This window comes from Somniosus microcephalus, chromosome 2 (genome assembly GCF_052327205.1).
Source record: "Somniosus microcephalus isolate GS21.2 chromosome 2, FLI_Smic_1.0, whole genome shotgun sequence".
Lineage (NCBI taxonomy): Eukaryota > Metazoa > Chordata > Chondrichthyes > Squaliformes > Somniosidae > Somniosus > Somniosus microcephalus.
This window is the reverse complement of record NC_140988.1, coordinates 271,208,067-271,496,424: the sequence shown is the minus strand read 5'-3', so window position 1 is coordinate 271,496,424 and position 288,358 is coordinate 271,208,067. Positions and strand designations below refer to the sequence as shown.

Below are 288,358 nucleotides of genomic sequence, written 5' to 3'. Positions count from 1 at the left end.
TCCCCTTATGATAGAATCCCCTATCACTGTTGCTCTCCCACTCTTTTTCCTCCCTTCCTGTGCAGCTCAGCCACTCGTAGTGCCACGGACTTGGCTCTTGCTGCATTCCCCTGAGAAAACATCTCCCCCAGCAGTATCCAAAATGGAAAATCTGTTGGAGAGGGAGATGGGCCCAGGGGACTCCTGCTCTACCTTCCTAGTTCTTTTACACTGTCTGGTGGTCATCCATTCCCTGTCTGCCTGTGCACTCTTTACATGCAGTGTGACCACCTCGTTAAGCGTGCTATCCACGAATGTCTCAGCTTCACGGATGCTCCACAGTGACTCCAGCCACAGCTCCAGCTCCAAAACACGGATTTCGAGGAGCTGCAGCTGGAGATTTCCTGCACGTGTGTTCGCCCTGGACACCGAAAGTGTCCCTGACTTCCCACATAGCACAGGAGGAGCGCTCCATGCTGCCGAGCTGCCCTGCCATGTCCTAACCTTAACTTACACCCTTTACTTCCTTTAAATGAAAGAATATTAAATACACTAGGGAACTTACTTCACTTTAACCACAACTTACTCTAAACTAGCGACCTTACTTTTACTTCAACGACTGGCCTGTAGAAATACTCACCAGGTCCTACTTACCAATAAGCTCCTTCCCTGGTTGTGACATCACTTGAGCGGTTTCGCAGTTGTTGTTGTTTGACTGCTCCCGCACTCGGACGCTTTCCCATCTCGCAGCACTCCTCTGCAGTGCTCCTTTATGGCCGCTCCGCCTTCTCTCAGGTCCCGCTGCCGCTCCCACACAAGACCGCCTCCTTCGGTCTAACCAGAGGTCATAGATTTAAAATAATTGTCAAAAGAACTAGAGGAGAAATGAGGAGAATTTTTTCCACACAGAGGGTTGTTAAGATCTGGAACACATTAGCTGAAAGGGTGGTGGAAGCAGATTCCATAGGAAATTTCAAAAGGCAATTGGACATGTACTGGAAGAGGACGAATTTGCAGGGTTATGGGGAGAAAGCTGGGGTGTGAGACTAAATTGGACAGCTCTTTCAAGGAGCCGGCACATGCATGACGTGCCAAATGGCCTCCTTCTGTGCTGTAAGATTCTATGATTCTAGGCATTTCTTTATCTACCACAGTCGTGACCTCCTCAAAAAATTCAACTCGGTTAGTTAGACATGACTTACCCTTTACAAGTCGATGCTGGCTCTCTCTAATCAGTTCATATTTGTACGAGTGCCCTGTCGCTCTGTCCCTAATAACAGATTCTAGTAACATCCCCACAACAGACATTAGACTAATAGGCCTATAATTTCCTAATTTCTCTCTCCACCCTTCTTAAATAATAGAGTGACATGGGTAATTTTCCATCCAAGGGGACAATTCCTGAATCAAGAGAATCTTGGAAGATCATGATGAATATATCTGCAATTTCCTCACCTACTTCTTTTAATAACCTAGGGTGGAGCTTTCAGGTCCTGGAGATTTGTTTATCTTCAATCTCATTCATTTCTCCATTGCCACTTCTTTACTTATATTAAATCTAGTAAATTCCTCCACTTGATTTGTTTTTAGTTTTCCTCATATCGCTAGTACTTTATCCTCTTCCTCTACTGTGAAGATTGATACAAAGTAATTATTTAGCAAGTCTGCCGTTTCCTTATTTTCAATTACAATATCACCTACAATATCATCTTTAGGGGGCCCACATTACCCTTAGCCACCCTCTTTCTCTTAATATGCTTGTAAAAACTTTTAGTATTATCCATAATATCCCTCGCAAGTTTTTTCTCATATTCCCTTTTTGCAGCTCCTACTACTTTCTTTGTATCCCTTTTCTGGTATTTATGGGAGAGAAATTCAGTATCGCCCCGTTTGGGGCACAATTATCGGCCGGGCGCAAAGTTTAGCGCCTGGCGCTAATTAGCGCCTCCGACTGCAAACTTGGCTTCTATCGCCCCTGGAGGTGATTGGAGCGCTAAATCAGGCGCTACACACCTCTCTTAAGGCGCTAACGCTGAGGAGCGAGGCGTTACCTCAGAGTGCTGGCGAAACTCATGTGATATCAGTCAGCAATGGAACATAGATGTAGTGTATGTACCCGTCTACCTTTAAGGGAACTATTGAATGTAACCGTTCACCTTTAAGAGAACTACTTTAGGTGTGGCACTATTTGTTTGGCTTCTGTATACTGTAATACCGATGGTGACCACACCAGTATATAAGTGTTGTGGCAGGATTGCTGGGGCAGATTCGCCCTGACCTTCGAATAGTAAAGACCTGTTTGTTTGTTACTTCTGAAGTCTGTGTATTTATTAACTGCACAACCCATAGACTTTACAGTGGCGACGAGTCCGATCGTACCCTGCGGCAAGACTACCAAAGCAACTAAAGAGCGTCGAAGAGAGGCAACTGCCCTCGTCATGCTGCTGAAAGAAAACACGAGGCTGCAGCAGGAGGAAGGAGGAAGACTTTAGCAATAAAAGCTTCCATCTGCAACAGGCACTGACTACCCTTCTACCACGGTGCGGAGTGAGCCGATCAGCAGGAAACAAGGCGGCCGCGGAGACTGTGAGTAGGGGAAGGTGTAGAGAATATCCGGAGGATAAGGGCTGTGCACTCGACCACGGTCGAGGGGGAACGGAGCCGGTCAGAAAGTCGGGTCCAACGGCGTCGTGAGACAGTCGGACCTTGATCGGCGGGAAAAGCCGGGCAGCGACCGAAGCCACGAAGCGCTGAGACTGGGAGTAGGCGCGGGAAGAGAAGCCCAGCCGCAGCCAGGGAGGGAAATACCGGTCTGCGAGAGGGCTGGGAGGCGAACAGGAACCGTGCGGGTGGGAGAGAGAGACAGAGCCGAGCAAGGAGAGAGAGACTGCGCGAGAGCCAGTCCAGCGGCTGAGCTGTTCTCCACCAACGGGGTACCCAGAGCCGGTGGAACCGAACGTGCGGGAGAGAGAGCGACAGAGCCGGGTACGGAGAGAGAGACTGCGCGAGAGCCAGTCCAGCGGCTGAACTGTCCTCCGTTAACGGGGTGTACCCAGCGCCGGTAGAGCCGTGCGGGCGGGAGGAAAAGACAGAGCCGAGTAAGGGGAGCTGTGCGGAAGCCAGCCCAGCGGCTGAACCTGTCCGCTGTGGGGAAAGCGTACCCCTTCCACCAGGGAAGAAACGCGGGAAGCCGCCATTAGGCGGAGAAGATGACAGAAGCGGGAAACCGCCAGTGAAGTGGGCGGGGCGAGAAGGAAAGAGCGGGAAACCGCCATTTTCGTGGGAAAACCGCCATCTTAGAAATAAACAAATAAATAAGAATACTTAAAGAAATACTTGTGTTGTACCCAAGGAAAGGAAGATGCCTAAGCGGGCGGACATCAACGAGTTCAATTCGGAGATAGAAGACTGGGCCACGTACGTAGAACGTATTGAGATACATTGTAAGGCTAACAAAATAGCTAAGGATGAAAAAGCTTTAACCTTACTTAACATGATGGGTGCGAAAACATTCGGGTTGTTGAAGCATCTTCTCTCACCAGCTAAACCGGCAGATCAGACTTTCGATGATATGGTAGCAGTGCTGAAGGATCGCTTGAACCCCACACCGTTGATGCTGGCTGAACGATTCAAATTCTACGCAAGAACGCAGAGGAAAGACGAAAGCAATGCGGAATACTTGGTCGAACTGCGTAGGCTAGCGAAATACTGCCAGTTTGGAGGGAATCTGACAGAGGCACTGCGGGACAAGTTCGTATGCGGATTGTCCAAAGAAGGAACGCAGAAGCGACTACTGGAAGAAAATGACCTCATACTGGACAGGGCTGTCCTCATAGCTGCATCGCACGAAGCCGCAGCGAAAGGAACGGCGGAAATGCAGCTAAAGGCGGCGGCACTAGGGGTGGACCAAATTACTTCGAGCACAATAAAATGCTACCGTTGTGGGAAGACAACACACGACCAGAATCAATGCTGGTTTAAAAACCAAGAATGCAGGAAATGTGGCACGATCGGGCACATAGCTAAGGTATGCCGGTCAGGAGCAACGCACAACAATAAGGAGTCACCACAAAAATGGTACGGGAAGGTGCAAGAGGTGACTAAGAAGAGTCTGAGGGAACAGAAGCCGGTCTCACACTCCAAATGCAAAGGACTGGACAGTCTGAGAATTCACAACGTGAGCAATGAAGCTGACCGACAAACTATCTGGATAATGCTACAGATTGCAAAGGTCCAAGTAAAAATGGAAGTGGACACCGGATCGGCGTTGACGGTCATGAATAAGCATGACTATAAAAAAAATTTCAAGCATATTCCACTACGGGATACGGAACTAGTACTACAGACATACACGGGGCACAAAGTATTCCCCATCGGAAAGATAGAAGTCAAGGTGAGATACAAGGATAAAGATCATCAGCACGGGCAGCACGGTGGCATAGTGGTTAGCACTGTTGCCTCACAGCGCCAGGGACCCGGGTTCGAATCCGGCCTCGGGTAACTGTCTGTGTGGAGTTTGCACATTCTCCCCGTGTTTGCGTGGGTTTCCTCCGGGTGCTCCGGTTTCCTCCCACAGTCCAAAGATGTGCAGGTTAGGTTGATTGGCTATGATAAATTGACCCTTAGTGTTAGGGGGATTAAATACGTGGGGTTACGGGGATAGGGTGGGATATGTGTTGGTGTAGGGGTTACGGGGAATTGGGTGGGATATGTGTCGGTGCAGGCTCGATGGGCCGAAATGGCCTCTATCTGCACTGTGGGGTTTCTGTGATTTCTGTGATTTCTGTGATCACCGGTTGGACCTGTATGTATTGCCTGAGGGAGGACCACCACTTCTGGGACGGGAGTGGATCCGAAAAATAAAGTTGGACTGGCAGTCACTAAACACCATGACGGTGGATTCCGAAAAAGAGGATGTCAAACCTGAACGGTTGTCCAGAATATTGGACGAAGCTAAGGAGGTATTCCAGCAAGGACTGGGAACACTGCGAGGAATTAAAGCAAAGGTTAAGATTGCAGAAAATGCAAGCCCAAAGTTTTTTAAGGCCAGATCGGTACCTTACGCAATACGACCAGCTGTGGAGGCAGAACTGGAAGAACTTGAACGATCAGGGGTTCTGTCAAAAGTGGACTGGAGTGAGTGGGCCACGCCCATCGTTCCCGTCATGAAGTCCTCACCAAGTAATAAGACAGGGGGACCGGGGAAGGTCCGTATCTGCGGAGATTTCAAGATCACTGTGAATCCGGTGCTTCACACGGTACAATACCCGCTTCCGCGGATTGAAGATATCTTTGCTTCGTTGGCTGGAGGGAAGCATTTCACGAAAATAGATCTGGCTCAAGCGTATCTACAGATGGAGGTCGAGGAAGAGTCACGCCAGTACCTCACCATCAACACTCACAGAGGCTTGTATCACTACAATAGACTGGTCTTTGGGGTAGCTTCGGCGCCAGCAATTTGGCAGAGGGCCATGGAACAGGTGTTACAAGGAATTCCAAGCACGCAGTGCTACTTAGATGACATTTTAATCACGGGAAAAGATGAGGAAGAACACCTCATGAATTTGAAACTGGTACTCACCAGGTTGAAGGAGTATGGCCTTCGGGTTAATCGCAAGAAGTGTAAGTTCTTCCAAAAACGGATCTCATACTGCGGTCATGTCATTGACCGAGAGGGACTGCATAAGTCACCTGAAAAGATAGAAGCGGTCGTGAAGGCCCCCGCTCCAGGAAACGTATCACAGTTAAGATCATTCTTGGGGTTGATTAATTACTATCACAAGTTTCTGCCAAATTTATCCACGGTGCTGCATCCGCTGAATGACCTGTTGCGGAAAGAAACACCATGGAAGTGGAGTGAAGAATGCAAAAAGGCTTTTCGCAGAAGCAAGGAGTTGATTACCTCTGAAGAAGTGTTGGCTCATTTCAACCCAGCATTACCCCTTCGTCTAGCTTGCGATGCTTCCCCGTACGGAATTGGGGCAGTACTCTCGCACAGGCTACCAAATGGCTCGGAAAGGCCAGTGGCTTTCGCGTCCCGATCATTGACACCCGCGGAGCGAAATTACGCCCAAATAGATAGGGAGGCCCTCAGTCTTGTGTGGGGCGTGAAGAAATTCAACCATTACCTACAATGTAAAAAGTTCACATTGCTGACAGACCACCAGCCGTTGGTGTCCATATTCAACCCAAATAAGGCCGTTTCCACCATGACAGCACAAAGGTTACAAAGGTGGTCCGTGTTACTTGGGGCACACCAATACGAAATTGAGTACAAAAGGTCTAAACAGCATGGAAATGCTGATGGGTTGTCCCGCTTGCCATTGCCGATGGTAGAAGAAGCGAGTATAGTGGACCCAGTAGAGTTGTTCCACTCATCCATAGTGGAGTGTCTACCGATAACAAACTCAATGATTGAGAATGAGACAAGGAATGACCCGACTCTTTCACGAGTCTATGATGTAACGGTGGAGGGATGGCCAGCACAGAGCGAACCAACATTGCAAGCATTTGCACAGAGGAAAGAACAACTGTCAGTGTGTCGAGGAACCCTGATGTGTGGATCTAGAGTGGTGATTCCACCCAAACTCCAAAAGAAAGTGCTAAAGGAGCTGCACGAAGGACATCTGGGTGGAGTAAAGATGAAGAATCTAGCAAGAGCGTTTGTGTGGTGGCCAGGGATTGATGGAGACATAGAGGAGATCACGAAGAACTGCCTAGGATGTCAGAGGGTTCAGAACGCGCCACCCCAGGCTCCTCTGCATCCATGGGAGTGGCCCTCATTGCCTTGGCAAAGAGTACACATCGACTTTGCTGGTCCATTTATGGACTCGATGTTTCTAATAGCGGTGGATGCCCACTCCAAGTGGCCGGAAGTAATTAAGATGACCACCACCACGACGGAAAAAACCATCACAGTGTTAAGGACTATGTTTGCTTGGAATGGCCTGCCGGAACAGATCTGTTCTGATAATGGACCACAATTTGTGTCCGAAGAATTCAAGAAATTCTTAAAGAGCAATGGGGTTAAACATTACACGTCAGCCCCATACCATCCCGCCTCCAATGGATTGGCTGAAAGGTTTGTCCAGACCTTCAAGAAGGCTGTAAAGGCCATGAGTAATGAAAACATAAGTCTACAACATAAGGTGGATAGCTTTTTGTTGGCATACCGAAATGCAACACATGCGGTCACAAATCAAACTCCCGCAATGATGTTTTGTAATAGACGCCTAAGATGCCGGCTGGATTTACTAAAACCAAACGTCAGAAGAGACGTAGAGAACCGGCAATTCCAGGGCATGAACGACAGGGTCACTAGATCTTTCCAGATCGGTCAACGAGTTTTGGCCCGGGACTACTGTACTGAGAAATGGCAGCCTGGAACTATTGGGAAAAGGCTGGGGCCGTTGATGTACACCGTGGACATTGGAGACAATATAATAAGGCGTCATGTTGACCAAATCATAGGGTCCGCCACAAATGGGCAACCGACTTCACCACTTTCTCCGGGTAAGGTTGAGACTGAGATACCCAGAACACCTACTTCCGACCTAGTGATACTGGAGTCAGCTGAACCTGACACGGCTTTTCAAGCCGAATCGAACTTGCCAGAAGCACCTCCTAGCCCGCCTGAAATGACGACACCACTGCGGCGTTATCCGGACAGAATCCGGAAACCCCCAGAAAGACTGAATCTATGAACTGTTTCCGCAGAGACTGAACCTGTGAACTGTTCCCACCAAGATTATATCTGTAAATTGTTTTATATGACATTGACTCCACCGAGATTATATCTGTAATTTGTTTTATAGGAAGTTGAAGATATGTATGTTTAACGGGGACTCTGTAAGTAATAAGCTAAAAAGGGAGGATTGTAGTGTATGTACCTGTCTACCTTTAAGGGAACTATTGAATGTAACCGTTCACCTTTAAGAGAACTACTTTAGGTGTGGCACTATTTGTTTGGCTTCTGTATACTGTAATACCGATGGTGACCACACCAGTATATAAGTGTTGTGGCAGGATTGCTGGGGCAGATTCGCCCTGACCTTCGAATAGTAAAGACCTGTTTGTTTGTTACTTCTGAAGTCTGTGTATTTATTAACTGCACAACCCACCGACTTTACAATAGATACACTGGCGCCAGCCAGTTCTTAAAGGGGAGGGTCAACCTTGCTCTCCATCCACACCCTGCTCATTGCAGCCTTGAATCTCGGCTTGGAGAGACCTGTACATCAAATCTGCTGGAAAGAACAATGGAGAGACCCAGGGAAGGAGCTCAGAGTACAGCCCCCACAGTCTCTTCTAAATCGATACAAGGAAGGGCAAATCAAAATGAACCTGCAAAGTGCTGCTCAGCACCCAAAACTCCTTCACACAGCATTGAATCTCTCCAGAAGTCTCTCTCTCTCTCTCAGAATGTATGGTGCAAAAATATCGGCGACAACAAAAGGCAGGAAGCAGTCGCCTTTAAATAGCGCTCCCCCAGTCCCTTCCCGACTGCAAAACGCTCCCCTCAACCTGTCATTGCTAGCGGCAGGCGGTAAGGCAGGGTGCGCCACTCAATTTCCAGTCCAGGGCGCTACCGGGGCATTGCACGCTCAACTGACGTCACGATCTGTGGGTGCAGGAGATCATGGCGGTACAGTTTAGCGCTGCCGCAAAATGTCTGGTCAATTTCGCAAGCGGCGCAAACATCGCTGCGTCCGGGCACTAGTTGCTTTGCGCCCCATTAGTGCCCTCTTAGGGCGCTAATGGGAGGCGCAAAGCAACTTAATTTTACCCCCTATGTCTCTCCCAGTCCACTGGATCTCCACTATTCTTTGCATTTGTATAAGCCCTTTCATTTAATTTTAGTTTTATATCTCCCACCTCTTTTGTTTAATTGCACAAGTAGAGCTCTTGCCCTTTAGGGGTATATACAGGTCTTGTATTGTACCAACAACTTCTTGAACTGTTCATCTGCAGTTTTACTTGTTAAAAGTTCTGCCCAGTTTACTGTGGTCGATTTCTGCCACATCCCTTCATAGTCAGCCTTACCTAAATTTAAAACCATGGTTTGTGACTCACCCTTCTCCCTCTCAAACCTAATATCAAATTCAATCATGTTATGCTCACTGTTAGCTCGGTGTTCCCTTACGGTTAGACTGTTGACTAATTCCGTCTCATTACTCATCACACAATCTAGTATGGCCTGTCCTCTGGGCTGTTCCAGAACATATTATTCCAGAAAACTGTCCCAGATACACTCAAGAAATTCGCTGCCTTTGGGATTTGAGCTGTTCTGCTCCTCCAAGTCTATGTGAAAATTAAATTCGCTCATTATTGCCACTCTGCTTTTGCAACAAGCTTCTCTGATCTCTGTATTTATACATCCTGTTACTTCATCACTGCTATCAGGAGATCTGTAGACAACTCCCGTCAAGGTCTTGCATCTTTTTCTGTCCCTCAATTTTACTCAGAGAGTTTCTCCAGCCTGCTCACCCTCACTGATATCACCTCTTTCTAATGATGTTGTAGTGTATTTTATCAATATTGCTACTCCTCCTCCTTTTCCAATTTTCCCATCCTTTCTAAAGACCTTATAACCTGGAATATTTATCTCTCAGTCATGTCCAATTTATAGTCAGATCTCAGTAATGGCCACTACGTTGTACCCTTTAAGCTGAATTTGCGCTTCTAATTTGCTTGTTTTATTTCATATGCACTACGTGCATTTGTGTATAGAACTCTTATTTGGGCAACAGACCCTACACTGCCCTTTTGAAACAAGCACTTTCCAACAGGAGTCACTGAATTGCCTCCCTCAACACAGACCAGCCTGTGTCATTTATCTTTATTTAATAATTGTATTCTTTTTAGATACTGAGGACTGGATTCTGCCAGAAAGATAGATGGAACCAGAAAGTTGTACAGTCTGGTCATAGGAGAAAGGATTATGAATGAGCTGAAGCACAGAAATAGCAGAGCTGTGGAGCCTGTTTGATGCATGTTAATCTGTGAGAAACATAAAAAGGAGAAACTGTTTTGGAAAGTTTCCTTAGACAATGGCTCTGCTTGTTTAAGGTATATGACGCTGAGCCATACCAACCAGAAATGTCCCAGATTTAATCCCTGCTCTGTGCCGAGTTAACAAATCTCACCCAGGCCTCCTTGCATGTTACAATTGGCCTCAATGTCCCTTGGGTTGAGAAAGGATAATTCTCTACTCCTGATCACTATTCAGTGACCCCTGCTGAAAGTCTGCACATGTGGATGTCAGCTGAGAACAGGATAGGATTCAGAAGAAATGCTCCTTGTAGTCAAATAGCCTGGCAAATCCCATCGTCAAGACTCGTACATGAATAATGGATAACTAGTGAGTACCAGAGGGTGACTGAATGCTAGCAAGGAGCCAACTACTTCAGGGGAATGGGAAAGGAATAAAGGAATAAAGAGTGAGAGAAGCAGTATGAACAGGAAGTAGAGAATCATTCTGAAACTTTTGCCAACAAAAGGAAAAATACAGGTGGTCTGTGCCAGCAGAATATGAAGGATGTGTTGGCACAAACAGGTAATACTATCGTCTGGATTTTCTTTCACTTTGCCCCTCAAGATCGAACGGTATAGTGGAGAAAAATCAAGGAAAATTGAGTGGGGAGGCCCATTCTGACCTAGATTATGCTCCTTCCACCTCAGCAGAGAAGGCCGCTGGTAGTTCCTTCACCGCATCCACTGCATGCAAATGATGCCAGGGAGACGGGGCCCAGTAACCCGTCCAATTTCCCTGCTTTCTGCCATTGATATCGTTGAAACCAGGAACCACTAGGAGAGGAGTGGTGGTAGCCTCTGGCACAGTGGCATTAGGCTGACTAGTTCACTGATTTGAGAAAGAGGACCTTGTTGTGGCTGTCTGTCCCTCATTAAAGGCCCCAAACACTACTGCCTGAAGGCCCGGTCCAGTCCAAGGCTTTCATTAAAAAATTTCCCCAGGTTTATGGTGCATTTCTGCCCCTTTTAACATCAGCCCCCTCTCTTCATGGTGCTGCAGCACTGGAGCGCAGTCCCATCCTCCTCCTCCTCAGCAGCAGCAGCAGGCTCCCTTTGTGTGGTGGCGCCCACCCTGTATAGGTAATGACTCCTCAAGCCAGGAAACTGGGTCAGGGTCACAGCAGGATCAGGGTGACATGAGGAAATCACACCACACCCTCATTTCCAATGGGAGAGAAATCCAGCTCACTGTATTCTAGCTATACAGTAATAGCATAGCCAATATTATACTACTTATGAATATCTCAGGATTTCCATTTTTACTAAAACTACAACAATTCTACTTTCCTATAGTATACTCTATACTATATATGTTGATGTTGGTCCTGATCATTATTACTGAGGACAGTGGCAGTATTTTTGTGCCAAAGTAATCATAAATATAATTACAAATGCTTGTTTTAAACAGAATACTGCAAGTATAAAAAAAAGCTTTGTGCCTTTTTAAATGTTTCTTATTCCAATTATCTTCACATGTTAAGTGATTATAAAGTACAGGTACTGTGAAACTGAAATGTAGCTGAAATTTTTCCAGTTCTGACGAAGGGTCATCGACCTGAAATGTTAACTCTGTTTCTTTCTCCACAGATGCTGCCTGACCTGCTGAATATTTCCAACATTTTCTGTTTTTATTAATGTAGAATTATTGTTCTTTGAGTAAAAGTAGTACACGTGGTATGTGTATCACTATCCTTCTGTGCAGTCTAGTTGGCTGTTGCTGAATACTATGCAGCTAGAATAATGAGACCTTGCAGCTAAAAACAAATTTGTACTAGATTAACTGCTTGGTCACATTAAGGTTCACTCAAATGTCAAAGTTCAGATGTTATGGCTGCATAGTAGAGGTGAAAAATCTATGCTTTTTTAAGAAACTACATATTAAGATTAGAAACTGGACATATATGAATCATACTCCAACTGCTTATTAACCTTTACAATCAAATGAAAACAAACATCTTAACTCTAGTGCTTGGTCTTTAATGGAATGATCTTGTGGGTGCTAACTTGCTTATAGGTATATAGGCCTAGAAATTCAGTTGGTTGCGCCAGCAGTTAGCGCCTTAAGAGAAGTGAATTTTGGGCGCTATGCGTGTAGCGCCCGGGCGCAGCGCAGTTTGCGCCTCGCCCCAAATTAAGTTGACCCTTAGCGCCGGCGCAAAGTTTAGCGCCCGCCCGGCTGCGCGCGCAGAAAATGACGTCACATCCTCGTGCAACGCCCTTTGCGCGCCCCGATTCCAAACTTCAGTCGGACCGCCCCATTGTGCGGCTGGCATCCAGAGTGTTTGTAAAATGGAACGCAACACAGCCGACGCGGGCCCCGGGGAGCGCAAATTAAAGGGCACTCCTCCTGCACTATAAAAGGCACTCTGCATGTGTTGTGTGGAAGGGTCCAGTGTGTTGTTGTGAACGGTGTCTCCTCCTCCTCCTCCTCCTCCTCCTCCTCCTCCTCTCCTCTTCCTCTTCCTCTTCTCTCCTCCTCCTCCTCCTCCTCTTCCTCCTCCTCCTCCTCTTCCTCTTCCTCTTCCTCTTCCTCTTCCTCCTCCTCCTCCTCCTCTTCCTCTTCCTCTTCCTCTTCCTCCTCCTCCTCTTCCTCCTCCTCTTCCTCTTCCTCTTCCTCCTTCCTCCTTCCTCCCTCCTCCTTCCTCCTCCTCCTTCCTCCTCCTCCTCCTTCCTCCTCCCACTCCCACTCCCACTCCCACTCCCAGACTCGGCCTTTGAAAAAAACACATGCACCCTTCCCCTTTAAGAGCTCACTGGCACCAGAGTGTCTGCCGTCAATCTCCAGCTCCCCGCACCTGCGCTGCGCCCGAGCTTGGGTGTTGCGCCCCGGCCTGACGGCTTAGCGCCTGAAGATAGTCGTGCAACGCCTGTTTTAGCGCTCCAGCAACCTCTTATGGCGAAGCGACTGAATTTCCGCAAAGGGGGCGCAACTTTCGGGCGGGCGCTAACATCGGGCGGGCGCTAACGTTAGCGCCCCAAAACTGGCTATACTGAATTTCTAGGCCATAGACTTCATCTGTGCTTAGGGGAGGTTGTTGTGTAGGAAACTTGAAAATGTAGTTCGAAAAATCTTAACATACGCAATGAAAAATTTGAAACTTCATTAAAAGTTGTTAAGAGGATTGTTGAAATTGTATCTCTTACCACACTTGCTGCGTGACTCACTAAATGAAGGCGATTTGGTGGGTTTGGTGGGTTTCATTATTAATGATACATTCATCTGCAGAAGGCATTGAAAGCCACTTGCTACCAAAGAATGTATGACAATTTAACCAAGTGATATTTTACAGGGTGGGAAACATTGCAAACTCTGATGAGGTTTTTCAACCAAAAGGGTGACTCATCTTTCTCTTTCAGATGCCAACAGACCTGCAATGTATTTACAACATTTTCTGTTTCTATTTAAAGTTTCTTGCATTAGCTTTTTTCCTTAAATCACTGAAAAATATTTTGAGATGACTGAATAACTGCTGCTAGCTTGACAAAACATATCGTTAAATTGAGTTGGTTGATGGGATTTTTTTTTAACTATGATTAAACAGGATTCGATTTGACCTGTACATCATTCATGGTCATGTGTTGTATGGGGACTCGGGAGGTGGATCGAAGGAAGAGTTGAATCATTGCGGGGGATTGAGTTTGAGGCTGAAACTGGAAAAATCAGCTTCTGCCCCAATATGCTGGCCAAAAACAGTGTGAAATTTCACAAAAAATAGACCCGAGTAAAATGTGGTATAAAATGTTTGTAGAAAACTATTTCTCCGTGTTTAGTGCTGCTCGCGAGATTCCTGTCCCACCAAAATGAATTAGCCAAAATTCAGGATAAAGAGTTGATTTTTGCTATTTAAGATCCCTGTTCCAATCATGAAAAACTCATGCAAAATTACACATCTATGCACATTAATTAAAAAGTGAGTACTCTATTGCAAGTCTGATCTGGAGTCAGGACGCTTAATGACAGGAAAGATTTCCAAATGTCACCACAGTGGTGACAGAAGTGAATAGTACAAAGGTCTGTTCCACTATATCCAGGTAACTTGCAGTGCAGCAGGGGGAGAAATGGGTCAGCAAGGAGTACAGAGTGCACAAGCAGGCATGTACTATAGAAGTCAGCAGATATACTGCTTGGGCATGACTGAGCAGCAGTACACTTCCAAAAGGGAACTGAATAAATAATTGAAGGGGAAAAAATTGCAGGTCTATGGGGTAAGAGCAGGGGAGTGGGACTAATTGGATAGCTCTTTCAAAGGGCCAGCACAGGCACGATGGGCTGAATGGCCTCCTCTGTGCTGTATGATTCTATGATGAGGAGGCTTAAGCTCAACTGGCAAGCTGTGACTCAAATGTGCAGCTCAGTCCAAGAAAAACTGTAAGGGAATGTGAAACATTTGCAATGCACAGCCAATGGCAGTTAAGGTCACCATTGCCGTCTTTTGTCCCTTTACTGGTCCTATCACCATCTCGCCTCGTTTTGAATACCTCTTAATGTCTCTTCACTTCTCTTTTGTTCTTTCATCCCCATTTCCCAGCCCCCAAACTGGCCTTTTAATCTGTTTCATTTCCTGTGTTTTTTCAGTCCTGACGAAGGGTTTCGACCTGAAATGTTGACTCTATTTCTCTCTCCACGGATGTTGCCTGGCCTGCTGAGTTTTTCCAGCATTTTCTGTTGTTATTTCAGTAACCCCTCTTTGGCTCAGCATCAATTCTTGTTTAATTATGCTTCTGTGAAGCACCTTGGGATGTTCATCTATGTTAAAGATGCTACATAAAAGTTGTTGTTAATTAGCATAACAGATGGCACATAGATGGTTCCCTGACCAAGCAAACAACACTTCTATTTAAATTCAATTATTCATAGATGATACTACATACAGCAGGAAAATACATTTTGTCAACATATTCACATTTCCAGACATACTCCACGCACTTCATACATATTTACAATGGGCATTGGGTAAACTGATGGCTCAATATACAAAGTCACATATCCTGTTAGCCACGAGTGATTTGTCAGGCTACATCATATAGATGCAAAACCTAGACTATTTCCCCTAAATCAAAGGTCTCCTAGTGTTGATTATTTCCAGGAAATATACCCATTCAACTATTTTTGGTCAAAACACACAACCTGCTCTCTCATTAAAAATGAAACCAACAATTCAGAAGTCATACAAAAAATGAAAAACTGCCGCTACTGGAATTTCTTTTATTTGTTCCTGGGACGTGGGTGAATCTGGAAAGACTGTATTTATTTCCCATCCCATTGTCCTGAGGGCATTGAGTCAAATGTGAAATAAAAACAGAAAATTATAGAAATACTCAGTTGGTCAGATAGCATCTGTGGAAAGACGAGGGGCTAGATTTTCAGTCGCTTGCGCCAGCAGTTAGCGCCTTAAGAGAAGTGATTTTCGGGCGCTATGCGTGTAGCGCCCGGGCGCAGCGCAGTTTGCGCCCCGCCCCAAATTAAGTTGCCCGTTAGCGCCGGCGCAAAGTTTAGCGCCCGCCCGGATGCGCGCGCAGAAAATGACGTCACATCCTCGTGCAACGCCCTTTGTGCGCCCCGATTCCAAACTTCAGTTGGACCGCCCCATTGTGCGGCTGGCGGCCGGAGCGTTTGGAAAAAGGAACGCAACACAACCAGCGCGGGCCCCGGGGGGCGCAAATTAAAGGGGACGTACTCTCCAGTATAAAGGCCAGCCTTTTTTCAGAAAACACTCTTGTGCAACGCATTTCTGGAGACAGAACAAGGAGGATAGCTAACTGGTTTCAAGCAGCAAGAGCCAGGTATTTTTGGACTCAGGCCAGAGCGCTGCAAGTGGCCTTTTGGAAATTAGCGTGTTTGCCAGGATTTGATGGGGGTTGCATGGGGTGCCAACGCGGAGCTGCAGCTCCATGTCCGTAGGGCTCACAGACGCATTGTGAGAGGGGCAGCCCTGGCTAGAGGCAGAGGGGGCTACAGGCGTCGGCCACGTATGCCTTACCCAGTCAGGCTATACCGCCAGCAGCGCTCCTACCTAAACATGAGTGCCGCGCGATGTGTTAGAAGGCTCCGATTCCGAAAGGAGGTGATTGCAGAGATCTGCCACCTGCTTCGCCGAGATCTGCGGCCAAAGCTCAGGTGCAGGACGTCTCTGTCGGAGGAAGTGAAGGTGACGGTGGCATTGAACTTCTATGCCACCGGCTCCCTCCAATACGCTGCTGGGGACATAGCAAACATCTCCCAGTACGGCGCGCATCGCTGCATCCGCCAGGTGACCGAAGCACTGTTCAGAAGGAGAAGCCAATTCATCTCCTTCCCCATGGCCCTGGAGAGCCAGCATCAGCGCGCATTGGGATTTTCCAGACTCGGGGAATTCCCCTTGGTGCAGGGCACCATTGACTGTACGCATGTGGCTTTGCGGGCCCCTCTGGAGCATGGCGAGCAGTATCGCAACAGGAAGGGCTACCATTCTCTGAATGTGCAGCTGGTCTGTGACCACAAGCAGCGCATCATGGCAGTCAATGCCAGCTTCCCAGGCAGCAGCCACGATGCCTTTATCCTGCGGCAGAGTACTGTGCATGACATGTTCCAGGCACAGCCTCCCCCAAGAGGATGGCTACTCGGGGACAAAGGCTATCCTTTGTGCACCTGGCTCATGACCCCGCTCCGCGCGCCCAGGACCGCTGCTGAAGAGGCCTACAACGAGAGCCATCAAACCACCCGCAACATCATCGAGCTAACTATTGGGGTCCTCAAGCAGCGGTTCCGCTGCCTTGATCGCTCCGGAGGAGCTCTCCAGTATTCGCCGGACCGGGTCTCCCAATTTGTGGTGGTTTGCTGCATGCTACACAACCTGGCTATCCGCAGGACTCAGGCACTGCCACCTGACGTTGGACCAGCACCTCAGGAGGAGGAGCAGGAGGAGCATGAGGAGGAGGAGGAGGAGGAGCAGGAGTACGTTCCCAGGAGGGAGCGACCAGGGCCAAGGGCCGCACAACGCCACCTTATTACACGGTACTTCTAAGCCCCCTGTCAGGGAATGGCCAGGGGCCATGAGGGAAGATGAATGCAGCCGCTCCGCAACCCCTCAGCCGGCGAAGCCAACAAACACTAAGAAGAACAACCATGGAGACTGCATGAATAAAGATAATTTTTTATTACACAAAAATGAAAAGCCCTTCCCACATGAATCCCCAAAAACAATAAACGGGCCCCACAAAAAGCCCAACAAACGACTCACTCCCACAAACTGGGGAGGAGTCACTCCACCTTTCTTCAAACCGGGCCTCAACGTCGGCCTAACGCAAAAAATAAGCCCTCCAACAACACAACCATGGGCAAAATAAAGATGGCCACCGCCATATAAAAGGAAAGCTGCCCACACCCTCTACTGAGTGGCCCGCGAGGGCGAGACCTTGCCCAGCCTTTTGCCTCCCCTGCCCGGCCTGCTGCTCCTTCGCAAGCTCTGCCCAGTGGCTGCTGCGAGGCTGGGGGAAGGCGCCTGAGGCTCAGATGCCCTTCCGCCAGATGCCGCTGGGGGGCGGCCTACACGGCGTTTGGGCCTCGAGGGGCCGTCTGCTGAGTGGCGCACCTGAGCCTGGCCACCATCAGCTGCAGCCGCTTGCCCTTGATGCCCCAGTGGGGGAATGGCGGCGACAGATGGCGCAATTTGGGCCAGCTGGCGTCTGGGATGCGCAGGCTGGTGCTGTGGCGCGGTGGCACTCGGCCGGGCCCGCACTGCAGGATCCGCAACAATCAGCCGAGGGGCGGCTTGCTGGGATGGTCCAGCGCGGCGGCTGCCCTGGCGATGCCTGCCTGAGACAGCGCGTGTGGCAGCAGTGAGTGCCCCTGTGGTCCTGCTGTGCGCGCGCATCACAGCCGCCAGGGTCTTGACGGCATCAGTCAGCATGCGGCCACTCGCGGCAGTTGCTGCCCCGAACTCGCGCACACTGGTCGCCAGCGACTCGATGGCCTCAGGCATGCGCCCCACCACGCTCATGAGCTCCGTGTGGCGCCGGTCCGAATCCTCGGCCATCTTATCCAGCTTCCGCACCTCCTCCGAGGTGAAGGTGTCCGGACTGGAGTCGCGACTCTCCCGCTGGGGAGGAGGGGGCCGAACTAGGGGACCCTTGCCGCGTTGGTGGCGGCGAGTGTGCCGAACAGCAGCACTCCCCTCTGATCCTTCCCCCCTTTGGGGGGAAGGCCGCGGGCCACGCGCACGGCTCCTGGGTGGCTGGACGCCACTGGTCCCAGAAGCTGCATTGCCCTGCGACAGTTCCTCCAGGCACTCGTCCAGTGAGGAGGTGTCAAGCATTTCCTCCTCTCCTGCGGGATGTGACTGTTCCCCCGAAGGTCCGGCTTGCTCCTCCTCCTCCTCCTCGTCGGAGGTGCTGTCACTGGCAGCTTCAGGGTCCTGGTCGTCACCAGCTGAAAGCAGGAATGCACAAGAGTAGCTTCAGAGTGAGGAGACGGCGTCAGCGAAGGAGTTAGGACTGGTGGCATTCAGCGCATTGGTGGGACAGTGGCAAAGGAGGTAGCTCGGATGGGCCAGTGCGACGCGAGAGGGCCAAAAGGCGAGGTCCTTACCATTGCCGGGCAGTGGAGGGTCGGATACTCCGCACGCTGTGGGGACAATCACACGGGCTCCCATGAGCACACACACGCGCTCCTCCAGCCGAGTGAGCTTCTGCAGCTTGGCGCGGCCACCCCTGGCACGCGCATGGCGATTAAACGCTACTTTAGCCTGCAAGAGAAAGGACGGGCTGTAAGTGCGCAGTGAAGCCCTGATGTAGTGTGCACTGCCTCCCATGGTGGAATAGCGTGGACAGAGTGAAGCCCTGATGTAGTGTGCACTGCCTCCCATGGTGGAATAGCGTGGACAGAGTGAAGCCCTGATGTAGTGTGCACTGCCTCCCATGGTGGAATAGCATGGACAGAGTGAAGCCCTGATGTAGTGTGCACTGCCTCCCATGGTGGAATAGCGTGGACAGAGTGAAGCCCTGATGTAGTGTGCACTGCCTCCCATGGTGGAATAGCGTGGACAGAGTGAAGCCCTGATGTAGTGTGCACTGCCTCCCATGGTGGAATAGCGTGGACAGAGTGAAGCCCTGATGTAGTGTGCACTGCCTCCCATGGTGGAATAGCTTGGACAAAGTGTAGAGTGCCGAATGGCCATGTGATGCTCATGACTGTCCCAATGCTGCTGGCTGAGGGCTGGCCAATAGGACTTTCAGCTCCCTTTGCCCATCATGTCAGGTGTACATGCAAGAATGAGGAGGAGACTGGAAAGGCTACTCACCTTCACAATCCTGGTCAGATCGTTGTATTTTTTACGACATTGTTTGTGGGTCCTGGGGGCATCGCCGGTGAACGTCACCCTCTGGGCGATCTGCTTCCAGGCTTTGGTGTAGTCGTGGTGGGTTGGCTTCCTCCCACTCTCTGGGAACAAGGTCTTGCGCCTCACCTCCAGAGCTGTGACCATTATGTCCAGATCACCCTCTGAGAAGCGCAGGGCACGCTGACGGGCCTTCTCTGGCGTTGCCATGACTCCCTGGGGCTGAGCAGCAGTGTTGAGGCCTCTTTGCAAGGCTGCAGTGTGCAGGGCATGGCAGCAGACCAATTCGTCCCTTCCCCCTTTAAGAGCTGGTCGGCGCCACGGGGTCTGCTGTCAGTCCAAAAATGACCGCACCCGCGCTGCGCCCCGCCTGGGCGCTATCCCTCTGGACCGCCGGCTTAGCGCCTAAAGATAGGAGTGGAACGCCTCTTTTAGCGCTCCACCAATCTCTTAGGGCGAAGCCACTGAATTTCCGGCAACGGGGCGCTACTTTGGGGCGGGCGCTAACTTCGGGCGGGCGCTAAGGTTAGCGCCCCAAAACTGTCTATACTGAAAATCTAGCCCGAGAGGAATTAAAATTTCAGGTGTGGACCCTTCATCAGAACTGAAAAAATTACAGGTGAACAGCATTTTAAAAGGAACAGAACAACGGGAAGGGAGAAGGGAGAGAATAGATACACAAGAGAGGAAGTAGAATAACCGGTCAAGTGCTTAAATAGTAAACCGGAGGTGGTTAAATAGCTGAAGTGATATTAACATAAGACAAAAGAAAGAAGCATAATAAAATAAATTAAAGACATTTATGAGACACAGAGAACATGTGAATAGTAGTGGAGGCAGGGAGACATGAAAACAGGAAAAGCTGGCAAAGCAGAGCCAATTCCAGCAGCTCAGGAGCTTAGGCACTCCAGGCTGCTGGATGGGTAATCGTGCCTGCGATGCCTGATTTTCCATCCTGAGAGAGCCTTTCCTGGCCTGATCAGCCTTTAATGCACCTATTAGAATGACCTGCCCACCCTCTTCATGGTGGCATGCTGCAAAAATCTTGTGATATCAACAGGAAGCGAATAAAATATGGTATACTTGTTTCATATCACAAAATGGTTTTAGTGCTATGGTTGTTTGCCAGCAATGCAAAGAGAGTAAATTACTGACCTTGCAATACATAGGGAAATCTGCTTTTCTTCTGAACACTATTCAAAGTCAGAGGTGAAGCATGTTCATGCATTGTAAATCAAAATGCAATGGATAGATGGCCACATCATCTTGGCATTAAATTGTTACTTGCTTGGCAATCGCATTATATGAAATCAAACACACTGCTCAGATTGGAACATCACACTGGTGTTGCAATTTTACTTAGATATTGGGGATTTATGTATTTAACAAATATTAGAAGAACTTTCTGTTGCATATGAGCTTTGTTATTACATCTGACAGGTAGGGAGGGGAGGCACTGTTACTGAGGGTGAAGTAAATGCATGTTCAATACTCTGCAGTCTTAACCTAACCACAAAACAACCACATGTGACAAAAATGGCACCTCCAGCCTTTTAAGTCTCTTAGTTATTACAACAGTTCAACAACAACAATTTGCACTTCTATATCACCTGTAACGTAAAAGAAGTCCCAAGATACATCACAGAGGGGCAATTGGACAAAAACAAATGGCGAGCCAAAGAAGGAATATTAAGAGGGGCAAAGGGAGTGGGGGATGCACTAGTGAGAATTGAAGGCATGCAGAGTTCTTGGAGAGTTACAGGGCTGGAGTAGTTTAGAGAGATGGTAAGGGACATGACCATGAGGATTTTAAACACGAGGAGGAGAATTTTAAATTTGAAGCATTGTGAGCACAGGTTTGATGGAAGAGTAGGAGTTGGTGTTGGATAAGCTATTGACAGCAAAGTTTCGGGAGAATGGAAGACTAGCCAGGAAAGCATTCTAAAAGTGACAATGGCATGGATGAGCATTTCAGTAGTAGTTGGGCTGAAGCGGGTAATGGAGGTGGATATGGGGTCAGAAGCTCAGCTCAGGATCAAATAGGTCGCCGAGGGTTCAACCTGAGACAGTGGCCAGGGAGGGGGATTGAATCAGTATGGAGTTTGTGGCTGGGGCCAAAGAAGATGGCTTTGGTCTTTCTGATGTTTAACTGAAAGAAGTTGTGGATCATCGAACAAGCAGCCCAATAATGCATAGGCAGTGGAGGGGTCAAGAGGGGTAGTGGAGGGGTAGATCTGTGTGTTGTCAGCGAATATGTGGAACCTGACTCAATTCTTCGGATGATGTTGCCAAAGGAGAGGATCAAGAGGAGGCAGAGGAGCAGGCCAAGGATAGATCTCTGGGGGACTCTGTGGAGTTAATGGCCAGAATTTTCTGTAACTGGGCGGGTCGGGTGCGGGCGGTCGGTCTGGTGGGTCGCGACGTCGCTGTTGCTTCCATCCTGCTGCAGAAATCGATTTTGCACTAATGGGGCCTATTAAGCCCACCATGCGCATTACCAAGCCCTATTAAATGGTGCGGGTCTGATGACATCATCGATGATGCATTTTCAGCCAGTATATTTGAAGGAGCCGTGGCCACATTGCATTTGAAAGTTCATCTAGGAGTGTGCAGTCACTGCACTGGAGCTTTTGATTGCTCCAAACAGTTGGAGCGATGGCTGCACAGAGGCAGAGGGCTGCACCCAGGTTCTCCGATGACTGCCTCCATATGCTTGTGGAGGGAGTCAGAGCACGCAGGGAGGTCCTCTGCCCTTCCAATGGGTGGAAGACTCCTCCCCAGGGGCGGAAGAGACCTCCCCAGGAGACAAAAAGAGTCTGGCTCCAAATTACAGAGGTCAACAACAGGGATGTGTTCAGGAGAACCTGGGTGCAGTGCCAGAAATGTTTCAATGCTCTCATTAGATCAGGAAAGGTGAGTACAAAGCCACACTCAACTTCATCTTGCTGTGCCTCTCATCACATCCCCATCACACTGCCTTCCCAACCCTACTCCTGCACATCCTTACTCACACCAACATAGCTTGCACGTCCACCCATCCCTCTCTCTCCATCTACATTATCACATCTCCATCTTACTAGCCATCCCTCACACTCACCCTCATCCTAATGCAATCATTCAACTAACAACACACAAGAAGGCCACTTGGCATTGCCACCCCAATCCATCATAGTCTCTCTCTAAAGATGTAACCCATCTATTCCTTACACTCATTCCATCGGTCTCACTCAGCCTTCTCTTCTTTCCCTCCTTGCAGGAGAAGCGAGCGCACAATAAGAGTGAGAGAACTGGAGGGGAGCTTCCATCACTTGCCACCCTCACAACAGCAGAGGAAGCTGCATTGGAAATATTGGGAGTGGCCAAGCAGCTGGAGATGGGAGACAGAGAGAGGGGGACATCTCAGCAACCTGGTGACAGAATTACATATCATACAGCCACGTGGCATACACCAGTTACTCACATGGTCATCAGCCACTGAATGGGCATCATGTGCATAATGCATTCTTCATATGGCATATCTAACTCAGCTCTTTACTCTCCCACAGGTCCATCAAGGGCACCCCTCCCCCCTGTTAGTTCTGTGATTCTGAGAGTATGATGTTTTCAATAACCACACGGATGCTGTAACTTAACAATCAACAGGTATTTACTGGAGTAGGGTAGTCTCAAGACTGGGGGTACAGAGGCATGCTCAAGGCTTATATACAGGTGTGGTCACTGCCGGTACTACAGTATACAGGAGCTGTAAAAGTAGTTCTCTCTTATAAAGGTACATACACTACAATTCCTCCCCTTTTAGATTAGCAGTACCCATAATATTCAAATAACAATTAACACTTTAACATGTACATTAAACAACAATAGTCCATTTATAGATTCAGTCTTTGGGGCGGCTTCCTGATCCTTTCGGGATAGCGCCTTTCCTGAGCTTCTTGTTCTTGGTGCGGAGGCGATTCTGGCCCCTTTTCGTCGGGTAGTTCATCTGGTTCCACTGCTACTGGTTCGGAGGTAGATGCTACCGGTATGTCGGGTTCATCCCCAGGTACGCGAGACATGGGGTCGACTCGTTCCTGTGACGCTAAGATCTGATCGACGCGGCGTCTCACAATGTTCTCCCGACATCCACTGTGTACATTAATGGCCCCTGCCTTGTGCATATCATTCTGGGTTGCCATTTCTCTGTTCGGTAGTCACGGGCCAAGACTGGTTGTCCTACGTTGAAGCTCCTTGTCGGCTTCTCATTGATGTGCTGGAATTGTTTATCCTCAACATTTCTTCACACATTTTGTAGTGTATGTGCTTTAAGTCAGAACTACTTTTTACAGCTCCTGTATACTGTAGTACCGGCAGTAACCACACCGGTATATAAGCTGTGCGCATGCCTCTGTACTCCAGTCTAGAGATGACCCTCCTCCAGTAAAGACCTGTTGTTTCTTTATATACAGCATCCGTGTAATTCTTTATCCACTGAACCACGGATCTAACAGTGGCGACGAGTGTTGATGCGAATCTACCTGCAACATTAAACAAAAAAATTAATAAAAAATAGTCGAGTCCAGGAACACAGGCGTCGACCGCGAGCAACCGCCCAGCAGTCAGGCAGAGATCCAACTTCGCTGGGGAGGCTGTGGAGAGCCGGGCTTGGTTCCCCAGCCACAATGAGCAGTAAGAGACCAACGACAGGTCCAGAGCAGACCCTTCCCGAGCAGCGGCGGCTGGAGCCGACCGACGGCAGAGAGAGAGAGCCGGGCAGCGTCGACGGGGTAAGAAAGAGGGTGAAGAGAGCAGGGCGCAGCCGGGGATTGATCACCGAGCGGCGTCGAGGAAAAATACTGCAAACTGGAGAGAGAGAGGGTAAGAAACAGCCGGGTACTAGACTGAGCGGCGTCGACAAATATCAAGAGAAGAACACGCAGAGCACAGCCAGGGATCACGGGCTGATCAGGGTCCGCGGGGCGAAGCAAGGGGAGATGCCATTGAGCCACGGAGAAGCAGGGAGAGCGCGGGAGGCACCATTGAGCCGCGGAGAAGCAGGGAGAGCGCGGGAGGCGCCATTGAGCCATGGAGAAGAAGGAAGAGCGCAGGAGACGCCATTTTGCAAAGCCGCAACGGAGAAGACGGGCGACCGCGGGAAGGAAGGAAAGTGCGGGAGACGCCATTTTGTGCCAGCGGAGAAGAAGGGGAAGCGCGGGAGGCGCCATTGGGGATAGTTAACGCACAACCAAGGATGCCGAAGAGTGGTGGTATCTCTACGTTCGACAATGAAGTCGAAGATTGGGCGACATATGTGGAACGTATTGAGGTGTACTGCAGGGCGAATGAAGTGCCAGATGCTAATAAAGCACTGGTTCTGTTAAATTCCATGGGGGCAAAAACTTATGGGTTATTGCGAAATCTAATAACCCCAGAGAAGCCGGTAAACAAGGATTTTGGAAGCATAGTAGAAATCCTACAGGACCACTTAAGCCCCACACCGCTGCTGATAGCAGAACGATTTAAGTTCCATAAAAGGAACCAACACAAAGATGAAAGCAATGCTGAGTACCTAACGGAACTGCGCAAGCTATCGAAATACTGCCAGTTTGGAGCGGGACTAGCAGACACGTTAAGGGACAAGTTTGTGTGTGGGCTACAAAGTGAAGGAACCCAGAAACAGCTTCTATCAGAAAAGGACCTTACTCTGGACAAAGCTTTCAATATGGCAGTATCACACGAAGCAGCCGCAAGGGGCGCTGCAGAGATACAACGGAGACCGCAAGAATACGGCACCAACGAAATGACCTATGGAACAGGGAAGTGCTATCGCTGTGGCAGAACAACACATGACCAGCAAGATTGTTGGTTCAACGACCAAGTGTGCAGACAGTGTGGGAAAGCAGGACACATAGCAAGAGTCTGCAGGTCTGGGAAGAAAACCAACAGTAAGGAGTCTCCACAGGAGAAGTACAAAAAGGTACACCAGGTGATGGACAGTGGTTCAGACGAACAGAAAAGTGACACAGACTCCGGAAGCAAGGAGCTGGGTTGTCTGAAACTACATAATGTAACCGAAATAGAGGATCACCAGACTATCTGGGTTACACTCAAGATAGACGGAGTCCAAGTGGAAATGGAATTGGACACAGGGTCAGCTCTAACAGTCATAAATCAAAGAGACTACAAGCGGCTATTTTCACACATACCCTTGAAAGCTACAGAGATTGTCTTGAAGACGTATACGGGACAAAAAGTCTACCCCAAAGGAAAAATAAGGGTGAAAGTGACATATAAAGGTCAGGAAATACCTAAAATGGATATATATGTATTGCCAAATGGAGGACCACCACTGCTAGGACGTGAGTGGATCCGGAAGATACATTTAGATTGGCATTCCATACAGGCACTGAAGGTGGAGGCCAAAAAGGATGACAACATCACACCTGGATGACTGTCAAAAATGCTAACTGACGCAAAAGAAGTGTTCCAGGAGGGACTAGGAACACTAAAAGGAATAACAGCAACAATTAAAATAGAGGATAATGCAAGCCCAAAGTTTCTGAAGGCCAGACCAGTGCCTTATGTGATCAGACCAGCGGTTGAAGCAGAGCTGGAAGGGTTGGAACGTTCAGGAGTACTGTCCAAAGTGGACTGGAGCGAGTGGGCTACACCCATCGTCCCTGTAATGAAGAGGTCGTTGAGTAATACGCCTGGGGAACCAAAGAAGGTCCGCATCTGTGGGGATTTTAAGGTGACAGTGAACCCAGTCCTTCACACGGTGCAATATCCGCTTCCACGAATTGAGGATATTTTTGCCTCGCTATCTCGTGGTAAACGCTTCACCAAAATTGATCTAGCCCAGGCGTACTTGCAAATGGAGGTAGAAGAAGCTTCGAAACATTACCTTACGATCAACACCCATAAAGGTCTCTATCAATACAATCGGCTGGTGTTTGGAGTAGCCTCGGCTCCGGCTATCTGGCAAAGGGCGATGGATCAGGTCCTGCAAGGAATTCCAGGGACCCAGTGTTATTTGGACGACATCTTGGTCACGGGCGAAAATGACGGTGATCACCTCGCTAACTTGGAGAAGGTGCTCGCCAGATTAAAGGAATATGGGCTATGAGCTAATCGCCCCAAGTGCGAGTTTTTCCAGAAACAGATCTCGTATTGCGGCCACGTCATCGATGAAGAGGGGTTACATAAGTCCCCTGAAAAGATAGAGGCAGTAGTCAAGGCTCCAGCACTGGAAAATGTATCACAACTGAGGTCGTTCCTCGGGCTGGTAAACTATTACCACAAGTTCTTAACAAATTTGTCTACGGTACTACACCCGCTGAACACCCTACTGCAAACAGGGGTACCATGGGAGTGGGATGACGAACGTAGACGAGCTTTCCAGAAGTGTAAAGAATTGATCACATCAAAAGAGGTGTTGGCCCATTTCAACCCAGCACTACCAATTCGTTTGGCATGTGATGCATTACCCTACGGCATTGGAGCGGTGCTGTCGCACAAATTCCCAGACGGGTTGGAGAGGCCAGTGGCCTTTGCGTCTCGGTCACTAACCTCAGCCGAGCGCAACTACGCCCAGATTGACAGGGAGGCCCTCAGCCTAGTATGGGGAGTAAAAAAATTCAACCATTATCTGCATGGGCAGAAGTTCACCTTGCTGACTGACCACCAACCACTTGTCTCCATCTTTAATCCTAAGAAGGGCGTGCCAGTAATGACTGCACAGCGGTTACAAAGATGGTCCCTGTTTCTAGGGGCGAATCAATATGAAATAGAATATAACGGCACGAAACAGCATGGGAACGCTGATGGGCTATCGCGCCTGCCACTACCTACGGTGGAGGAAGCACCAGCAGTGGACCCTATCGAGATATTTTATTCATCGTTAATTGAACGATTGCCAGTAACAAACGCGGATATAGAGAAGGAGACCCGCAATGATCCAACGCTGTCACGGGTATATGAATTGACGGTGAGGGGATGGCCAACACATGGCGACTCACTGTTGCCAGCATTCTCATCCAGAAGAGAACAGCTGTCAGTATGCCAGGGGACAGTGATGTGTGGATCCAGAGTGGTGATTCCACCCAAGTTAAGGGAGAGAGTGCTAAATGAGCTACATGAAGGTCATCTGGGGGGAGTGAAAATGAAAAGCCTTGCTAGGGCTTATGTGTGGTGGCCGGGAATCGATCAACAAGAGCTGCTTAGGATGCCAGAAGGTCCAAAATGCATCACCACATGCCCGTCTACACCCATGGGAGTGGCCCTCCTCTCCATGGCAATGGGTGCACATTGATTTGGCTGGTCCATTCATGGACTCAATGTTCTTAATAGCAGTGGATGCTCATTCAAAGTGACCGGAGGTGATAAAGATGTCTTCAACCACTACAGAGAAAACGATTGCAGTCCTACGGACCATATTTGCCAGAAACGGGTTGCCAGAGCAGATCTGCTCTGATAATGGGCCACAGTTTGTGTCCGATGAGTTCCAAAAATTCATGAAAAGGAATGGGGTAAGGCATTACACATCCGCCCCGTATCATCCAGCCACAAATGGATTGGCTGAGAGGTTCGTACAAACCTTTAAGAAGGCGATAAAGGCCATGTGCGATGAGGAAATTCCACTACAGCATAAGATGGACAATTTCTTATTAGCCTACCGAAACGCGACACATGCAGTTACCAACCAGACCCCGGCCATGATGTTCTTTAACCGAAGGTTGAGAACTTGTCTGGACTTGCTCAGACCAAATGTGCGAAGAAATGTTGAGGACAAACAATTCCAGCACATCAACGAGAAGCCGACAAGGAGCTTCAATGTAGGGCAACCAGTCTTGGCCCGTGACTATCGAACAGAGAAGTGGTAACCCGGAACGATATGTACAAGGCAGGGGCCATTAATGTACACAGTGGATGTCGGGGAGAACATTGTGAGATGCCACGTCGATCAGATCTTAGTGTCACAGGAAGGCGTCAACCCCATGTCTCGAGTACCTGGGGATGAACCCGACATACCGGTAGCATCTACTTCAGACCCAGTAGCAGTGGAACCCGATGAACTACCCGATGAAAAGGGGTCAGAATTGCCTCTGCACCAAGAACAAGAACCTCCGGAAAGGCGCTATCCCGAAAGGGTGAGGAAGCCGCCCCAAAGACTGAAACTATAAATGGACTTTTGTTATTGAATGTACATGTAAAAATGTAATTGTTATTTGAATATTAAGGGGGTATTATTAATCTAAAAAGGGAGGAATTGTAGTGTATGTGCTTTAAGTCAGAACTACTTTTTACAGCTCCTGTATACTGTAGTACCGGCAGTAACCACACCGGTATATAAGCTGTGCGCATGCCTCTGTACTCCAGTCTAGAGATGACCCTCCTCCAGTAAAGACCTGTTGTTTGTTTATATACAGCATCCGTGTAATTCTTTATCCACTGAACCACGGATCTAACACATTTGGTCTGAGCAAGTCCAGACGAGATCTCAACCTTCGGTTAAAGAACATCATGGTCGGGGTCTGGTTGGTAACTGCATGTGTCGCGTTTCAGTAGGCTAATAGGAAATTGTCCACCTTATGCTGCAGTGGAATTTCATCGTCGCACATGGCCTTTATCGCCTTCTTAAAGGTTTGTACGAATCTCTTAGCCAATCCATTTGTGGCTGGGTGATACGGGGCAGATGTGTAATGCCTTACCCCATTCCTTCTCATGAATTTTCGAAACTCTTCGGACACAAACTGTGGTCCATTATCAGAACAAATCTGCTCTGGCAAGCCGTTCCTGGCAAATATGGTCCGTAGGACTGCAATCATTTTCTCTGTAGTGGTTGAGGACAATTTTATTACCTCAGGCCATTTTGAATGAGCATCCACTGCTATTAAGAACATTGAGTCCATGAATGGACCAGCGAAATCAATATGCACCCGTTGCCATGGAGAGGAGGGCCACTCCCATGGGTGTAGAGGGGCATGTGGTGGTGCATTTTGGACCTTCTGGCATCCTGAGCAGCTCTTGGTTAGGTCTTCGATTTGTTGATCGATTCCCGGCCACCAGACATAAGCCCTAGCAAGGCTTTTCATTTTCACTCTCCCCAGATGACCTTCATGAAGCTCCTTTAGCACTCTCTCCCTTAACTTGGGTGGAATCACCTATCTGGATCCACACATCACTGTCCCCTGGCATACTGACAGCTGTTCTCTTCTGGATGAGAATGCTGGCAACAGTGAGTCACCATGTGTTGGCCATCCACTCACCGTCAAATCATATACCCGAGACAGCGTCGGATCATTGCGGGTCTCCTTCTCTATATCCGCGTTCGTTACTGGCAATCGTTCAATTATTGACGAATAAAATATCTCGATAGGGTCCACTGCTGATGCTTCCTCCACAGTTGGCAGTGGCAGGCGCGATAGCCCATCAGCGTTTCCATGCTGTTTCGAGCCTTTATATTCTACTAGCTGAAGTGCCCGGCGGTGCCGAGGCTTTTTCAAGGGCATGTTGTTGTTGGAAGAGAGAGAGAGAGAGCGACTGGGGGGAAGAGAGAGAGCGACTGGGGGGAAGAGAGAGAGCGACTGGGGGGAAGAGAGGGAGGGGAGGGGTGGGGGGAAGAGAGGGAGGGGAGGGGAGGGGGGAGGGAGGGGAGGGGGAGGGGAAGGGAGGGCGGGGGGGAGGGGAGGGGGAGGGGGAGGGCGGGGAAGGGAGGGAGGGGGAGGGCGGGGAGAGGGGAGGGGGGAAGGAAGGGAGGGAGGGGGGGAAGGGAGGGCAGGGGAGGGGAAGGGAGGGCGGGGGGGAGGGAGGGGAAGGGAGGGCGGGGGGAGGAAGGGAGGGAGGGGGAAGGGAGGGCAGGGGGGAAGGGCGGGGGAGGGGAGGGGGGGATGGAGGGCGGGGGGGAGGGAGGGGAGGGAAGGCGGCGGGCGCCCCCCCCGAGGGTCGCGCCCCCCCCCCCCCGGAGGTGAAGACGGCCGATTGCGCGCGCAGCAGGAGCTGAGACGCGGCGTCTCTCTCGGCCGGCGGGCCCGGTTGCCAGGGCAACCGTGACGCTGACCAAGCCAGAGAGAGAGACGCCGCGTCTCAGCTGCTCCTGCTGCGCACGCGGCCCACCACCCCCGAGGGTCGCGGCCCCCCCCCCCGAGGGTCGCGGCCCCCCCCCCCCGAGGGTCGCGGCCGCCCTCCCTCCCCCCGAGATGAAGACCGCCGATTGCGCCCGTTGCCAGGGTAACGCTGGACGCTCAGCAAGCCCCGGCAGAGAGAGACGTCTCAGCTCCTGCTGCGCGCGCACCCTAGCGGCGCTGGGCTGAGGCTCGGCCCTCCAGCCTTGAGTGGGGCCGGGAGGTGCCTAGCTCGGGCGTGGGTGCGGAGGAGACGCCGAGGCTTCTAGGCCTACCTGGAAAAACGGGTAAAGGTAGGAAAATTAATGAGATTAGATAAGTGAATTACTTTCTAAATCATTTTTTTAAAAAACAATATGTGTTTTAAAAGCAACGTTTTTTTTTAAGACGCAGAAAGCGGGAAAAAGAAAGGAAAAGTTTGGAATCAAGATGGCGGCGACTCACCTCGGTTCAGAACGATAAAGCCCGGCCACACGCGCACCGATTGGCCCGGCGGCACACGCCAGCAACCCGGCGTACGATTGGTCGAGCTCGAGGTCACTCTGTCGCTAATGAGCGGATAATGAGATGCTAATGAGCGGAATGTTGAAGGTTTTTGGGATACCGCGGGCGCAATTTTAGCCCGGCCGAAATGTAAATACGCTTAAAACCGTCTCGGAAGCGTAAGCTTTCTTTGGAGGTAACGCGCGCGTAGGTACGCCCTGTAACTTTCGAGTGCATACCCGCAATGCACACGCGATGACAGACAGATAGACAGATAGAAAGACAGAATGACAGAAGTACCGATTTATATATATAGATTTCATATTGATTCGCCCCTAGAAACAGGGACCATCTTTGTAACCGTTGTGCAGTCATCACTGGAACGCCCTTCTTAGGATTAAAGATGGAGACAAGTGGTTGGTGGTCAGTCAGCAAGGTGAACTTCTGCCCATGCAGATAGTGGTTGAATTTTTTTACTCCCCATACTAGGCTGAGGGCCTCCCTGTCAATCTGGGTGTAGTTGCGCTCGGCTGAGGTTAGTGACCGAGACACAAAGGCTACTGGCCTCTCCAACCCGTCTGGGAATTTGTGCAACAGCACCGCTCCAATACCATAGGGTGATGCATCACATGCCAAACGAATTGGTAGTGCTGGGTTGAAATGGGCCAACACCTCTTTTGATGTGACCAATTCTTTACACTTCTGGAAAGCTCGTCTACATTCGTCATTCCACTTCCATGGTACCCCTTTTTGCAGCAGGGTGTTCAGTGGGTGTAATACCGTGGACAAATTTGGTAAGAACTTATGGTAGTAGTTTACCAGCCCGAGGAACGACCTCAGTTGTGACACATTTTCCGGTGCTGGAGCCTTAACTACTGCCTCTATCTTTTCAGGGGACTTATGTAACCCCTCTTCATCGATGACGTGGCCACAATACGAGATCTGCTTCTGGAAAAACTCACACTTGTGGCGATTAGCTCGTAGCCCATATTCCTTTAATCTGGTGAGCACCTTCTCCAAGTTGGCGAGGTGATCACTGTCATTTTCGCCCGTGACCAGGATGTTGTCCAAATAACACTGGGTCCCTGGAATCCCTTGCAGGACTTGATCCATCGCCCTTTGCCAAATAGCCGGAGCCGATGCTACCCCGAACACCAGCCGGTTGTATTGATAGAGACCTTTATGAGTGTTGATCGTAAGGTATTGTTTCGAGGCTTCTTCTACCTCCATTTGCAAATACGCCTGGGCTAGATCAATTTTGGTGAAGCGTTTACCTCCAGATAGCGAGGCGAAAATATCCTCAATTCGTGGAAGCGGATATTGTGCCGTGTGAAGGACTGGGTTCACTGTCACCTTAAAATCCCCACAGATGCGGACCTTCTTTGGTTCCCCAGGCGTATTACTCAACGACCTCTTCATTACAGGAACGATGGGTGTAGCCCACTCGCTCCAGTCCACTTTGGACAGTACTCCTGAACGTTGCAACCCTTCCAGCTCTGCTTCAACCACTGGTCTGATCGCATAAGGCACAGGTCTGGCCTTCAGAAACTTTGGGCTTGCATTATCCTCTACTTTAATTGTTGCTGTTATTCCTTTTAGTGTTCCTCGTCCCTCCTGGAACACTTCTTTTGCGTCAGTTAGCATTTTTGACAGTCGTCCAGGTGTGATGTCGTCATCCTTTTTGGCCTCCACCTTCAGTGCCTGTATGGAATGCCAATCTAAATGTATCTTCTGGATCCATTCACGTCCTAGCAGTGGTGGTCCTCCATTTGGCAATACATATATATCCATTTTAGGTATTTCCTGACATTTATATGTCACTTTCACCCTTATTTTTCCTTTGGGGTAGACTTTTTGTCCCGTATACGTCTTCAAGACAATCTCTGTAGCTTTCAAGGGTATATGTGAAAATAGCCGCTTGTAGTCTCTTTGATTTATGACTGTTAGAGCTGACCCTGTGTCCAATTCCATTTCCACTTGGACTCCGTCTATCTTGAGTGTAACCCAGATAGTCTGGTGACCCTCCATTTCGGTTACATTATGTAGTTTCAGACAACCCAGCTCCTTGCTTCCGGAGTCTGTGTCACTTTTCTGTTCGTCTGAACCACTGTCCATCACCTGGTGTACCTTTTTGTACTTCTCCTGTGGGGATTTCTTACTTTTGGTTTTCTTCCCAGACCTGCAGACTCTTGCTATGTGTCCTGCTTTCCCACACTGTCTGCACACTTGGTCCTTGAACCAACAATCTTTCTGGTCATGTGTTGTTCACGAATTGAGGATATTTTTGTCTCGCTATCTGGTGGTAAACGCTTCACCAAAATTGATCTAGCCCAGGCGTACTTGCAAATGGAGGTAGAAGAAGCTTCGAAACATTACCTTACGATCAACACCCATAAAGGTCTCTATCAATACAATCAGCTGGTGTTTGGAGTAGCCTCGGCACCGGCTATCTGGCAAAGGGCGATGGATCAGGTCCTGCAAGGGATTCCAGGGACCCAATGTTATTTGGACGACATCTTGGGCACGGGCGAAAATGACGGTGATCACCTCGCTAACTTGGAGAAGGTGCTCGCCAGATTAAAGGAATATGGGCTACAAGCTAATCACCACAAGTGCGAGTTTTTCCAGAAACAGATCTCGTATTGCGGCCACGTCATCGATGAAGAGGGATTACATAAGTCCCCTGACAAGATAGAGGCAGTAGTCAAGGCTCCAGCACCGGAAAATGTGTCACAACTGAGGTCGTTCCTCGGGCTGGTAAACTATTACCACAAGTTCTTACCAAATTTGTCTACAGTATTACACCCGCTGAACACCCTACTGCAAACAGGGGTACCATGGAAGTGGGATGACGAACATAGACGAGCTTTCCAGAAGTGTAAAGAATTGATCACATCAAAAGAGTTGTTGGCCCATTTCAACCCAGCACTACCAATTCGTTTGGCATGTGATGCATCACCCTACGGCATTGGAGCGGTGCTGTCGCACAAATTCCCAGACGGCTTGGAGAGGCCAGTAGCCTTTGCGTCTCGGTCACTAACCTCAGCCGAGCGCAACTACGCCCAGATTGACAGGGAGGCCCTCAGCCTAGTATGGGGAGTAAAAAAAATTCAACCACTATCTGCATGGACAGAAGTTCCCCTTGCTGACTGACCACCAACCACTTGTCTCCATCTTTAATCCTAAGAAGGGCGTTCCAGTAATGACTGCACAGCGGTTACAAAGATGGTCCCTGTTTCTAGGGGCGAATCAATATGAAATAGAATATAAAGGCACGAGACAGCATGGGAACGCTGATGGGCTATCGCGCCTGCCACTGCCTACTGTGGAGGAAGCACCAGCAGTGGACGCTATCGAGATATTTTATTCGTCGATAATTGAACGATTGCCAGTAACAAACGCGGATATAGAGAAGGAGACCCGCAATGATCCGACGCTGTCACGGGTATATGAATTGACGGTGAGGGGATGGCCAACACATGGCGACTCACTGTTGCCAGCATTCTCATCCAGAAGAGAACAGCTGTCAATATGGCAGGGGACAGTGATGTGTGGATCCAGAGTGGTGATTCCACCCAAGTTAAGGGAGAGAGTGCTAAATGAGCTACATGAAGGCCATCTGGGGGGAGTGAAAATGAAAAGCCTAGCTAGGGCTTATGTGTGGTGGCCGGGAATCGATCAACAAATCGAAGACCTAACTAAGAGCTGCTTAGGGTGCCAGAAGTTCCAAAATGCACCACCACATGCCCCTCTACACCCATGGGAGTGGCCCTCCTCTCCATGGCAACGGGTGCACATTGATTTCGCTGGTCCATTCATGGACTCAATGTTCATAATAGCAGTGGATGCTCATTCAAAGTGGCCTGAGGTGATAAAGATGTCTTCAACCACTAAAGAGAAAACGATTGCAGTCCTACGGACCATATTTGCCAGAAACGGTTTGCCAGAGCAGATCTGCTCTGATAATGGGCCACAGTTTGTGTCCGATGAGTTCCAAAAATTCATGAAAAGGAATGGGGTAAGGCATTACACAGCCGCCCCGTATCATCCAGCCACCAATGGATTGGCTGAGAGGTTCGTACAAACCTTTAAGAAGGCGATAAAGGCCATGTGCGACGAGGAAATTCCACTACAGCATAAGATGGACAATTTCGTATTAGCCTACCGAAACACGACACATGCAGTTACCAACCAGACCTCGGCCATGATGTTCTTCAACCGAAGGTTGAGATCTCGTCTGGACTTGCTCAGACCAAATGTGCGAAGAAATGTTGAGGACAAACAATTCCAGCACATCAACAAGAAGCCGACAAGGAGCTTCAATGTAGGGCAACCAGTCTTGGCCCGTGACTATCGAACAGAGAAGTGGCAACCCGGAACGATATGTACAAGGCAGGGGCCATTAATGTACACAGTGGATGTCGGGGAGAACATTGTGAGACGCCACGTCGATCAGATCTTAGCATCACAGGAATGCGTCAACCCCATGTCTCGAGTACCTGGGGATGAACCCGACGTACCGGTAGCATGTACTTCAGACCCAGTAGCAGTGGAACCCGATGAACTACCCGATGAAAGGGGGTCAGAATCGCCTCTGCAACAAGATCAAGAACCTCCGGAAAGGCGCTGTCCCGAAAGGGTCATGAAGCCGCCCCAAAGACTGAATCTATAAATGGACTTTTGTTATTGAATGTACATGTAAAAATGTAATTGTTATTTGAATATTAAGGGGGTATTATTAATCTAAAAAGGGAGGAATTGTAGTGTATGTGCTTTAAGTCAGAACTACTTTTAACAGCTCCTGTACACTGTAGTACCGGCAGTGACCACACCAGTATATAAGCTGTGCGCATGTCTCTGTACCCCAGTCTAGAGATTACCCTCCTCCAGTAAAGACCTGTTATTTGTTTATGTACCGCATCCGTGTAATTATTTATCCACTGAACCACGGATCTAACACTATGTGTCCTGCTTTTCCACACTGTCTGCACACTTGGCCCTTGAACCAACAATCCTTCTGGTCGTGTGTTGTTCTGCCGCAGCGATAGCACTTTCCTGTTCCATAGGACATTTCATTGGTGCCATATTCTTGCGGTCTCCGTTGTATCTCTGCAGCGCCCCTTGCGGCTGCACCGTGTGATACTGCCATACTGAAAGCCTTGTCCAGCGTAAGATCCTTTTCTGATAGAAGCTGTTTCTGGGTTCCTTCACTTTGCAGCCCACACACAAACTTGTCCCTTAACGTATCTGCTAGTCCCACTCCAAACTGGCAGTGTTTCGATAGCTTGCGCAGTTCCGTTAAGTACTCAGCATTGCTTTCGTCTTTGTGTTGGTTCCTTTTATGGAACTTCAATCATTCTGCTATCAGCAGCGGTGTGGGGTTTAAGTGGTCCTGTAGGATTTCTACTATGCTTTCGAAATTCTTGTTCACAGGCTTCTCTGGGGTTATTAGGTTTCGCAGTAACCCATAAGTTTTTACACCCATGGAATTTAACAAATCCAGTGCTTTCCTAGCATCTGACACTTCATTCGCCCTGCAGTACACCTCAATACGTTCCACATATGTTGCCCAACCTTCGATTTCATTGTCGAACGTAGAGATACTGCCACTCTTCAGCATCCCTGGGTGTGATTTAACTGTCAAAAATGGCATCTCCCGCGCTTTCCTTTCTTCCCACGCTCGCCCTTCTTCTCCGCTGTGGCTTCTAAAAATGGCATCTCCCGCGCTCTTCCTTCTCCGCGGCTCAATGGCGTCTCCCGCGCTCTCCCTTCTTCTCCCCATGGACACTGTTCAGCCCTTGAGCTCTGGCTGTGCTCTGCGCATTTTTTTTTTTCTGTGCGCCTTTCCCGTTACCGCCGCTCGGTCCTGAACCCGGCTGCTGCTTTACCCTCTCTCCGTTTTGCTTTTCCTCGACGCCGCTCGGTTTTCAACCCCCGGCTGCGTCCTGTGCGCTTCACCCTCTATCTTACCCCATCGACGCTGCTCGGCTTTTTCTCCGCCGTCGGTTGGCTCCAGCCGCCGCTGTCCGGGAAGGGTCTGCGCTGTACCTGTCGTCAGTCTGTTGTTGATCATCGTGGCTGGGGAACCAAGCCCGGCTCTCCACAGCCTCCCCTGCGATGTTCACTCTCTGCCGGACGACTTGGCGGTTGCTCGTGGTCAACGCCCGTGCTTCTGGCCTCGACTTTCTTCCACCGCCCTCCCGGAGCGAATCCTCGAAGGGAAATGCAGAGTTGCAGGTAGATTCGAATCGACACTCGTCGCCACTGTTAGATCCGTGATTCTGAGAGTGTGATGTTTTCAATAACCACACGGATGCTGTAACTTAACAGTCAACAGGTATTTACTGGAATAGTGTAGTCTCAAATCTGGGGGTACAGAGGCATGCTCAAGGCTTATATACAGGTGTGGTCACTGCCAGTACTACAGTATACAGGAGCTGTAAAAGTAGTTCTCTCTTAAAGGTACATACACTACACCCCCCACTGTCCAGGAGGAAGAGGAAGACGACTCCTCAGAGGAGCTTCCAGCCTCTGAGGGCACAGCATCACCAGACATGAGTGCACCCAGCACCAGCGCAGTTACGCACACATTGATGGATCCCACGTGAGATAGAGTAGTGTTGTCACCGGGTCTGTCACAAGTCACAAGTGAGCAACAGAAGTTGGTGGAAACAGGGACAGCAGTGGAGACTCCTCGGCGGAGGGCGCAGGACACTCCCAGTTCTGCTCAGCTGCATGCAGATGCTGAGCCTCGGGGGCCATACAAAAAGAGGATGATCCTGGAGGTGCAGGAAGAAGTGCACGAGGCTCTGACAGCTTTTGCGACCGCGATGTCTGCAAATGTTCAGAGAATGGAGGAGTCCATCTCCAACATGAGCACCACCATGTCGCAGGCGATGGTGACTGTAGGCTCTTCCATGGATAGGATGGCCACCTGCATGGAGCAGCGAATGCGCCACTCACAGGAGCATATGCTATCATAGTCATAGAGTCATAGAGTTATACAGCACAGAAAGAGGCCCTTCGGCCCATCGTGTCTGCGCCGTCCATCAAGCCCTGTCCAATCTAATCCCATTTTCCAGCATTTGGACCATAGCCTTGTATGCAATGGCATTTCAAGTGCTCATCCAAATGCTTCTTGAATGTTGCGAGGGTTCCTGCCTCTACCGTCCTTTCAGGCAGTGAGTTCCAGACTCCAACCACCCTCTGGGTGAAAAAGTTCCTCCTCCAATCCCCTCTAAACCTCCTGCCCCTTACCTTGAATCTATGCCCCCTTGTTATTGACCCCCCTACTAAGGGGAAAAGTTCCTCTTTATCTACCCTGAACGGTTTGCACCTGGGCAGGACCAGGACCGATGCCCATGGGGAAGTATTTGCTAGTGCTATTGGGGAGGGTTTAAACTAAAATGGCAGGGGGTTGGGAACCTGTACAGGGAGACAGAGGAATGGGAAACAAGGATAGAAGCAAAAGGCAGGAAGGAGAAAAGCAAAAGTGGCAGGCAGAGAAGTCAAGGGTTTAAATCAAACATGGCCACATTAAGTAATAGTTCTAAAAGGTCTAAGAATGTTTAAAAAACAAGCCTGAAGGCTTTGTGTCTTAATGCAAGGAGCATTCGTAATAAGGTGGATGAATTAGCTGCGCAAATAGATGCAAATGGATATGATATGATTGGGATTATGGAAACATGGCTCCAGGGTGACCAAGGCTGGGGACTCAACATCCAGGGGTATTCAATATTCAGGAAAGACTGGCAAAAAGGAAAAGGAGGTGGGGTAGCATTGCTGGTTAAAGAAGGGATTAACACAATAGTAAGGAAGGATATTAGCTCTGATGATATGGAATCTGTATGGGTAGTGCTGAGAAATACCAAGGGGCAGAAAACGTTAGTAGGAGTTGTATACAGACCCCCAAACACTAATGCCAAGGTTGGGGATGGCATTAAATGGGAAATTAGAGACGCGTGCAATAAGGGCACAGCAGTTACCATGGGTAACTTTAATCTACATATAGATTGGGCTAACCAAATTAGTAACAATACTGTGGAGGAGGAATTCCTGGAGGGTATACGGGATGGTTTCCTGGACCAATATGTCGAGGAACCAACTAGAGATCAGGTCAACTTAGACTGCGTATTATGTAATGAGAAAGGATTAATTAGCAATCTTGTGCGAGGCCCCTTGGGGCGGAGCAATCATAATATGAAAGAATTCTTCATTAAGATGGAGAGTGAAGTATTTGACTCAGAGACTAGGGTCCTCAATTTAAATAAAGGAAACTACGATGGTATGAGGTGCGAGTTGGGTAGGATGGATTGGGGAATGTTACTTAAAGGGTTGATGGTGGATAGGCAATGGCAAAAATTTAAAGATCGCATGGATGAACTATAGAATTTGTTCATCCCTGTTTGGCATAAAAATAAAACAAAAAGATGACTCAACCGTGGCTAACCAGGGAAATTAGGGATAGCATAAGATCTAAGGAGAGGACATATAAATTGGCCAGAAAAAGCAGCAAACCTGAGGATTGGGTGCAGTTTAGGATTCAGCAAAGGAGGACAAAGGGATTAATTAAGAGGGGGAAAATAGAGTATGAGAGTAAGCTTGCAGGGAACATAAAAACTGACTGTAAAAGCTTCTATAGATATGTGAAGAGAAATAGATTGGTGAAATCAAGCATAGGTCCCTTGCAGTCAGAATCAGGGGAATTTATAATGGGGAACAAAGAAAAGGCAGACCAATTAAATACATACTTTGGTTCTGTCTTCGCAAAGGAGGACACAAATAACCTCCCAGAGATGTCGGGAACACAGGGTCTAATGAGAGGGAGGAACTGAATGAAATCAGTATTTGTAGGGAAATGGTGTTAAGGAAATTGACAGGATTGAAGGCTGATAAATACCCAGGGCCTGATAATCTACATCCTAGGGTACTTAAGGAAGTGGCCCTAGAAATAGTAGATGCATTGCTGGTCATCTTCCAAAATTCTATAGTTTCTGGAACAGTTCCCATGGATTGGAGGGTAGCTAATGTTACCCCACTATTCAAAAAAGGTGGTAGAGAGAAACGGGGAATTATAGACCGGTAAGCCTGACATCGGTAGTGGGGAAAATGCTAGAGTCCATTATAAAAGATGTAATAGCAGAGCACTTGGAAAACAGTGAAAGGATCGGACAAAGTCTACATGGATTTACAAAAGGCAAATCGTGCTTGACTAATCTACTGGAATTTTTTTGAGGATGTAACTGGTAGAATAGATAAGGGAGAACCAGTGGATTTGGTGTATTTGAACTTTCAGAAGGCTTTCGATAAGGTCCCACATAAGAGGTTAGCGTGCAAAGTTAAAGCACATTGGATTGGAGGCAAGGTACTGACTTGGATAGAGAACTGGCTGGCAGACAGGAAGCAAAGAGTTGGAATAAATTGCTCTTCTTCCGAGTGGCAGGCAGTGACTAGTGGGGTACCGCAGGGATCGGTCCTAGGACCCCAGCTATTCACAATATATATTAATGATCTAGACAAGGGAACTAGATGTAATGGCCCAGAAATTTGGGTCTCCACGGGTGAGTACGCACGGGTTACTCACCCGTAGGCCCAATGGAAGTGCCGGTTTCCTGCATGCACTGCGCATGCGCGGGAAACCGGTACTTCCGTTCCCCTGAAAGAAGGGGTTCAGAGTTCGAACGCGTGTGCAGGAGAGGCTGCGCGTGCGCATCGAACTTCGTTTTTTTTGCAGGTTTTCCCGGGAGGGTAAGTCTGCAGAATTTACACATGTAAAAAGCAGGCGTAAGGCCTGCGTTTTACAAGGTAAGTGGTGAATTAATTAAAATTAAAACATTTTTTCACAGGTTTATTATTTTGAAATACATTAAAGCAAGGTAAGTTTATTTTTAGTCCCATTAGAAAATAAAATTATTTTTTTCAAAAATTTAAATTATTGTTTAAAATAGTTATTTCATATAATTTATAGTTTGTTTAAAAAATGTGATTTTTTTTTTTACATTTATTTGAAGATTTAGTGCTGTTTTGGGGCCGTAGTATTTATAAGTTTTGACAGCTCTTCCTGTCAATCTTATGAATGGAGCATTCCCTGCTCCGATTGGCTCCCCATAGCCCACGTGATCCCAGGGGACGCATCGAACTAACTGCGCCCCTGGGATACGCAAGCACTACACGCCGACAGTTGGAGCAGGCCCAGGATCGGAATTCCACGGGGGCCCACAGCACAATGGCCGGCGCGGTAGGTAAGTGCAGGTCGGGGGCTTGCACCCGCAGGAAGCCCCCGACCCAAATTTCTCGGCCATTATCTCCAAGTTTGCAGACGACACAAAGTTGGGTGGGCATGTGTGCTGTGAGGAGGATGCCGAGAAACTCCAGTATGATTTGGACAGGTTGGGTGATTGGGTAGATGTATGGCAGATGCAGTATAATGTGGATAAATGTCCACTTTGGTGGCAAAAACAGGAAGGCAGTTTATTATCTGAACAGCAATAGATTGGGAGAAGGGGAAGTGCAACGAGACCTGGGTGTCCTTGTGCACCAGTCGCTGAAGGTAAGCATGCAGGTGCAGCAGGCGGTTAAGAAGGCAAATGGTATATTGGCCTTCGTAGCGAGAGGATTCGAGTACAGGAACAAAGATGTCTTGCTGCAGTTGTACAGGACCTTGGTGAGACCACACCTTGAGTATTTTGTGTAGTTTTGGTCACCTTATCTGAGGAAGGATGTTCTTGCCATGGAGGGAGTGCACTCGAAGATTCACCAGACTGATACCTGGGATGGCAGGAATGACGTATGAGGAGAGATTGGGTCGATTGGGCTTATACTCGCTGGAGTTTAGAAGAATGAGAGGGGATCTCATTGAAACTTATAAAATTCTAACAGGATTAGACAGACTAGATGCAGGAAGGGTGTTCCCGATGGCCGAGGAGTCCAGAACCAGAGGTCACAGCCTAAAGATAAGGGGTAAGCCATTTAGAACAGAGATGAGGAGGAGTTTCTTCACCCAGAGAGTGGTGAACCTGTGGAATTCTCTACCACAAAAGGCAGTTGAGGCCAATTCATTAAATATATTCAAGAAGGAGTTAGATATATTTCTTAAGGCTAAAGGGATCAAGGGATATGGGGAGAAGGCAGGGACAGGGTACTGAGTTTGGATGATCAGCCATGATCTCATTGAATGGCGGAGCAGGCTCAAGGGGCTGAATGGCCTACTCCTGCTCCTATCTTCTATGTTTCTATGTTTCTATGGCCTCCCGGGCAGCCATGTGCTCGGGTGCTGGATGAATCTGGCCTGCAGTTTCCTCCAGCTCCTGCTGCTCCTCATCTTCCAGCTAATGCTCCTCCTCCTCCTCTGAAGAGGCTGTGTGCTCAGTGCCTTGCTCCTCATACAGTGCTAATCCTCGCTGCTGTGTAGGGTGCAGCAGACAACAACGATTCTGGACACCCTGGCTGGTGCATACTGAAGGGCTCCTCCAGTTCTGTCAAGGCATCTGAAGCGCATTTTCAGCATGCCTATTGTCTGCTTTATGACACATCTGGTGGAAATGTGGCTTTCATTATACCTCTCCTGGGCCTCAGTAATTGACCTCTTCAAGGGTGTCATGAGCCATGTCTTCAATGGATAGCCCTTGTCTCCAAGTAGCCAGCTGAAAAGTCTGTTTGGAGGTGTGAAGAGCTGAGGGAGGGTGGACTGGTGAAGGATGAAAGAGTCATGGCAGCTGCCAGGGAATTTAGCACACACATGCATGATGATCTTCCTATGGTTGCAGACCAACTGCACACTGAAGGAGTGGAAGCTGTTGCGGTTGACAAAAACTCCTGGGTTATGATGGGGTGTCCTGATGGCCACATGTGTGCAGCCAATGACTCCCTGCACCCGTGGGAAGTTAGCCAGAGTGGCAAAGCCGAGCGCCCACTCAGTAACACTGGCCTCATCAATGGCAAAGTTCATATAATTGGTTGACTTGTCAAACAGGGCATCGGTGACCTGTGTGATGCATCTGTGGGCGTCCGACTGTGAGATGCCCCAAATGTCTGCTGCAGATCTCTGGAAGGAGCCTGACTTTGACAGTCACTGGTAAGGCGTGTCCACCCATTCCTCTGGGCTGCAGGTCTTGCTCTAGCAATCTGCAAATGTCTGTGATGACCTGGCACGATAGCCTGAGCCTCCTTTGGCATAGCTGCTCAGTCATGTTGAGGAAGCTCATCCTCTGCTTGTATACCCTTTGTTGGGGGAATCGCCTCCGGCGCGGTGCAGCCCTGCGCTGATGCCCTCAGTCCTGTGCAGCATCAGTTGGTTGAAGAGAAGGTTGATGGTGTTGATGTTGGTGGTGCTGCTGGTGTGCTTGCTGTTGCTGGTGTTGGAGCTCATCGTGCTCCGATTCGGAGGACCAAGGTGACACAGTATAAACGGCACCCATGTTGATGGAATAGATGGCAGGTCAAGTAGAGATCAGAGGAGCAAGCTGTCAATGGTGTGATAAGTTGTAACAATGAGGTAAGATTGGATGGCGACTTTGCTGGATGCACTTGCAGCTAAATGTGATCTGGGAATGCAGTCCGCAACAGCTTCTGCCTGAGGAAAGTGACCAGCTGTGAGGTGAAAGTTTTTATAGTACATTTCATGCAATTATTTAATCAGCTGGAGCAATGGCCACTCAACTCCCACTTCAGGCCGACAGATGTGATTCCCGAGCTGCGTGAATCCCGTGGGCAGCCAGGGAAATTCAAAAAAGGTAGGCTTAAAAACGCTCTTAAGGGTCTGTCAACTACTTGTTAATGATTTGAGTTAGGTTGCCCGCCTCTGCCGGTCGGGTTGCTGTCACGTCGACAAAGGCGTGGGAGGGAAATGTGTGTGGGGTCGGGGTGACAGTGGGTTACCGACACGCTGCAACTTATTTCAAATTTCCCACCCAACCTGCCTCTAATCACGCCTGCACAGACTCTAGAAAATTCCGGCCAATGGTGCAGGAGTGGCAAGGGGGAGGGGGAGAGAAGCCATTGTTGGAGATGCTCTGACTATCATTGTATAGGCAAGAGTGGAACCAAGTAAGGGTAGTCCTGCTGATCTAGACATGGAGGAGAGGCATTGGAGGAGAATGGTTGACCATGTCAAAGGCTGCAGGGATGTCATTTGTGACTTTAATTAGGGCTGTTTCAGTGCTGTGGCAGGGACAGAACCTTAATTGGAGAGATTCAAACATGGAGTTCATAGAGTCATAGAATAGAATCATAGAATGGTTACAACACAAAAGGAGGCCATTCATCCCGTCGAGCCCCTGCCAGCTCCCTGCAAGAGCACTTCAGCTAGCCCCACTCCCCTGCCCTTTCCCCGTAGCCCTGCAATTTTTTTTCCTTCAGTTACTTATCCAATTCCCTTTTGAAAGCCACGATTGAATCTGCCTCCACCATCCTTTCAGGTAGTGCATTCCAGATCATAACCACTCGCTGCGTAAAACAGTTTTTCCACATGTTGTCTTTGGTTCTTCTGCCAATCACCTTAAATCTGTTTCCTCTGGTTCTCAACCCTTCCACCAATTGGAACAGTTTCTCTCTATCTACTCTGTCTAGACATCTCATGATATTGAACACCTCTATCAAATCTCCTCTCAACCTTCTCTGCTCTAAGGAGAACAACTCCAGCTTCTTCAGTCTATCCACGTAACTGAAGTCCCTCATCCCTGGAACCATTCTTGTAAATCTTTTCTGTACCCTCTCTAAGGCCTTCACATTCTTCCCAAAGTGCGGTGCCCAGAATTGGATGCAATAATCCAGTTGAGGGCGAACCAGTGTTTTATAAATGCTCGTCATAACTTCCTTGCTTTTGTACTCTATGCCTATTTATGAAGCCCAGGATCCCGTATGCTTTTTTAACTGCTTTCTCAAATTGCCCTGCCACCTTCAATGATTTGTGCACATATACCCCCAGGTCTCTCTGTTCATGCACCACCTTTAGAATTGTACCCTTTAGTTTATGTAGCCTCTTCTTGTTCTTCCTACCAAAATGCATCACTTCACACTTTTCTGCATTAAATTTTATCTGCCACGTATCCGTCCATTCCACCAGCCTGTCTATGTCCTCTTAAAGTCTATCACTATCCTTCTCACTGTTCATTATACTTCCAAGTTTTGTGTCATCTGCAAATTTTGAAATTGTGCCCTGTACACCCAAGTCCAAGTCATTAATATATATCAAGAAAAGCAGTGGTCCTAGTACCGACCCCTGGGGAACACCACTGTATATACCTTCCTCCAGTCTGAAAAGCAACCATTCACCACTACTCTCTGTTCCCTGTCACTTAGCCAATTTCGTATCCATGCTGCCACTGCTCCTTTTATTCCATGGGCTTCAACTTTGCTGGCAAGCCTATTATGTTGCACTTTATCAAACGCTTTTTGGAAGTCCATGTACACCACATCAACCGCATTTCCCTCATCAACCCTCTCTGTTACCTCATCAAAAAACTCAATCAAGTTAGTTAAACATGATTTGCCTTTAACAAATCCGTGCTGGCTTAATGAATCCATACTTGTCCAAGTGACTGTTAATTTTGTCCCTGATTATCGTTTCTAAAAACTTCCCCACTACCAAGGTTAAACTGACTGGTCTGTAGTTGCTGGGTTTATCCTTACACCCTTTTTTGAACAAGGGTGTAACATTTGCAATTCTCTAGTCCTCTGGCACCATCCCCGTACCTAAGGGGGATTGGAAGAGTATGGCCAGTACCTCCACAATTTCCACCCTTAACTTCCTCAACATCCTAAGATGCATCCCATCTGGTCCTGGTGACTTATCTACTTTAAGTACAGCCAGCATTTCAAGTACCTCCTCTATTAATTTTTATCCCATCCAGTATCTCAACTACCTCCTCTACCTATGACTTTGGCAGCATCTTCTTCCTTGGTAAAAAGAATTGTGGGAAAGATGGGCATGGATTTGGAAAACAACATCGCACTCAAGGACTGGAGAGGAAAGGAAGGTTGAAGATGAAGTGGTAGTTTGCAAAGACAGAGGGGTCAAGGGTGGGTTTTCTTCATGAGGTGCCTATGCTGAAAGTTTACATAGAATCTGAAATATTCACAATAGACAATCTGACATTATGGCAGCAAAATGGGAAAAGGGCACTCAGTACCAAAATGCTGAAAATATAAATGATTTAGCTTTGGAATACTTTACTGGGTAACTATAATAAAGGCAGCAGATAAATAATTTTAATGGGGCTGGAAGCTCCAAGCTCTTACCAGTAGCTTCTTAAAATACATCAGCCTGGATTTTCTGGCAGGGTGCAATCACCACTGGAAGTGTGGCAAGGTGGAACATCCACCCACCCAACAGTCCGACCACAGATTCCGCCATATTTCCCGAGGTCAGCACAATTAGTATACTTTGGGCGAGCTACAATCACAGGAAACATCTGACATAGGCAATTCACCTCTTTGGAGGTAGGAAATAGTGTGCTTGCTATAGGATTTAACTGCCTGTAGAGGCTTACAGAAGCCACAACACAAAACTTTATTTTCATGCAGGAAACAAGTTTCTTCTGGAAATATCAGAAAGGGCTGATGCAGGGCACAGACCCCCTCACTAATCAAATGGTGATGTCGAAGTGCTGCTTCAGAAGGTTAAGCTCAAGAGCGAGGCCCTCCTTGAAACTGACAGAAGAAGAGCACCCAGGAGAGCAGCACATACATGGAAGAGGTGCCCAGGGTAGTTGTTGCCAATTCCAACAATACCACAAAAATATCTAATCACTTTATCAGGTCAAGCAAGATAAGAACAGCCAGTCACAAATCAAAGAATGCACTGTACTATGAATGTCTGCGACTTACAATGACCTCCTCCTCACTGTGTTGGAATGTGTTAATAGCTTTTTATCAATGCCCAGGAGGCAACCCAGTGCCCTTTCAAAGTCCCAGCCTTCACCTGGAAGTGATGCTTCACTAACATCTTTACATGCATTGGGATAGAAATGGGTTGTCGTAGCGCCCGTTTGCGAGGTGTAACATCCCGCACACGATCAGCACCTGTGTTACGAGCACCACCATATTGGTGTAAGTGGCTTTGCAGACATTCCAGGCAGCCTCAAGTCTTTCAGTTGGGGTGTGGTCTGCCTGTGCAGTGCCATGCCTGGGCTTGAAAACGAGCCCAGACTAATTTCTATCCCACTGCCTCTGCAAATGCCTTGCATGGAATGTAGTTGCTTGTTCCACATACTTGTTATCACACCTATTTTGATCTACAGCTGTGGCTCAGTGGGTAGCACACGCACCTCTGAGTCAGAAGGTTGTGAGTTCATAGTCCCACTTCAGGGATTTGAGCACATAAATCTAGGCTGACACTCCAGTGCAGTGCTGCACTGTCAGAGGTGCCGTCTTTCAGATGAGGTGTTAAACCGAGGCCCCGTCTTCTCGCTCAGGTGGACATAAAAGATCCCATGGCACTATTTCGAAGAAGAGCAAGGGAGTTATCCTGTGACCTGGCCAATATTTATCACTCAATCTACATTAAAAAATCAGATTATCTGGTCATTATCACATTGCGATTTGTGTGAGCTTGCTCTGCACAAATTGGCTGCCACGTATCCCACATTACAACAGTGACTACACTCCAAAAGTACTTCATTGGCTGTAAAGCACTTTGAGACGGCCGGTGGTTGTGTAAGGCGCTATATAAATGCAAGCCTTTCTTTTCTTTTCTACATGGTGACACCTGGGTTTTACTACATGTTATAGGAATAAAAGGTAATTCTGTAGGAATTAACGAATTCCTACGAATAACTGAGATCGACACAGGAGAGCAATTAAACAGGTCTTTACTCAAAGGAGATGCCACAGGGACTGCCTGGGCAGCCCCGTGGTTTGCGACGTGACGTCATCGCGTTTGCCCGCGTTTTCCCGCGCTCTTAAAGGGGCCATGCCCCGTACATGCAAACTCTATATACAAAACACAATAATGCCTAACACAATGGTACAGGTTTAGGCTGGTGTTAGAACATCGTTAAAGGGAATTATATACAGTTATGCAGAGTCATTCAGTGGTTCTGCCACATGCGCCCCCCCAGAATTCACTTTAACGGACAAAGTCAAACGGTGAGGGGGTCTGACAAGCCTGTCAGAACGACTCCTGTACTCTCGAGGCGGAGGCTGCTGGGCGGCTGACGGCTTGTCGGGCGGTCACACTTGATCTGCCGTAACGACGATGGGTGGTCGACCCCGTCTCGGCGGTTGTGCTGTCTCGACGGGGCGGTCAAGGTCTAAATGCGCTGGCTTTAAGCGGTCGACCAAAATGTGGTCTGGTTTACCACCGACATCTACCGTGAAGGTTTTGTCCCCTGCTTCCAACATGCGGAAGGGACCGGTATATGGGGCCTTGAGCGGATCTCTATGTGCATCATGGCGAATAAAAATGTATTCCGCCTTGTGAAGCTCCGTGGGAACGTGTGACCTCTGCGGCCTGTGGTGCGAAGTGGGCACCAGTGCGAAACATCTGGCCGCCTCTTGGTGACTAGCAAGCTGGGCAGACGCGGACCATGGCTCTGTCGATGTTGGTAGGAAGTCCCCTGGGACTCGCAACGGCTGACCATAGACAAGCTCCGCTGATGAAGAGTGAAGGTCTTCTTTGGGGGCCGTGCGAAGGCCCAACAGGACCCACGGCAGCTTGTCTGCCCATCTAGCGTCCTGGAGGCTGGCACTCAGGGCGGCTTTCATTGAACGGTGGAAGCATTCGCAGAGGCCATTCGCCTGTGGGTGGTAGGTTGTGGTGCGGTGTAATTTAACACCGAGTCCTTGGGCCACTGCATTCCAGAGTTAGAAACATAGAAACATAGAAACATAGGAGCAGGAGTAGGCCATTCGGCCCTTTCGAGCCTGCTCTGCCATTCAACGAGATCATGGCTGATCATCCAAACCCTAGCACCCGGTCCCTACACCGACAACCATCCCACCCAAGCCCTATCCCCGTAACCCCGTAACCCCATGTATTTAATCCCCCCTAACACTAAGGGCCAATTTTTATCATGGCCAATCAACCTAACCCGCACATCTTTGGACTGTGGGAGGAAACCGGAGCACCCGGAGAAAACCCACGCAAACACGGGGAGAATGTGCAAACTCCACACAGACAGTCACCCGAGGCCAGGGTCCCTGGCGCTGTGAGGCAACAGTGCTAACCACTATGCCACCGTGCACCGTTCGGAGGAGAACTGCGGTCCCCTGTCTGATGAAATATCTGCGAGCGCTCCGAAACGGGTGATCCAAGAGGAAATGAACGCCCTGGCCACATCCGCCGAAGTAGTGGATGACAGGAGGACCGCCTCTGGCCATCTGGTGGTGCAGTCAACCATGGTCAGGATGTGTGAAAAACCATGGCAGGGTGGGAGTGGTCCTACCAGGTCCACGTTGACATGGTCAAAACGTCGCTCCGGAACTGTGAAGGCGGCCAACGGAGCTTTGATGTGGCGCTGTACCTTAGCCTTTTGGCAGACCACGCAGGTGTTGGCCCAGTCGCGGACATCTTTGTGCATGCCATGCCATACGAATTTCGCTGACATCAGTTTCTGAGAGGCCTTCATTCCAGGGTGTGACAACCCATGTATGGCGTCAAACACTTTGCGGCGCCAGACAACCGGCACGACAGGGTGAGGATCCTGTACGGAGACGTCACACAACAGCGTGGTACCTGCCGAATGGAACTTGACGTCGGCCAACTAGAGGCCAGTGATGGCCGTTCTGTAAGCCTGGACTTCCGGGTCTGAGGCTTGGTCCGCTGCCATGAGGGCGTAGTCGATGCCCAAATGAACCGTATTGACGATCGCGCGGGAGAGGCAGTCTGCCACCAAGTTGTCCTTACCGGCCACGTGCCGTATATCCGTGGTGAATTCGGATATGTAGGTCAGTTGACGCTGCTGTCGGGCTGACCACGGTTCGGCGGTCTTGGACATGGCAAAGGTCAACGGCTTATGGTCCACAAAGGCAGTGAAAGGACGTCCTTCCAGAAGGAACCGAAAATGGCGGATGGCCAGAAAAAGGGCGAGCAACTCCTGGTCGAACGAGCTGTATGCTCTCTCGTTCTGCCGTAGTTGACGGCTGAAGAATGCCAACAGCTGCCACGTTCCGTTCACCCATGGCTGTTGCACGGCACCGACTGCGTAGTCCGACGCGTCGGTGGTGAGGGCGATGGTGGCTCCTGGCAGCGGGTGCGCCAGTATGGTGGCATTGGCTAAGGCGCTTTTGGTGTCGGCGAACGCTCGGGCCATGTCCTCCGTCCAGTCTACCGGGTTCTTGCCAGTCTTGCCCTTGAGGGCCTCGTACAGGGGCTGCATGAGTAGTGCCGCCTTAGGCACAAAACAGTGGTAAATGTTTACCATGCCTAGGAATTTCTGCAGGGCCTTTATGTTCTGTGGGCATGGAAAAGATGTCACCGCCTCTACCTTTGAAGGTAAAGGAACCGTTCCCTCTGAGGTGATGCGATGCCCCAGGAAATCAATTTGGTGCAGGCCAAACTGACACTTGGCCGGGTTGATAATCAGGCCGTGTTGGCTGAGGCGTCGAAAAAGGGTGCGTAGGTGGCAGGCATGTTCTTCCTTGGTAGGACTGGCAATTAGAATATCGTCCAGGTAGACGAAGAGGAACTTGAGGTCCCGCAGCACGGAGTCCATCAGGCGTTCGAAAGCCTGGGCTGCGTTCTTTAACCCAAACAGCAGCCGTAAAAACTCGAAGAGGCCGAATGGGGTGATGACTGCGGTCTTCTGGACATCTTGTGGATGAACTGGGACCTGGTGGTAGCCCCGGACGAGGTCGACTTTTGAGAACACGGTGCTCCCTGCCAAATGGGCAGAGAAATCCTGGATATGGGGGATCGGGTACCGATCAGGAATGGTGGCGTCGTTTAGCCCTCGATAGTCACCGCATGGCCGCCATCCGCCGCCAGGCTTTGGGACGATATGGAGGGGTGAAGACCAGGGACTATTCGACCGGCGAATAATCCCTAACCTTTCCATGGTTGAGAACTCTGCCTTTGTGACCGCCAGCTTGCCAGGTTCCAGGCAGCGGGCCTACACGTAGACCGGGGGGCCGTTGGTGGTGATGTGGTGCTCCACACCATGTTTCGTGGCTGTGGGGGAGAACGTGGGTCTTCTCAGGTCGGGGAATTCGCTGAGCAGGCGAGTGAACTCATCAGGAGTCGGGAACGCACAGGAGACGGTGCGTGACATAGTGTTACTGCGGTAACACGGAAGAGAATTGAAAGTTGCTGCGTTGATTAGCCGCCGGTTCTTAACATCGACCAGGAGGCTGTTGGCGCACAGGAAATCCGCGCCGAGGAGGGGCTGGGAAACTTTGGCCGTAACAAACTCCCAGTGAAAACATTGCCCCCCGAGGCACAACTCCACTCGCCGTCTGCCGAAGGTCCGAATAGTTCCGCCATTGGCCGCTTCAAGGGCGGGGCCGTGATTCCCTGTCTGCACATCGAGGGCGGACGCGGGTAAAATGCTGCACTGCGCTCCGGCGTTGCATAGAAAACGACGACCGGAGAGAGTATCAGTGATGAACAGCAATTTTCCCACGTTGCCGATCGCCATCACGGCCGCGGGGTGCCCGTTAGAGCCGTTCCTCGGTGGTCGCAGTGTAAGTTGTTGTTTTTTTGGGGGGAAACTGCAGGGAGGGCGGCAACGCTTCGCCTTCGCGCCAAACTGCGCATGGAAGAAACACAACCAGGCTGACAAGCTGGGGCGGGGGATGGGTGCCTCGTGGCGGCGCAGTTCTGCCGAGTTACAGCAAAAATTTTGTCAGCCTCCGCAGCGAGTGTTGCGCAGTCTTCTATTTCAGATCTGGCCAGGGCAGCTTGTACCTGTTCAGGCAGTTGGCTGAGGAAAATCTCGCGGAAGAGGAAACATTCCCGTTCTGAGCCCAGGAGTGTGAGCATTTGGCTCATCAACTCTGAAGGCTTGGAGTCCCCGAGCCCGGGCATAGCGAGTAATCGACGGGCACGCTCCAATTTTGTGAGCCCGAAAACCTGCAGTAACCGCGCTTTGAGGGTTTCATACTTGCGCTCCATTGGGGGGTTTTCGAGGAGGCTGACGATCCAAGAGGCGGTAGAGCTGTCGAGTGCGGAGACCACATAAAGATATTTGGTCTGATCCGCATCGATGTTCCTCAGGGCGAACTGGGCCTCGGCCTGAATAAACCACGAGGGCGCTTGCTGCTCCCAGAACTGTGGTAGCTTTAGTGAAACGACGTTTGCTTCCATGCTGTGCTCTTCTTTTGTGAAAACGTTCACAAAAACGGGGTCACCAATGTAGGAATTAACAAATTCCTATGAATAACTGAGATCGACACAGGAGAGCAATTAAACAGGTCTTTACTCAAAGGAGATGCCACAGGGACTGCCTGGGCAGCCCCGTGGTTTGCAACGTGACGTCATCGCGTTTGCCCGCGTTTTCCCGTGCTCTTAAAGGGGCCACGCCCCGTACATGCAACTCTATATACAAAACACAGTAATGCCTAACACAATGGTACAGGTTTAGGCTGGTGTTAGAACATCGTTAAAGGGAATTATATACAGTTACCCAGAGTCATTCAGTGGTTCTGCCACAATTCTTTCTTTTTGCATTCTTTCTTAAATGAACAGCTAGCCCATAACAGCCAAGAGAGATCAGTGATAGGTGGCGAGCTCCCAAAAACTTTCTTCCCTGTGAGAAAAGAACTACACAGGCAATAAAGGCCATCACAGGTGTGGGAGATGCCAGTTGAAGGTTGTTCGTGGCATCCTGCTTCTTTTCCTTCTCTTCCATGCAATAATCATCAATGGCCCACATCATGAAGCCCTCATGTCACTGCTTTACTGAAAGTGAAATGTGACCACTGCTCCTGTGGAAACCATTCAAACCTATGTTCCTTGAGATGTTGTTACATTTTGGGGCCCTTTATGGCCTTCTTGTTCAAGATACTCTGGATTCCATATTTCAGACTACTCTTATAGATAAACATTAGCTTCTTACAATCTTAGGAGTATCTTCATTGACTTTGATCTCTAGGTAACATGCACAGCACTGTAAACAGAAAACTCTTCTTTCGATTTCTTTAGCTACTATATCCTGTGCCTACAGAACATGCTTCTTTTATTCAAAAGCCATAGAGTAACACTAACAACAGACATTGCTGGAAGCTTTAACTGCCAAACAAATTCATTGAACAATGGATAAACAAGTAAATAAATAACATTAATCTGATACATATATTTACATTAGCTGTTAGATTACACTAGCATCTCCAATAGGAAAAATCAATAAATAGTTTTAAATCTCTATGCAGAACTAAGTTTTTATAATTAAGTCTTATATATACACAGTTGTTCTTTTCTTCTTACCAAGTCTGAGCGCTAACTGGTCCCAGACTGAGGGGGCAAAGATCTACAGCCATCTGGTGCACCCCTGTTGTAAATCCAGCGAGCCAGCTAGAGTGCAGTGGAATGGTTAGGAATTAGTCAGGAACTCTGCCTTCACCACCATTCTATGGGACCTTGCTTGGGCCGGAACCTCCACCCACCAAATAAACTGAGACTGATGTTAGAAATGGCGAGGCCAGAGGTGGAGAGTCCCAGACTGGGAGTATCCTTGTCCCCAGCCTGGTGGCATCAGTGGGGTGGTGTGCCAAGTGAATGCAGAAGTACCGGCCTGATGAGTGGCAGATGTGGGGTCAACCTGAGTGTCCAGGCCCAGGACATGACCTAGACCCTAGAAGATTTTGTAAATTGTTAAAAGTTTTTTTTCAGCCCCATTATAAAGGGTCTTTCTAGAACGGTCTCGGGAGCAAGTACTCTGCCCCATTTTTCAATCTCCCTGGTCTGGTGGACAACCGAGATGTGCAATTAGAGGCACAGGTGCCACCAGGCGTATTTAAAGGAGGTGGCCTCGCACACATTGGCAGGGAAAGTGCCAGAGGTTACAGCTGACGTACCCTGGTACTTCTACTGGTATTTCAAGCCCTTGGATTCTGAATACAGGTAGTTTTAAATGCCTTGGTAATCATTTTTATCTTTAGTACTTGGTCATAAAACACCACGTGGCTGGAGAACATAGGGGTAAATTGGGCACAGAGGATCACAAGCCAAAAACACACCCCACCTGATTTTTTGTGCATTAATTTAATTTTCGCAAAATCGGCGGGCTTTGTTATGGGCCGGGCATATGATTCAACTTTCCAAGTGCGTTTCACCGATGCGGTTCTCCAAGCCCAAGTAGTAAAGAAAATTAGCCCCATTATTTGTAATGTCTGAATTTAAAAAACAGTATCAAGCTAAAGCTAGACAAAATGCTTCATTTTTGTCACACATGTCCAGTGAAGATGAGGCGGGCACCAATGCATGTCGGAGCACATGTCATCAATCACTTTCTTCCTCCCAGACACCAGCTCAGAGACATTCACCTGGGGGAATTATGCGTAAGCCAAAGGGAAGTACATTAGGTGACGCACGGAGCACGAGTGAGCAGGAGCTTCTGGGATGGAAGATGAGGAGGAGCACATTGCTAATTGCAGAGTTGGGATACATCATCCCTCAGCTGAAGAGCCTGGGGATCCAGAGCTCACTGCTCCAACTTATAAAAAAAAAAGGATGCTGTCAAAGCCTGAAGTGCATGTGAAAGCATCGGGGTCAGTCAATGTGCTGCAGATGGCAGGATAAGTGGAGGAGTCCACTACACACAAGTGCGTAAGTTCCATCTCAGGACGTAGTTCTCAGAGACGTGCACCAGCTCAGTCCCAATGGACCCTTTTACTATCACAGCAACCAGTCACCCAAAGCATTTCTACCACCCCAGGTTGGCAGCATTTGGGAGAAGCACAAGGTTAGATCCAATAAATCATGTAACACAATGGAAAGAAATAAACACATAAAAAGGGATTAAAACTTTAGTTGTGCATGCAGACATTGTTCTTTTCCGGGTTGAGGGCTTCTTTCATCTGGTTGAATGAATGAAAAAAATAAATCAGAGCTACTGGGATTAGTGCCCCTCAAATCGGAGGGCCCGTGCAACCGTGGGATTCACAGGTGCTTTTAGTAAATAAATCCTGTAAGATCTTATAGATCTCTGAGTTCTTGGACAAGACAACAATAGGCAGCAGCCAGTATGTTTGAGCAATAGATCAAGATTTATTAAGCATACAGCATAATATACTTAATATTAGGCGATAGTTTTAACGAGTAGCTCGCAGCCCTAGGTCTCTGGAACCTCTCGGACACAGATGACGTCATCTTAAGTCTGTTCCTTTGTCCTCGCAGTACGTCTGTGTGAAATTGTTCTTTGGGTATCGAGGTTTTAACCCTTTTCTTATCAAAAGTTGGTTTGGCCAGTGTCCATATATGGTCTTTAACAAAATCACCTTTTTGAATTGGTTCTAATGGCCAAAATACCATTGTCACTCAGACGAAGGTAGCATCCTGCCTTTCTAGTACTTTTTCACCAACTTTGCCATGTTCAGTGTTATCTTGTTTATAGTTTTGTTAAGCGAATTCTAAGTTCTATACAGCATTATAATATGTTATTTAATGATTTAACCTTCACTCGCAGTCTGTGGCTGTTTGTTATCAAAACTTAGTCAAAACTGCTTTTGACTGTGCAGCTACATTTTGAACAAGTTTTCCAGTTACCCAGGAGTAATTATGGATAATATTATTAGGTCAATGGCTACACTAGAAGTTATATATATATGATTCTCGTCTACTAAATATCTTTAAATATCAGCCTTTCGTACAAGTCCCCACCTCAAGGATGAAATGTTTTAAACATTGATTCTTCGTCTACTTCAATCTATTCTCTGACTAGTGTTGCTGCAAATTGGAGTCCTCTAATTGAGGGGAATGGAGTGCTTCTCAAATGAGGTTTTATCCCCCTTTTCATTTTAGGCCTGGGTGCTAACTATGACACGCACAGAGGCCGACAACCACCTATCCTCATGGATGGAGGACACCCCAGGGTCTCCCCAACCATCATGTCGGCCGTGCCGATATGTCTTGCCTTCTAGTGCGTCCCAGTCTATCATTTCTCCTCCGCCCACTGCTCCTATTGCTGCATCATATGATCTGGCAGTAATGGCCCTGATCTGACCCCTTACTTAAATTCAATTCACTGTTCCGGTGTTCCAATTCTGCCCCGCCTGGGGTTTCCTCGGTTTCTTCTATCGTTCCTGATGTTACCCCGCCTGGGGTCTCCTCTACATTGCTTCGGATCTTCTCTTTCGGTGTGCTCAATTAATTTGTTAGTGCTGGTTAGTCACGGGCATGAGTACACAATTGGCTTATGTATCAAAGTCTTACTCCACACATTACATATATCAAATACACTATCATTACAAGTTGGATAACTACCAGAGCGTGTGAAATAATACGAATGTAAGGGTGTGCTGATGTATTAAGCCCAATATCCCACCAGTGTGAGTTGTCCCCTATGCTGTCAATTTCTCGAGTTGTCTTGCTCCAAAACATAAAAATGCTTTAGGGAGGAGTTCAGTCACATCACGAGCTCACTGAAACCCTCAGACAACAGGGGAATGTCGTACCCGAATTGTGCCACATAATTGGGCAGCTCATACTTAAAAACATGTTGGTTGATGAGACAGGTCCTGTTAGACCCGTAAAGCATTGTAGTTGCGGTAGTAGTGACACAGGAGGCACCACCAAAACCACCTCATACTGGATTCGCACTGGTTTTTCCCACGCTCTGTTACCTACAAAACACAATTATTACAATCACAGTTAGATTCAGTCTTACAATCATTTCAAGCAACATTACAGTTTAACATCTAATCAACAAATCATGGACTTAAAAGATTCTCCAGATCTCTTTTACTCGTATCCATCTTGTGGATAATTCTTATTAAACATGATTTCTCCTTAGCCCTCAATTGTCCCAATCCAGATTCCATGTAACTCTCCACTTCAACTTCAATTTCAATCCCTCTAACAGGTACCAGTGTGTTTAACTCTATTCTGATTGTTTCATCAATTAGATACTTTCTCGAAGGAGTATGTGTCAATGCTTTAAAGGTTGTCTCACTCTCCTGAGCCACATTAACCATTTCATGTCTTGCTGTTGTCAAGTAACTGAGCATGTCTGAGACCCATTCTTAAGTGCAAATTCAACATACATTCCCGGTTGGTACTTGCTTCATACATCACAAATCACATTTGCACACTCACATCGGTATCTCAATATCATGCCACACGTGCCATCTGATACAAGCCTTTCTCGGGCTTTCAGGTGATCTTATCAAAAGATTGTCTGTAGGTCTTTGTTCATCTTCCACCGCATGGTTCTGATGTCTTGGGTAGTGGCCTGACTATCGAAGTTTTCTTAAAAAGTTCATTATAGGCAGGGACACAAATGTCTCCAAGAGAAAGCTATCAATTTACTATTCTTAACTACACTTTCCTGACTTTCACTAGAAAGTTTGGAAAATTCTCAATTGGTGGTGTAATTCTCCTGTTTCTATCTCACACCCTCAATCACTTCCTCTCTCCATTTTATACATCCTATTAATTACTATTCATATCTCATTCATGGGCCCTGGAGGAACTTTACTGTCCAGTACAATATTTAAGACTGAAAACATATCAAACATTCTCACTTGGTCCAAGTTATTAACACTTTTGATTTATCATTATTTTAGAGGATCTTTTATTTTCCCAAAAGTAACCCAATAAGGGTTTCAACCCGAAACGTCAACACAAATTTCTCTCCACGGATGTTGCCTGACCTGCTGAGTTTTTCTAGCATTTTCTGTTGTTATTTCGGATTTCCAGCATCTGCAGTATTTTGCTATCGTCATATAGTGCCTGAGTCCTGTTTGTTATTACAAAATTATCTCCAAATCCAAACAGCAGTACAGTTGAACTGACGGAAATGAAATTGAACATTGACAAAACCTATCAATTTATCTTCCATTTCTAATTCCAGAAACAAGTGATTCTTAGGCTAGGTGGCTTACACAGTGTTTTAACATTAGAGACAGAAGTGCTGCAATTAGTTTACAAGATAACTTCCATATAACAAAAGAAAGCAGAGAATCCATTGTGGCTCTGCTTAGAGCCCAAGGGGTCAATTTATCAAATCATAATTTTCCTTGTCACTGTGGGGAAATATTAACTTAAAATTAAGAAACTTATATTTAATAATGTCCAATATCTTTACATTTCATACTAAAGTTGTTGCTTGGTGAACTTAAACAGCTGTCAGTGGAAAGGGTTAACTCCTTTGCAGGTTTTTAAGAAGGTGGCACGAAACATTGTCAGGTGCACGCAATTGCATCACTTCACGTAAATTTTAAAAAAACTTTCCCGATCGAAAAAGACAGTTGTGTTTTCACACTTTAACTAAACATGAACAGAACAGATAAAACAAAACAAAATAGCACATTCTTGCAGAAAACAGTAAATTACGTCATATTTCTTATTGTCCTTTCTTCAGATGCCTTTCCAAAATACTGTAAAAACATGGAATATAACTGGAGAAGAATTTGTTTTTCACATTTAAGCAAATCAAATCAAACTGCTTTGGAAGATTTCACCATAGCAGCCGCAACTCCAAGGTTAAATCTTAGACTGAAACTTAAACTTTTGTTAAACAAACTTTTTGTTGTTCTTCTCAGTATTTACACACCAGTTTAACTTAAATTAGTTCAAAGTTTTTTTTCCAATTCTTGGGGCACAATCTTATTCGCACATTCTTAAAACTTCCAAAATCCAAGACAAGACAAACGATTTAAATGCTTTTAACACAGAGAAGTGGGTAGAGCTAAAACACACATAACAGAATCTTTCTTTTAAAGACAGACTTTCAGACAAAAGAAATACTGTAACTTCTTAAACATTCATAGTCAGGAAAACTTTCACACTTTAACACACACTTTCACACAAACTGAAATTCCAGCATTTTTTTAAGGTTCCTTTCATTCAGCAAATCTTGGCCTAGAAATTCGGTATAGCCGCGTTTGGGGCGCTAGTCCTGGCGATGCGCAAAGTTTAGCGCCAGGTGCATTTTAGCGCCACCTAGCACGATATTGGGTTGCAGCGCCCCTAAAGGTGATTGTGGCACTAAATCAGGCGCTGCACGCTACTCTTAAGGTACTAACCCGGTGGCGCAACCCAATTTCGCGGCGGCGGGGTGCAGCAATGGTGCTGTCAATAATCACTTTCCCTGAGACACACTGGCGCCGGCCAGCTCTTAAAGGGGCAGGGCAATTGGCATCACCAGACACACTCACTGCCTTGTAGGCCTTCAAAGCGGTGGGAGCCTACCTGTGGTGCACCAGCCTAGCAAGACATGGAAAGGGTGAGGCAGAGGGTGGAACGCCTCACTGATGGGGCATTGGATGCTTTGGTTGGCGCAGTGGAATCAAGGCCAAGGAAGATGGTTGGAATGTGATTTATGTTTTGGACAGTCTCCCGGGTGTGAGAGGCAGTTATGTGTCAGTGTATTAGTTTTGCTTTCTGTTTCCATAGCTCTCTCATGTTTGAAGGAACCACATTTTGTGTAATGAAACACTTTCTTCATTTACAATGGCCATGTCTGCTATTTACATGCATCTTGCCCTTCACAGGCTTGGGGGTATCAGACCGGTTCCATTCCTGCTCTTGGAATGGCAGCAAGCATTCTGTGTGAGGGGCCTAGAAGCTACTTCTGATCAGCTTCTGACGCGCAGCCTGAGTAGAGCCGCTCGCGTAGAAGTTCAGGCCAGCAGGCATCTTCTCCGCCACCAACAGAGATGTCCTGCACCTTATCTGAGGCTGCAGATCTGGCTGAAGCAGCTGGCACAGCTCAGTCACCACCTCTTTTCTAAATTGCAGCCTTCTGACACACTGCTCCTCCGGCATGTTCATGTAGGAAAACTGCTGTCGGAAAACCCTGCCAGCGTAAGGTCTGCTGTGGCGACGTCTGTTGGCCCTCCTCCATCTGGCCATGCCCGCCCCCCTCTCCCAGCATCTCAGTGCCCTTTCCAGATGATTCAGCAGCAGGACGTTCCCCTCCAATGCAGCCCCCATAATAAGTGCACACAGGAAGGTTCCCCATTGTCAAGGCTTACCAACAGCAAGGTGATGGTCAGAAGGCTGAAGATCGTCTGCCTGCACTGGCTCAGTGGTCAAATGGCTCTCAGTGTGCAGCTCAGCAACTCTTTGTAGCTCTCGAGGAAGTTGTGCTCCAAAAATGGCTGCCACTTTTAAACCACACCAGCCCCCTTTAAATAACACTCCTCCAGCCCGAGACTGACTTGGTAAGGTTCCAGGTAAGCTGTCACTATTAGCGCCAGGCGCTACGGAGGGGGGCGCCACTGAATTTCCGGTCTGGGGCGCCTAAAAGGCGTTGCACACTCAAATGACGTCATAATCAGCCTGCGTCCATGAGCGGGCGCTAAGATTTAGCGCCGGCGCTAAATGCATGCTCAATATGGGGCGAGGCGCTAGGCGCCCTGCGCCCGCAAATTGGCTAGCGCCCCACTTCTCGGCCTCCTTAGGCGTTAATCGGTGGCGCTAACAACCGAATTTCTCCCCCTTGTGTTTTATTTGTCTCAGCACAGACGTTAATAACTTCCATGTCAGTAAAACTTTAAATTATCTTTTTTTCCCCTTTTTAAAATCGGTGTCTCAGCAGTTTTTCCTGGCTTTCCAAATCCCTGTTTATTCCCTTCCTTTGCTGAGTTTTCAGATTGGTTAGTCTGCAAATTAGATCTTTTTCCTTCTTTATCTCTCCCTCTCTCTCCTGCACTTTATACTTTACCTCCTGGCTATGTTTCTCTCTTAACCCGTTGTGTTTTTTCTGAGACAGACTTTCCGAAATAAAGTTTATCACTTTTTCCAAAGGGGACTTGGTCTCCTTTGATTAAACGTTCCGTCAGTAATACCTGCACTTTCTCCACACAGGTGCCTCTATCTAACTTACTCTTATATGCATTAACACAACTTTTACTAGCCATTTGGTGATTTTAACAGACCTCTAACATCAATAACTATCAGCGCGCAATTCACGGGCACTCCCCACTCCCCACGGGGTTTATCCCTCCTCAAGAGCAGCAGCTGATCAGGAAGCTACTTTCAAGGTCCGATCTATTACACAATACTAGCTGTTTTGTTTTGTCCCATCTGGGGTGCCAATTTGTAAGATCTTATGGATCTCTGAGTTCTTGGACAAGGCACCAATAGGCAGCAGCCAGTATGTTTGAGCAATAGATCAAGATTTACTAAGCATACAGTGTAATATACTTAATATTAGGCGATAGTTTTAACGAGTAGCTCGCAGCCCTAGGTCTCTGGAACCTCTCGGATACAGATGACGTCATCTTAAGTCTGTTCCTTTGTCCTCGCAGTACGTCTGTGTGAGGAGAGGCAGATTTAAACTAAGCTCCGAGAGCGGGAGAGGCGGACCTGCGTGAGGACAGGTGGGAGAGGCTGATTTAAACCGAGCTCCGTGAGCGGGAGAGGCAGACCTGCGAGAGGAGAGGTGGGAGAGGCTGATTTAAACTGAGCTCCGAGTATGGGAGAGGTGGACCTGCGAGAGGAGAGGCGGGAGAGGCTGATTTAAACTGAGCTCCGAGAGCGGGAGAGGCGAACCTGTGAGAGGAGAGAGAGAAGTAAAAAGTAATCGAAGTATGACATCACCAGAAAGCAGGTAAGTGATTGGTTGGTGAGTATTTCTCTCTTTCTTGCTTTTTTCTAAACTTAAATTTTGTGGTTTATCATTTCTAAGGTCTCTGTTGTGTAGCGGGGACTGCTGGTAAACAAGGGCCCTTGAGTATATCATTTAATTATGGTGTAATTGGTGGGATTGATTTGATTTAATTTAATTTGAATTAATTAAAGGGTAAGTCATGGCAGTACAGCTCGGCGCGGTGGTATGCTCCTCCTGCACTATGTGGGAAATCAGGGACACTTCCTGTGTCCCTGATGACCATGTGTGCAGGAAGTGTATCCAGCTGCAGCTACTGGCAGACCGCATTGCAGCGCTGGAGCTGCGAATGGATACATACTGGAGCATTCACGATGCTGAGGACATCGTGGAAAGCACGTTAAATGAGTTGGTCACACCGCAGGTAAAGGCTGCACAGGCAGGAAGGGAATGGGTGAATGCCAGGCAGAGTAGTAGGCGCAGGCAGGTAGTGCAGGGGTCCCCTGTGACCATCCCCCTCTCAAACAGATATACCGCTTTGGATATTGTTGGGGAGGATGGCTTATCGGGGGAAGACACCAGCAGCCAACTTCCTGGCACCATGGGTGGTTCTGCTGCACAGGACGGGAGAAAAAAGAGGGGTAGAGCTATAGTAATAGGGGATTCTATTGTAAGGGGAAGAGATAGGCGTTTCTGCGGCCGCAAACGAGACTCCATGATGGTATGTTGGCTCCCTGGTGCAAGGGTCAAGGATGTCTCAGAGCGGCTGCAGAGCATTTTGGAAGGGGAGGGTGAACAGCCAGTTGTCGTGGTGCATATAGGTACCAACGATATAGGTAAAAAACGGGATGAGGTCCTAAAAGCTGAATATTGGGAGTTAGGAGGTAAATTAAAAAATAGGACCTCAAAGGTAGTAATCCCAGGATTGCTACCAGTGCCACGTGCTAGTCAGAGTAGAAATAGAAGGATATTTCAGCTGAATATGTGGCTAGAGGAATGGTGCACAGGGGAGGGATTCAAATTCCTGGGACATTGGAACCGGTTCTGGGGGAGGTGGGACCAGTACAAACCAGACGGTTTGCACCTGGGCAGGGCCGGGACCGATGTCCTAGGGGGAGTGTTTGCTAGTGCTCTGGGGGAGGGTTTAAACTAAAATGGCAGGGGGTTGGTAACCTAAACAGGGAGACAGAGGAAAGGGAAACAAGGGTAGAAGCAAAAGACAGGAAGGAGAAAAGCAAAGGTGGCAGTCAGAGAAATCAAGGGTTTAAATCAAACATGGCCTCAGTAAATAATCATTCTAAAAGGTCTAAGAGTGTTAAAAAAGCAAGCCTGAAGGCATTGTGTCTTAATGCGAGGAGCATTCGTAATAAGGTGGATGAATTAGCTGCGCAAATAGAGGTAAACGGATATATGATTGGGATTACGGAAACATGGCTCCAGGGTGAACAAGGCTGGGAATGCAACATCCAGGGGTATTCAATATTCAGGAAAAACAGGCAAAAATGAAAAGTAGGTGGGGTAGCATTGCTGGTTAAAGAGGGGATTAACACTATTGTAAGGAAGGGTATTAGCTCTGATGATGTGGAATCTGTATGGGTAGAACTGAGAAATACCAAGGGGCAAAAAACGTTAGTGGGAGTGGTATACAGACCCCCAAACAGTAATGCAGAGGTTGGGGTTGGCATTAAACGGGAAATTAGAGACGCGTGCAATAAGGGCATAGCAGTTATCATGGGTGACTTTAATCTACATATAGATTGGGCTAACCAATTTAGTAACAATACTGTGGAGGAGGAATTCCTGGAGGGTATACGGGATGGTTTCCTGGACCAATATGTCGAGGAACCAACTAGAGACCAGGCCATCTTAGACTGGGTATTATGTAATGAGAAAGGATTAATTAGCAATCTTGTTGTGCGAGGCCCCTTGGGGCGGAGCGATCATAATATGATAGATGGAGAGTGAAGTAGTTGACTCAGAGACTAGGGTCCTGAATTTAAATAAAGGAAACTACGATGGTATGAGGCGCGAGTTGGGTAGGATTGATTGGGGAATGTTACTCAAAGGGTTGACGGTGGATAGGCAATGGCAAACATTCAAAGATCGCATGGATGAACTATAGAATTTGTTCATCCCTGTTTGGCATAAAAATAAAACAAAAAAGGTGATTCAACCATGGCTAACAAGGGAAATTAGGGATAGCATAAGATCCAAGGAGAGGACATATAAATTGGCCAGAAAAAGCAGCAAACCTGAGGATTGAGTGCAGTTTAAGATTCAGCAAAGGAGGACAAAGGGATTAATTAAGAGGGGGAAAATAGAGTATGAGAGTAAGCTTGCCTGGAACATAAAAACTGACTGTAAAAGCTTCTATAGATATGTGAAGAGAAAAAAATTGGTGATGTCAAGCGTAGGTCCCTTGCAGTCAGAATCAGGGGAATTTATAATGGGGAACAAAGAAATGGCAGACCAATTAAATACATACTTTGGTTCTGTCTTCACAAAGGAGGACACAAATAACCTCCCAGAGATGTCGGGGAACATATGGTCTAATGAGAGGGAGGAACTGAATGAAACCAGTATTTGTAGGGAAATGGTATTAGAGAAGGCCGATATATCCCATGGCCTGATAATCTACATCCTAGGGTACTTAAGGAAGTGGCCCTAGAAATAGTAGATGCATTGCTGGTCATCTTTCAGAATTCTATAGACTCTGGAACAGTTCCCATGGATTGGAGGGTAGCTAATGTTACCCCACTGTTCAAAAAAGGTGGTAGAGAGAAAACAGGGAATTATAGACTGGTAAGCCTGACATCGGTAGTGGGGAAAATGCTAAAGTCCATTATAAAAGATGTAATAGCAGAGCACTTGTAAAACAGTGACAGGATCGGACAAAGTCAACATGGATTTACAAAAGGTAAATCGTGCTTGACTAATCTACTGGAAATTTTGAGGATGTATCTGGTAGAATAGATAAGGGAGAACCAGTGGATGTGGTGTATTTGGACTTTCAGAAGGCTTTCGATAAGGTCCCACAGAAGAGATTAGTGTGCAAAGCTAAAGCACATGGGATTGGGGGCAAGGTACAGACTTGGATTGAGAACTGGTTGGCAGACAGGAAGCAAAGAGTTGGAATAAATGGTTTTTTCCGAGTGGCAGGCAGTGACTAGTGGGGTACTGCAGGGATCCGTCCTAGGACCCCAGCTATTCACAATGTATATTAATGATCTAGATGAGGGAACTAGATGTAATATCTTCAAGTTTGCAGATGACACAAAGTTGGGTGGGCATGTGTGCTGTGAGGAGGATGCAGAGAAACTCCAGTATGATTTGGACAGGTTGGATGATTATACTGCATCTGCCATGCATCTTGAAGTAAGATTTAAAAATGAGCGTAACAGGGCACGTTTAGTAGAACGCAATTGCGCAGCAAAATGTTTAAAGATGAAATGTACTAATTATTCGTATGTTTAATTGCAGAAATGACCATACCAGTTTAGAGAGATGAAACTTACAAAAAGAGACACTGACATAACCCTTTTCTGGAAAAACGAAACTTAGTAGTGGTCAAGAGAGAGAGGGTCTCGTTTCTCAGAAATCACATGACCTGATGACTCATTTCCAAGAAATCAGAGGGGCCACAGGCCCATACAGTGAAAAGTGAAACTTATGTTATTGGTTACCTTGTAGAAGTTAGGCACACCTAGTTAGTGATTAATGTATAGACTTTTAAATCGATTGGACCTCTGGAGTAGGAGGTCTCGGAATATGTGTATAACTGTGTAAACCTCAAGAGATTCGGTGGAGTTGGAGCCTTGTGTTGGGACGCAAGAGCCATAGCTCCCCAGGCCTGAATAAACCGTTTTTACTTCAATTATTGGGTCTGTCTTTCTTACAACAAGCCAGTGTTGTCGACTTTGTATATCACTCAGTCCACACTTTGGGGGCTTACATCAATTGGTGACGAGGATGGGATATGCGTTCTGAACCAGACTCTCGGACAGCGTTAACCTAAGACGGGTGAGTATGTTTTAATTACCACCTGTAAAATTAGGGGTTAATCGCTGGCGAGACGTTGAGTCAGAATCGACGTATAAAAGAACTATAAAAAGAAAGACACCTTTAATTGAAGGCGGTTAAAAGGTAAACTGCAGTAGGGGTAGGGGCAGGTAGTTCCCTACCAACCTTTGGGGCAGGTAGTTCCCTAAGGACCGTGAGGCGGGAAAACCTCGGTAGGGGCAGGTAGTTCCCTACCAACCTTTGGGGCAGGTAGTTCCCTAAGGACCGTGAGGCGGGAAAACCTCAGTAGGGGCAGGTAGTTCCCTACCAACCTTTGGGGCAGGTAGTTCCCTAAGGACCGTGAGGTGGTGATACCTCAGTTAGGGGCAGGTAGTTCCCTAAAATCCGTGAGACGGCGAAATCTCAACAATTGAATGAATGGGTGCACCGTGGTGAGTGAATGAGATAAAACCCTACGGTCATAAAGGGGTTAGAACGGACAAGGGTGAGGTCTGTCCCCAGCACCTAGCCTGAGCCTGAATTAAGAGGACAGTAGTCCCACGTGACGGCCAGGATTAAGTAGGACGCCGGGAGCTACAGACCCCACAGTACCAAAACCTCGGGACTAAAGGGTTGGTGTGTGTCTAACGAAACGAAGTGACTAACAGAAAGCAAGAAACTAACTAAGGTGACGCTATAGGGGCGAACAACGTAGCGTACAAACCTAATTCACCAACATCGTGAATTACACGTGAAACATAGCAGTTAGTTATGACTAAGAGGGTGGAAGAAGAATCCTCAAGGGACCTGGATTCTATAACCCGACTCCTGGAAAATAAAAAGAAACAGTGCAGAGAGCCAAAGGCTTGGTGGGGAGGAGCTAAAGATAAAGAGGCAACAGATAATGTAAGGAATTGAAACAGAAGGGAGAGATAAAGAAGGAAAAAGATCTAATTTGCAGGCGAACCAATTTGAAACCCCAGCAAAAAACAAACAAACAGGGATTTGGAAACTAGGGAAAGCTGTTGAGTCACAGATTTAAAAAGGAAGGAAAAGATAAACTTAAAGCTTTACCAACATGGAAGTTATTAGCATCTGTACCAAGACAAGTAAAACACGAGATTTGCTGAGTGAAAGGAACCTTAGACATATGCTGAAATTACAGTTTGTATAAAAATGTGCGAGTGTGGATGTTTTCCTGATTAGGAATGTTTAAGAGGATTCAATATTCCTTTGTCTGAAAATCTGTCCGTTAAGAAAAAGAACTGTCTGCTGTGTGTTGTAGCTCCACCCACTTCTCTGTGTTAAAGTAAAAGCATTTAACCCCTTTGTCTTGTCGGGGATTTTGGAAGTTTAAGAATGTGCAAATAAGATTGTGCCCTCAGAATGAAAAAAACCTATTACAATTTAAGTTAAGCTGGAGTGTAAAAACTGAGAAGAGCAACAAAAAGTTTGTTTAATGAAAGATTAAGTTTCAGTCTAAGATCTAACCTTGAAGTTATGAGGTAAATTAACCTATTAAAACCAGACTTTCATTGTGGCCACAGTGAAATTCTGGTTGATGTAAATTGGTGTAGTCCGAATTGAATAAGATAACTCCACTCCGCAAGAATATCTGATAGCGGCAGGTCCCTTTACAATATTTAATTGACTATGGTACTGGAAGCCTTATAGAAGGCGGGACTAGAGTTAAACCTTAGAAAGGTATAGGTAGGGAAGGATGAAGTAGTCGACCTAGGATACATAGTGACACAAGGGAAGAGACAAATGCCCAAAAACAGATGGGAGGGGCATTAGGACTGGCTGCGTGCTTTGATTGCTCGCAAGCTTCTAGGGATGGCAGCAGGAAGGGACCGCGCCAGAGAGGGGAGGGGGATCCGAGGATGTTTGTTGATGCATTGGTAGGGGGCCGACAGGGCAAAATGTTAATAGACACAGGAGCCACAATCTCATTGACAGACTTACCCTTGCCCCGAACGAAACTTTCAGTTAGTATAGCAGGAATCGGTGGACGAAGAATCAGGGCTTATAAGAGCGAAACAGTCTTACTAGAAATTGGATGTATAATAATACCTACACAGTTGTGGGTATGCGAGAACACCGAAGGAACAATCCTAGGGATAGATATACTGCGAGAAGTAGGAGCTTTAGTCGACCCTAAAGCGAATGAAGTGTACTGGCCCCCAGATTATAAGTCAAACAAACAGGCAGGCCCGGGAAACAAAGTAGAAATGGCCCAGCCTATACAGGATTTGATCAAAGGGGGGTAGCCAAAGGAAAATGTGTAAACCTATATAGATAGTCGGAATGCCTTTGGGGTGGTGTCTGATTACATGATAGCGGGAGTAGGCAGGGATATATGACACCAGGAGAAGACCCGTAAGAGACAAGAATATAACCAAGGAATTAGTAGGAACCTCTCTCTCCTACCCAAAGAGTGCATAATAATAAATTAAAGCACACAAGAGGATGGGCAGCTAAACGAGCAATTGAGAGAGGGAATCTGACCAATGAAGCCCAAATGTTCATGTTGAATCAAAGTGTGAAACCACAACTGTCTTTCAGTCAGGGATGTTTTTTGGGTTGCGTGAAGTGACGCAATAATGTTTAGCTCCACCTTCAAAAGCCTGCGAAGGAGTTAACCCTTTCCACTGACAGCTGTTTGAGTTCACCAAGTAACAACTTCAGTATTACTGAACAGAATTTAAAGATATTGGACATTATTAAATGTAAATTTCTTAATGTTGAGTTAATATTTCCCCACAGTGATAGAAGGAAAATTAGGATTTGATAAATGGAAGTTATCTTATAAACTAATTGCAGCACCGTCTCAAACGGCCGGGAGACTGCTGGGGAGGCTGTCCGGTTACCCAAAGATAAATCTGGACAGATAGTTAGAGACATGAGGCCAAAGACCAACAGATTATATGGGATCGAGAACAGGATACACGGGATGACCAGAAGGAGGTCTTAGCAATAGATAGCAAAGTGATAGCAGAAATAATACCAGCCAAACCAGGGCTAGCACCCAGATGGTCAGGACCTTATGAAGTATTAATGAATAATGACACATGTGCTCATGTAGATGGGTCTGGAATGGGTAAAGGAAGGTGGAAACACTGGACTCAGTTAAAAATATATAAGAAAGACAATGAGTAAACCAGAGATGGTGCCCTTTTTGACAGAGTGAGGAGTATACTAGAAGATATAAAGAATGGGAAGGGGGAGTTACTACATATATCAATGATAGGGCTGTGTATGATGATAATATTATATATGCCATAGTTTGCATCTTCAGGTATGTCTGGGGACAGAGCCACAAAGCCAGAAATGAACCAGATGTGCAGCATTTTGAACTGATAAAATGGATAAGAGCAGAATAATTCTAACTGGCTGGTGACGACCAGCCCCTTTTGTAATTACAGGAACATTGGACGTCCGGAATGAGATGGAGCGTCCTCGCCTTGATTCTAGGGATGAACATAAGTATTGCCATTATCAAGGGGGATTAGTAATAAGGAGAACACAGGATGAGGTGTATTTTAGTGTAGCACATAGAGTTACTAAGCTTGCCATTAATATGAGTACTTTTGAGATACAAAACAAACCTGGAACTCCCTGTGGGTAAAACAATTAGAGGATCCACAGAAAAAAATCTATCTTACAAAGATGTAAGAAACGGGGAGTATTGGAAACGACCGGAGCAGGGTATGCGGCCGGGTTAGCAACAGTTAATAGCTTGGACATAGAAGGAGTAAACGAAGGAGTAGAAGAATTACAAGCAAAAATAGAGAAGTTACTAAAACAAGCTACTGGAAATAGCCGGCAATTGACACTGGCAGGGAAACCAAACAATAATGCAATTGTCGGGGGTGGAAGAGATAGTAGCCCCCCATGCAGAAACAATCAATACAATTATTGATAGACTTAATAATGCTTCTCGCCAAACCGATAAGGAACTAATATGTGCCACGTAGGGCTCATGGATATTGTCAAATGCTCAGCATAACATGAGGCAAATAAATAATGGACAGATCCCTGATTGGATTACTAATAAGGATCTGGAACCTAGGATTGACACAAATAAAAGCCTATGTAAGGAATGTAAAATGGGACAAGTATACCAGGCAGGCGATTGTCTGACCCCATGGACTAAGATGATTGGCTTTGTACTGGCCATCCCACAATTCCCAGAAGGGGGACAACCCCGATACGATGTGATTAATATAGGAGAAGTACAAAGGGAAAGTGGGTTAAATATCATGATGTCCCTACCAAGGCGCTTTGGGAAAGGGATGAAGATAATAAACAGAAGAATGAAACCTAAAGGGGGGTGGTAGTGGACGGGTGCCACCACAAGGGAAGGGCATGGGTGTGCACACACCCCCCCACCGAGGGAGACACATCCGAGTGCGGATTTGCGTAAATTACCAATTGCACCCTCGAGGTGCACCCAAGGGGATACACCGGACCTGGGTAACATCAAGGAACAATGGGACATGTTGTGTCACCACAATTGAACAGAAATATGAATATCAAGATATGGCTTATACCATTCCCCAACCAAACCGTTGTATTGGTCTAAAGATACCTATACAGATAGGAAAACCTGGTCATTTGATAATATGAGACTTACTAAAAAGGGTTGAAACTTATGTCATACCAGAGCCCAAGGCAATTCCTAAGTTAGAGGAAGCTTGCCAGAAGTTACGGCAGGAAACGAAGGAAATTTTAAAGTACTATCATAAAATAGAAGAAGGCTTAAAGAAACAACAAAAAGACATTAGTGCAACATTAGAGGAAACTCACCCACTTCCTCATATTTTGATAATTGGGGATCAGGATGGTCGGGGACTTTGGGCGCCTCGGTGGTACAAGGCATAATGATATTCCTCTTGATTGTTATTCTGATATATTGTGTATTTTTATTTCTCCAGTGCCTTTGTGCCAGAATGAGTAAGGCCGAAATTGGTGCGGTGAAGGAAGTAGAGCCTGAGGAGGGGCAGGTAGCGATGTTAAGAATGGACAACTCCCCCGCCTCTCCAAGGCAAATGGTGTAAGACGCGATGGGAAGCCCTGAAATTATATGGGATTAATTGGGCATGGTAATGAAAGACCGGGCCGGCCAACCGTAAGATGGAGGTGGCAGAAGGAGGGTGGTGAATGAGGATTGGTGTGTGATGACAGTCTCGAATTGGCACGTCACACACTCCACGTGGGAATGAGGGACAGGCTTGAGCAGAAAAGCCTCAACCATTAGTGCAGGGTCTAAGGGGCCCCGGGAATGGTTACACCGGAAGGAGTGCATAAAGGAAAGACCACCCTAAAGGAAAGACCACCGTAAAGGAAAGATCACCATACCACAGGGGGGGAAGTCGGCCTCCAAATTAATAAGACATATACATGTATAACCTAGACTGGTAGAAGGCCAGAGAGTGCACGCTTTGGCAGACACCAGGCAGTGGAAATACATGTTGACCTGTTTTGGAACAATTGTCCAAAAGGTCAAAAGGAGGGACTGAAGTAAGATTTAAAAATGAGCGTAACAGGGCACGTTTAGTAGAACGCAATTGCGCAGCAAAATGTTTAAAGATGAAATGTACTAATTATTCGTATGTTTAATTGCAGAAATGACCATACCAGTTTAGAGAGATGAAACTTACAAAAAGAGACACTGACATAACCCTTTTCTGGAAAAACGAAACTTAGTAGTGGTCAAGAGAGAGAGGGTTTCGTTTCTCAGAAATCACATGACCTGATGACTCATTTCCAAGAAATCAGAGGGGCCACAGGCCCATACAGTGAAAAGTGAAACTTATGTTATTGGTTACCTTGTAGAAGTTAGGCACACCTAGTTAGTGATTAATGTATAGACTTTTAAATCGATTGGACCTCTGGAGTAGGAGGTCTCGGAATATGTGTATAACTGTGTAAACCTCAAGAGATTCGGTGGAGTTGGAGCCTTGTGTTGGGACGCAAGAGCCATAGCTCCCCAGGCCTGAATAAACCGTTTTTACTTCAATTATTGGGTCTGTCTTTCTTACAACAAGCCAGTGTTGTCGACTTTGTATATCACTCAGTCCACACTTTGGGGGCTTACATCACATCTGCCCAATGTGGATAAATGCAAGGTTATCCACTTCGGTGGCAAAAACCGGAAGGCAGATTATTATCTGAACGGCAATAGATTGGGAGAAGGGGAAGTGCAATGAGACCTGGGTGTCCTTGTGCACCAGTTGCTGAAGGTAAGCATGCAGGTGCAGCAGGCGGTTAAGAAGGCAAATGGTATGTTGGCCTTCGTAGCGAGAGGGTTTGCGTACAGGAACAAGGATGTCTTGCTGCAGTTGTACAGGGCCTTGGTGAGACCACACCTTGAGTATTGTATGCAGTTTTGTTCACCTTATCTGAGGAAGGATGTTCTTGCCATGGAGGGAGTGCAGCGAAGATTCACCAGACTGATACCTGGGATGGCAGGAATGATGTATGAGGGGAGATTGGGCTTATACTCGCTGGAGTTTAGAAGAATGAGAGGGGATCTCATTGAAACTTATAAAATTCTAACAGGACTAGACAGACTAGATGCAGGAAGGATGATCCTGATGGCAGGGGAGGCCAGAACCAGGGGTCACAGTCTAAAGATAAGGGGTAAGCCATTTAGGACACGGATGAGGAGGAATTTCTTCACCCAGAGAGTGGTGAACCTGTGGAATTCTCTACCACAGAAGGCAGTTGAAGCCAGTTCATTAAATATATTCAAGAAGGAGTTGGATATGTTTCTTAAGGCTAAAGGGATCAAGGTATATTGGGAGAAGGCAGGGACAGGGTACTGAGTTTGGATGATCAGCCATGATCTCATTGGATGGCGGAGCAGGCTTGAGGGGCCGAATGGCCTACTCCTGCTCCTATCTTCTATGTTTCTATGTTTCTAAATTGTTCTTTAGGTATCGAGGTTTTAACCCTTTTCTTATCAAAAGTTGGTTTGCCAGTGTCCATATATGGTCTTTAACAAAAATCACCTTTTTTTTGGTTCTAATGGCCAAAATACCATTGTCACTCAGACTAAGGTAGCATCCCGCCTTTCCAGTACTTTTCCACCAACTTTGCCAAGTTTAGTGTTATCTTGGTTATAGTTTTGTTAAGCGAATTCTAACTTCTATACAGCATTATAATATGTTATTTAATGATTTAACCTTCGCTCGCAGTCTGTGGCTGTTTGTTATCAAAACTTAGTCAAAACTGCTTTTGACTGTGCAGCTACATTTTGAACAAGTTTTCTAGTTACCCAGGAGTAATTGTTGGTCAATGGCTACACTTGAAGTTATACATATATGATTCTCGTCTACTAAATATCTTTAAATATCAGCCTTTCGTACAATCCGGTCTGTGGTATCCCACTGAACATAGAAACATAGAAGATAGGAGCAGGAGTAGGCCATTCGGCCCCTCGAGCCTGCTCCGCCATTCAATGAGATCATGGCTGATCATCCAAATTCAGTACCCTGTCCCTGCTTTCTCCCCATATCCCTTGATCGCTTTAGCCTTAAGAAATATATCCAACTCCTTCTTGAATATATTTAATGAATTGGCCTCTACTGCCTTCTTTGGTAGAGAATTCCACAGGTTCACCACTCTCTGGGTGAAGAAATTCCTCCTCATCTCTGTCCTAAATGGCTTACCCCTTATCCTTAGGCTGTGACCCCTGGTTCTGGACTCCCCGACCATCGGGAACATCCTTCCAGCATCTAGTCTGTCTAGTCCTGTTAAAATTTTATAAGTTTTGATGAGATCCCCTCTCATTCTTCTAAACTCCAGCGAGTACAAGCCCAATCGACCCAATCTCTCCTCATACGTCATTCCTGCCATCCCAGGTATCGGCCTGGTGAATCTTCGCTGCACTCCCTCCATGGCAAGAACATCCTTCCTCAGATAAGGCGACCAAAACTACACACAATACTCCAGATGTGGTCTCACCAAGGCCCTGTACAACTGCAGCAAGACATCCTTGCTCCTATACTCAAACCCTCTCGCTATGAAGGCCAACATACCATTTGCCTTCTTAACCGCCTGCTGCACCTGCATGCTTACTTTCAGCGACTGGTGCACAAGGACGCCCAGGTCTCGTTGCACTTCCCCTTCTCCCAATCTATTGCCATTCAGATAATAATCTGCCTTCCTGTTTTTGACACCAAAGTGGATAACCTCGCATTTATCCATGTTATATTGCATCTGCCATGCTTCTGCCCAATCACCTAACCTGTCCAAATCATACTGGAGTTTCTCGGTATCCTCCTCACAGCACACACGCCCACCCAGCTTTGTGTCATCTGCAAACTTGGAGATATTACATCTAGTTCCCTCATCCAGATCATTAATATATATTGTGAATAGCTGGGGTCCAAGGACCAATCCCTGCGTTACCCCACTAGTCACTGCCTGCCACTCGGAAAAAGAGCCGTTTATTCCAACTCTTTGAAGGAGGAGGGTAAGTCTTTATTTATTGGATATCAGATGCAAGGGTCAGCACTTTATCCATCTTGGTGTCTGCTCTATCATCTTGTGCATCATGATGCAAAAATCAATTCTATTCAACAATGTAATCTGGTAGTATGCATGTCCCACTTGATAAGTATGAATTTTTAAATCCCTCTGTTGTATCACATCAGATATTGCATGTCAAAGAATCATGTGATGACAGGTTTCATAAATAACATTTGATGCATATATTTTTTAAACAATAATGTCTATTCTAGTATCTCAAAACATGTTTTTTTTTTACGAACTAGCACTTGGTCTTCAACAGTCAGTATGATGAACCCTCAAGTTAGATAGTTTGTATTATAAAGTCTGCTTTGTTTCCCCGGAGCTCTCCGTCTTCTGTTCATTGGCAGTAAGGCAGCTCCATAAACAAACTGTTTCATCAGCTGCTGCTGAAAACACAATGTTGCCATCAGGACTTAATGCCAGATGCAGAACTCTCCCTCTGTGACCTGCAAAAAAAAGAATGTGTAGTATAAAACCCCTAAAAGGTGACACCATCTTTATCCCATGAGTGAGTTCTATAGATCAGCTTTAATCACTGTAATGAGGACCAGATTTACTACAGTATGATGTGTAGATCTCTGTTCATTAGCACTGAAGTGCTCACTAAAATAACTGTCCCATTAGGTCCTCTGATGACATTTTAAACATTACAAATTATGTTTTAAAAGTTCTCAGGTAGTCGAAAGAACCATGAGGGATAACAACAAAAAAATGCTGGAAATACACAAAAAGAACAAGCTAATATTCCAGGGTTATACTCTATCAGAACTGAAAACTAGAAAATAGGCAAACATATTAGTAAGGTTGTAAAAAAATAGACAAACAGGGAAAGGGAAGAAACAACAGGCATTCTAACCAAAGGGAGTTAATGGGACAAATGACCTGCAAACAGCTTACTAGACAACTGCTAGATGACAATGTGAGGCAATGGCAAGAAATTAAAGGAACAAAAGAATATGCAAATAGTCAAGGGGAGGAAAACCCGGAAGAGTCCCATACTAACGAAATGAAAAGAAAAGGCAAATGCAGAGGTCTCAAATTAAAACAGGAAGTGCTCACAAAACATAATGGGCCTGCATCACACACAGACCCTTTGGATTTTTTCCTTTCTACTTTTCCAAACTACCTAAAATGGCAGCTTATCTTTTAGTCATCAATTCTGATGAAGGGTCTATGCCCAAAAACATTAACCTGTCTTTTCTCTTTACAGATGCTAACTGACCTGCTGTGTGTTTCCAGCATTTTATATTTTTATTTCAAATTTTATGGGGACTTTTTTACCGTCATCAGGATACTTTCAAAAATTTTATTCTGTACAGGCCTGCGGTCATATCGCATCAGGTGTGAAAGGGAAGCACTGAGAGACCATTTCCTGGAGGTAATCTCACACCTCATGCCTAACTGTGCTTTGGCTCACTTTGTACACAAATTACACTGTGCAATTTGTTTTGCTGTGGAACTGAAGCTATTTTGCTTTGATGTGAACGGCATAGCACATAATATGGAATCGAACTCAGCACAGGCTTCCATTTATAATATTAAAGCTCATTACAATTAAACAATTAGGCCAATTATCTATCCCTGTGCCAGAACAGGTACGCCCGAGGCCCAGCCGATATTGGGCCTCATTTGCAGCAGGCCGATGAGCTGCGGACACCTGCTGGGCGTCCTTAGGCAGCTCCATGGTGAACAACTTTGGAATTTGGGGCCACTGTGTCACCTGCAGTGGTCCCCAGGTAGGCCTTGGGAGACGAGGGGAGCGACTTAGAGAGGAATGGCGAGGGGCACAGGGTCAGGGAGGCGATCGGGAAAGGTTCGAGGTCACGATTGGAAGGGGGGGGTGGAGGTCAAAATCGCATGTGGTGGGGTGAGGGGAGGGGGGGCGGGGGAGCAAGCAGTGGTCGGCAGAGGCCCGTAGAATTTCCATGGTCCCACATTCAATAATTTTTTTTTTAATGTTCATTATTGGTGGCGGCCTGCAGTTGTCCCTTTAAGGACCACTGGTTAGGCTGCATGTAAACTTTTTTTTAATCTTGAATGCAGCCGGTTTGGCGTTGGCTGCATTCAGGGCGAGCCAATGCGGTAATGGAGACATCAAACAGATGTTAGTCCACTTATTTGCATATGCAAAGGCCCCAATGCCCATTTCAGGTGAGGGCCCTGGACACCTTTTGATAACTATGCCAATATGGCGGTTTGCGCTCCTCTGGCGCCAGATCAGAGTCTTTGGCACCCGTTTTATGACTGTAAATCGAGCGCATCAAATTACTTTGCAAAACCTGAAAAGGCAATCTACTAAACTGCTAATGTCAGTGTGCCTTATGTATCTTTTTGACTGTTAACTGAAGAATTGACTTAAAAACTGACCTCAGGGCAGGCAGTGCAGAATAAATAAATTGATATCACCTTTGTCCATTGGAATCTTATATGAATATGTTTATGCATTTGTTAGTAATATCCCACTGCATGACTCCAACTTCATAGTATTTGTATTGAACCTGAAAGTTCTCATAAGCCCTTGTTTTTAACATCAGACTCAGAGAGAAAGTCTGGCTGAGAATGAGAAACAATGATGGGCAGGGACAAGCTCCTTCCTGGAGCAGGATTCTGGCATCCCATGAGCGGAGGGGCCAGAAATTGGGGCAGAACCTGTCTCTGCCAGGTTTGCTCCCCATGAAAAGTGCCATGATGTCTGTTGGGAGTTTGTTGGGTCCGGGGGTGGGGGTGGGGGTGGGGGTGGGGGGCGGTGCGGACAGTCATGGGGGGAGGTTTGGCAGACTCTCAAAAATCCTTTGCACCTTTCATGGCCAACAGTACTGGACCGCATGTAGGCAACATTAAGAAGAACTCAAACTGTAATCGGTTCAAGAGGGACACCAGCAAGGGAGTAACAAAACAGCATTTCTGGGAAGCTGTGAATCTTCGGCCAGAATGTCAAGTGGTGACCCCCCCTCAGAGCTCCAAAATATTAGAACTTCTGCGGTGTGGAAACCCTTGTGATGGCATCTGTCCCTAATATACAAGTAACCACTTCCCCGGGATCATAGAGCAGTCAAAGCAGCAGGTGGAAGTCCCACCCCACCACACTTCCAGATGTGCTGCTAGACCTTCTATCCTTGGGGTAGACTAAGGGGGAAAAATTCAGTTGATTAGCGCCTCCTGTTAGCGCCTTCTAATGGGGCGCAAAGCAACTCGTGCCTGGGCGCGGCGATGTTTGCGCCACTCACAAAATTGACCAGGCATTTTGCGGCGGTGCTAAACACTACCACCATGATCTCCTGCGCCCGCAGATCGTGACATCAGTCGAGCATGCTGTTAAGTCTGTGTGTTCTAGTTATTGTTAATAAGAATCACTGCACACAGACCACAAGAGTAAATTCAACAGGTCTTTACTAGTCGGAGGTCAGGCTGAACTGCCCAATAAATCATTACACAGCACTTATATACCGCTTATATACCGATGTGGTCACCACCGGTATTACAGTATACAGCAGCCAAGGTAAAGTAGTGCATCTCTTAAAATAGTTCTCTTAAAGGTGGAACGGTTACATACACCACAATCCTCCCTTTTTAGCTTAACAGTATATATTCCCCATTAAACATAACATAATAACATATATACACAACTTCATGTAAAAACAGTTCACAGATTCAGTCTCTGAGGAGGCCTCCTGATCCGAGACGGATAACGCCTTTCAGGGGTCTCTGGTTCTCATTGCTGGGGTGACTCATCTAGTTGATCCCCTATGGATAGGACATCATCATCAGGTATATTCACTTCTGAGGTAGATGCTTCAGGTTCACTAACTTCCTCCACGGTTGTCTCTGTCGTAACCATGGGCTCGACCCTTGTTCTCGATCCCACCAGTTGGTCAGCATGACGTCGCATTACATTTTCACCAACATCTACCATGTACATCAGGGGTCCTTGTCTGGCCTGAATTGTTCCAGATTACCATTTCTCGTTTTTATAGTCCCTGGCTAACACCGGTTGTCCTATTTCAAAACTCCGAGTGGGCTTGTTATTGATATGCTGGAACTGTTTGTTTTCGACTTCCCTCCGCACATTTGGTTTTAACAAGTCCAACCTGGACCGCAACCTCCTGTTATAGAACATCATGGCAGGAATTTGGTTTGTTGTTGCATGGGTGGCGTTTCGATATGCCAGTAGGAAATTGTCCACCTTGTGTTGCAGTGGAATCTGATCTTCGCTCATGGCCTTTATTGCCTTTTTGAACGTCTGTACAAACCTCTCGGCCAGCCCATTCGTAGCTGGATGATATGGGGCAGGGGTATAATGTTTCACCCCATTCTTCTTCATGAATTTCTGGAATTCCTCTGACACGAACTGTAGTCCGTTGTCTGAACATATTTGCTCTGGCAATCCATTTCTTGCAAATATCGTTCTTAGCACCGCGATCGTCTTCTCCGAGGTAGTGGTAGTCATTTTAATCACTTCTGGCCATTTAGAATGTGCGTCCACCGCAATTAAAAACATGGAATCCATGAATGGACCAGCAAAGTCAATATGTACACGTTGCCATGGGGTTGAAGGCCATTCCCATGGATGCAGCGGTGCAATTGGAGGTGCATTTTGGACTTTTTGGCACCCTGAGCAGCTTTTCGTCAGATCCTCTATCTGTTGGTCGATACCCGGCCACCACACATAAGCCCTAGCAAGGCTTTTCATCTTGACTCCCCCCAGATGACCTTCATGTAGTTCTTTTAGAACTCTCTCTCTTAACTTAGGAGGAATAATCACCCTTGTTCCATACATCAATGTTCCCTGACAGATGGACAGCTGTTCTCGCCTTGCTGAGAATGCCGGTAACAGTGGATCACCATGGGCTGGCCATCCCTTTACTGTCAATTCGTAGACCCGGGACAGTGTCGGGTCATTCCTAGTCTCCCTTTCAATATTTGCATTGGTGACAGGTAAACATTCGATGATGGTCGAGTGAAATAACTCCACCGGGTCAACCGTCGGTGCCTCCTCCTCAGTAGGTAGTGGCAGGCGCGACAGCCCATCAGCATTACCATGCTGCTTTGTACCTTTGAATTCTATCTGATATTGATGTGCCCCTAGGAAAAGGGACCATCTCTGGAGCCTCTGTGCTGTCATCACCGAAACACCCTTCTTAGGGTTAAAAATGGATACCAACGGCTGGTGGTCTGTCAGCAGTGTAAACTTCTGGCCCTGCAGGTAATGATTAAACTTCTTTACTCCCCACACAAGGCTGAGAGCCTCCCTATCTATCTGAGCATAGTTGCGCTCAGCGGAGGTCAATGATCTGGATGCAAATGCGACTGGCCTTTCCAAGCCATTTGGCAACTTGTGTGAGAGTACTGCTCCAATACCATAAGGAGAAGCATCACAAGCTAAACGAATAGGTAGCGTTGGGTTGAAGTGAGCCAACACTTCCTCTGAGGTGATCAATGCCTTGCTTTTGCGAAAGGCCTTCTTACAGTCCTCGCTCCACTTCCATGGTACTTCTTTCTGCAAAAGAGCGTTCAGCGGGTGCAGCACCGTGGATAGATTTGGCAGAAACTTATGGTAATAGTTAATCAACCCTAGGAACGACCTCAACTGGGATACATTTTCCCGGAGCGGGAGCCTTCACAACAGCTTCGATCTTGTCAGGTGACTTGTGCAGCCCCTCCTGGTCAATGACATGACCACAGTACGAGATCCATTTCTGAAAGAACTCACATTTCTGGCGATTAACTCGAAGTCCATATTCCTTCAATCTGGTGAGCACCAGTTTCAAATTTGCAAGGTGTTCCTCATCGTCATCTCCTGTAATCAGGATATCGTCCAAGTAACATTGAGTGCTTGGAATTCCCTGTAATACCTGCTCCATGGCCCTCTGCCAAATTGCTGGAGCCGAAGCCACTCCAAAAACCAGTCTATTATATCGATACAAGCCTCTGTGCGTGTTGATTGTGAGATACTGGCGCGACTCTTCCTCAACTTCCATCTGTAAGTACGCTTGCGCCAGGTCTATCTTGGTGAAGTGTTTCCCGCCAGACAATGAAGCAAAGATATCCTCAATCCGCGGAAGCGGATATTGCACCGTGTGAAGCACCGGATTAACCGTGATCTTGAAGTCTCCACAGATGCGGACCTTCCCCGGTTCCCCTGGCTTGTTACTCGATGAACGCTTCATGACGGGAACAATGGGTGTGGCCCACTCACTCCAGTCCACCTTAGACAGTACTCCTGAACGTTCTAGCCCTTCCAGCTCAGCTTCCACAGCAGGTCGTATCGCATAAGGTACCGGTCTGGCTTTGAAAAATTTTGGGTTTGCATGTTCTGCAATCTTGATTTTTGCCATAATTCCTCTCAGTGTTCCCAGTCCCTGTTGGAACACCTCTTTAACCTCATCCAATATTCTGGACAATCGTTCAGGTTTGACATCTTTTTTTCGGGAATCTACCGTTATTGCTTTTAGGGAGTGCCAGTCCATATTTATTTTCCTGATCCACTCCCGTCCCAGAAGTGGTGGACCTCCCTCAGGTAGTACATATAAGTCCATTCCTTGGTGTTCTTTGCCCTTGTGTACCACCTTGACTTTTATCTTTCCGATGGGGTATACTCTTTGCCCCGTGTATGTCTGCAATACTATCCCCGTATCCCGTAGGGGAATATGTGTGAATAACCTTTTGTAATCTTGCTTATTCATGACCGTCAACGCCGATCCGGTGTCCAATTCCATCTTCACTTGGACTCCTGCTATCTGAAGCGTGACCCAGATAGTTTGTAGGTCAGCTTCCTTACTCACATTGTGAATTCTCAGACTACCCAGTTCCTTGCTGTTGGAGTCCGAATCCGAATTCTGTTCATCCGAACTCTTCTCAGCCACCTTATGTACCTTTCTGCACTTTTCCTGCGGTGACTTTTTGTTGCTGGTCTTCTTTCCTGACCGGCATACTTTAGCTATGTGACCAAGCTTGCCACATTTTCTACATTCCTGATTTTTAAACCAACATTGGTTCTGATCGTGTGTTGTCTTTCCACAACGATAACATTTCGCTGTACCCAAAGCCATTTGATCTACGCTGAGTACCGCTGCCTTCAGCTGCATTTCCGCAGTGCCTCTCGCTGCGGCTTCGTGCGATGCTGCAATAGTGACAGCCTTATCAAGTGTAAGATCATTCTCTTCAAGCAGCCGCTTTTGTGTTCCTTCTTTCGACAATCCACACACGAATTTGTCTCTCAGTGCCTCTGTCAGTCTTTCCCCAAACTGACAGTATTTCGCTAGCTTACGCAGTTCAATTAAATACTCCGCGTTGCTTTCCTCTTTCAGTTGCGTTCTCGCATAAAATTTAAATCGTTCCGCTAACATCAGCGGTGTGGGGTTCAAATGATTTCTCAGGACAGCAACAATATTAGCGAAAGCCTGATCCGCCGGTTTAGCTGGTGATAGAAGATGCTTCAATAGCCCGTATGTCTTCGCACCCATTGAGTTTAGTAAGGTTAGTGCTTTATCTTCATCTGATATTTTATTTGCCTTACAATAAATCTCTATGCGTTCTACATACGTGGCCCAATCTTCAACATCGGGATCGAAATCGTTGATGTTACCACGCTTAGGCATCCTCGCAATCTTCTTGAGAAACAAAAAGAAATTTTAATTTTTTTTTCAAAATGGCGGCTTCCCGCGCTTGTCTTCTTCCCCCGCCTACGAAAATGGCGGCTTCCCGCGTTTGCCTTTCTCCCCCGCTGGCTGTAATGGCGATTGCCATATTGCTGCGTTCGCCCTCCCCAGCGGTTCTCAAATCGTGCCTCCCAGCCCCTCTTGCAGTCCAGTCCTTTCCCTCGGCTGCGGCTGAGTTCTCCGCGTTTTTTTTATTTTATTTTATCCCGCGCCTCGCGGCCTCGGTAGCTGCCCGGCCTTTTTCCCCGGTCGCGGTCGAGCTCTCTCTCGATGCTGTTGCGTCTCCCAGCCCGCTTGCAGCCCGGTCTTTTACACCGGCTGCGTTTGCATTCACCGCGGCTCCCGTGCCTTACGCTGCCCCAGTCTCAGCGCCTCTGGCCCCGACTTCTGTCCGGCTCTTTTCCCCGGCCGTGGTCGAGTTCTCCGCCCTTATATCCTCCGTTTTTCCCTCCCCTACTTCACAGCCAACGTGGCCGACTTGCTGCTCGTCGCTGATCGGCTTACCCACCACCGTGATAGAAGGGATGATCACAGCCTGTTGCTGATGGAAGGCTTCGTGTCAGGATTCTTCCTTGCTCTTCAGACCCGAGTCTTTTCTCAGCAGGATGATGAGGGCGGATGCCTCTTCTCGATGCCCGTTAAACTGCCTTGGATATATCTCTGCCGCAGGGTAAGATCGTCATGGTCGCCACTGTTAAGTCTGTGTGTTCTAGTTATTGTTAATAAGAATCACTGCACACAGACCACAAGAGTAAATTCAACAGGTCTTTACTAGTCGGAGGTCAGGCTGAACTGCCCAATAAATCATTACACAGCACTTATATACCGGTGTGGTCACCACCGGTATTACAGTATACAGCAGCCAAGATAAAGTAGTGCATCTCTTAAAATAGTTCTCTTAAAGGTGGAACGGTTACATACACCACACATGCAACACCCCGGGAGTGCCCCGGACCGGATATTAAGTGGCGCCCCCTGCCTTACCGCCTGCCACTAGCAACGACAGGTTGAGGGGAGCGTTTTGCAGTCGGGAAGGGACTGGGGGAGCGCTATTTAAAGGTGACCGCTTCCTGCCTTTTTCTGTTGGTGACATTTTTGCACCACGCATTCTGAGAGAGAGAGAGAGAGAGAGAGAGAGAGACTTCTGGAGAGATTCAACGCTGTGTAAAGGAGTTTTGGGTACTGGGCAGTACTTTGCAGATTCATTTTGATTTGACCTTCCTTGCATCGATTTAGAAGAGAATATGGGGGCTGCACTCTGAGCTCTTTGCTGGGCCTCTCCATTGTTCTTTCCAGCAGATTTGATGTACAGGTCTCTCCAGGCCAAGATTCAAGGCTGCAATGAGCAGGGTATGGATGGAGAGCAAGATCGACCCTCGCCTTTAAGAACTGGCCGGCGCCAGTGTGTCTGTGTTCCATTGCTGACTGACATCACATGAGCTTCGCCGGCGCTCTGAGGTAGCGCCTCGCTCCTCGGCGTTAGCACCTTAAGAGATATGTGTAGTGCCGGATTTAGTGCTCCAATCACCTCCAGGGGCGATAGAAGCCAAGTTTGCAGTCGGAGGCGATAATTAGCGGCAGGCGCTAAAGTTTGTGCCTGGCCGATAATTGTGCCCCAAAGGGGGCGATACCGAATTTCTCCCCCTAAGATTTTGTGCGATCGTGTAAGACGGCCCACAGTGAATCAGGAACCCGTTTTTCATATCTCTTGATTTTTATTGACTTTAATGGAAATAAAAATTGGGAGAGATGTAAAAGGGACTCCTGATTCGCTATCAGCCATTTGACATTATCGTACAAAGTCCAAATTTACCCTCTTTTTTGTCTTATGATTGAGCCAGCTGAGAGACAGACTAGCACCACGAGGGGAGGCAGACTGTGGTGGCCCGGGGTGAGAGATTAATCATACATTCATTTATATTGCAACATATAACACACCACATCACATAGAGAATTACTTTTGGAGTGCAATGATTGTTGTTACATGGACAAATATGATAGCCATTCTGTGACAGCAGCATCCCACAGACAACAATGGTGTGAATACATTTAGTTTTAGATATCTGTATTTTTATTGTGGTGGTTGAGGGAGGAATATTGGTCAGGATACTGGGGAATCATAGAGTGATACAGCACAGAAGGAGGCCATTCAGCCCATCGTGTCTGTGCCAGCTCTTTGAAAGTGCTAGTCAATTAGTCCCACTCCCCAGCTCTTTCCCATAGCTCTGCAAACTTTTCCCTCAAGTATTTATCGGGGATCACCTCAGGTAAGGAGGTCGGGTGTTGAGTCAGCATGGGATGATTTATTAACTTGACAGCTGCAAATGGTTTATAAAAGCTCCCATTTCATAGGTCTTCAGTTTCCAAGGTTAGAAGCTGTTGCTTACTGCATTTGGAAGACAGATTGAGCTTTATGCAGTTAGCAAGTGTTTGGAGCAAACTCTCTATCCAGTGTCACCTCATGGAACAACCTCTCTCACCATTGACAGATCGCTTCTGTCATTTCAACCTCACAATGGGAACAGTAGCATAGTGGTAATGTTACTGGGCTAGTAATCCAGAGGCCTGGACTAATGATCCAGAAACATGAGTTCAAATCCCACCACAGCAGCTGGGGAATTTTAATTCAGTTAATTAAATAAATCTAGAATAAAGCGCTAGTATCAGGAATGGTAACTATCAGATTGTCGGAAAAGCCGATCTGGTTCACTAATGTCCTTTAGGGAAAGAAATCTGTCGTCCTTACCGGGTCTGGCCTATATGTGACTCCAGACCCACAGCAATGTGGTTGACTCTTAACTGACCTCTGAAATGACCTAGCAAGCCACTCAGTTGTTACAAAACACAATAAGAATACAACCAGATGAATTACCCAGCATTGACCTCAGCACTGGCTACGGACAAGACAACAGCACACCCAGCCCAGTCGACCCTGCAAAGTCCTCCTCACCAACATCTGGGGACTTGTGCCAAAAATTGGGAGAGCTGAGCCACAGACTAGTCAAGCAACAGCCTGACATAGTCATACTCACAGAATCATACCTTTCAGCCAATGTCCCAAACTCCTCCATCACCATCCCTGGGTATGTCCTGTCCCACTGGCAAGACAGGAGTGGCCCTGGGAGTCCTCAACATTGGCTCTGGAACCCATGAAATGCATGGCTTCAGGTCAAGCATGGACAAGGAAACAACCTGTTGATTACCACCTACCGCCCTCCCTCAGCTGATGAATCTGTACTCCTCCATGTTGAACACCACTTGGAAGAAGCACTGAGAGTAGCAAGGACACAGAATGTACTCTGGGTGGAAGACTTCAATGTCCATCCCCAACAGTGGTTCAGAAGCACCACTACTGACCAAGCTGGCCGGGTCCTGAAAGACATAACTGCCAGCCTGGGCCTGCGACAGGTGGTGAGAGAACCAACACGAGGGATAAACCTACTTGACCTCATCCTTACCAGTCGCAGATGCATCTGTCAATGACAGTATTGGCAGCAGTGACCACCGCACAGTCATTGTGGAGACAAAGTCCCGTCTTCACACTGAGGACACTCGTGTTGTGTGGCACTACCACCGTGCTAACTGGGATAGATTCAGAACAGATCTAGCAGCTCAAAACTGGGCATCAATGAGGTGCTGTGGGCCATCAGCAGGAGCAGAATTGTATTCCACCACAATCTGTAACGTCATGGCCTGGCATATCCCTCACTCTACCATTACCACCAAACCAGGGGGCCAACCCTGGTTCAATAAGGAGTGTAGAAGAGCATGCCAGGAGCAGCACCAGGCATACCTAAAAATGAGGTGCCAACCTGGGGAAGCTGTAACACAGGACTACATGCATGCTAAAAGGCGTAAGCAGCATGCTATAGACAGGGCTAAGCGATCCCACAATCAACAGATCGGATCAATGCTCTACAGTCCTGCCACATCCAGTCATGAATGGTGGTGGGCCATTAAACAACTAACAGGAGGAGGAGGCTCCATGAATATCCCCATCCTCAATGATGGTGGAGTCCAGCATGTGAGCGCAAAACACAAGGCTGCAGCGTTTCCAACCATCTTCAGGCAAAAGAGCTGAGTGGATGACCCATATCGGCCTACTCCCGAGGTCCCCACCATCACAGAAGCCAGTCTTCAGCCAATTCAATACACTCCACATGACATCAAGAAATGGCTGAGCGCACTGGATACAGCAAAGGTTATGGGCCCCGACAACATCCTGGCTATCGTGCTGAAGACTTGTGCTCCAGAACTAGCCACGCCTCAAGCCAAGCTGTTCCAGTACAGTTACTACACTGGCATATATCCGACAATGTGGAAAACTGCCAAGGTATGTCCTGTCCACAAAAAGCAGGACAAATCCAACCTGGCCAATGACCGCCCCATCAGTCTACTCTCAATCATCAGCAAAGTGATGGAAGGTGTCATCGACAGTGCTATCAAGCGGCACTTACTCACCAAAAACCTGCTCACTGATGCCCAGCTTGGGTTCCGCCAAAACCACTCGGCTCCCGAACTTGTTACAACCTTGGTCCAAACATGGACAATGGAGCTGAATTCCAGAGGTGAGATGAGAGTGACTGCCCTTGACATCATGGCAGCATTTGACCAAGTGTGGCATCAAGGAGCCCTAGTAAAACTGAAGTCAATGGGAATTGGAGGGGAAATGCTCCACTGGCTGGAGTCATACCTAGCACAAAGGAAGATGGTTGTGGTGGTTGGAGGTCAATCATCACAACCCCAGGACATCACTGCAGGAGTTCCTCAGGGCAGTGTCCTAGGCCCAACCATCTTCAGCTGCTTCATCAATGACCTTCCCTCCAAAATAAGGTCAGAAATGGGGATGTTCGCTGATGACTGCACAGTGTTCAATGCCATTCACAACTCCTCAGATAATGAAGCAGTCCATGCCCGCATCCAATAAGACGTGGACGACGTTCAGGCTTGGGCTGATAAGTGGCAGGTAACATTCGCACCACAGAAGTGCCAGACAATGACTATCTCCAACAAGCGAGAGTCTAACCATCTCCCGTTGACATTCAATGGCATTACCATCGCCGAATCCTCCACCATCAACATCCTGGGGGTCACCATTGACCAGGGCCAGCCACATAAATAGTGTGGCAACAAGAGCAGGTCAGAGGCTAGGTATTCTGCGAGGAGTGCCTCACCTCTTGACTCCCCAAAGCCTTTCCACCATCTGCAAGGCACAAGTAAGGAGTGTGATGGAATAATCTCCACTTGCCTGGACGAGTGCAGCTCCAACAACACTCAAGAAGCTCGACACCATCCAGGACAAAGCTGCCCTCTTGATTGGCACCCCATCCACCCCCTTAATCATTCACTCCCTCCACCACCGGCATACCGTGGCTGCAGTGTGTACCATCTACAAGATGCACTGCAGCAACTCGCCAAGGCTTCTTCAGCAGCACCTCCCAAATCCCCGGCCTCTTCCACCTAGAAGGACAAGGGCAGCAGGCGCATGAGAACACCACCACCTCCAAGTTCCCCTCCAAGTCACACACCATCCTGACTTAGAAGTATATCACCCATCCTTCATTGTCGCTGGGTCAAAATCCTGGAACTCCCTACCTAACAGCACTGTGGGAGTACCTTCACCACACGGACGGCAGCGGTTCAAGAAGGCAGGTCACCACCACCTTCTCAAGGGCAATTAGGGATGGGCAATAAATGCTGGCCTTGCCAGCAAAGCCCACATCCCATAAAATGAATTTTAAAAAAGGTTGGCACCAACACCATAAAGCATCCCTAAAATGCCCAAGCCATTCCTTTCACACTCATCACCATTGCGGGGGTGGGGGGTGGGTACCTTTATGTCTCACCATTCACTGCAACTCACTAAACCACTTCCAAAGGTGCACACAAATCTGTCCAAGAACACATACGTTTGAAAATAAAGGTTTCAATGTTTGACAGCATATTAACAGAAATTTCACATCAACATTGGCTAAAACACCCAAGTGCCTACCCTTGTGTGTGGTTAGTTGGTATGCTTGCACTAGGATGTGGATGATTGTGAGGAGTAGCTAGTGAGATGCGGAAGTGACAATGTAGATAGAGACGGATGGGTGGACATGCAAGGTAAGTTGGTGCAAGTAAGGATGTGCAGGATGTACGAAAGGCTGATATTTAGAGATATTTAGTAGACGAGAATCATATACATATAAATTCAAGTGTAGCCATTGACCAAATAATATTACCCATAATTACGCCTGGGTAACTAAAAAGCTAAGACTTGTTCAAAATGCAGCTGCAAAGATAGTCAAAGGCAGTTTTGACTAAGTTTTGATAACAAACAGCCACAGGCTGCGAGTGAAGGTTAAATTATTAAATAACATATGATGCTAAGTAGAAATTAGAATTCACGTAACAAAACTAATTGCAAAGACATTTAAAAAATAATTAATATAGGACATAAAATGAGAGTGATCATGGAAATATGGTATTTATCAGGTAGATTAAAGTGAGATAGTCTGGATACCTCCAGACTAGTGAAACAGCGCTGATATGGGCCCTTGGTATAAGCCTGACATCAGTAGTGGGGAAAATGCTAGAGTCCATTACAAAAGATGTAATAGCAGAGCACTTGGAAAACAGTGACAGGATCGGACAAAGTCAACAAAAGGTAAATCGTGCTTGACTAATCTACTGGAAGTTTTTGAGGATGTAACTGGTAAAATAGATAAGGGAGAACCAGTGGATGTGGTGTATTTTGACTTTCAGAAGGCTTTTGATAAGGTCCCGCATAAGAGATTAGCATGTAAAGTTAAGGCACATGGGATTGGGGGCAAGGTATTGACTTGGATAGAGAACTGGTTGGCAGACAGAAAGCAAAGAGTTGGAATAAACGGGTCTTTTTCCGAGTGGCAAGCAGTGACTAGTGGGGTACCGCAGGGATTGGTCCTTGGGCCCCAGCTATTCACAATATATATTAATGATCTAGACAAGGGAACTAGATGTAATATCTCCAAATTTGCAGACGACACAAAGCTGGGTGGGCGATGTGAGGATGCCGAGAAACTCCAGGATGAATTGGACAGGTTGGGTGATTGGGCAAAAGCATGGCAGATGCAATATAACGTGGATAAATGTGAGGTTATCCACTTTGGTGGTGAAAACAGGAAGCCAGATTATTATCTGAATAGCAATAGATTGGGAGAAGGGGAAGTGCAACGAGACCTGGGTGTCCTTGTGCACCAGTCGCTGAAGGTAAGCACGCAGGTGCAGCAGGCGTTTAAGAAGGCAAATGGCATGTTGGCCTTCATAGCGAGAGGGTTTGAGTACAGGAACAAGGATGTCTTGCTGCAGTTGTACGGGGCCTTGGTGAGACCACACCTTGAGTATTGTGTGCAGTTTTGGTCGCCTTATCTTGCCATGGAAGGAGTTCAGCGAAGATTCACCAGGCTGATACCTGGGATGGCAGGAATGACATATGAGGAGAGATTGGGTCGATTGGGCTTGTACTCGCTGGAGTTTAGAAGAATGAGAGGGGATCTCATTGAAACTTATAAAATTCTGACAGGACTGGACAGACTAGATGCAGGAAGGATGTTCCCGATGGTCGGGGAGTCCAGAACCAGGGGACACAGTCTAAGGATAAGGGGTAGGCCATTTAGGACAGAAAGGAGGAGGAATTTCTTCACCCAGAGAGTGGTGAACCTGTGGAATTCTCTACCACAGAAGGCAGTAGAGGCCAGCAGCCCGAGGCAGCGAGGCCCAGAGCCCCGAGACCGGAGAGGCAGCGGACCTGCGAGGGATCACCAGAGGCGTACCAATCCAGGTTCCTGGAGAGAGGTAAAAAGTAATCCAAGTGTGACGTCAGCAGGAAGCAGGTAAGTGATTGGTTGGTGAGTATTTCTCTCTTTTTTAAACTTTAACTCTGTTTTATAGTTTCTAATGTCTCTCTGGTGTAGCGGGGACTGTTGGTAAACTATTTAACTGTAGTGTAATTAGTGGGATTGATTGATTTAATTTAAACTCAATTAATTAAAGGGTAAGTCATGGCAGGACAGCCGGGCCCCGTGATCTGCTCCTCCTGCGAGATGTGGGAACTCAGGGACACTTCCTGTGTCCCTGACAACTACATGTGCAGGAAGTGCACCCAGCTGCAGCTACTGACAGACTGCATTGCGGCGCTGGAGCTGCGATTGGATGCATACTGGAGCGTTCATGATGCTCAGGACATCGTGAATAGCACGTTTACGGAGTTGGACACACCGCAGGTAGAGGTTGGACAGGAAGAAAGGGAACGGGCGACCAACAGGCAGAGTACTAGGCGCAGGCAGGTAGTGCAGGGGTCCCCTGTGGCCATCCCCCTCTCCAACAGATATACCACTTTGAGTACTGTTGCGGGGGATGGCTTATCAGAGGAAGGCAGCAGCAGCCAACTTCCTGGCACCAGGGGTGGCTCTGCTGCACAGAATGGAAGGAAAAAGTGTGGTAGAGCTATAGTAATAGGGGATTCAATTGTAAGGGGAATATATAGGCGTTTCTGCGGCTGCAAATGAGACTCCAGGATGGTGTGTTGCCTCCCTGGTGCAAGGGTCAAGGATGTCTCCGAGCAGCTGCAGAACATCTTGGAAGGGGAGGGTGAACAGCCAGTTGTCGTGGTGCATATAGGCACCAACGATATAGGTAAAAAGCGGGATGAGGTCCTAAAAGCGGAATATAGGGAGCTAGGAGGTAAATTAAAAAACAGGACCTCAAAGGTAGTAATCTCAGGATTGCTACCAGTGCCATGTGCTAGTCAGAGTAGAAATAGAAGGACACTTAAGATGAATATGTGGCTAGAGGAATGGTGCCAGGGGGAGGGATTCAAGTTCCTGGGACATTGGAACTGGTTCTGGGGGAGGTGGGACCAGTTCAAACCGGACGGTCTGCACCTGGGCAGGGCTGGAACCGATGTCCTAGGGGGAGTGTTTGCTAGTGCTGTGGGGGAGGGTTTAAACTAAAATGGAAGGGGGTTGGGAACCTGAGCAGGGAGACAGAGGAAAGGAAAACAAGGATAAAAGCAAAAGATAGGAAGGAGAAAAACAAAAGTGGCAGTCAGAGAAATCAACGGTTTAAATCAAACGTGGCCACAGTAAATAATAATTCTAATAGGTCTAAGAGCGTTAAAAAAAAAGCCTGAAGGCTTTGTGTCTTAATGCGAGGAGCATTTGTAATAAGGTGGATGAATTGGCTGCGCAAATAGAGGTAAACGAATATGATTTGGTTGGGATTACGGAAACGTGGCTCAAGAACGGCCAAGACTGGGAACTCAACATCCAGGGGTATTCGATATTCAGGAAAGATAGGCAAAAAGGAAAGGGAGGAGGGGTAGCATTACTGGTTAAAGGAGGGACTAACACAATTGTAATGAAGGATATTAGTTCTGATCAGGTGGAATCTGTATGGGTAGAATTGAGAAATACTAAGGGGAAAAAAACATTAGTGGGAGTGGTATATAGACCGCCAAACAGTAAGGCGGAGGTTGGGGATGGCATTAAAAGGGAAATTAAAGAAGCGTGCAATAAGGGCACAGCAGTCATCATGGGTGCATTTAATCTACATATAGATTGGGCTAACCAAATTAGTAACAATACTGTGGAGGAGGAATTCCTGGAGTGTTTACGGGATGGTTTCCTGGACCAATATGTCGAGGAACCAACCAGAGATCAGGCCATCTTAGACTGGGTATTATGTAACGAGAAAGGATTAATTAGCAATCTTGTTGTACGAGGCCCCTTGGGTCGGAGCGATCATAATATGATCGAATTCTTCATTAAGATGGAGAATGAAGTAGTTGACTCAGAAACTAGGGTCCCCAATTTAAATAAAGGAAACTACGATGGTCTGAGGAGCGAGTTGGGTAGGATTGATTGGGGAATGGCACTCAAAGGGTTGACGGTGGATAGGCAATGGCAAACATTCAAAGACCGAATGGATGAACTGCAGAAGTTGTTCATCCCAGTTTGGCATAAAAATAAAACAAAAAAGGTGACTCAACCGTGGCTAACAAGGGAAATTAGGGATAGTATAAGATCCAAGGAGAGGACATACAAATTGGCCAGAAAAAGCAATAATCCTGAGGATTGGGAGCAGTTTAGGATTCAACAAAGGAGGACAAAGGGATTAATTAAGAAAGGGAAAATAGAATATGAGAGTAAGTTTGCAGGGAACATAAAAACTGACTATAAAAGCTTTTATAGATATGTAAAGAGGAAAAGATTGGTGAAGTCAAGTGTAGGTCCCTTACAATCAGAATCGGGGGAATTTATAATGGGGAGTAAAGAAATGGCAGACCAACTAAATACATATTTTGGTTCTGTCTTCACAAAGGCACAAAGGAGGACATAAATAACCTCCCAGAAATACCGCGGAACATAGGGTCTGATGAAAGGGTGGAACTGAAAGGGTGGAACTGAAAGATATCAGTATTTGTAGGGAAATGGTGTTAGGAAAATTGATGGGACTGAAGGCCGATAAATCTCCAGGGCCTGATAATCTACATCCCAGGGTACTTAAGGAGGTGGCCCTAGAAATAGTAGATGCATTGCTGGTCATCTTCCAGAACTCAATAGAATCTGGAACAGTAGCCATTGATTGGAGGGTAGCTAATGTTACCCCACTATTCAAAAAAGGTGGCAGAGAAAAAGCAGGGAATTATAGGCCGGTAAGCCTGACATCGGTAGTGGGGAAAATGCTAGAGTCCATTATAAAAGATGTAATAGCAGAGCACTTGGAAAGCAGTGACAGGATCGGACAAAGTCAACATGGATTTACAAAAGGTAAATCATGCTTGACTAATCTACTGGAATTTTTTGAGGATGTAACTGGTAAAATAGATAAGGGAGAACCAGTGGATGTGGTGTATTTTGACTTTCAGAAGGCTTTTGATAAGGTCCCGCATAAGAGGATAGCGTGCAAAATTAAGGCATATGGGATTGGGGACAAGGTAATGACTTGGATAGAGAACTGGCTGGCGGACAGAAAGCAAAGAGTTGGAATAAACTGGTCGTTTTCCGAGTGGCAGGCAGTGACTAGTGGGGTACCGCAAGGATCGGTCCTAGGACCCCAGCTGTTCACAATATGTATTAATGATCTGGACGAGGGAATTGGATGTAATATCTCCAAATTTGCAGACGACAAAATGCTGGGTGGGAGGGTAAGCTGTGAGGAGGATGTCATGAAATTCCAGTACAATTTGGACAGGTTGGGTGATTGGGCAGAAACATGGCAAATGCACTATAATGTGGATAAATGTGAGGTTATCCACTTTGGTGGCAAAAACAGGAAGGCAGATTATTATTTGAATGGCAATAGATTGGGAGAAGGGGAAGTGCAACGAGACTTGGGTGTTCTTGTGCACCAGTCGCTGAAGGTAAGCATGCAGGTACAGCAGGCAGTTAAGAAGGCAAATGGTATGTTGGCCTTCGTAGCAAGAGGGTTCGAGTACAAGAACAAGGATGTCTTGCTGCAGTTGTACAGGGCCTTGGTGAGACCGCACCTTGAGTATTGTGTGCAGTTTTGGTCACCTTACCTGAGGAAGGACGTTCTTGCCATGGAGGGAGTGCAGCGAAGATTCACTAGGCTGATACCTGGGATGGCAGGAATGATGTACGAGGAGAGATTGTGTCAATTGGGCTTATACTCACTGGAGTTTAGAAGATTGAGAGGGGATCTCATCGAAACCTATAAAATTCTGTCAGGTCTGGACAGACTAGATGCAGAAAGGATGTTTCTGATGGCCGGGGAGTCCAGAACCAGGAGTCATAGTCTAAGGATAAGGGGTAAGCCATTTAGGACTGAAATGAGGAGGAATTTCTTCACCCAGAGAGTGGTGAACCTCTGGAATTCTCTGCCACAGAGGGCGGTGGAGGCCAGTTCATTAAATATATTCAAGAAAGAGTTGGATATATTTCTTGAGGCTGAAGGGATCAAGGGATATGGGGAGAAGGCAGGGACAGGGTACTGAATTTGGATGATTAGCCATGATCTCATTGAATGGCGGAGCAGGCTCGAAGGGCCGAATGGCCTACTCCTGCTCCTATCTTCTATGTTTCTATGTTAATACATTAAATACTTGCTGAGAGTGCCCGGCGGTGCCGGTGCAAAGTCTGCCCCTGTGCCTTGTTGATTGACAGGTAAGGAGAGAGAGAGAGAGAGAGAGAGGGAAGGAGAGAGAGAGAGAGAGAGGGAAGGAGAGAGAGACAGAGAGAGAGAGGGAAGGAGAGAGAGAGAGACAGAGAGGGAAGGAGAGAGAGAGAGGGACTCCAGGATGGCAGGTAAGTGGTAACACTCTTGTCTTTGAGTCAGAAAGCAGTGGGTTGAAACTCTACTCTCGAGGCTTGAGCGCATAATCTAGATTGAGGTAGTGATGAATTGTCAGAGGTGCCACCTTGTGGATGAGACGTTAAACCAAGGCTCCATTTGGCCTCTCAGGTGGGCATAAAATATGACAGGGCATGATTTGAAGAAGAGCACGAGAGAATGGGAGTGATTAAATCAGAAGTTGGAGGTGCGGGGGGTCAGGGTGGGGTGGCCCCTTTAAGTGAGGATGATTGACGGGGTTCTTGCAGTGTTTGTCTAGATTAATCCAGTTCGCCCTCGCTCCCGTTTTCGAGCAGAGACGCAAGTGCTGGAGCTTCAAGAATCCGGAGGAGAGGGAAGGTACCGTGTTTATATAAGATCTCGATCCCCCCTTTTACTTGCTTGCCCCGCTGTTTAATTCCAACCCTCATTTTCCCCACCCTGCCCCACAGAAAGGGTGGTGGGGTTTTTGTGGGCTTGTTTCTCTTGGATTGCTCTGCTGAGTGTGGGGCGCTCGCTCGCTCCTCCCACTATCACAATGCTAGGTCGGCGATTTTCCGCCACTCACCTCAACGGCCCGCAGAGCCTGAGCCCAGGATACTACAATTCCCAGACTCCTGTGCGTCTTCCTTCCGCGTAGCACCTGAGACCCGGCCCGACTCACCTTAGCTCAGGTCCCGCTCCGGGCAGCCGCCGACGTTCACGCGCTCACTGTTTCCCGCCCCGCCAGCCTTTACCAAGATGGCGGTGATGTCAGGCCGCTGGTTTGGAATTGGGCCCAGTGGGACAGGAGGTGCCTAGCTCGGGCGTGGCTGGCGAGGAGAGGCCGAGGCTTTGAGGCCTGAGGCCTGCAGGCAGCTCATCCACCGTGGATGCAAACAACCCGCGAGTGGAGAGGCCGTGGTGACAGGAGAGAGGGGAGAAAGCAGAGAGAAGGAGGAGGAGGGGGGCAAGGGTGGGACTGGGGCCCATGGTCGGACAGAGCCAGAGTTGCTGCATCACAAACAACAATGGCCGCAGCTTGCTTTTCAGTTTGAAGGATTAGGTCCCGCCCACGCCCCCCATGATGCACCGATTGGTCAACCATCAGGTCACTGAACTGTAGGATTGGTCAACCATCACGTCACTCAATGCTAATGAGCGGTAGGATTGGTCAACCGCTAAGGAGCGGATTTTTGAACGTTTTTTGTATACTGTCCGAACAATTTTTGTCTGACCAAAAAGTAAATATGCCTATGACACTCCCCTGATCATAACCTTTCTTTTGATATAACATGTGTGTAGATACGCTCTATAACTTTTGAGTGTATAGCGGACGTACAAACAGACAAACCAACTCTTTTATATATATATACTAGCTGAAGTGCCCGGCGGTGCCGAGGATTTTTCGAGGGCATGTTGTTGTTGGAAGAGAGAGAGAGAGCGACTGGGGGGAAGAGAGAGAGCGACTGGGGGGAAGAGAGAGGGGGGAGGGGAGGGGAGGGGGGGAGGGGAGGGCGGGGAAGGGAGGGCGGGGAAGGGAGGGCGGGGAAGGGAGGGGAGGGGGGAGGAGGAGAGAGGAGGGGGAAGAAGGGGCGGGGGAGGGAGGGGAGGAGGGGGGAGGAGGGAGGAGGAGAGAGGAGGGGGGGAGAGGAGGGGAAGGGGGAGAGTCCACGAGCCCCCTGATCCCCATCCCCCCAAACTCCCGAGCCCCCTGATCCCCACCCCCCGAACTCCAGAGGTTGGCCCCCCGAGACTCGCACCCCCACCCCCACCCCCGAGGCTCGCCCACCACCCACCCCCGAGGCTCGCCCACCACCCACCCACCCCCGAGGCTCGCCCCCCCCACCAACCAAGCACCGAACTCCGGAGGCGCGATCTTCCGAGCACCGGCCTCCCGAGCTGGCTTCAACATTGCGGCTGTGCGAGATGGCCGGAGGGCCCGGTTGCCAGGGTAACCGTGACGCTGACCAAGCCCCGCCCCCGGGCCGAGCCAGAGAGAGAGAGACGCCGCGTCTCAGCTGCTCCTGCTGCGCGCGCGGCCCCCCCCGAGGGTCGCACTCCCCCCCCACCCCGAGGTGAAGACCGCCGATTGCGGCTGTGCGAGACGGCCGGCCGGCCCAGTTGCCAGGGTAACGCTTGACGCTCAGCAAGCACCGCCCCTCCGGCCGAGCCAGAGAGAGACGCCGCATCTCAGCTCCTGCTGCGCGCGCACCCTAGCGGCGCTGGGCTGAGGCTCAGCCCTCCAGCCTTCGAGTGGGGCTGGGAGGTGCCTAGCTCGGGCGTGGGTGCGGAGGGGACACCGAGGCTTCTAGGCCTACCTGGAAAAACAGGGAAAGGTAGGAAAATTAATGAGATTAGATAAGTTAATTACTTTCTAAATCATTTTTTTTTTAAACAATATGTGTTTTAAAAGCAACGTTTTTTTTTAAAGACGCAGAAAGCGGGAAAAAGAAAGGAAAAGTTTGGAATCAAGATGGCAGCGACTCACCTCGGTTCAGAACGATAAGGCCCGGCCACACACGCACCGATTGGCCCGGCGGCACACGCCAGCAACCCGGCGTACGATTGGTCGAGCTCGAGGTCACTCTGTCGCTAATGAGCGGATAATGAGATGCTAATGAGCGGAATGTTAAGGTTTTTGGGATACCGCGGGCGCGATTTTAGCCCGGCCGAAAAGTAAATACGCTTAAAACCGTCTCGGAAGCGTAAGCTTTCTTTGGAGGTAACGCGCGCGTAGGTACGCCCTGTAACTTTCGCGCGCATACCCGACAGACGCACACACGATGACAGACAGAATGACAGACAGACAGAAGTACCGATTTATATATATATAGATATATATATATAGATATTCAAGAAAGAGTTGGATATATTTCTTAAGGCTAAAGGGATCAAGGGGTATGGGGAGAAAGCAGGGACCGGGTACTGAATTTGGATGATCAGCCATAATCGCATTGAATGGCGGAGCAAGCTCAAGGGGCCGAATGGCCTACTCCTGTTCCTATCTTCTATGTTTCTATGTAAAGGCCTTGTAGCAGGGTATTTTGACCATTAGAACCAATTAAAAAAGGTGATTTTATTAAAGACCATATATGGACACTGGCCAAACCAACTTTTGATAAGAAAAGGGTTAAAACCTCGATACTCAAAGAACAACTTTACACAGACTTACTGCCAGAACAAAGGAACAGACTTAAGATGATGTCATCTGTATCCGAGAGGTTCCAGAGACCAAGGGCTGCGAGCTACTCGTTAAAATTATCGCCTTTTGTTAAGTATTGATTACGCTGTAAGCTTAACAAATCTTGATCTATTGCTCAAACATACTGGCTGCTGCCTATTGGTGTCTTGTCCAAGAACTCAGAGATCATTAAGATCTTACAAGGAGTAGGGTAGGGAAGGCAGAGTGATGGGGATGTGATGAGTGACACAGCAGGATGATGTTGAGTGTGGCATGGCAGTAACATTTTGCAATCTACTGAGATCATTGAAAGGTTAGCACCACTGCAGCCTGGTCCTCCTGACGACATCACTACTTGTGCCCTCCTGTGCAATGTGCAACCAAGCTGCGTTGGTCTCCTGGGGAGGTCTATTCTGCCCATTGGAAGGGAAGAGGACCTCCCTGCATGCTCTGGCTCCCTCTATAAGCATATGGAGGGAGTCATGGGAGAGCCTGGGTGTAGCTGTGCAACTTTGTGCAGTGCTACATAGAAACATAGAATATAGAAGCAGGAGTAGGCTATTCGGCCCCTCGAGCCTGCTCCGCCATTCAATGAGATCATGGCTGATCATCCAAATTCAGTACCCTGTACCTGACTTCTCCCCATATCCCTTGATCCCTTTAGCCTTAAGAAATATATCTAACTCCTTCTTGAATATATTTAATGAATTGGCCTCTACTACCTTCTGTGGTAGAGAATTCCACAGGTTCACCGCTCTCTGGGTGAAGAAATTCCTCCTCATCTCCGTCCTAAATGACTTACCCCTTATCCTTAGACTGTGACCCCTGGTTCTGCCCCGCACTGGGACCCGCCTACCTGAGGCGGGAAGGGATTAGTGCCAATTAACTGCCTGTTAACAGGTAGTTAACAGGCAGTTTTTAGCCTAATTTCTATTTTAAAGCATGAAGTGTGGGATTCCCGATGGCTCCAAACCACATCAAGTTAGAGGAGTCAGGCCGTCAGGTTGAAGGACTTGGAGGGGTCGAGATGTCGGTGTTCAGGTGAGTGATGTGTGCATGAGTACAAAGGTAAGTGTGTTTGGTGTGTCGAAAGTGTGCAAAGAAGTTTAAATTACCTGTACTTACCTTTACAGCCTTCCTTCCTCGAGGTTTCGGGAGTCCGTCATCTAACCGGCACAGAAAGCAGAATGGCTGCGAACTGTCAAAAGTGACAGCCTGCAGCTTTCTGTGCCGGTGAGAATTCTAACTGAGTCTGTGTAGAAGGACTCAGGTTAGAAGTAAGACTGTCAGTGTTTGACAGCTTCAAACAGCTGTGAAACACTGATATTTCATCTGTCAAAACATCTTGACAGATGAAATTTCAGTCTGTGACATCACCTATTGCTGGGTGGCCCTTAATTGGCATGCTGAGCCCACTGGGTGGGCTCAACAAGGTCAATCAAGTTAAAATCGCGTGGATTGGCCGCATCTCGATGGAGACGGGATTACAACCCCGAAAGTTGTAGTCCCGCCTCCTTCCCGACTTCTGAATGAAAATCACCCCCTATATCTCAATGCTGTAGAACACTGACAGCACAACTGTCAAAGTAAATGTGGACATGGCCCTTTAAAGAAACCGGCTGATGAAGAGTCATTAGATGACATCATCAGAGCCGCTTCCTTTTAATTGGCCAGGAACCTCGCTGGGCGGGCTTAATAAGCCCAATCATCGTAAAATCACTTCAACAGAGCGGGATGGAGCAGGCAGCGGGCTGGGACCGCGCTACCGACCCCAGCTGCCGTAGACCCGCCTCGGTAGGTGAAATCACGGCCTATGGCTCGGTTTATAAAGCCAAGGATCCCGTATGCATTTTTTAAACAGCCTTCTCAACTTGTCCTGCCACCTTCAAATATTTGTGCACATACACCCGCAAGTCTCTGTTCCTGCAACCCCTTTAAAATTGTACCATTTTGTTTATATTGCATTTCCTCATTCTTCCCATCAAAATGCATCACTTCATACTTCTCTGCGTTAAATTTCATATGTCATGTGTGCAGGGATTTTGCAATAATTTCGAGATTTCCTACAGTTCCGAAGATTGAAGTTTTATTAAAGAATACCTGTGTAATATACCTTTAAAAATCAAGGGATCAAAATGGCTGCCAGACCACGTGGCAGAAGACAAAAAGGACTTGAAAAGGCAGCCTGCTGTGTCTGTGAAAAAGGTTCAATGGAGCAGTCAAACTGCCAATCAACGGCAGTTCAGGGAGTTCCCCTCCCTGCAGCAGACAATCGATGTGTTTACAGAAACTGCTACAATGTTTACCCAAAGGATTAACCACTTGAGACTGCGGTTTCAGTCTGAGCACAGGACAATGACTAACCTCCAAGGCTGTTTACTCAAGCAATCAAGGAAATAGACATGCTTTTTTTTCCCAAACCACGGCAGCTTTATTCAAAGCCCATCACAGACAATGAGGACACATTTAAACTGGAAAAAAAACAGTTTAAATGAATGGGTAATTCATCCAAACCCATTACAGACAATGGGGACAGTTTGGATCCCTTTTGTTTAGCCCAGATACATCCGGATTTGGGTGGGAAGGTTTTGGCCCCAAATGGGGTATAAAAGATAGCTTCTCAGAAGCCATATCTCTCTCTGTGGCCTCGCCTCCGTGCCCTCTACAATGTGGGAGCCTGCCTAAAGGAGTGGAACACCAGCAGTTTACTTTTAAAATACTGGGGTGTTTTTACTTCAGGGCAGTGAAGATCAAAGATCACAGGACACGGAGCAGGCAGTTTTCATTGGTGAGCATATATTTTTCTGGCCCATTACAAGGCAACTTAGAATAGGTATAGGGGTGGGAATTAAGTGGGAATTTTGTTAGAACTGTGATTTTAGTCGATTTTCCCTCATTGTGTCCATGTTCTCCTCCCCTATCTAAGTAACAGTGTTGCACTAGCAAATAAGTGCTGTAGTGAATGCTAAGAGTTCTATATTGAAAGTGCTATTAAAAGGGTGTTGCACTAAGCAGAAAGGTGCTTCAGTGGACACTAAGTAGCTGTATTGAAAGTGCTGTTTTTTAAGTAAAAGCCACTAAGCAAAGGTGCTGTAGTGAGCAAGGTGTTTCTATATTGAAAGTGCTATTAAAAGGGTGTTGCACTAAGCAAAGGGGTGCTTCAGTGGACACTAAGTAGCTGTATTTATAGTGCTGTATTTAAATAAAGGAGTGTTGCACTGAGCAAAGAGCGCTCTAGTGGACACTAATTGTACTGCATTAAGCAAAAGTGCTGTACCAGGCACAGGTGTGCTGTATCGATTATTTTAAGTTATTTCTTTCTTTATGTTTCAATAAATGCTGGTCTGTTTTGCACCCAAGCCACGAGTCACGTCTTCTGTCTACATCGCTACCGAATAAGTCCGGCGGTCAGAACCAGGAATGGGGGAGCGCTTCGAAACCGCATGGGGGTCCCTGGTGCAGCTCAGAGGCTTCTGACTGGCCAGAGACAATGACCCCAATCCCGCTAGCGTGTGTGCTAATTCCTACAAAATGGCGACCATGGCAGGATCGTCAGCCACGGTGTGCGATGTGGCAGACAGTGGTTTGAGTCTGGAGAGAGCAGCAGTTATTGGGTTTCTTTTTAACCCACTGGTTTGTTTGTGGTTAGGTTCCCGCAGGCTTGGGGAAGTCACCCGCAGGCTTAGGGAAGCCAGGGCAGAGAGTTGGGATAGGGAAAAGGAGGTTGAGGAATACCAGGCCAAGGTAGAGCGCCTGGTAGTTCAGTTTAGTGAGAGCAAAAGCCCCACGAGGCACAAGTCAGAGTACCTGAAGTGCCTAGTTGCAGAGGCCAAGAGCAATGAGATGAGGGTGCAGGAGGAGAACGCTCGCCTCATACAAGAAATAAAATAGCAGGAGGAAAAGGTTAGGGAGGTAAAGGCAGCATATAAGCTGGCCTGCGAGCAAGGGTTTGAGGAAGCAGATCGTGGCCCCTGTAGAGCAGAGATAGAAAGCTTGAATATGGCTTTAAAAAGAGCAAAGGGGATGATATGTCTGATCAGCCCGAAGGCAGGTCAGTCAGATTTTACTGGCAGCCCAAGTAAAACCGTCCCACAGGCAACACCCAGGGAAAGGTCGGTCAGGGAATCAGAGGTCCCACGACCGCCACCCACGGCTCCAAGCTTTCAGGAGCTCTGTCAGCAAAGGGGGGTGGAGGATGAGGTGGTAGAGGAAGCACAGCAGGCCTCGCTAGATAGGCCGGGACCAGGACCAGTGTACCCCCTCCGACAACGGAGGTACGGTCCGCCCGTTGATGAAGATGACACAGGGGCCATCCAGAATCGGTTTCTGGTGCTGTATGACACCCACCAGCTCAGGGACATGGTTAGAGTCATAGAGTCATAGAGTTATACAGCACAGAAAGAGGCCCTTCGGCCCATCGTGTCTGCGCCGTCCATCAAGCCCTGTCCAATCTAATCCCATTTTCCAGCATTTGGTCCATAGCCTTGTATGCAATGGCATTTCAAGTGCTCATCCAAATGCTTCTTGAATGTTGTGAGGGTTCCTGCCTCTACCACCCTTTCAGGCAGTGAGTTCCAGACTCCAACCACCCTCTGGGTGAAAAAGTTCCTCCTCAAATCCCCTCTAAACCTCCTGCCCCTTACCTTGAATCTATGCCCCCTTGTTATTGACCCCCCTACTAAGGGGAAAAGTTCCTCTTTATCTACCCTATCTATGCCCCTCATCATTTTGTACACCTCAATCAGGTCCCCCCTCAGCCTTCTTTGCTCCAAGGAAAACAACCCCAGCCTGTTTAGTCTTTCTTCATAGCTGAGGCGCTCCATCCCAGGTAACATCCTGGTGAATCTTCTCTGCACCCTCTCCAAAGCAATCACATCCTTCCTATAGTGAGGCGACCTGAACTGCACACAATACTCCAGCTGTGGCCTTACCAGCGTTTTGTACAGCTCCATCATAACCTCCCTGCTCTTATATTCTATGCCTCGGCTAATGAAGGCAAGTATCCCATGTGCCTTTTTAACCACCTTATCTACCTGTTCCGCTGCCTTCAGGGATCTATGTACATGTACACCAAGGTCCCTCTGACCCTCTGTACTTCCTAGGGTCCTACCACTCATTGTGTATTCCCTTGCCTTATGTGTCCGTCCAAAATGCATCACCTCACACTTTTCAGGGTTAAATTCCATTTGCCACTTTTCCGCCCATCTGACCAACCCGTTTATATCGTCCTGTAGCCTGAGGCTTTCCTCCTCGCAATTTACCACCCCACCAATTTTTGTGTCATCTGCGAACTTACTGATCATACCTTTTACATTCTCATCCAAATCATTTATGTAGATCACAAACAGCAAGGGAACCAGCACCGATCCCTGAGGTACCCCACTGGACACAGGCTTCCAGTCACAAAAGCAACCTTCGACCATCACCCTCTGCCTCCTGCCACTCAGCCAGTTTAGGATCCAACGTGCCAAGGCACCCTGGATCCCATGGGCTCTTACCTTCTTGACCAGTCTCCTATGCAGGACTTTGTCAAAAGCCTTACTGAAGTCCATGTATACCACATCCACATCATTTCCCTCATCCACACACCTAGTCACCCCCTCGAAAAATTCAATCAGATTGGTCAGACATGATTTACCCTTGACAAAGCTATGCTGACTATTCCCGATTAATCCTTGCCTCTCCAAGTGATGACTAATTTTGGCCCTCAGAATTTTTTCCAATAATTTCCCTACCACAGATGTTAGGCTCATTGGCCTGTAATTCCCTGGTTTATCCCTGCTACCCTTCTTGAATAATGGTACTACGTTAGCTGTTCTCCAGTCCTCTGGTACATCCCCTGTGGCCAGAGAGGTTCTGAAAATTTGTGTCAGAGCCCCTGCTCTGGGGTTAGCCATATCCCCAAGCTCACTAAAAAGGGAGACCCCGCTCTGCACCTCAGGGAGATAGAGCAAGCAGCTTGTGTAAATGACTGCGATGAGGCAGAGCAAGCAAAAATGCTGCTGTTTTCCCTGGCAGGTGTTCTCCTCCAGTCCCTATCTGGTGAGTGTAAAAGGGGGCAGAGGGATTATGAGGGTCTCAAGAATGAGGTATTGGAGGCCATGGGACTCAATGATGGTAGCCCGTTCGCTCGGGTGGAAAGAACAGTGCAGCTCCCAGGGGAGTCCCCGCAGGCGTTTGCAGACAGGCTGTGGCCAGTCTACCGGAGTGCATGCCCGGGAATGCCAGGGTGGGCAGCACTGGACCCAGTCCAATTGACTCACTGGCTCCGGTGTCTCATGACAACCAGCCTACCCCAGATCCAAGCCTTGGCTTGGTTTGATCCCCGAAACCCCCAGACCACCGAAGAAGCGGTGATCCGCCGGCTCACAGTAGCCTTCAGGAACATGAGGGGTATCGAGGCTCCCCAACCCAAGGGAAGAGTCCATGAGGTTAAACCTGGGAGCCAGAGTAAGAAAGTGTGGCACCAGGAGGGGAACCAGCCCTCTCAGGCTAGGTTAAATTGCTATGGGTGCAGGAAAGACGGTCACTGGAGAAAAGACTGTAAAAATCCTTGGAAGGACAAGGGAAAGGATCCCACAGCCCCAGCCCAAAAGGCAGGGCCAGACATCCCTCCCACAGCAATTGAGTCATTTTTACAGTCCCTACAGTCTCTTCTGACTGGCCAGGGGAGAGTAGCAGCCACCACCGGTGTTTTAACCCCGTCTGCCCCACCTCACTCCCAGCAATGACTAGAGCCAGCACAGCCTGTTGACCTGTGTCCCCACAAAAATGCTGAGGGGAGCAGGCCCTATGTTGAGATGGGGGTGGAGATGGTGCAGGGGACATATTCGGTGGATGCTGGAGCCTCCAGCACGGTGGTCCACTCGGAAGACCTGACCAATTCACCCTGGTCTAACGGGGTCCCATCTAGCTTAATGGGACCCACAGGGAAACAGGCAGCTGGGAGTGATCCTGAGAATAGAAATCCCCAGCCCACAGCAGGTACAAGCTCATAAGCTGCACAGGCAGGCGCTGTGGCTTGTGTTAGGGGAAGAGCTATTCATGATTTTGAACAGGATTACTGGCAGGCAGCCAGTTATATCAAACAATGCGGGGTGTTTAAGCAGGGAGCAGGGGAACAGGCAGCTGGAATTGTAGAAGCTCCCCAGTACTTGGCCCAAGCGATTCCCCCTCTCTTGTGGGACTCCGGAGAGGAGCCTAAACCAGGTTTTCAACCTGAAGGGGAAGGCTCTCAGCCACCGGCAGCTGGTGGCAAGGGAGTGCCTGTCCCCAGCCCAGGTTTGGGAAGGGGGGACCCAAAGGAGGTGGTCCCCAGCCAGCAGGGAGTGTGACCCGAGCTCAGGGTCTGCTTGCCAGGGTAGCCCCACCAGCGACACTCCCTAGGAGACCTCTTCGGGTACCCCAGCCCAAGAAAGTATGGTCACCCACTTTCCAGTGGAGTAGGGCGGACTCCTGAGTCAGGGAGAAGCCAAAAGGCAGAGGTCCCCAACCAGCAGCCATAAGCTGCGAAGGACTAGAAGCTGGAATCAGTCCAGCCACGCTGCAGGGAGCAGCCTGTGGCAGCCCAACCCGGGATTAGGCTGGCCACCCGGAGACGGGCGGTACTTGTATATAGCTTTGTTCAAGTAGTGTGTATAAGGATTAAGGTAGAACGTGTTAATTTTCATTTTTATATTGCAATTCAGTAGTGATATCATTAGTGTATAATTTTAAGTATGGTACCATTCCGGAATTGTATTGTAAATCGAGGTCGCGGGACCCGATTACACCACCCCGCCCCCCCCACCACCACCCCCCCCACCACCCCCCCGAGCCAGGGGACCTGGCGAGATCTTTTTTTTAGTCTTTTTCAGAGTTCTGGAAGGCACAGAGGACCAGCGTGTCAATGAGTCCTCAAGGAAGGAGCACTCCCAGCCCATGAAGAAAGGGGTCTGCAGGAGGCGGATGCCCACAACATTAAAAAATCCAGGGATCAAAATGGCTGCCAGACCATGTGGCAGAAGACAAAAAGGACTTGAAAAGGCAGCCTGCTGTGTCTGTGAAAAAGGTTCAATGGAGCAGTCAAACTGCCAATCAACGGCAGTTCAGGGAGTTCCCCTCCCTGCAGGAGACAATCGATGTGTTTACAGAAACTGCTAAAATGTTTACCCAAAGGATTAACCACTTGAGACTGCGGTTTCAGTCTGAGCACAGGACAATGATTAACCTCCAAGGCTGTTTACTCAAGCAATCAAGGAAATAGACATGCTTTTTTTTCCAAACCACGGCAGCTTTATTCAAAGCCCATCACAGACAATGAGGACACATTTAAACTGGAAAAAAAACAGTTTAAATGATTGGGTAATTCATCCAAACCCATTACAGACAATGGGGACAGTTTGGATCCCTTTTGTTTAGCCCAGGTACATCCGGATTTGGGCGGGAAGGTTTTGGCCCCAAATGGGGTATAAAAGATAGCTTCTCAGAAGCCATCTCTCTCTCTCTGTGGCCTTGCCTCCGTGCCCTCTACAACGTGGGAGCCTGCCTAAAGGAGTGGAACACCAGCAGTTTACTTTTAAAATACTGGGGTGTTTTTACTTCGGGGCAGTGAAGATCAAAGATCGCAGGGCATGGAGCAGGCGGTTTTCATTGGTGAGCATATATTTTTCTGGCCCATTACAAGGCAACTTAGAATAGGTCTGGGGTGGGAATTAAGTGGGAATTTTGTTAGAACTGTGATTTTAGTCGATTTTCCCTCGTTGTGTCCATGTTCTCCTCCCCTATCTAAGTAACAGTGTTGCACCAGCAGATAAGTACTGTAGTGAATGCTAAGAGTTCTATATTGAAAGTGCTATTAAAAGGGTGTTGCACTAAGCAGAAAGGTGCTTCAGTGGACACTAAGTAGCTGTATTTAAAGTGCTGTTTTTTAAGTAAAAGCCACTAAGCAAAGGTGCTGTAGTGAGCAAGGTGTTTCTATATTGAAAGTGTTATTAAAAGGGTGTTGCGCTAAGCAGAGAGGTGCTTCAGTGGACACTAAGTAGCTCTATTTATAGTGCTGTATTTAAATAAAGGTGTGTGCAACTGAGCAAAGAGCGCTCTAGTGGACACTAAGGCCTAGAAATTCAGCTGGTTGCGCCAGCCGGTAGCGCCTTAGGAGGAGTAGATGTCGGGCGCTAGGCGGCTAGCAGCCGGGCGCAGCGCGAACTGCGCCTCTCCCCAACTTCACTAGAGATTTAGCGGCGGCGCAAAGTCTTTGCGCGCGCTCAGCTGCGCGCGCAGATCATGACGTCATTTCCTCGTGCAACGCCCTTTGTGCGCCCCCAACCGGAAATTCAGTCGCGACGCCCCATTGTGCGCCTGGCGCCCCTAGCAACTGGTAGAGTGGAACGGTGCTCAGTCGATGCGGGGCGCAGGGGGCGCAAATTAAAGCGCACTCCTCCTGCACTATAAAAGGCTGCCATTTCGCAGCACTCCTTCTTGAGAGACGGATCTTTGCAGAGAGACCAAGGTAGAGAGCTTTCTGCTTTGGCTCAACACTCGGACAGGCAGTTGTGGCTTCAGGCCACAGCTTTCCACTTGTCTTTGCCTTCATTGACATATCATTGTTTGCTAACATATTATGGGGGCTGCAATGGGTGCAAATGCTGGCTTTCTCCATTGCATCCAAAGGGCTCACAGACGCCGTGAGAGAGTGGCAGCCCTGGCTAGATGGAGAGGGGGCAACAGGCGTCGGGAAAGGAGGCCTTACCCACCCAGGGTATACCGCCAGCAGTTCTCCTATCTCAACATGTCTGATGAGCAGTGTGTTCGGAGGCTGCGATTCCGAAGGGAGGTGGTCACAGAGATCTGCCACCTGCTTGGCGGTGATCTGCAGCCACAGCTGAGGAGCAGGACGTCTCTGTCGGTGGCAGTGAAGGTGACGGTGGCTCTCAACTTCTATGCCACCGGCTCCTTCCAATCCGCGACTGGGGACATTTCCAACATCTCCCAGTTCGCCGTGCATTGTTGCATCCGCCAGGTGACCAATGCCCTTTTCAAAAGGAGACGTCAGTTCATCTCCTTCTCCATGGCCCTTGCCAAGCAGCAACAGTGTGCAATGGGCTTTGCAGCATTCGCGGGCTTCCCCATGGTGCAGGGCGCCATTGACTGCACGCATGTGGCTTTGCGGGCACCTCTGGAGAATGCCGAGGATTACCGCAACCGGAAGGGCTACCATTCGCTCAACGTCCAGTTGGTGTGTGACCACAGGCAGCTCATCCTAGCTGTCAATGCCCGCTTTCCAGGCAGCAGCCACGATGCCTTCATCCTGCGACAGACTTCTGTGGCAGACATGTTCCAGGCCCAGCCTCACCCACGAGGATGGCTTATCGGGGACAAAGGCTATCCTTTGTGTACCTGGCTGATGACCCCGCTCCGTGCGCCCAGCACCCCTGCTGAAGAGGGATACAACGAAAGCCATCAAGCGACCAGGAACATCATCGAACAAACAATCGGCGTCCTGAAGCAACGGTTCCGCTGTCTGGATCGTTCTGGTGGAGCCCTACAGTATTCGCCGGAGCGAGTCTCCCATTTCGTGGTCGTTTGCTGCATGCTGCACAACCTGGCTATCCGCAGGACTCAGCCACTGCCACCACAGATTGGAGGACCACCTGAGGAGGAGGAGGAGGAGGACCAGCACAGGAGGGAGGCACAAAGTGCAAGGGCCGCCCGTCGCCGGCTTATTGAACGTCGGTTCTAGGCCCCCTCTCAGGGACTGGCTTGTGCCAATGTCAGCAGATGAATGTAGCCACTCCACAAGCCCTCAGCCGAGCAGGGCAACCAGGACTTAACCAAAAAACCATGCACACTGCAATTTAACAACAATAATTTATTGAAAACCTCTGCCCTTCCCACATTACATGCTCATGTGGAGAAGCCCCCTCCAAAAACACAAAACTACCAATCTCGGCCTTACAAAAAGAAATAAAGACACCAGTCTCGGCCTTACATAAAGAAATAAAGACACCAGTCTCGGCCTTACATAAAGAAATAAAGACACCAGTCTCGGCCTTACACAAAAACAACTGCACCAGTGTCGGCCTTACAACAAGCACCAGGCATTTGTGCATACCTCTACTTTTTGCCCTGCGAGGGCGATGCCTTGCGCATCCTTGCCTGGCCCCTGCCCGCCCTGCTGCTCCTCCTCAATGCGAGCCCAGTGGCTGCAGCAAGGCTGGGGGAAGGCTGCTGAGGGGCAGATGGCGAGACGGCAGATGCCCTTGGGGGTCGGCCTGCACCAGCTCTGGCCTTTGAGTGGCCGGCTGCTGACTGCTCCAACTCTGGCTGGGCGGCAGCAGTCTGTCCAGCAGCTCGTGGCAGCTGCAATGGCGGAGTGGCAGTGTCGGCTGCAGGAATGGTGGCAACCTGGCAGATCGCAGGTGCTCGCTGGTCGCCTGAGACACTGTCACTCGCACGGGCCAGCACTGCAGCATGCGCAGCAAACAGCTGAAGGACAGACTGCTGGGCTGCTGCTGCGCGGCGAGTGCCCTTGCGATGCCTGGCTGATCCAGCGAGGGTGGCAGCAGTTAGTGCCCATGTGGCCCTGGTCTGTGTCCGCATGACACCAGCCAGTGAATGGACGGCACGACTGAGCACTTGGCTAGAAGCCGACTGTGCTGCCGCGAAGTCCTGCAGACTCCTGGCCTGTGCTGCCGCGATGTCCTGCAGACTCCTGGCCTGTGCTGCATTGAATTGTTCCAGACTCCTGGCCTGTGCTGCACTGAATTGTTGCAGACTCCTGGCCTGTGCTGCCCCGAATTCCTGCACACTCCTTGCCAGTGACTCTATGGAGTCAGGCATCCTTGCTACTGCAGCCATGAGCTCAGTGTGCCTGCGCTCAGCCTGGACGGCCATTTCCTCTAGGAGGCGCACCTCCTCTGCGCTGACTGTCGCAGGACTGGAGGCCGCACTCACCCTCTGGGGAGAAGTCCGCCGAGCTACCCCACCCCTCCCGCGTTGCTGCAGCCCGCTGGGCCCCGGAGCTTCACTCTCCTCCGACCCTTCCCCCCGGCTCCCCTCCAGGGAAGACGTGTCCCCTTCCTCGCCATGGGCTGTCGCGGCTGAGGGTGGCACTGATGGGCTGGCTTCCTCTTCCTCCTCCTCTAATTCAGAAGCGCTGACAGTGGCAGCTTGAGGGCCCGCCTCCTCACCTGGCGATTCACCATCTGAAAGCAGGAAGGCACAAGAGTAGCTTTAGAGTGAGGACAGGGCGGCAGTGAGGGAGCCATGAGTGCTGCCATGCACTGCATTGGTCGGACAGTGGCAAAGGATGCTGATCTGAGGCGCAAGTGTAACGAGAGAGGTCAAAAAGGTGATGCCCTTACCATTGGTGCCCAGAACAGAGTCGGCATCTCCAGTGGCGACGGGGCCAATCAGCCGGCCTGCCATAATGCGCTCCACACGCTGGTCGAGGTCAGAGAGCTCTTTGACGTCAGGACGGCCTCCCCCGGTGTCAGTTCATTTCCGCCGGTTGTGCGCCACCTCGGCCTGCAAGAGAAAGGACGGCCTCTAAGTACAGTGTGAAGCCCTGATCTTGTCTGCACTGCCTCCCATGGTCGAATAGCTTGTACAGTGTGTAGCCCTGATCTTGTCTGCAATGCCTCCCATGGTGGAATAGCTTGTACAGTGTGTAAAGTGCTGAATGTGCAAGTGATTTTCATGCCAGTCCCATAGCTGCTGGATGAGGGCTGGCCATTAGGGCTTTCAGGTCCCTTTGCCCATAAAGTGAGGTGCACATGCAGGGATGAGGAGGACACTGGAAAGGGTACTCACCCTAACAACCCGAGTGAGGTCGTTGAACTTCTCCTGGCATTGCACAGGAGTCCTGGCAACCACGCTGTTGGAAGACACCCTGTTTGTGACCTCCCTCCAGGCTTTCCGGTAGGCGCTGGGCAGCGGCCTCTTGCCACCTTCTGGGAACAGAACATGTGCCTGCGCTCCACTCCGCCAACCAGCAGCCTCAGGTCACCATCGCTGAAGCGCTGCGCTCTCTCCCTGGCCTTCTCCATAGCCCTGGGCGTTGTGCAGGTGAAGCTGAAGTGGTCAGGCCTAGGTTGAGGGCTGCAGTGTGCAGGGCGTGGCAGGCAAACAAATCCACCCTCCCCCTTTAAGAGCTGACCGGCGCCAGAGTGTCTGCCATCAATCAACAACTCGCCGCACCGGCGCTGCGCCCGGCCTCGGGGGTATCACTCAGCACCGCCGGCTTAGCGCCTAAAGATAGTCGTGCATCGCCTGTTTTAGCGCAGCAGCAACCTCTTGGGGCGATGCGACTGAATATCGGCGAAGGTGGCGCGACTTTGCACCGGGCGCAAACTTTAGCGTCCGCCCGACTTTACCGCCCCAAAAGTGGTTATACTGAACTCCAGGCCTAAGTGTACTGCGTTAACCAAAAGTGCTGTACCAGGCACAGGTGTGTTGTATCGATTATTTTAAGTTGTTTCTTTCTTTTTGTTTCAATAAATGCTGGTCTGTTTTGCACCCAAACCACAAGTCACGTTATCTGTCTACATCGCTACCAAATAAGTCCGGCGGTCAGAACCAGGAATAGGGGAGCACTTCGAAACTGCACGGGGGTCCCTGGAGCAGCTCAGAGGCTTCTGACTGGCCAGAGACAATAACCCCAACTTGTAATGATATCAGCAAATAGTGATGTTATTTGCCTGTTTGATTATCATGCCTTACCAGCATAATTGCAAGTATTGATTGCTTGTGCCTGACCAGCAGAGGGCATGTGACCAAGACAAGCAAGGCAGTTTAGTTTGGTTTCAGTTTCGTTCTAGATGCATCGCTAGCACTGATGTCTCCTGTAAATGTTGTTATAAAGAGTTGAACAAGCTTTAGATTAAAAGACATTCTCTTTCATAAATGTCTCATCATTGAACCCACAAAGAAATCAATACATGGTGTCAGAAGTGGCTGAAAGAGATGAAGAGAAAAAATCTGAAGTTAAATCAGCTCTCCACAAATTAGCAAGCCAAAAGAGAACATCGTTACTTACCATTAGAGAATAGCTAACGAAGTGAAAAATGGAAGGTTTACTCCCACCGGCGATGCTTCAGATGCTTTGTGCATTGAGTGCTGTTGGAGTTTTGCCAAGTGGGAGAAAAATCATTTAAGTGTATTTTGTGAATTTTAGTGTGTTAAGAAGTCAATTATTTGAAGTAAGTTTAATTTTTTAAGGGTTTTTTAAACTCTTGGGCAGTTTAAACAGGAAGTAGAATCCGGGTATAAAAGGGGAGGGGCTAGTGCAGTGCACGGAGTGCTTTGTGCATTGAGTGCTGTTGGAGTTTTGCTAAGTGGGAGAAAAATCATTTAAGTGTATTTTGTGAATTTTAGTGTGTTAAGAAGTCAATTATTTGAAGTAAGTTTAATTTTTTAAGGGTTTTTTAAACTCTTGGGCAGTTTAAACAGGAAGTAGAATCCGGGTATAAAAGGGGAGGGGCTGGTGCAGTGCACGGAGTGCTTTGTGCATTGAGTTCTGTTGGAGTTTTGCTAAGTAGGAGAAAAATCATTTAAGTGTATTTTGTGAATTTTAGTGTGTTAAGAAGTCAATTATTTGAAGTAAGTTTAATTTTTTAAGGGTTTTTTAAACTCTTGGGCAGTTTAAACAGGAAGTAGAATCCGGGTATAAAAGGGGAGGGGCTAGTGCAGTGCACAGAGTGCTTTGTGCATTGAGTGCTGTTGGAGTTTTGCTAAGTGGGAGAGTTCGGATAAGTGGGAGGTGAGGGTGTGTTTTTTGCTCTGTTTTGTTCCCCACTCCCAGGCTTAGACAGCACTGCGGAGGCGGAGCAGCGAGACGAGTCAACCAAACAGGCCACACAGACAGTATTCAAGGAGGAGGTTGGTGATCAGCTGGTTGGTTGGTTTTCTTCCTTCTCTTCTCTTTCATACCTTTAAGTTGGTAAGTCCTATTGAATAGTGGTGTGATATTATCATATATATCCGGGCAGGGTCTTCATAACTAATAATAAGAAATTAAATTAATTATATAGAATGGAGCAGGTGATGTGTTACTGTTGCGAGATGTGGGAGCCGGTGAACCCCATTGAGGCTAACGGTGATTACATCTGCGACAAGTGTTTGCTGCTAGAGGAACTCAAGTTCCATGTTATGGAGCTTGAGACCGAGCTTCGGACACTGCGACACATCAGGGAGGGGGAGAAGTTCCTGGACTCTATGTTTCAGGAGATGGTCACACCTATGAAGTTAATTACTGCAGATGTAGTCCGTGGTCAGGGACAGGACGGTGTGACTACGAGTGAGGAAGGTACAGGGATCCAGGATGTAGTGTTGAAGGAGACGCAGCCCTTGTTCTTGTCCAGCAGGATCGAGGTTCTTACTCCCTGTGAGGGCGGGAGCAGGGACTGCAGGGAGGATGAGCAACCTGGCCACAGCACCGTGGTACAGGGGGCCATTCAAGTGGAGGGAGTAAAAAGAAATGTTGTAGTGGTAGGGGATAGTATCATTAGGGGGATAGATAGGGTTCTCTGCAGTCAAGAGCGGGAGTCCCGAAGGCTGTGTTGCCTGCCTGGTGCCAGGGTTAAGGACATCTCTTCTGGGCTGGAAAGAAACTTGCAGTGGGAGGGGGAGGATCCAGTTGTCGTGGTCCATGTTGGTACAAACGACGTAGATAGGACAAGGAAGACGGTTCTGCTAAAGGAGTATGAGCAGCTAGGGGTCAAATTAAAAAACAGAACCTCAAGGGTAATAATCTCTGGGTTATTACCTGAGCCACGAGCGAATTTGGCTGGGATAAATAAAATTAAAGAGTTAAATGCGTGGCTCAAAGACTGGTGTGGGAGAAATGGGTTTTGCTTCTTGGGACACTGGCACCAGTACTGGGACAGGAGGGAGCTGTTCTGTTGGGATGGACTCCACTTGGCCAGTGCTGGGACTAGAGTCCTGGCGAATCATATAACTAGGGCTGTAGAGAGGGCTTTAAACTAATTAGTGGGGGGGAGGTTTCTAGAGAGCAAATAATAGAAATGACAACAGAGAAGGTCATAGACTTAGGTAGCAGTGGGGGAATTAAAAAACAGAATGTGTCAGGAAGGGACAGAAGGTATGGAGTAAAAAGTAAAGTACTAAAAAGGGAAAAAACAGGAACTAAGTGTTACAAAACATATTTGAAAGTTCTTTATCTGAATGCACATAGCATTCGTAACAAAATGAATGAGTTAACGGCACAAATAATGACATATGGGTATGATCTTGTGGCCATTACAGAAACATGGCTGCAGGGTGACCATGACTGGGAATTAAACATACCAGGTTATTTAACAATCAGGAAGGACAGGCAGGAAGGGAGAGGAGGTGGGGTGGCTATGTTAATAAAGGAAGGAATCACTATAATACAGAGAAATGATATTGGGTCAAAGGAGCAGGATAGTGAAACAGTTTGGGTGGAGGTAAGGAATAATAAGGGGAAAAAAACACTAGTGGGTGTAGTCTATAGGCCTCCGAACAGTTGCAACTCTGTTGAACGGAGTATTAATCAGGAAATAGTTGAGGCTTGTAATAAGGGAACAGCTATAATTATGGGGGATTTTAATTATCATATTAACTGGACAAATCATATTGGGCAGAGCAGCCTTGAGGAAGAGTTCATTGAGTGTATTAGGGATGGGTTTCTTGAGCAGTATGTAACTGAACCGACCAGGGGGCAAGCAACCTTAGATTTGGTCCTGTGTAATGAGACAGGATTAATTAAAAATGTCCTAGTAAAGGATCCCCTTGGAATGAGTGACCATAACATGGTTGAGTTCCATATTCAATTAGAGGGTGAGAAGGTTGGATCTCAAACAAGTGTGCTGAGCTTGAATAAAGGAGACTATGAAGGTATGAGAGCGGAATTAATTAGAGTGGACTGGGAAAATAGATTAAAGGGTAAGACGGTACATGACCAGTGGTGTACATTTAAGGAGTTATTTTACAACTTCCAAAAAAAATATATTCCACTGAGGAAAAAAGGGTGTAAAAGAAAAGATAGCCATCCGTGGCTAAGTAAAGTAATTAAGGATAGTATCCGACTAAAAACAAGGGCATATAAGGTAGCCAAATCTAGTGGGAGGATGGAAGATTGGGAAGTCTTTAAAAGACAGCAAAAAATAACAAAAAGATTGATTAAGAAAGGGAAGATAGATTATGAAAGTAAGTTAGCAAAAAATATAAAAACAGACAGTAAAAGTTTCTATAGTTATATAAAAAGAAAAAGGGTGGCTAAAGTAAATGTTGGTCCCTTAGAGGATGAGACCGGGAAATTAATGGTGGGAAACATGGAGATGGCAAAAACACTGAACAATTATTTTGTATCAGTCTTTACAGTAGAGGACACTAAGAATATCCCAACACTGGACAAACAGGGGGCTCTAGGGGGGGAGGAACTAAATACAATTAAAATCACTAAGGAAGTGGTACTTGGTAAAATAATGGGACTCAAGGCGGATAAATCCCCTGGACCTGATGGCTTGCATCCCAGGGTCTTGAGGGAAGTAGCGGTAGGGATTGTGGATGCATTGGTAATAATTTTCCAAAACTCACTGGACTCAGCAAAGGTCCCGGCAGATTGGAAAACTGCTAATGTAACACCCTTATTTAAAAAGGGTAGTAGGCAGAAGGCTGGAAACTATAGACCTGTTAGCCTAACATCTGTGGTTGGTAAAATGTTAGAGTCCATTATTAAGGAGACAGTAACGGGACATTTGGATAAACATAATTTAATAGGGCAAACTCAGCATGGTTTCATGAAGGGGAAGTCATGTTTAACAAATTTGCTTGAGTTTTTTGAGGAAGTAACATACAGGGTGGATAAAGGGGAACCAGTGGACGTAGTGTATTTAGACTTCCAAAAGGCATTTGACAAGGTGCCACACAAAAGATTATTGCTCAAGATAAAAAATCACGGGATTGGGGATAATATTCTGGCGTGGGTGGAGGATTGGCTCTCTAACAGAAGGCAGAGAGTTGGGATAAATGGTTCATTCTCAGATTGGCAACCAGTAACTAGTGGTGTTCCGCAGGGGTCAGTGCTGGGTCCCCAACTCTTTACAATCTATATTAACGATTTGGAGGAGGGGACCGAGTGTAACATATCAAAGTTTGCAGATGATACAAAGATGGGACGGAAAGTAGTGAGTGAGGAGGACATAAAAAACCTGCAAAGGGACATAGACAGGCTAAGTAAGTGGGCAGAGATTTGGCAGATGGAATACAATACTGGAAAGTGTGAGGTTATGCACTTTGGCAGGAAAAATCATAGAGCAAGTTATTATCTTAATGGCAAGAAACTGGAAAGTACTGTAGTACAAAGGGATCTGGGGGTCCTGGTGCACGAAACTCAAAAAGTTAGTATGCAGGTGCAGCAAGTGATTAAGAAGGCCAATGGAATGTTGGCTTTTATTGCTAGGGGGTTGGAATATAAAAACAGGGAGGTATTGCTGCAGTTGTACAAGGTATTGGTGAGGCCGCACCTGGAATACTGCATACAGTTTTGGTGTCCATACTTAAGAAAAGACATACTTGCTCTCGAGTCAGTACAAAGAAGGTTCACTCGGTTAATCCCGGGGATGAGGGGGTGGTCACATGAGGAGAGGTTGAGTAGATTGGGACTCTACTCATTGGAGTTCAGAAGAATGAGAGGCGATCTTATTGAAACATATAAGATTGTGAAGGGGCTTGATCGGGTGGATGCGGTAAGGATGTTCCCAATGATGGGTGAAACTAGAACTAGGGGGCATAATCTTAAAATAAGGGGCTGCTCTTTCAAAACTGAGATGAGGAGAAACTTCTTCACTCAGAGGGTGGTAGGTTTGTGGAATTTGCTGCCCCAGAAAGCTGTGGAAGCTACATCATTAAATAAATTTAAAACAGAAATAGATAGTTTCCTAGAAGTAAAGGGAATTAAGGGTTACGGGGAGCGGGCAGGAAATTGGACATGAGTCTGGGTTCGGAATGGTCATGGCCCTGTGGGTAGTGGAGCGGGCCCAGGGGCCGTGTAGCCTTGTTCTGCTCCTACTGTGTTCTAATTCTGTTAGATTTCAGGAGATGGTTTTATTCCTGTTCCTGGCTGGGGTGGAGATCGCCTTTACAGAAGGTAAGTACTGTAGAAAATATAGGGACAGAGTGATCTCCTGGAAGAATTTCGATCGCCTAGATGGGTCGGAGAGGAATTTCCCAGATTTTTTCTCCCAAATTGGCCATTGGGTCTTTATCTGGTTTTTCGCCTCTCCCGGGAGATCACATGGGTTCGGGTGGATGCAGAGTGATAGAAGATTTGAGGTTAGGATCAGATCAGCCATGATCTTATTGAATGGTGGAGCAGGCTCGAGGGGCCGATTGGCCTACTCCTGCTCCTATTTCTTATGTTCTTATGTTAATGTGGCTGAAAATTGGAGGAGATTCAAACAACGTTTAGAGTTGTATTTATCAGCAAACGGAGCTGACGAGAAAGGTGATAAAATAAAAGCATCACTGTTCTTACATGTCGTGGGTGATGAAGCGCTGGAGGTGTATAATAATTTCACATTCGCTGCTAATGGAGACAAAATGAAGCTGGATAAAATAATGGAACAGTTTGAGGCCTACTGCATACCTAAACGTATCGTGACGTTTGAGAGGCACAGATTTTTCACATGTGTACAGAAAACGGGTGGGACTATTGATCAGTATGTGGCTGAACTGAGAAACCGAAGCAAATCATGTGAATTTGGGGGACTGACAGACTCGCTGATAAAAGACAGACTGGTGTGTGGTATTCCAGATAATGGTCTAAAGGAAAGACTGCTAAGAGAGCAAGATCTAGACCTGGGAAAAGTCATAGCACTGTGTAGGGCTACAGAGACTGTGAAGTCGCAGGCAAAAGAGCTGTTCAGTGACAATAGCTGCAACTTGGATGCAGTGAGAATGAACGGACACAAACCGGTTAACAAAAAGAGCGCCAATGTGAAAAAAGAGGCGTGGCCAGCAAACAAAAATGAAAGGGACAATCGAAAGTCATGTAGTCGATGCGGTACACAGCATCCACCAAGAAAGTGTCCAGCATATGGTAAAACATGCAATAGTTGCAACAAAAACAACCATTATGCCCGTTGCTGTAAGAACCAAGCGCAACAAAGCAAGGTCCATACAGTAGATGAAAGCGAGATAGAGGAGTTCTATGTAGGTGTTGTGTCTGAAAACAAAAAAGAAGAAAGAGACTGGATGTTGACACTAAAAGTGAATGACATACATATTCCATTTAAATTGGATACTGGAGCACAAGTTAATGTGATATCAGAGACTGATTTTAAGAAAATTAGACCCAGACCAAAGATACATGGAATCAAAGTGAAAGTGACAGGATACTCAGGTACTGATATACCAGTGAAAGGAAGATGCATTGTCAAAGTAACACACAAGGACAGAGAGCACACGCTAGCATTAATCGTGGTGCCAAAGGATGGGCAAGCCATACTAGGTTTAAAAGCCTGTGAGAGACTGAACCTGGTAAAGAGAGTCCTCGTTGTGGAAAGCGAAGGAGAGACAGTCTATGATGAATTCATGAAAGAGTACAACGACCTATTTAAGGGTCTAGGCTGCATTCCAGGAGAACACACGATCAGAGTAGATAAAAGTATGACACCGGTCATACATCCATGCAGAAAAGTTCCGTTTGCACTTCAAAAGCAACTGAAGGCAGAGTTGGACAGGATGGAAAGCCTGAATGTGATTCAGAAGATAGATGAGCCAACTGAGTGGGTGAGTTCCCTCGTCGTAGTGGACAAAAAGAATGGAAAGCTCAGAATTTGCCTGGATCCAAGAGATCTAAACAGAGCAATAAAGAGAGAGCACTTCAAGCTTCCTACACGTGAGGAAATCATGGCACAGTTTGCAAATGCAAAGTATTTCAGCAAGTTAGATGCATCATCAGGATTTTGGCAGATGAAATTGGACGAAGCAAGTTCAAGACTGTGCACGTTCAACAGTCCATTTGGCAGATACAGATTCCTAAGGTTACCATTTGGCATTGCCTCAGCTCCTGAAGTGTATCACAAAATGATCCATATGATCTATGAGCACCCGGAGGGAGTTGATACATCAATGGATGACATCATAGTATGGGGAATCACGAGAACTGAGCATGACGGGAGACTGAAAAAAGTGCTGGAAGCAACAAGGAAAACAAACCTGAAGCTGAATAGAGAGAAATGCCAGCTCGGGGTGACAGAACTGACATTCGTGGGAGATATCCTTAGCAGTGAGGGCATCAGACCAGATCCCAGAAAGGTGTCCGCCATTGAGAATATGCCAAAGCCACGATGCAAAAAGGACGTGCAGAGGTTTAATGGAATGATCAACTATATGGGTAAATTCATATCCAACCTCTCAGAAAAGATGGCGCCACTGAGAAGACTAACTGAAAAGAACATAGAATGGGAATGGAATCATGAGCATGAGAAGTCATGGAGCGATCTAAAGAAACTGCTCACAGAGGAACCAGTTCTGAGGTTTTATGACCCAGTGAGACCCATCAAGATATCATCAGATGCATCACAGAGTGGGCTCGGTGCCGTTCTTCTGCAAAAATATGACTACTGGCAACCTATTGCATATGCATCGCGCTCAATGACAGACGCGGAGACGCGATATGCTCAAATAGAAAAGGAGCTGCTCAGCATCACATACGCCTGTGAAAGATTTCACCAGTTTGTGGCAGGACAAGCAATCAGTGTAGAGACTGACCATAAGCCCTTGATTGCATTGTTCCAAAAGCCACTAAATAGCTGTCCGCTTAGAATACAAAGAATGATGATCAGGCTGCAACGCTATACACTGAATGTTGCGTACGCACCGGGTAAGCGGATGTATACAGCAGACACGTTGTCCAGAGCTGTAGACCCAAGTGAGCCCGCAAACACCACAATGGATGAAAAAGTGAACGCCTACGTGGACATGATCACAAGTGCACTGCCCATAGCAGATGCAAAAATGGAGCTCATAAAGAATGAGACAAACAAAGATGAAACAATGAGACGACTGAGGAAAAGCATCTTGGATGGATGGCCCAACATGAAGCAAGACTGCTCACCTGACATAGCAGAGTACTGGAACTGCAGGGAGGAACTATCAGTGGTCGAAGACATCACCTACAAAGGAAGTAAAATAGTTATCCCAAAGAGTCTGAGAAAAGAGATGTTAAAAAAGATCCATGGAGGACATCTGGGAATCGAAAAGTGTAAGAAAAGAGCACGAGAGGTGATGTACTGGCCACGAATCAACCAAGATATGACAAATGAGGTGTCAAACTGCACAATATGCCTGAAGTATCGAGCAAGCAATCCGGTAGAACCACTAAAGCCACACCCAGTGCCAGACAGACCTTACCAGAAGGTAGGCGCTGACCTATTCGTATGTCAAGGGAAGGACTATCTTGTAGTCACAGACTATTACTCCCTGTATCCAGAGGTTTGTAGACTGTGCACCACCACTGCAGATGCTGTGATAACATGTATGAAAGCCATATTCTCCAGACATGGCGTGGCAAGCGAGGTCTTCACAGACAACGGACCTCAGTTTGACAATGCAAGTTTCCGACACTTTGCCAAAGAGTGGGACTTTGTCCACACAACGTCAAGTCCTCACTATCCACAGTCCAATGGACTAGTGGAAAAATCAGTCCAGACAGTGAAAAGACTGATGTACAAGGCAAAAGACAGTGGAACTGACTTCTACCAGAGCATGCTTGTATACCGCACAACGCCACTCGAGTGTGGTAAGTCACCAGCCCAACTCCTTATGGGACGTCGGCTAAGGTCAAACCTACCCATCCCGGAGAACCTCCTGAAAACAAAAGAGGGGGAGAAAGTGAGGAAGTTCAAAGAACAGAAAGAAAAGCAAAAGTACTGCTATGACAGAGGAACACAAAACCTACCTGAACTCCACACTGGTGACCAAGTAAGGTTCAAAGACAAAACAAACACATGGACTCAGAAGGGAACTGTCCTGAGTGAAGTTCAACCAAGATCATACACCATTCAGACAGATGAGGGTGCTGTTCTGAGAAGAAATCATCGAGATCTTCTCATGGGACCAGCCACAGCAGGTCAAGAGACTGATACTGTTGAACAACCTGATCACACAGCTGAGAACCAATCATCTGAGGCAACAACTCAGATTCAAGGACAATCAATCAGAAAATCCTCAAGACACGTGAAGCCTCCTGAGAGACTCATTGAGCAAATTTAAGGACTATTGTTATAGAAGGAAGTAATGTTATCTTATTCTTTCTTCAAGTTCTAGTGTATTTACATATTTCATGTGAACACACAAAGCAAGGTTAAAAAACCTTGATAATGATAATGTTAATGTAAGTTCATTAAGTGTTACAGTTAAAATGCAGATTAATACAAAGAAAACATGTTGTTAGTTAAAAGTAAAATACTTTTGTTTTAAGAAAGGGAGATGTAATGATATCAGCAAATAGTGATGTTATTTGCCTGTTTGATTATCATGCCTTACCAGCATAATTGCAAGTATTGATTGCTTGTGCCTGACCAGCAGAGGGCATGTGACCGAGACAAGCAAGGCAGTTTAGTTTGGTTTCAGTTTCGTTCTAGATGCATCACTAGCACTGATGTCTCCTGTAAATGTTGTTATAAAGAGTTGAACAAGCTTTAGATTAAAAGACATTCTCTTTCATAAATGTCTCATCATTGAACCCACAAAGAAATCAATACAGAACCCCGCTAGCGTATGTGCTAATTCCTACACGTGTCTGCCCATTTCACCAGTATTTCTATGTCCTCCTGAAATCTGTTGCTAGTTGTTACACTGTTTACACATTTTTTTCATTTAAGCAGCATGCTGTAATTCAGTTTTTAAAAATACATCAAATGGCTATTAAAAAAAAGAACACTTGGAGGTTTTAGAAAACTAACACTGCATATTTTAATCACACTTTGGTTTTTCACAGGCCTAGTGGTCTTTTAGCTGCAATACATACTGCTAAAGCAGTGGTTTCCATTTCCTGCTTTTTTCCAGTTCTGGCGAAAGGTCATTGACCTGAAATGTTGACTCTGTTTCTCTCTCCACAGATGCTGCCCTGTCCTGTTGAGTTTTTCCAGCGTTTTCTGTTGTTATTTCGGATTGCCAGCATCTGCAGTATTTTGCTATCATATTATTTTCTTAGTTTTGTTAACCAAATATGCAACTGCGCACAAATAAGCTGACCTCTACCGCAGGATCAGCTTACTTGAATATTTTTCTGCCGGTACTGGTGACAGCTCATGAGGTATTAATAGTGGTATATATTAATAGTGCTGTATTAATAATGCGGTAGCCAGAATTTTGGCTGGCACTCTGCTGGCCACCTGCTAACTGCCCGTAGAGCAATGGTAGATGTTCCTGGGGATTGAGGTGTCAGGGAAGAAAGGCAAAGAGGGGGAATGGGGAGAAAGGGAGGGAAAAGGGCCAGCCAAAGATTTTTGTTTAACCCAAGGCATCAGGCAAAGTGTGTTAGGAGTGCAATAAACTCAGAGCATCCAATGTGGACTGAATCTAACTCTTTATCTACACTACCTTTCAATGTACCCAAGAGCTCAGTGCAGCCAATGGAGCTGGCCAGCATGAAGGGTGCTGGGAGCCTGTGTGAAAATCAAGCACAAAGTTCATTAGGGCCATTAAAAATATTTAAACTAAAGAGCCTCTTCAAAGTGTGACTGCATTACCTGAGAAATGCTCCAATCACACAACATCCTGCAGCACTCCTTTGGTATTGCTCTGGAGACTCAGCCTAGATTATGTACTCAAACCCTGGTGTCGAGCTTGAACATGCTATTTTCTGATCCAGCAATATCAATGCTCCCAACAGGTATTAGCCTTGGCTCAGTGGTCTCCAAGTCAGAACAGTACCTACATTTCAAAAGTACTTCATTGACTGAAGTGCCTTGGGACATCCTGAGGTCATGAAAATCATTTTATAAATGCAAGTCTTTCTTTCAACAGGAACACGTGGGCACATGGTGAATGGTTGAATGCATACTACACTCCACTATCTTGCAGAAAATAAATCTAGGGGACAGTTTAAGGGACAATCTATCTGTTTTATTTCTGTATCTTGGCATCTTTTAATCAGGTTCCAATTGACTGTCACATGGTGCAATCCTCATACATTTATTAACATTAGTGTCTAGATTTAACAGCAGCATATAACAAGTATTTGGTAGATTGGTCCTGACATCTAGTATTATGACTTCTACCCAAGATGTCCCCTTTCCCAAATTTGTACCATCTTGGTATGTTGCTACAGTATATGGTGGAGGCAGAATGAAGAAACAGATTATGGGGGAAAAATTCGGTTGCTTTGCGCCTCCCATTAGCACCCTAAGAGGCCGCTAACGGGGCACAAAGCAACTAGCGCCCGGGCGCAGCACTGCCAACGCCATCCGCAAAATTCAGCGGGAGGTTAGCGCCAACAGTAACCATTAGCATCATCGCCGTGCGCAGCGCCCCGGCTGCGATCTTCGGTAGCGCCCCCTGACTTACTGCCGGACGCTATGTCTGTCAGGATCAGGGGGGCCTACCTGCAGCCGGGGCAGTGCTAATTAAAAGCAAGGTGCCGGGCAGCCATTTTTGTTGCTGGCTGACTGCCAGCACCTGCCCCCTCTTCCATCCCCGGCCTCCTGACCCCCCACCCGTGGAGTGGCAGCTGCGCTCCATGAGCATTCCGATCCCTGGTGGTCCAGCTGGGCCCCGGGTCACGCTGCGCAAGGCCCCTCCCCTTTAAGAAGGGGAGGAAGGCCTGCAGTACCGCGGCACATAGCGCCGCAATATTCCCTCGCAGTGCTCCAAGAGGGAGGCGGGGCGCTTCCAGTAGCACACCGCTTCCCTCTTGGGGCACTACCACTCAATTTCGGCCACAGAGGTGCTAATTTTTTCGGGGCGCTAAAAGTAGCACCCCAGCGAAGTTAGCATCCCAAAGGTGGCGCAACTCAATTTTTCCCCATATATCTCGAAGTCTTCTTTATTCTTGTAGGGATGTGCATTTTCCAAACAACACAATCTCATCCATCCCCACTGGTCCAGTAAAATATTTTTGTGGGGGTCGGGGTGGGGAATTAATGGTGTGTTCGTTTAGCATCAGGTCAAAACATGTTAGAACAGATGAGGTTAAGAGGCGATCCAGTAGAGGATCAAAATTATAAAGGATTTTGATAAAGGAAATCAGGAAAAATTATATCCACTCATTACTGAGTAGGTAACAAGAGGCCATAAACTTATGATCACCAAATTTATGAAGAGCTTGCTTAGGAAATGAAATGCCTGACCAGAAACAATGGTGGAAGCAGAACCATAATAGCTTTTAAAAGGGAAGTGAATAAATATCTGTATAGGAAATGTTTAGCAAGATAAGGAGAGGGCTGTGGAACTTTCAGAGAGCCGGGCACAGGTGCGATGGGCCAAATAATTTCTTTACTGTAGAATTCTATGATTCTGTGCTCTCATTTATAAAACCTAAGATGTCATATAATCTTAGAACAAGCAAAGGTAATAGATTTTAATGTGGACTCTTAAGACAGAATTGCCCAGAGAAAGTAATACAAGTAATACAAAAGAATTTAGACTGGCTATGCAATTAGGCAGAAAATGACAAACAAAATGGCTAAGCGTAAAGCATTAGACCGTGATTCTATGGGAGTAGTTGACTGCAACATAAACAACATGGTTGTTTGTATGCACATCGAATGTATTTCCCAGAATCTATCAAACAAGGCCATACTCCTACAGTATATGCAGGATACACATGACCATCAGATAGGTAATTACCTTTACGGTTCAATGACTCAACTATCCTGAATGGAGCTGAAGCCTAGATTGCATCAACATGCAATAAAGTTTTGAGCATTAATGTGAGACACAACGTACATGTTCCTTATTAGTAAAATCAAGTAGTATGTTTCGGCATGTTTCAATTTGAAGTACAACTAACCACATCCAAAGAGTAGTGCAAATGAAGTCATTAGCAAATAACCTCCAATCACCACTTGTTTTCCCGGTCTGGTTTTATCTGCTGTACAACTATTTGACTCATGTCGCTGATCTCAACTAACCATAATTATTTATTCAGTAAATCCAGGCCGACGCAAATAGGGCACTAAACGAGCTGTATGGGACCATTGGCAGGCTTGAAACTTCCCATCCAGAGGCTGCATTCATCATGGCTGGCGATTTCAACAAAGCCAATCTGAAGAAAGTACTGCCTAAGTACCATCAGCATATCACCTGCCCAACGCGAGCCAAGAACACACTAGATCATGTTTACACTCCGTTCTGGGATGGATACAAGGCCCTCCCCCACCCTCCCTTTGGCAAATCAGATCACGACTCCATCCTGCTGCTACCCACCTATAGGCAGAAACTGAAACAGGAAAAGCCTGTGATGAGATCTCTACAATGCTGGTCGGATCAATCAGACGCTATGTTACAAGACTGTTTTGATTCCACTGACTGGGATATGTTCCGGGATGCCTCGGACAATGACATCAACACATATACAGATTCAGTCATTAGTTTCATAAACAAGTGCATAGACGACGTTGTTCCGAGGATTGTTGTACGAACATTTCCCAACCAGAAACCATGGGTAAATGGCGATATCCGTGCTATGTTAAAAGCGCGGTCCATTGCATTCAACTCTGGGGACATGGATGAGTACAAGAAATCAAGGTACGACCTCAGGAAAACCATCAAAATTGCAAAAAGACAATACACGGACAAAGTGGAGTCATACTATCATAGTTCAGATTCGCGAAGGATGTGGAGTGGACTACAATCTATTACGGACTACAAAGGGAAAGCCAGCTGTGTCATGCCCAGCAATGCCTCTCTCCCGGACGAGCTCAACACTTTTTACGCCCGGTTTGAGGCCAACAACAACTGGCCTGTTACAAGGGCGCCCGCGGCTCAGGACGACCGGGTCTTCTCAATCTCCGTGGCTGACGTGAGTAAGACTTTTAAGAGAGTGAACACCCACAAAGCACCCGGTCCAGATGGAATCCCTGGGTGTGTCCTTAGAGCATGCGCTGACCAGCTGGCAGCCGTGTTTACGGATATATTTAACCGTTCACTCTACCAGTCTATAGTCCCCACCCGCTTCAAGATGACGTTGGTTATTCCAGTCCCCAAAAAAACAAAAGTAACCTGTTTAAATGACTACCGCCCCATAGCACTCACTTCTGTCATCATGAAGTGCTTTGAGAGGCTGGTCAAAACCCACATCAACTCCTTACTACCTGATACACTGGACCCACTCCAATTTGCCTGCCGCCCAAACAGATCTAGGGATGATGCCATCGCCACTGTACTGCACACTGCCTTATCACACCTGGATAAGAGGAACACCTATGTGAGAATGTTGTTCATTGATTATAGTTCAGCATTCAATACCATTATCCCATCCAAGCTTGTCAACAAGCTCAGTGAGCTAGGACTTAACACCTTCCTATGCAACTGGATCCTGGGCTTCCTGACGGGCAGACCCCAGGTGGTGAAAATAGGCAGTAACACCTCCTCCACATTGATCCTGAACATGGGAGCTCCCCAGGGTTGTGTGCTCAGCCCCCTTCTGTACTCCCTGTTTACTCACGATTGCGTGGCCATGCACAACTCCAACTCCATCATCAAGTTTGCTGATGACACTACCGTTGTAGGCCTGATCACAGATGGCGACGAGACAGGCTACAGGGAGGAGGTAAGAGCCCTAGCAGAATGGGGCAAGTACAACAACCTCTCCCTCAACATCAGCAAAACAAAGGAGATGATCGTGGACTACAGGAAGCGGCAGGGGGAGGGACACACCCCAATCTACATCGAAGGGGCTGGGGTGGAGAGGGTTAGCAGCTTCAAATTCCTGGGTGTATTTATTATGGAGGACTTAACGTGGTCCCATCACATTGATGTCATAATCAAGAAGGCATGCCAATGCCTGTTCTTCCTCAGGAGACTGAAGAAATTTGGAATGGCCCCTCAGATTCTCACCAACTTCTACCGGTGCACCAGCGAGAGTATCCTGTCCGGCTGCATCACTATCTGGTATGGCAACTGCACCGCCACAGATCGCAAGGCTCTACAGATGGTGGTGAAAGCTGCACAACATACTATAGGAATTAAACTACCTGCTGTGCAGGATATCTACCCCGAGAGGTGCCGGGGGAAGGCCCTGAGAATCATCAAAGACACGAGCCACCCCAGCCACAACCTCTTCGTCCTGCTCCCGTCCGGTAAGAGATACCGAAGCATACGGTCTCGTACCAGCAGGTTTCGAAACAGCTTCTACCCCCAGGCTATAAGACTCATGAACGAATAATTTATTATTATTTATTACTGTTGTTTTATTTATAATTACTGTATTTCTATTAGTATTTTTTATCATTGCTATGCCATATTTATTCCAATGTTGGGAGGACTCGTAAAAATCAACATTTCATTGTGCAGTACACACGTCTGCTGCATATATGACAAATAAAATTGAATTATTATTAATTATTCTGCCTATAGCCAAACAATGCATAACAGTAGTACTTACATACGAACATAAGACGTAGGAGCAGGAGCAGGTCATTTGGCCCCTCGAGCCTGCTCCGCCATTCAATAAGATCATGGCTGATCTGATCTTGGCCTCAACTCCACTTCCTTGCCCACTCCCCATAACCCTCGACTCCCTTACCAATCAAAAATCTGTCTATCTCCACCTTAAATATATTCAATGACTCAGCCTCCACAGCTCTCTGGGGAAGTGAATTCCAAAGATTCACGACCCTCTGAGAGAAGAAATTCCTCATTTCCGATTTAAAAGGGTGCCCCCTTATTCTGAAGCTATGCCTCCTAGTTCTAGATTCCCCCACGAGGGGAAACGTCCTCCCTGCATCTACCCTGTCAAGCCCCTTCAGAATCTTACTTCCAACAAGTTAACCTGAGTATAACATTTACATGATGATAATATATACCTTCTAAGGGAAGGGAGGCCTGAAAGGAATCACAACTTACTAAAGAGAAAATGCACTTGCAACAAACTTCCGCCTTAGTAATATGAGCCCTGAAATTCCTCCAGAGGGCTTTTGAGGCAGAACTTCCACCTGCTCCATGGATGTGTTCCTAAGCCCTTCCCATATCCTGGGGTCAGGGCTATTAGCATATTTTGAGAGGACATCTGTGTCCTTTCAGAGCAACTAGGGTCCTCAGGTCAGCGGGGGAGAAGAAATTGCTGCAGCACTTTTCTGTAGCTGTGGCACCGTTAAAAAAAATGTTTGTAAAGCTCCAATTTTGAATTTGCCGTTTCCCCAATTGTTTCATGATTGACTGATTTAGTGAAACCAACCTATGAAATGACAATGGAACATATATCCACCAGGATACTGTTCCTGCATAAAAACAATTGCCCCCACTTCCCGTGGAAACTTCAGAGAAAAAAAGTGTAGAGATCCAACGAAACTGTGTCCTGCCCCAAATTCCACCCCAACCACCCATATTACATGAATTCTGTACCTCAAAAAGGTAGGAATTTCAGGGCTGTAATCTATATATTAAAAATCTTGTGTGGATTGCTCACTTCCTATCTACAAAGGTTACTTCATTGTTTGCCACAAATCTTGGACACTTTTTAAAAAAAACATTTCCCACTGCAAATTTCTATGTCAACATTTCCAATTCAATGTAGCTACATCAATGATCACAGTGTAGTTGTAGGCTCTAGACAGCTCCATGGATTGAGTCTCTGAAATCTCTCTCCCTATCACTATATTTGATATAAAAAGAACATGGATAACATCATGGACAATTTATGTCATGTTCAAAGGTCTGTTTCAAAGTCATTTTCAAGGCCAAGAAAAATCAATAAAAGGTTTAAAAACATTATTTTAATAACTATGCAGCATTGTCACATGTCATACGGTAGCAACCGTTCATCAATTCTGCATGACAGACAGTGGCTTTTCGTGGCCAAAGTGACTGCAGGCCGAGTGAATGTTGTCAGTACTGTGGTAAATACTATGGACTACAGTGTGATGAGAAGGATGCAGAAGAGTGGAGGTTCCACCCCAGACAAATTCCCCTGGAAACTATGTGCACATGATGGGTCCTGGTCTATTTCTTGGGCCTTCTGCTGTACTCCCACCGGAGTTATGGCCAGAGTTACAGCAGGGAAGCCGTGGAAGGCCCAGCCCTTATATAAAAAGAAAAAGGGTGGCTAAAGTGAATGTTGGTCCCTTAGAGGACGAGACCGGGAAGTTAGTGGTGGGGAACATGGAGATGGCAAAAACGCTGAACAAATATTTTGTATCAGTCTTTACAGTAGAGGACACTAAAAATATCCCAACACTGGACAAACAGGGGGCTATGGGGGGGGGGGGGGGGAGAAGCTAAACACGATTAAAATCACTAAGGAGGTGGTACTCAGTAAGATAATGGGACTAAAGGCGGATAAATCCCCTGGACCTGATGGCTTACATCTTAGGGTCTTGAGAGAAGTAGCAGTAGGGATTGTGGATGTATTAGTGGTCATTTTCCAAAACTCCCTGGATTCAGGAAAGGTCCCAGCAGATTGGAAAACTGCTAATGTAACACCCTTATTTAAAAAGGGAAGTAGACAAAAGGCTGGAAACTATAGACCAGTTAGCCTAACATCTGTGGTTGGTAAAATGTTGGAGTCCATTATTAAGGAAGCAGTAACAGGACATTTGGATAAGCATAATTTAATCGGACCGAGTCAGCATGGTTTTATGAAGGGGAAGTCATCACAGAAGAATCACAGAAACCCCACAGTGCAGATAGAGGCCATTTCGGCCCATCGAGCCTGCACCGACACATATCCCACCCGATCCCTGTAACCCTTACACCAACACATATCCCACGCTATCCCCACATATTTAATCCCCCTAACACTAAGGGTCAATTTATCATAGCCAATCAACCTAACCCGCACATCTTTGTCATGTTTGACAAATTTGCTCGAATTCTTTGAGGACGTAACAAACAGGGTGGATAAAGGGGAACCAATGGATGTGGTGTATTTGGACTTCCAAAAGGCATTTGACAAGGTGCCACACAAAAGATTACTGCACAAGATAAAAAATCACGGGATTGGGGGTAATAGACTGGCATGGGTGGAAGATTGGCTATCTAACAAAAAGCAGAGAGTTGGGATAAATGGTTCATTCTCGGGTTGGCAATCAGTGACTAGTGGTGTTCCGCAGGGGTCAGTGCTGGGATCCCAACTCTTTACAATCTATATTAACGATTTGGAGGAAGGGACCGAGTGCAACGTATCCAAGTTTGCCGATGATACAAAGATGGGAGGGAAAGCAGTGAGTGAGGAGGACATAAAAAACCTGCAAAAGGACATAGACAGGCTAAGTGAGTGGGCAGAAATTTGGCAGATGGAATATAATGTTGGAAAGTGTGAGGTTATGCACTTTGGCAGAAAAAAATCAAAAGAGCAAGTTATTACCTAAATGGAGAGAAACTGCAAAGTGCTACAGTACAAAGGGATCTGGGAGTCCTGGTGCATGAAACACAGAAGGTTAGTATGCAGGTACAGCAGGTGATCAGGAAGGCCAATGGAATCTTGGCTTATATTGCAAGGGGGATGGAGTATAAAAGCAGGGAAGTCTTGCTTCAGTTATACAGGGTACTGGTGAGGCCACACCTGGAATACTGCGTACAGTTTTGGTTTCCATATTTAAGAAAATATATACTTGCTCTCGAGGCAGTTCAGAGAAGGTTCACTCAGTTGATTCCAGACATGAGGGGGTTGACTTATGAGGAAAGGTTGAGTAGGTTGGGCCTCTACTCATTGGAATTCAGAAGAATGAGAGGCGATCTTATCGAAACATATAAGATTGTGAGGGGGCTTGATCGGGTGGATGTGGTGAGGATGTTTCCACTGATGGGTGAGACTAGAACTAGGGAGCATAATCTTAGAATAAGGGGCTGCCCTTTCAAAACTGAGATGAGGAGAAACTTCTTCACTCAGAGGGTAGTAAATCTATGGAATTTGCTACCCCAGAGAGCTGTGGAAGCTGCGACATTAAATAAATTTAAAACGGAGATAGACAGTTTCCTAGCTGATAAGGGAATTAGGGGTTATGGGGAGCGGGCAGGGAAGTGGACGTGAGTCTAGGTTTGGATCAGCCATGATCCTATTGAATGGCGGAGCAGGCCCGAGGGGCCGTATGGCCTACTCCTGCTCCTACTTCTTATGTTCTTATGTTATTTTAAATTCTAAGGGTTGAAATAGTCATGGTAAAGGAAAAGCAATTTAACATATTTGAAGACTATTTAACCAAATAAAAACAAATGGGGAATATTTTTGGGTCCTCGCCCATCACCAGTTTATCCAAAAATTGTGACCGTTTTGGCCATTATTTTCCATGGTCAGACAATTGCTTATGATTTTCCAAGATATGCTCCTGTGGTGGCAAGATACTTTGCCACGGGCAAGGACTTGGAAAATCTAGCTTAACTATTCAACATGCTGCTGAGGGGTCAGAAATATCTGCTCAGAGCGGTTCTTGATATATTTATGTTTTCAAACTATGCAGTGGTCAAGTCGTACCTTTGAGGTCAGCTGACTTTGTAAGAGTTGGATAATTCCAGACGGAGACCTGATGTTTGGGAAAACCATGGCCAGTTACTAACTCCTTGTATTGTGATAACCAGAGCAATGAGCAAATCTGAAAAAACAAAAACAATTCGTATCAGCGTTGAGTATTTTGTATTTTATATGACAGCCTGGATGTTTCATCTTCCTGTCATTGGAACACATCGCTGGGGCGGGGGGTGGGGTAACTGTCGCCCACCACAGATGTGTCCCTGACCTAGGCCAATTTTCAATCCAAGGGGTCATTTGAAATTGCAAGCAGTTTCTGCTGGGATGTCTCACTGAAACAGAAGTGGAATTGTGCTGGGGCAGACATTGGAGCCTTCATGCTGCCTGTCAAACAGCTACAAAACTTTAAAAACAATTTGCATCAACCTCAGAGCAAATCTTTGCTCGGACAATAACCACCCAGTGCCTGCAAGAAAATATTCTTGTCTCTCTCCACCTTTCACTTTTGGGAACCCAATCACTTCATTGAAGTGCAGAGCCTTCTCCAGCTGTTGCCTTCTTTCCACTGAAAAAGTGACAAATTTATTGCCCCCGACAAAGGGCTGTAGTGACTGTTTAATACATCAGTGTATGCGCAATTGACCTATCTGACTTAAGTCAGCAGAAGTGGCTTGAAATCAGCCTGTAGCATAAAAGTTCAGTGCGGTGATGACTTTAACCACACTAGGTAAAGCTGCCCCCTGTACTAGATGCTGTTTACAGTCACACACCCATAAATGGCACAACTTGGTAACTGCCTCCTTTCTGAATCATAGACAGTGAAGGCAGGTCTCTTCCAACATGCCTCAGTAGTTGCGCCTGCTCCATATGATGTAATCATATGGTACTCCTGGTTCAACTGTGGAGGGCTGCCAGGTATCTGCCGTGATTATGGACCTGCCTCTCCGTCCGCTGCAGGAATTCCTCTTCCAAATCCAATGCAGCCATTGGCAGGCCCAATGGAATGCCCACGATCAGCATTGCTTGCAGCTGCTGGGGTCAACTGCTGGCAACAGGAATGCTGCTGTGGGAGGTGTGCACCAAAGGAGTGCTGAATCAAAAGAAACCAAAAGCAAGCAGCAGGAAAAACATGCATTAGCTCCAATGCACCTGGTTTGTTGTCAAAAACTGCAGTCAAAATGCACATCTCACAAATATAACAATCTAGCCTCAGGGGGTGAAGCACCATCACCACAAGGCCTGCAGTTCAAGAAGGCCCAACACCACCTTCAAGGCAACTAGGGATTGGTGTTAATTGTGGCTTTGCCAATGTTGCCCATATCCTGAACAACATTTTTTTTAAAGTTCTTCAACAAAGTTTGGCTCAGAAAAACCAGGAGCTGCACCTCAAATCAACACAGGGAATTTGACACGGGACTATTTTTCAACAGTTTACATAATTCTGTAGGTGCTAATGGGAAGGTGCACACATATAGCATTGCCTCAAGAACTTTAAAACGTTTGCTCATGTGCAATTGGGAGTTCTGCAGGGTATGTGCTGCTGGCAAGGGGTCACTCTGAGTGCCGCACTGTGTAACTTGTACTTGAAGATTATACAATGCCACAACTTGACAGAAAATATTCTAGGTATTCATTAATTGTTAGCACCATTGTGATAAATGATTACAGCATGAGGTTTTTAATATTGTGGTGCATCTAAAATATAACAATTAGAAAAAGTGGAGCCAAAAGTTTCTAAATAAATATTGCAATTCAGCCTTTTGTGGTTACAAATGACCACCAGTTCATTTATATACACACACACACAATAGACTAGAGCTGTAACTTGCAAGTAGGATCATTTTCAAGAATGTTTCTCATACATGTGGTCAGCCATTGCACATCATAGAAGGTACACACAGTTGCATATGTGCAAACCTCGAACTACAAAAGCTGACCAATAGTCAAAAAAACTGATGACTCAAAAGCAGCCCTGCATAAAACCCATGACATGAAAACAAAGGGGAAAAAATGTCCACGTGTGGTCAGCTGCTGTTGCGGGAATGGAAAAAGATTTGTGTCCCCCGGTGGTCAGGATAGGGCCAGCTCATTTAAGTAGTGATTGTCATAAATCCTGTGTAAAATGGGTGTAAGCTGCTTGAGTGCATGGAAATTAGAGTGCAGCCTTTAAAGAGAGTTCAGTCTGCACACCTCAGGAACAGACTACTTCACTGCATGTCTCATCAATCTTTTAATGATACTTTAAGAACAACTACAGCAGGACTCTATGCAGCAAGCAGCCAGACAAGACACCAAGCCAGAAGAACCAAGAACCTCTTTGACTCGGAATATAATGTAGAAAGTTCAAAGTCTCTAGCGGGAGATGCATTAAGGAGGCACAGACTCCCAGCTGTCCATAAATAAAATTCCACCATATGTTCTAGCTATTTTATTATATTGGAGCAAAATCAATGAACAATACTTTAGATTCACCCAATCACAAAACCTAATCACAATGTTAAATACATTAATGCCATGGCCCTTTTGCAAGTTATCTGATTATCTTACTTGTGATTTTGTATCCACGTCTCGAATACACCTTCCACTCTTTGTGTCCCATATACGCAAATGTCCATCTTTCATTCCTCCCCCAACAGCAAGAATTCCAGATTGCCAAGGGCACCAGTTCATGGCCTGTTGAAAAGGAAATTCCATTATTGATAAATAAAAGATTTATTTGCTTGACCATCCACACTGTCTTTTTCTGCAACAATTGAAAATACAAATATTTATTTATATTAGAACTATGTGTTGGATTTTTGTCTCAACGGTACATTTTAACCATGTAATTTCACAATGGGTTAACCTGGCATCTGGTGGATAAAGCAATTTACTAGAGTGTCTTTCTGCTTGTACGGGTGGAATAGGCAATCATATTTTCAGTAGGGGAGACATTTAGAGAGTGGGTGGTGAGATTTAAATATTATGAACTTTTTTTTTGAGTTTAGTTCACAATTTCCTCAGATCAGGGGTGGAATTTTTAGGGTGGTCAGCGGGCGCGTTCGGTGGCTGGTCAAGTGGGAAAATGTTTTTTTGACAGCCAGTCGGGACCGCGCTGTCAACCCGCCGCCACGCAACTTTCCCAGATGTCGAATCTATCAGGGCTGAACAGACCAGACACGCAGCAGCAGGGGAGGCAATTCAGGTCATTATGACATTGATAACAGCCCATTAAGAAGAATTTTGAGCTCACCTTTACATTTTATGAGGTTGCCCACGGGGTCCACGCTGCTCGGGGATCATGTTAGGTAAGAAGGTCAGGAGTTGTATGACCATGGAATCATCTCATTACTTGACAGCTGCAAATGTGCTATAAAAACTCCCATCTCCCAGCTGTTCACTTTCCAAGCTCAGAAGCTGTTGCTTACTGCATTTGGAAGCCAGACTGAGCTTTATGCAGGCTGCAAACTCTCCATCCAGTGTTCTCATTGGAACAATCTCTCTCAACATTGACAGATCGCTTCAGTCATCGCAAGTTCACCTGCCATCTATTACATCAGCATCGGTGCCCTTGAAATTATCTCAACTTGGTCCTCAGAATCCTACCACGATCAGCCCCAACTCCAGCAGCACCAACAGCAACACCAACCTTCTCTGCAATCAATTGATGCTGCACAGGACAGAGGGCACCAGCACCCAGCTATGTTGCTGCCCGGGACGGCCTCACCATGGCCAGATTTACTTCACTTGACGCTGTACACCCTGGCTGCCACATGATGCACCAGGTTGGTACCACCCCACACCAACACCATAAAGCATCCCTACAATGCCCAAGCCATTCCTTTCACACTCATCACCATTACGGGGGAGTACCGTTATATCTCACCATTCACTGCAACTCACTAAGCCACTTCTAAAGGTGCACAGAGATCTGTCCAAGAACGCAAAGTGTTGAAAATAAAGGTTTCAATGTTTGATACCACATTAACAGAAACTTTACATGAACATTGGCTAAAACACCCAAGTTCCCACCCTTGTGTGTTTTTAGTTAGTATGATTGGACTAGGATGAGGGAGAGTGTGAGGGGTGGCTAGTGAGATGGGGAAGTGATAATGTAGATAGTGAGGGATGGGTGGAGGTGCAAGGTAAGTTGGCGTGAGTAAGGATGTGCAGGAGTAGGGTAGGCAGAGTGATGGGGATGTGGGGAATGGCACAGCAGGATGAGGTAGAGTGTGGCTTTGCAGTAACATTTCATGATCTACTGAGATCATTGAAAGGTTGGCGCCATTGCAGCCTGGTCCTCCTGACGACATCCCTGCTTGTGTCCTCCTGTGCAATGTGCAACCAGGCTGCATTGATCTCTTGGGGAGGTCTATTCCGCCCATTGGAAGGGAAGAGAAGAGAACCACTCTGTGTACTGTGACTCCCTCCATAAGCATATGGAGGGATTCATGGGGGAGCCTGTGTCTAGCCGTGCACCTCTGTGCAGTACTCGTCAGTGTTTGCAGCACCCCAATGCTGTAGAACACGGACAGCACAAATGTCAAAATAAATTTGCACATGGTCTCTTTAAGGGAACCAGCTGATGACGCAGCATCAAATAACATCATCAGACCCACTTCCTTCAATTGGCCGGGCAGGCTTAACAAGCCCAATCAATGAAAAATCATTCTACACAGCAGGCTGGAGCCAGCAGCAGGGTTGTGACCCGTCCCCAACCCACCGAGGTAGAAAAATAGAAGATAGGAGCAGGAGTAGGCCATTCGGCTCCTCGAGCCTGTTCTGCCATTTAATGAGATAATGGCTGATCATCTAAATTCAGTACCCTGTCCCTGCTTTCTCCCCATATCCCTTGATCCCTTTAGCCTTAAGAAATATATCTAACTCCTTCTTGAATATATTTAATGAATTGGCCTCAACTGTCCTTTGTGGTAGAGAATTCCACAGGTCCACGACTCTCTGGGTGAAGAAATTCCTCCTCATCTCTGTCCTAAATGGCTTACCCCTTATCCTTAGATTGTGACCCCGGTTCTGGACTCCCCCGCCATCGGGAAAATCCTTCCTGCATCTAGTGTTAGAATTTTAGAAGTTTCAATGAGACCCCCTCTCATTCATCTAAACTCTAACGAATATAAGCCTAATCAACTCAATCTCTCCTCATGCGTCATTCCTGCCATCCCAGGTATCAGTCTGGTGAATCTTCGCTGCACTCTCTCCATGGCAAGGACATGGTTCCTCAGATAAGGTGGCCAAAACTGCACACATTACTCAAGGTGTGGTCTCACCAAGGCCCTATACAACTGCAGCAAGACATCTTTGCTCCTGTACTCAAATCCTCTCGCTATGGATGCCAACATACCATTTGCCTTCTTAACCGCCTGCTGCACCTGCATGCTTACCTTCAGCGACTGGTGCACAAGGACACCCAGGTCTCGTTGCACTTCCCCTTTTCCCAATCTATCGCCACTCAGATAATAATCTGTCTACCTGTTTTTGCCACCGAAGTGGATAACCTCATATTTATCCACATTATACTGCATTTGTCATGCATCTGCCCAATCACCCAACCTGTCCACATTATACTGGAGTTTCTCTGCATCCTCCTCACAGCACATACGCCCACCCAGCTTTGTGTGATCTGCAAACTTGGAGATATTACATCTAGTTCCCTCTTCTAGATCATTTATATATATTGTGAATAGCTGGGGTCCTAGCACCGATCTCTGCGGTACCCCACTAGTCACTGCCTGCCACTCGGAAAAAGACCCACTTATTCCAACTCTTTCCTTCCTGTCTGCCAACAAGTTCTCTATCTAAGATAGTACCTTACCCCCAATCCCATGTGCTTTAACTTTGCACGCTAATCTCGTATGCGGGACCTTATCGAAAGCCTTCTGAAAGTCCAAATACACCACATCCACTGGTTCTCCCTTATCTGTTCTACCAGCTATATCCTCAAAAAATTCCAGTAAATTAGTCAAGCAGGATTTACCTTTTGTAAATCCATGTTGACTTTGTCCGAACCTGTCACTGTTTTCAAAGTGCGCTGCTATTACATCTTTTATAATGGACTCTAGCATTGTCCCCACTACTGATGTCAGACTTACCAGGCTATAATTCCCCGTTTTCTCTCTACCACCTTTTTTAAATAGTGGGGTTACATTAGCTATCCTCCAATCTATGGGAACTGTTCCAGAGTCTATAGAATTTTGGAAGATGACCAGCAACGCATCTACTATTTCTAGGGCCACTTCCTTAATTACCCTAGGATGTAGATTATCAGGCCCTGGGGATTTATCAGCCTTCAATCTTGTCTATTTCCCTAACACCATTTCCCTACAAATACTGAGTTTATTCAATTCCTCCCTTTCATCAGACCCTATGTTCCCCAACATCTCTGGGAGATTATTTGTGTCCTCCTTTGTGAAGACAGAACCAAAGTATGTATTTAATTGGTCTGCCATTTCTTTGTTCTCCATTATAAATTCCCCTGATTCTGACTGCAAGGGACCTACGCTTGACTTCACAAATCTTTTTCTCTTCACATATCTATAGAAGCTTTTACAGTCAGTTTTTATGTTCCCTGCAAGCTTACTCTCAATCTATTTTCCCCCCTCTTAATTAATCCCTTTGTCCTCCTTTGCTGAATCCTAAACTGCTCGCAATCCTCAGGTTTGCTGCTTTTTCTGGCCAAATTATATGTCCTCTCCTTGAATCTTATGCTGTCCCTAATTTTCCTTGTTAGCCGATGTTGAGTCACCCTTTTTGTTTTATTTTTATGCCAAACAGGAATTAACAAATTCTATAGTTCATCCATGCGATCCTTAAATGTTTGCCATTGCCTATCCACTGTCAACCCTTTAAGCAACATTCCCCAATCCATCCTAGCCAACTCATGCCTCATACCATCGTAGTTTCCTTTATTTAAATTCAGGACCCTAGTCTGAGTCAGCTACTTCACTCTCTATTTTAATGAAGAATTCGATCATATTATGATCGCTCCTCCCCAAGGGGCCTCAAACAACAAGATTGCTACTTAATCCTCTCTCATTACATAATACCCAGTCTAAGTTGGCCTGATCTCCAGTTGGTTCCTCGACATATTGGTCCAGGAAACCATCCCATATACACTCTAGGAATTCCTTCTCCACAGTATTGTTACTAATTTGGTTAGCTCAATCTATATGTAGATTAAAGTCACCCATGATAACTGCTGTGCCCTTATTGCACGCATCTAATTTCCCATTTAATGCCATCCCCAACTTCAGCATTACTGTTTGAGGGTCTGTATACAACTCCTACTAACGTTTTCTGCCCCATGGTATTTCTCAGCTCTACCCATACAGATTCCACATCATCGGAGCTAATATCCTTCCTTACTATTGTGTTAATCTCCTCTTTAACCAGCAATGCTACCCCACCTCCTTTTCCTTTTTTCCTGTCCTTCCTGAATATTGAATACCCCTGGATGTTGAATTCCCTGTCTTTGTCACCCTGGAGCCATGTCTCCGTAATCCCAATTATATCATATCTGTTTACATCTATTTGTGCAGCTAATTCACCCACCTTACTACAAATGCTCCTCGCATTAAGACACAAAGGGGGAGAAATTCAGTAGGTTACGCCACCCGTTAGCGCCTTAAGAGGGCGCTAAGTGGGTCGCAAGCCAACTGGCGCCCGGGCACGGCACTGCCCACACCACCCGATAAATTCCGCGGGACATTAGTGGTGGCGCTAACCGTTAGCGCTGCGCCGCTACCGATGATGTCATCGGTGTGCGCAGTGCCCCGCTGACACCCTGGCCACGATATTTGGCATTGCCCCCTGATTTACCGCCGGACGCTATGTCCGACCAGTTCAGGGGGGCCTACCTGCGGCTGGGGAGGCGCAAATTAAAGGAGAGGTGTGGGGCGGCCATTTTTGATGCTGGCCGCCTGCCAGCACCTGCCTGCGCTCCCATCCCTGGCCTCCTGAACCCCCCAGCGGAATGCCGGCTGCGTTCCAAGAGCCCGGCACTTCTCTTTGGTGCCGGGCTCTTTTGCCTGCACTCCCGATCCTTGGGGGCCCAGCTGGGCCCCAGATCGCGCTGCACAAGGCCCCTCCCCTTTAAGAAGGGGAGGAAGACCTGCAATACCGCAGCACGACGTGCCGCAGCGTGTGGCGCTGCGGCACGTTGCGACACGATATTCTGTCGCAGCATCCCAAGAGGGATGCGGGGTGCCTCCAGTAGCGCCACGCTTCCCTTTGGGACGCTACCACTCAATTTCTGGCGTGCAGCCGCGAATGCTTCCGGGGCGCTACTTTTAGCGCCCTGGCGGCCCAAACGGGGCTATACTCAATTTCTCCCCCAAAGCCTTCAGGCTTGATTTTTTAACACTATTATGTAGGAATTGACGAATTCCTAACCAATAACTGAGGTCAACTCAGGAGATCAATCAAACAGGTCTTTAATGTAAGACTGAACGAGTTCAAACACTTTGTTGAGATCGATACAGGAGAACCACGAAAACAGGTCTTAACAAGATAGAGATTCCACGAGGACTGCATGGACAGTCACGTGGTTTGCGACGTGACATCATCGCATTTGCCCGCACTCTTAAAGGGGCCACGCCCCGTACATACAAACACTATATACAAAACACAGTAATGTCTAACACAATGGTACCGGCTTAGGCTGGTGTTAGAACATCGTTAAAGGGAATTATATACAGTTGCCCAGAGTCATTCAGTGGCTCTGCCACAATTAGTCCTTTTAGAATTATTATTTACTGTGGCCCTGTTTGATTTACATCCTTGATTTCTCTGCCTTCCACTTTTGCTTTTCTCCATCCTGTCTTTTGTTTCTATCATTGCTTCCCTTTCCTCTGTCTCCCTGCACAGGTTCCCAACACCCTGCCATTTTAGTCTAAACCCTCCCCAACAGCACTAGCAAACACTCCCCCTAGGACATCGGTTCCGGTCCCGCCCAGGTGCAAACCGTCCAGTTTGTACTGGTCCCACCTCCCCCAGAACCGGTTCCAATGTCCCAGGAATTTGAATCCCTCCCCCTTGCACCATTCATCTAGCCACGTATTCATCTGAAATATCCTTCTATTTCTACTCTGACTAGCACGTGACACTGGTAGCAATCCTGATATTACTACTTTTGAGGTCCTATTTAATTTACCTCCTAACTCCCTATATTCAGCTTTTAGGACCTCATCCCATTTTTTACCTATATCATTGGTACCTATATGCACCATGACAACTGGCTGTTCACACTCCCCCTCCAGAATGCCCTGCAGCTGCCCCAAGACATCCTTGACCCTTACGCCAGGGAGGTAACATACCATCCTGGAGTCTCGTTTGCAGCCACAGAAACGCCTACTAATTCCCCTTACAATAGAATCCCCTATCACTGTAGCTCTCCCGCTCTTTTTCCTCCCATCCTGTGCAGCAGGTTCACCCATGGTGCCAGGAAGTTGGCTACTGCTGCCTTCCCCCGATAAGCCATCTCCCTCAACAATATCCAAAGTGGTATATCTGTTTGAAAGGGGGATGGCCACAGGGGACCCCTGCACTACCTGCCTGCGCCGAATACTCTGCCTGGTGGTCACCCATTCCCATCCTGCCTGTGCAGCCTTCACCTTCGGTGTGACCAACTCCCTAAACATGCTATCCACGATGTCCTCAGCATCGCAAATGCTCCAGTATGTATCCATTTGCAGCTCCAGCACCACAACGCGGTCCGTCAGTAGCTGCAGATGGATACACTTCCCACAACACATGGTCGTCAGGGACACAGGAAGTGTCCCTGATTTCCCACATAGTGCAGGAGGTGCATGCCACGGGGCCGAGCTGTACTGCCATGACTTACCCTTTAATTAATTCAAATTAAATTAAATCAAATCAATACCACCAATTACACTACAATTACATGATATACTCAAGGGCCCTGGTTTACTAGCACTCCCCGCTACACAACAGAGACACTAGAAACTATAAACCACAAATTTTAAGTTTAGAAAAAAGGTAGGGGAAATAGCAGCCCGGATGTCTCTCCCTACAATTTCCCCCAGCAATTTTTCTATTGGCCAGCATTAAAACCTTTGAATACCTATGGAGAATTATTTCAAAGAGCAAACCAGCCCCACCCCTTGGATGACTCTTAGACAAAGGCACCATGTAAGTAGAACCATAGAAAGGCACAGCTCATAAAAGAAGAAAGGATTGAAAATTAGGGTGTTTTCACTTGCTTTCTACATCATATCTGCATCCTGAACCATAGTGCTGGTCTCTTAGGTGGCCACATTCTCAAGAATATGATCCAGAAACCCCTCATTCTCTGACACTCTGGAGTATGGCCATTGTGGCATGTGCACAGAGTCAACTTTCTGACACTCAGTACAAACATGCTGTTGTTGGATACACAGAGGACCCATGATGGCCCACATACCAAACTCCACACACATTATGAGGATAGTCTGCACTGCCATCCATCTGTGTCTATCTTAAAAACATAGATAATGTTTGCTTGACCTCCCACTGGCACCAAACTCCACTTACTCATTTCACATAAGAATTCATTGTAGAAAAAAAACTCCTGTCTAACTGCACCTCCAGGCCACAGTCCCACTGAGGCTAAACTTCACACACTCCTGACCTTTTGCACTCCACTGTCAGCTGAGCTCTACTCAAATTTATACTTAACTTACACAATAGCCCAATTGCCACAGGAAAAACAGACAATCAGAGAACAGCTGATCTCACCACCTATTTAACCAATTGATTAAACTAATCAAATCAGCCCATAGTAAAGGCACCACATAAATATGTTTAAACATCTCCTAGTATTGAAGTAAATTAATTTGAACTCAAAATATATTAAAAGAAATAAATTAAACTGTAATTATTTGTGTCTGAATCACTCCCACTGAGAGTGAATCCCATACTCCTTTGGCCTGACACACTCCACTAGCCATAAATACCAAAAAATTCCCAGGTTTGAGCCCTGATCTGTGCAGAGTTAAATTGGGACAACAGTGGGGACACTACTGACCTCCGTGTTCCTGGTTTCAGGCTGGGGAAGAAATATTTGTCAGGATTCAATTCCTGACTGTTATTCAGCGATTGCAGCTGAAAATTTATGTCAGGGTATGGCACGGCTATGATGAACATCTATGGCTCAACAATCTGCCAACACACTATCCAGGTTCACCTAAGAAGAATGACCATTTGAGCGAGTTCCCAGAAGCGGCACCTGTTGAACCGTATCCAAGTACTGTATGAGCCACCACCTTCGGGAGAATAGGAGTAAGGGGAGAGAACTGTAAAAACAAATTATAATTCTGTTTTTGAAAAGGCCTGTTTTTTTGTGCAGGTTAACAGGATGAGCTTCATGTTGCCAGTGTGACACTTACACCAAAAGTCATACTGTCCATCAATACAAATTCCAGACCGTTTGAAAATAGAGTGCTCTACTAAAAGTTATTTACTGATTGTTCAATAAAGAGGACAGCTAATATGCTGTGGTATTTGACTTACTGGCCTACAAATTCCACTGGACTTTTCCCAGTCTCCTGCCACAGCTTTAGTGGGAGACCAGACGTAATGGTCATTTTCAGCCATCTGCGCCATTTCTCTTAGAGTTCCACCAGTCTCCCACTGAAGTTACGGCAGGAGACGGGAAGAACACCTGTGGAATTTTCAGGCCAACTTATTTAAAACAGCAGGAAAGGCCCAACAGTCTATGGTTTACTCAAAATATTCAATGGAAAATTTAGCTCTGAGCAACCACCTCATGGCTGCTTCTTCTGGACGAGTTTCTGTCACTTCTCAGTGTCTTAGAATTAAAGAATGTTAGAGTCACAGAAACAGGACATTTTATCCATCAAGTCTGTACCATGTACATGAGCTCCCTAGAACTTTTAATATTCCTTTTTTTCAATAAACTATTTAATTCCCTTTTAAATAATCTTGTCCCCAAAGCAACACTGACAGTGTTGTCAATCCCTTTGCTTATTTAAGAAAGAGGAAAGGGAAGAATGAAATACAAGACTAGACATTTTCATAACTTTTGGCCCAGAAGTTCGGGTCCCAACACGTGAGTACGGATGGAGTACTCACGCGTGGACCCGATGGAAGTGTCGGTTTCTTGCAAGCACTACGCATGCGCGGGAAACCGGCATTTCCGATCCTCTGAACCAAGGGGTTCAGAGGTCGAACGCGTGCGCGCAGGAGTCTGCGCGTGCGCGTTGAACTTCCTCTTTTTTTACAGGTTTGCCCGTGCATGAAGGCCTCTACTTTTTGCACAATTAAAAACCAGGCGTAAGGACTTCATTTTAAAAGGTAAGTGGTCAATTAATTAAAATTAGAACATTTTTTCCACAGGTTTATTATTTTTAAATACTTTACAGTAAGGTAAGTGTATTTTTAGCCTCGATTTTTTATAAAATTATTTTTTTCAAAAATTTAAATTATTGTTTAAAATAGTTATTTAATATTATTTATAGTTGATTTAAATAGTGTGATGTTTTTTCAAATTTATTTTAAGGTTAAGTACTGTTTTGGGTGCCCAGAGTTTTCATGAGTTTGACAGTTCTTTCGGTCAAACTCATGAATGGACTTTTCCCTCCTCCGATTGGTTGCCCAGTGCTCATGTGATCCCAGCCGACGCATCGCACTAAGTACGCCGCTGGATCACGCAAGCACAGCGCGCCGGGAGCTGGACCGGGCCACAGACAGGAAATCCACGCAGGCCCAGGCCTCAACTGCCGGCGCGCTAGGTAAGTGTAGGTCGGGGGCTTGAACCCGCGGGAAGCCCCCGACACGAATTTCTGGGCCATTTTCCATTCAGCAAGGTAAGGAATATTAAGTGGGGAACAATCTCCTACTTGGGTATCTAGTTTCGGCATCAGGCATTGTCAAGTGAAGTGCAGCATAGATTATCTACAAAGTAAAGTTCCCTCTCATCTGCCCCAGCAATGTGCCTTCAGCCAACCCAAGAAGAGTAGCCCACCTCTGACATGAGTGTGACATTTTTCCATGATTTCTTATTAGCTATCCTTTTAGCCTCTCTGAGTGAGATCACCAAGTGTAGCCATATTATGGACAGTATAGTCCTGGAGGCTCATCCCCACTAGGTTGCTTAAAACCAACAAACACCAACAGCCTATATATCCTGGCGGGTATCGCTCCCCCTGATATAAGAACAACGGTAGCCAGCAAGAAAGAGCGACTCCATCAAACATCAGATGAGAGGCACCCTCTGCATTGTCATATACCTACACCCAGCCGCCTAAAGTCAAGGAAGAGCTTCATGAACAGTGTTGTTCCATTACAATCAACCTCATCTGAAGCCCGCATCGCCTTGTGGAAAGACCGGCTCACCAGTCTTGAACAACCCCCAGCGATGGAAATTTTACCTGATGAAAGCCTTCCCCCAGGAGCTAATTGCAACTGGGCAATCTGGAAGTGCCTTAACAGACTTAGGACCGGTGTAGGTTGCTCAAAGGTGTCACTAAGCAAATGGGGATATTCAACCAGCCCGACAACTTGTGAATGTGGAGCTGAGGCACAGACTATGCAACATCTCCTGCAATGCCCATCGTTGGAGGAACCCTGCACTGTTGCAGATCTTGTCGAATCCAACAACAAGGCGCAAAAATGTGTCCAGTTCTGGCTGGGCTATGTATAGACTGTCCGTGGACATGATAAGAAGAAGATCCCCACTAGGAACTGGATTAAGACTGTTCAATCTCATTTTACAGAAAACAAGCAAATGACAGGCTCATCCTATCAGCTTGGGTGGATTCAATCCCAAGTCCCAGAGCTAAAAAGCTGTTGAGCTAAACCATTACACCACCCAACCTCTTCAGAAGAATTTATGTTAATTAAGGTTTTGAACAGATCTTATTGGTAGCAGAAGACAGGAAACATGTATTAACAACATCATACACAGTTAATCAACATTCACCTTTACAGCTGACTCTTGGTTATTAATGGTCATGTCTGGTTTACTTTTAACATTGGCTCCTGGGTCATTGAGCCAGATATTCAGTCGACCATCATTGCCACCGCTAGCAAGGAGCCCACCATCTGGTGACCATTTGAGGCTACATACTTGAGAGTTGTGACCAGAGAGTGTGCCAACATGGTGTCGTGCAATTCTTACATCATGGTGGTGAATAGATCCAAATCGGGAGCCACTGCAGAATGTAAATAGATGAATATATATATAAATACCATGAAACACCAACATTTTCATGCCTATATCAGCAAAGTTCAGCAGTTATTTAAGAAATGTGAAATCCCATTTACAATATTTCGATAAGGAATTGGCTTAACGACAGAAAACAGCAAGTTGTGGTAAATGACTGTTTTTCAGACTGGAGGATGGTAGACAGTGGTGTTCCCCAAGGGTCAGTGCTGGGGCCACTGCTTTTTTTATATATATATAAATGACCTGGATATTGGAATACAGAGTAGAATTTCTAAATTTGCCAATGACACCAAACTTGGGGGTGTGACAAACAGTGAGGATGATACCAATCGACTGCAACAGGACATAGAAAGGCTAGCGGAATGGGCAGACGAGTGGCAGATGGTATTTAATGCAGAGAAGTGTGAGGTGATGCATTTTGGCAGAAGGAACAGGGAGAGGCAATATACACTAAATGGCACAGTATTTAAGAGTGTGGAGGGACAGAGGGACCTGGGAGTTAATGTGCATAGGTCCCTGAAGGTGGCAAGACATATTGAGAGAGTGGTTAGCAAAGCATATGGGATCTTGGGCTTCATAAATAGAAGTATTGAGTACAAAAGTAGAGAAGTTATGCTGAACTTTTATAAAGCGCTGGTTAGGCCACAACTAGAGTATTGTGTCCAGTTCTGGTCATCCCACTTTAGAAAGCATGTGAAGGCCCTTGAGAGGGTGCAGAGGAGATTTACCAGAATGGTTCTGGGGATGGTAGATCTTGGTTACAAGGACAGGTTGGAGAAGCTGGATTTGTTTTCATTAGAGCAAAGGAGGTTGAGGGGTGACTTGATAGAGGTGTACAAGATTATGATGGGTTTGGATAGGCTAGACGGGGAAAGGCTGTTCTCACTAGTTGATGGTACAAAGACTACGGGACACAGATTTAAGGCTTTGGGCAAGAGATACAGGGGGGATGTGAGGAAAAACTTTTTTACGCACCGAATGGTGAGGACCTGGAATTCACTGCCGACGGAAGTGGTGGAAGCAGGGACACTCAATGTTTTCAAGGGGAGACTGGATAGGCACTTGAGGGAAATAAGCTTGCAGGGCTACGGGGATAGAGCGGGGAAATGGGACTGACTGAATTGCTCTACAGAGAGCCGGCATGGACTCGATGGGCCGAATGGCCTCCTACTGCGCCGTTATGACTCTATGGGGGTGATTTTAGCTCAGGTGCGGGTTGTTGTCATGTTATCCGAATTTCGTGTTTCCCACACGAATCTAAATGGATGTGGGAGATTGATGCAATTTTAACTCAATTGGCCAATTGATTTCCAATGTGTGGGAAGCCTTTGCAAGGGGATTTTTCATGACTGAAAGTCCCCTCCGATGATGTCATCATTGCTGCTGCATTTAAGGTCCACAGCAAGCCTTGCTTCTTCTGCAGGCTTCCAAGCTTCCTCCATTTGGTGTCAGAGGGACCTGCAGGAGAGAAGACAAGCGGGAGGGCAAGAGCAGCTCCTCGCTTTGACGAGGCAGCACTTCAGGCATTGGTGGATGGGGCTCGGGCCAACAGGGAGGTGCTCTTCCCTTCATTAGGGAGGAAGAGGCCTCCCACTCAGACCAAGGCTGTGTGGATGCAGGTGGCTGAGGAGGTCAATTCCTTGGGAGTCACCCGCAGAACCTGGACACAGTGCAGGAAAAGATTTCATGACCTTCAACGCACTGGAAAAGTGAGTATGAATTTCCCATCACCCTCAAGCTGATCCCCATTGCCTTTCCTCACCAGCACTCAGCTTCAGCAATCTCTTCCTCCACATCCCACTTGACACTGACATCCATGCATCCTTACCCATTCCCTCTCTCTCTATGCTCACATTCACATAACTATTCCACCATGCAGACCTCACACTCCCGCTCACTCTGATGCACTGAACACAACTGACAACACACTGGGAGGGCCCTTGGTCTTGCAACCTCACTCCATCTTTGTCTCCTTCTAAGTATCAATGTTATGCAATCTCTACACTCACTCCTACATTCTCACTCAACCTCCACTTGTCTCCCTCATTGCTGGAAAAGGGAGCTCACAACAAAAGAGAGCAAGCCAGGACACCCTCAATAGCCCACCTGACCCCCTGGGAGGATGCCGTCCTGGAAATCATTGGTATTGAGGATGATTCGTGCATGTGAGATGGACAGATGGGTGCAACACAGCAAGCTGGTGACAGAAAAGTTTCCCATCTCTCTCTTTGACATTGCATGAGTCGCTGATAATGATTGTCAAGCTGTGACAGATGGACTTATGAGCATCTGCAAAAAGCTATGTGCATGTAGCCTTGGCATCACATCTGTAACTCTTTCCTTTACTCCCCCACAGGACCATCACAAGCATCCATCCCCCCTAGCCAGGAAGAAGAGGCTGAGCAGCCAGACTCCTCAGAGGAAGCTGCAACCTCTGAGGGCGCAGCGTCACCAGAATTCTGCGCACCCAGCACCAGCGCAGACACTCACACCTCGATGGAACCTTCGGGACATAGAGTAGTGTTGTCACCTGGTGTATCACAGCTCACAAGTGAGCATCAGCAGATTCTGGAGAGCAGTGGAGAGTCCTAGTCGGAGGGCGCAGGACTCTGCCAGCTCGGCTCAGCAGCATGTCGACCCTCTGCCTCTGCGTCCATCCATGAGATCAGTGGTGATGGAACTCCAGGCACAGATGCAGGAGTCTCTGGCAGGTTTTGTCTCTAGGGTCGCTGCGAGTGTGGAGCGAATGGAGGAGTCCATAGCGAACATGAGCAGAGCCTTTGTGGAGTTATTGGCGCATGAACACATCAACACGTAAAGGATGGCTACCTCCGTGTTAAGACTGGCTACCATGCAGGAGAGGATGGCTACGGTAGAGGAGAGGAGGGCTACGGCCATGGAGGAGCTTAGCCGCCAGGGTATGGAAAACATGCTCATTGTTCAGAATAGAATGACATCTCTTGAGGAGCGATGGGCATCTATTGAACAGAGAAACCAGACCTTCATGGAAGTCCTTCTGAGTAGGACTGCCATTGCAGATACGGGTCCCCATGGCCCCCCTGATGTGCAGCAAGGTGCTCTCCAGCCATTTGCAGGTGCTGAGAGGGACCTGATCCATGAGAGGGAGGTTGGTGGCAGACCTCAAGGAAGTGGGGGCTCCTCTCCAAGCGCTCACACTTCCATGCCACTGCAGAGCCCTCGGTCAGAGCCCCACCGGAGTCCACGCCCAAGTGAGATAGGCGTCTCAACCCCTGCACAGCCGCAGGAGCAGCAGACTGTTGACGAGCCCTCACAGGCTCGCAACCCCAGAGGATGCCCGCCAAAGGTGTCAAGACAGGAGCAGCAGGAAAGTGAGCAAGGTGCCTCCACATCTGCTGAAGCCACAGGGAAAGCACTACGTAGGAGCACATGTAAGTGGAAAATTCTACACAAGTAGCCATAAGGGTGGTCACTTGGGTGAAATGTTGTGTTTATTGTAAAAATGCCATCAGTTGGTTCTTGTACATAAAAATTCTGATGGCAACTGTTGCAGTTGTGGCGTGTGTCATTTCGCGAATGGGACTTTCACATTGAGGGCTTAGGATTACTTGCACTTGTCAGTATGCTGGTCAAATAGCTAGGATTCCGCAGGGTCTTGGCTATTGTCGATGCTCAGGTAAGAAGCTGCGAAGCAAAAGTGTTTGATTGACTAGGCTAAGCAAATCTGGCCAGGATGAGTGCGTTCCTTGCATCCCGGGCAGCAATGTTCTCGCGTAATGCTGCCGCTGGTTGATGGGCCTCTGCAGGATCTTCGTTTTTGCCCTCCTCCACTCTTCCTCCTCCTCCTCTGAGGAGGAGGAGGATATGTGAGGAGCCACTTGGTCCTCAGGAATTTGCAAGCCACGACGCTGTGCCATGTTGTGAAGTACACAGCAAACCACGATGATTCTGGAGACCCTGGCTGCTGAGTACTGCAGGGCTCCACCTGATCTATCCAGGCATCTGAAGCGCATCTTCAGCAAACTGATGGTTTGCTCAATAATGGATCTGGTGGAAATGTGGCTGGAGTTGTAGCACTCCTCAGCTTCGTTGGCTGGCCTCCTCAAAGGCGTCATTAGCCACGTCCTCAGGGGATAGCCCTTATCCCAAGTAGCCATCCGTTAAGTTGGTCTGGCGGACTGAATAGCGAAGGCACACTAGACTGGCGCAGTATGAAAGAGTCATGGCAACTGCCAGGGTACATGGCACAAACATGCAAAATTTCCTTCTTGTGGTCACACACCAGCTGAACGTTGAGGGCGTGGAAGCCCTTGCAGTTGATAAAAACACCTGGATTGCGATGGGGTGCCCTAAGGGCCACATGTGTGCAGTCAACGATGCCCTGCACCCTTGGAAAGCCTGCCAGATGAGCTAATACAACCGCTCGCGCCATGACACTTGCTCGATCCTTGGTGAAATGGATGTGATTGTGCGCGATGGCAAAGAGGGCATCGATTACCTGCATGGTGCAAGTGTGTGCAGCCACTTGGGAGATGCCGCTGATGTCTGCTGCTTATCCCTGGAATGAGCCTGAGGCAAAAAAGTTGAGTGCGGTGGTGACTTTGATGGCCACTGGTAATGGCTGTCCACCTGGTCCTCTGGGCAGCGGGTCTTGCTGTAGCATTGCACAGATGTCAGTCGCTACCTGTCGCGAAAGTTGGAGCCGCATTTGGCACTGCTGCTCAGACACGTAGAGGTAGCTGACCCTGCGTCTGTAGACCCTGTTTGGGGGGTATCTCCTGCGCCGACGGGCTTCCAGGCGCTGGGCCCTTCTGGCCTATGCAGCTTCAGGTGGGTGAGCTGCAGCCTGGCACTCCTGCTGCTGCTGCTGTTGCTGGTGCTGCTGTTGTTCCTGGATCTGCTGGTGCCGCGGCTGGTGCTCGAGCTCCTCTAATGCTCATATTTAAATCCCATCGTTTTTTGTTCGGTCTGACATACCCCGTGCATCTGATGGATAGCTCAATGTATTACATAGTATTTACAGCACAGAAAGAGGCAATTCGGACCAACAGATCTATGCCAGTGTTTATGCGCCACATGACACTCCTCCCACATTACTTCATCATACCTTATCAACCTATCGAACATGTTGCCGACCATAATTGCCCTGACATTGGCAATAGAGTGTAAATGGTTGTTAGATGGGGATCGATTTTCAATTGACCCTTCAATTGGGCACGCCAGAGGGCTCACGCTACTGCACTATTCCTGCCTGAAGACGGGGAGGGGATGGGCTAAAAATCAGCCCTATGGAGTTTTGGATCTTATGATTGAATATAACATACCTGCTAACAGTCCTTTAACATTACCTAGCAAATATCTGTGCTGTCTGACTGTCCAATGTAATTACAATGCAATCAGGCAAATAAAATTTCCTGTGAAACCCAACCCTACAAACAGTGACACAGGCTACAACCTCAGTTCTCAATTTCCTATTTTAATCAAGAAATCCCAACATTAAACAGCGCCGCTGAGAAAAACAACAAAATACCACTATCAGTTTATTTGCTAATTCTACTAAAATCCATACCCTGGCACAAATAGCTTAAGAGGTAGAACTACAAATTAAAGACGGGCTGGGGGAGAGAGAAGTAGTAAGGGAGAAGGGTTTAGGGAGGGACTTCCAGTAAGTAAGCCCAAATTAGCTGCGTATTCTGCTACTGAAGGTGTAACAGAGAAAGGGGAAGAAGGATGCATAGGAGGCTGGACACGGAGAACTGGAGGGTACCAAATAAGTTGGCACTTCTCTTCCTAATGTACAACTGGCTTATCTGTTACTTGATACCAGATAAGCATAAAGATGGTCATAGAGTTGAGGAAGGTTGTAGAGAGTTAAAGATGAGTGTTTCCAGCATACATTTAAATAAAGGAAACTATGATGGTCTGAGGCGTAAGTTGGGTAGGATTGATTGGGGAATGTCACTCAAAGGGTTGACGGTGGATAGGCAATGGCAAACATTCAAAGACCGCATGGATGAACTACAGAATTTGTTCATCCCAGTTTGGCATAAAAATAAAACAAAAAAGGTGACTCAACCGAGGCTAACAAGGGAAATTAGGGATAGCATAAGATCCAAGGAGAGGACATATAAATTGGCCAGAAAAAGCAATAATCCTGAGGATTGGGAGCAGTTTAGGATTCAACAAAGGATGACAAAGGGATTAATTAAGAAGGGGAAAATAGAATGAGAGTAAGCTTGCAGAGAACATAAAAACTGACTATAAAAGCTTTTGTAGATATGTGAAGAGAAAAAGATTGGTGAAGTCAAGCGTAGGTCCCTTGCAGTCAGAATCAGGAGAATTTATAATGGGGAACAAAGAAATGGCTGACCAACTAAATACATATTTTGGTTCTGTCTTCACAAAGGAGGACACAAATAACCTCACAGAGATGCCGGGGAACATAGGGTCTGATGAAAGGGTGGAACTGAAAGAAATCAGTATTTGTAGGGAAATAGTGTTAGGGAAATTGATGGGACTGAAGGCCGATAAATCCCCAGTGCCTGATAATCTACATCCTAGGGTACTTAAGGAAGTGGCCCTAGAAATAGTAGATGCATTGCTGATCATCTTCCAACATTCGATGGAATCTGGAACAGTACCCATGGATTGGAGGGTAGCTAATGTTACCCCACTATTCAAAAAAGGTGGCAGAGAGAAAACGGGGAATTACAGACCGGTAAGCCTGACATCGGTAGTGGGGGAAATGCTAGAGTCCATTATAAAAGATGTAATAGCAGAGCACTTGGAAAACAGTGACAGGATCGGACAAAGTCAACATGGATTCACAAAAGGTAAATCGTGCTTGACTAATCTACTGGAATTTTTTGAGGATGTAACTGGTAAAATAGATAAGGGAGAACCAGTGGATGTGGTGTATCTAGACTTTCAGAAGGCCTTCGATAAGGTCCTGCATAGGAGATTAATGTGTAAAGTTAAGGCACATGGGATTGGGGCAAGGTATTGACTTGGATAGAAAACTGGTTGGCAGACAGAAAGCAAAGAGTTGGAATAAATGGGTCTTTTTCCGAAGGGCAGGCAGTGACTAGTGGGGTACCGCAGGGATCGGTCCTTGGAGCCCAGCTATTCACAATATATATAAATGATCTGGACAAGGGAACTAGATATAATGGCCTAGAAATTCAGTTGCGTGCGCCAGCCGTTAGCGCCTTAGGAGGAGTAGATCTCGAGCGCTAGGCACTTAGCGGCCAGGCGCAGCGCGATCTGCGCCTACGCCCAACTTCAGTAGACATTTAGCGCCGGCGCAAAGTGTTTGCGCGCGCTCAGCTGCGCGCGCAGATTATGACGTCATTTCCTCGTGCAACACCCTTTGTGCGCCCCAATCCGGAATTTCAGTCGCGCCCGCCCAATGTGGGCGTGGCGGTCCTAAGAACTGTGAAATGGAACGCAGCAGAGGCCATGCGGGCCGCGCAAATTAAAGGGCACTTACCCTGAACTGTAAAGGCCAGCCATTTTGCAGCAATCACTCTTGTGCAACGGATTTATGGACAGAGACAAAGGAAGAGAGCTTACTGCTTTGGCCCAACATAGGAGAGGTATTTTTGGCTTCAGGCCAGAGCTTGGCAATTCGCCTTCATTGTGAGGTCATTGTTTGCCAGTATATTATGGGGGCTGCATGGGGTGCCAACCCTCAGTTTCAGCATTATGTGCGAAGGGCTCGCAGACGCTGTGTGAGAGGGGCAGCCCTGGCTAGACGCAGAGGGGGCAACAGGCGTCGGCAACGTAGGCCTTACCCACTCAGGGAATACCGCCAGCAGGTGTCCTATCTCACCATGCCTGCCGCGCAGTGTGTTAGGAGGCTGCGCTTCAGAAGGGAGGTGGTTGCAGAGATCTGCCAGCTGCTTCACAGAGATCTCCGGCCACAGCTGAGGTGCAGGACGTCTCTGTCGGTGGAAGTGAAGGTCAAGGTGGCTCTGAACTTCTATGCAAGCGGCTCCTTCCAAGCCGCTGCTGGGGACATTGCTAACATATCCCAGTTCGCCATGCATTGCTGCATCCGCCAGGTGACCAATGCCCTTTTCAGAAGGAGACACCAATTCATCTCCTTCCCCATGACCCTGGAGAAGCAGCAGCAGCGTGCAGTGGGATTTGCAAGAATAGCGGGCTTCCCCATGGTGCAGGGCGCCATTGACTGCACGCATGTGGCTTTGCGGGCACCTATCGACAATGCCGAGGATTACCGCAACCGGAAGGGCTACCATTCCCTCAATGTACAGCTGGTGTGTGACCACAGGCAGCGCATCCTAGCTGTCAATGCCCGCTTTCCAGGCAGCAGCCACGATGCATTTATCCTGCGACAGACTACTGTGGCTGACATGTTCCAGGCACAGCCTCCCCCAAGAGGATGGCTTATCGGGGACAAAGGCTATCCTTTGTGTACCTGGCTCATGGCCCCGCTCCGCGCGCCAGGACCCCTGCTGAGGAGGCATACAACGAAAGCCATCAAGCCACTAGGAACATCATAGAACAAACGATTGGCGTCCTCAAGCAACGGTTCCGCTGCCTGGATCGTTCCGGCGGATCTCTGCAGTATTCGCCGGACAGAGTCTCCCAGGTCGTGGTCGTTTGCTGCATGCTGCACAACCTGGCTATCCGCAGGACTCAGGCACTGCCACCTCACGCTGGAGCACCACCCCAGGAGGAGGAGCAGGAGGAGCATGAGGAGGAGGAGTACCAGCCCAGGAGGGAGGCACAAGGTCCAAGGGCCGCCCGTCGGCGGCTTATTTAACGTCACTTCTAGGCCCCCTGTCAGGGAATGGCTTGTGGCAATGAAGGGACCTGAATGCAGCCGCTCCGCAAGCCCTCAGCCGGTTAAGGCAACAACCACTTCAAACATCAAACATGGACAAGCTGAATAAATAAAATGCTTTATTGAACAAACTCAGGGCCCTTCCCACATGAAACCCAAAAACAGACAACACCCCCAAAAAACAGTCACACACATGACTCACTCCCACAACCTGGGGAGGAATAACAAAACATTTCCACAAAAATGGCCTTCATCCTCGGCCTTACAAAAACAACCATCCCCATAAACAAAACAACCATCCCCATATAAAAACAACCATCCCCATATAAAAACAACCATCCCCATATAAAAACACATTTGCCCACACCCTCTACTTGTGGCCTGCGAGGGCGATTCCTTGTCCAGCCTTTTGCGGCCCCTGGCCGCCCTGCTGCTCCTCCTCAAAGTGTGCCCAGTGGCTGCTGCAAGGCTGGGGGAAGGCTCCTGAGGGGCACATGGCGTGACGGCAGATGCCCTTGGGGGTCGGCCTAGACGAGCTCTGGCCCTCGAGGGGCCGGCTGGTGACTGCTGCAGCTGTGGCTGGGCAGCAGCAGTCTCTCCAGCAGCTCGTCGCAGCTCCACTGGGGGAGTGGCAGTGGTGGCTGCAGGAATGGGGGCAAGCTGGCTGATGGCAGGCGCTCGCTGCTCACCTGAGACACTGGCACTCGCCCGGGCCAGCACTGCAGCATGCACAGCAATCTGCTGAAGGACAGACCGCTGTGCTGCTGCAGCGCGGCGGGTGCCCTGGCGATGCCTGGCTGACACAGCGAGTGTGGCAGCAGTGAGTGCCCGTACTGCCCTGGTCTGTGCCCGCATCAGACCAGCCAGTGACTGCACGGCACCACTGATCACCTGGCCACTCGCTGCGTGAGCTGCCCCGAATTCCGCCCAACTCGCTGCCTGTGCTGCCCCGAATTCGGCCCGACTCGCGGCCTGTGCTGTCCCGAATTCGGCCCGACTCGCGGCGTGTGCTGCTTCGAATTGCTCGAAACTCCTGGCCTGTGAGGCGCCGAAATCGGCCACACTATGAGCCAGGGACTCGATGGCCTCAGGCAACCATGCCACAACCCCCATGAACTCGGTGTGCCGGCGATCCGAGTCCACGGACATTTGATCGAGGAGGCGCACCTTCTTGGCGAGGACCGTCTCCGGACTGGAGGCTGGACTCTCCCTCTGGGGAGAAGGCCGCCGAGCTGCTCGACCCTTCCCACATTGCTGGATGCCACTGGGCCCAGCAACTACACTCCCCTGCAACCCTTCCCCCCTCTGGGAAGAAGGCCGCCGAGCTGCCCGACCCTTCCCGCGTTGCTGCACGCCACTGGGCACAGGAGCTACACTCCCCTGCGACACTTCCCCCTGGCTCTCCTCCAGGGAAGACGTGTCCCCTCCATTGGCACCCCCTGGCGCGGCTGAGGGTTCCCCTGATGGGCCGCCTTCCTCTTCCTCTTCCTCCTCCTCCTCCTCCTCCTCTTCCGAGGGGCTGTCACTGGCAGCTTCAGGGACCTCCTCCTCACCATCTGAAAGCAGGTAGGCACAAGAGTAGCTTTAGAGTGAGGAGAGGGCGTCAGAGAGGGAGGCATGAGTGGTGGCATTCAGCGCATTGGTCGGACAGTGGCAAAGGATGTAGATCTGAAGCGCAAGTGGGACGAGAGAGGTCCAAAAGGTGATGTCCTTACCATTGGTGCCCAGAACAGGGTCGGCATCTCCAGATGCAACGGGGCCAATCACCCGGGCACCCATGAGGCTACCCACGTGCTCTTCCAGGTCACTGAGCTGCTGGATCTGGGGACGGCCTCCCCCGGTCACAGTCCGGCTCTTCTGATTGTGTGCCAGCTTGGCCTGCAAGAGAAAGGACGGCCTCCAAGTACAGTGTGGTGCCCTGATCTTGTGTGCACTGCCTCCCATGGTCGAATAGCTTGGCCAGTGTGGTGCCCTGATCTTGTGTGCACTGCCTCCCATGGTCGAATAGCTTGGCCAGTGTGTAAAGTGCAGAATGTGCAATTGATGTTCATGCCAGTCCCATAGCTGCTAGATGAGGGCTGGCCGTTAGGGCTTTTAGGTCCCTTTGCCCATAATGTGAGGTGCACATGCAAGGATGAGGAGGACACTGGAAAGGGGACTCACCCTGACAATCCTTGTGAGGTCATTGAACTTTTTCCGGCATTGGAACGCGTTCCTGGGGACCTCGCTGTTGGATGTGACCCTGTGGGCGACCTCCCTCCAGGCTTTCCTGTAGACACTGGTGGCAGGCTTCTTGCCACTGTCCGGGAACAAGAGTTTGCGTCTCCTCTCCAAAGCCCTAACCAGCACCCTCAAATCATGGCCAGTGAAGCGCTGCGCTCGTTCACGGGCCTTCTGCATCTTTCCCGGCGCTATTTCGGTTCAGCAGCAGTGTTTAGGCCTAGCTGGAGGGCTGCAGTGCCCAGGGCGTGGCAGCAGACGAACTCGACCCTTCCCCCTTTAAGAGCTGGCCGGCGCCAGGGTGTCTGCTGTCAATCAAGAAATGACCGCACCTGCGCTGCGCCCGGCCTCGGCGGTTTAGCTCAGCACCGCTGGCTTTGCGCCTAAAGATAGTTGTGTAACGCCAGTTTTAGCGCTCGAGCAAACTCTTAGGGCGAAGCTACTGAATATCGGCGAAGTGGCCTCGACTTTGCGCTGGGCGCAAACTTTAGCGGCCGCCCGACTTTTCCGCCCCAAAAGTGGCTATACTGAATTTCTAGGCCAATATCTCCAAATTTGCAGACAACACAAAGCTGGGTGGGCGTGTGTGCTGTGAGGAGAATGTCGAGAAACTCCAGGATGATTTGGACATGTTGGGTGATTGGGCAGAAACATGGCAGATGCAGTATAATGTGGATATATGTGAGGCTATCCACTTTGGTGGCAAAAACAGGAAGGCAGATTATTATCTAAATGGCAATAGATAGGGAGAAGGAGAAATGCAACGAGACCTGGGTGTCCGTGTGCACCAGTTGCTGAAGGTAAGCATGCACGTGCAGCAGGCGGTTAAGAAGGCAAATGGTATGTTGACCTTCGTAGCGAGAGGGTTTGAGTACAGAAACAAGGATGTCTTGCTGCAGTTGTACAGGGCCTTGGTGAGACCATATCTTGAGTATTGTGTGCAGTTTTGGTCGCCTTATCTGAGGAAGGATGTTCTTGCCATGGAAGGAGTTCAATGAAGATTCACCAGGCTGATACCTGGGATGGCAGGAATGACGTATGAGGAGAGATTGGGTCGATTGGACTTGTACTCGCTGGAGTTTAGAAGAATGAGAGGTGATCTCATTGAAACTTATAAAATTCTGACAGGACTGGACAGACTAGATGCAGGAAGGATGTTCCCAATGGTCAGGCAGTCCAGAACAAGGGGACACAGTCTAAGGATAAAGGGTAGGCCATTTAAGACAGAAATGAGGAGGAATTTCTTCACCCAGAGAGTGGTGAACCTGTGGAACTCTCTACCACATAAGGCGGTGGAGGCCAGTGCATTAAATATATTCAAGAAGGAGTTGGATATATTTCTTAAGGCTAAAGGGATCAAGGGTTATGGGGAGAAAGCAGGGACCGGGTACTGAATTTGGATGATCAGCCATGATCGCATTGAATGGCGGCGCAGGCTCGAGGGGCCGAATGGCCTACTCCTGCTCCTAGCTTCTATGTTTCTATGTTTCTATATAGAACTAGCCATTGAAAATATTATCCATAATGATCCAGGACAATAGGAAAATTTGTTATCTCATTTCGGCTAGAAGTTGGCATTCACATGAGAGAGGGTGAGAAACTGTGTTCTTGCATAAGGATAAATACAATCAATGCAGCCACAGGCCGAACTGGACAGGAAGCCATCCAGCCCTTCAGAGCATGAGGCCTGGGAGATTTTAACCCCCTGGACCCACTGAGCCTCCCGGTCGAACCCAGCGGGAAGAGCTATGTGACCGGCGGGTGGAAACGGGATTTTGAGTGGCACGAGGCTGCCGCCAGGGGCCCGATCGCGCAGACCCCGGCGGTAAGGTAAGTGTTTGGGAGAGGGGTTAGGACGGTCAGAGGGGGAGGGAAGCCCGTAGGCTGGGGAGGCCTGAGGTTTCCCTGTGGGACCCAGAGGGCTTTGCCATGCAGGCCTGGGGTTAGTATTGCAGTTGGGTCCCAATGACCTGATCTGCATATTTAAAGCAGGACCCCTCTGCCTTCCCACTTTCTCACCAAAAAAAGCACGTTAATATCGGGACCTGTGGGAAGGCAGCGGGATAGGAGTGGGTAAGTCACATTGGGCATTTACTTGCCCGGTTGACTAAGACTGATGGTATCAGAGTACAGGGTGCTACGTGGGTTGGAGATTCATGATAATCTTTCCTTTCATGTGAAAATGATAACACAACTCAACAAGATTTGTACAAAACAAGATATTCACAGAAGAGCTGGGAAATTCTAATGACACTTTTCAAATTGGTTCAAAACAATGTAACATTTAACACACAGATTAAAGTGGCATTTTTGCAAAATTGAGAAAAAAGCCAAACTAAAAGTGTATTTTTATTATTTTCTTCTAAATTTTAGTCCCAGATATCTTGTTTCTGCTTTTTCACACTGGGAAGAATTGTCAAATTTGAGGCTTTTTCCGTAACTATCTGAGCAAAACTGTGTGTTTCATCTTATACGTACAGTAAAAACCCAGCAAATTCTAATAGTCAATTCATACCTGTTTAAAGAGTATTTAAATGGTTAGTAAAATTATGCTAAAATGATTGAAACGTGTGAGTATATATGTTTACATGATGATTGTGCAGCCAGACTACTAAAGACATACCTGCTAAGAATGTAGTCATTCCAGCTCAGAGCGCCAACCATTGAGCTATGACTATGCATATTTCGCAATTTCTTCTTAGTCTCAACATCCCACAACTTGGATTTTTAAAAAAAAGAAATTCTTGTTATGGGAACAATTTATGATCAAAATTTATTCTTTTTACAATGGTCTAAATTTTGGCATCCAAAATATACAATGGCGATATCACTTTTTCACTTCGCCTCTTATCCCAAAGGCTGTGGCTTATTACTGCAGTATGGTTCCAAGTATGCCAGCAGCACTCTTAAACCTCTGCAAGTGCCCAATTGTTAAAACATTGTTAGCTGGTGTTGGAACAAACTTTGCAGACCTCCATCCGCAGCCCATCCATTAGCAGTGCCAACAGAGAGCCATTAGTTTTGTATAAAATATGCACACATTGAAACCAAATTTCTATACTCCTGTGGTGCAAGTTGAGGGTAAGAGGCCTGGTTAAGGTGGAATATCCGGCGGAACCTGGGGATGGCTGGTCTCCACTCAGGATCATGCCCTTTGAAAATCTGCATTGGGGCAGGTTTCGTCCATCCCAAAAATGGCTCCTGATGTCAGAGGGGGTCAAGGATGAGCAGAGAGAATTCTCACTCCTGTAATTTCTTCAGCCATGGCCTCTATATTGCTGAGTGACCTTCACACCAGAATGAAAACTAAAGGGTTGACAACTCCTGACTATCTGGAAATAGCTATCTATTGCATAGGTGTTTTTGTTATCGCTTGTATGGCGGTGACGGTTATTATTTGCTGAATGAAGAACACAGCAAAGAAGCCAGATTTTAATGCAAACAGGTCGTTGGAGCGGCAAAAGTGGGCCTGGGGCCTAGCCTTAAACCCCTCCATAAGAACACCGGCAGCTGCATTAATATTGATCCCCTTAGGTATGTTACATTGCACATCTACAATGTTACACACAATCATTGTTGTTAATATCTTTAGCTTATTTCTTCAAGCCAGAATTTATTATATGGGGCACTTTAAGCACTTTGAAATTTTGATTAAAACAAACAAAAATGTCTTCTATAATCTATTCAGTTATTAAATTGAACTGAAATGACAACAATTAATACCCTGTTACCTGCACATCAGCAGCACTGGTTCCAATTGCAAGATTGTTTCTATCCTTAATCCAGGCAACTGATGAGATGTATCCTGGTACCACATTTATGGCCTCATGCACTCCCTTCTCTGGGTGCCAAAGGTACACTGCATTGGAAAGAGCAATGGCTACAAGGTTTGCAGCATTCCAGTCAACCAAATTAAGATCTAGAAAATATAATGCAGAATGGTGTAACAACAAAAACCTGCATTTTATATGATGCCTTTAATATAGAAAAAGATCCCAAGCTGCTTCACAGAGGCTTGAGGAAAATGGACACCGAGCCAAAGAAGGAGAGATTGGGAGGGGTAACCAAAAGCTTTGTCAAAAGCGGTATATTTTAAGGAGGGTCTTAAAGGAGCAGACCTAAGTGGAGAGGCAGAGGGGTTTAGGGAGGGAATTCCAGAAAGTTGGACCCAGGCAGCAGAAAGTATAACTGTCAATGATAGGAGATGCACAAGAGGCTAGAGTCAGAGGAACAGTGGGGCTTGTACGTCTGGAAGAGATTACATAAATAAGGAGGGATAGGACCATGGAGGGATTTAAACTCAAGAAAGAGAATTTTAAATTTGAGGTGCTAGGAGACTAAAAGCAATGCAGTTTTGGAAGAACAAGGGTGATGGGTGAACGTGACTTGGTGTGGGATAGGATACTGGCAGCACAGTTATGACAAAGAAATCACTCAGATTTATGTGGATTTTATAGGCTAGTGCTTAGAACTATTTTCTCAGCAACTATTAGGTCCTGAAATTTCACAGGGGTTCTCCTGGTCTCCCACTGTTACTCCTGTAGGAGACAGGCAGAACTCCCGGCAAAACAGCAGAGACCCAGCTTAACCTGGGTTACGCTGGGTCCCCGCAGAGTTACAGTGGGAGACTTGAGGATCCCCATTGGAAATTTAGGGCCTTAGTGTCAATTAATTAGGTGTCTGTAGTTAAAATAATACTGATGAAGATCATTCATTAAAATCTGCCAAAATCCAAATCAATTCCTTCCACTGGTGTGTTCAAACATTAAAAAATTACTTTTGCTCGGTTACTTCCTCTACCTCAATTTCATTCAAATTATAATACGATAGCAAAATACTGCGGATGCTGGAAATCCGAAATAACAACAGAAAACGCTGGAAAAACTCAGCAGGCCAGGCAACATCCGTGGAGAGAGAAACCGAGTCAATGTTTCGGGTCGAAACCCTTCTACAGAACTGAGAAAAAAAGGCAGGAAATGAAAAGATTAAAAGGCAGTTTGGGGCTGGGAAATGGGGGAGGGGATGAAAGAAAAAACATTAAGAGATATTCAAGGTGAGACGAGATAGTAATAGGACAGGTAAAGAAACAAACAATGGCTCTAGATGAAGTGTGAAATGCGCTGGCAGAGTGAAAGACAGCTGCCATGTGGGAGAGAAAAAAAGGAAAAGGCACAAACCAAAAGTGTGGATAAAAAATATAAAAATATAATAGGGGCCGAGGTTATGATCTGAAATTGTTGAACTCGATATTGAGTCCGGAAGGCTGTAAAGTGCCTAATCGGAAGATGAGGCGCTGTTTCTCGAGTTTAAGCTGAGCTTCCGTGGAACAATGCAAGAGGCCGAGGACAGTGAGGTCCGAGTGGGAATGGAGCGGTGAATTGAAATGACAGGCGACCGGAAGCTCGGGGTCACCCTTACGGACTGAACGGAGGTGTTCCGCAAAGCGATCACCCAATCTGCGTTTGGTCTCCCCAATGTAGAGGAGACCACATCGTCTTCTGTAGAAGGGTTTCGACCCAAACCGTTGACTCTGTTTCTCTCTCCACAGATGTTGCCTGGCCTGCTGAGTTTTTCCAGTGTTTTCTGTTGTTATTTCATTCAAATTATCTTAATTGCAGTAAGGATTAGTACACAGACATGTCTCTAGCAATGTGCTAGAGCAATGTGGCTAATTGCTGAGAGGTTTCCTTCAACAGTGTACTATGGATCCCTCCCTGTCTCATTTTCCCTCCTTCCCTAGGTAACCTGGCTAGAACAGTCTTTTAAAGGAAAGCCAGAATGTGAATGACAGCTGAAACTGGGATTCAAATTTTTATCTTCTGGTCAAGAGCCCAACATTCTAATGTTACAGCTACCAGGCTAGTCACTCAACATGTTAATCAAAAAATAAATTCAAGTGCAACCTGCAGTTTGGCAGTCAAACATTGAGAAAGTTGAGATGAAACAATAACTAAAATGCCTTACTGCCTTGGGGTGCATGGCAGCCTGTAGTTCTTAATTTTGTACCATACAGAATATATTTGAATATGCTCCAAGGTAATAATACTTCTATGGTAATTTGTGACTTTGTGGTTGATGGCAGTGATATCACCGCTGACAATGGCAGAGAGACCATCCCATCAAGGCGACTGAGCAAAGAACTTTGTGATCAGACAACAATTTCCTGCTTTAATTCTCTCTACAAGGCCAGGAAAACTGCTGAAGAAATTGGAAACCACTTTTCTGAGCTAAAATGGGCCTCCACAGCCTGTAGTGTCTCCGTTACCCCATTACTATCTCATATAAGGAACACAACTAACCACAAGACTTATCACTTCCAAAATTCTCTGCAGCCTCAGGGAAAAAAGGACATATACAGAATGCACATAGTGAACCCCATGGTAAGGGCGCCATGACAGAAGGGTGGGCAGCAAAAGATTTCCCTACCTGAAACTGTTGAAAGGCAGTTTGCCAAATCCTTTCTTAGATGCACAGCTGAGAAAAAAAATTCTAACCACTTCAGTCGAAGTTGATATTTCAGATAACTTTTCTGGAGAGTCAACGCTTGTGAACTCAACCACTTCCTGGTTTGGCAAGTCGAGCAAGTAATCTACCTGTCTTTTCTACAAACTTAAGTCAGGTGCACTTCTGGTGTAAATGTCTGAATCACTGGGTCAGCAGCTTTTGCCCTCATTATAAGAACAGAAGAACATAAGAAATAGGAGCAGGAGTGGGCCATTCGGCCCCTCGAACCTGCTCCGCCATTCAATAAGATCATGGCTGATTTGATCTTGGCCTCAGCTCCACTTTCCTGCCCACTCCCCATAACCCTTGATTCCCCTGTTTTTCAAAAATCTGTCTATCTCCGCCTTGAATATATTCAATGACTCAGCCTCCACAGCTCTCTGGGGTAGAGAATTCCAGAGATTCACGACCCTCTGAGAGAAGAAATTCCTTCTCATCTCCGGTTTAAATGGGCGACCCCTTATTCTGAAACTGTGACCTCTGGTTCTAGATTCCCCCACGAGGGGAAACATCCTCCCTGCATCTATCCTGTCAAGCCCATCAGAATCTTATATGTTTCAATACGATCCCCTCTCATTATTCTTCTAAACTCCAATGTGTGTATAGGCCCAACCTATTTAACCTTTCCTCATAAGATAACCCCTTCAACTCAGGAATCAACCGAGTGAACCTTCTCTGAACTGCCTCCAATGCAAGTATATCCTTCCTTAAATAAGGAGACCAAAACTGCATGCAGTACTCCAGGTGTGGTCTCACCAACGCTCATGCTATTTACATACATTGGAAGTGGGCGCAGCTTCTGCCAGCAACCAATTCTGCCCGAATTTGGTGTGTATTTCAGAGCGGGTACAACTTTGGCATCTCTGATTTATAACCCAAATTCAGGGCCGCTACGCCAGAACTACATTAGTTTTGCACTAATCCCTGGTTGCGTTTCAGTATCTCATCTAAATAACATTATTCATGTGTGAGCCTTGGAGGTGAATGTTTACGACGATTTGACCAGGCAGGACATCACAGATAAGCTTGGTACCATTTTCACACGAATGTTCCCACACACATATATTTTCCTGCAATGGTGGATGAATAGAAATCAGGTCCAGGAACCTTGGCTGGTTTTCACTTCCTTAATCCAAGGGGACTGAAGTTAATTCAAATACTGGTACCGATGCTTATACTCGTACCAATACTAAGATCAGCTAATTAAGCATGGACTAGATATCTAACCTGGGTCCTTCCCACTGAATAATTGGGGGCTCCAGTAAAAGTTTTTATTCAAGTGTGTTTATAGCTGCTGACACCAGATATTCTTCAAGATATTAGACTTAGATTTGGTACTGGACAGCAGCAGAGTTTATTTTGAATATTTTCTTGGCATGGGAATTATTCCACTTAATGGAATTAAATTGTGGGAATCAAAATGTCGTGAACCAAAACAATCCCCTTAAGCAAAGTTTATTGTTTTGTGAAGTTATTTGACTATATTATATTCAAATAACTTCAACACAACTGAGATAACCACGCATATTGTGATGTTTCTCTTTTGACTCATATTTTACTTCCTTGATGATATCAGAACCCTTATGTTGAGAAATTATGTGTTAATAGTGTTGACACTGCACAACAATAGTCAGTTGTTAATTTGTGCTGATTTTGATCTCTATATGCAACTTCCTCAGTAATAGTGTTGCATCATATTGATCTTTCCCAACAATATCGATCTGCGTTAGTATTGCTATTGGATCTGGCACTGTTCACAATAATTTTGGTAAGAGTTGAGCTATAGTAGATTTAGTCCACTTTCTCTTGTATTTTTAGACTTTTAGAAAGAAAATTAACAAACTTCAGAGAGAATAATGCAGTCATTTTCTATTTGCAATTTATTTCTAAAACTGGTGTGAATGAGGCTTGGGGTGTACAGAATCCAGTCTCAAAATGTCATAACGTTTGTTTTAAACACAGGTCAAATAAAAATGCTTGTAAAGCCCAGAAATGAATACTTACAGTAATCATCCTTCAGACCTGGAGCATCTAAGACTTTCATAGGGATTAGAGATATACACCGTTTGCTTTTTGTGCCATCATATTTACCATGATGAAAAAAAGCATCACCTAGATTGTTCTTGAATGCTGAAACAAAGAATAGGAATTTCAACATTGTTAGATAGGGCTTCTAACTCCTTCCTTATCAGGGACTCAATCTAGTCATAAATACTGACCAATAATTGGTACAGAGGTGCACCACAGTAAAATTCACAGGAAATATTTTACCTTGCTGGAAGGGTGTGTGTGTTTGCACATTGAATCAGAAGGGAATCAGCTGTGAGCCATGGTCAAATACCATACCATCTTATTGTCCAGTCTCTGGTCTGAAGAATGACCAGTTGGGTGAGCTAAAGGCAATCAATACCCATTTTAATAGAAGATAAACAAATAACTAGGGGTAGAATGGCAAAATGGGCGGTATTGCTTGGGCCACCTGTTAGACGCCCCGCCCGATATTCAGTTCCATTGCCAGTAATGGAACTGAATATCGGGTGAGTGTATAACAGGCGGCCAATGTGATATCACTCGTTCTGCGATGCCGCCCAAGGTGAATTTCTAACCCCTATAGTCATATCAGCACATATTGAAGCCAAGATGCACAATGATTCAAAAATCAGGATCCTGAGTATAACATGGGTTTGAAAACACTGTCACAGCCAATCACTGTGATAACAAGTGGTTTGGTAAGACTCCAGTTTACTGTGATCTTGTGGTCAAATTTTGCAGTATTAACAGGCTCGTCAGTTTTCTACTATAGCATATGGTGAGGTCAGACGAATATAATCAAGAGTTATTACTTGACTTAACACCAGAGAATAATGGTGACATGTCTCGAAGAAGACCTTTAAGAGGACATTGTCATACTTTATCTAACTAGACTTTAGGGCCAATTCTGAATGTTCTGCGCACAGGACAGAGCCTCACTGGCCATCAGTGCCCATTGGAGGATTGAGCACGCGCCCGATGCACAGTGTGCCGCATTTCGCAAAATAAAAAGTCCCTATTTTTGAGGCCCCCTGTCGGCCTAATTACAGCTTTGAAAATTGTGTTAATGGTTCCCAGATTGGATTTCATGCATTTCTCATTGGCTCCTCCCCATATCACACATTACTGATATAAATCAATGTTTGGCAGGCCTGGATTGTAGTAGTTGGCTTTTTAAAACCGTTTTGGAGTTTTCACAGTTGTATGCAATGTTTATTTTTTTCATTTATGGGTTAGTTTCATCCCATTTTGTATTAATTCCTGTTGCTACATATGCCAATTTTTTTGATTGCAGGACTTTTGACTAGCACTCCATTTCCTTCACTCCAAGTCTTGTTTGCAGCTACACTTCCACTTGCGACAAACCAAGTTCTCAGAGCAGGAATTCATTTGGGGTTCCAATACCACTGCATTATCTGGATCAGCAAAATTATTTGATGCAGAGACAAAAAGGCATGATGCAATATGTGCGCACTCATTTTTACTTGAGACCCCTTATTTACATACCTACCTAAGCACCTCAGAGGAGACCGGTTTTCAGCACCTCCACTTCACAAGGGAACCTGTTACACAATTATGCTATCTGCTTAAGTCAAGTAAAAAAACACACTGTTGTAAGGAAGTGTAACATGTTCTCTATTTTCCATTATTATTCAAAGGCAAGTTGTACTGATTGAATTAAGTGAATCTGATCATAACTGTTGCTCTGTAAGTTCACTTACTATGAATAAAAGCAACTTAATGGTTCATATCTGGCCTCATTTTACAAGTAATTTTTCAGACTGCCTTCAAAAAGATTGAAGAAGCACGTATAAGGGCATATGTGATATCTAGTTTGAATATCAAGGGGATGCATTGTTACATCCCTGGGTTGTGCTATCATATAAATAGATATTCGGTAGTGTGGGTCAACTCCAGCATGCAAGAGGGGTGAGATCTGCTTATGGGAGACTGACGCCACTGAACCTGAGAAGGTATCTAAGGCAAGACTCTAAACTTGTAACACCAGGCTTGAGACCACACCTGATTGGGATAAGAAACAATAGAGGTGCCATTACACTACTAGGTGTATTCTATAGGCCACCAACTGGTGGGGAGGATACAGAGGAGCAATTTTGCAGAGAAATTACAGAGAGGTGCAAGAACTATAGAGTAGTAATAATGGGGGACTTCAACTATCCTAATATAGACTGGGATAGTAATAGTGTAAAGGGCAGAGAGGAGGAAGAATGACAAAAGTGTGTTCAGGAGAACTTTCTTGATCAGTACATTTCCGGCCCAATGAGGAAGGAGGCATTGCTGGATCTGGTTCTGGGGAATGAGGTGAGTCAAGTGGAGCAAGTGTCAGAAGAGGAACATTTAGGAAACAGTGATCATAGTATCATAAAGTTTAGGTTAGCTATGGAAAAGGACAGGGAACAATCTAGAGTAAAAACAGTTAATTGGAGGAAGGCCAATTTCTGTGGATTGAGAACAATTCTGGCCCAGGTAAATTGGAATCAAAGATTAGCAGGCAAAACTGTAATCGAACAATGGGCTGCCTTTATAGAGGAGATGGTTTGGGAACAGTCGAGGTATATTCCCACGAGGGGGAAAGGTAGGGCAAGCAAAGTCAGAGCTCCCTGGATGACAAAAGAGATAGAGAGTAAGGTGCAGCAGAAAAAGGCGTGTATATCAGATGTCAGGTTGAGAACACAAATGAGAACCAAGCTGAATATACAAAGTTCAGAGGGGAAGTGAAAAGGGAAATAAGGGGGGGGCAAAGAGAGTGTATGAAAATAGATTGGCAGCTATTATAAAAGGGAATCCAAAAGTCTTCTATAGAAACATAGAAGAAAGGAGCAGGAGTAGGCCATTCGACCCCTCGAGCCTGCTACGCCATTCAATGAAATCATGGCTGATCATCCAAACTCAGTACCCTGTCCCTGCCTTCTCCCCATATCCCTTGATCCCTTTAGCCTTAAGAAATATATCTAACTCCTTCTTGAATATATTTAATGAATTGGCCTCAACTGCCTTCTGTGGTAGAGAATTCCACAGGTTCACCACTCGCTGGGTGAAGAAATTCCTCATCTCTGTCCTAAATGGCTTACCCCTTATCTTTAGACTGTGAACCCTGGTTCTGGACTCCCCAACCATCGGGAACATCCTTCCTGCATCTAGTCTGTCTAGTCCTGTTAGAATTTTATAAGTTTCGATGAGATCCCCTCTCATTCTTCTAAACTCCAGCAAGTACAAGCCCAATCGACCCAATCTCTCCTCATACGTCATTCATGCCATCCCAGGTATCAGTCTGGTGAATCTTCGCTGCACTCCCTCCATGGCAAGAACATCCTTCCTCAGATAAGGTGACCAAAACTGCACACAGTACTCAAGGTGTGGTCTCACCAAGACCCTGTACAACTGCAGCAAGACATCCTTGTTCCTGTACTCGAATCCTCTCGCTATGAAGGCCAACATACCATTTGCCTTCTTAACCGCCTGCTGCACCTGCATGCTAACCTTCAGTGACTGGTGCAAATGGACACCCAGGTCTCATTGCACTTCCCCTTCTCCCAATCTATTGCCGTTCAGATAATAATCTGCCTTCCTGTTTTTGCCACCAAAGTGGATAACCTTGCATTTATCCACATTATACTGCATCTGCCATGCATCTGCCCAATCACCCAACCTGTCCAAATCATACTGGAGTTTCTCAGCATCCTCCTCACAGCACACACGGCCACCCAGCTTTGTGTCGTCTGCAAGCTTGGAGATATTACATCTAGTTCCCTCGTCTAGATCATTAATATATATTGTGAATAGCTGGGGTCCTAGCACCGATCCCTGCGGTACCCCACTAGTCACTGCCTGCCACTCGGAAAAAGACCCGTTTATTCCAACTCTTTGCTTCCTGTCTGCCAACCAGTTCTCTATCCAAGTCAGTACCTTGCCCCCAATCCCATGTGCTTTAACTTTACACGCTAATCTCTTATGCGGGACCTTATCGAAAGCCTTCTGAAAGTCCAAATACACCACATCCACTGGTTCTCCCTTATCTATTCTACCAGTTACATCCTCAAAAAATTCCAGTAGATTAGTCAAGCATGATTTACCCTTTGTAAATCCATGTTGACTTTGTCCGATCCTGTCACTGTTTTCCAAGTGCTCTGCTGTTACATCTTTTATAATGGACTCTAGCATTTTCCCCACTACCGATGTCAGGCTTACTGGTCTATAATTCCCCGTTTTCTCTCTACCACCTTTTTTGAACTGTGGGGCACATAAATAGTAAATGGGTAGTAAGAGGAGGGTGGGGCCGATTAGGAACCAAAAAGGAGACCCGCACATGGAGGCAGAGGGCATAACTGATGTACTAAATGAGTAGTTTGCATCTGTCTTTACCAAGGAAGAAGATGCTGTCAAAGTCATAGTGAAGGAGGAGGTAGTTGAGATATTGGATGGGATAAAAATTGATAAGAGGAGGTTCTTGAAAGGCTTGCTGTACTTAAAGTAGATAAGTGACCAGGACCAGATCGGATGCATCCTAAGATGCTGAGGGAAGTTAAGGTGGAAATTGCGGAGGTACTGGCCATAATCTTCCAATCTTCCTTAGACACAGGGGTGGTGCCAGAGGACTGGGGAATTACAAATGTTACACCCTTGTTACAAAAGGATAAACCCAGCAACTATAGATCAGCCAGTTTAACCTCAGTAGTGGGGAGGCATTTAGAAATGATAATCAGGGACAAAATTAACAGTCACTTGGACAATTGTGGATTAATTAAGGAAAGCCAGCACAGATCTGTTAAAGGCAAATTCTGTTTAACTAACTTGATTGAGTGTTTTGATGAGGTAACAGAGAGGGTTGATGAGGGCAATGCGGTTGATGTGGTGTACATGGACTTCCAAAAGGTGTTTGATAAAGTGCCAGCAAATTCCTCAGGGCAGTGTTTTAGGCCCAACCAAATTCAGCTGCTTCATCTATGACCTTCCCTCCAACATAAGGTCAGAAATGGGGATGTTCGCTGATGACTGCACAGTGTTCAGTGCCATTCACAACTCCTCAGATAATGTAGCAGTCCATGCCCGCATGCAACAAGACCTGGACGACGTTCAGGCTTGAGCTGATAAGTGGCAGGTAACAGTCATGCCACAGAAGTGCCAGGCAATGACTATCTCAAACAAGCGAGAGTCAATCCATTCCCCCTTGACATTCAATGGCATTACTATTGCCAAATCTCCCACCATCAGCATCCTGGGGGTTACCATTGACTGGACCAGCCACATAAATACTGTGGCAACAGGAGCAGGTCAGAGACTCAGTATTCTGCGGTGAGTGTCTCACCTCCTGACTCCCCAAAGCCTTTATACCATCTTCAAGGCACAAGTAAGGAGTGTGATGGAATACTCTCCACTTGCCTTGATGAGTGCAGCTCCAACAACACTCAAGAAGCTCGACACTATCCAGGACAAAGCAGCCCACTTAATTGACACCCTATCCACCACCTTAAACATTCACTCCCTCCACCACCGGCATACTGTGGCTACAGTGTGTACCATCTACAAGATGCACTGCAGCAACTCGCCAAGGCTTCTTCGGCAGCACCTCCCAAACCCGCGACCTCTTCCACCTAGAAGGACGAGGGCAGCAGGTGCATGGGAACACCACCACCTCCAAGTTTCCCTCCAAGTCACACACCATCCTAACTTAGAGGTATATTGCCGATCCTTCATCGTCGCTGTGTCAAAATCCTGGAACTCCCTACCTAACAGCACTGTGGGAGTACCTTCACCACACGGACTGCAGCGGTTCAAGAAGGCAGTTTACCACCACCTTCTCAAGGCAATTAGGGATGGGCAATAAATGCTGGCCTTGCCAGCGACACCCACATCCCATAAAAGAATTTTTAAAAAAGACCCAAAGGCAACATGAGGAAAAACATTTTTACGCAGCAAGTGGTTATGATCTGGAATGCACTGCCTGAAAGGGTGGTGAAGACAGATTCAATTGTGGCTTTCAAAAGGGAATTGGATAAGTACTTGAAGGAAAAAATTTGCAGGGCTACGAGGAAAGGGCAGGGGAGTAGGACTAGCTGAAGTACTCTTGCAGAGAGCTGGTACAGGCTCGATGGGCCGAATGGCCTCGTTCTGTGCTGTAACCATTCTTTGATTCTATGATTGTGTCACTGCCTGTGCCAGTCCCTGTGCTGCATGTTAGCAAATGTCCTTACAATAGATGCAACAGCTCTGCATCTGGCTGAGGTGGCCCAGACCCTGTGAATGGCACTTATATACAACCTTGAGAGGTAGGTACAAGAATGCCTACAAGTATTGCATCTGGCTTGAGAGCTGGAGTCTCCGCATGCACTAATTGCCTGACCACCTCTGTCTGCTGGTGTGGGTGTGCATGCATCTTGAACTGCCAGGCATCCTTTCTACTCTCCTCTTCTTCCCAGCAGGGGGATTCTCATTGGGAAATCTATCGATTTTGTGCTACAGACAAAAAAAACACTGGTAGAAAGGATCATGAGAATTTAAGTGCCAAGAGAAAAAAATATATACATTTTGTTAAATGGGCCAGATATGTCTCAAAACAGCAAAAGATTTTCTATTTGGCCGTTTAAATGTGCTACTCAATGCATGGAAACCCTAGATGTCCAGTTACAATGTTTCCATAGACATGGTGTAGACACAGCAAAAAGATGCAGGAGCAATCAGAACAGCACTCCAACATTATTTAAATATTACGATGAAGTTCCTGCTACTTCGAGCGCTGAGCATTCTTGGTCTGGCTCCTGTCTGCCTGCCCTATGGAAATGTGTGTCGTGCACAAACCAAGTGAAGCTCTGGCATTACATATTTACACTCCTTTCGCATTCCAACACCTGATATAATAGAGGAGTTCAAAATTATGAGGGGTGTTGATAGAGTAAATAAGGGAAACTGTTTCCACTGGCAGGAAAGTCAGTAAACAGAGGACACAGATTTAAGATAATTGGCAGAAGAACCACAGGAGAGATGAAGAGAATTTGTTTTATGGAGCAAGTTATTATGATCTGGAATGCACTGCCTGAAAGGGTGGTGGAAGCAAATTCAATAGTAACTTTCAAAAGGGAATTGGATCTATACTTGAAAAGGAAAAAGAATTGCAGGGCTATGGGGAGAGAGTAGGGGTGTGGGATTAATTAGATAGTTCTTTCAAAGAGCCTGCATAGGTATGATGGGCTGAATGGCCTCCTTCTGTACTCTATGATTCTATGATCAGGAGAACACCCCTGCTCTTCTTTGAATAGAGCCGTGGGATCTTCTACATTTATGTGAGCAGACAGACAAGGCTTCAGCTTAACATTGCATTTGAAAGGCAGTACCTCTGATAATTCAGCACACACTCAGTACAGGAAACTTCGCGATATCCGGCACCGACGGGACCGGCGTGATGCCGATCTATGAAAACATCCGGACAGACCAGCGCTAATGTTGAAGGATATAGAGGTTTTCATCTCCGTATCTGACAACAAACACTGTTGCTTAGCAACAGCTTGTAAACAGTTGGCCCATACCTTGGAAGCATCTCTATAGCTTAGCAACAGCTTCAGAGAGGCTTTCCAGAGACTGACTGTTTAAAAAAATGCTAGGAGAAGAGAAAAAAAGAAAAAAACCTAACAAAACGGCTGCTGATTTCTGCCGTTAGATCGAGGTTTCCGGACATACAACCTTCAGATAAACCAAAGTTTCCTGTACTATATTGAAGTGTTTGCCTGGAATATGCCCTCAAATCCTAGAGTGGGCTTGAACCCATAACCTTTTGACTCAGAGACAAGAATGCTACCACTGTGGCAATGCTGCACGCCTCCCTACTTTCTCCATGCCTTGATATCCCAGGATGTCTGACGTCCTAGGGTACTTATCTATAGAGGCCAGAATCTCGAATTATGGGCCATGTCACTACACCTTGATTTGTGTAAAATTAAAAACTACACACGTTAAGATCTAAATTTTAAAACTTTAAATAATTTCTATTGCTGAAACATGTAAATGTTTACTCCATCATTTTCTTAGCCTATGTACAGGACATAGCAAGCACATGTGCTTATGCTTGTCAACAAGTTAACTCTTTAAATAGTAAAACAACCAGAGAAAATTGACTTTAAAGAAATAAAAATAGAACATTTTGATCACTAAGTTTTATTTTTGTAGTAAAGTTTATATCTTGTAATCTTTTGCAATTTTGTAAGCAATTCTAATAATATTTTATTCAACTTTCTTGTGGGAAAAATACCGATATAGATAACGAGATGTTACTGCTGTGGTCAACAGAGCAACTTTGCCTCAGGAAGTAGTTGTAGTATATAGTACAAATGACCACAAGACAGATACATATCACACCACACAAATTCTCAACAGGCTGTGAGTGGAAAGAATGCAACTTCACCAATAGTCTTAATGATCATGCAGAAGATTGTCTAGAGATTATTTTCATTCTGTTGCTACTTTTTCCATTCCACTCCGCTCACGTCCACCTCCACCGTCATACCGCCCTCCCCCCCGCCACCCGCCTGCACAATTAACATCAAAAGGAGCACAAAGTGCCAATCTAGAAAACTCAAAAAACTAACGAACAGCTTAAAAATAGCCGAAAACTCAAAAACAATATAAAACTGAAAACCAGCTCTGAACAATAATTAAATGCCTATTCTTAGGGAATTGGGCCCATTTCTGGAACAAGGAAGACTATACACAAGGAAAAGCCTTCACCTGAACCAAAATGGCACCAATGTGCTTGTAGAGGGAGTAAATAGAGCAGTGGGAGAGGATTTAAACTGATATGGCTGGAAATTGAAAAGCGAGTAGAGAGAGAAAGAAGGATTAATAAAGCTAGTGGGATAGAAGCTGTAGGTTTAGCTGAAACAAATAGTGAGAAAATATTATCCAAAGGAAAAGAAAGAGGCTCTGAGGTAGTGAAAGATCAAGACACTGTTGTAGGGATACAAAACAATTACATGAGAAAACTAGGAAAAAGAATATGAGATTAAGAAGGACCAAAAGGGAATATGAAAACATAAGAACATAAGAACATAAGAAATAGGAGCAGGAGTAGGCCAATCGGCCCCTCGAGCCTGCTCCGCCATTCAATAAGATCATGGCTGATCTGATCCTAACTGCCAATCCACTATCACAGAACCATCTCCTGAATCTAACAGAATTAGACACACGAAATAGGAGCAGGATCAGGCTACATGGACCCTGGGCCCGCTCCGCTACCCACAGGGCCATGACCGATCCGAACCTAGACTCATGTCCAAATTCCTGCCCGTTCCCCATAACCCTTTATTCCCTTTACTTCTAGGAAACTGTCTATTTCTGTTTTAAATTTATGTAATGATGTAGCTTCTACAGCTTTTTGGGGCAGCATATTCCATGGACCTACCACCCTCTGAGTGAAGTAGTTCCTCCTCATCTCAGTTTTGAAAGAGCAGCCCCTTATTCTAAGACTATGCCCCCTAGTTCTAGTTTCACCCATCATCGGGAACATCCTCCCCGCATCCACCCGATCCAACCCCTTCACAATCTTATATGTTGCAATAAGATCGCCTCTCATTCTTCTGAACTCCAATGAGTAGAGTCCCAATCTACTCAACCTCTCCTCATATGTCCATCCCCTCATCCCCGGGATTAACTGAGTGAACCTTCTTTGTACTGACTCGAGAGCAAGTATGTCTTTTCTTAAGTATGGACACCAAAATTGTATGCAGTATTCCAGGTGCGGTCTCACCAATACCTTGTACAACTGAAGCAATACCTCCCTATTTTTATATTCTATCCCCCTAGCAATGAAAGCCAACATTCCATTGGCCTTCTTAATCACTTGCTGCACCTGCATACTAACCTTTTGAGTTTCGTGCACCAGGACCCCCAGATCCCTTTGTACTTCAGTACTTTCCAGTTTCTTGCCATTAAGATAATAACTTGCTCTACGATTTTTCCTGCCAAAGTGCATAACCTCACACTTTCTAGTATTGTATTCCATCTGCCAAATCTCTGCCCACTTACTTAGCCTGTCTATGTCCCCTTGCAGGTTTTTTATGTCCTCCTCACTCACTACTTTCCCTCCCATCTTAGTATCATCTGCAAACTTTGATATGTTACACTCGGTCCCCTCCTCCAAATCGTTAATATAGATTGTAAAGAGTTGGGGACCCAGCACTGACCCCTGCGGAACACCACTAGTTACTGATTGCCAGTCCGAGAATGAACCATTTATCCCAACTCTCTGCTTTCTGTTAGAGAGCCAATCCTCTATCCATGCCAGAATATTACACCCAATCCCGTGATTTTTTATCTTAAGCAATAATCTTTTGTGTGGCACCTTGTCAAATGCCTTTTGGAAGTCTAAATACACTACATCCACTGGTTCCCCTTTATCCACCCTATATGTTACTTCCTCAAAGAACTCCAGCAAATTTGTCAAACATGACTTCCCCTTCATAAAACCATGCTGACTTTGTCCTATTAAATTATGATTATCCAAATGTCCTGTTACTGTCTCCTTAATAATGGACTCCAATATTTTACCTACCACAGATGTTAGGCTAACCGGTCTATAGTTTCCAGCCTTCTGTCTACTGCCCTTTTTAAATAAGGGCGTTACATTAGCAGTTTTCCAGTCTGCCGGGACCTTTGCTGATTCCAGGGAGTTTTGGAAAATTATTACCAATGCATCCACAATCCCTACCGCCACTTCCCTCAAGACCCTAGGATGTAAGCCATCAGGTCCAGGTGATTTATCTGCCTTGAGTCCCATTATTTTACCGAGTACCACTTCCTTAGTGATTTTGATCGTGTTTAGCTCCTCCCCCCCTATAGCCCCCTGTTTGTCCAGTGTTGGGATATTCTTAGTGTCTTCTACTGTAAAGACTGATACAAAATATTCATTCAGTGTTTTTGCCATCTCCATATTTCCCACCATTAATTTCCCGGTCTCATCCTCTAAGGGACCAACATTTACTTTAGCCTCCCTTTTTCTTTTTATATAACTATAAAAACTCTTACTATCTGTTTTTATATTTTTTGCTAATTTACTTTCATAATCTATCTTCCCTTTCTTAATCAATCTTTTTGTTACTTTTTGCTGTCTTTTAAAGTTTTCCCAATCCTCTATCCTCCCACTAGATTTGGCTACCTTATATGCCCTTGTTTTTAGTCGAATACTATCCTTAATTTCTTTACTTAGCCATGGATGGCTGTCTTTTCTTTTACACCCTTTTCTTCTCAGTGGAATATATATTTTTTGGAAGTTGTAAAATAACTCCTTAAATGTACACCACTGATCATGTATCGTCTTACACTTTAATCTATTTTCCCAATCCACTCTACTCAATTCCGCTCTCATACCTTCATAGTCTCCTTTATTCAAGCTTAGCATGCTTGTTTGAGATCCAACCTTCTCACCCTCTAATTGAATATGGAATTCAACCATGTTATGGTCACTCATTCCAAGGGGATCCTTTACTAGGACATTTTTAATTAATCCTGTCTCGTTACACAGGACCAGATCTAATGTTGCTTGCCCCCTGGTCGGTTCAGTTACATACTGCTCAAGAAACCCATCCCTAATACACTCAATGAACTCATCCTCAAGGCAGCCCTGCCCAATTTGATTTGTCCAATTAATATGATAGTTAAAATCCCCCATAATTATAGATGTTCCCTTATTACAAGCCTCAACTATTTCCTGATTGGTACTCCGTCCAACAGAGTTGCAACTGTTCGGAGGCCTATAGGCTACGCCCACTAGTGTTTTTTTCCCCTTATTATTCCTTACCTCCACCCAAACTGTTTCATTATCCTGATCTTTTGACCCAATATCATTTCTCTGTATTACAGTGATAGAACTCATAGATAATATAAAAGGAAATAGCAAATAAGAAAGCAAGAACTTGTATTTATATAGCGCCTTTCAGGACCTCAGGATGTCCCACAGCACTTTGCAACCAATTAAGTACTTTTGAAGTGTAGTCACTATTGTAATGTAGGAAACAATTTGTGCACAGCAAACACCCACAACAGCAAGAGCTTTTATAAGCATGAAAAAGTAAAATATTAGTTAAAGAGAGGGTAGTGTAATGTATATACCTTTAAGGGGGGAACTACTTTTACAGCTCATGTATACTGTAGTACCGGCAGTGACCACACCTGTATATAGCACTGAGTAGTAATCTGTACAGTTCAGTTCCAGAGTGAGCCACGTTGAGTAACCACCTGTTGTACCGTTCTCCTGCAGTCTTGTGTCTTACTACTGACAGACACAGCATTGGCGACGAGGCAAATTCGATCCTACCTGCAACTCTGCATCACCTCCCAGGGATTCGTTCCTGGGGACCAGTAGATTGGAGGTCAAGGCCAGAGACATGGGCATCGACCACGGGCAACCACCCAGTCATCCAGCAGAGACTCGAGAATTGCGGGGGAGGCTGTTGAGAGCCAGGCTTGGCTTTCCAGTCGCGGGTGGTCCAGCGAAACGGGCTGGCAACAGGTAGTGCGCAGACCCTTCCTGGACAGCGGTGGGCTAGAGCTCGACCAAGCGGCACAGCAAAGGGCCGAGCAGTGTCGACGGGAGAGAGAGAGAGAGGGCAGAGTGCACAGGGCGCAGCCGGTGTTCAGGGGATGAGCAGCGTCGAGGAGAGGGAGAGAGATGCGCAGAAACCCGCGAGGCGCCGCCATTGCCACGAGGACCGCCAAGAGCGGCGTTGGCAGCAGCGCAGGAGAAGCGCGCGAAACCTACAGGGCGCCGCCATTGCCACGAGGACCGCCGAGAGCAGCGTTGGCAGCAGTGGGGGAGGAAGGAAAGCGCTGGAGACGCCATTTTAAACCACACCCAAAATGCCGAAGAGTGGCAGTATCACCGCATTTGACAATGAAGTCGAAGATTGGACTATATATGTCGAACGAATAGAGGTATACTGCAAGGCAAATGAGGTGTCAGATGACAAGAAAGCGCCGGTATTGTTAAATTTAATGGGTGCAAAGACGTATGGCTTATTACGAAATCTAGTAACCCCAGCGAAGCCAGTGGAAAAGAATTTTGGAGACATAGTGACGATACCACAGGCACATTTAAACCCCACACCGCTGCTGATAGCAGAAAGATTCAAGTTTCATAAACGGAACCAGCATAAGGATGAAAGCAATGCTGAATATTTAACAGAACTGCGCAAACTATCGAAACACTGCCAGTTTGGAACGGGACTGGCAGATACCTTAAGGGACAAGTTTGTGTGTGGGCTTCAAAGTGAAGGAACCCAGAAATGGCTTTTATCTGAAAAGGACCTTACGCTGGACAAGGCTTTCAGCATTGCGGTATCATATGAAGCAGCAGCACGGGGCACTGCAGAGATACAACAGAGACCGCAAGAATATGGCACAAACAAAATGTCATACAGAACAGAGAAGTGCTATCGCTGCGGCAGAACAACACACGACCACAATGATTGCTGGTTCAAAGACAAAGTGTGCAGACAGTGTGGAAAAGTAGGACACATAGCACGAGTCTGCAGGTCGGGAAAGAAAACCAGCAAGAAGAAATCTCCAAAAGAAAAGTAGAAGAAGGTACATAAGATGACGGAGAATAGTTCAGATGAACAAAAGAGTGATACCGACTCCGAAAGCAGGGAGCTGAGTTGTCTGAAACGACATAATGTGATCAAAACGGAGGATCACCGAACCATTTGGGTCACTCTCAAGATAGCAGGAGTCCAGGTAAAAATGGAATTGGACACAGGATCAGCCCTAACATTCATAAACCGATGGGACTATGAGCGGCTATTCTCACACATACCCTTGAGAGACACAAAAATTATTTTGAAGACGTACACGGGGCAAAAAGTCTACCCCAAAGGAAAAATAAGGGTGACCCTTATATATAACGGTAAGGAAACACCAAAACTAGACCTGTATGTATTGCAAGATGGAGGACCACCATTGCTGGGACGTGAATGGATCCGGAAAATACAGCTGGATTGGCATTCCATACAAGCACTGACTGTGGCTGCCAAAAAGGATGACGACGTCACACCTGGGCGACTGTCAAAGATCCTAACCGACGTGCAAGAAGTGTTCCAGCAAGGACTCGGAACACTAAAAGGCATGACAGCAACAATTAAAATCAAAGCAAACGCAAGCCCAAAATTTTTTAAGGCCAGACCGGTACCTTATGTGATCCGCCCAGCCGTCGAAGCAGAGCTGGAGAGTTTGGAACATTCAGGAGTACTGTCCAAGGTAGACTGGAGCAAGTGAACTACACCCATCGTCCCTGTGATGAAAAAGTCGTTGAGCAGCACGCCTGGGGAACCAAGGAAGGTTCGCATCTGTGGGGACTTTAAAGGTAACAGTGAACCCAGTCCTTCACACCGTGCAATATCCATTTCCGCAGATTGAAGATATTTTTGCCTCATTATCTGGAGGGAAACGCTTCACTAAGATTGATCTGGCCCGGGCGTATCTGCAAATGGAGGTAGAAGAAGCATCAAAAAAATACCTCACAATCAACACCCATAAAGGTCTCTACCAATACAACCGGCTGGTATTCGGGGTAGCATCAGCTCCGGCTATTTGGCAAAGGGCAATGGAACAAGTCCTGCAAGGGATCCCAGGGACCCAGTGTTATTTGGACGACATCCTGGTCACGGGCGAAAATGACAGTGATCACCTCGCCAACCTGGAGCAGGTGCTCACTAGATTGAAGGAATATGGGCTCCGAGCTAACCACCCCAAATGCGAGTTTTTTAAAAAACAGATCTCGTATTGTGGCCACGTTATCGATAAAGAGGGGTTACATAAGTCCCCAGAAAAGATTGAGGCAGTAGTCAAGGCTCCAGCACCGGAAAATGTGTCACAACTGAGGTCGTTCCTCGGGCTGGTAAACTACTAACATTAGTTCTTGCCAAATTTGTCTACAATACTACACCCACTGAACACCCCACTGCAAACTGGAGTGCCATGGAAGTGGAGTGACGAATGTAAACGAGCTTTCCAGAAGAGCAAAACACTAATCACATCGAAAGAGGTATTGGCCCATTTCAGAAACCACAGAAACCCCACAGTGCAGATAGAGCCCATTTCAACCCAGCACTACCAATTCATTTGGCATGTGATGCGTCACCCTACGGCATTGGAGCAGTGCTGTCGCACAAATTCTCGGACGGCTCAGAGAGGCCAATAGCCTTTGTGTCATGATCACTAACCTCAGCCGAGCGTAACTACGCCCAGATTGACAGGGAGGCCCTCAGCCTAGTGTGGGGAGTGAAAAAGTTCAATCACTATCTGCACGGGCAGAAATTCACCTTGCTGACTGACCACCAGCCTCTTGGCTCCATTTTTAATCTGAAGAAGGGCATCCCGGTGATGACTGCGCAACGACTACAAAGATGGTCACTCTTTCTAGGGGCGCACCACTATGAGATTGAATATAAGGGCACGAAACAGCATGGAAATGCTGATGGGCTATCACGCCTGCCACTGCCTACTGAGGAGGAAGCACCAGCAGTGGATCCTGTCGAAATATTTAATTCGACTATAGATGAATACCTACCGGTAACTAACGCTCGTATAGAAAAGGAGACCCGAAATGACCCGACACTGTCTCGGGTATATGATTTGACGGTGAAGGGATGGCCAGCACATGGCGACTCACTGTTGCCAGCATTCTCGACAAGAAGAGAACAGCTGTCAGTGTGCCAGGGGACCTTGATGTGTGGATCCCGAGTGGTAATTCCACCCAAGTTAAGGGATAGAGTGCTCAATGAGCTTCATGAGGGTCATCTGGGAGGGGTAAAAATGAAAAGCCTTGCCAGGGCTTATGTGTGGTGGCCGGGAATCGATAAACAAATCGAGGACCTGACCAAGAGCTGCTCAGGATGCCAGAAAGTCCAAAATGCACCACCACATGCCCCTCTACACCCATGGGAGTGGCCCTCATCTCCATGGCAATGGGTGCATATTGATTTTGCTGGTCCATTCATGGACTCAATGTTTTTAATAGCCGTGGATGCACACTCGAAATGGCCTGAGGTCATCAAAATGTCCTCCACCACCACGGAGAAAACTATTGCAGTCCTACGGACCATTTTTGCCAGGAACGGCTTGCCAGAACAGATTTGCTCTGATAACGGACCACAGTTTGTGTCCGAAGAGTTTTGGAGGTTTATGAAGAAGAATGGGGTAAGACATTACACATCCGCCCTTTATCATCCAGCCACAAATGGATTGGCTGAGAGGTTCGTACAAACCTTTAAGGCGGCAATAAAGGCTATGTACAATGACAACATTCCGCTGCAGCATAAGGTGGCCAATTTCCTGTTCGCCTACCGGAATGCGACACATGCAGTCACCAACCAGGCCCCGGCCATGATGTTCTTTAACCGAAGGATAAGATCTCGCCTGGATTTGCTCAGACCAAACGTACGAAGAGATGTTGAGAGTAAGCAATTCCAGCACATCCATGAGAAGCCAACAAGGAGCTTCAATGTAGGGCAACCAGTCTTGGCCCGCGACTACCGAACAGAAAAATGGCAGCCAGGAACGATATGCACACGGCAGGGCCCACTAATGTACACAGTGGACGTTGGGGAGAACATCGTGAGACGCCATGCTGACCAGATCCTCGAGTCACAGGAACAAATCAACCCCATGCCTCGCCCATACGTACCTGGTGAGGAACCCGACGTACAGGTCGCATCTACCCCAGAAACAGTAGCATCGGAAGCTGATGACCCAACCGATGACAGGGTGCCAGAATCGCCTCCGCACCAAGAGCGAGACACTCGGGAAAGGCGCTATCCAGAAAGGATCAGGAAGCCTCCCCAAAGACTGAGTATATAAATGGACTATTTTCAGCTAACGTTGTATGTTAAAAGTGTTAATTGTAATTAGTTTGATATTTAATTGTTAAATGAGTGTTATGGTACTGTTAATCTAAAAGGGGAGGAATTGTAATGTATATACCTTTAAGGGGGGAACTACTTTTTACAGCTCATGTATACTGTAGTACCGGCAGTGACCACACCTGTCTATAGCACTGAGTAGTAATCTGTACAGTTCAGTTCCAGAGTGAGCCACGTTGAGTAAACACCTGTTGTACCTTTCTCCTGCAGTCTTGTGTCTTACTACTGATGGACACAACAGGTAGGGCCACTCAAGGATGAAGGAAGGAGTATAATTATGGAGGATGAAGGCATGGTGGAGATACTAAATAAATAAATTGCGTTATTTTTACAAAAATATTGGAAGAAGAAGAAGAATAAGAAGAAGGTGGAAGTGCGAGTATGGGTGTATAAGAAGAGAATATGGAACAATTGTTAGAGATAACTGTAGAAAAGGAATTGGTTTGGAAAAAATTAGCAGAACTCAGGGTGGATCAGTCACTGGGCCTGATGGAAGAAGTCTGTTAAAAAGAAGTCAGGGGCAAAATTTGGTTGGTTTGCACCTCCCGTTAGCTCCTTAAGCGGGCGCTACTGGGGCGCAAAGCAACTAGCGCCCAGGCGCGGCGATGTTTGCGCCGCTTGTGAAATTGATCATTTTGCAATGGCGCTAAACACTACCACCACAATCTCCTGCGCCCGCAGATCGTGACGTCAGTCGAGCGTGCAACGCCCCGGTAGCGCCCCGGACCGGATATTGAGTGGCGCCCCCTGCCTTACCACCTTCCGCCAGCAACGACAGGTTGAGGGGAGCATTTTGCAGTCGGGAAGGGACTGGGTGAGCGCTATTTAAAGGCGACCGCTTCCTGCCTTTTTTTGTCGGCAACATTTTTGCACCACGCATTCTGCGTGAGAGAGAGAGACTTCTGGAGATATTCAATGCTGTGTTGAGGAGTTTTGGGTACTGAGCAGCACTTTTCAGGTTCATTCTGATTTGATCTTCCTTGCATCGATTTAGAAGAGACTATGGGGGCAGCACTCTGAGCTCTTTCCCTGGGCCTCTCCATTGCTCTTTCCAGCAGATTTGATGTACAGGTCTCTCCAAGCCGAGATTCAAGGCTTGGAGTGTGGATGGAGAGCAAGATCGACCCTTCCCTTTAAGAACTGGCCGGCGCCAGTGTGTCTGTGTTCCATTGCTGACTGACATCACATGAGCTTCACCAGCGCTCTGAGGTAGTGCCTCACTCCTCGGCGTTAGCACCTTAAGAGAGGTGTGTAGCGCCTGATTTAGCGCTCCAATCACCTCCAGAGGCAATAGAAGCCAAGTTTGCAGTCAGAGGCGATAATTAGCGCCAGGCGCTAAACTTTGCGCCCGGCCGATAATTGCACCCCAAATGGGGCGATACCAAATTTCTCCCCCGTCAGGTGCAATAGTAGAGGCTTTGGTCACAATTTTTCAATCCCACTTAAATATGCAAATTGTATCATGGGACTATAGCATAGTCGATGTAGCGTCCTTATTCAAGCAGTGATACAAAGACAAACCAGATAACTATAGATAAGTAAGTTTAACATAGCTATGTGCTACTTCTTAGAATCCATAATTCGAGATCAAATTAGTAAGCATTTAGAAATGTATGAGTTTTTTTTAAAGAAGTGATCGATTGGATAAAGGGACTGCAGTAGAGGTACTGTATAGGGATTTTCAGAAAAAAACATTCAATAAGGTTTCTCACAAAAGGCTTATTACAAAACTTCTGGCGTATGGTACATGAAATATAGCACTGTAGAAGTGCTTGAACTCCTAACGAAAGTACTGAGACTGAAACTAGCAGTTAACCAAACGTGGTTTAATGCACTAGTAAAAGTTACAAACAAAAGCGCAAGAGAAACTCTATACAGGTCTGTACACCAACTGGTTCCACAAGGACTGAGGGGGAACGCCTCTCCCCTCTGACGTCATGACGTCATCACGTTTCCCGCCGTTGGGAATGTCACGTGACCTGCGTGATGATGTCATCGCGCTGGATCGCCATTTTACCGAACCCGCGCTGTTTATACAGAGCAAACACGTAAAGGTAACAAGCCCCTGTTAAAGGCAATTATATACATTACTGCAAGAGTCTCTTGGTGGCTTTGCCACATATGCCCCCCCAGAATTGTCTTTAATAAGGAAAGTCAATCGCAGAGGAGGTCGGACAAGCCTGTTTGAACGACTCCTAAATTCCCGGAGGGGAAAACGCTGAGCAGCTGGTGAGCTGGAGGGGATAGCGGCCTGGTCAGGTGTGGCAGCAGCCGGCGGTCGACCCCTACGCGGTGGCTGAGCGGGCTCGACTGACTGTTCAAGGTCCAAGTGCGCGGGCTTGAGGCGATCGACGGAGATGTGGTCTGGCCTGCCCCCGAGGTCGACCTAAAAGTCTTAGGGCTAGATTTTCAGTCGCTTGCGCCAGCAGTTAGCGCCGTAAGAGAAGTGATTTTCGGGCGCTATGCGTGTAGCGCCCGGGCGCAGCGCAGTTTCCGCCCCGCCCCAAATTAAGTTGCCCGTTAGCGCCGGCGCAAAGTTTAGCGCCCACCCGGATGCGCGCGCAGAAAATGACGTCACATCCTCGTGCAACGCCCTTTGTGCGCCCCGATTCCAAACTTCAGTCGGACCGCCCCATTGTGCGGCTGGCGGCCGGAGCGTTTGGAAAAAGGAACGCAACACAACCAGCGCGGGCCCCGGGGGGCGCAAATTAAAGGGGACGTACTCTCCAGTATAAAGGCCAGCCTTTTTTCAGAAAACACTCTTGTGCAACGCATTTCTGGAGACACAACAAGGAGGATAGCTAACTGGTTTCAAGCAGCAAGAGCCAGGTATTTTTGGACTCAGGCCAGAGCGCTGCAAGTGGCCTTTTGGAAATTAGAGTGTTTGCCAGGATTTGATGGGGGTTGCATGGGGTGCCAACGCGGAGCTGCAGCTCCATGTCCGTAGGGCTCGCAGACGCATTGTGAGAGGGGCAGCCCTGGCTAGAGGCAGAGGGGGCTACAGGCGTCGGCCACGTAGGCCTTACCCAGTCAGGCTATACCGCCAGCAGCGCTCCTACCTAAACATGAGTGCCGCGCGATGTGTTAAAAGGCTCCGATTCCGAAAGGAGGTGATTGCAGAGATCTGCCACCTGCTTCGCCGAGATCTGCGGCCAAAGCTCAGGTGCAGGACGTCTCTGTCGGTGGAAGTGAAGGTGACGGTGGCATTGAACTTCTATGCCACCGGCTCCTTCCAATACGCTGCTGGGGACATAGCAAACATCTCCCAGTACGGCGCGCATCGCTGCATCCGCCAGGTGACCGAAGCACTGTTCAGAAGGAGAAGCCAATTCATCTCCTTCCCCATGGCCCTGGAGAGCCAGCATCAGCGCGCATTGGGATTTTCCAGACTCGGGGAATTCCCCTTGGTGCAGGGCGCCATTGACTGTGCGCATGTGGCTTTGCGGGCCCCTCTGGAGCATGGCGAGCAGTATCGCAACAGGAAGGGCTACCATTCTCTGAATGTGCAGCTGGTCTGTGACCACAAGCAGCGCATCATGGCAGTCAATGCCAGCTTCCCAGGCAGCAGCCACGATGCCTTTATCCTGCGGCAGAGTACTGTGCATGACATGTTCCAGGCACAGCCTCCCCCAAGAGGATGGCTACTCGGGGACAAAGGCTATCCTTTGTGCACCTGGCTCATGACCCCGCTCCGCGCGCCCAGGACCGCTGCTGAAGAGGCCTACAACGAGAGTCATCAAACCACCCGCAACATCATCGAGCTAACTATTGGGGTCCTCAAGCAGCGGTTCCACTGCCTTGATCGCTCCGGAGGAGCTCTCCAGTATTTGCCGGACCGGGTCTCCCAATTTGTGACGGTTTGCTGCATGCTACACAACCTGGCTATCCGCAGGACTCAGGCACTGCCACCTGATGTTGGACCAGCACCTCAGGAAGAGGAGCAGGAGGAGCATGAGGAGGAGGAGGAGGAGGAGCAGGAGTACGTTCCCAGGAGGGAGCGACCAGGGCCAAGGGCCGCACAACGCCACCTTATTACACGGTACTTCTAAGCCCCCTGTCAGGGAATGGCCAGGGGCCATGAGGGAAGATGAATGCAGCCGCTCCGCAACCCCTCAGCCGGCGAAGCCAACAAACACTAAGAAGAACAACCATGGAGACTGCATGAATAAAGATAATTTTTTATTACACAAAAATGAAAAGCCCTTCCCACATGAATCCCCAAAAACAATAAACAGGCCCCACAAAAAGCCCAACAAACGACTCACTCCCACAAACTGGGGAGGAGTCACTCCACCTTTCTTCAAACCGGGCCTCAACGTCGGCCTAACGCAAAAAATAAGCCCTCCAACAACACAACCATGGGCAAAGTAAAGATGGCCACCGCCATATAAAAGGAAAGCTGCCCACACCCTCTACTGAGTGGCCCGCGAGGGCGAGACCTTGCCCAGCCTTTTGCCTCCCCTGCCCGGCCTGCTGCTCCTTCGCAAGCTCTGCCCAGTGGCTGCTGCGAGGCTGGGGGAAGGTGCCTGAGGCTCAGATGCCCTTCCGCCAGATGCCGCTGGGGGGCGGCCTACACGGCGTTTGGGCCTCGAGGGGCCGTCTGCTGAGTGGCGCACCTGAGCCTGGCCACCATCAGCTGCAGCCGCTTGCCCTTGACGCCCCAGTGGGGGAATGGCGGCGACGGATGGCGCAATGTGGGCCAGCTGGCGTGTGGGATGCGCTGGCTGGTGCTGTGGCGCGGTGGCACTCGGCCGGGCCCGCACTGCAGGATCCACAACAATCAGCCGAGGGGCGGCTTGCTGGGATGGTCCAGCGCGGCGGCTGCCCTGGCGATGCCTGCCTGAGACAGCGCGTGTGGCAGCAGTGAGTGCCCCTGTGGTCCTGGTGTGCGCGCGCATCACAGCCACCAGGGTCTTGACGGCATCAGTCAGCATGCGGCCACTCGCGGCAGTTGCTGCCCCGAACTCGCGCACACTGGTCGCCAGCGACTCGATGGCCTCAGGCATGCGCCCCACCACGCTCATGAGCTCCGTGTGGTGCCGGTCCGAATCCTCGGCCATCTTATCCAGCTTCCGCACCTCCTCCGAGGTGAAGGTGTCCGGACTGGAGTCGCGACTCTCCCGCTGGGGAGGAGGGGGCCGAACTAGGGGACCCTTGCCGCGTTGGTGGCGGCGAGTGTGCCGAACAGCAGCACTCCCCTCTGATCCTTCCCCCCTTTGGGGGGAAGGCCGCGGGCCACGCGCACGGCTCCTGGGTGGCTGGACGCCACTGGTCCCAGAAGCTGCATTGCCTTGCGACAGTTCCTCCAGGCACTCGTCCAGTGAGGAGGTGTCAAGCATTTCCTCCTCTCCTGCGGGACGTGACTGTTCCCCCGAAGGTCCGGCTTGCTCCTCCTCCTCCTCCTCGTCGGAGGTGCTGTCACTGGCAGCTTCAGGGTCCTGGTCGTCACCAGCTGAAAGCAGGAATGCACAAGAGTAGCTTCAGAGTGAGGAGACGGCGTCAGCGAGGGAGTTAGGACTGGTGGCATTCAGCGCATTGGTGGGACAGTGGCAAAGGAGGTAGCTCGGATGGGCCAGTGCGACGCGAGAGGGCCAAAAGGCGAGGTCCTTACCATTGCCGGGCAGTGGAGGGTCGGATACTCCGCACACTGTGGGGACAATCACACGGGCTCCCATGAGCACACACACGCACTCCTCCAGCCGAGTGAGCTTCTGCAGCTTGGCGCGGCCACCCCTGGCACGCGCCTGGCGATTAAACGCTACTTTAGCCTGCAAGAGAAAGGACGGGCTGTAAGTGCGCAGTGAAGCCCTGATGTAGTGTGCACTGCCTCCCATGGTGGAATAGCGTGGACAGAGTGAAGCCCTGATGTAGTGTGCACTGCCTCCCATGGTGGAACAGCTTGGACAAAGTGTAGAGTGCTGAATGGCCATGTGATGCTCATGACTGTCCCAATGCTGCTGGCTGAGGGCTGGCCAATAGGACTTTCAGCTCCCTTTGCCCATCATGTCAGGTGTACATGCAAGAATGAGGAGGAGACTGGAAAGGCTACTCACCTTCACAATCCTGGTCAGATCGTTGTATTTTTTACGACATTGTTTGTGGGTCCTGGGGGCATCGCCGGTGAACGTCACCCTCTGGGCGATCTGCTTCCAGGCTTTGGTGTAGTCGTGGTGGGTTGGATTCCTCCCACTCTCTGGGAACAAGATCTTGCGCCTCACCTCCAGAGCTGTGACCATTATGTCCAGATCACCCTCTGAGAAGCGCAGGGCACGCTGACGGGCCTTCTCTGGCGTTGCCATGACTCCCTGGGGCTGAGCAGCAGTGTTGAGGCCTCTTTGCAAGGCTGCAGTGTGCAGGGCGTGGCAGCAGACCAATTCGTCCCTTCCCCCTTTAAGAGCTGGTCGGCGCCACGGGGTCTGTTGTCAGTCCAAAAATGACCGCACCCGCGCTGCGCCCCGCCTGGGCGCTATCCCTCTGGACCGCCGGCTTAGCGCCTAAAGATAGGAGTGGAACGCCTCTTTTAGCGCTCCACCAATCTCTTAGGGCGAAGCCACTGAATTTCCGGCAACGGGGCGCTACTTTGGGGCGGACGCTAACTTCGGGCGGGCGCTAAGGTTAGCGCCCCAAAACTGTCTGTACTGAAAATCTAGCCCTTAGCCCCTGTCTGTAAAACCCGGAAAGGACCCGTATACGGAGGCTGGAGCGGGCTGCGATGGGCGTCTTGACGAACGAACACGAATTTGGCCTTCATCAACTCCACTGGAATGTGGGAGGCAGGAAAACCGTGTTGCGACGTCGAAACTGGCCGGAAGCACTGGGCCGCTTCCCGGTGGGCTTCCCGCTGAGTGGCTGTGGACCACGGCTGTGTAGGGGACGGCAGGAATTCGCCTGGTACCCGGAGCGGCTGGCCGTAAACCATTTCCGCAGCCGAAGCCTGCAGGTCCTCCTTTGGCACCGTGCGCAACCCCAGCATAACCCAAGGCAGCTTATCAACCCATGCCGCGTCCAGGAGGCTGGCCCTGAGCGACGCCTTCAATGAACGATGAAAACGCTCACACAGCCCATTCGCCTGCGGATGGTAGGCCGTGGTGCGATGGAGTTTGGTGCCTAAGGCTGAGGCCACCGCGTTCCAAAGCTCAGATGAGAATTGTGGACCGCGGTCGAATGAAATTCCATCGGAACCCCAAAGCGTGCTACCCATGACGAGATAAAGGCTCGAGCAACATCCGCAGAGGTGGTAGACGTCAGGGGAACCACCTCTGGCCATCTCGTGGTGCGATCTACCATCGTCAGAAGGTGTCTGAAACCCCGCGACGGCAGGAGTGGCCCCACAAGGTCGACGTGGACGTGGTCGAACCGACGTTCCGGTACCTCGAAGGTGGCCAAGTGGGCCCTGATGTGTCGTACTTTGGCTCATTGACAAACCACACATGTGTTCACCCAGTCACGGATGTCCTTGCACATCCCTCTCCAGACGAATTTGGATGCTAGCAACTTCTGCGATGCCCTCACACCAGGATGCGAAAGTCCGTGTATGGCGTCGAAAACTTTCCAACGCCAGGTGGACGGAACAATCGGACGGGGGTCTCCCAAGGAGACGTCACAGAGTAAAGTGGTGCCCGCCGAATGAAATGGCACATCCTTCGGTTGAAGGCTGGCGGAGTGAGAACGAAAGGCTTGAGTGTTCGGGTCGGCAGCTTGGTCGGCCGCCATTCTCGCATAATCGATCCCCAACTGCACGGCTTGGACGGTGGCACGGGAAAGGCAATCCGCTACCACGTTGTCCTTGCCGGCCACGTGCCGGATGTCGGTGGTAAATTCAGAAATAAATGTAAGCTGTTGCTGCTGCTGAGCTGACCACGGTTCGGCAGTCTTAGCCATCGCGAATGTCAGCAGTTTGTGGTCGACAAACGCAGTGAAGTGGCGCCCTTCGAGCAGAAAACGAAAATGGCGAATGGCCAAAAACAACGCCAACAGCTCCCTGTCAAAGGTACTGTACTGGCGTTCGTGCCGTCGCAGCTGGCGGCTAAAAAACGCCAGTGGTTGACACGTGCCGTCGACCCATTGCTCTTGGACGGCCCCTATGGCGTAGTCCGACGCGTCAATCGTGAGAGCGATGGTGGCTCCTGGCAGGGGGTGTGCCAACATTGTCGCATTCGCGAGGGCGGTCTTCGTGTCCCTGAAAGCGCAGTCCATTTCCCGCGTCCAAACTACGGGCTCCTTTCCTGGCTTCCCTCTGAGGGCCTCGTAGAGTGGCCGCATGAGCTATGCAGCCCTGGGAACAAAACGATGGTAAAAATTTACCATACCCAGGAACTCCTGGAGTGCCTTCACAGACTGCGGCCGCGGGAATGCGGCGATCACCTCCACCTTAGCCCGAAGCGGCATTGCCCCCTCTGAAGTGATGCGGTGGCCTAAGAAGTCGATTTGCTGCAGGCCGAACTGGCATTTGGCCGGGTTGACAATGAGGTCGTGCTGCTGAAGGCGACGAAAGAGAATGCGCAGATGCTTGAGATGGTCCTCCTTTGTGGCGCTGGCGATCAGTATGTCATCCAGATAGACGAACAAAAATTTGAGATCCCGCAGCACCGAATCCATTAGGCGCTGGAATGCCTGCGCCGCGTTTTTAAGTCCGAAAGGTATGCGGAGGGACTCAAACAGGCCAAAAGGGGTGATGACCGCTGTTTTTTGGACGTCCTGGGGATGCACTAGTACCTGACGGTACCCACGGACGAGGTCGACTTTGGAGAAGATCAAATTCCCCGCCAAATGTGCGGAGAAATCCTGTATGTGCGGTATGGGGTACCGGTCGGGGGTCGTGACATCATTGAGGCGGCGGTAGTCACTGCAGGGCCGCCATCCAGCCCGGGCTTAGGGACGATGTGGAGAGGCGAGGACCAGGGACTATTCGACCGGCGAATAATCCCCAACTTTTCCATGGCTGCGAACTCCACCTTAGCAGCTTGCTGGGCTCTAGCCGCCGTGCCCTGGCGTAGACGAGAGAGCCGGTCGTCGTTATATGGTGCTCCACCCTATGTTTGGCGGTCGAAGCCGAGAAGGTGGGCTTAGTCAGCTCTGGAAAGTCCCCGAGGAGGCGGGAGAAAACGTCGGGGGGTGGCCGAGCGCAGGAGACCGAGTGTGGTGCGACCGTGCCGCGCACATAGGGAATACAGTCAAACGTGGCGGTGTGAACGAGCCGACGATTTTTTTAATCAACCAACAGGCCGTTGGCGCATAAAAAGTCGGTGCCTAGGAGTGCCTGTGAAATTTTGGCGGTGATGAAGTCCCATATAAAACGTTGGCCACTGAAGCAGACCTGGATCCGCCGTGTCCCGCAAGTACGAATCACACCCCCGTTGGCAGCTTGGAGGGGAGAACCATGCCTTCCGGACCGAAGGTCGAGGACTGACGCGGGAAGGATGCTGCACTGCACCCCTGTGTCGCACAAAAAACGACGGCCCGAGATGGAGTTCGTTAAATAAAGTCGTTTCCCGGAATCGCCGATCGCCATCATGGCCGCGGGGCACGCCCCAGAGTCAGTGTTCTTGACGCGCAGTTGCTTGTTCGGTGTTTTGAGCACAAAACTGCAAGGCGGACGGCAGCTTCTGGCCTTCACGCCAAACCGAGCGTGGTAACAACAGAAACCGATTGTTGGAGGCGTCGAGGCAGGGTCCTTTGGGGTGGGGCGGGGCGTCTCGCGACGGCGCAGTTTTGTTGTCAGACCGCATATATTTTATCCGCCTCTTCGGCGAGCGCTGTGCAATCCCCAGCGTCCGATCTGGCGAGGGCCGCCTGCACCTGTTCGGGCAGTTGACTGAGGAACAGTTCGCGGAACAGGAAACATTGCGGTTCAGACCCCAGGAATGTGAGCATCTGGCTCATCAACTCCGAAGGTTTGGAGTCTCCTAACCCGGGCAGCGTGAGTAGGCGGCGTGCGCGCTCCACCTTCGTAAGGCCGAATACCTGCATTAGCCGTGCCTTAATGGCGACATACTTGTCGGTGGCTGGGGGGTTCTCCAGTAGGCTGATGATCCTCAACGCCGTTGAGCTGTCGAGTGCGGAGACCACGTAAAGATAACGGGTCTGATCCTGCACGACATTGCGGAGCTCGAACTGCGCCTCTGCTTGTACGAACCAGGAGGCCGCCTGTTGTTCCCAAAATTGGGGGAGCTTCAAAGCCACTGCGTTGGCTTCCATCATGGCCCTGCGTTCCGTTTCCACCGCGAAGAACGTCCGCGAGGATTCGGGGTCACCAATGTAGGAGTGCTTGAACTCCTAACGAAAGTACTGAGACTGAAACTAGCAGTTAACCAAACGTGGTTTAATGCACTAGTAAAAGTTACAAACAAAAACGCAAGAGAAACTCTATACAGGTCTGTACACCAACTGGTTCCACGAGGACTGAGGGGGAAAGCCTCTCCCCTCTGACGTCAAGACGTCATCACGTTTCCCGCCGTTGGGAATGTCACGTGACCTGCGTGATGATGTCATCGCGCTGGATCGCCATTTTACCGAACCCGCGCTGTTTATACAGAGCAAACACGTAAAGGTAACAAGCCCCTGTTAAAGGCAATTATATACATTACTGCAAGAGTCTCTTGGTGGCTTTGCCACAGCACCATGGATACAAAGTTGCTTGACAGACAGGAAACAAAGAGTTAGGGTAAATAGATGTTGTTCAGACTAGGAAAGGTTGGATGTGGTATATCCAGGGGTCCACATTTGTTCTGTGTATATATAGATGATTTGGACAGGAATAGGGAACACAACCTCAGATTCTGCTGACAACACAAAAGTATGAGATTTGGAAAATAGTGAGGACTGTAAAAGACTCCAAGAAGACATAGGTGGGTTAAAGAAATAGAAAAACAGGTGGCAGGTGCCATGTAATATGGATAAGTGTGAGATAATGCATTTTGAGAGAAAACATAAAGAATAAGATTATATGCTAAATGGAAAGACACACAACGACATGGAGGAATAAGAGGAGATTTAAGAGAGGTTTTTTAAATTATGAAGCGTCTTAATAGAATGAATAGGGAAATACTGTTTCCTCTGTTTGGGGTTAGTGACAAGGAGTCATCGATATAAAATTATCACTGAGAGAGTAAGGAGAGACATTAGGAGGAAGTGGTTGAGTCAGAAACGATTTATCCAATTAAGCAGAGGAACATACAGAGCTATGGGGTGAGCAAAGCGGTGCAATTAGTTTTGGATTGCACTAACAAAGAAGTGGCACAAACATGACGGGTTGAATGACTTCCTTCTGTGCTGTAAACATCTATGGCTCTATAGCTATATAACTAAGACTATTGCTTTAAGAGGACTGAATAAGTTAAATTCCTTATAATACATTGCATTTCAGGATTTTTATTAGTGTTTTGGAATAACCTTCAGTTTGTTTTTCTGTGAGGACTGAAACCCTTATGACATATGAAAAAAAGTAGATACAATGGTATAAAATTTAATTCCTAGCGAGTTCTGGAGGCATGCTTCAGCAAGGATTTGTGACACTTATTTGGTGATTTTCTCAACATTTTGAAGTGTACTATGATTCAGCATTTGACATCAAAATAATTTTATATCTATTTATATCTAAAATATGGTGAAAATCTTAAATCTGTGCGTATTTCTTATTTACACTGTTGACTTCCTGTTGTCACACTTTGGTCACATTTCTGGTACCTATTTTTTCCATCTTAATTTCTTGTGTCTGTATTTAATATGGAATTTGCCTATGTAAACATTGTCACATTGTAATTACACAATCTTGCCACTCAGTGCCATGAGGACTAAATTTGACAACTTTCTCTGAGAGCTCCATTACCTTATTGTTTTTATTCTTAGACCAATTTTTCTGCTCAGGCAATTTAATGTTTGATTTAATTTTAAACTTAACATTTTTCAGGGTTTTCTCTCGTCCTGCTCTTTATGGGAGTAGTGCAGCTTTTCTTCTGCTTGCTCCAATTACATTTAGCTTGCATTTAGGTGGTGTCTGGTGTACATTTCCAGACTACCTGGGCAATTTGCCAGATGCAACCCTGATAGGCCCAGGAGGACTTATATCTGCTGAAATTAGGCATAGGTTCCATTCTGGAACTATACTGGAGATGGAGGTTCAAAAGGCAAATGGCAACCAATCCCAAAAGGATTGCAACAGGGTTTGTATTGTAAAAGCTCACCTTAATTCAAATCTTGGGCCTTCCCAGCCTCGGCCAGACCAGCCTCTGACTCCCCCTCTCACAGCGGCAGGTGCCACTCTGAGCGAATGCTACCATTGCAGGTTGGGTGCCGCTGTTATTTAAATGATCCAGTCCCCAGGATTTGGGATGGAACTGCAAAATTTGCACCTGTTGACTCAACTGGGAAAGAGTCCTGAAATGGTATTCACAGCAATTCTAAGATAGTTTTCCTGCCAGTTTTTCTTGCATCAGTTTGGTTCAGTGTGGTAAACCACTTTTATCGTTCACTATCGTTACACTATAGTTATCACTGTTATATTGTTATCACTGTTCTCACTGTTGTATCACTATACGAGGTCGCCTCTTGTCACACTGTTATACCTGGGCTGACCATCACTGACTCCGCCCATGGCTCCACCTACCTGCCCAGGTATAAAGGTAGTCGACTGGCTGGTATTCCTCCTGGCTGGATCCGATCACCCATGAGGGTGGGCTCTGTTATTTAGTCAATAAAAACCTATAGTTACTTTCCTAACTCGTCGCTTTTCATTGGACGAATTGATAGGTATATCAATTTTATTGACTAAATTTTAAGATGTCTCATCCAGACGCCCCGCCACAACAGCCACAGCAGCCTTCAGACGCCGAGCCGCAACAATCACAACAGCCGGCTTGGCTGCGAGCCCTCAGACCACCGTACCTGGATCTAAATCCACGGGCAGCGAACGCAGCCCTCGACTTCGATCACTGGCTGGGCTGCTTTGAAGCCTACCTGGAAGAGTCCAACGTGCCTCAGAGATCCAAGCTAAGAGTTCTGAACGCCCAACTGAGCCCTAAAGTATTCGCGCTCATCCGGGACCTTAAAACATACGAGGACGCCATCAACCGGCTGAAAAGACAGTACCAAACCCCGGTAAACCCCATGTATACCAGGCACCTCCTAAGGTCCCGCCCGCAACTGCCAGGGGAGCCGGTGGAGGAATTTTTACAGGTGCTACAAGCACTCGGCAGAGACTGTAACTTTAAAGCAGTAACGGCGGCAGAAAATACGGAAGACAACGTCCGCGATGCCTTCGTGAAAGGCCTACGGTCCGACTACTCACGGCAGCGATTACTGGAAGCAAAGGACCTCGACCTGGACAAAGCTGCAGCCCTCGCTCTCTCCCTGGAGGTGGCCCATCGGGACCAGGAGGCGTTCTCCAGGTACTGTTCGTGACCCTGGGACTCGGGCCCGACCCCTACCGCAATACCCTTCACCGCGCCGCCCCCGGGACCTACCTCAGCTTCGGCGTCCCGGACCCGATCGGGACCGCCACCCCCCGGTACCGGCTCCGACATCGGACCCCCGCGGCTGCTTTTTCTGCGGCCAGGAGAAACACCCGAGGTCGCGCTGCCCAGCTAGGAACTCCACCTGCTCAACCTGCAGGAAGAAAGGCCACCTTGCTAAGGCCTGCAGAAGTGGATCTTCAGAGGCCAGCAGTGCCTCATGCGAACTGTGGGGGCTGCCATCTTCCTTCAAGGCAACAGAGGCCAGCATCCCCACACGTGAGTCATGGGGGTGGCCATCTTTGATCAAGGCAACCGACCCCAATAGTGCCTCATGTGAGTTATGGGGGCAGCCATTTTGTCCAACCTCGTGGGAGATGCCATTTTACCCACCACGCTCGACTGCCACCGTGCCTCCAGACCCGACAACCGCCTCACCCGCAGACGACAACGACTCGCTCAGCTACACACTAGCCTCCGTCACTCTGGATCAAGCCCGCCCGCATCACCTGTCCAAGTCGATGATGGACATCAAAGTAAACGGCCACGCCACGACCTGCCTGTTCGACAGCGGAAGCACGGAGAGCTTCATCCACCCAGACACGGTGAGCCACTACTCCCTCCCCGTCCTGCCAACGCGCAACCGAATCTCGATGGCATCAAGGTCCCACGCCACGGACATCAGTGGCTACTGTGTTGTGACCCTGTCGGTTAAGGGTACGGAGTATAAAAACTTTAAACTCCTCGTCCTCCCCCAGCTCTGCGCTGCCGTCCTACTAGGGCTGGACTTCCAATCCCACCTCCAAAGTGTCACCCTAGCATACGGTGGACCCCTCCCCCCACTCACAGTCGACAACCAGCGGATGTTAAACCGCCCACCGCGTAACACCTGCAGCCTATCCACCCTCAAGGTCCCGCCAACTTCCCTGTTCGCTAACCTAACCCCCGACTGCAAACCCGTCGCTACCAAGAGCAGGCGGTACAGCGCCGGGGACAGGGCCTTCATTAGCTATGAGGTGCGGCGCCTCCTGAAAGAGGGCATCATCGAAGGGAGCAGCAGCCCCTGGCGTGCCCAGGTCGTGGTCGTTAAGACCGGCGATAAAAATCGCTTGGTCATCGACTACAGCCAGACCATAAACAGGTACACCCAGCTGGACGCATACCCCCTTCCCCGCATATCTGACATGGTCAATCAGATTGCACAATACCGAGTATTCTCGACCATCGACCTTAAGTCGGCCTACCACCAACTCCCTATCAGCCCGGAGGACCGCCAGTATACTGCCTTCGAGGCGAACGGGCGCCTCTACCACTTCCTTAGGGTCCCCTTCGGTGTCACCAACGGGGTGTCGGTCTTCCAAAGGGAGATGGACCGGATGGTCGACCAGAACGGACTGCAGGCCACGTTCCCTTATCTAGATAACGTCACCATCTGCGGCCGCGACCGGCAGGACCATGATGTGAATCTGGAGAAATTCCTCCGTACGGCCCAACGGCTGAACCTCACCTACAATAAGGAGAAATGTGTGTTTAACACCTCACGCCTTGCTATCCTCGGCTGTGTAGTAGAGAACGGAGTCATCGGCCCCAACCCCGAAAGAATGCGCCCCCTCATGGAGCTACCCCTCCCCCACTGTCCTAAGGCACTTAAGAGAACCCTGGGACTCTTCGCCTACTATGCCCAATGGGTGCCCAATTATGCGGACAAAGCCAGACCCCTCATGAAGTCCACATCCTTCCCCCTCACGGAGGAGGCGTGCGCGGCCTTCTCCCTCATTAAGGGAGACATAGCCAAGGCCACAATGCACGCAGTGGATGAGTCCATCCCCTTCCAAGTGGAGAGCGATGCATCCGACTTCGCCCTAGCCGCTACCCTTAACCAGGAGGGGAGGCCGGTGGCCTTCTTCTCAAGGACCCTACAGGGCCCTGAGATCCGACACTCGTCGGTCGAGAAGGAAGCCCAGGCGATCGTGGAGGCGGTACGACGCTGGAGGCATTACCTGGCAGGCAAACGATTTACCCTCCTCACCGACCAGCGTTCGGTCGCTTTCATGTTTAATAACAAGCTGAGGGGCAAAATCAAGAATGACAAGGTCTTGAGGTGGAGAATCGAGCTATCCACCTACGATTATGAGATCTTGTACCGGCCAGGTAAGCTGAACGAACCCCCTGATGCTCTTTCACGAATTACATGCGCCAGCGCGCATATTGATAGACTTCAGACCCTCCACAACGACCTCTGCCACCCCGGGGTCACCAGACTTTACCATTTCATTAAGGCCCGCAACCTGACCTACTCCATCGAGGAGGTCAGGACCATGACCAGGAACTGCCAGACTGTGCCGAGTGCAAACCGCACTTCTATAGGCCGGACAAAGCAAGCCTGATCAAGGCCACCCGCCCCTTCGAGCGCCTGAGCATCGACTTTAAGGGGCCCCTACCGTCATCCGATCGTAATGTGTACTTCCTCAACATCGTTGATGAGTACTCCCGTTTCCCCTTTGCCTTCCCCTGCCCAGACATGACCAGTACCATGGTCATTAAATGCCTGAACGAACTCTTCGCCTTGTTCGGGTTCCCGAACTATATACATAGTGACCGGGGCTCCTCCTTCATGAGCGAGGAACTCCGCCAGTTCCTACTAGCGAGAGGTATTGCAGCAAGCAGGACCACCAGCTACAACCCCCGAGGGAACGGCCAGGTGGAAAGAGAGAACGCGACTGTCTGGAAGGCCGTCATCTTAGCCTTAAAGTCTAAGGGCCTCCCAACCTCCCGTTGGCAGGAAGTCCTCCCGACAGCGCTGCATTCCATCCGGTCACTACTTTGCACTGCCGTTAACGCCACCCCCCATGAACGAATGTTTGTTTTCCCCAGGAAGTCGACTACGGGAACCACTCTACCAACCTGGCTGACCTCTCCGGGGCCCGTCCTGCTGCGAAAGCACGTGAGGGCCCATAAAACGGACCCCCTGGTCGAGATGGTGAACCTCCTGCACGCCAACCCCCAGTACGCCTACGTGGCTTACCCAGACGGGCGGGAGGATACTGTCTCCTTACGAGACCTCGCACCCTCGGGCACTCCGGAGACACCACCTTTACCCCCCCCCACCACCCCCCCAATTCCAGCCCAGGTAGACGGCATGCCGGAACCCCACGAGCCTTCGCCGACCACGCAGACACCAGCATTAACACCGGATAATGCAACACCGCCGCTGCGATGATCGGAGAGGCTTACGAGGCCTCCGGACAGACTGACATACCAGAACTGGTAGTACACTTCACCCCGCCGGACTCAAATCTAAAGAAGGGGTGAATGTGGTAAACCACTTTTATCGTTCACTATCGTTACACTATAGTTATCACTGTTATATTGTTATCACTGTTCTCACTGTTGTATCACTATACGAGGTCGCCTCTTGTCACACTGTTATACCTGGGCTATCCATCACTGACTCCGCCCATGGCTCCACCTACCTGCCCAGGTATAAAGGTAGTCGACTGGCTGGTATTCCTCCTTGCTGGATCTGATCACCCATGAGGGTGGGCTCTGTTATTTAGTCAATAAAAACCTATAGTTACTTTCCTAACTCGTCGCTTTTCATTGGACGAATTGATAGGTATATCATTCAGTTACTAGCATGCTTCCCTTTGAGTCAGATTGTGGGCTAGATAGAGGATAGAGAAAGTGAGGCAGGGAGATTTTTGAAACAGGATACGGTGCAGGCAGTCAGGTTTTTAAGGAGCTGTTGCTAAGTTATCATTTTATAGTGGCATAAATTAGGCGAGCAAATCCCAGGGTGGAAATTACAGAATTCAGGACATGACATTATCTTGGTCTGAACCTGTTATTTGCATGGCTGCACCTTGGCTAAGGTGGGTACATTTTACACCCTGCCTCACTTCCTGCTTAATTTAAGATGGAACTTAAATGGGCCATAAAACCAGCCTATCCCTCTCTGAGCTCCCCAATTCTGATCATGCAAGATAAATCCATTAAGTTTACACCCTAACAAATCATCAAAATTTCAGAGCCTGTGGAACTTACCAGCAGATTCTGGGTGCATCCAGGTCAGGCAGAGTAGCGGGGTGGGGGGGGACCACTGTTGTGACCACTCCCTTGCTGCCTGGCACAACATATTAAGGTGGGACGGGCAGGATAGAGTCACTGGTCGGAATTCCCAGTAGTCCTGCCTCCTGACCCCTAACATACTGCATGAGGCAGATGTACATTTCTGCAGCAAAAGTGAGGCACACAAGAGTGTTCCAGGCTGGGTTCATGGCCTGGAACACTCAGGATAAGGCTTTTCCTTGAAAAGGGCCAATTTCTTATATTTAGTTACTTTTTCAGCCAGACCTGCCACAATTGGCTGACAACGCATGATTTTACTGACACCCCTCCCCAAGCTGGCAGCTGCCAATAGTGACATGGGAACCCACCAACATTACACAGATTGCCAGACCCTGAGAAACAGTGGGATGAAACTCCCGCTCTGATGTAGTTGTGGCAGTGGAGTGAGCGCATGGGGTTTCGGGCCCAGCATCCATTGGCACAGCAGGCTAGTGTAAGAAAATGGCTTTTGATGTAATAAATTGTGTTACTTTAGAATGCTCAAATTGTACTCAGTGCTTAGTTTGCTTTTGTTGAATCCATGTGTTAATGGAGACACGGAATGCAGGAGTTGATTTAACAAGTGTTTACTGAACAAAGTCTGGAGGTGATCTAACTATACAAGACGCTATACAGGCTTATATACCCGAGTGGTCACTACCGGTACTACAGTACACAGGGGCTTCAAAAAAACATAGTTCCTCTTAAAGGTACATACACTACAGCTTTCCTAACAGTAAAACTAACCAAAGGACAGACTCGAGGGCAATTAGGGATGGGCAATAATTGCTGGCCTTGCCAGTGACACCCACATCCCATATACAAATAATTCAAAAAATGTGCAAATGTTGCAGCTACCAGACAGGGAGAAATAGCTATCAAGGCAAAGGCCATGTAGCATGTAGTATATTCTGTTCTCATTACGTGATCAACATGTACTCAGGCAGGACTAGGGGCATGATAAAAAAAAGGGAAGAATAACTTGGTTAAGGAATGCATGCATGCAGCAATGAGGATAAAAAAAAGAGATTTGGGAGAGAGATTTCAAAGCGGGAAAGAGGCAGGAGCATCAGAAGAAGAGGAGCATCAGAAGAAGACTTTGCTCGAGACTGTGACCCTTTCCCAGGCGTGGGTAATTGTAGTAACCTGGGAGGTTATGAGTAACCTGATCCACCAGGTGGTGCTGTGGCAATTGCTCTCCTGAGTTAAGTCTGATCTGTACTATTTCACTAGGTTTCGGATTGAAATGATTCTTTAGTAGACTCACCAACTCGTCAAAAGATTTTTCTCCTGGCCGCTCCAGGCTCAGCAGATTCCTCATCCGTGTATAGGTTTGCGCTCCCACACAACTCAGTAAAATGGCCCTTTTCTTTTGCCTCGTTTGCCATAAAGAAATGGCTCAGTATTTCAATATACTCCTCCCAAGACTGCGACTTGCTGTCAAAAGGTGCCACGGAGCCTACCGTTCCTGCCATCCTTGGAGTCACCCAGAGCAGGGTCAGGGCCAAACCTGTTAGGGCGAGGGTGGATCAGTGAGTTGAGTGTGTACTGGCAGGCAATGAATAAAATGGAGGACAGTACAGAGGCACTGCAAGAAGTGCTGATGAAGCATGAGTTAGTGTTCAAGGATGAACTGGGCACCTTAAGGGGAGCCACAGCCAAGATTCATGTAGCCAGTGATGCCACGCCTCATTTCTTTAAACCAAGGTCGGTACCTTTTGCAATGAAAACCAAGGTTGAGGCGGAACTAGATCGCCTGCTAAGGGGCAAAGTAATAGAACCAGTGAAATTTTCAGACTGGGCGGCACCAATAGTCCCGGTGTTGAAGCCCGACGGTAACATAAGGGTGTGTGGTGACTATAAGTTAACAGTGAACAGAGTATCATCACTGGAACAGTACCCCATTCTGAGAATGGAGGACATGTTAACATCGCTCGCTGGGGGAGAAAGATTCAGCAAACTGGACATGAGTCATGCGTATCAGCAGATATTGCTAGATGAAGAATCAAAAAAGTTTGTCATGGTGAACACGCACAAGGGGCTGTTCACGTATGCCAGGTTACCATTTGGTGTCAGTTCTAGCCCAGCAATATTCCAACGGACTATGGAGGGCATTCTGCAGGGCATTCCAAAGGTGGCCGTGTACTTAGATGATATTCTGCTAACAGGAAGTGACGATCAGGATCACTTAAAAACACTAGACAAAGTGCTACAGCGGTTGGAAGAGGCGGGGCTACGCCTGAAACGGAGTAAGTGTAGTTTCATGGAGAAGGAAGTTACATTCCTGGGACATCGGGTGGATGCCACAGGCCTCCATCCATTACCAGGGAAAGTGCGGGCAGTGCAGGATGCACCGGCACCCACCTCAGTGACTGAACTGAAAGCCTATCTAGGGCTCCTGAATTATTATAACCGGTTTCTTCCAAACTTATCGATGCTGCTGGCACCCCTGCACAAACTGCTGAGAAAGGAGGAGCCATGGCGTTGGGGGCCAGAGCAAGCAAAAGCGTTTCAGCAGTCAAAGGAGCTACTTCAGTCCAGCAGGGTGTTAGTGCATTACAACGAGAAGAAGGAACTGATAATGTCCTGCGACGCATCACCCTATGGAGTGGGGGCAGTGTTGGCCCACCGCATGCCAGATGGAGCGGAAAGGCCCATCGGGTTTGTTTCACACACGCTCACAGCTGCGGAAAAGAACTATTCACAGCTTGATAAAGAGGGGTTGGCCATTATATTTGGAGTAAAGAAATTCCATAAGTACATATATGGGAGGAAGTTTGTAATCAGTACTGACCACAAGCCTTTATTAGCTTACTGAATGAGATGAAAGCGGTGCCTCAAATGGCATCACAGAGAATAATGAGATGGGCAGTAATACTAAGAGCCTATGAATATGTGATCACGTACAGAGCCGGCAAGGAAAACAGGAACGCGGATGCTCTCAGCCGCCTGCCCCTCTCAAAATCTCCTCGCAGTACTTCCCCTGAGGAGCACGTCCTGATGCTGGATCAGGAGATCAGTCCCCTGATGACTTCAGCGCAAATCCAGGGCTAGACAGCCAAGGACCCCGTTCTGTCAAGGGTCCGTGAGTATGTGTTGAAAGGCTGGCCAGATCACCGTGAGGGACCGGAGTTCGCGCCATACAGGCAGAGACAGCACGAGCTCAGTGTCCAAGATGGATGTGTGCTATGGGGAGCACGCATCATAGTCCCAGAGTGGGGACGCTCTACTTTGATGGAACAGTTGCATCAATTGCACCCAGGAATGACTAGAATGAAAGGACTGGCTAGGAGCTACCTGTGGTGGCCAAACTTGGATGCTGAAATTGAGTCAAAGGTAAAGTCATGCACTATATGTCAGGAACAGAGGAAAGCACCTGCCGGGGCACCACTCCATCCCTGGGAGTGGCCCAGCAAACCCTGGAGGAGAATTCACATAGACAATGCGGGACCTTTTATGGGCAAAATGCTTTTGGTGCTGGTTGACGCTCACTCAAAGTGGATCGACGTTTATCCAGTGAGCTCTGCAACGACTGATGCCACACTGAATTGTCTCAGGAACAGCTTCAGCACGCATGGTATTCCAGAAATGATTGTATCCGACAATGCACAGCGTTTTGTTAGTGAAGGGAGCAAAGAATTCATGGTAAGGAATGGAATCACACATGTCACCTCGGCTCCATATCACCCAGCCTCAAATGGGTTAGTCGAGCGAGCCGTGCAGACTTTTAAGGAGCTCATGAGGAAGAGCTCAGGTGACACCCTGGAGACCAAGCTCAATAGAGCCTTGTTTAGTTATCATATAACACCCTAAGCTACCACAGGGCTTTCTCCGGCTGAGTTGATGATGGGGAGAAAGTTGCGGTGCAGGTTAGACCTGATACACCCAGATCTCAAAAGCAAGGTTGAGACAAAACAAACAAACCAAAAAGCGTACCATGACAAACACACTAAAGCTCGCCATTTCGCCATAGGGGACTCTGTGTACACCCGGAACTTCGGTTATGGACCGAAATGGATACCAGGACTAATCCAGGACATTACAGGACCTGTGTCATACTCCGTGTTACTAGGGGATGGTCGAGGGGTTTGTCGGCATGTGGATCAGCTTTTCAGCCAGCAGCAGGGGGAACTGCCTCAGATGGAACAAAGGGCAGTAGAGGAGGCTGTTCCAGGACCCAGCACGGCTTATAAATTGCCAGTGGACACTGGTACTGCCAGGCCACAGCGGGACAGAGTAAAACCAACATCAGAGACTACTCCAATCTCAAGTGCGAATGAATCTGAGAATCCACCACAAGTGGAATTAAGACGTTCACAAAGGATTCGCAAGCAACCAGAAAGACTTATACAAACCTGTTAAATTAGTCAGGGGTTAACCATGGTTAGAGCATACTGGTTAACTAAAACGTAGTACCTAGTAAGGGTTATTGTTTAAGAATTGCATACGGCAATCTTAAGAGGGGAGGAGTGTAGTAACCTGGGAGGTTATGAGTAACCTGATCCACCAGGTGGTGCTGTGGCAATTGCTCTCCTGAGTTAAGTCTGATCTGTACTGGTTGTACTCTTTGTTTTTGCTGCCTCATGGCAGAAGCTTTTAGGTGCAAGTGTTGATTGAACCATGTTAAGGAGTTAACCGGTGTCCGTCTCCATCTATGGCCACCTCAAGATACCACAGTAATATTAATCTGTTACGTGCTACTGTTAAATCTCTGTTCAAAGCATTAATGTGTACTAAGGATAGTTAGCTTTTTTGCAATAAATGCTTGCCAGTTGCTACTGTTAAAAACAATTAAATTTGTGTCGACCTCTTTTAAGTCTTACACTAGGAAGAAACAAATGCAGCAAGTCTAACAGGAAAACTGAGCTACATAACAGCAACATCCCGAGACTCCCAGCTTAGCAGCCAAAAACCACAATAATCAGTTGTCAATGCCCTTGGGAACACTTTCTTACCCCATTCTACCTCCCAAAAGAACATGAACATGCTTTAGCTGGAAGAAGGCAACATAAAAATACTGCCGTGCAACAGCAATCTTGAAGATATCTTGCCATGTATAGGGTACTGGTAGCAAGGACGCCACTATGCTCTTAGTTTTAGGTTGTTTGGTGATGTACAATTGCTTTATTTACTGTAAAATATCTATAAATTGACAAGCTTTCCCAATGGCTTAGTCGTCAAATGTAGTGTGGATAAGACTCAGGTTGAACCTCATGGAGGTAAAGGGTTAGAAGAGTAGGTGTGGAATACTACTTCAAATTAAACCATGACAATAGGACAAAGAAGCACAGATTCAAACTGGTGATCGGCTTACTTAATACTGATGTCAGGAAGATCTTCACACAAAGAGTAAACAACATGTGGAATCACTGGAATGGACTTCTGAGTAGAATAATGAAGCTAAAAATCCAGGAATAATTTAAGAAACAGATGTGATGATAGGGAGATTATAGGTTTTTTTCTGGAAGAATGAGCTAGGTTAGGCTTAATGGCCTTCCTCATACATGTCTATTTTGGGGTCTTGAGTGGTAATCAGCCTTATACACATGAGCCAAGGCACTGTGAGAATTAATCTTGTGTGCTGAATTAGCTGCTGTTAGACTAGTGGGGAGCTGTTAGACTAGGGGAGCTCAGTAAGGTTATTACGATGCCCTCAATATCCCTAGGCTGGAGAGAGGAAATCCCCCTTAATTCTTTCATCACTATGCAGTGACTCTGCTGGAAGCATGCACATGGAAAGCTTGTTTATTATGCTCCCCAAGGTCAAAAATCCACCAGCATTCACTGTCTAGGTTCACATGTGATGAGCAGCCACTTGAGAGAGGTATCGGGGGCCACCAACATGTGGAATCAAAGTCCAGCATGATTCAGCACCTGTAGTGGATATGAGGTAACAAAAGAAAATCAGATAAGTACAGAGGATTAGAGGAGAAAATAAATGTCTATAAACTGCTCTGGCATGAAGCTAAAAATGCTTAAATTTGTCAACTAAATATTGTCTAATATGGTATACTGCCACAGCCAGACAGTTTTAGGAAACTTTTCTGGGACAGATGCTGACCTAGACTGCATATCTGCCATAACAAGAATAGATCTTAATTTTAAAGTATAAATTCAGTACATTGGAAGCAAACAGATAAATAACGGCATCACTTTACCTTTACAAGTCTGGCTATATTTTCCATTGATAGTCACAATTCTGGGCTTGTTCAGACTGGAAGATATCACTCTCTGGGGTTTCTATTTAAAAATATATTTAAAAATGATAGCGAACACTAGTTTTAGTAACATGCACTTATACTACATACACAATAGCCTAGAAATTACTGAACGAAGGCAACATAATGTGATCGCATCAAATTCCTCTGCTATTTTAACAAAGATATAAGCCTAATTATTCAAATTTTATTTGACAGAAAATCAGGTGAGCCATGAATCGAGTACACTGACTTCGGCACCAGAACTCCCAGTACAACGCCCTGTTATCCAAAGCTCTCCCCCGGATTGCTAAATCGTAAAATGTATCCCAAAAGCAAAATACTTTTTATTATGGGCTTTAATAATTGTTAGTTTTATGAGCTATTATGTCGTTTTTAAAAAAAATACTGCCTGAATTAAAGCAAGAAGGTAGACATTAGTCCAAAGATGTGCAGGTTAGGTTGATTGGCTATGATAAATTGACCCTTAGTGTTAGGGGGATTAAATACGGGGGGTTACAGGGATCGGGTGGGATATGTGGCGGTGCAGGCTCGATGGGCCGAAATGGCCTCTATCTGCACTGTGGGGTTTCTGTGATTCTGTGTGATTCTGTGATTCTGTGATTAGCTAAAATAAGTCACATCATCAATATGGCTATATTACTTTGTAAGGTACTCTGCGTTTGCCTACCTGTTTTGTTACAATGTGGCTTTCTTTCTGATTGTTTAAAAAGTGGTTGGCAGTGCTTCGGTTTGATTGCTTATGATCAGGGAGGCAATCAGTAAATGTTGTTGCAGATACTCTCTTCCTGTTAGTCGTCTCTGTTATTTTGGTCAGCAATTAAAACAAAAAGAGTTAACAAGCACAGATGTGGACACATTTACAAACTAAGACAGGCAGATAATATCTGGTTTATGTTATGCAAATTAATTTAAAAATCAGAATCTGTGTCTACAGCTGTTCTGTATGTTGTTTATCTTTTCATATAATAATGACCTGAAAAATAAGGCTACGCAGGGCAATGCAGTGAATTGCACATTGGCCCCTGGGATCTGGATTAAATCCATATGGGATAAATGGGATGAAAGTCCACTCTGTCTGATCCTACATGAAAGGAGTTGGAATTGTTCTTAGTGAACATGGGTTAACACTACAAACTGGCCCTATTGTGGTACTAACTTGGTAATCTGAGCATACACTATACAGTACAGGTTAACGTTGGGGCTATGGCACGTTAATGGGGCAGAGTAAAGGGAGCTTTATCATGTTATACCTAACCTGTGTGTGCATGATGCTGAGTCTGGGTGCCTGAAATGGGAATGTGTCCAACTAACATCCCTTATGTTGATGAGTACATAGAAATAGGAGCAGGAATAGGCCACTTGGCCCCTCGAGCCTGCTCCGCCATTCAATAAGATCATGGCTGATCTTGGGCTCAAAGCCACTTCCCTGCCCGCTCCCCATAACCCTTCATTCCATTATCTTGAAAAAATCTGTCTATCTCCACCTTAAATGTATTTAATGACCCAGCCTCCACGGCTCTCTGGGGCAGAGAATTCCACAGATTTACGACCCTCTGAAAGAAGAAATTCCTCCTCATCTCAGTTCTAAAAGGGCGACCCTTTATTCTGAAACTATGTCCCCGAGTTCTAGATTTCCTCACGAGGGGAAACATCCTCTCTGCATCTACCTTGTCGAGCCCCTTCAGTATCTTATATAAGTATAAGCTTCACTAAATCCATTTCTTAAAGAAACATTTAAAATAAATAATAGACTGGAACATTTCTTAAAATTGCCCTAAAGATTAAAAGAGCTGGAGATAATGGCAAGTAAATGCAGTTGTGCATATTGTTTGCCTTTACAAATTATGTGGTATAATAATGGACTCAAAAACAAGGTTCCAAACAGCATTTACCTGCCACTATATACAGCTTCTTTAATTATTTTAAGCAATGTTACAGTTTGATCATTTATTTTAAACTTTATTTAATAAATGGTTATTATACAGTGATTATTTTTCCTGTGCATTGTTTTGTATAAGAACATAAGAAAGTGGAATGGGATATAGCTGGGTCCGTTAGTATTGCTGACTGTGATTGCCATGATGCCCACTGAGGACCAATGATGGAAGTCCACTGGTCCTCGGTGCTGGAAGTCTGTTGTGTGGATGACAGGTGAAATCTAATCTGAAGGATTAATAACTGACTGAATTATTTCAAGTTTATCAAACTATATTCCATAGTTGATTGTAGGAAAGTAACAGTCAACACATATATGCTATGCTATTACACCATCTAGCTGCAGCTTTATAGCAAACGTTTCACTAAAATTAATTCTCTTTGGTATTATTTCATTCTGTAAATATTAAGAATCTACCTTTAATGTGTAGAACACACAGTCCAGAGAATGTTTCAAGGCACTGAGAGATAATATCAGAAACTGTGATCGTGAACCTGAGATTTAATAGTTTTGGATCACACTAAAGTTTGACATACTTTATAATATATATAGACTTGTTTTCTTTGTTTTCTTGCCAATTTTCCACCTTTGTCTGCTCTCTTGAAAGCATTAACTACTTGATTGAATATGGCTCTTTGGGCATCCTCCAGTACCTCACCCAAGTGACCATTGTTCACATATGAGCCTCGACAGTGACTGTTGGGAAGCTATTAGGTCACAGAGTTATAACAGCCAACTTCACCTGACATCGAACCAGGCTGTCAGTAGGGGTCAGTGCTGGATAGCAAACAGCTGGGGAGCCCAAGGATGTTGAGAACAGTTGCAACAGCCCTATTACTGCCCATCTGAAATCAGCCAACTCAGTATAAACTCAGGATGTGGACCTCCCAATCTTGGCATAGCTACCGGGATCAAAAGATATATTAATACCATAAAAAAGCACAAGAAGAGAGAGAAAAATATGTAGTAATTATATTATAGGAAGGGACAATCTATTCCTTCATATATTTTGATAAGATACACAAACTTCTTTTCAAAGTACTGAATACTTCACGCTATTCTTCTACCAGATTTGGTCATGGCATGTCAGAGAATGTCCTGTTTCATAAGGACTATGTAATGCAAAAAGTATTATTCTGCTGCTAAGGGAGAACTGTGTGTAAATGGCCTTTCCCTTTAAGGCCACAATTTACTTTTGCTGTTAAACTGGCACATCCTGAGGTCGATTGGAGTTTTATTTATTTTGCTGGTGGACATTTCTCTTTAGGTTGGAAGTTGCTTATAAACCTCTGGCTCTTCCCCAATGTCAGAAGAAAGTCCATGGGTCGCGATCCCGGTGATTACACCAGGAAGGCACCCACAGGTGCCTGCCAGAGTTTACAGGGTCGGTGAGAGGGCACCCCATTACCATGGTGCAGGTGTGCACAAGTACCACTTCAAGCATATCTCCAGTAACTACCTGCCCTTGGGAGGATGGGTGGGGGTTGGTTTGTCCAGGACCCCCATTACTATAACTCTGGTTCAGTAAGGAGGCAGATTCACCCAATTTTTTTTTAAAGCCTCTTCTTCTGAGGTAAGTGGGCCCATATCCGCCCTGTGGAGGCTGGTCCACCTCAAACCCGCTCAGTGTGCCTCTCTACTGATATACCAGTTCCCAGCTGAGCTGATGAGCTAAAGAAATTTTCATGTGAGCCAATCAACTGGCACAGAAAATTTGCCTAGGACTTTGACGAGGATTAAGTATGACAGAACTGGGTTTGACAGACAGGAAATGCATGCTAGTCAGTTTTAATTATATTAAAATATAAACTTAGATAAATTAGGAAATAATCACCTCTGAAACACAAACATTTGCTCACTTTTATTGCAGTTTTTCATTTCCTTTTAGTGATATCATGGCCCAGATTTTGCTGTAATAATAAGTGAGGCTATCGGCACTCGCCGTTATTATGGGCTAAATTGGACAGCAACTTCTAGCATCCGCATATGTGCAGTTAAACGCGGAAATCCGGAAGTTGCTGACAGAGATGCCCTGCTCCTCCATAGGGTGCGCTATTGCAGCCCTCGCTGATAGACTCGGCATTGAAATGACTGCAACGGTATGAACTTGCTGTACTTGCTCACTAGTTCCCCACTAAAAATAGCTGAAAAGGTTAGGGCTGATACATTCAGGAGTAAGTTAATTTTTAATGGTGTGTTAAGTGATAATTACTGCTGAACAACCTCTCTGGCCCTGAAAAATTAATTTTATAAGTGTGGAGCCTCATTCCCGCAGAAGAAAATTAGTGTTGGAGATTTTGTTTAAATAAAAATACACATTTTTTAAAAACTTTTTCTGTCTATCTCTTTTATCTTTCTCCCTTAAACCCATCTGTATTTCTTAATCTTCATTTTGCTTTCTGTACATCATTTAAATCTAATTTATATTTCCTGCTTTATACTTTCTGGTTTGGACTCTCCATGTCTCAGTGAGGATTCTTGCCCTGCTCACACATGCCACAGATCCGCTGTAGAGGGCGCCGTGCTCAAAAAGACACCGGATTAGACCAAATCTATGCTGAGAAGCCTGCGGAAACTCTGTGGGCAGCTGTCAGCGAGGTGAATGGCAAGTGGCATTCCTTTGCCACTGACAGCAAAATTCAGTCCAATATTTATTTTGTTAAAGTATTACAAAACACACATACCTGGAGTCTCACAGTGCCCTGGACATGCTGGCTGAAAATCCATGTTCCTGGTTGTAGGGAGTTCCAGTTTGGCTAAATCCTCTGTACCTGTTTCTGTCTCTGTCACTGCCTCAATCGCAGCCCCAGTCTCCGCTCCTGGCCCTGTTGCTGTCCTTACCACAGTCCCATCAATAGTCACAGATCCAGTTTCATGCTCTGCTCCTGCCCCAGTCCCACCCTCAGCTGCTATCAATGTCTCTTCTTCTGCCTGTATCATTGTCACCACTTCTACTCCAGCCCCACACCCTTTTTTTGCTGGTGTCTCTGTTACTGTCACTGCTTTAGCCTTAGCTGTTGCACTTGTTAATGTCACTGCCCCAGTCCCTGTCACTGCCCCAAGCCTAGTTCTTCCTCCTGCCTCTATTACAGTCACTACTGGAGCTCCATTTGATGCGGCTGCACTTCTGCATTCTCTCCTGTGTAAGTGCTGCCACCGTGCAACAACAGGGCTGCTACTGGCGACTGGACTCGGCAGCTCCCACTTCATCCTGTTCCCAGTTGTATTGGTTTTAAATTGAGAAGCCGTCTGCTTTCCTCTTTCTGCCACCTGCAAACCAGTAGAGAGAGAGAATATGTGTCAAAAGAAGATGTCGGCTGTTCTGATTAACATGGAAGACTACAATAGTAAGGGTATTTGGGAAACATTCTGGGAGTTGCAAACAGATGGCAGCGATACACCGAGTGACCTCTAACAGACCATAGGTCCTGGTAAATGCTATATTAAAGGCACTGGAGCAAAGGGTATAGTGTTGACAATGTGAAAATGTCGACGCAGAGGATGGTGGATAGGAGCGGGAAATCGCATGGCTGCAGGCTGCCACTAGTGACCCAAGAAAACAGGCCCCAGCAAGGTAAGTGAGGAGTGGGGGGTGGAGGTCCAGGATGATCACAGCCGGAGGGGAGGAGAAACCCGGGACAGAGGTGGCCCAAGGTTTCCTTGTTGGCACCTTTTGCTCCTCCTGACCCTCAAAGAAACTTACAAAATAATTTTAGATTAAAAAAATTCCCAGAGCCTCTTCAGGCCTGATCCTCCTTGCCATAAAAAAATGCTTGCTACTTTACATAAAGATTTTACTCCAAGTACTTGAAATAAGCTAAAAACAGAGACATGCTTACTCACTTAGTCTAACTGCCCAGGCAATGCAAGGTACAGCCATGGCAACTCACTCAACTTGGGGGTAATTTTGACTTAGTGTAAAACAGGCGATATTGATTCAGCCATCTGTTATACAGTTCTCTCGATCTTCATTTCTATTGACGTCAATCGAAATGGAACTTCGGAGAGATGCATAATGGGCGGCTGAATCGATTTTGTCCATTTTACACTATTGCCCAAAGTCAAAATTACCATCTTGACTTCCCTTAAGCATTCTAGAGCAACAACAGTATTTTTTTTAATGCTCCTACAGTTGATCAAAATCCATACAACTCACAACAAATTTTTTTTATTCATTCGTGGGATGTGACCGTCGCTGGCAAGGCCAGCATTTATTGCCCATCCCTAATTGCCCTTGAGAAGCTGGTGGTGAGCCGCCTTCTTGAACCGCTGCAGTCCTTGTGGTGAAGGTACTCCTACAGTGCTGTTAGGGAGGGAGTTCCAGGATTTTGACCCAGTGAAGATGAAGGATCGGCGATATATTTCCAAGTCAGGATGGTGTGTAACTTGGAGGGGAACTTGCAGGTGATGGAGTTCCCATGCATCTGCTGCCCTTGTCCTTCTAGGTGGAAGAGGTCACAGGTTTGGGAGGTGCTGTCAAAGAAGCCTTGGTGAGTTGCTGCAATACATCTTGTAGATGGTACACACTGCAGCCACGGTACGCCGGTGGTGGAGGGAGTGAGTGTTTAAGGTGGTGGATGGGGTGCCAATCAAGCGGGCTGCTTTGTCCTGGATGATGGCGAGCTTCTTGAGTGTTGTTGGAGCTGCACTCATCCAGGCAAGTGGAGAGTATTCCATCACACTCCTTACTTGTGCCTTGTAGATGGTGGAAAGGCTTTGGGGAGTCAGGAGGTGAGACACTCGCTGCAGAATACCTAGCCTCTGGCCTGCTCTTGTTACCACAGTATTTATTTGGCTGGTCCAGTTCAGTTTCTGGTCAATGGTGACCCCCAGGATGTTGATGGTGGGGGATTCGGCAATGGTAATGTAGTTGAATGTCAAGGGGCGGTGGTTAGGCTCTCGCTTGTTGGAGATAGTCATTGCCTGGCACTTGTGTGGCGCAAATGTTACCTGCCACTTATCAGCCCAAGCCTGAACGTCGTCCAGGTCTTGTTGGATGCGGGCATGGACTGCTTCATTATCTGAGGAGTTGTGAATGGCACTGAACACCGTGCAGTCATCAGCGAACATACCCATTTCTGACCTTATGTTGGAGGGAAGGTCATTGATGAAGCAGCTGAAGATGGTTGGGCCTAGGACACTGCCCTGAGGAACTCCTGCAGCAAAGTCCTGGTGCTGTGATGATTGACCTCCAACCATCACAACCATCTTCCTTTGTGCTAGGTTTGACTCCAGCCAGTGGAGAGTTTTCCCCCGATTCCCATTGACTTCAGTTTTACTAGGGCTCCTTGATGCCACACTCGGTCAAAAGCTGCTTTGATGTCAAGGGCAATCACTCTCACCTCACCTCTGGAATTCAGCTACTTTGTCCATGATTGGACCAAGGCTGTAATGAGGTCTGGAGCTGAGTGGTCCTGGCAGAACCGAAACTGGGCATCAGTGAGCAGGTTATTGGTGAGTAAGTGTCACTTGATAGCACTGTCAATGACACCTTCCATCACTTTGCTGATGATTGAGAGTAGACTGATGGGGCGGTAATTGGCCGGATTGGATTTGTCCAGCTTTTTGTGGACAGGACATACCTGGGCAGTTTTCCACATTGTCGAATAGATACCAGTGTTGTAGCTGTACTGGAACAGCTTAGCTAGAGGCGCGGCTAGTTCTGGAGCACAAGTCTTCAGCACCACAGCCGGGATGTTGTCGGGGCCCATAGCCTTTGCTGTATCCAGTGCGCTCAGCCATTTCTTGATATCACATGGAGTGAATCGAATTGGCTGAAGATTGGCTTCTGTGATGGTGGGGACCTCAGGAGGAGGCCAATATGGATCATCCACTCGGCACTTCTGGCTGAAGATGGTTGCAAATGCTTCAGCCTTGTCTTTTGCACTCACTTGCTGGGCTCCACCATCATTGAGGATGGGGATATTCATGGAGCTTCCTCCTCCCGTTCGTTGTTTAATGGTCCACCACCATTCACGACTGGATGTGGCAGGACTGCAGACCTTTGATCTGATCCGCTGATTGTGAGATCACTTAGCCCTGTCTATAGCATGCTGCTTCCACTTTTTAGTGGTCCTGTGTTGCAGCTTCCCCAGGTTGGCACCTCATTTTTAGGTACGCCTGGTGCTGCTCCTGGCATGCTCTTTTACACTCCTTATTGAACCAGGGTTGGTCCCCTGGCTTGATGATAATAGTAGAGTGAAGGATATGCCAGGCCATGAGGTTAGATTGTGGTGGAATATAATTCTGCTGCAGCGCCTCATGGATGCCCAGTTTTGAGCTGCTTGATCTGTTCTGAATCCATCCCATTTAGCACTGTGGTAGTGCCATACAACACGATGGAGGCTGTCCTTAGTGTGAAAGTGGGACTTCATCTCCACAATGACTGTGCAGTGGTCACTGCTACCAATGCTGTCATGGACAGATGCATCAGCGACAGGTAGATTGGTGAGGACGAGGTCAAATAGGTTTTTCCCTCGTGTTGGTTCTCTCACCACCTGTCGCAGGCCCAGACTGGCAGTTATGTCCTTCATGACTCGGCCAACTCAGTCAGTAGTGGTGCTACTGAACCACTCTTGGTGATGGACATTGAAGTCCCCCACCCAGAGTACATTCTGTGCCCTTGCTATTCTCAGTCCTTTTCCAAGTGGTGTTCAACATGGAGGAGTATCCTTGCCCATGCTTGATCTGAAGCCATGAGACTTCGTGGGGTCCGGAATCAATGTTGAGGACTCCCAGGGCCACTCCTTCCCGACTGTATACCACTGGTGGGTAGTCCTGCCGGTGGAACAGGACATACCCAGGGATGGTGATGGAGGAGTTTGGGACATTGGCTGAAAGGTATGATTCTGTGAGTATGACTATGTCAGGCTGTTGCTTGACTAGTCTGTGGGACAGCTCTCCCAATTTTGGCACAAGTCCCCAGATGTTGGTGAGGAGGACTTTGCAGGATCGACTGGGCTGGGTGTGCCATTGTCGTGTCTGTAGCCGGTGCCAAGGTCGATGCCGGGTGGTCCATCCAGTTTTATTCTTATTAATGTGTTTCATAGCGGTTTGTTACAACTGAGTGGCTTGCTAGGCCATTTCAGAGGACAGCTAAGAGTCAACCACATTGCTGTGGTCTGGAGTCACATATAAGCCAGACCAGGTAAGGACGGCAGATTTCCTTCCCTAAAGGACGTTAGTGAACCAGATGGGTAAAATAAAATGAGCCAAACCCAACCAACATCAAGTCCTAATAACCAGTATGTACATAGTGCATCCTCTTCAACGCCGAAGAAGGCATGAGTGTGATGACCAAGTAGTGTAAGTACTTTGAGATTTGTCCAAAACCACTCCAAACACAACAAAAGACCACCATTGCTGACACAAGAAACAAACTCTACTTAAACTTCTTTTATTTTTAAACTAAATATGTATCTATTATAGTGCAATTAAAAATTGTGAGTAGTCTCAGAATTCCAAAGGTACTTCGCCTGTAGGTGGCGCTGAGAACGCTGCATTATGTGCCTCGATTACAACGGGACAGTAGCTAACGTTACATGACAGCCCCAAACTACCCTGAGTAATCCACTTGGAGCTCCTTTCTTTAAAAAAAAGTCATGATTGTGGCCTCCCAAAAGCCTGGAAACTGAGCAAACAATATTACAAAACAACCTGTGCAATCTGAATTCAAAGAGCCATATCTTCTGAGCGAAAGGAAATGTACAGAAACAAAGATAGGTCTGCCAGAGTTCATCCCCAGATTGTGTAAAAATGAGTGGAAATGGGGGTGAGGGCGGGTGCTGGCAGAAACACAACTCTCCATCTCTGTGAATCATGAGCGAAAATAGAACAATGTACTGAAGGAGCAAACAAATGTATGCACCCAAATTACTGCAGTTAACACCAAACTTCCATGACTTAAAACAGAATTGATGAAATATAGACGAAAATGTAATTGGCTATTTTGTGCACCCACAAATGAAACTAGAAAATGTTCAACAAATTGAATAAAGTAAAATATTACCATTTTAACTACACTATATACTGTACTATTTTGCATGAATTGTACCGATAGACAAGACTCAGCCTGGATACATGTTTCACTTGAGCTTTCCCCAAATCCCATGGGAACCTTAAAGCAAGTGTTGCTAAAAGTCTTTGCGGTGCTGGACGGCAGCCATGGGTTGATGGATTAGAGAACTGTAGCGGAATATTCCAATTTGCCATGTATGCTACTCCCTCCCTCCCCTTCCCCTCCCCCAAGACAGTTTCATTTACAGTCCAGCCCAATTCCCCTTCTCTTTCTCGCCCAGCACAATGGAGTCTGTGCCCGCTTTCAGACTGAAATCCTGGATGCCAAAAGCCCGAATCTTCGCCGTCTTCTCATGCATGCTGGTCTGCCTGGCCGCGTTATGTGTCCTGCAGTTCAAACTGTTCAAACACAAAAACAAAGACTTCTATTCTTTCCAAGTCCTGAATTCCAAAGGGAAACTCGTCTCCTTGGAAAAATACAGAGGCAAAGTGAGTTGCATCAGAACCTTGGCTTCTTTGCATTTTTGAACAAGTTAATGCACATTAATAGTTTTTTTATACAGGACAGTATGTAATTTAGGCATTTGCTTATATTCTAAAACTGTATATGTTTACAGTGCGTATGACTGAATTGTGTGAATGAAATTAATGTCTGCATTTCATCCTAGTCCCACCCAAAAACTTAACTTTTACTTTGTTAACACGGTTTATCTTTTTTTTGTACTAGTTAAAATGATCCCATTCTCCTTTCGGATCGATTGCCGTGCATTGGCAGCGGTTATTGCTCTTAACGTGTTGGCCTGTTTGTGCATCAGTACTGAGTGGAGGCGTTTTTGTGCTACGTCCCTACAGGGTTCTCTGGTTGTAAACGTGGCGAGTAAATGTGAGCATACGGAGAAGAACTACCGGGGCCTGCAGGAGCTGCAGAGAGAGCTCGGGCCCATGCACTTCAACGTGCTGGCATTCCCCTGCAACCAGTTCGGAAAATCCGAGCCCGGCAGTAACGCCCATATCGACAGCTTCTCTAAAACAAATCACGGAGTCACTTTCCCCATTTTCGGCAAGATCAAAGTGTTAGGGAACGAGAGCGAGCCTGCATTCCGATATCTCATAGGTAAGATAACTTAGATTGTTTTATTTTCCCTTACCAAAACTTGTCTTAACTTGTGTGTCTATATTTACGTTGCGTGAAGAGCTTAAAAGCAATCATTTAATTACACATTTCCTTCACCTATCCACAAATGATCTTAATTTAAACAATTTTTTTATTTCTGTGTTGTATTTATGGGCATAGCTGTGCAAAACCAATGTACAGGTATTGAACTTTCAATTCCATCTGACCTTGCAAGGCCCAACAGCGCTCGCCTTTATTACAGAGTAAATCTGACAGCAACTTCCGGCGTCCGCAGATGCGCATTTTAACGCGTAAATCTGGAGGTTGCTGTCAGAGATACCCCGCTCCTCCACAAGGGTGCACTGTAACAGTCCTCGCTGATAGACGCAATGCTGAAATCAATGGCCCGGATTTTGCGATGGTAATGACAGCGAATCTGTCAGCATTCGCCGTCATTACCCCTCTGAAACTGACCGTAACTTCAGGATTATCGCATGCGCAGATAAAGGTGGTTGCGCTGTAGAACTCCGCACAGCCGACAATCCGTTGAAATCACATATAAAGACGAAAACTTCCCCTTTCACGATGGAATATCGCTGTTAAAACCCCATAAACTTTAAGCTTTGTTGAAAGAGGTGTAACTGGGTTTTTAATCGGCGTACTGATTGCTCAACAATCGTTATGGCCCTGTAAAACTAATTTTATATTTGTGGAATGTCAAATTTTTTCATTAATATGATTAAGAATTACAAGTTTTTAATATAATTTTTTTAAAGTTTGTTTATATTTCAACTTCTACTTTAATCATATGTGTATGTCCCAATCTTTATTTTGATCTCTGCAAAATTTATAAAAAGTAAATTAGAATCTGTGCATTTTACTTCCTGGTTTGCTGTCTGTGAGAATTCTTCAATGTCATTGACTGTTTAGCCAGCTTGATGACATCACTGTTGCTGGACGCTTAGGATTGGCTTGATTTTGCACCAGATTCAAACAAAGATCGGGAGAGCTGAACTTCATGCCACAGAGATCGCTAGATCTTTGTGGGCAGCTTTCTTCGAGGACAGCGGCGAGCACTGTCGCTTCGCCGTTGACCGCAAAATCCGGGCCAATATAACGGTGTGAAGTTGGGCCACTTACCTAATAGTTACCCACTAAACACGCCAGAGTGAAAGTTAGAGCAGGTGCATTCAGGAGTAAATTCATTTTTAACGGCGTGATAAATTATAATTACTGCTGAATAACCTATCTGGCCCTGAAAATTAATTTTAACAAGTGTGGAGTCTCATTCGTTCAGAATTTAAATAGTGTTGGAGATTTTTTTTAAATTAAAATAATTTTTTTGTCTATTTCTTATCTCTTTCTCTGAATCCCCTATTTCTTTCCCAGTCTTTATTTCACTTTCTGTACATGATTTAAATCTAATTCCTGGTTTATACTTCCTGGTTTAGACTCTGCAGGCTGAATTTTGCCGGCGCTCAGAGTGCGGGTTTGGAGGCGGGTCTGCTGTCAAAATCACAAAGATTGACAGCGGGTCGGTATCCTGCTGTAAACCCGCCTCCTTGTCAGTTTCCCAAGTGTCGGGTCTGTCATCCCTGAACAGACCCGACACCAAGCGGCAGGTCAGCCAATTTAGATAGTTAAAAGCTTATTAAAAGGTAGTTAAGAACCATTTTCCCATGTACTTACCATTTTACCAGGTTTTCAACGAGGTTCCCGGAGAGTGGCTATCATATCAGGTAAGTATGTTGGGTTCTCAATGGCTGTGGATTGCTGTGAATAGGTGAAAGCTGCAAAAGTGGTATCAAACCTACCATTTCACAGCTGTTCACTTCCCAATCTTAGAAGCTGGTGCATTAATGATTTGGAACCCACTTTTGAGTGTGATGCACTTTTGAAGTGCTTGGAGTAATCTCTCTATCCACTGTCACCTCCTTGGAACAACCTATCTCAACATTGACAGATTACTTAGTATCATAGAAAGTTACAGTATGGAAGGAGGCCATTTCAGCCCATCGTGTCCGCGCCGGCCAACAAAGAGCTATCCAGCCTAATCCCACTTCCCAGCTCTTGGTCCGTAGCCCTGCAGGTTACAGCATCCCAAGTGCATAGCCAAGTACTTTTTAAATGTGGTTAGGGTTTCTGCCTCTACCACCCTTTCAGGCAGTGAATTCCAGACTTCTGTCATCTCAACCTCACCTGCCATCTATTCCATCAGCATCGGTGCCCTTGAAAAAATCTCACCTTGTTCCTCAGAATCCCAACACGATCAACCCCAACACCAGCATCACCGGGTACACCAGCAGCACCAACATCCACACCAACCTTCTCCGCAATCAACTGATGTTGCACTGGACACAGGGCATCATCACCCGTGCACATTGCTGCCCGGGACGCTAGCAATGGCCTCACCATGTCCAGATTTGCTTCACTTAACACTGAACACCCTGGCTGCCACATGATGTGCCAGATTGGCACCACCCCACACCAGCACCATAAAGCATCCCTACAAGATCCAAGCCATGCCTTTCACACTCATCACCATTGGTTTGGGGGGTGGGGGACATTATGTCTCACCATTCACTGGAACTCACTAAGACACGTTCAAAGGTGCACACAAATCTGTCCCAAGAAGGCAAAGTGGTGACAATAAGGTTTTCAATGCTTGACAACACAATAACAAAGTTTACACAAACATTGGCTAAAACACCCAAGTGCCTACCCTTGTGTGTTGTTAGTTGGTATGATTGGACTAGGATGAGGGTGAGTGTGAGGGGTGGCTAATGAGATGGAGAAGTGATAATGTAGATAGAGAGGGATGGGTGGAGGTGCAAGGTAAGTTGGTGTGAGTAGAGTCATAGAGTTATACAGCACAGAAAGAGGCCCTTCGGCCCATCGCGTCCGCACCGGCCATCAAGCCCTGTCTAATCTAATCCCATTTTCCAGCATTTGATCCGTAGCCTTGTATGCTATGGCATTTCAAGTGCTCATCCAAATGCTTCTTGAATGTTGTGAGGGTTCCTGCCTCTACCACCCTTTCAGGCAGTGAGTTCCAGATTCCAACCACCCTCTGGGTGAAAAAGTTTTTCCTCAAATCCCCTCTAAACCTCCTGCCCCTTACCTTGAATCTATGCCCCCTTGTTATTGACCCCTCTACTAAGGGGAAAAGTTCCTTTCTATCTACCCTATCTATGCCCCTCATAATTTTGTATACCTCAATCAGGTCCCCCCTCAGCCTTCTCTGCTCCAAGGAAAACAACCCCAGCCTGTCCAGTCTTTCTTCATAGCTGAAGCGCTCCAGCCCAGGTAACATCCTGGTAAATCTCCTCTGCACCCTCTCCAAAGCAATCACATCCTTCCTATAGTGTGGCGACCAGAACTGCACACAGTACTCCAGCTGTGGCCTTACCAGCGTTTTGTACAGCTCCATCATAACCTCCCTGCTCTTATATTCTATGCCTCGGCTAATGAAGGCAAGTATCCCATATGCCTTTTTAACTACCTTATCCACCTGTTCTGCTGCCTTCAGGGATCTATGTACATGCACACCAAGGTCCCTCTGGTCCTCTGTCTTTCCTAGGGTCTTACCATTCATTGTGTATTCCCTTGCCTTGTTAGTCCGTCCAAAATGCATCACCTCACACTTTTCAGGGTTAAATTCCATTTGCCACTGTTCCGCCCATCTGACCAACCCATCTATATCGTCCTGTAGCCTGAGGCTTCCCTCCTCGCTATTTACCACCCCACCAATTTTCGTGTCATCTGCGAACTTACTGATTATACCTTTTACATTCACATCCAAATCATTAATGTAGACCACAAGCAGCAAGGGACCCAGCACCGATCCCTGCGGTACCCCACTGGACACAGGCTTCCAGTCACTAAAACAACCTTCCACCATCACCCTCTGCCTTCTGCCACTAAGCCAGTTTTGGATCCAATGTGCCAAGGCACCCTGGATCCCATGGGCTCTTACCTTCCTGACCAGTCTCCTATGCGGGACTTTATCAAAAGCCTTACTGAAACCCATGTAAACCACATCCACTGCACTACCCTCATCCACACACCTAGCCACCCCCTCGAAAAATTCAATCAAATTGGTCAGACATGGTCTTCCCTTGACAAAGCCATGCTGGCTATCCCTAATTAATCCTTGCCTCTCCAAGTGGAGACTAATTCTGTCCCTCAAAATGTTTTCCAATAATTTCCCTACCACTGATGTTAGGCTCACTGGCCTGTAATTCCCTGGTTTATCCCTACTACCCTTCTTGAATAATGGTACTACGTTAGCTGTTCTCCAGTCCTCTGGCACATCCCCTGTGGCCAGAGAGGTTCTGAAAATTTGTGTCAGAGCCCCTGCAATCTCCTCCTTTGCCTCACATAGTAACCTGGGATACATCTCGTCTGGGCCTGGGGATTTATCCACTTTTAAGCCTGCTAAAACCGCTAGTACCTCCTCCCTCTCAATGCTAATATGTTCAACTATATCACAGTCCCCCTGCCCGATTTCTATGTCCACATCGTCCTTCTCCATCGTGAACACAGATGCAAAAAATTCATTTAAAACCCCACCTACATCTTCTGACTCTACACACAGCTTGCCACTTTGGTCCCTAATGGGCCCTACTCTTTCCCTAGTTATCCTCTTGCCCTTAATATACTTATAAAACACCGTAGGATTTTCCTTTATTTTGCTCGGCAGTGTTATTTCATGGCCCCTCCTCGCTCTCCTAATTTCTTTTTTAAGTATCCCCCTGCACTTTTTATACTGCTCTAGGGCTTCCTCTGTCTTTAGTCCTTTTTATCTGCCAAAAGCCCCCCTTTTTTTCCTAATCCATTCTCGTATATCCCTTGACATCTAAGGTTCCCTGGGCTTGTTGGTCCCACCCTTGACCTTTACGGGAACATGTTGCCATTGTACTCTCTCAATTTCCTTTCTGAAAGACACCCATTGCTCCGATGTGGATTTTCCTTCAAGTAGCTGATCCCAGTCCACATTGGCCAGATCCTGCCTTATCATATTAAAATCGGCCTTCCCCCAATTTAGAACCTTTATTTCCGGTCCATCCTTGTCCTTTTCCATGACTACCTTAAATCTCACCGAATTATGGTCACTGTCACCAAAGTGCTCACCTACTAACACTTCTACCACTTGCCTGGCCACATTCCCTAGAATTAGGTCCAGTACCGCCCCCTCTCTTGTGGGACTTTCTACATGCTGGCTCAAAAAGCTCTCCTGGATGCACTTTAAGAATTCTGCACCCTCTAAGCCTTTCACACTCTGACTATCCCAGTTAATATTGGGGAAGTTGAAATCCCCCACTATAATTACCATATTATTTGCACACTTCTCTGAGATTTGCCTACATATCTGTTCCTCTATCTCCCCCTGGCTGTTTGGGGGCCTATAGTACACTCCCAGCAAAGTGCTAGCCTCCTTTTTGTTTTTAAGTTCAACCCATATGGCCTCATTAGAGGAACCTGTTAATATATAATCCCTCCTTACAGCAGTAATTGACTCCTTAATTAATGTTGCGACACCCCCTCCTCTTTTACCCCCCCCCCCGTCTCGCCTGAAGATTCTATACCACGGAATATTGAGCTGCCAGTCTTGCCCCTCCCTCAACCATGTCTCCGTGATAGCAACAATATCATACTCCCATGTGTTCATCAACAACTTCAGTTCATCCACCTTATTCGTAAGACTCCTTGCATTAAAATAAATGCCATTTAGTCTTGCCCTACTCCCTTGTGCCGTTACATATTTGCTCTGCCTTCCAGTCTGACTTGTTTTTTCCTCTATATTTGGCTGTACATCACCCCCTATTATAGCTCCACTCTGTATCCCATCCCCCTGCCAAGTTAGTTTAAACCCCCCCCGAACAGTACTAGCAAACCTCCCCGCAAGCATATTTGTCCCGTTCTGGTTCAGGTGCAACCCGTCCGACTTGTACAAGTCCCACCTTCCCCAGAAGCAGGCCCAGTGATCCAGGAAACTAAAGCCCTCCCTCCTGCACCAACTCTTTAGCCACGCATTCATCTGCTCTATCCTCCTATTCCTATACTCACTAGCACGTGGCACTGGGAGTAATCCAGAGATTACAACCTTTGAGGTCCTGCTCTTTAATCTGCTACCTAGCTCCCTAAATTCTTGCTGCAGGACCTCATCCCTCTTCCTACCCATGGCATTGGTCCCAATGTGAACCACGACCTCTGACTGTTCACCCTCCCCCTTCAGAATGCCCTGCAGCCGTTCAGTGACATCCTTGACCCTGGCACCAGGGAGGCAACAAACCATCCTGGAGTCACGTCTACGGCCACAGAAACGTCTATCTGTTCCCCTTACGATAGAATCCCCTACCACTATTGCTCTCCCACTCTTTTTCCTCCCTTCCTGAGCAGCAGAAGCACCCCTGGTGCCAGGAAGTTGGCTGCTGCTGCCTTCCTCTGGTAAGTCATCCCCCTCAACAGTATCCAAATCGGTATACCTGTTTGAGAGGGGGATGGCCACAGGGGTCCCCTGCACTACCTGCCTGCTCCTACTGCTCCGCCTGATGGTCACCCATTTCCCTTCTGCCTGTGCAGCCCTTACCTGCGGTGTGACCAACTCACTAAACGTGTTATTCGCGACCCTCTCAGCATCGTGAATGCTCCAAAATTCATCCATCCACAGCTCCAGCGCCGCAATGCGGTCTGCTAGTAGCTGCAGCTGGATACATTTCTGGCACACATGGTCATCAGGGACACAGGCAGCGTCCCTGAATTCCCACATAGAACAAGAGGAGCATAACACGGGGCTGGGCTGTCCTGACATGACTTACCCTTTAATTAATTTAAATTAATTCAATACCACCAATTAAAGATATACACTAGGGCGCTTGTATGGTTTACCAACAGACCCCGCTACACCAGAAAGACCTTAGTGTTGTATCCGTGTGTTAATGGAGACACGGAATGCAGGAGTTGGTTTAACAGGTGTTTACTGAACAAAGTCTGGAGGTGAACTAAAAGATACAAGACGCTATACAGGCTTATATACCCGAGTGGTCACTACCGGTATTACAGTACACAGGGGCTCTTAAAGGTACATACACTACACTTAGCAACTATAAACCACAGAGTTAAAGTTTAAAAAATAGAGAAATACTCACCAACCAATCACTTACCTGCTCCCTGGTGACGTCACACTCTGATTACCTTTTACCTCTCTCCCCGCTGCTGAGTTGGTCGGGCCTCACTGCTGCTCTCCCCCAGGTCCAGCCGCTGTGGTCGGGCCTCGCTGCTGCCGCCGGTTTTTAAACTGCCGCCTTGCTGCTGCTCTCCTCCAGGTCCAGCCGCTGTGGTCGGGCCTCGCTGCTGCCGCCGGTTTTTAAACTGCCGCCTCGCTGCTGCTCTCCCCCAGGCCCAGCCGCTGTGGTCGGGCCTCGCTGCTGCCGCCGGTTTTTAAACTGCCGCCTCGCTGCTGCTCTCCCCCAGGTCCAGCCGCTGTAAGGAGTTGCAGGAGTCGGGTAAGGAAGGCAGAGTGATGGGGATGTGATGAGTGGCAAAGGAGGATGAGGTTAAGTGTGGCTTTGCAGTAATGCTTCGTTATCTACTGAGATCATTGAAAGGTTTGCGCCACTGCAGCCTGGTCCTCCTGACGACATCCCCGCTGTGTCCTCCTGTGCAATGTGCAACCAGGCTGCATTGGTGTCCTGGGGAGGTGTCTTCCGCCCATTGGAAGGGAACCTCTCTGCGTGCTGTGATTCCCTCAGTCATTTGGAACAAGCATATGGAGGGAGTCATGGGAGAGCCTGGGTGCAGCCTTACACCTTTGTGAAGTGCTTGTCAGTGTTTGCAGCACCTCAATGCTGAAGAACACTGACAGCAGAACTATCAAAATCAATTTGGACATTGCCCCTTCAAGGAAACCGGCTGAGGACGCATCATCAAATGAAGTCATCAGACCTGCTTCCTATTAATTAGCCGGGCACCTTGCAGGGCGGGCTTAAGAAGTCCAATCAACATAAAATCTTGTTGGAGGCTGGGATTGAGACAGATGTGAGGTCCCCACATGCCACGGACGTCGCCCGCCATGGACCCGCCAAGGTTGGAAAAATCCAGCCCTGCGTGGCTCAGTGAGGATTCTTCAATCTGATTGGTTGAAGAGCCTTGCTGTTGCTTGTCCTGCTCACACACGCCACTGATCCCCTGTAGAGGGTGTCACGCTGGATCAGGCACTGGATTAGAGGAAATCTATGCTCAAAAGCCCGCAGAAACTTTGTGGGCAGCTTTCCGCATAAAGTAGGGCGAGCACAGTTCCTTCGGCACTGACCACAAAATCCAGGCCCATCTGTTCAGCATTCTCTGCTGCTTCCCCTTTCCCACCATAACAAATCTCCCCCAGGCCCCCTCCCACTCTAGCTCTGAACTCTTGCCTCTCTCTATTCTCTTCCAATCACCTTCCGCCAACTTCAAACTCTTCTCATCCATGAGACTTGCCTCCTGCTCCCTCCACTTCATTTCTATTAAACTCCTGATCACCCAACTTACCTTCTTGACCCCATGTAACCTGATATAGTAGTTCACTCTCCTCGGGCTTTGCCTCTCCCTTTCAAAACTACTATTGTCACACACCTGCTCAAAAAAAACAACCTCAGGACTTTCTGTCTTCACTAACTAGCACCCCATTCCCAACCACTCTTCCTGTCCAATGTCCTTGAACGTGTTCTTGCCACACAGATTTGTGCCCATCACTTCTTGTTTGAATCCCACCAATCAGATTTCCACTTCTCCCATAGTATTGAAACAGCCCTAACTTAAGTGACAAATGATATCATCTGTAACTGTGACCAAGGTGCACTATCCCTCCGCAGCCTTTGATATGGTTGACCACACCAGCCTCCTCCAACACCTTTCCTCTGATGTCCAGCTGCATGTGACTGCTGTCGCTTGGTTCCAGTCTTACTATTCGATCACAGTCAGAGCAGGTCTAAAAATGGCTTCAATTCCCATCCTCGCACTGTCACGTCAAGAGATATCCAAAGACCCATCCTTGGCCCCTTCCTCTCGCTCATCTTAATGCTGTCCTTTGAAGGCATCATTGCCAGACCTGGGCTCAACCTCCACATGCACACTGATGACACCCAGTGCTACATCTTTACTGCCTAATCTCTCCTTTGGCTTGGTGTCTGTTTTCTTCATAGCTATGAAGCTCCTTGGGATGTTTTCCACATTAACGGTGAGTTGTTAAAGGTCACCATTGACGGCGGTGCCTTCAGCTGCCTAGACCCTTAGCTCTGGAATTCCCTCCCTCAACCTCTCCGCCTCGCTCTCCTCCTTTAAGACGCTCCTTAAAATCCACCTCTTTGACCAAGCTTTTGGCCACCTGTCGTAATTGCTCATTATGTGGCTCGGTGTCAAATTTTGGCTGATAATTGCTGTTGTGAAGTGCCTTGGGACATTTTATTACGTTAAAGGTGCTATATAAATGCAAGTTGTTGTTGTTCTTTGCCTATTTATATTAAATGGGTTAGCCCCTCTGTTAAAATAGTGGAATGAGGAATTTGGAACAAGCACTTTTTTTTTTTAATTTAGTCGTTCATGGGATGTGGGCGTCACTGGCAAGGCCATCCCTAATTGCCCTTAAGAAGTTGAACCACTGCAGTACTTCTTGGTACAACTAAGTGACTTGCTAGGCCATTTCAGAGGGCAGTTAAGCATCAACTTTGCTGTGGGTCTGGAGTCAGATATAGGCCAGACCAGGTAAAGACAGGAGGTTTCCTTCCCTAAAAGGACATTAGTGAACCAGATGGATTTTTATGACAGTCCGGTAGTTTCATGGTCACCATTACTGATACTAACTTTTTATTCCAGATTTATTTAATTAACTGAATTTAAATTTCCCCACTGCTGCGGTGGGATTTGAACTCACGTCTCCGGATCATTAGTCTAGGCCTCTGGATTACTAGTTCAGTAACATAACCACTATGCTACCGTACCCGGTGCGTTTGGTATTTATACAGGAACATCACTGACAGTAATTTCTTGTTTTAATATTTTTGATGTAATCTGAGAAAAATGTGTCAGAAAACACCATGGTTTAATTTTAATTTATGGGACTGACCTGTTGTATGTTGCAGTCCGTTCTGGAATAACTGCAAAATAGTAAACAGCACGTGCAAAACACCTTAGCAAGACCACAGTGGACCGTGTAGCTTTTGAAATAACTGGCACCTTGAATTTTGTTTTTTTCTGTGCATCTATAATTTAATAAATCAAACTTTCTTCAGCGGCTTGATTAGTATTTTTACCAGTTAATTTGGGTGGGAAGACTCATAAGATCCATCTAAGGGATAGTTAAATCTCTTTCATGATTAAAATAACTCCCATTATTAACACATCCACAGTATTATTTGATTTCAGAACAATAATTAAATCAGTAAATAAATCCTTCATGTACTACTTTAATTCTTACACAACCTGAATGTTGTAAAACTGATGTACTAACAGGAGAAGTATTGGTGGGCCATGAGCTATGAGTTATATCCCACAAGTGTGCTGATCCAACTCAACAACAACAACATTCAGAGCAAACTGTGGACAGCATCATAAATGAGGTATGCAGTCATTTCCTACATCTCCTTTATTGTATACTAGCAGGGGGTGCCCAGCGTTGCCAGGGCAATTTTGGGGCGCGCGGTCTCCCTGCCCCTGTCTGTCAGGCCCGGTGCCGTTGTGATAGCGGCGGTGCGGGGCCTAGCGCTTCAGGCCCGGCCGAGCTCTGGGGCCGAGACGGACCCCAGCTGAGCTCCCCCGCGGATCGCGCGGTTGACAGCCGGCCGCTGCCGATGACCCGCCCGCTGTGTGTAAACTCACCTGTCGCTCCCGGAGTCGCAATGTGGGGGTTTGTTTGGCTGGTGCTGTCCCTGTGGGGATGAAAAAAATGGCAGCGAAGTTTAGGGAGACTGGAGGATTAGGTCCCGCCCGTGACGCACCGATTGGTGAACCATCAGGTCACTGAACTGTAGGATTGGTCAAGCAGCACGTCACTCAACGCTAATGAGAGGTAGGATTGGTCAACCGCTAATGAGCGGAGTTTTGAGGATTTTTGAACGATTTTTGTATACTGTCCGAACAATTTTTGTGTGACCAAAAAGTAAATACGCCTATGAGAGTCGCCTAATGATAAGTTTTCTTTTGATACAAGATATGTGTAGGTACGCTCTATAACTTTTGATTGTATAGCCGGAAAGACAGACGGAAAGAGGGAAAGACGGAAAGAGAGACGGACTGTTTTATATATATAGATTCTATTTATGCCACATGCTAGATAGGTCATTAAAAGGATTTTTAAAAATCTCAGCTGGAAAATAAGCAGGATGGTTTTGCTGACGCCATTGTGAAACTATTTTTATTCTAAATTACAATGTTATCTCCATGAAACACAAACAAAAAACACGGAGACATGTCCCATATGTGACATAAACTGAACTAAATTATTACAGGCCATGGTATATGTCTATGAGATATACTGTGACTCTCACTAAGGATTTTATGCTTCCAGGTGTATCCTTGAAGGATCTGTCTTGCATTGTCCTTTTACACATCAACCGTGGACAGAAATTCCATAGAATAAATATATTTTACGCTAAACAGAGCTAAACATTATTTTGTCTATTTCAATACTGATGTAATGTACAATTCCTGAAAGTATTGAATCTTATTCAAGGATGTTAAATGCAGCAACACGTTGTTGTTACACAGCAACACTTCCCATTGGTCCCATTTGAGCATTGATGAGAGGAGTAACAATTGAATTGCCCTCCCCCCACAACCGCATGTGCTGAATGTTACTTACTGCCCTCCTACTTTTGTTGATCTCTCTACTACTTTTCAATCAGTGAAAATAGTAAGCCTCTTTTAATTAAAACCCATTAGGAGACACTGGGAACCCAAAAATCTAACAAAAGTGTCCCCTTTTCAGAGGGGCACAACTAATAGAAACCCAAATCATAAAAAAAAAGTCAACTTAAATTAATAATGTTGCCACCTCTGCCGACTATACACTCCAGTCCTTGCGGGGCCCACCGGTCGCAGAGGTCCTCAAGTGTATCGGCAGACACAGGGTACTCCTTCGCCAGGGCCACCCAGGCACAGACAAAGCTGCTGGAGAGAGGCAGGCAGCCAGAGCAACCACTCCCATGAGCCGCATCCAACCTAGACTTGTGGATGGCCACCTTGGCCAGGCCCAGGTGCAGACCCATGAGGAGGTCCTTCGACTTGCCCGCCCCCATCCGTACCGGGTGCCAAAGATCAGGAGCGTGGGACTGAAGTGCAGCCCCTTCAAATAGTGGAAGAAGAAATGCAACCTCTTACACGCTGTATAAATGTGGAACACGGACTCATCCAAGCCGCAAAAGTTACAGGCAGCCTGGGAGTCCGTGAAATGGCTTAAAAATCTGTTGGATGCTACTGCTCGAAGCAACACTCTCCACCCCAAATCCCTAATGGTGCAGGGGAGGAATCCCACTTGGAGAGCCCTCCATTGGGGCCCTTTGCTGGACGGCAAGATGACACACCACAGCGTGTCCGGATAGAAGACAAGGGCGAGGTTGTGGAGAGTGTTTCGGAGCAGCCAGTACAGGGAATCCTTCTGCGCAGTCTGAAATAGCACGAAGGGAATTTCCAAAAGACGGCGCAAGTTGTGAAAGCTAATGTCAGAAGTGGGATTCGAACCCCCACCCTTAGAAAGTGAGCTGAATGCAACAAACTTTGGTAGGGTAAGGATTAGCAGTCCTTGAGCCTGGGGCCTTAGAGCACTCAGCCATGCAGAAAGCCAGCCTTTTTTTTACTTTTAGAAGAAGTAAAAGGCCAGCTTTACCTTAGCTATGGGCACACTAAATAGTAGGTAATAGTGTGTCGCTCATACTGGACAATCACGCCGACAACAATGAACGGAGCCTAAGTTCATGGTAGATGGGTGTGTTGATGACTAGGCAGGTTGCTATGTTACCAACATTGTCTACCACAAGCCCCACATAACCACATTCCTGAAGAAAGTTCTCCTGTTGATCCCTCTGACATTGCCATTTCTCAAGTCTTGCCTCCATACTGGCACACCGCTGTAGCTCAAAGCCCTTCACTTCTTCTCTTACTTCAGCACGCCATTGCTGACTGTCAGTGGCTAGGGTTTCTCAAGAGTCAACAACCATGTTGCACTGCTTCAAGTGAATCTTCAGTGTGTTCTTATAGAGCTTTTGTTGTCCACCGTGCTTTCTTCTGCCATTCATCAGTTCTCCACAAAGCATCTGCTTCGGCAACTGTATGGCGAATATGTCCAACCCGCTGCTACTGCTCGGGCACACCACTACTGCAAGGGAAAACTGATGCAGGAGCACCTCTTAGACATATTTTCTATTGAGGTATGGAGGTTGGCATTTGCAGCGTTATTCTTCAATGCTGGGACACTAAGAAGCTTGGCAGTACAAAGGTGTTGTATAATGATAGCAGTAATATAAGTCAATACAAGGAATTATAAGCACTTATCCTAAGTAAGACCCAGATAATAAGTTATTTTTGCTATACTTAATTTATTAATTAAATGATGCTGTTTGCAGGAAAGCTGTACTGGATAATATAGACTAAGGAGATCCCCTTGCAGCTTGTCTCTTCAACATTGTTGTCAGTGAGACCACTTTGTTCAGTTTGAGTATTTGACCAATGGCATTATTTAAACTTTTAATGGAACAATTAAAAATAAACTAATTACCTAACTGTGGGAGACTACAGTCTCCCGCGTAAAGAAATAGGCAACACAGCGAGCTACAAGAAATAGGTCTTTACTCCAACTCTCACAATACAGTACTGAATTCGTAAAGCCTGCGAACCTGTGATGACTCACGGATTGGTCACCTGCTGGAACCTGGTTGGTTTTCCTTCTCTCAGCAGCAGGCGAGTCTGAACATGCCCTATTCCTCTCAGCTTGCAACTGTCTTGCGGGGGGAGGGGAATACAGCAGTTAAAAGGGGATTATACAGGTTTATCTACATACACACAGTGTTTCCCCAATGTGGTAACGCCACATATGCCCCCCCAGAATCCTCGTTAACTGTAAAAGTCAGTCTCTGCGGAGGTTTGACCAAACGGCCGTAGCGGCTGTAGTAGCCATCTGGCGTATGAGGAGGGCTGTCTGGGAGGTCGGCCGGTTGGTTCGTCGGCTGGTCTGGCGGCTGGTCTGCCGGTGGGCTGGCTGGACGGGCTGCCGGCGAAGGTGGGGCGGCGGCCGGGAAGTAAGGTTCTGGCGTGTCTTGGTCCTCTTGTGGGGCCGCCGCCAACGCGGGAGGTCTGCCCCGCCGTGGGGGAAGAGCCGGACGAAACGGGAAGCTGAGGTCCAGGTGCGCCGGTTTGAGGCGGTCTACTGAAATAAGGTCCGGCTTCCCGCCGACGTCGATAAGAAAAGCTTTGTCCCCCGTCTCCAATACTGAGAAGGGGCCGGTGTATGGTGCCTGCAGCGGACCTATGTGCGCGTCCCGGCGCACGAAGACGAACTCCGCATGTCGTAAGTCCCGAGGCACGTAGGACGGCTGCGGGCCGTGTTGCGAAGTGGGCACTGGACGGAATTGCTGGGCAACGTCCTGGTGCAGGGACAGCTGTCTGGCGGCCGACCACGGCTCCGTTGTCAGGGGGAGGAAGTCGCCTGGTACTCTGAGCGGTTGGCCGTAGACCATCTCGGCCGCGGAGGCGCGGAGGTCCTCTTTGGGCGCGGTGCGCAATCCCAGGAGGACCCAGGGTAGTTTGTCGATCCAGCTGGTGTCGGCCAGGCTGGCGCGGAGGGAGGCTTTCAAGGAACGATGAAAGCGCTCGCAGAGCCCGTTGGCCTGCGGGTGGTAGGCTGTTGTCCTGTGCAACTTGGTGCCGAGGCCGGCGGTGATGGCATTCCACAAGTGGGAGGTGAACTGGGGGCCTCTGTCCGAGGATATGTCAGTCGGCACGCCGAACCGGGCCACCCATGTCGAGACGAATGCTCGCGCGACGTCGGTTGTGGTGGTGGAGGCGAGGGGAACCGCCTCAGGCCATCTGGTGGTGTGGTCGACGATCGTGAGCAGGTGTGTGAAACCGTGCGATGGCGGCAAGGGGCCTACCAGATCGACGTGGACGTGGTCGAAACGCCTCTCGGGCACCGGGAAACACTCCAATGGCGCCTTGGTGTGCTGCTGGACCTTAGCGCGCTGACACGCCACGCATGTGTTGGTCCAGTCTCTCACATCCTTGTGGAGTCCAGGCCAGACGAACTTGGCGGACACGAGTTTCTGAGACGCACGCATCCCTGGATGTGAGAGGCCGTGGATGATGTCGAAAACTCGCTTGCGCCAGGCGGATGGGACGACCGGCCTAGGCGAGGGGACTGAGACGTCGCACAGGAGGGTTGTGCCGGCTGCGTGGAAGTGGATGTCGGCCAGAGTGAGGCTGGTGGTTGACGTCCTGAGGGCCTGGATCTCCGCGTCGGCGGCCTGGTCTCTCGCCATGCTGGCGCAGTCGACGCCCAGGTGCACTGCGTGGAGCGAGGGTCTTGAGAGGCAGTCGGCCACCAAATTGTCCTTGCCGGTGACGTGGCGGATGTCCATGGTGAACTCCGAGATGAAGTTGAGTTGGCGCTGTTGGCGCGCGGACCAGGGTTCGGTTACTTTGGCCATGGCGAAAGTGAGCGGCTTGTGGTCCACGAATGCGGTGAACGGCCGGCCTTCCAGGAGGAAACGGAAGTGCCGGATTGCCAGGAACAGGGCCAGGAGCTCTCTGTCGAACGTGCTGTAGGCCTGCTCGTTCTTGCGCAGTTGTCGGCTGAAAAATGCCAGTGGCTACCACACGCCTTCGACCCACTGTTGCTGGACAGCGCCAACGGCGTAATCCGAGGCGTCCGTGGTGAGGGCGGTCTTGGCGCCCGGGATGGGGTGGGCCAGTAGTGTGGCGTTGGCCAAGGCGCTTTTGGTCTAATGGAAGGCTGTCGCCATCTCGCTGGACCAGGTGAGTTGCTCTTTGCCCATTTTGCCCCTGGTGGCTTTGTAGAGGGGGCGCATGAGTGAGGCGGCCTTGGGCACGAAACGGTGATAGAAATTGACCATCCCCAAAAATTCCTGCAGCGCCTTGACCGAGGTGGGCTGGGGAAAGTCCGCCACCGCCTGCACCTTGGAAGGTAGGGGAATGGCTCCCCTTGGCGAGATTCTGTGGCCGAGAAAATCAATTTGGGCTGCTCCGAACTGGCATTTGGCCGGGTTGACGATTAGCCCGTGTTGGCTGAGGCGCTGGAAAAGAGAGCGCAAATGCGCGATGTGCTCGGCCTTGCTGGTGCTGGCCACGAGGATATCGTCCAGATAGACGAACAGGAAGCTCAGGTCCCGTAGGACGGAATCCATGAGCCGTTGGAAGGCCTGTGCGGCGTTCTTGAGCCCGAAGGGCATGCGCAGGAACTCGAACAGTCCGAAGGGGGTGATGACCACCGTCTTCTGGACGTCTGCGTGGTGGACGGGGACCTGATGGTAGCCGCGAATCAGGTCGACCTTGGAAAAGACGGACTTTCCTGCTAGGTGTGCTGAGAAGTCTTGGATGTGCAGAATGGGGTATCTATCGGGCGTGGTGGCGTCGTTGAGCCGTCTGTAGTCGCCGCAGGGGTGCCAGCCACCGCCCGGCTTGGGCACAATGTGGAGGGGGGACGACCAGGGGCTGTTCGAGCGGCGGATGATGCCCAGTTTCTCCATTGTGGCGAATTCTTCCTTGGCCACCGCCATCTTAGCTGGGTCCAGGCGTCTGGCTCGGGCGAACACTGGTGGTCCCATAGTGGCGATGTGGTGCTCGACACCATGCTTGGCTGCCGCGGCTGAGAAGGTCGGTTGTGTGAGCCTCGGGAAATCTGCGAGTAGGCGGGCGTAGTCGTCATCCGCCGGGGCAGAGCAGGACCCGACGAGGGCCGGGCTGTTGCTCTGCTGGCAGGCCAGTGAAGCGAAAGTTGCTGCGTCGATCAGGCGCCTGTCGCAGACGTCGACCAGGAGTCCGTGGGCGCAAAGAAAATCGGCGCTCAGCAAGGGATGTGCCACCGAGGCCGTCACGAAATCACACGTAAATCGCTGGCCGTTGAAACAAACCTCGGCCGGTCGCTTTCCAAAAGTAGCGATGGCTGCGCCATTTGCCGCCACGAGGGGTGGGCCGCTGCAGCCTGCCTGGATGTCGAGCTGGGAGGCAGAAATTATGCTGCATTGGGCTCCGGTGTCGCAAAGGAATCTGCGCCCTGAAAGGGAGTCGGTTATGTACAGCAGTTTACCTGCGGTGCCGATGGCCATCGTGGCGGCGGGGGTGCGGTCGAGCGGGCCTAGACGGCGGCGCGGGGCTGGCGCGTTGGGCCGGGCGGCCATCTTGGTTTGATCGAAAGAGCAGGGTGCTCTGCAGCGTTGGGCCTTGTGGCTGAAACGCGCGTGGTAGTAGCATAGTTCTGCGGCCTGGCGTGGCGGCGCGCGCTCGGTGGTGTCGAGGAGCCTCGCGGCTGCACAGCCGAGTTGGGCGACGGCGAAGACTTTGTCCGCGGCGGCTGCCAGTTGTACGCAGTCCGTGATCGGGGACCCCGCGAGGGCAGTCTGTACCTGCTGCGGAAGCAGGCTGAGGAAAAGGGCCCGAAACAAGAAGCACTGCGGTTCAGAGCCCAGGAGCGCAAGCATCCGGCTCATCAACTGGGTCGGGTAGAGTCGGCGAGGCCTGGTAGTGAAAGAAGCCTACGGGCCCTCTCCTCCCCGGACAGGCCGTAAGCCTGCAGCAAGCGGCCCTTAATGGTTGAGTACTTGCCGGTCTGTGATGGGTTCCCCAGCAGGTCGAGAACTTCGGCGGCGGTGGAGCTTGCTAGTGCTGAGACTACGTGGAGGTACCTTTCTTCATCGTCTTGAACCCTGCGAGGGGTGAATTGGGCCTCCGTGTGCGCGAACCAAGCTGGTGCTTGGTGTTCCCAGAAGGTGGGGAGCTTCAAGGACGTGGCGCCGGCCAACATCGGGCTGCTGCTGGTTGCCATCGGGTCGTTGCTGGCCTCTGTAGGGCTACGTGAGTCGGGGGCTTCGGCCGCCGACATTCGGGGTCACCAATGTGGGAGACTACAGTCTCCCGCGTAAAGAAATAGGCAACACAGCGAGCTACAAGAAATAGGTCTTTACTCCAACTCTCACAATACAGTACTGAATTCGTAAAGCCCGCGAACCTGTGATGACTCACGGATTGGTCACCTGCTGGAACCTGATTGGTTTTCCTTCTCTCAGCAGCAGGCGAGTTTGAACATGCCTTATTCCTCTCAGCTTGCAACTGTCTTGCGGGGGGAGGGGAATACAACAGTTAAAAGGGGATTATACAGGTTTATCTACATACACACAGTGTTTCACCTCTTAGACATATTTCCTATTGAGGTATGGAGGTTGGCATTTGCAGCGTTATTCTTCAATGCTGGGACACTAAGAAGCTTGGCAGTACAAAGGTGTTGTATAATGATAGCAGTAATATAAGTCAATACAAGGAATTATAAGCACTTATCCTAAGTAAGACCCAGATAATAAGTTATTTTTGCTATACTTAATTTATTAATTAAATGATGCTGTTTGCAGGAAAGCTGTACTGGATAATATAGACTAAGGAGATCCCCTTGCAGCTTGTCTCTTCAACATTGTTGTCAGTGAGACCACTTTGTTCAGTTTGAGTATTTGACCAATGGCATTATTTAAACTTTTAATGGAACAATTAAAAATAAACTAATTACCTAACAATGTATTTATACTGCAGCCACTAATCTCAAACCAGGCACTACTGGTTTACACCTCTTGTGCATATGCAAACATCTTCTCCCAACGACAAAAGTTTAAGGGGCCAAACTTATGAACGCAAACTACCAGTGGGGATTCTTGTCTGTCAACTGTGCACATTGGGAAGTTCTGGGCTTACTGATCATGATTCTCCATACATATCACATAATAGACTTGTTAGCAAGATTAAAGCTCATGGGATTAAAGGGACAGTGGCAGTGTGGATACAAAATTGGCTAAGGGATGGAAAACAGACTAATGGTGATCAGTTTTTTTAGACTGGAGGGAAGTATACAGTGGTGTTCCACAGGGGTCGGTATTAGGACCACTGCTCTTTTTGATATATATTAATGACTTGGACCTGGATATACAGGGCATAATTTAAAAGGTTTTAGATGACATGAAACTCAGAAATGTAGTAAACAATGAGGAGGATAGTAACAGACTTCAGGAGGACATAGACAGCCTGGTGAAATAGGCAGACACATAGCAGATGAAATTTAGCGCAGAGATGTGTGAAGTGATACATTTTGGTAGGAAGAATGAGGAGAGGCAATATAAACTAAATGATACAGTTTTAAAGGGGGTACAGAAACAGAGTGACCTGGGGATGTATGCACACAAATCCTTGAGGGTGGCAGGACAAGTTGAGAAGGCTGTTAAAAAGACATTTGGGATCCTTGGCTTTATCAATAGAGGCATCGAGTACAAAAGCAAGGAAGTTATGCTAAACCTTTATAAAACACTGGTTCAGCCTCAGCTGGAGTATTGTGTTCAATTCTGGGCACCACACTTTAGGAAGGATGTCAAGGCCTTGGAGAGGGTGCAGAAAAGATTTACTAGAATGATACCAGGGATGAGGGACTTCAGTTACGTGGAGAGACTGGAGAAGCTGGAATTGTTCTCCTTAGCACAAAGAAAGTTAAGAGGAGATTTGATAGAGGTGTTCAAAATCATGAAGAGTTTTGATAGAGTAAATAAGGAGAAACTGTATCCAGTGGCAGGAGGGTCAATAACCAGAGGACACAGATTTCAGGTGATTGGCAAATGAACCAGAGGCGAAATGAGGAAACGTTTCTTTTTACACAGCGACTTGTTGTAATCTGGAATGCTCTGCCTGAAAGGGTGGTGGAAGCAAATTCAATAGTAACATTCAAAAGGAACTGGATAAATACTTGAAGGGGGAAAAATTACGGGACTATGGGGAAAGAGCAGGGGAATGGGACTCATTGGTAGCTCGATGGGATAAATGGCCACCTTCTGTGCTGTATCATTCTATGACTCTATGATGGACAGAAAATCATGAGCAGGGCCCTCACAATTTCCCAAGTTGAATGCCCAGAAGATGAGGCTTCTCGCTGATCGCACACATTCGTAAAATAGGCTCTGAAATGTTTTAAGGAGCATAGGCGGCAGCGTCCACAATATCTAATTATTTTAATTAATTTAGATATTATGAACTACCTAGGATGGCCAAAGGATCCACTGGCCACTTTTTAAACCAGTTTGACATCGGCCTGGAGTTACATTTCATGCAATGTCAAACCCAAATGCTGAGGGAGTCTCACACTTCTCTCCTGGGTTAGATCAGCACTACAACTTTATCAACACCAGAAGCAAACCATCTCATAGTAACAATAGAGTAGTGTAAATTAATTCTTAGAGTACTTAGTCCTACACTCAATAATTTAAATTCATTGTCAGCTCACTTACATAATGGTATGTCAGTATTACAATTAAACGATAGAAAGAAAGTAGCTTCTGAATGCACTGAAAATTTAAAGAGCCATTACCTCCCCAAACTCAAGAGACTGCACCAGGCACAATGGAGACTTTTGGTGTACTGGGGTCTGATATGGATAAGTCACCTTTCTATTGACATAGTGCTCATGATAAACTGTCTGAGATAATTGCAGCACAGGATGTAGTCTAGTGCACTGCTTCAAATGACATTGCGATATTTTCTGCAGCACATTAATGCTCTCCCTGATATAGCAGTGTTTCCCATGAATCATACATTGCTGTTATTGAGGATGATAGAGATCAAAATATACCGCGGTAGTTTACACACTGCTAAATTGTGTTTGTGCTGCACACCATGTTGAAAACAGAATTTAAGAGAGATAAAAAGCTAATAAACGTTTGCTTATTCCATACTCTACATTGTATCACAAGGGCTATTCTTAATTTTTCTGCAAGTAAACACATTGGAACAGCAAAAATATAGACATAAAAGAATTTGTCACTGTACTGGCATGTGTAGAGTAATCATTTTGAAAATAGAGGATTGGAAATATCTCTGCAGGCCATCTCCACTTCCTCAAATATCTGTCCAATTCTCCCTAAAATCTGTTATCCTATATGTCTCAACTGCCTCCCTGGCTAGACTGCCCCATGTGCTCACTGCCCTTTGTGTAAAATTGTTAAAGTTAAACTGTATAAACCTTCCCTCTTCTAAGCTTGAACCCATGTTACCTAGTTCTAGAGTTTTTGGCAATCTCAGAAATAGGTTCAAATTATCTATTCCCGTAAGAATCTTGAATACTTGGATTATATCTCCGTTGAGCCTTCTTTTCTCCAGAGTAAACATTTCCGAGATATTCCACCTCTCCTCATTGCTTAAGTGGTATCAGCTAGGTATCAGTTTTGTGGTCATGTTTATTTGCAACATCAGATTTCTGATTGGTCCCCTTAGAGGACAAGACCCGGTTTCTCATTGGTCCCCTTGGAGGACAAGACACACCCAACAGTTTGTCTGGAATGTGTAATCAGATCCTGCCTCTGGAAAGTAATTAAGATCTTTGCAATATGTAATTTGATCTATTCATTGTGACAGCCAGGCTCCAGGGCTCGCAGTGCTAACACTACTGCTTACAGGAAAATATTTCGAGACTCGTCAGATACTGACGCAGTCCGTGTCCATATGCAGCAAGACCTGGACAGGTCTATGTCAGGATGGTGTGTGGCTTGGAGGGGAACTTGTAGGTGGTGATGTTCCCATGCGTCTGCTGCCCTTGTCCTTCTAAGTGGTAGAGGTCGCGGGTTTGGAAGGTGCTGTTGAAGGAGATTTGGCGAGTTGTTGTAGTGCATCTTGTAGATGGTACACACTGCAGCCACAGTGCGCCGGTGGTGGAGGGAGTGAATGTTGAAGGTGGTGGATGGAGTGCCACATCTGGAGTTTTTTTTAATTCAATGATGGGATGTGGGCGTCGCTGGCTAGGCCTGCATTTAGTGCCCATCCCTAATTGCCCTTGAGAAGATGGTGGTGAGCCGCCTTCTTGAACCGCTGCAGTCCATATGGTGTAGGTACACCCACAATGCTGTTAGGAAGGGAGTTCCAGGATTTTGGCCCAGCGACAGTGAAGGAACGGCGATACAGGTCCAAGTCAGGATGGTGTGTGGCTTGGAGGGGAACTTGTAGGTGGTGATGTTCCCATGCATCTGCTGCCCTTGTCCTTCTATGTGGTAGAGGTCGCGGGTTTGGAAGGTGCTGTTGAAGGAGCTTTGGCGAGTTGTTGTAGTGCATCTTGTAGATGGTACACACTGCAGCCACAGTGCGCCGGTGGTGGAGGGAGTGAATGTTGAAGGTGGTGGATGGAGTGCCAATCAAGCGGGCTGCTTTATCCTGAATGGTGTCGAGCTTCTTGAGTGTTGTTGGAGCTGCACTCATCCAGGCAAGTGGAGAGTATTCCATCACACTCCTGACTTGTGCCTTGTAGATGGTGGAAAGGCTTTGGGGAGTCAGGAGGTGAGACACTCACTGCAGAATTCCCAGCCTCTGGCCTGCTCTTGTAGCCATAGTATTTATATGGCTGGTCCAGTTCAGTTTCTGATCAATGGTAACCCCCAGGATGTTGATAGTGGGGGATTCAGCGATGGTAATGCCATTGACTGTCAAGGGGAGATGGTTAGAGTCTCGCTTGTTGGAGATGGTCATTGCCTGGCACTTGTGTGGTGCGAATGTTACTTGCCACTTGTCAGTCCAAGTCTGAATGTTGTCCAGGTCTTGCTGCATATGGACACAGACTGCGTCAGTATCTGACGAGTCTCGAATGGTGCTAAACAGTGTGCAGTCATCAGCGAACCACTTGTCAGCCCAAGTCTGAATGTTGTCAAGGTCTTGCTGCATATGGACACAGACTGCGTCAGTATCTGACGAGTCTCGAATGGTGCTAAACAGTGTGCAGTCATCAGCGAACATCCCCACTTCTGACCTTATGATGGAGGGAAGGTCATTGATGAAACAGCTGAAGATGGTTGGGCCTAGGACACTGCCCTGGGGAACTCCTGCAGTGATGTCATGTGATTGAGATGAATGACCTCCAACAACCACAGCCAACTTCCTTTGTGCTAGGTATGATTCCAACCAATGGAGAGTTTTCCCCTTGATTCCCATTGACTTCAGTTTTGCTAGGGCTCCTTGATGCCACACTCGATCAAATGCTGCCTTGATGTCAAGGGCAGTCACTCTCACCTCACTTCTTGAGTTCAGCTCTTTTGTCCATGTTTGGACCAAGGCTGTAATGAGGTCAGGAGCTGAGTGGCCCTGGCGAAACCCAAACTGGGCATCAGTTAGCAGGTTATTGCTGAGTAAGTGCCGCTTGATAGCACTGTCGACGACACCTTCCATCACTTTGCTGATGATTGAGAGTAGACTGATGGGACAGTAATTGGCCGGGTCGGATTTGTCCTGCTTTTTGTAGACAGGACATACTTGGGCAATTTTCCACATTGCCGGGTAGATGCCAATGTTGTAGCTGTACTGGAACAGCTTGGCTAGGGGCGCAGCTAGTTCTGGAGCACAAGTCTTCAGTACTATTGCCGGAATGTTGTCAGGGCCCATAGCCTTTGCAGTATCCAGTGTCTTCAGACGTTTCTTGACATCACATGGAGTGAATTGAATGGGCTGAAGACTGGCATCTGTGATGCTGGGGACCTCAGGAGGAGACCGAGATGGATAATCCACTCGGCACTTCTGGCTGAAGATAGTTGCAAATGCTTCAGCCTTGTCTTTTGCACTCACGTGCTGGGCTCCACCATCATTGAGGATGGGGATATTTTTGGAGCCTCCTCCTCCTGTTAACTGTTTATAATTGTCCACCACCACTCACGACTGGATGTGGCACGACTGCAGAGCTTTGATTTGATCCGATGGTTGTGAGATCGCTTAGCTCTGTCTATCGCATGTTGCTTCCGTTGTTTGGCATGCAAGTAGTCCTGTGTTGTAGCCTCACCAGGTTGACACCTCATTTTTCGGTATGCCAGGTGCTGTTCCCGGCATGCTCTCCTGCACTCTTCGTTAAACCAGGGTTGATCTCCCGGATTGATGGTAATGGTAGAGTAAGGGATATGCCGGGCCATGAGGTTACAGATTGTGGTTGAATACAATTCTGCTGCTGCTGATGGCCCACAGCGCCTCATGGATGCCCAGTTTTGAGTTGCCAGATCTGTTCGAAATCTGTCCCATTTAGCATGGTGGTAGTGCCACACAACACGATGGAGGGTATCCTCAACATGAAGACGGGACTTCGTCTCCACAAGGACTGTGCGGTGGTCACTTCCACCAATGCTGTCATAGACAGATGCATCTGCAACAGGTAGATTGGTGAGGACGAGATCAAGTAGGTTTTTCCCTCTTGTTGGTTCCCTCACCACCTGTCGCAGACCCAGTCTGGCAGCTATGTCCTTTAGGACTCGGCCAGTTGTGGTGCTACCGAGCCACTCTTGGTGATGGACATTGAAGTCCCCCACCCAGAGGACATTTTGTGCCCTTGCTACTCTCAGTGCTTCTTCCAATTGGTGTTCAACATGAAGGAGTACTGATTCATCAGCTGAGGGAGGGCGGTAAGTGGTAATTAGCAGGAGGTTTCCTTGCCCATGTTTGACTTGATGCCATGAGACCTCATGGGGTCCTGAATCAATGTTGAGGACTCCCAGGGCTACTCTCTCCCGACTGTATACCACGGTGCCACCACCTCTGGTGGGTCTGTCCTGCCGGTGGGACAGGACATACCCAGGGATGGTGATGGTGGTGTCTGGGACATTGGTTGTAAGGTATGATTCGGTAATTATGACTATATCAGGCTGTTGCTTGACTAGTCTGTGGGACAGCTCTCCCAATTTTGGCACAAGCCCCCAGATGTTGGTAAGGAGGACTTTGCAGGGTCAACAGGGCTGGGTTTGCCGTTGTCATTGTCGTTTCCAGTGCTGAGGTCGATGCCGGGTGGTCCGTCCGGTTTTATTCTTACTGTTTTTCGTAGCAGTTGTTTACAACTGAGTGGCTTGCTAGGCCATTTCAGAGGGCATTAAGAGTCAACCACATTGCTGTGGGTCTGGAGTCACATGTAGGCCAGACCAGGTAAGGACGGCAGACTTCCTTCCCTAAAAGGACATTAGTGAACCAGATGGGTTTTTGCAACAATCGACAATGGTATCATGGTCGCCATTACTAAGACTAACATTTAATTCCAGAATTAAATTGAATTGAATTTAAATTCCACCAGCTGCCGTGGTGGGATTTGAACCCATATCCTCAGAGCATTTGACTGCGCCTCTGGCTTACTAGTCTAGTGACATAACCACTATGCCACCACCTCTGTATACAATTCTGGGTACTGTACTACAGCAAGGGTATCCATTACATCAATTACTTAGATGAAGGGACCGAGTGTAAGGTATCCAAGTTTGCTGACGATAGAAAGCTAGGTGGGATAGTAAGCTGTGAGGTGGATGCAAAGAGGCTGCAAAGTGATAGAGACAGGTTAAGTGAGTGGCAAGAACATGGCAGATGGAATATAATGTGGAAAAATTTGGTAAGAAAAATAGAAAAGCAGAATAATTTTTAAAAGGTGAGAGACTGGGAAATGTTGGTATTCAGAGGGACCTGGGAGTCCTTGTACACAAATCACTGGAAGTTAACATGCAGGTACAGCAAGCAATTAGGAAAGCAAATGGTATGTTAGCTTTTATTACAAAAGGATTGGAGTATAAGAGTAAAGAAGTCTTATTGCAATTATATAGGGCCTTGAGACCACACCTAAGGAAGGATCTACTTGCCTTAGAGGGAGTGCAATGAAGGTTCACTAGATTCCTGGGATGAGGGGATTGTCCTATGAGGAGAGATTGAGTAGACTAGGCCTATATTCCATAGAGTTTAGAAGAATGAGAGGCAATCTCATTGAAATATATAAAAATCTTACAGGGCATGACAGGGTAGACACAGGGAGGATGTTTCCCCAGGCTGGGGAGTCTAGAACTAGGAGCCACAGTCTCAGAATAAGGGGTCAGCCATTTAGGACTGAGATGAGGAGAAATTTCTTCACTCAAGGGGTTGTGAATCTTTTGAACTCTCCACCCCAGAGGGCTGTGGATGCTCAGTCTTTGAGGATATTCAGGACAGAGATCAATAGATTTTTGGATACTAAGGGAATCAAGGGATATGGGGATAGGGCGGGAAAGTGGAGTTGAGGTAGAAGCTTAGCCATGATCTTATTGAATGGCGGAGCAGATTCAAAGGGCCAAATGGCTTCCCCCCCCCCCTCCCCTCCCAAATTGGTGTAATTCATAAACTTAGCTTGGTTTCTGCCCCCTTCTTCAGATCATTTATATGTACTGCAAGCAGCAGCGTCCACAGCATTGATCGCTGTGGCACCCTGCTAATGACCCCTTGACATTTCGACGCTACTCCATTGCTTTTTCTGGTTTATCCAATTGTAAGTTAACCTCAGAAGTTTGCATCCTGGTCCATACCGTCATAACCTCAAAAACTAATTCATGCATTACCTCCATTAGCAGGCAGATTTATTTGTGTTTTTTTTTAAACTTTAGATACCACAAAGATGGAACCCCGATGGAACTTTTGGAAATATCTGGTTAACCCAAAGGGTCAAGTGATAAAGGTCTGGCGAACTGAAGAGCCCATGGCATCCATCAAACAAGAAGTGTCAGAATTAGTGGCAAATATTATATTGAAAAAAAGAGACGAATTCTGAAACAGAACAGCAGTGTCTGACAACTCCCTCTTCTTTTGAATTTTGAAAGAGTCATCAGTCTTAAAGCTCATACACCCTGTTGCAGTTTAACTTGGTAGTGAACCTCCCTTAGATCTGAAATTTCCAGCCACATGGAGGTATTGTGGGATCTGACATTGAATATTTCAATCTAAAACTATCTAGTCAGGTGATCAGCTTTTCATACAATTACTTCCAAATATTTACACGTGCTTAAGTCATCATTTTATAGTGAACAAAAACCTATTGAAGTTTGCATAACTTGCTTTGCTAGATATATACATAATAATTTTCATAATATTTATGCAAGATACTAAATCCAGCATTGCAGGTCATTGTGAAATACTACTGCACGTACATTCACATGCTGTGGTAATCCTAAAGTCGATATAAATTGTTTATAGGTGTAAGATAAAATAACCACTAAGAATGAACTGATTACCTTTTCCAATTACAATTGGTTTGCAATGTATTTACAGTAATATAAATCAGATGTGATTTAAAATGAACACCTTTCTGGTCTCACATATGTAAATGTATTGTATGCCTTTCATTTACAGGTGCATTGAAGTGTTTTGTACATAGGCTCAGATCCTGGATCAGAAAAAAATCAATGTCACAAAAACCCAGATTCCAAGTCACCATGTTGGCTATTGGAAACATTTGCACTGGAGCTACCTGCTGAAGAGCAAATGGCTGCACTGCTTATTTGACATAATTACCTACATTTTTGAAAGAAAAATGTTTAATAGCATATATTGATTGGTAATATGGTCGTCAATGTATCAGTAAATGCGTCATTGTACACTTCTGTTTACAAACCTGACAAAGCAACATGCAAGTCATTTATTGTTTTTAGGATGACAATGCCCCTTTAATATCTAGATACACCAGTTAAGCTAAAGTGATAGTTGTTCACAGTTTTTACACATGTTAGCATCACACCCGTACAATACACTGATCACTGGTTTGAGTTCATGTCCATACCACTGCAGCATTAACTTGCAGATTGTACCTTCATATTTTTAATTCAGGTGATCTGATTCATTGGTACTTCTGCACTGTTACTGGTTAGTGATACTGCGATGCTGTAAAATAAATCTTTGTAATGCGCTCCTTCTTGTGCTATGGCACTATCTCAATGAGAGCACTTTTTTTCATCGCAGTGTTTGTATTGTCCTTTTTCCTATGTGATGTAATTCCCCAACAAATAATTGAGTTGTGTTGTATATATAAAGTAGCAGCTGGCCAAGAGTATGTGAAAAGATTAACGCACATTCCCAGTGTTCTGATGATTTTCATCAGCTGCTCACCTTTCACTCTTGTGATTTATGTTGTAAGGTCCTATTGTTTGTGATTGTAACAATTCTATTTGGGCAAGTGATTTATCAGTATCACAGCAACAAAAATATTTCTACCTACTATGTGCTTCATATCACGTGGCCTGAGGACTTTTTCATTGATTGCAATTGGACCTGATTATTCTGTCATATGATACAACTGCAACATCCCCAGGCTGTCAATGTGGATAATGGTGGCCTTTAGTTGCTTGTGGAACACTTTGAGCTTGCTGGACAATAAATATTTGGGGTGGGGGATAGACTAACACACTCCTCGTGTCCAACTTGAGACAACAAGAGGTTTAGAAGGCTCCCTCACCCCACCTACCCCAGGAGCTGCTCTGTTATCCCTGTGTCTGTCTTACATGTTACTTTCTTACTCTTTGTTACTCTTTATCTGTTACTCTTCCCTTTCTATTTTCCTTTCTATTAGTGTCTGTTAATTTCTGTGTCTATTACTTTCTGTCTCTGTGTTTCTCTCTTTATTACTCTCCTCTAGACCAAAACGATGAAGGAGTGCAAGCAGAAAGGATAGCTAGAAAGAGAGTAAGTATGGAGTGGATGGAACCAGCATTGGAGGACATTGAGCTATGTAGTCATCAGTTATGTGCTTGCCATTGATCCGCTACACATGCACATGTATTGTTCACATCGACCCTGGATTACAAAGATGAGGATGGGTATGGTGTAGTCTGCTTGCTGAGAAGGATGAATTCGGGGTTGAGGCTGTTAACTTTGATGGGAGGGGAAGACATCAGAGTACTTGGAAGGTGGGATAGAGAAGTTGGTGGGTAAAGGTATGAGTTTTCTGTGAATTTTTGAATTTCTTTGCCTGGAATTTCCTGGGGGTGGGCTGGTTTTCCGATGTTCCACCACAACTTCAGCTGAAATCCTGGAGAAACGGCACCAATGTCCTTTTATGCCGTTTCTGCTAATCTTGTGGCAAAGTTATGGCGGGAGTTCAGGAAAACTCTACCAAAATTCCACCCTTTAATGTTCTAATTATGTGATCACATTTATTCTTTAGTGACATATAATGAGTTGGGTGGGAAACTGTCACAGCATCTATAACTCAGACGATTTGTTATTTTGCTGCATGTGATTAGGCAGAAGAGAAAAGTTTTGCACAATATAATTGGTGAATGCCAAAACTAGAATATGATCAATTATAAGAAAAACAGACTTAACCAATGTGAAAGTGTGAAGGAATAAGCCATATAACCTATTTAGAAAAATGCACTCTTATGAAATAATTCTGGCCTTTTTGAAACAGGATAAGTTGTTGACCCTGAATAAATAACCTTACTGAAACAGAAGGTGCATGGCTCCGAGAGGCTGACTTTTGGGAACAAAAACAATGGTCCACCCTGGATAAGGTGGTTTAATTTAAACTTCATAAAGATGACATAAAATAAGGGACACCTGCCCTTCACACCATTTCATATGATGAACCCAGAACACCTGGAGATGAGACAAGATTCTGGAATATTACAAGCTAATGTAACAATAAAGAATTGCAGAGGTCAGCAGAAAGATGAATAGGGATAATTAACTTGCATCAGCAGAAACTTTAAAGAAAATACAACTGAAAAGGGGTATAAATATTGAAGTCTCAAATGAGATAGCAGACTTGCTTTAATCGGGCAAAGTGATTCTCGACTACAGAGGCGGCTCTGTGGTCTTCCACTCTTTGTACCTCGGGGATCAAAGGTATTTGATATTGATAGATATCCTGTATAGAAAACTTTAAGAACTGCAATACTGTAGCGAAGTTAAGATTTAAAAGTAAGATTCTCGTAATAATATCATATTTTTTCTCTTTTTAGAACTGTTAACGTTGCAATTGACTGATTCACCAACTGTAAATTGCATGTCGGTTCTTTTAATAAATCTCTATATATTTTAGAATTGTCTCACATAAGTCTTCTGTACCAATAACTCACAAACTCAATCTCTGTACACTCTTTGGTGGAGAGGTACATGTCTGAGGGGAGTTTTCCGGACCCTCATAATATCCAGGACGTTACAGTCTAGCTAAACTTATTAAAAGCGCTATCTGGAGGACAGTAACATTCTCGGGTTGTTCCTTTCCTTTAGGGAGAGATAGCCCGGACCTTTAGACCCAGTTAAGCATCTTTAGGATTCAGCTACCTCAAACTTTAGTTGAAAGTGAACGTCTGAGAAATACGCCTGATCCGGGATAGCCCCAAAGGGGCTAGGACTGGTAAATATTCCTTCAAAAGGAGAAAAACTAATGGGCACTCGCAACAGATACTCTAGTCAGAAGCAAAGCTTAATTATCTAAATATAGATAAACATATACTAACTCTCAAAAGTTTGAAAATTGCTAGGCAATTGAGGTCTGCTAAATGTAAAACCACAACAAGCATTTCATACAGATTCACTTGAGATGCAAAGAAAAAAGGTTTCACAGAACTTTGCTGATCTGCAGTGAAAGCTAATTATTAAATGTTTTAGGCATCTAGTGAAACAAAGTTAGAATGTGATTGATTACAAGCATTATTCTGTATTGAGGCAGAGACAGGCTTTTAGTCTAGAACCTAATGACAGGAATTTTAAGAGAAATACCAAAATATATTCTGCAGAACTAAATCATTTTGATTTTACATACCGTGTAGTATTGAATTAAATATCACAGATCTGCAGTTACACTTTCCAGAGTATCCTCTATTTAATCATTTGGATTGGTTTATGTTATTATTACAGGCTTACTGAAATTCAAACACCTGAAAGTAACATTCAGATACATTAATAAATATAAATGTTTTGAAGCGACATGAAGCATTCTGATGTGTAGTATTCCAAAGTGCTGTGAACCAGGAAGGATTAATTTTAACTATTCTAGCTATATATAGTTTATTTTGGGAGGAACTGTGTTTTGCTTGTAGACCGGTATATTATATTCTACTTAATGGGATGGTGTGATCTGGGTGTGTTGCATGGAATAATTCAGTCTTTCCTTTAGTAATTAGAACATGACTGGTCTGATACATACGTTTAGAACCTTTAATAACTAATGCTGGATACTTTTAGGATCAAGGTTTTGTATTATGTTGATGGCATGACTTTCAAATATCTGTGAATCTCTTCAACAAATTACACGATAAAAATGTGATGGATTAAGATTACAACAATCAAAACTGACTAGAGTTTCAGCCTGTGGGTGGTACGGATGCCCAATGCTATTTCTACACTTCACATTAAGGAACTCACTCTATCTGACCTTGTGGCTTCCTTGTCATTTTCACTAAGTGCAACATGCACACACACTTCCAGTGCACAGGATCATGATCTTCATTGAGAAATTACTTCCTGATGAAATTTTCCAGATGTTTCAATAACTAGCACATTTCAAGCAGATGCTTTTTATTTGAAATAGACTCATTGAAGTAGCTGAAATGTAACAATTGTATTCCAAACTTCCTTGGGATTGTACATTCTAACCCCTGGACCAGTTTACAGAAACATTACACACGATACAGGTAAGGATGCACAGTATTTGATGCTACTCACAAAATAGTTCTAGTATGTGCCGTATGTGCCTAATATATGGCACCACTGTTAGTTCCTTTCTAAAGACAGCGTTGTCCTTTCTATCTGTGATTTTAATCACACCACCATTGGCGGCCGTGCCTTCAGCTGCTGAGGCCCTAAGCTCTGGAATTCCCTCCCTAAACCTCTCTGCTCTCTACCTCTCTTTCCTACTTTAAGGTGCTCCTTAAAACCTACCTCTTGTCATCTGCCCTAATATCCCCTTATGTGGCTTGGTGTCAAATTTCCTTTGATAACGCTCCTATGATCCGCCATGGGACATTTTACTATGTTCAAGGCGCTATATAAATGCAAGTAGTTGTTCTATGATTTAAGCACATCAGAGAAATTACTGTGGCTAAGTTATGTACTTTTACTATATTGAATTTTGAGAGACTCGTTAATATGATTTTAAAATGTGATTTCGTTCTGGTGAGACTTGTAGATGTGCTGTGTGTTCGGGAGCTTTCACCGCTTCTGTTCAATGACAGTAATTGTGATTGACATTTCAGTATTCCAAATGCTCGCACTATAATAGCTGTGATGATATCAAAATAGAACAAGAACCAAGAAGGGTAACACATCTCCAGTTTATTAAAGGATCAAATATTTGTTCTAAAGAAAAGCTCGCTGTGCCAGCCCTGTTGTGCATAATTCTGTTTGGAGAAATGGTATATTTGTGCGTATCTCAATGACTACAATCCATTTGTATACAGTCTCTGCAAAAAGTCAATAAACATACTTTATTTTGGATGCTTTTTTATATTTTGAGTAGTAACATTGATTTAAATGTTTCCCTTAGTGTGTGCCTACATTGCACACTTAACAATACACTGGTAGGAGGTGTGTACTATTATATTGCAGTATCCACTAACAAAATTGATCCCGCAATTCTCCGTGCTATCAGACTGCCTGTCCAACATCAAGTTGTAGGTGAGCCAGAGTTTCTTCCTACTCAACCGCGGCAAGGCCAAAGTCATCCTATTGAGCCTCCAGCTGAAATTCCGTGATCTCATTCCTCTTCATCAATGTTGCTTAAACTCAGCCTAATTGTATACGACCCCAGCATCCTGCTCAACCTTTATCTGAGTTTCTAACCCCACCCAGACTATCATCAAGACTGCCAACTTCCACCTCAGATACATCACCCATCTTTTCCCCTTCCTCAACCCTACTGTCACTGAAATCCTTATCCACACCTATGATACATCTAGACTCAACTTTTCAGATACCCTCCTCACAGATCTCCAGAGTTTCACTTCCACTACCCACATCTTTTCCTGCTCAAAATCTCCAAATCTCTTCACAGTCTTTCGCCTTCTGGTAACTGCAACCTCTTCCAGCACTATATCCCTCCCTCACTCTTTGTTCTTCCAATTTTGGTCTACTACACACTGCCCTAACTCTGCTTTTCACCATTTTCCCTAATCTCTCCCTTCTACTCCTGCTCAGGTCTTACATCCAAGTGATCTTCATTTGCTGGCTCCTATAGCATGGGTCACCAGCAGCCAGAAATTGCATCAGGGATAAATGGGTCATTTTCAGGTTGGCAAACTGTAACTAGTGGGGTGCCACAGGGATCAGTGCTGGGGCCTCAACTATTTACAATCTATATTAATGACTTGGATGAAGGGACTGAGTGTAATGTAGCCAAATTTGCTGATGAAACAAAGATAGGTGGGAAAGCAAATTGTGTGGAGGATGCGAAGAATCTTCAAAGGGATATAGATAGGCTAAGTGAGTGGGCAGAAATCTGGCAGATGTAGTTTAATGTGGGAAAATGCGAGGTTATCCACTTCGGTAGGAAAATTAAAAAAGCAAATTATTATTTAAATGGGGAGAGATTACAAAATGCTGAGGTACAGAGGGATCTGGGGGTCCTTGTACATGAATCACAAAAAGTTAGCATGCAGGTACAGCAAATAATTAGGAAGGCAAATGGAGTGTTGGCCTTTATTGCAAAGGGAATGGAATATAAAAGTAGGGAAGTCCTGTTACAGGGCATTGGTGAGACCACACCTGGAATACTGTGTACAGTTTTGGTCTCCTTATTTAAGGAAGGATATACTTGCATTGGAGGCAGTTCAGAGAAGGTTCACGAGGTTGATTCCGGAGATGAAGGGGTTATCTTATGAAGAAAGGTTAAGCAGGTTGGGCCTATACTCACTGGAGTTTAGAAGAATGAGAGGGGATCTTATTGAAATATATAAGATACCGAGGGGACTTGACAGGGTAGATGCAGAGAGGATGTTTCCCCTCATGGGGGAATCTAGAACTAGGGGGCATAATTTCAGAATAAAGGGGGCACCCTTTTAAATCAGAAATGAGGAGGAATTTCTTCTCTAAGAGGGTCGTGAATCTTTGGAATTCTCTTCCCCAGAGAGCTGTGGAGGCTGGGTCATTGAATATATTTAAGGTGGAGATAGACAGATTTTTGAACGATAAGGGAGTCAAGGGTTATGAGGAGCGGGCAGGGAAGTGGAGTTGAGGCCAAGATCAGATCAGCCATGATCTTATTGAATGGCGGATCAGGCTCGAGGGGCCAAATGACCTACTCCTGCTCCTACATCTTATGTAAACCAGCCAATTTGTTTTAGACCAGCAGCAGGGAGGATGCATATTTAACTGGGTCTTTTTGATTGTCACCAGCCTTACTGGGCCTAATAAACATACTGCTGCACCACAACAGTGGACTTTGGTGATGACATCATCATGCCAAATCTTTGCTATTATCTTTGTATTGACATCATGACAAAACATCATAGCTATACACATGCGCACCAGGAAAATGTAATGGTCAGCCTTATGTATGTAAACAACGTTGGGCCCCCATCATGCAGCCAGCTTACAGGAAAACCAGCTGCCAATTAAATGTAGAAGAGTGACTTAGATCACTTATTCCTCGAGTCCCAGAGAGCAATACAACAGCAGCTCGTGAAGCACTTTGGGCCATTTTGCTATGTTAAAGGTGCTATATAAATATAATTGTTTTTGTTGCTGTGTGGACATAAGCTGATGTGGTAGTGCATGTAGCTGCTGATTCCTATTTTGCAGCCAGCTAACATTACACTGCCTAATCAACACACATACTCCTAATTACCTCTCATTCACTGTTCTCGATAAAGCCCCAGCACACAAGTTAGAATGTGTTAAATATTGTAAGTAGCTTGCTCTTTAGCTGGATATCTGTCAGTGACAGACATCTGACAGGCATCCAGCTGACAAGAGGCACAGGGACTTTATACAAAAAACTGTGAATAAAAGAGAACATTTAGTTCTAAAAGAGTTATCAAACTCTTGACTGAAACTCTTTACTAAACTACCAAACAAATCTTTCTGTTCTTAACGTAAATACTGATCTGCAATAAATGCAGCTTTTACTCCAAAATCTCATTTGAGTTGGAATTGCTCTGCGATATTAGTAATGAACACACTAATGCATAGTATGAATCTCTTTCATACATTATTTTAATGAAGCCACTAAACAGTTTAAAATAAATGGGTTAACACTTTATTAAAGTAGCCATTGACAGAATTTCATGCTAACATGGTCACTAATATCATAGAGAACAATTTCAATCCAATTGAATTTTCAAATGTAGGTGCCTCCAAGGAATGATAGTAGAGTAAGCATGCACGGTAGGAGGGCAGCAGCAAGTTAACCGGTATCATAGATAGATACAACCAGCTAACGTTACACTGCCTTACCACCATGCACAAAAAATATAAAGCACCATTTGTTCTTCTGGTGGTTTCCTTCCCTTGCCTTGAAACAACAGAAGCACTGACCATGGGGCAGGTGGCGGGGTACTTAGCGGCTGCTGTCCAAACAATATGCAGCCAGCTAACAGTACACTGCCTACCTGACTCAAGCACTCAGGATAAATATTCCAGCTTAAAGATGCTATATTTCAGAGATTTGTGTCAAAAATATTCTATCACAGTCATATTCCTCCAAATAACATAAAGGCCAGTGTTGGACCAGATTAATAAACTGTACTTGTATTGATGGCAGGAAAGCCAATCAGTAGAATAGCTCTCAGTCTAGATATGTGCTTGCATATACAATGTATTAGATCATGTAAGCAGTCTCCTTTAGTATCTATGTGAAAGATTTTACAAAAATGTCAACACCACCTAACCCAATTTTTTCTGTTGTTATTTCCAATTTAATATATACAAACATAAAGAGTCTGGTCCATCAATGCTCACTCTATCCATTAGATGGTCCACAAGTCGGACGGTTTACACCTGAACCAGGGGGGAACCAATATCCTTGCGGGGAGGTTTGCTAGCACTGCTGGGGAGGGTTTAAACTAACTTGGCAGGGGGTTGGGGTACAGAGTGGAGCTATAGTAGGGGGTGATTTACGGCCAAATACAGAGGGAAAAACAAGTCAGCTGGGAAGGCAGAGCAAATATGTGAAGGCGAAAGAGAATATGGCAGGGCTGGAAGGCATTTATTTTAATGCAAGGAGTCTTGCAAATAAGGTGGATGAACTGAAGTTGTTGTTGAACACATGGGAGTACGATATTGTTGCTATCACGGAGACATGGTTGAGGGAGGGTCAGGACTGGCAGCTCAATATTCCGGGGTATAGAATCTTCAGGCGAGACAGAGGGGGGTGTAAAAGGGGAGGGGGTGTTGCAATATTAATTAAGGAGTCAATTACTGCTGTAAGGAGGGATGATATATTAGCGGGTTCCTCTAATGAGGCCATATGGGTAGAACTTAAAAACAAAAAGGGGGCAAGCACTTTGCTGGGAGTGTACTATAGGCCCCCAAACAGTCAGGGGGAGATAGAGGAACAGATATGTAGGCAAATCTCAGAGAAGTGCGAAAATAATAGGGTAATAATAGTGGGGGATTTCAACTTCCCCAATATAAATTGGGACAGTCAGAGTGTGAAAGGCTTAGAGGGTGCAGAATTCTTAAAGTGCATCCAGGAGAGCTTTTTGAGCCAACATGTAGAAAGTCCTACAAGAGAGAGGGCGGTACTGGACCTAATTCTGGGGAATGTAGCCGGGCAAGTGGTGGAAGTGTCAGTAGGAGAGCATTTTGGCGACAGTGACCATAATTCGGTGAGATTTAAGGTGGTCATGGAAAAAGACAAAGACGGCCCGGAAATAAGGGTTCTAAATTGGGGGAAGGCCGATTTTAATATGATAAGGCAGGATCTGGCCAAAGTGGACTGGGAGCAGCTGCTTATAGGAAAATCCACATCAAAACAGTGGGAGACTTTCAGAAGGGAAATAGAGAGAGTACAACGCCAACATGTTCCTGTAAAGGTCAAGGGTGGGACCAACAAGCAAAGGGAACCTTGGATGACAAGGGATATACAAAAATGCATTAGAAATAAAAGGGGGGCTTTTGGCAGTTACAAAAGACTAAAGACAGAAGAAGCCCTAGAGGAGTATAAAAAGTGCAGGGGCATACTTAAAAAAGAAATTAGGAGGGCGAGGAGGGGCCATGAAATAACACTGGCGAGCAAAATAAAGGAAAATCCTAAGATGTTTTATAAGTATATTAAGGGCAAGAGGATAACCAGGGAAAGGGTAGGGCCCATTAGGGACCAAAGTGGCAATCTGTGTGTAGAGCCAGAGGATGTAGGCGGGGTTTTAAATGAATTTTTTGCATCTGTGTTCACTATGGAGAAAGACGATGCAGACATAGAAATCGGGCAAGGGGACTGTGACATACTTGAACATATTAGCATCGAGAGGGAGGAGGTGCTAGCGGTTTTAGCGGGCCAAAAAGTGGATAAATCCCCAGGCCCGGACGAGATGTATCCCAGGCTGCTGTGGGAGGCAAAGGAGGAGATTGCAGGGGCTCTGACACAAATTTTCAGAACCTCTCTGGCCACAGGGGATGTACCAGAGGACTGGAGAACAGCTAACGTAGTACCATTATTCAAGAAGGGCAGCAGGGATAAACCAGGGAATTACAGGCCAGTGAGTCTAACATCTGTGGTGGGGAAATTATTGGAAAAAATTCTGAGGGACAAAATTAATCTCCACTTGGAGAGGCAAGGATTAATCGGGGATAGTCAGCATGGCTTTGTCAAGGGTAAATCATGTCTAACAAATCTGATCGAATTTTTCGAGGGGGTGACTAGTGGGGTGGATGAGGGAAATGCTGTGGATGTGGTTTACATGGACTTCAGTAAAGCTTTTGACAAAGTCCCGCATAGGAGACTGGTCAAGAAGGTAAGAGCCCATGGGATCCAGGGTGCCTTGGCGCGTTGGATCCTAAACTGGCTGAGTGGCAGGAGGCAGAGGGTGATGGTCGAAGGTTGCTTTTGTGACTGGAAGCCTGTGTCCAGTGGGGTACCTCAGGGATCGGTGCTGGGTCCCTTATTGTTTGTGATCTACATAAATGATTTGGATGAAAATGTAAAAGGTATGATCAGTAAGTTCGCAGATGACACGAAAATTGGTGGGGTGGTAAATTGCGAGGAGGAAAGCCTCCGGCTACAGGACGATATAAACGGGTTGGTCAGATGGGCGGAAAAGTGGCAAATGGAATTTAACCCTGAAAAGTGCGAGGTGATGCATTTTGGACGGACAAATAAGGCAAGGGAATACACAATGAGTGGTAGGACCCTAGGAAGTACAGAGGGTCAGAGGGACCTTGGTGTACATGTACATAGATCCCTGAAGGCAGCGGAGCAGGTAGATAAGGTGGTTAAAAAGGCATATGGGATACTTGCCTTCATTAGCCGAGGCATAGAATATAAGAGCAGGGAGGTTATGATGGAGCTGTACAAAACGCTGGTGAGGCCACAGCTGGAGTACTGTGTGCAGTTCTGGTCGCCTCACTATAGGAAGGATGTGATTGCTTTGGAGAGGGTGCAGAGAAGATTCACCAGGATGTTACCTGGGATGGAGCGCCTCAGCTATGAAGAGAGGCTGGACAGGCTGGAGTTGTTTTCCTTGGAGCAGAGAAGGCTGAGGGGGGACCTGATTGAGGTGTACAAAATAATGAGGGGCATAGATAGGGTAGATAAAGAGGAACTTTTCCCCTTAGTGGGGGGGTCAATAACAAGGGGGCATAGATTCAGGGTAAGGGGCAGGAGATTTAGAGGGGATTTGAGGAGGAACTTTTTCACCCAGAGGGTGGTTGGAATGTGGAACTCAATGCCTGAAAGGGTGGTGGAGGCAGGAACCCTCACAACATTCAAGAAGCATTTGGATGAGCACTTGAAATGCCATTGCATACAAGGCTATGGACCAAATGCTGGAAAATGGGATTAGACTGGACAGGGATGGATGGGCGGCGCAGACACGATGGGCCGAAGGGCCTCTTTCTGTGCTGTAAAACTCTATGACTCTATGACTCTATGGCACAATCTTGTGCACAACTATCCTCAACCTCAAGTAATGCAAACTATTTGAGGAGACAAACAAATGCAGAGAATAAAAGTTGTGGCAAATTTTAGGAAAAACTCTGGGAAATTCCTCAGCTCCTATGGCAATCAAGCAAGTTATCCATAATACATCACTAGACATATGTAAACGAATCCCTAAATCCCTAAACCCATATATCCCAACTTCCTCAGGCACATAGGACTATGCAGGACCAGAAATGACAACTTCCATCCACTGGGCCAGCCCTAAAGGTCACAGATTTCTAACTCTATTTTACCTGTGATACCCTTCAACAGCCCTGTCTGCCAAAAATGTATCCATCATCTTCTTAAAATTTGGGATAGCCTCCACTTCCAATGTTTCTTTGTGTAGGCTATTCTACTTGTTTACTACCCTCTACATCAAGAAGTTACACTGTAATTGTGTATTCACCTTTTCTCATCTAAGGTTAAATCCAAAAGTCCCCTTGTCCTAGAGCTGGTGTTAATATTGAACATCATTCTAGGATCTAGTTCATCTATTCCCGGTACAGACACAATGGGCCAAATGGCCCCCTTCTGTGCTGTAGAGTTCTATGGTTCAACCACTGCACAATGTGTTCTCTTAAAATATATGGCCCTGAAATTTTGCAAGGGTTCTCCTGAACTCCTGCCATAACTTCACCATAGGAGATTGGCAGACTGCACCCCACCCACCACCACCCCCCACCCAGGGAGAAAAGGTGTAAAAGGCTGAAACTGGCCATTTATACCGTTTCTCCAGGGATTCCAGAAATCTCCCACAGAAGTTAATGTCAGGATATCAGCACAACCCACCTGCAGAAATTCAGGGCCCATACATTGTGTTTTATATTTAAGACTTTACTTCCCAATTTGTTTGATACAAATGTGTTTCAGTTGGATTTTCTATGGTTAAAAATAAAATGGAATTTAAAATATTAAAATTGGGTACATTGTTGGTTTAATCTATTGTAGATAAACACTAACCACAACAGGTATTTGCATGGGGTTCCCTTAGGTATACAGTTATTAATGCTAGTGCATCTGGGGGGAAAATATCTGATCATGGAAAACTTTTCTTACAATCCAGCTTTTGGTGGGATGACCAAGGATAGCCTTTGATGGTACCTGTGGAGATGTCTATAGGTTGGACAAGACCTTCCAAGGAAGCATGGGTTCAGGGGAGATAATTTGGGTCAGGATTGTAAAATTCGGCTTTTAAAAAAAGGCATAAAATGTTGACTTTTTTGTTCCTAATGCAATTTTAGGATGCAATAGGATGATAATTATGTAGGATAATCAGTTTTGTTGGAAAATATTAAGAGCCGGTCTGTAATCAGGTTTCAAATGTGGCTCTGAAGTCATCAATAAAACTAGAAAATTGAGGTTTTGAGACATTGATTGGTTTCACAGTACAAAACTGCCCAAAAATAATTAGCAGTCTCTCTCAGGCCTTATGTAAAATATTGAATATTTTGTTCTGACTTTTCCATAAAGCAGTGACATGAAGCAGCCAATGTAATCAAAGAATTTACTTTCTCTGTGGAACTTACTTACTATACATCAGATGATGCCTCATTTTTGTGTTGGTGAATGAGGCCCTAGTCAAAATATTAGGCGCCAAGGTGGGTATATGGAGTTAGGTCGCAGATCAGCCATGATCTCATTGACTGGTGAAATAGGCTTGAATGGGCTAAATGGCCTACTCCTGTTCTTATGTTCCTATGTTAGGTTCTAATTGGAGAATGTATTTAAATTGCATTTGAACCTGGATGACAGGATGGTGCAGTGGGTTAGAGCATGGCCCTTTCATATCTCACACCCAGATTGAATCCTGTCCAGTAGGTTGGGGGAGTGTAGAAGCAGCGTTGTTCTATATCTAACCAATGCTATACCTACCTCCTCCCCCTGTGTGTTTAATGTTCACATAAAGTTACAAAAAGTATTCCATTCCTCTTGATTGACATTGCTCAGTTTGATTGGATTAAATTCACTGAAATCAAAATTGCTTGAATCCCTGGCTATAATTAGACTGATTATCTTGGAAATGTTTTTATGCATTACATATAGGCCAGAACATACTACTTGTAATCATGTCCAGGTGATACAATTTCAGAAATTCTATCATACTGAACTGAAGTCAATAGATGGTCTCTGGGACAAAATGTATGGATTCTTTTGAATTGTATTGTGGTCAAAATGCTACCAAAAGTCTGAATAATAATCTACCCAATTGCATTTAAACACAAAGGTCCAGCAGTCAGTGTGCCTTTGAAGACCGCTGATGATGAAGTGCTCTCAGATGCAGCAGTGTGGAGTGTAGCTAGCAGCTGCTGACCTGTCAGACACAACAGCCAGCTAGCAGTACACTGCCTAACTGCCACATCCTTCTCGTCTTTCTTTCGTTATAAATGTGACATTATACATCTTTATTTGTTCTTCTTTAGAACTGGGTTAAGTACTTCACAAATGTTGTATTTTTAAGCCACTCTATGTTAAAAATTTAACACATCTACTTGCAACATTCCATTTTTTTAAGCTGTCAGTTAATTAATAATATACTGACTTGTAATAAGCAGAGGAAGATAGGTACCAGGGAGTAATATCAAGGCATAATGTCAGTCACACCATGAATTTTACACTGTGAGTGAAGCTGAAGCAGTTTCTAATTCATCTGAGCGTCAAACTGAGAATGCTACCTTGAATCATTTGCATACATCCATGTTTAATATATATAAACTGCAGACTTGGCAATGGCAATTTAATTCAGCATTTGTTTCATTTGTCTGTCTAGTGGCAAGTTTGATGACAGGTATGAATGGCCTTGAGGCTCCATGTAGTTGCTGCATGAGGACATCCATCGTTCACCTTCCATAAACTTGAACTCATCCAAAACTCTGCCGCCTGTGTCCTAACTCGAGCCAAGTCCCGTTCACCCATCACCCCTGTGCTCGCTGACTTACATTAGCTCCCAGTCCCAGAACGCCTTGATTTTAAAATTCTCATCCTTATTTTCAAATCCCTCCATGACCTCGCCCCTCCCTATCTTTGTAAACCCCTCCAGCCCCACAACCCTCTGAGATATCTGCGCTCCTCAAATTCTGGCCTCTTGTGCATCCCCAATTTTAATCGCTCCACTATCGGCAATCGTGCCTTCAGCTGCCTGGGCCAGGAGCTCTGAAATTCCCTCCCTAAACCTCTCCGCCTTTCTACCTCTCTCGCCTCCTTTAAGACACGCCTTAAAACCAATCTCTTTGACCAAGCTTTTGGTCACCTGTCATAATATCTTCTTATGGCTCGGTGTCAAATTTTGTTTCATAATGCTCCTGTGAAGCACCTTGGACGGTTTACTGTGTTAAAGGCACTATATAAATGCCTGTTGTTGTTGAAGGATTAACAACAGTAATTCAATCCTCACAAGCTGATCAAGTGATGCTATGCAATTGATTGCCATTATAATGACTGTCTGTCTGTATTCTGAATGTTTTTAGTGCCAACTTGTTTAAGCAATCATTTTCAGTCCCAGTTCTGAAGATATGGATAAGACGTTTGACATTATAAAAAGATACCTTAAACAGTCGGTGTACGTATTGCTGTGAACTCCACTGTGTTTCATTGGCAAGTTTCTTCATTATTTTCTCCTGAAAAATAAAACAGTAACAGTTTACAAAAAACGGGCTTCTTTTGTGTACTTTGCACAGGTTAGAGCACAAATAGACAAAGTTTTTTTTCTCATTCAGTAACCTGCTTCTTTCTGTAGTTTTAGACCAGGGTCATTTACTCACACACTGTAGTAAATTTGATTTCTCACTCCAATCTGTAAATGAATGTGTAATCAGAGAAATTAATGTAACTAGCTACTGACCTATTAACAGTTACTTTCTTTGATACCTACCTAGTTTTTTAAATTAAGATCGCTCACCCGAACTCCCATCTTCACTTTCAGCCCAGACTCCTAACTATTCATTCCCCATTCATTACCGTGCGTTAACTGAGTATGGTTAAAGCTAAGTGACACTTACCCATTGCATCTGTTCTCCTGTCTTGGTTTTACGGGGAAAAAATCTTTCTAATTCCCACTCCATTCTCCAACACAGAAAGTTAACTAGGGTTAAGCTACTACATTAAAACAGATCAACAGAAACGCTATTCTTGCTATTTATATCAAACCGGTTGCTTTTCTCTGCCCTTTTCTTTCCAGTATAACCAAGTACCATACTGTCACTGACTGATTCTAGATAGAAGTACTTGTCTATACTCAGCCTTCAGTTCCTTCTTCTCTGAGTCTCACTGCCTCGCAGCTTTTGTTTTTAAAGCTTGGTCGAGCGCCGTGGCGAGCGGGAAACACCTCGCCTCTCACCTGATAGGTGGAAAAGTGGGGAACGCCCCCTGTGCTGTGACGTCGACCGAAGGAATTCCCTCACCGAAACCCGCGGGATTAGGTGTGGAAATGCGCCCTGATCGAACCGATGAGACAGTCGCGGGCCCGCCACTGGCAACAGAGGAATGGCGGGGATTGGAAACAGAAATAATTGACAGGAACAGAGGGCAGTTTAAGGCGGGAATAGGGACGGAATGGGAGGAAAAAAAAGTATCAGATAATTTAAACATATATCAATTTAAGATTAATTAAATGTATCAATATACTGAATATAGGAAGTAGGAAATAATTATTGAAATAGTGAAAAACCTCAAAATACAGTTACTCAAACTTTTTGATTTTAAAGTCATACAATTAATAAATCCAAGGGATAACCTTCCCTTACATTATAGATGAAAAAATATGCGTTCATCAATAGTTTTAACTCACTTCCCAAAACACGAGCCAGAGCTCAACTGTCACTGACAGTCTGTTCCTATAAAGACACAAGGTGACAAGACTTTATTAAAACTAAAGTCTGACAGTATTTTTCATTCAAAAACAATATACCTTTTTCAAACATCAAAATGTACTGCTTACAACGAGGAGTTTGGACTGAAAAAGAAAATAACTTTTTCAGGAGATGAAATGTGCGTACAAGTAATGATTCCTGTTTAATATCCTGGATTGAATTGTGTTTTAAAGTGTTCATTGAGCACGTTTAAAACTGAAAATAGAAAATGGATGTTAAGGAAAACGTTTTTGTTAATTTTTCATGGTAACTAATTTAGATAATTCGAGCTATAAATGTTCTGGTGTCATAGGTTACACTGAACACCAACAATATATTTGATTTATATTAATTAAAGTGAAGTCACGCGATTCAGTGCCGCTTCCCCATTACACGCGACACGTTTATATTACTTCATTCCAGTTTGAGTTGATTGTATTGGATTGAATAAAGGTGCAAAAACTGCAATTTTAGATAAATAATTCTCGTTGCTTTGGACTAATATATGCTTGAATTAAATGGGGATTGGGGATGAGCGCGAAGTTGAGTTCCAGGGGCGCCAGATTTTTTAATAGTTCACCAGAGACCAACACCGCAGACTGATTGGAGCAACACATTGTGATGCTGTTTGAGACAAGCTTGACTGCGCATTGTATATAACCCTCCAACGCGAAATGGCTTGCAGTAGCTATTAATGCTTTGTTTAAGGAAGCATATAAATTCTCATTTGTTTCAATTATTCAATTTCTTAATTACTTAGATAACTTTAAACTAGAGGCCATCAATATAAGATCGTCACCAAGAAATCCAATAGGGAATTCAGAAGAAACTTCTTTACCCAGTGTGGTGAGAATGTGGAACTCGCTACCACAGGGAGTGGTTGAAGAGAAAAGTATAGATGCATTTAAGGGGAGGCTAGAAATGCATATGAGGGAGAAGGGAATAGAGGGTTATGCTGGTAGTTTTAGATGAGGAAAGACTGGAGGAGGCTGGAGTGGAGCATAAACGCTGACATGGACTGGTTGGGCCGAATGGCCTGTTTCTGTGCAGTATATCCTATGTAATGCAACTTTAGTTAGTTACTGACAGTCCGATTTCTGAGCCAGCCTAATACTCCCAGTGATTGCCTTTGAAACCTCTGGCATTAATCTAATGATAAAAGTACAAAAAAAATGCAAAGTCTGGACATCTGAAATATAAGCAGCAAATGCGCACAAGAAATACACAGCAGGGCCATCTTATGGCATTATGAATCCTGTGGTCACCAAGGACCACGACTCAAGGGAGTCAAGCCACATAAACTTGCCACAACTTTGATCTGTCTTTTTAATCTTGCTAAATTGCGAAATAATTCTGCCTGCTGCTGCCAGCATTGCGCATGCGTCTCATTTTGTTGGAAAGTTGCAGTGCAGGCCACCTTTAGAATACTTTTTAGCTTCATAAATTATATTAATATAATTGCGTTTCTATAATATTAGCAATTCATTTGCAGTCCCTTGGTCAACTTCACTTGTGGCACTCGGTCACTGTCTGTCCTCCGACCCTGGATGGTCTACGAGGAGATACCAGGCGAATTTGTGGTCATTCTATTTCTGTCTGTCTGTCTGTCCTGTCGACAGCTTTCTGTATTTGTTGACTTACCAGCCAGTTATTTTTATTGATGTACTGTTATTGTTGTACACTAATAATCACTGTTTTTCTTCCATGATGGCACCGTTTTCTTTTGGGTAACTGCCGCTGTCTTTCAAAAATTAAATTCTAGGGCACCCTAGAAGTGTATTAGCATTTGCAGAGGTCCCACTCCTGGTAAATACGAAAATTATTGCTGTAGGGAGGCGTGCATGCATTAATACAAATAATATTTCCATTTATTGTTGTGCTTACCGTATAAAGTTTACATTAAAAAAATGCAGCTATTGCAACGTGACCACATTCGAATAGACACAGTGGTCTAAATTAATAGCAAACTTGAGGCAACTCAAATGGCGATTCGTGGGAATACGCGGTCACCCTGATTTAACGTAATTTAATCCAGCGGTGTATAAATATATTAATAGTGAAATGGTTTATCACATTGTGACACTGAATGCAAAATGAAAATTAAAGAGCGATTCAAAGTAAAACATTTGCAAATGTTTGCTGGGTCAGTCTACTTTTTGGATCTCGTCGAACAGAATATTGCCGGTAGGTCCTCTGGAGGTTTCGATGCAACGGTTGAAATGTAAAATAACATAGTGGAAATCCGCCTGTTTGGGATACTAGTTAGGTTATTTACGATTATCACTTATTCCAAAATATTTAACCTCATGTAACCTAAACTCACAATTAAGTAAAATTTATTTTAAGTGCTTTTTTGTTCACTTGTTCCTCGTCATTAAATGGTTACGTAAACTGAGGTAGTGCCGGCACATTACCAAACATTATTCTAGTGGGATTCTTTCTAGGAATGCAGTAACAGTTTAAGAAACCAACAGATGTAGATTCTTGATTACTGCTTATAGTCTTTTACAGTTAAATATACCGGCTGTAATCCCACCTTTCCTGACAGGTCATTCTCGCTTGGTGGCACTGTGGTATTTCTAGCTGATCAGCCTTGAGTTCTTATTTCACAAGATAGTTAAAAATCATGAAAGCTACTGACATATCTTAATTCATCCATCCAGAGATATCCTAAATTTCTCCCATTTCAGCAGTCAATTGTTTGTTGAAAGATCCCTGAATATTCACCTCTATTACTCTCTCTGGAAGTCTATTCCATACTTTGGTCACTATTTGCATGAAGAAGAATTTCCTGATATCAGCCCTAAATTTACTTTTGATTAATTTGAACTTGTCCTACTCTCACAATTGAATTTAAAGTAATATTCCGGATCTACCCTATCCACTCATTTAACTTGTAGATCTCTGTAAGATTATCTTTCAGATGCCTCCTTTCCCGGGTGAAAAGCCAAGCTTTCTCCTGTCTTTCCTTATAACTTAGGCCTTTGACACTAGGGATGAACTGTTCTGGTGCAGACTTTTTTATGACTTGAACTTTTTGAAAAAGTAACTGTCAATTTTCAAGACCTTTTTCAAAGAGCTCAAACCTGTAATGTTTCAGGGTAAACCCTAGAAATGGATAATAAATTAACTGAAGGATAATAAAATAAGTAATCATTAGAAGAGTTATGTGTGAGTGGGGCTAAGTACTGTGTGGGTGCACTAAGGCTCAGCATTGCGACCACTGCTGTTTCTAATTTGCATCGATGATTTGGATTCAAAAACTCAATGCAAAGTAGTCAAATTTGCTGATGACACCAAACAAATTTGACGAATTAATTGATGTAAATTCTGGTCCAGTGACCAGAACTGGACACAGTATTCAAGTTGTAGTCTGACCAGAGCACTATACAGATTGATCAAAACTTACTCTGACTTGTATTCTATTGTTTTGACTATGTAATGGATTTAAATAGTGGAGTGTGTCCTTACAGGAAGAGAGTGTGTACTTTATATCGACGAATAGAAATTCTATCTGTGAAGGAAACAGATTTATCAATGGCTTGTTTGGAGACTTAAGCATTGGTGTTGGGTTTACACGTGTCAGACACCCAGATGACAAAGAAAATCAAAGGTCTACAATAACTATTATTTCTCTCAACGGAAACTGCAATATTGTGATTTTGGGTAAATTCATGAAGTTTCTAGAAGTTCCATAAATTAGAAAATACATTCTCTAGAAAATATATTATACAGGTTTCATTGACTCATTTCAGTCCACATTGGTTTGGGTTTTATGCATCCCAACATGTCATTTCAATTCAAGTATCCTTTAGTCCTTATAGGCAACCATGCAACATTTTGAATAAGTCTGAATCTCAGAAGGAGATTTGCCCATTTTATTTTAAATACATTAACGCCAGTTTTTATTATTATTAGCTATTATTGTGCAATAATTAATTGCATGCAGTATATATCACAGATGATCACTCTATTATATCTTACAGCCTAAGTTTGTTATAGGTACTAGTTGCAGAATCCTGATTGCCGCTGCCAGCCCGCGATCGCCCCCTCCTGTTCGTCTCTCCCTACCCCCCCACCCCTACACCCCAGGGCTTACTTTAGGGCCGCTGCCAGTGAGGCAAGTGGCCTAAATTGGAGTGGGCCATTATGGATGAGCTGCCGCAGTATGTTGGCAGCTCACCACAATTGTGGGAGTGGGCCTTTGGCGTAGCGGTAGCATCCCCGCCGCTGGGCCAGAAGGTGTAGGGTTTCGAACCCCGCTCCAGACAGTCCCGGCAAGTGGAGTTGGAGCTCCGGCTCTAAATTCTGGGTTGACATCCAGCAGGATACTTGCATCCGTGGGTGTGGGTGGCCCCCCCCCCCCGTATGGGTTGTGGGAGCCCGTAAAACCCTCCCGCCATAGGACTAACCACCCTAATGGCTGGTACGAAGATGGTTACAGTCACGGAAGGAGCGTTAATCGCGGCCAGAAATCCTTCCACCACTTCATAAAGTTCCCCAAAGGGAACAGTATGAAGACACGTACGACAACGACCACAACTGTTAAAATAACACCCAAGCCTCAATTTTGGGCTAGCCTCGGGCCTTCCAATTCTGGCGCGCACTGGAAGCCCACAGTCAGTTATATGTCCGAAAGCGTAACCATAATGAATTGCTACCCCCATGCCTCCTCTCTGCCTATGTTTACAGTTTTTGCAGTATTGAAGTCATTTTGTTCACTATTTTATAATATGTACAACATTTATGGAGTAGTAAATAAAGGGATGCTGTTTAAAGAATGTAATAACTATATTTTTAAATTTAATAGTATGTATGTTAATTCTATTTACAAATTATTTAAAGCTGCCTGAAGAACTCACCAATCAAACGATCCTGCACATGGTCAAACTCTGGATTTGATGGCCAGTGTAAACAGGCTGTTAAGTGACAATGTCATTTTCAGGCTTATATGCCAGATAGGGGGTAGTTAAAATTGTCCCATCCAATGCAAATAAACTTTGGTTATAACACAGTTAAAAATCATCTATATTTTCAATGGAGCCACTATACAGTATACTGCATAAGCCTTTCTTAATATTCTACAATTACTGAACATTTTGATTATATGCAGTTCAATTGTTGTTATTCCCTTTGAAACTGTTGAAAATTAAAAAGAAAACTAAACAACTCCAGGAAAAGGTAGTAAAGAATGAATTATAAAACCTGCTGGTGCTTTCCTTATTTGATACAGCAGATGCCACTGCCATATGGTACCATATCTAGTGCTGCCCTATCACTTAGTAATTACACTGTCTAATTCACATGCCAATTAACTATTCCATTTCTCTTCCAGACAGATGTTTCTTACGTACAATACTAGTATTTTTAAAGACTGTCGAACATAATAGTGGAAATCAGTTTTAGTCATTCAAATGTGGAACATGGAATACAAAATTGAATTGAACAGTCAAAAATAACGTTTAACAGTAAGGTTATATGGGCATAAAACAGCTGTGGCTGTTCTTGAGTGAAATACACCATTAGAATCATGGTTCTGTCCTACATATTACTGAAACAATAAAATTCATGTAACCAGTTCAAAAACTAATCTTTTAAAATATTACATGGATTAGATTATATTAGATCACTGCTAAAACAATAACAATATTGTGAACAAATATCATGTGTTGTAATCTCCCTTTCCTCCACCCACGGTACACTCACTTAAAAATTATATTGCAAGCATTTTCGGTATGCTTCCCGCTCTGTCTTTGTGGCCCTCCACACAATTTAGCTTTATCTTTCTGTATGGCTTTCAGGGGGAGTTTAACCCTACTCGTTCAGCAGAAACCTGGTGGGTGGGCAGTTAATATTGCCCTGGCTCTTCACCTGTCCGAAAGCCGCCATGATTGCAACATCTGTCATTTTAACCTGCTCTCGTGAACAGGCAGCAAGGACATGCGCCCGGAGCCAACAGGGTCCTTTATATATGCATGTTGAGGCCCAATGACATAATTGAAACCTGACTGTAATTTTAACTCAGGCCTGAGCGGGGAACTCACCTGGAGTTAAAATCCAGGCCATATCCCCCTATTTCTTTCTATCTCTCACTCTCTCATTTTCATCTCACCCATGCATGGGGGTAATTTTAACTTTTATTGCCAGGTGAAAAACAGATGATTGCGAATTGGCAGTCTGTTTTACACCTCATCTGATTTTCTTTTCCATTGATTTCAATGAAGAAGAACATTGGTCAAGGTGTAAAATGGGCTGCTGGTTCGCGATCACCTGTTTCTTGTCCAACAATAAAAGTTAAAATGACCCCATGGAGAGCTGGAGCCAGACTCAGGACTCTGACTGCTAATAGCCGCAGAAATAATATAAACTCTTCCTGGGTATAAAGGAAGGATCTGGGATATGAGGATTTCTTGCCTGAAAACAGGCGGCTGGCAGTTGAAAATTGGGGGGTGGGGGAGGGGAGGGCACCTCAGCCACGCCATTGATGCCAAAAGCAATTGTCAGCAGGGCCTGTAAATAGGCCCACCTGTTTGTTTCTGGCAGAAGGCTTCTTAAATGTTCAAATATGGGTCCTACGACAGATTTACGACCCCAATTGCAATTTTCAGGTAAAATAGGTAGAGCATATGCCACACATACTCCGCCCATTTGTACCAGTCATTGAGATGCCTAACCAGCTGGAAGTCAGTCAAAATCGGCCGAAGAAACTTTCGAAAATCTTTTATACGGCCACTGCTGGCCCTGACGAGCCCTCGGCCCCACCTTTCCAGGATCCCAACCTCCAGGCCTGACCTGCCAGCCGGCTCAGCATTGGAGATGGCCAATTTCCCAACCTCCCACAACTGACGAGATGCAGCAGGGCGCCCGCAGCTCACCGGCAGCATTGAAATGGCATCTAAACTGGAAAATGATTCGGGCCTCCTGACACTGGCTTCGGGTGGGTGGCACAGCCACCCCACTGACTTTGTATCCATTTCAGGTGGAAGTCTACAATCGCCTGCCGAATGGTCAATAGAACCATGGAAGTTTGTTTCACAGAAGGTCATTTTGAACAGTTTTCTGCAGGATTTAACACAAAACTAATTCCATTGCGCCACTCTATACCTGTAGCTTTGAATCTTCCTCTGCTTCAAATATTTATCTAACTTTCCCTTAAAGAAGAAACGGTCTTTGCCTCAACCACTGTGGCAAAACAGTCCAGCCTTCTGTGTAAAGACATTTCTTTTAGCCTCTCCTCGCTCTCTTAATAATAAGTTTAAATTGATAATTCCTTGTCACTGACTCCCCAATCAAAGGGTTAAGTCTTTTTTCTACTCCCTTTGACAAAATTATTCATAATTTTAAAAACCTCTAGTAAATTGTCTCTAAGTCTTCTCTGCTCCAGGAGAAGTAGTCCCAGTACGTCATCTCTCCTTATAACTATAGTCTCTGATCTCTGGCATCATCCTGGTGTATCTACTCTGTATGCTCTCTATGGTTTTAATGTCCTTTCAATAATGAGACACCTAAAATGCACACAGTACTCTATATGTAGCCTAACCAATGCCTTTACTCCTCCTCTGCTATCAATGCACTCTGCCTGCAGTGTGTACTATCTACAGGATACAGCAGCTCACCAAGCTTACTTCGATAGCACTTCCCATCACTGCAACCTCTACTACCAAGCAGCAAGTTCATGTGGAAACAGATCTCCCTCCAAGTCATACACTGTTGAAAGGCTCGCCGAAATGAGACTAGGGCTGTTCTACACTGAAGGTGCTTGTTTGATTTTTTTTTGTTGTAACTCATTTTTAAAATGTATTTACTACAATCAGCTTCATGATCAAAATGTACAACATGAATTAAACTTTCAAAGCATAAAAAATGCTATAACTGATATTGCTATCTATTATAACTGTGATGAAAGAAACACTTCCCAAGCTCTGCCGTTGTTCTGGACAGGATTTGAAGTGAACATCACAGAATTCTGCAACACCTATTGATACGATTTGTAACAGGACATTTGCTATTAAATGTCATCCAATGGATTATATTGCATACCTAAAGCAAAACAACTGTATCCCCTAACGTTCTCATATGTCATGTGCCCTTCATTGTGAAACAGCGTGGGCTACAAAAGGCGAGGGTACTCTCCTTCCACTGATAAACTTTGTACCAATTTTGTGATATCTTCCACTTTGTACCACAAACTATACAGCGCTTGCTGTGGTTTGTTTAGACGTGCCACATCTCTAGAGTCACAATGCCTGCTCACACACTGAACATAGTATTGTTATAGTCATAATAAAATGAGATATGACTCCAAGTAAGTTTAATTTTAAAACGAAATGTATTACGTATTTTATATTTTAAACGTATTCATAATTCCAACCAGCAACAGTATATTAGAATACAAGCTTATTTAGTCGTGAGGAAACGTCAGAAACAATCCATATGAACTACCCTGCTGGTAAAATAATTGAGTGCAAAGAGTAAGCTAGTAACCAAACCAGTTCACTCTTCCAAAAAAATACATAAAACGTAACTGTACGGTGCGTTTAAATTTGAAGGGATAATTGCAATGCGTTGTGCTTTTTATGAGTTTAAACAGATTCGCAGAATTGAATTATTTAGGGTAAATGGAATTTGTTTCAGTACCCTCTATGAACATAGTCCAGACGAGGAGTTATTTTTGGAAGATTGTTGCCTAACATTTGTATCTTTTTTGCTTGGTTGTTGGTTGCGATCTGGACTACCATTACTTGGTATTTGCAGTCTCACAAATGACCGTTTGTAGTCTGCAACAACAAGAAAGCCACACACGACCGCATAAGGAAAGGACCTCAATCCTAATATTCTTTTCTGTTGAGCAGCCATCTATTGAATCGGGGCTTTTTTTAATTTGTCAATGCAGTGTTTATTTCCCTACTTTAGTGTGTGCTTATCCCTTTCAGAGTCCCTCGGTCTCCTTGGCTTCCCTCTCTCTCTTCCTTCCCTTCCTCCACCCTTCCTCTCGCCTGCCCCCAGAGCGCGGGCTGGGCATGGCGCGGACGGTTGCCCTGGAGACCGGCGGGCGCCCCGCGCGGTCTGCAGCTCCTGCGGTCCCCGGACCGGGAAAGCGAGCAAGGATCGAGCGCCAATCCCGCATCCTTGGCGCTGTCACAGCACCCGTCCCAACTGCCAGTCCTCCCAGTAGCAAACACGCCTACCAGGGAAAAACAACACAACAATGAAAAGGATAAATACCCGTTGTAAGTTTGCCTAACAATCGCATTTTTGTTCGGAATTACAGTTACAGGCGATTGGATGCTGACACCACTCGACACCTAACGTAAACAGTTGGTTTAACGTTCTTTTTATAGTGGTCAGAGGTGTCACACAACATCATGGACTAGTAATTAGAAGTGAGTTGCCTTTAAGCACATACATTATAGGAGTTCATGATAGAAACATAGAAGATAGGAGCAGGAGTAGGCCATTCGGCCCCTCGAGCCTGCTCCCCCATTCAATGAGATCATGGCTGATCATCCAAATTCAGTACAGGTCCCTGCTTTCTCCCCATATCCCTTGATCCCTTTAGAAATATATCCAACTCCTTCTTGAATATATTTAATGAATTGGCCTCTACTGCCTTCTGTGGTAGAGAATTCCACAGGTTCACCACTCTCTGGGTGAAGAAATTCCTACTCATTTCTGTCCTAAATGGCCTAGCCCTTATCCTTAGACTCTGACCCCTGGTTCTGGACTCCTCGACCATCGGGAACATCCTTCCTGCATCTAGTCTGTCCAGTCCTGTCAGAATTTTATGTTTCAATGAGATCCCCTCTCATTCTTCTAAACTCCAGCGAGTACAAGCCCAATCGACCCAATCTCTCCTCATACATCATTCCTGCCATCCCAGGTATCAGCCTGCTGAATCTTCGTTGCACTCCCTCCATGGCAAGAACATCCTTCCTCAGATAAGGCGACCAAAACTGCACACAATACTCAAGGTGTGGTCTCACCAAGGCCCTGTACAACTGCAGCAAGACATCCTTGTTCCTGTACTCAAACCCTCTCGCTACGAAGGCCAACATACCATTTGCCTTCTTAACCACCTGCTGCACCTGCATGCTTACCTTCAGCGACTGGTGCACAAGGACACCCAGGTCTCGTTGCACTTCCCCTTCTCCCAATCTATTGCCATTCAGATAATAATCTGCCTTCCTGTTTTTGCCACTAAAGTGGATAACCTCACATTTATCCACATTATATTGCATCTGCCATGCTTCTGCCCAATCACCCAACCTGTCCAAATCATCCTGGAGTTTCTCGGCATTCTCCTCACAGCACACACACCCACCCAGTTTTGTGTCGCCTGCAAATTTGGAGATATTACATCTAGTTCCCTTGTCTAGATCATTAATATATATTGTGAATAGCTGGGGTCCAAGGACCGATCCCTGCGGTACCCCACTAGTCACTGCCTGCCACTCGGAAAAAGACCCGTTTATTCCAACTCTTTGCTTTCTGTCTGCCAACCAGTTCTCTATCCAAGTCAATACCTTGCCCCCAATTCCATGTGCCTTAACTTTACACGCTAATCTCTTATGCGGGACCTTATCGAAAGCCTTCTGAAAGTCCAAATACACCACATCCACTGGTTCTCCCTTATCTATTTTACCAGTTACATCCTCAAAAAATTCCAGTAGATTAGTCAAGCACGATTTACCTTTTGTAAATCCATGTTGACTTTGTCCGATCCTGTCACTGTTTTCCAATTGCTCTGCTATTACATCTTTTATAATGGACTCTATCAGAAATGATTACTAATCTACCATTAAATGTTGTTTACTCCAATGTTTATTTCCCTTCCCAAATGTATTCCCTTTTCAGAGGTAAATTTAATGTTGGAGAATTTCCTTTTATTTATGTCAGATATCTGGAATGAACCATCTTAATCTTAATTTTTCAGTTGCATTGTCCATTGTTCATTATATTCGGACATTTGTGGGTGTAATTGAAGCTTTGCTTAGAAGCCAAGAAGTAAGAGGAATTAGCAAAGGCATTTAAAACATGGGGGTGAAATTCCCCTCGTTTGCGCCTCCAGTGGGAAATTAGTGGGAGGTTAGCGGCGGCCCCATCTTCTCCACCCAGAGATCATGACATCTTCTCCAGGTGCAGCGCCCCATAGCGCCTCAGGAGAAAAATTCCCCCTCACGCCCGCAGCAGCGCCGGGCGATGTTACCGACTGCTGCAGGGGCCGCGAGGCGCAACTTAAAGGTGCGGTGACCGGCTGACATGAAAAAAATTGCCGAATTAAAAAACAATTCTGAGCACCGGGCGCGGGCTGAGTGCCGCGATCGGTCAGCCCGGCACTCAGCTCGGTGCTCCCCGGTGCTCCAGCAGATGCCAAGAAAAATGCAGAGCTCACAGTGGGGAGCCCTTCCCTTTAATTGAGGGAAGAGCCCCTGCAATGTGGCAGCATCACACTATACCCGGATCAGGACATTCCCCACCTTTTGTGCTCCAAAGGACAAGTGGAGCGCTTGATTTAGCACTCAACTTCCCTTTTGTAGCGAAAAATGGGAATTTCTTAAATGTTTGAAAAGGATAGCGCCCACGTCTTGACAGATCATCTCCTGCAACTGTGAAATCCTTATTGCTGGCGTAGAGTTGGGCTAATTGCCCACCAACTGCCCAGCAATTACGCATGAAAACTTTATGGCTGGTGTAAACAGGCACAGGAGCCTGTTTGCCCAGCATAAGGGGATTTGCAGCAGCTTGAAATATACACCCGTCATGATAAAAATTCTTCAAAATAAATATCTATATCCATCTAACTATCTCCTGATTCCAACACAACTCATGATGACAAATAGGCAAAGGGTGAAAACAATCTACCAAGAATGAGAGACTGGTTTATTTATTAATATAACTGGGGTGAGTGAGAGACTTGTAAGAAATCGTGAATTGGAAGAAATAACTTGAGACAACAAAGTCTCTTCAGACTGGTGTTAGAATAACTGGATAGATGCTAAGGGCTCGAATTTCACAGGTCCGTGGAGGTGGGAATGGAGGCGTGTGGGGTGTTAAAATTGCAAAAAGTGGCGGGCGGACCAAACCCCGCCTCCAAGCAATTTTCAAGAAATCGTGTTTACTGCTCGCGTCTCCATCCTGCCTCCAAGAGGCGGGATAGGCCCTTAAGGCCCTTAACAAGCACTAAATTGCCTCTATTATCCCATTTTGAAAGGCCTTGGTGATTTTAACCCTTTTCCGACGTGAAGCACGCCTGCTCTGAAACACGACGGTGAAACCTGGCGGGAGCACAATTGGATTGCTGACTATTAGCTGCAGCTCAACCATTAAATAGGATATTTGATCAGCCATCATTTGCAGGTGGCAGGACTTTGTTGTCTCAGGTCTGGGGGAACTTGTAGAAGGCATAACCACAGCTGTGGAAGTTTGGCGCCTGACACCCATCTCCAGTGTGACCTCCTGGGAAACCCCTCTCGCCATCTTCACTGAGCGCTTCCTCAACTGAGGCATATACCAAGTAATCCTAAGCCCTCAATGTGGAAGTCCCATTAGCGAAATGACACACGCCACAATTGCAGCAGTAGCCATCAGATTTTTTATTTATAGTAACCATCTGATGGCTTTTTAATATTAAACATCAAATTTCACCCAAGTGACTACCCTTGTGACTATTTGTGCAGTATCTTTCTCTTACGCGTGCTCCTACGTGGTGCTTCCCCTGTGGCGTCAGCAGATGTGGAGGCCCCTTGCTCACTTTCCTGCTGCTCCTGTCTCGACACATTTGGCGGGTGTCCTCTGGGGTTGCGAACCTGTGAGGGCTCGCCAACAGTCTGCTGCTCCTGCGGCTGTGCAGGGGTTGAGATGCCGATCTCAGATGGGTGTGGACTCTGGCGGGGCTCTGACCGAAGGCTCTGCAGTGGCATGGACGTGTGAGCCCTTGGAGAGGAGCCCCCACTTCCTTGATGTCTGCCACCAACTTCCCTCTCATGGGTCAGGTCCCCTTCAGCGCTTGCAAGTGGCTTGAGAGCACCTTGCTGCACATCAGGGGGGTCATGGGGACCCGTATCTGCACTGGCAGTCCTACTCAGAAGGACTTCCATGAAGGTCTGGTTTCTCTGTTCAATAGATGACCATCACTCCTCCAGAGGTGTCAGTCTATTCTGAACTCTCACCATGTTTTCTGCACTCTGGCGACTTATCACCTCCATGGAGGTTGCCATCCTTTCCATGGTGATGCATTCATGCGCCAATGACTCCACAAAGGCTCTGCTCATGTTTGCAATGGACTCCTCCATTCGCTCCACACTCGCAGCGACCCTGGAGACAAAACCTGCCAGAGACTCCTGCATCTGTTCCTGGAGTTCCAGCACCGCTGATCTTGTGGATTGACCCAGAGGCAGCTGAGCCGAGCTGGGAGAGTCCTGCCCCCTCCGATGAGGTCTCTACCATCTGTTGATGCTCACTTGTGAGCTGTGATACACCGGGTGACAACACTACTCTATCTCGCGAAGGTCCCACCGAGGCGTGAGTGTCTGCGCTGGTGCTGGGTGCGCTGAATTCTGCTGACGCTGCGCCTTCAGAGGTTGCAGCTTCCTCTGAGGAGTCTGGATGCTCAGGCTCTTCCTCCTGGCTAGTGGGGACGGGTGCTGTCGATGGTCCTGTGGGGGCGTAAAGGAAAGAGTCAGAGATGTGCTGCCAAGATTATATGCACATTGCATATTGCAGATGATCATAAGTCTATCTGTTAGAGCTTCAGAATCATTATCAGCGACTCATGCAATGTCAATGAGAGAGACGGAAAACTATTCTGTCACCAGCTTGCTGTGATGCACCCATCTGTCCATCCCCCAATTGCGCATCGTCCTCCACTCCCACGATCTCCAGGACCGCCTCCTCCCAGGGGGTGGACTGGGCTACTGAGGGTGGCCCTCCTCCTGTCCTCACTCTTTCCCTCTTATTGTGAGCTCTCTTTTCCTGCAATGAGGGAGACAAGTGGAGTTTGAGTGAGAATGAAGGAGTGAGTGTGGAGAATCCATAGCATAGATGCTTAGAAGGAGACAAGGATGGAGTGAGGTGGCAAGACCAAGGGCCCTCCCTGTGTTTTGTAAGTTGTTTTCATAGCATCACAGTGATAGGGAGTGTGAGGGCTGCATAGTCGAATAGTTAGGTGAATGTGACCATAGAGAGAGGGAATGGGTAAGGGTGCATGGATGTCAGTGTCAAGTGGGATGTGGAGGAAGAGATTGCTAAAGCTGAGTGCTGGTGAGGAGAGGCAATGGGGATCAGATTGAGGGCGATGGGAAAGTCATACTCACTTTTCCAGTGCGCAGAAGGTCATGAAACCCCTTCCTGCACTGAAGCCAGGTTCTGCGGGTTATCGACAAAGAGTTGACCTCCTGGGCCACCTGGACCCACACAGCCTTGGTCTGATGGGGAGGCTTCTTCCTCCCTGAAGAAGGGAAGAGCACCTCTTTATTGGCTCTTGCTCCCTCCACTAAAGCTTGCAGGGCGACGTCATCAAACCTGGGAGCAGACCTAGGTCTCTCGCTGGTCATTCTGCCTCCAGGTCCCTCTAACATGAAAGGCCAAAAGGTTGGCAGTCTGCAGAAGAAGCAAGACTTGTTGCAGACCTTAAATGCAGCAGCAATGATGATGTCATCGGAGGCGAGTTTCAGACTGAAAAAACTAATTGGGCCATGGGTTCCCACACGCTGGAACTCAATTGCCCACTTAAGTTAAAATCGCATCATTCTCCCACATCGATTTAGAATTGGGTGGCTAACATGAAAAGCGGATTACACGACCCCAGCCCGCCCCAGTTACAAAATCGAGCCCTTAGAATTTGCTTATGTTCTTGATTCCCTGCGGATGTTATAACATTCTGCACCGTGGCAGTGACCTTGTTTCCAGACTAGCCGTCTGCTGTTTGTGTGCTAGAAAGGTTGTTGACTGTATCTTTGATAATCTATCCTAGGCCCACCCCTAAAAAGAGAGTAAAAGAGATATCTAAAGAGTTTTTAGCACAGACGGTGAAGGGAAGAGCTGTTCGCGCACGCCAGCTGCCTGTCCGATCGGGACCGATACCAGCTACTTGTCAGTCGTATGTCTACTATGTCTATCTTGATTGCGTGTTGTACTTAACTTAAACTGGCGCTCCTTAATAAAGCGACCTATGACTCCTAAGACCCTTTGGGTAATCTGTGTATGACCTGTGATCTAAATCTTACAGACTGATTTATTTATTAATATAACTTGGGTGAGTGGGAAACTGATTTATTTATCAATATAACTGGGGTGAGTGAGACTAAAAAATCATGAATGGGCATTGGCGATTTCTGTTTCCTGATTGGAGCACTGCCCCACGCGATCCCAGGTACGCTTACGCACACGGTGCACCCCATGGATCCGTGGGCCACTACGCTGTGCTCAACTCCACAGTGAAACAATGCAAGTTTTCAAAGGGGGCCTCGCACCAGGTAAGTGTGGATTTCTTTTGGAGACTAGCAGCGTACTCCTTAGCTACGCCGCCGACCGCAATTTCACGACCAATAAATACTGTTGAAAACTTTATACAGTGTACTAATTCCTCATTACAACAGTCAAATAAAGTAATTAAACCTAAACTATGTGCATCTTCCCTTTTCTAAGCTTGAGTCAAAGTGCTCTGGTTCTAAAGTCTGTGACAAGTTCAAACAAATGATCACAATTCAATTCATCCATTCCTTTAAGAATCTTGAATATTTGAATTATATTTCCACTGAACCTGCTCTTTTGAATCAGCACGTGAATCAGTATCAACAAGGCCATGTTATGTTACATAACATCCAGCTTACAAATCTTTACTACGTCCATCACTTTTTATATTCCCTCTGTCTAGGTCTGCTCTGATTACCCTTTCTTGCTACTTTATTAGTTAATATAATCTATCACTGCCTAACTCACCCTCTTCTCATGACATTTGGACTGGTTTTAATAAGGTGAAGCTTGTCCTGCCTGCAGGACTTGTCTGATTTAGAACTTGTCCCAGTGTCCTAGGAACCTGAAATCTTCCCTTCTACCTGACCTTTCTAGCCATACGTTGAAGCATCTAAAATGTTCTTCCCTAGCTTGTCCAGTGTTAATTCTGAGATTGCTACCTTTAAAGCCTTGCATTTCAGTCTATAACCTAAGTCTTCAAACTCTATCTGTAAGGCCTCCATCCTATATTTTACTATGTAATTTATTCTTACATGTCTCTTCCTCTTCCCTGTGCACAGTCACCCACTTCCATTCCTCTGCTTCTGTAACTGGAGTAACCACCTTCTGAAACTTGTCTTCTAGAGAGTTGTCTTCCTCCCTTCATTTGTTGTGGATTGTAACCAAGTGGTCCTCATGCTCAGAGCTCCTCTGCTCCTACAACACAACTCTGACATTTCATACCGTGTATTCCTTCTGGATGCTTTGCAGATGCAGCATATCCCACATCATATATGTCGCACACATTACTAGCCGAGCTCATAATCCTGCCATTACTATACTCCTAACTTGTATGCTATGCTAAACTTGATTAATTAAAACTAATTCTCACTTACCTGGCTAATCCTACAGATTCAGGCCCACTCTGTCCTGTGCCAATGACAAGCTCCTATTCAGGCCAAACCCACTTCCTTACCTTCTCCAGCAAAAAACTCACTCAGTGAGCATCTCACTCACTTAGACTGTCACAGAGTTAAAACACATTTTTGATTAATTTCCAAGCTGGTAATCTGTTTGTGTACAAAGATTTGTTTTTCCATGTTACTCTTTACTATAACACCCATTTCTTTAAGATTACATAGGCTGGAATTTTGCCAGCGCTCAGTGGACGGGATGGGTGGCGGGTTAGCTGTTAAATTTAAAATGAATGTCAACAGGTCGGGAGCCCGCTGTCAAAACACACACACTGGACTTTCCCGATGTCGCTGAGCAGACCCGACAGGAAGCGGCGCGGGAGGCAATTAAAATCATTAGTGGCTTATTTACAGCCACTTATCAATGGTTTTTTTCCCAGCTTTTTGGATTTAACAGGTCACCCACCAGTTTCCTGCTGTGCCTGGACCTCGTCAGTGAAGCTGAGGCGGGAGGTCAGTGGCCATTGAATCAGCTGATAAGTTGACAGCTTCAAATGTCAAGTCAAAGCTCCCAGTTGATTGAGAAATGTTCCCTTAACCGCTAGCTTCTCTAAACTGCATTTCCACTAAAAATTCAGAATGCTGCAAGTCTTTACACAAGTCTCCATCCAGTCTGACCTCATTACCTCTACCACCATTGACAGATCGCTTCTATCATCTCTAATTCACCTGCCATCTATTCCATCAGCATGGGTGCCTTTGAAACGCTCTCACCTTGGTCCTCAGAATCCCACCATGATCAGCCCCAACACCAGCATCACCAGGCACATTAGCAGCACCAGACACACCAGCAGCACCAACAACAACACCAACCTTCTCCGCAATCACCTGATGTAGCACCCGACCACATTGCTGCATGGGAGGCCAAGGATGGCCTCACCATGGCTACATTTACTTCACTTGATGCTGTGCACCCTGGCTGCCACATGATGCACCAAGTTGGCACCACCCCACACCAACACCAAAAAGCATCCCTACAATGCCCAAACCATTCCTTTCACACTCATCAGCATTGTGGGGGGGGGGGGGGGGTACCATTATGTCTCACCATTCACTGCAACTCATTAAGCCACTTCCAAAGGTGCACACAAATCTGTCCCAAGAACGCAAAGTGTTGAAAATAAAGATTTCAATGTTTGACAACACATTAACAGAAACTTTACATGAACATTGGCTAAAACACCCAAGTGGCTACCCTTGTGTGTTGTTAGTTGGTATGATTGCACTAGGATGAGGGTGAGTGTGAGGGGTGGCTAGTGAGATGGGGATGTGATAATGTAGATAGAGGGGGATGGGTGGAGGTTCAAGGTAAGTTGGTGTGAGTAAGGATGTGCAGTAGTAGGGTAGGGAAGGGAGAGTGATGGGAATGCTATGAGTGGCACAGCAGGATGAGGTTGAGTGTGGCTTTGCAGTAACGTTTCTTGATTTACTGGGAAGGCAAATGGTATGTTGGCCTTCATTGCAAGAGGATTTGAATACAGGATCAAGGATGTCTTACTACAGTTACACAGGGCCTTGGTGAGACCACACCTGGAGTACTGTGTGCAGTTTTGGTCTCCTTACCTAAGAAAGGATATACTTGCCATAGAGGGAGTGCAGCGAAGGTTCACCAGCCTGATTCCTGGGATGGCAGGACTGTCGTATGAGGAGAGATTGGGTCGACTAGGCCTGTATTCACTAGAGTTCAGAAGAATGAGAGGGGATCTCATTGAAATGTATAAAATTCTGACAGGGCTAGACAGACTGGATGCAGGGAGGATGTTTCCCCTGGCTGGGGTATCTAGAACGAGTGGTCACAGTCTCAGGATACGGGGTAGGACATTTAGGACTGAGATGAGGAGAAATTTCTTCACTCAGAGGGTGGTGAACCTGTGGAATTCTCTACCACAGAAGGCTGTGGAGGTCAAGTCACTGAATATATTTAAGAAGGAGATAGATAGATTTCTAGACACAAAAGGCATCAAGGGGTATGGGGAGAGAGCGGGAATGTGGTATTGAGATAGAGGATCAACCATGATCATATTGAATGGCGGAGCAGGCTCGAAGGGCCGAATGGCCTACTCCTGCTCCTATTTTTCTATGTTTCTACTGAGATAAGGTTTGCGCCACTACAGCCAGGTCCTCCTGATCACATCCCTGCTTGTGCCCTCCTGTGCAATGTGCAATCAGGCTGTGTTGGTGTCCTAGGAAGGTCTCTTCCGCCCATGGGAAGGGAAGAGGTCCTCCCTGCGTGGTGTGACTCCCTCCATAAGCAAAGGGGAGAGTCATGGGAGAACCTGGGTGCAACCGTGCACCTCTGTGCAGTCATTGTCAGTGTTTGCAGCACCTCAATGCTGTAGAACACTGACAGCACAACTGTCAAAATCAATTTGGACATGGTCTCTTTAAGGAAACCATCTGATGAAGCGTCATAAATGACATCATCAGAGCCGCTTCCTTCAATTGGCCGGGAAATGCGCTGGACGAGCTTAACAAGCCCAATCAACGGAAAGTCATTTCGGAGGCCGGGATGGAGCCAGCAGCAGGGCCGTGACCCGCCACTGACATTGCCTGCCTCAGACCCGCCTCAGACCCGCAAAGATAGGGTAAATCGCGGCCTTAATCGCGGTGAAGAATCACTGAAAAGACTACACGATAACATCAACAAGTTCCATCCCACCATCAAACTCACCATGGACTACTCCTCAGAATCAGTCTCATTCCTGGACACACGAATCTCCATCAAAGACGGACACCTCAGCACTTCACTCTACCGCAAGCCCACGGACAACCTCACGATGCTTCACTTCTCCAGCTTCCACCCTAACCACGTTAAAGAAGCCATCCCCTATGGACAAGCCCTGCGAATACACAGGATCTGCTCAGACGAGGAGGAACGCGATGGACACCTACAGACACTGAAAGACGCCCTTGTAAGAACGGGATATGACGCTCGACTCGTCGATCGACAGTTCCGACGGGCCACAGCGAAAAATCGCATAGACCTCCTCAGAAGACAAACACGGGACACAACCAACAGAGTACCCTTCATCGTCCAGTACTTCCCCGGAGCGGAGAAACTACACCATGTTCTTCGCAGCCTTCAACATGTCATCGATGACGACGAACACCTCGCTAAGGCCATCCCCACGCCTCCACTACTCGCTTTCAAACAGCCGCCTAACCTCAAACAGACCATCGTTCGCAGCAAATTACCCAGCTTTCAGGAGAACAGCGACCACGACACCACACAACCCTGCCACAGCAACCTCTGCAAGACATGCCAGATCATCAACACAGATACCATCATCACACGTGAGGACACCACCCACCAGGTACATGGTACATACTCATGTGACTCGGCCAACGTTGTCTACCTCATACGTTGCAGGAAAGGATGCCCCGGAGCATGGTACATCGGCGAGACCATGCAGACACTGCGACAACGGATGAACGGACACCGCGCAACAATCACCAGGCAGGAGTGTTCCCTCCCAGTTGGGGAACACTTCAGCAGTCAAGGACATTCAGCCTCCGATCTTCGGGTAAGCATTCTCCAAGGTGGCCTTCGAGACACACGACAACGCAAAATCGTCGAGCAGAAACTGATAGCCAAGTTCCGCACTCATGAGGACGGCCTCAACCGAGATCTTGGATTCATGTCACGCTACATGTAACCCCACCTGATGCAGGGTCATCCAGACTTGAGTCGACATTGGCTTGTTCTCTCTACACAGATGCAGCCGGACCTGCTGTGATTTCCAGCCAAAAAAATGTTTTTTGTCTTTTTTTGTTTTTCATACAGACCCCAGCATCTGCAATATTTGACCCCTTGTGACCCCACCTCATTGTTCTTTGATGTAATGTTTCCCTGACTGACCTGTTTGGACACCATTCACACCTTTGACTGCTGTGATTATCTCTCTGCCGAGGTGTGATAAATGGCAGTTGGAAAGGTTACCTGTAAACATCTGACATGATTCTCTGACTATATAAGCTGTGTCTTTATGCATTTCTCCACTTCACCTGAAGAAGGAGCAGCGCTCCGAAAGCTTGTGATTTCAAATAAAGCTGTTGGACTATAACCTGGTGTTGTGTGACTTCTTACCTTAAAATTTACAGCATAGAAACAGGCCATTCGGCCCAACAGGTCCATGCCAGTTTTAATGCTCCACACGAGCCTCCTCCCACCTTTCTTCTTTTAACCCCATCAACCTATCCTTCTATTCCTCCCCCCTCATGTGTTTATCTAACTTTCCCTTAAATGCATCTATGCTAGTCGCCTCAACCATCCTTGCGGTAGCGAGTTCCACAGTCTAACCACTCTGGGTAAAGAAGTTTCTTCTGAATTACCTATTGGATTTATTAGTAATTGTGCTGTTATAATTTCAAAACTAAAAATTTTGACAGTTTTTTTTTAAATATCTTTTTGCAATATTTTCAATATGTTGTGCACCAGTCAGTTGACTCCACAGAAACAGAACTTGCACTGTACACATCCCCAAATTCTGTAGCACATCTGAGCATCTCCCTAAATAAATACAAGACTACCCAGCAGAGGGCAGTGGAAATCTATATTTAAACACTGCTGAGCAGAAGAGCGGATTTAAACTCAGAACAGGCTTTTGGTGGGAAACCCGTTCTGGCGAGTTAATATCCTGTCCGGTAGAAGCAGCAGGAGGAGATGTGATTTCGACCGCCGGGCCTCATTGAAATGTCTGCAGTCCACTTCCTGCCGGAAACAGCCATGAAGAGAGTGAAGAGTGGCTGCCGGTTGTTGTGTATGTACCTTTAAGAGAAGAACTGATTCTATACTGCAGTACCGGCAGTGACCACCCCTGTATATAAAGCCATAGCAGGCTTCTGTACTTCAGTCTTGAATTAATCTCTGTTCAGTAAATACCTGTTTTATTGTTCTCCTGCAGTCTGAGTATTATTTATACTCGGACATTACACTGGCGACGGGCAGGTTCGAACTCACCTGCAGTACTGCATCACCTCACGGGGATCTTTTCCCTGAAGAGAAGCTTCTTGGAGGTCGAAGTCAGAACGGCGGGCGTCGACCGCGGGCAACCGCCCAGGGATCCATCGGAGAGGCTGTGGAGAGCTGGGCCTTGTAGTGTCCGTGTGTTGATAAAGACACTGAAGACAGGAGTTGGTTCATAGGTGTTTACTAAGCAAAGTCTGGGGGGTGTTTCTAACGGATATACACAATATACAGGCTTATATAGCCCGAGTGGCAATTACCGGCATTACAGCACACCTGGGGCTCTTAAAGGCACATACACTACAATTCCTCCCCTTTTAGTTAACCAGTACATCATATTTTAAGTAATTATTAATTACATGTTATAAGAAAAATAATATACACATTGCTGCAGTTAATTAATTATAAGTCAGTCTCTCAGGAGGCTTCCTGACTCGGTCCGGATAACGCCTCGGGGGTGTAGTAGTTTCTGGTGGTGTAGTAGGTTCTTTTGGCAAGGCTGATTCGGCTTGAATGCCAGTGTCGGGTTCATCGGTTTCCAGTATCACTGGATCGGAGGTACATATGGGTATCTCTACTTCATCGTTAGACGTATAGAGTTGTGGTGTAGGTTGTCCCTTTTCGGATGACTTTATGATTTGGTCAGCATGGCGCCTTATTATGCTTTCTCCGATGTCCACGGTATACATCAGTGGTCCTAGTCGTGTGCAGATAGTTCCAGGCTGCCATTTCTCGGTACGGTAGTCCCGGGCCAAAACTTGTTGACCTATCTGGAAGGTTCTAGTTGGCCTTTCATTCATGCCTTGAAACTGCCCGTTCTCCACGTCCCTTCTGATGTTGGGCTTCACCAAATCCAGCCGGCATCTTAGGTTTCTATTGAAGAACATCATGGCGGGAGTTTGGTTGGTAACCATATGTGTTGCATTCCTGTATGCGAATAAGAAGTTATCCACTTTGTGCTGAAGTTTTATGTCTTCATTACCCATGGCCTTTATGGCCTTCTTGAAGGTCTGGACAAACCTTTCAGCCAATCCATTGGTGGCGGGATGGTATGGGGCGGACGTGTAGTGCTTAACCCCATTGTTTTTTAAGAACTTTCTGAATTCTTCGGACACAAATTGCAGTCCATTATCAGAACATATCTGTTCCGGCAGCCCATTCCTGGCAAATATGGTCCTTAATACTGTGATGGTTTTTTCCATGGTGGTGGAGGACATCTTTATTACCTCTGGCCACTTGGAGTGTGCATCAACCGCGATTAAGAACATTGAGTCCATAAATAGACCAGCAAAGTCGATGTGCACCCTTTGCCAGGGAGATGAGGGCCACTCCCATGGATGTAGAGGGGCTTGTGGTGGAGCATTTTGGACCTTCTGGCATCCTAGGCAGCTCTTGGTCATTTCTTCGATGTCTCCATCGATACCTGGCCACCATACAAACGCCCTAGCTAGGTTCTTCATTTTCACTCCACCCAGATGCCCCTCGTGAAGCTCCTTTAACACTTTATCCTGGAGTTTGGGTGGAATCACCACTCTGGATCCACACATCAAGGTTCCTCGGCACACTGACAGCTGCTCTCTTCTTTGCGAGAATGCTGGCAACAGTGGTTCGCCATGTGCTGGCCATCCCTTCACTGTTAAATCGTAGATCCGTGAGAGAGTCGGGTCATTTCTCGTCTCCCTTTCAATGGCAGAATTTGTTACTGGTAGACATTCCACTATGGTAGACATCTCTACTGGGTCTACTGTAGGTGCCTCTTCTACCGTTGGCAACGGTAGGCGCGATAAACTGTCAGCATTCCCATGCTGTTTTGATCCTTTGTATTCTATGTTGTATTGGTGTGCCCTTAGAAAAAGGGACCACCTCTGTAGCCTTTGCGCTGTCATAATGGGAACACCCTTTTTAGGGTTGAATATGGAGATGAGGGGTTGATGGTCAGTCAACAAGGTAAATTTTTGTCCGTGTAGGTAATGGTTGAATTTCTTCACTCCCCATACCAGGCTGAGTGCTTCCCTGTCGATTTGGGCATAGTTACGCTCAGCTGAGTTTAATGAGCGTGACGCAAAAGCTATCGGCCGTTCTGAGCCATCAGGGAATTTATGGGATAATACTGCTCCTATGCCGTAAGGGGATGCATCGCACGCCAGTCTGATTGGCAGTGATGGGTTGTAATGAGCCAAAACTTCTTCGGATGTGATTAAGTCTTTGCATTTATGGAAGGCACGTTTACAGTCTTCGTTCCATTTCCAAATCACTCCTGTTTGTACAAGTTCATTAAGAGGGTGTAGAAGAGTTGATAAGTTCGGTAAAAATTTATGATAGTAATTTATTAATCCCAGGAACGACCTTAATTGTGAAACATTTTCAGGTGCTGGGGCTTTTATGACCGCTTCAATTTTTTCAGGTGATTTATGCAACCCTTCATTATTAATTATGTGGCCACAATATGATATTTGATTTTGGAAAAATTCGCACTTGGGGCGATTTGCTCGTAGGCCCCGTTCTTTCAGCCTAGTGAGCACCTGCTCCAAATTGGCAAGGTGCTCGTTGTCGTTTTCTCCTGTTACAAGGATGTCGTCTAGGTAGCATTGAGTCCCCGGAATCCCTTGCAGGGCTTGCTCCATAGCTCTTTGCCAGATAGCTGGAGCTGATGCTACTCCAAAAATCAGTCGATTGTACTGGTACAGGCCTTTGTGTGTGTTTATCGTGAGATACTTTTTAGAGGCCTCCTCAACCTCCATCTGTAGATATGCCTGTGCCAAGTCAATTTTGGTGAAATGTTTCCCTCCGGATAGTGAGGCGAAAATATCTTCTATCCTCGGAAGAGGATACTGTACTGTGTGAAGGACCGGGTTTACAGTCACCTTGAAGTCTCCACAGATGCAAATTTTTCTCTGTTCTTCAGATTTATCATTATTCAATGCTTTTTCCATGACTGGAACGATGGGTGTTGCCCACTCGCTCCAATCTATTTTGGATAATACGCCTGCCTTTTCCAAATTCTCCAGCTCTGCCTCGACTGCTGGACGAATTGCGTATGGCACCGGTCTTGCCTTAAAATTTTTTGGAATTGCTGCATCTTCCACTTTTATTGAGGCGGTGATGCCTTTCAAGGTTCCTAGTTTCTCTTGAAACACTTCTTTGGCGTTGGCCAAGATGTCTTTTAATCGTTCAGGTATGATGTCATCATTGTTTTTTTTCTTACTAGTCACCGTCAGTGCCTGAATGGAGTGCCAGTCTAAACGTATCTTTCTGATCCATTCACGTCCCAACAACGGTGGACCACCATCTTGTAGAATGTATAAATACAACTTTTGTATTTCTTTGCCGTTGTATACAACAGGCACCCTTATTTTTCCTTTGGGGTATACTTTCTGCCCCGTATATGTTTTTAAGATAATGGATGTGTCTTTTAGAGGTATATGCGAAAATAGCCTCTCGTAATCCCGTCGATTTATTACGGTTAGAGCTGATCCTGTATCTAGCTCCATTTTAACTGGGGACCCTGCTATCGTGAGGGTAACCCAAATGGTTTGGTAATCATCTTTGGCAAGTACATTATGCAATTTGAGACAGCTTAGTCTCTTGTTTTCGGAGTCGCTATCGCTCTTCTGGTCTTCGGAGCTACTGTCCGTCATCATTTGTACTTTCCTGTACTTTTCTTTATTGATTTTTTTTTCTGTCTGTGGATTTATTTTGTCCAGATCGGCATACCCGTGCAATGTGTCCAATCTTTCCGCATTGCCTGCATGCTTTGTCCTTGAACCAGCAGTCCCTCTGGTTATGGGTGGATCTGCCGCAGCGATAACATCTTTCGAAACCCTGTGTCATTTCATGGGTGCCAAAGTCCTGTGTCTTTTGTTGTATCTCTGCAGCTCCTCTTGCTGCTGCTTCGTATGATACAGCCATACTGAAAGCTTTGTCCAATGTTAAATCTTTTTCAGAAAGCAGCCTTTTTTGTGTTCCTTCACTTAAGAGACCGCAAACGAATTTGTCTCGAAGATAATCTGATAGTCCTGCCCCGAATTGGCAGTACTTTGATAGCTTTCTTAATTCGGTTAGGTAATCAGCGTTACTTTCATTCTTGTGTTGATTTCTCTTGAAGAATTTGAATCGTTCCACTATCAGCAGCGGTGTTGGGTTTAAGTGCTCCTGCAGGGTAGCAACAATTTCTTTAAAATTCTTGTCCTTTGGTTTGGCTGGAGTGATTAAATTTCGTAACAGCCCGTATGCCTTTGCGCCCATTAGGTTCAGCAGTACTGAAGCTTTTTTTTCATCTTCTATTCCATTTGCAGTGCAATATACCTCTACTCTTTCCACGTATGTGGTCCAATCCTCTATTTCGCTATCAAAAGCATCAATATTGCCAGACTTAGGCATTTCAGAAAAGATATGGCGCTTCCCGTGCTTTTCTTTCTTTTCTGCAGCAAAGATATGGCGCTTCCCGCACTTTCCCGCCGCTGCTGCCGATGACAACGCTGTTTCCCGCGGTTTCCGTTCTTTTTTTTTATTTATTTACAGTTGGAGACTCGTTCCCGCCGGACTTTCTCTCCAGGTCTGAATGCTGACCTGCTTGCCGCGCCGGCCGTCTCCCGAGTGCTCCCTCCCAGTCCGTTATTGCTTGCCTCCGATTTCGCTGCCTGTCTCAGCTGTAGAGCCAGCCGCTGGAGCCCCAGCCTGACGCCCAGGAAGGATTAGCGCAGTACCTGCCACCAGCTTGGCCAGCTGGTGAAACCACAGCTTCTCTCACTTTCTTGAGTCTTCTGGACGCCCGAGGAATCGATGTCCTTGAGGTGCTGCCGAATTGCAGGTAAGTCCGTTTCACTTCATCGCCACTGTAGTGTCCGTGTGTTGATAAAGACACTGAAGACAGGAGTTGGTTCATAGGTGTTTACTAAGCAAAGTCTGGGGGGGGGTTCTAACGGATATACACAATATACAGGCTTATATAGCCCGAGTGGCAATTACCAGCATTACAGCACACCTGGGGCTCTTAAAGGCACATACACTACAGGCCTGGCTCCCCAGTCGAGGTGTTCCAGCAAGTCGTGCTGGTAGCAGGTAGTGCGCTGACCCTTCCGGACTGCGGCGGGCTCGGGCTCGATCGAGCGGCTCTGCAAAGGGGCCGTGCAGCGTTGTCGGGAGGAAGAGAGAGCGAGAGGGTGGAGCGCACAGGGCGCGGTCGGTGCTCAAGAACAGGGCAGCGTGGAGAGGATAGAACGCGGGGAAGGAAAAGTGAGACGCGCCGAAGCCGCGGGTCGCCGCCATTACCCTGTAGAACGCTAGGAGCAGCGTGGCAGCAAGGGGAAGAAGAAAAAGCGCGGGAGGTGCCATTTTATTCCATTGGGGAAGAAGAAAAAGCGCGGGAGGCGCCATTTTATTACATTGGGAAAGAGGAAAAAGCGTGGGAGGCGCCATTTTAAATCACCCAAGATGCCGAAGAGTGGCAGTATCACTGCTTTCGACAACGAGGTAGAAGACTGGACCACGTATGTGGAAAGAATTGAAGTGTACTGCAATGCCAATGAGGTGGCCAATGGAAAGAAGGCGTCGGTATTATTAAATTTGATGGGCGCGAGAACGTACGGCCTATTGCGGAATTTAATTACCCCAGCTAAACCAATGGAGAAAAGTTTTGAAGAGATTGTTAATATCTTACAGGAACACCTAAACCCTACACCGCTGCTGATAGCAGAAAGATTCAAGTTCCATAAAAGAAACCAGCACAAAGATGAGAACAATGCTGACTATCTTACGGAACTACGCAAGTTATCGAAGCACTGCCAGTTCGGAGCAGGACTGGCAGACACCTTACGGGATAAGTTTGTCTGCGGGCTCCAGAGTGAAGGAACCCAGAAACGACTACTTTCGGAAAAGGACCTGATGCTAGAACAGGCTTTCAGCGTCGCAGTATCCTACGAAGCAGCAGCACGGGGAGCTGCGGAAATACAACAGAAACCACAAGAATACAGCGCTAACGAAATGGCGTATGGAGCAGGAAAGTGCTATCGCTGCGGCAGAACAACCCATGATCAGAAGGACTGCTGGTTTAAGGACAAAGTATGCAGGCAATGCGGAAAAATGGGACATATAGCAAGAGTCTGCAGGTCGGGAAAGAAAATCAACACTACAAGAACTACTAAGGAAAAGTACAAGAAAGTAAAAAAAAATGACAGACGGTAGTTCGGAAGATCAGGAGAGTGATAATGACTCCGGGAGTAGGAGACTAAGTTGTCTAAAGTTACACAACGTGATTGCAAAGGAAGATCACCGAACCATTTGGGCCACCCTCATGATAGCAGGGTCCCAAGTAAAGATGGAATTGGATCAGCCCTAACTGTCATGAATCGACGAGACTATGAGCGGCTATTCTCACACATACCCTTGAAGGACACGTCCATTGTATTGTAGACATACACGGGGCAAAAAGTCTACCCCAGAGGAAAAATAAGGGTGCCAGTTGAATACAACGGCAAGGAAACACAGAAACTGTA

At 46.8% G+C, this 288,358-nt stretch overlaps 2 protein-coding genes and 1 pseudogene across 2 annotated transcripts; 2 read left to right on the top strand and 1 right to left on the bottom strand.

The window, feature by feature from the left end:
* Positions 1-74,058: 74,058 nt before the first annotated feature.
* Positions 74,059-208,438, bottom strand: LOC147123390 (cell division cycle protein 20 homolog). Its single transcript, XM_085965965.1, has 10 exons — positions 208,375-208,438; positions 205,913-206,043; positions 205,183-205,264; positions 164,524-164,649; positions 159,747-159,934; positions 158,639-158,733; positions 144,762-144,993; positions 133,376-133,501; positions 130,835-130,952; positions 74,059-74,540 (listed from the first exon to the last, which is right to left on the bottom strand). Exons 1-10 carry the CDS (start codon positions 208,436-208,438, stop codon positions 74,389-74,391), a joined length of 1,314 nt encoding a protein of 437 aa, XP_085822091.1. The 3' UTR covers positions 74,059-74,388.
* On the top strand, positions 76,233-86,324 carry LOC147123391 (uncharacterized; annotated as a pseudogene).
* Positions 208,439-215,340: 6,902 nt separating the features above from the next.
* LOC147123389 (putative glutathione peroxidase 8-B) lies at positions 215,341-248,766 on the top strand. The gene is made up of 3 exons (XM_085972255.1): positions 215,341-215,686; positions 216,050-216,311; positions 242,942-248,766. The coding sequence occupies exons 1-3, from the start codon at positions 215,483-215,485 to the stop codon at positions 243,103-243,105; spliced, it is 630 nt and encodes a 209-aa protein (XP_085828381.1). The 5' UTR covers positions 215,341-215,482; the 3' UTR covers positions 243,106-248,766.
* Positions 248,767-288,358: the final 39,592 nt, after the last annotated feature.

What these genes read in the sequence shown, in the direction of transcription:
- LOC147123390 (XM_085965965.1), bottom strand. Translation starts at nt 208,438, where the DNA reads ATGTCCACCAGCAAAATAAATAAAACTCCAATCGACCTCAGGATGTGC. An exon ending in AATGACTACATTCTTAGCAG is followed by an intron (nt 144,994 to 158,638) that starts GTATGTCTTTAG and finishes TACATTCTGCAG; the next exon opens with TGGCTCCCGATTTGGATCTA. An exon ending in ACCAAGAGTCAGCTGTAAAG is followed by an intron (nt 133,502 to 144,761) that starts GTGAATGTTGAT and finishes CCTTTTCAACAG; the next exon opens with GCCATGAACTGGTGCCCTTG.
- LOC147123389 (XM_085972255.1), top strand. Translation starts at nt 215,483, where the DNA reads ATGGAGTCTGTGCCCGCTTTCAGACTGAAATCCTGGATGCCAAAAGCC. An exon ending in TGGAAAAATACAGAGGCAAA is followed by an intron (nt 215,687 to 216,049) that starts GTGAGTTGCATC and finishes ACGTCCCTACAG; the next exon opens with GGTTCTCTGGTTGTAAACGT. An exon ending in TGCATTCCGATATCTCATAG is followed by an intron (nt 216,312 to 242,941) that starts GTAAGATAACTT and finishes TTTAAACTTTAG; the next exon opens with ATACCACAAAGATGGAACCC.